Here is a 288,358-nt window from a genome sequence, read left to right as displayed (position 1 = left end):
AACAATCAACTTCCACCTTAAATATACCCACAGACTTGGCCTCCACCGCAATCTGTGGCAGAGCATTCCACATATTCATTACTCTCTGGCTGAAAAAATTCCTCTTTGCCCCTATTCTAAAGGGTTGTCCCTCAATTCTGAAGCTGTGCCCTCTAGTTTTGGATATCCCTACCATAGGAAACATCCACCCTATCTGGTTCTTTCAGCATTCAGGTTTCAATAAGATCCCCACACCCCAGTGTTCTTCTAAATTCCAGCGAGTACACACCCAAAGCCGCCAAACGCCCCTAATATGTTAACCCCTTCATTCCCGGAATCATCCTTGTGGACATCCTCTGGAGGTTCTAATCAGATATGGGGCCCAAACTGTTGACCCCTGGTCTAAAGGTTATTTGTACTTAACAGGCCTGTTATTAGTTAACTTCATCGACTATTTGTGTTTACAGACCTCTCACCTTTCTCACAAAGGAATGTGGTTGCCTTAGGAACAAACTTACGGCTCCTGTGTACCCTAGAGCTATTTCATTGCTTACTTAACTGGTTCCACAGATCAATTAAGTCTTTCCATCTGCATTGTTGTGAATATTGCCACCAAGACTGTACGATTTGTGACCTTCTTGTCTTCAGAATACTCCAGTTAATGTTTTTATTTGTGCACCCATCTGGTCTGACCTGTTTAGGATAGGATCATTTGTTCTGCTATAGCACACTTTATATGAATTGCATCAACATTCCAAGTGCAATTAAAATATTTTCTAAACATATTCCATGATCCCAGAGTATGCTTCATTTAACTGAAACAAAGATATCATTCTCGGTAAAGTGGGAGAAGAAAGGATAATATTGAGCTTATCCCCTGTAAACATAGAACTTCTTCACCATCCTCACTGCTTGAGTCATTGCTTTTGAGTAAGCACACAAACCTTCATGGTTAATGATACAAAATAAACTTTATTGATAGAACATGGATGATAGACTGAAACAGACACTAAGAGTGCTGTTCAGTTTATAGTTCTACCTTTTGAATGCCTGAGTTCAGAAGAACCATGCTGCTTTATAAATTATATTTAACCATTATTAAAACTGTATCTCACAGATAAGGTGCTTCAAGGTACTTCCTTCAATCAAGCCAGGATTTCAGAAAATTACGTGGAGTAGCTAACAACAGTCCTTAGTCATATGTAAACACTATAAAAAAATTCTAATTAAAAACATGCTCCAGCCTGTACCAAAATATGGAATTATGAATATTAATATCCCACAATTTTATAGTTGAAACAGAAATAATTTTTCTCACTTTACACTTAAACACCATAAATTCAGGTGTTGCTTTGTGCTAATATTTGCAACATGAAGTCTGAAAACAGAGAATTAAGTTTTTATTTCCATATAATACAAAAAAGAATCAAAATCCATCTTTGCTATGAATGTATTGTTAACATAGTAACAAGAGAAGGAAATCATCTTCAGTCTTTTGCCCCATTCATTTATGCTAGGCATGGTCTGTACTGCCATCGCACTTAATGAACTTTGCTCCATATTCCAAACCAATCTATTTAAAGTCAGGTTTTATATTATCTTTAAGTTAGAACTAAAAGTGAGAAACATCTGTTGGTTATTTCAATGTTATATAAACATTTGGTTGTAATCTTAATGTGATTAATTTTGCCCTTTTTTAAAGTTTCTGTGTGCAGGCATAATGAGTACTTTGTGTGAGACATCATACATCATACTGATCTCTGCTAAACCACATGACTAAAGCTACATATGGTGCAGTATTTGGCAGAAAGAATTTTGGAGCACACAAAATGAGATATATTAAGATAAAAACCATTGCTGTTCACTGTACAACTTCTGACAGGCCTCACTTTACAACATTTCAAAATGACATTCATAAAGTACCTGCAGAGATAAGCAATAATTTAATGTGAAAATATAAAGATTCTCTACAACAATTTCAAGCAAACAAACTTTTAAGTCATGATCTTTTAAAACTGGTCTGTCACTTGTCATTCCAAACATTTGTGAAAGTTATTAGTATCATAAAAGGAAGGGCACTCAGTAGTGGATAATTTACCAGCACATAATTATATCTAGCAGGTTCAAAAATCACTTTCAAATACAAATTGAAAGATTTGAATTAATCTTCACACAATAGTGCAAACAAGCTGAGTTCTCACACAAGGTTTTAAATTGTGTGTTATCGGGCATCTTGAGGAAGGCACAGCATTAATGATTTCCAGATAAAATGAACCTAATGTTTAACTGGGCCCAGATGCTTGATTAGATCCAGGAATTCAGTCAGCAGTCGCGCCTTGGAAAAACTGATGACTTGTGCTCGGTGCATCAAGCTCTTCATCTTGCTCCTGTAATAAAGGATTTATGACTGAATTATGCAAGTAAACCCTGAAAAACTTCATTCTTTATGCATTCTTTAGTCACTGAATGAGGCATTCTCTCATTACTTGTTACATATTATCACAAGGATTTTTTATTTGACATTCAATACCTTTTAGCTCTGAACTCTAAGGAAAACAAAGCACAGTACAAGAAAGTTCAGAGTCAGGTAAATGTATAATTTAATATCAAGTAAGTAAATGTTCAGCACAGCATTGTGGGCCGAAGGGCCTGTATTGTGCTGTAGGTTTTCTATGTTTCTATCTCACTTTAGATAGAATTTGAAAAGCATAAAAGAATGCATTTGAACATTGTTTTGTTCTCCCTTCTCTCCTGCAGGAAGTGGTTCATCCTGGAGCCTCACGGTTGTCAGAAACCCCATGACAACAGATCTCTAAGAACTCATTCTTTTATGTGAAATTGTGTACTCTTTTCAGTTGTAGAAGATAAAGCACAATCCTACCACTGTCTAACAAATAGACTTGGCTTGAAAGCTACAGATTAGTTCACAAGTTAGCCAATCACAATAAATGATTTTTTGATGTGGTTGCAAAGGTAGGTATTCGCATTAACCGAGGAATGCAATACATTTGATCACTTAGTTGAGTTACATACCAAGTCATTATGGAATGTCTGTGGCTCACATTGACTAGGCTGATAAAGACTGAGTGATGGGCAATAAAAAAGGACTTTCAGCGTCACCATTACTGGCGACTCGGCAAGCAGTGCCAATTCAAAATGTTGGAGGAGTTCAGCAGGTCAGGCAGCATCTATGGAGGGGAATAAACAGTCAGTGTTTTGGGCTGAGCCCTTCATCAGGACTGGAAAGGAAGGGGGCAGAAGCCAGAATAAGAGGTGAGGGGGTGAGAGTACAAGCTGGCAGGTGGAACCTAAAACCAGATGAGGAGAAGTAAGGCGTCTGGGGGTGGGGGTGGGGGGATGGAGAAGTACAGAAACTCTTGAGTTTATTATGTCACTGGTGAAATCCCACACAGGAAAAGATTTGCACTCACCTTTGGTTCTTTGACTTCAAAGTCCTCTCCATACTGAATGGAAAAGTCAATGTGTTGCAAAACTATACTAATACATTCTTCATCTGAACGGTCAAATGGCAAAAAACGAACCATGCTGTAGTCATCGACCTACACAGATATTTAATAATTATAACTAAAATGATTTTAATATCAAATCCTCCAAATAGCTTATAAAATTCTGTATTCCCCCAGTTTTACTACAAATAACAGGATTTAAGCCAATATTTATAACACTAAATATGCATACACAAAAACAATTTGAAAAGAATGCTTTAGAAATGTTGGAAGTTCATTAGCACTTTTGAGAAATAGTAGTTTAAAAATCAAATCTGATCGTCAAAGTGTTCATATCAGAATATTCCCTAAATATGTGTCACATATTTTAGGCACCGATGCAACATATTTTGGCTAAACATCTGGAGAAATAATGTTTTTTAAGGTTTAAAACTTCCTGAATCATAAACTTTCCTATCAGTCTGTCAGTATTACTTGCAAAGAGTCAAAGTTCATTTATTATCAAAGTATGTATGCATTATACTATGAGATTCGTTTCTTAACAGGCAGCCATGAAACAAAGAAACCCGAAAGAATCCATATTAAAAAACACTGTTGAACACCCAATGTGCTGAGAGAAAAAAAACACACACCATGCCCGTACCAAAATAAAAGAACCCATGGAAAAATAACTATCGAACTGGGACCACAAAGACCACTTTGCAGGGATCCTCACTAAAACTGAGAATTCAAATGCTCTCTGCCCCATAAAATCAATGCTCATAATGATTATAAATTTGCATCTTTTGTGGATACCGTCCTTTCTGCCGGTAAAATCAGTTTCTGTTTACATTCTGCATCAAGCATTCCTTATTTTGAATAGCAAATAACCTAATTTTCTGTATGAATATCAAACTCCATACCCAATAATCTTTCATAAGTAAATAAATTAAATGACTTGTGGAAAGATAGATGAATGTATGTTGATATTTAATAATAACTGAATACTGGTATTGTTTTAAACAGACTGAAATAGAGCATTCTATTAATCAATCAAAAATACTTACCAATCCACAAATTGCTTTGGTGAGTTTCTTAAATTTCTTGCTCTTCCAAATATCAGAAGAGTCCTGCATCAGTGAATACATATCAGGGTCTAAATACCTTCATGAAAGGAATTAGAAGTTAGTATTATTGATTTTGTCAGAGAACAATGTCTATAAATAACACACATCTGTATCGATATACAAATATTTTGCAAAGTGGATCTCCAAATGTTACTTCCTGTTATGCTGATAACTCAATACGATGGCATGAACGCAATTTAACAGAGGAAATATGAAAAAGTTTACAGACTTTTAGGCATTTTCTTTCCAAATGCCTTTATGTTATCCAGTACAAAGCTGCACAGTAAGACAAAATTGCAATAATCTCTATTAAAACAATTTTCCAACGTAATGAAGGGTGAATTTGCCTGTAAGCATTTAGCTGTCAGAGCAAGTAACACTTGACCTTAAAAGAAAGGCGAAATGACAAGTAGTTCACTCTATAAGACACAGAAGCAGATTTAGGCTGTTAGATACATGTGTTATGACCAAAGGGAAAAAAATGGCTCGTATCGCTTACCACTTCAGTGCAAAGGTACGTCAAAAATCAAACTTAGCAAAAATAGAGAAAAGAAAACTGCCAATATTTACAAAAAGTTATCTACCAGAAAACACAATAGTTCTGTACTTGTACATGACCAGTGTGAACTGCTGGTAACTCCGACCTCTCCTACTACGAGCGAAGAGCCCCGTTTATTAGGCACCAGGACATACCATCTTTAATTACCAAAGTTAACTTAAGACTACATATGAATTAAAATATGATGCACCCCACAAAGTGGCTACAACCATATTACAAAACAAATGGAAATATCTACCTGAAATACTGTATACAAACAACATATATCCATTTACACATCCCCATTGGGGATGGAACATCGTGAAAAGCGTGGTGGGAAAGGCACCATTCAGTAAATCCGGCGGATGATATTGAAGTGCGCAAGCTCGGTGTAACAATCACAGAATGACAAGGGTGTGAGAAACAGCGAGTGCTTGCGCGCGGGTGCACATCTCCCCCATCACATAGGCCACTTGGTCCATCGGGTAGGCCAGCAAAAAGGTAAAAATGTATATTCCAGGGACCAGAAAAAACCAATGGAAGGATGGAAGCTGAACATTTCAGTCCAGCCAACATTATTTGCATGACAAATGCCAACAAAATACCCTCATCCTGAGCTGCCTAATATTACTGTAGAAACACGTAAACTAATATAAATTGTGTTACTACACTAATGCATGCTCCTGCATATGCCAAGGGATAGTACTGCTAGGATTGGCCTGCTGTACAACTAAATCTTGAACACTGCTTATTTCCAATATATTGCATGACAGATTGCTTTAAACACAGAAGTTTGAAGTAGGAATTTTACATACATTGATTTTCCTTTTTTTTAGTAAATTTAAAATTCAATCCAGCAAGCCTTGAATATTTGGAAGATAATATTGTAGATTTGCCTTACAGTTGGAAAAGAAAATTGTAGGCAAGGTGAGGTCCATATTTACTGTCCATCTCCAATTCCCCAATCATTTCAGATAGTGTCTAAGAAACAACTTCACACAGGGTAAAGTTTATAAAGTTGCAACACAGCCCCCTGACATTTGAACCCAATGCCTCGACTAATGAAAGCAATTCCATAAGCCTTCCTAACCACCTTATTGACCTGTGTAGTGACTTTCAAGGAGCTATGAACTTGGATCCCAAGATCTCTATGGTCAGCAACACTGTTAAGGACCTTTCCCTTAACAGTGTACCGTCTCCTCGTATTGCCCTGAGATGTAACACCTCACATTTATCGGAGTTAAACTCCATCTGCCATTCCTCAGCCCACATCTGCAGCTGGTCTATATTGCGCTGTATTTTTTGCCAGTCTTCTACACCATCCACAACTCTACCAATCTTGGTATCATTTGCAAATTTACTAAAGCACTCTTCTACATTTTCATCCAGCTCACTTATATACATTACAAACAGCAAAGGTCCCAGCACAGATCCCTGTGGAAGTCCACTAATTCAGATTCAGTTTGTTGTCATTTAGAAACCACAAATGCAATACAGTTAAAAAATGAGACAACATTCCCCCAGAATGGTATCACAAAAGCACATGACAAAACAGACTTCACCATAAAATCCACATAACGTTTGGCAATCCCCAATCCCCAAAGAGTTTGGCAATTCCAGAGTCCAGACAGGCTGCTGCATATTAATATCGCGCTACCGTCTCAGCGCATTCCCCGGAAAGGAGCTCCAAATCCACCAGACAAAAACAAGACCAAAAACCAAAGCTACAAGACCTGCACAAAACCACATAATTACAACATATAGTTACAACAGTGCAAACAATAGCATAATTGATAAAAAAAACAGACCATGGGCACAGTAAAAATAGTCCAAAGATGTTAAAGGACTATAAGTTCAAAAGAAATCACTACACAGTTTCCACAAGTCCCCAGGGTCTTGACAGACTCGCCATCCCACGCCAGCGGCACAAGGGAATACCCCCGCTATGGACTTCCATGGCGCCGCCCGACTCAGCACACACCAAAAGCAACCTGACCACAGTGGACTCTGAGTCCATCAAACCTCCGAGCCGATGACCATCCCCTCCGGCACAGCTTCTCCGAGCACCATCCTCTGCCGAGCGTATTAAGACGGCCCCACCAACGGCCATTGGCAACGCGACCCCGAGGACTGGGGGCCTGTTCTTCCCAGCAGAGTCCCGGACCTCACAGCAGCAGCAACAACGAAGGTCTTCCTTGAATTTCCTGATGTTCCTCCGTGCTCCCACGTCCATTTTCAATCGATTATGATTGTGCACGGAACCCCACTTCACAAATAACAGATAATCAGTTCCAGAGTGGCCGCTGCAAGCTGCGTCTCACCGCCATCTTAGATGAATATGACAGACCTCCAGCTCGAATAACTACCCTCTGTCTTCTACACGTAAGCCAGTTCTGAATCCAAACAGCTAAGCTCCCATCATTTTGTGGCTACACCAACACATTCAGAAGCATCATCAAATCTTTTCACATATGTATTGAACTGTTTCGGTCACATCCATTTCTTTACTTGTACAGTACTGAAAGAGTCCAGAGTATAGTTACTTCCAGGTCTTTTTTCAAGTCTCTGTACATGCTTAATTCCAATTATACTTCAGATCTGGTTGACGGGTAGGAATCTTTAACCGTATTTGGGCCTGAGTAAATATTCCCAGCAGCTACTTCAGTGCAACTCCACCATGGACAATCCCAAGCCTGGCTGCGGAAAGAGGATTGGTCAGGGGGCTAGCAACCCCTGTCCCGTAAAAAAAGTGCTACAGAAACACCAAAAGAAGCTCTAAAGACCTCGAGGACTCTGGCAAGCTGCTGGCGGTAGCCTATGCCCTTGTAGGGATGACAGGCTTAAGTAAGTAATTCATCTAAGTACATGAGAAAATCTGCAGACGCTGGAAATCCAAAGCGACACACACAAAATGCTGGAGGAACTCAGCAGGTCAGGCATGAAATAAGGTTTCACTTACTTTTCAATTTCTTTCTTTGCTTTCTTGTTAAGTAAATCCATTTTTGTCATGATGTTGACTTGCGGAATTTCCAGAGAGACCATGGCGCTGAGAGCTGCCATTACTCCTGACACAAACTAAGAGAATTATGATGTTACATATTTCATATTTTGCAGTATAAGACAGAATTAAGCCATTCATATAGAACATTCAAACATACAGAATTGAAGTTTGCTGATGGAAAGATTTGGACGAACATAAAATCACAAATTTTATTTGTGATCTGTCCATCTCAGCTGGCGCAATGAGTCAGTAGCTACATCTTCTTTTGTGCTAATGGCACCTATCAGGGGGGTGCATAACCGTCACCTACTGTAGTGGAGTATGAAATGAGCCATGACGAGGATCAGATTCCTCCCAAACATGTTTTATTTACAAAGTTCCCCAGGTCCCTACATGACTTAACTGTCTCTGCCTCAGGTGCCAGAATATCTTGCAAACTAGGCACCCTCGGTCTGCCCAATAATTGTCTCAACAGCTTCCTACGTTCCAACAAATATCTGTGGCACACCATGATCACATGTCCTTACAAAAATAACACCACCTGTTCCCATGCTTACCAACAAGTGCCAAAGTGGAGTGCAAGCACGTATGTCCAAACCACACGCCCTTCCCAAAAGCAACCCTCCCCTTGGAATCGATGGAAACAAATTGTAATACCTCCTCCCTGTCGCACCCCTATCCCACACTTTCAGCCATTTCCCAATCCCAGCCAACCAAATACAAGATTTCATACTTTCCCATAGCAACTATAATATCTACCGCCAACTTTTAAGTGCCTGCTCTGTTATAACATCTGCTCTTTCATTACCCGGTACACCAAATCAGTAATAAATGACCCCAATGTTTCAAATCTAAAGTGAGAGAAAAAAAAACTTTGGTAATTGATCTCATGAAAAGCCCAGCCAAATTAACTAGTAGGGACCCTGTATCAGACAAAACTATACCTCCTTAGTCAAATAGCCAAATTGTATTCATGATCTAATCCTTAAATGAATTGTTTCCACTTTGTCAAAAACTTTAGATTAAACTACATGTAAAGAAAGGAAAATAAAACTGGGATCAAAGTATATTATTGCACTTTATTCTTTTACATGTCACTCACCTTAATAAAAATCTGCATATCTGATAACATGAGTTTCTAATAAGGCAGTAGCATCAACCTCAAATTTTGAATTCCATAAAATAGAGGCGATTACCTTAAATGACTCCACCATAAATTGAGAATCAACAAGAAATACACCACAAACACGGAATTCCCACTGCTGTAACTGTTCGACAAGCTGCTTCATTATTGGCAGGTGTGTATATAGCTCAATCTGTCCTGTAAATAACAAATAAAGACACATTAGTGTAGACCCCAACAATCAAATCATAATGGGCTCTGTTACAAAGTGAGTCTGGAAATGCAACACCTGAGCAGTGATGGAAGTATGAAGCCCAAATCACTGTCAATTTACGACAGACACAGATGCTGCCTCCCCAACAGCCTCCAAATTGATTGGCATTATGGGCAATTCAGTGAGTGACCTCTCCCAGGCCAACATCAAGGCTCTGATTATGCTCATATGGGAAGGCCGCATTAAACTGCAGACTTCCAAACCCAAGATTAACTACTCCAAGCTCCCACATCATTAACATTTCCCTGAGGGCAGAAAATACACTTCAAAGGCTCTTTGAAGAAATATGACATCCTCATGGAATCATGGTAATTCCAGCAACGAGACTGTTCAAACTAACATAAGAGCATCGAAGGTACTGAGCAGTTCAGGTTTCTTCAAAGGAAGTAAGAGGGTGTGCAACAATCGAAATAACCAATATTTTCACACCATCAAAACATCTACCTTGTTATTCCTCTGCTTTGCACAATTTTTATGTAATTCATACATTCTTACTGTCTTTGTATGTCTTTGCACTATACTGGTGCCAGAGAACAAATAAATTCACGTTACATGTCAGTAAGAGTAAATCTGATTCTGCTTCTTTGGTGATGGTTGTTACCTCAGAACCAAGTCAACCTCAACCTTGAAGCTCCACCCAAAGTAATTCCTAGACCACTGGAGAAAATAAATGTAAATTACTGCCTACCTGGACAATCGAATAGTATATAATCATCTTCCACGTGTCCAAGGCAATCTGCCAACCAATCAAAGTTGTTGGCAAAGTATTCCATGCAGAAAATGAGTCCACCGTTTGGGCCAAACCTTAACGTGTCATCCTCCATCACATCTTCCACTTGGATGAGCTCCCGGATATCTGCATCCATTAACAGTAGAAAGATTAATGCATGGTGATATTTTAATTTCAAAGAAACTGGGCATTGCATCAAAATAATGATTTCTAAACAAGCACAATTCAACAAATTGTATAATAATGTTGAAAGTAAAATTTTAAACAACTAGGTTTTAATTTTCTTTCGTAAAAACCAATCGTTATGACTATGAAATAAATGTTATAGAATCAAAATTGAATTATTTTAATTTGGAGCTTTCAGGAATGTTAAGAATATTGATAAAAATTGCTAGGGAATTTACTCAACATTAAAGGAGCACAATGTCAAAATACTGAAGAAAGAGTAAGCCACCACAAAATGAAATCTAAAGTATTAACACCTTGCAGAAGGACCAGCTAAATTTCTCAGAAGAGAAAGGGATTGGGAGATATCATGCCTAAATGGAATTAAATTTACCTTTTTTCTGAGTACCATGATAAGATTTTCTTTTAAACATTATTCCAAAGACTTTCTTGTTGCATAAAATATTTGGAACATTTCAATAAATTATTGTGAGTTTTTACCATTAAGGTATAATTGTTTGCATAAGACTGTGATGGATATTCACTGTCCAATGGCAACATGGGTGTGGGGGCTTTCTTTCTAAACACTAGCAGCTGACACTTCTAATGGTCAGCGTTATTTTTGAGTAAGTTAAACTTCCAACCAATATTCCTTTACCTTCTGGTCATAAGCAGGGGTCAAGTCTTAAGTTCTTAATTTAAATAGCAAGCAATAATAGGTTTCAATTTAAAAGGACAGCTTTGCAAACAAGCACCATCTATATAGCACAGGATGCTGGCTCAGAGCATGGGGCTTACTACTCAAGAGATTGCAGTATAAGACAATGATGTTATAATGTTAATTGGGCTTGTATCAAACCAGACAATGCTGGCTAAGTTATTTAGTTCAAGGAAAATTGCAAACCAAATTGATAATATCACTCAGCATATCAAAAGGCTGATCTGTTAATAGTTGGAAGGTTTGTGTACTCAGGGAATCAGCTTTGCAGCATTAATTCTGGGTACCTGGGAACTCTGTCTCCAGATACTTTTAAACCACCTGTGTGAAAATGTATCTGAAAAAAACAAAGTATGAAGTCACCCAAGTGAGAGAGAAATAGAGAGAGCAGTCCAGGCTTGTTAGGAATGGTCCAGTAACATCATGAATAACAGAAAGCTGGGGGAAAGGAGGACTAGAATTCATTCCACTGCCTTTGATTCCCATGACGGATGAATCGGTCACCTGCAGTCCACTGTACCTGTGTTTTGAAATCCTTTGTGTTTTTACAAATGGTTTGTAATTTAGAAAGCATTTGTAAGATAGAAATCCTCTATGTTCCAAATTTGTTTCAATAATATTTTCACTGTAAGTATACGAACTGTGTAAATGAACACAAGAGATTCTGCAGATGCTGGAAATCCTGAGCAACACTCACAAAATGCTGGAGGAACTCAGTAGGTCAGGCAGCATCTATGGAAATGAATAAACAGTCAACACTTTGAGCTGACACTTCTTCAGGACTTAATGAATGATGTTGTTAATTAAAAGCATTTCCTCTTTGGCAGGGGTTCAAAAAGTGAGTTCTGGCAGCTAAGCTCACCATGGAAGATAAACAGGGAAGTGAACTAGATTTTGAACTTTGAGTAGCTACAGTACAACCTCCCTTTAGTGAGGGTACCTGCAGTTATCTACATCGGGTATGGTTTAAGGTCTTTGAGCTTAGAACTTCGCTGTCACTAACACAACACCATCACAAGGCTATATTAGTTACTTAATGCACAATGATTAAGTACATTTGTAAACCTCATATGTTTTTAAATGATCATTTTAAAGGTATTTTGCTAAGTCAACTTACCTGCTAAGACAGGATAGTCAAAGTATTCAGCAGCAGGGTCAAGGTTTACCACTTGTACTGATCGATTCAACACCTCACAGTGCTGCTGCATAGTAGAACAGTAAGTGCTCTGAAATTAAAAACAACTTTTACACACCTCACGGTAAATACATCAGTTAAATAACATAGAATTCTCAAAGAGACTGCAGGTGCTGTGGGGGAGAAACGTAAGATTGCTGAAAGATGTCAGCAGTCTAGTTGTATCTGTGGGTGGGGAAGAAATTGTTGACCTTTCAGTTTGAAACCCTAAATCAGAATAGGTGCTGTATCTGTATCCCAAATGTTGACAATTCCTTTCCTCACACAAACTCTGCTTGAGTCTCTAACTGCCTCCAGCTGTTGAAGGTCTTTTTTGCATTAAATTTTTCTATTTCTTGTCACCTATGACTTGAAATTTGCAATATTCTGAAGGACTATTTCAGAAACATACCACATCAAAACCCTTTGATATACAATCCAAAAGTATACATTTAGTTTAAACATAAACTCATGTTAATTTTATTTTATAGGATTATTTTCCTATGACTATATAATCACTGTTGCAACCTATCATACAATACTGCAAAGAAAATACAGCTGAAAGAAAAAGTTTGTGGACCCTTTGCAATTACCTGGTTTTCTGCATTAATTACTCATAAAATGTAGTCTGATTTTCATCCAAGTCACAAAAACAAACACAATCTGCCTAACGAAATAACACATAAGCAATTGTACTACTTCTTGTCAATACTGAGTACTCCTAATCATGGTCCAGGTTCTCTGAACCTCTGGGGTAGCGCCTTCTACAAAAGCTATTTGGAGTCAGGAGTCCTAATCAGTGAGATACTAGAGGTAGTAGAGGTGCCCCACCCTATATAAAAAAAAGACACACAAAGTCAGGTTACTGACAGAGCCTGTTCTTCTTGAGAAAGATCTGTTTATGCCACAACTTTCAGAGGACCTTACAAGAATTGTAGATGTGCATGAAGCTGGAAAAAGGCTACAAAAGCATTTCTAAACTCCTGAGTGTTTATCAGTCCACAGTAGCAGAAACTGTCTACAAATGGAGGAAACTCTGTACTGTTATTATTCTCACTAGGAGTGGGCATCCTGCAAAGATCACACCAAGAGTACACCATGCAAGGAAGTAACAAAGAACACAAGGGTAACAACAAAAGATCTGCAGAAATCTTTGAACTTGCTAAAGTCTCTGTGTGTCAACTATAAGAAAAACACTGAACAAGAATAGTGTTCATGGAAGGACACCATGGTGGAAACCACAGCTCTCCAAAAAAAAAAAATGCTGCACTTCTCAAGCTTGCAGAAGTCTACCTGGATGTTCCAGAACGCTTCTGGGACAATGTTCTGTGGACAGCTGAGACAACAGTTGAACTTTTAGGCAAAAAATGCACACTATGGAGGAAAAAGAGCACTCCACACCAACACCTCATCCCAACTGTGAAGCATAGCGGAAGGAGCATCATGGTTTGTGGCTGCTTTGCTGCCTCAGGGTCTGGACAGCTTGCAATTGTTGACGGAACAATGAATTCAAAATTGTATCAAGGCACTTTTACAGGAGAATGTCAGGATAGTGGTCTGTTAGCTGAAGCTTAATAGAAGTTGGATGGTGCAACAAGACAATGATCTAAAACCCAAGAATAAATCAACAACAGCATGGTTTAAAAAGAAAATTTGCGTTTTGGAATGGCCAAGTCAGAGTCCAGACCTTAACCCAATTGAGATGCTGCGGCATGACTTCACGCAAGGCATCCCAGAAATATTGATGAACTGAAACAGTTCTGTATGGAGGAATGGGTCTAAAATTCCTCCTCACCATTCTGATCAGCAGCCACAGGAAACATTCGGTGGACATTATTGCTGCCAAAGGAGGTTCTACCAGTTATTAAATACAAAGGCTGTGAACGTTTAAGCAAGGTATTCAATAAAGACATAAAAAGTAGAATTGTTTGTGCATTGTTTAGCCAGATTGTGATTGTCTATTATTGTGACTTAGATGAAGAATAGACCACAGCTTTTGAGTAATTAATGCAGAAAAGCAGCTAATTGCAAAAGGTTCACTAACTTGCAAACTGTACATCAACAGATGTAGTCTAATGGTTAGCACAGAGCTTTACAGTACAGGCGACCTGGGTTCAATTCCCACTGCTACCTGTAAGGGGTTTGTACGGACTCCCCGTGACCACAGGGGTTTCCTCCCACAGCCCAAAGACGTGCCAGTTGGTATGTCAATTGGTCATTGTAAATTCTCCCATGATCAAGTTGGGATTAAATCAGGGGATTACTGGGCGGCAGGCTTGAAGGGCCTATTCCATGTTGTATCTCAACAGATAAACAAATGCCTGTTGTAACTTAAAGGTACTACAAAATGATTTTTATCAAGTATTTCAGCTTAAGCAGCAAAAAAAAAATGAAATCTACATTAACATGTCAAAACTTTTGTACAAAAATATTTTTGGAAGGCTACTGTAAAAACAGCAACGAAATTTTGTCAATGAGCTGAATCTTTTGTTACTATTGATCTACAGAGTGGACCAGGAATAAATGAAAATTAGGAAGTGGTTTTAGGTTCCCTGTTAATAAAAAGTTGAGTGTTTTTTTTTATTATGGAGGAATCTAAATAGAAGATTGCTGTTTGATTCCCTAAGGAATTAAATGAATCACCAATATAAGTTAACTGAAAGGTTAAAATACATTTCCTAATGGCGTTGTGAAACACGAAATGCTTTGCTGAAGAGTTTGGGTCAAGGACCATTGCACCTTTATTTGCATCTTCGTTGCATAAATGCTACAGTCTGAAGCCTCGAGGAATTATCTGCATCTCAAACATCATTAAATCTACAACAGAATAACTGAAAAAAAAAAGTAACATGTTTGTTTTGTACTGGGTTTGTAGTACTTAAACAAAAGCACGAGGGAAGGTCCAGTTCACAGCGGCAGCGAATCCAGGCCCAACTCCTCCATTCAACTTTGGTGAGCTGCGTGTTTTAAGTAACCATTCTCCACTAAAGTGCGCAATTTGCCGCCAGAGTCGATAAGTACCTTTCCACTGCCGGCGGGCCCTATCACGAGCTGGGCGTACCGAGGCATCCCGAGCCGTTTAGCGGGGGAGCCGCTTCACCGTCCGGAGCTCCTACCTCCGATTGCACGCCATGACTTCCAGCTACGGAAGCCGCAACACAAGCGCGCATTTCGCAATATTCGCTGCTAGGATCAGCGCCCGGCGTTACCGCAACTTGGAACCGTATCGCCCTCAACAGCCACGGTTTTAACAAATCAGAACAATCTGCCATCGCATTCCGTGTCTGGTTCTATGTTACGTAAACACATAAACTGCCAGGCCCATTATTATCTTAAAATCTGAGACATAGTGCCTCGACCTGTGTCGCTGACAGCTCAGTGAAGTTAAACTTTCCTGTCTAACAGTTTATTGGGGAGATCCTGCAATAACGAAGGCACAGCACGGGAATTTCAATTGCAATTCGTGTACAACAGCACAGGCCCTGACAGGCATAAACTTAATTATTTTAAATAATTCCAAGACCAGAGGGCACAGCCTCATAGTAGGGGAGCATCCATTTAGCGCAGAGATGAGGAGGAGGAATTTCTTTAGCCAGAGGGCAGTGAATCTGTGGAATTTGTTGCCACAAATGGCTGTGGGGGCCAAGTCATTGGGTATATTCAAGGCAGAGGTTAGTCAGGGTATAATGGGTTATGGGAAGAAGGCAGGAGATTGGGGCTGAGAGGGAAATGGATCAGCCATGATGAAATAGCATGATGGGCCAAATGGCCTAATTCTGCTGCGATATCTTATGTCTGCACACTTACCCTTTTCTGATTAAAGACAAAAACTATTAGTAAATGTATGATAACTACTGAAAATACAATGTAAAACCTGTCCCAAACAAAACTGTGTCAATTGAGACACAGTTATTAACTCAGTCGTATCATAGATGGCATTGGTTGTGTTTAATAACTTCCTTATTTAAAGACATTATGAGGCAGAGTCAGATGTGAAGTTTTATTACTATAGTTTAAAAGTGTTAAAGCCAGGGTTTCTCAACCAGGATTCCGTGAGAGCTTGCTAGGGGCCCTGAGAGAGATCGTGATTAAAAATAAATAACCATCATTTTTTGGTCTTCGCATGACATGCAATGCTAGCACTCGCTGTGGTGGGCGGTGATCTCATTAGCAATCTCGTTAGCGGTCTCAGCCCAGTGTGGCAGTGTGCAGTAGGACAGTGTTAATTCTTAGTCTGTACTTGGAGATAGGGGAGACCGTTGAATACTGGTGAGTGCTGTATTCTTTCTTTTTCAATCTTTTTATTAAATTTCATATATATAAAAAAACATAACATAATATTAAATAGGTTATAAGTGCACTAGACTTGAAGTTGAATTAGTAGTAAGATAACAATATCTTATTAAAATATCAGCAAAAAATAGTACAATTATCAATCAATTGATTATACATGAAAAAGAATAAGAATAATCATCAAAAGAAAAAAAATTAAAAATACAAGAAGAAAAAAATATATTAAAAAAAATAAACCTAAACTAACATGGGCAATAATAACAATTTATATGTATATGATAGTGTCAAAAACTCCGGAACTCCATACCAGAACAAGAATAAAAAGAGAAAAGGTCTGGAAGAGGCCAGATTAATTCATGTGAAAGTGTCGAATGAACGGTCCCCAAGTTTCTTCAAATTTAATTGATGAATCGAAAATAGTACTAATTTTTTCTAAGCTCAGACAAGAAATAGTTTGAGAGAACCACTGAAACGTGGTAGGAGGATTTACTTCTTTCCAATTTTGTAATATAGACCCTCTGGCCATTAATGTTGCAAAGGCGATCATTCGTCTAATTGAAGGGGAAAGTCGATTACCATCCTCATTTGGTATACCAAAAATTGCAGTAATAAAATGAGGTTGTAAATCAATATTCCAAATTGAGCAAATATGTCCTTCCAATAGTTATGTAAGGTCGGACATGACCAAAACATGTGGGTCAATGAGGCCACATCTGAATGACATCTGTCACATTGAGGGTTAACATGAGAATAGAATCAAGCAAGCTTATCTTTAGACATATGAGCTCTATGTACAACCTTAAGTTGTATTAAAGCATGTTTAGCACATATAGAAGAAGAATTAGCCATTTGTAGAATTTTTTCCCATTTTTCTGTTAATATATTATATTGAAGTTCTTTTTCCCACTCTTGTTTAATTCTACCTGATATTTCTGGTTGTATCTTCATAATCATATTATAAATAAGAGCCACTAATCCCTTCTGACAAGGATTCAAGGTAAAAATCATATCTGAAAAATCTATCAAAGTTGAATTGGGAAAGGATGGTAGAACTTTATATAAAAAATTTCTGATTTGTAAATATCTAAAAAAATTAGATTTAGGTAACTTAAATTTGTTGGAAAGTTGGTCGAAAGACATCAAACTACCTTCAGAAAAAAGATCTCGAAAACATTTTATACCTTTCCTTTTCCATATGCTAAAAGCTTGATCTGTTAAAGAAGGTTTAAAAAAGAAGTTAAGTAAGATAGAGCTATCAAGAACAAAGTTTTTCAGAGTAAAAAACTTACGAAATTGAAACCAAATTCGTAATGTGTGTTTGACAATAGGGTTGGATATCTGTTTATTGAATTTAACTAAATCAGCAGGAAGAGAAGAACCAAGAACGGAGAATAAAGAATATCCCTGTGCATCATTACATTCTAAATTTACCCACTGTGGGCACAACGCTGAATCCAAATCTAATTTCCAATATATTAAGTTTCGAATATTATTCGCCCAATAGTAAAATCTAAGGTTAGGTAAAGCTAAACCACCATCTTTTTTAGATTTTTGTAATTATCTTTTACCTAACCTGGGGTTTTTATTTTGCCACACAAATGAGGAAATTTTTGAATCAATGTTATCAAAAAAAGATTTAGGAATAAAAATTGGTAAGGCTTGAAATAAATATAAGAATTTCGGTAAAATCATCATTTTAATAGCATTAATCCGACCAACTAATGATAAGGATAAGGGAGACCATCTTGTAGTAGGTTGTTGAATTTGATGAAGCATAGGTAAAAAATTCAATCTGAATAAATCTTTATATTTCTTGGTAATTTTTATACCTAAATAAATAAAGTTATCAGTAACAACTTTAAATGGTGTCCTGTCATTCAATAAAGTTTGCGCATTTAAAGGGAATAATTCACTCTTATCCAAGTTTAGTTTATAACCAGAAAAACTACCAAATTGAACCAACAAGGATAAAATAGCGGGAATAGACCTGTCAGGATCAGAAATATATAACAACAAGTCATCAGCATAAAATGATAACTTGTATAACTTCTCATTACGGGTAATACCAAAAATATTAGGAGATTCACGAATAGCAATGGCTAAAGGTTCTAATGCGATATTAAATAATAAAGGATTTAAGGGACAACCATGTCTCGTACCGTGAGATAATTGAAAAAAAGAGGATCTGTAATTATTTGTAAGAACAGAAGCAACAGTTTTATAATATATTAATTTAATCCATGATATAAAATTAGAACTAAAATTAAAATTTTTCAAGGCATTAAATAAGTATGTCCATTCAACTCTATCAAAAGCTTTTTCAGCATCTAATGAAATAACACATTCTGAGGTTGTGGGTGAAGAAGTATAAATTATATTAATCAATTTTCTAACATTAAAAAAGGAATACCAGTTCCTAATAAAACCAGTTTGGTCTTCTGAAATAATCTGTGTTAGTAACTTTTCTAACCTAATATCTAAAATTTTTGTAAGAATCTTAGAGTCTACATTTAATAGCGATATAGGGCGATAAGATGCACATAAAGTAGGATCCTTATCTTTTTTAAGAATTAGAGAGATAGTAGCTTCATAAAAAGATTGGGGTAATCTCTTCTTAGTAAATGCATTATTAAAGGAGTGCTGTATTACACAAAGGGGAGACCATTGAATACTGGTGAGTGCTGTATTACACAGAGGGGAGGACGGTAGGCTGACAATTGGTGAGTACTGTATTACACAGAGGGGATGACGGTAGGCTGACAATTGGTGAGCGCTGTATTGCACAGAGGGGAGGACGGTAGGCTGACAATTGGTGAGCGCTGTATTACACAGAGGGGATGACGGTAGGCTGACAATTGGTGAGTGCTGTATTACATAGAGGGGAGGACGGTAGGCTGACAATTGGTGAGTGCTGTATTACATAGAGGGGAGGACGGTAGGCTGACAATTGGTGAGTGCTGTATTACATAGAGGGGAGGACGGTAGGCTGACAATTGGTGAGTGCTGTATTACATAGAGGGGAGGACGGTAGGCTGACAATTGGTGAGCGCTGTATTACATAGAGGGGAGGACGGTAGGCTGAAAATGGGTGAGTGCTGTATTACACAGAGGGGAGGACGGTAGGCTGACAATTGGTGAGTGCTGTATTACATAGAGGGGAGGACGGTAGGCTGACAATTGGTGAGCGCTGTATTACATAGAGGGGAGGACGGTAGGCTGACAATTGCTGAGTGCTGTATTACACAGAGGGGAGGACGGTAGGCTGACAATTGGTGAGTGCTGTATTACATAGAGGGGAGGACGGTAGGCTGACAATTGGTGAGCGCTGTATTACACAGAGGGGAGGACGGTAGGCTGACAATTGGTGAGTACTGTATTACACAGAGGGGATGACGGTAGGCTAACAATTGGTGAGCGCTGTATTGCACAGAGGGGAGGACGGTAGGCTGACAATTGGTGAGTGCTGTATTACATAGAGGGGAGGACGGTAGGCTGACAATTGGTGAGTGCTGTATTACATAGAGGGGAGGACGGTAGGCTGACAATTGGTGAGTGCTGTATTACATAGAGGGGAGGACGGTAGGCTGACAATTGGTGAGTGCTGTATTACACAGAGGGGAGGACGGTAGGCTGACATTTGGTGAGTGCTGTATTACATAGAGGGGAGGACGGTAGGCTGACAATTGGTGAGTGCTGTATTACATAGAGGGGAGGACGGTAGGCTGACAATTGGTGAGTGCTGTATTACATAGAGGGGAGGACGGTAGGCTGACAATTGGTGAGTGCTGTATTACATAGAGGGGAGGACGGTAGGCTGACAATTGGTGAGTGCTGTATTACATAGAGGGGAGGACGGTAGGCTGACAATTGGTGAGCGCTGTATTACATAGAGGGGAGGACGGTAGGCTGAAAATTGGTGAGTGCTGTATTACACAGAGGGGAGGACGGTAGGCTGACAATTGGTGAGTGCTGTATTACATAGAGGGGAGGACGGTAGGCTGACAATTGGTGAGCGCTGTATTACATAGAGGGGAGGACGGTAGGCTGACAATTGCTGAGTGCTGTATTACACAGAGGGGAGGACGGTAGGCTGACAATTGGTGAGTGCTGTATTACATAGAGGGGAGGACGGTAGGCTGACAATTGGTGAGCGCTGTATTACACAGAGGGGAGGACGGTAGGCTGACAATTGGTGAGTACTGTATTACACAGAGGGGATGACGGTAGGCTGACAATTGGTGAGCGCTGTATTGCACAGAGGGGAGGGTGGTAGGCTGACAATTGCTGAGTGCTGTATTACACGGAGGGGAGGACGGTTGGCTGACAATTGGTGAGTGCTGTATTACATAGAGGGGAGGACGGTAGGCTGACAATTGGTGAGTGCTGTATTACATAGAGGGGAGGACGGTAGGCTGACAATTGGTGAGTGCTGTATTACACAGAGGGGAGGACGGTAGGCTGACATTTGGTGAGTGCTGTATTACATAGAGGGGAGGACGGTAGGCTGACAATTGGTGAGTGCTGTATTACATAGAGGGGAGGACGGTAGGCTGACAATTGGTGAGTGCTGTATTACATAGAGGGGAGGACGGTAGGCTGACAATTGGTGAGTGCTGTATTACACAGAGGGGAGGACGGTAGGCTGACATTTGGTGAGTGCTGTATTACATAGAGGGGAGGACGGTAGGCTGACAATTGGTGAGTGCTGTATTACACAGAGGGGAGGACGGTAGGCTGACAATTGGTGAGTGCTGTATTACATAGAGGGGAGGACGGTAGGCTGACAATTGGTGAGTGCTGTATTACATGGAGGGGATGATGGTAGGCTATCAATTGCTGAGTGCTGTATTACACGGAGGGGAGGACGGTTGGCTGACAATTGGTGAGCGCTGTATTACACAGAAGGGAGGACGGTTGGCTGACAATTGGTGAGAGGGGAGGACGGTTGGCTGACAATTGGTGAGCGCTGTATTACACAGAGGGGAGGACGGTAGGCTGACAATTGGTGAGCGCTGTATTACACAGAGGGGATGATGGTAGGTTGACAATTGGTGAGAGGGGAGGACGGTAGGCTGACAATTGGTGAGAGGGGAGGACGGTAGGCTGACAATTGGTGAGCGCTGTATTGCACAGAGGGGAGGGCGGTAGGCTGACAATTGGTGAGTGTTGTATTGCACAGAGGGGAAGACGGTAGGCTGACAATTGGTGAGTGCTGTATTACACAGAGGGGAGGATGGTAGGCTGACAATTGGTGAGCGCTGTATTACACAGAGGGGAGGACGGTAGGCTGACAATTGGTGAGCGCTGTATTGCACAGAGGGGAGGACGGTAGGCTGACAATTGGTGAGCGCTGTATTGCACAGAGGGGAGGACGGTAGGCTGACAATTGGTGAGAGGGGAGGACGGTTGGCTGACAATTGGTGAGCGCTGTATTACACAGAGGGGAGGACGGTAGGCTGACAATTGTTGAGCGCATTATTACACAGAGGGGAGGACGGTAGGCTGACAATTGGTGAGAGGGGAGGACGGTTGGCTGACAATTGGTGAGCGCTGTATTACACAGAGGGGAGGACGGTAGGCTGACAATTGGTGAGAGGGGAGGACGGTTGGCTGACAATTGGTGAGCGCAGTATTACACAGAGGGGAGGACGGTAGGCTGACAATTGGTGAGAGGGGAGGACGGTAGGCTGACAATTGGTGAGCGCAGTATTACACAGAGGGGAGGACGGTAGGCTGACAATTGGTGAGAGGGGAGGACGGTTGGCTGACAATTGGTGAGCGCTGTATTACACAGAGGGCAGGACAGTAGGCTGACAATTGGTGAGCGCTGTATTACACAGAGGGGAGGACGGTAGGCTGACAATTGGTGAGAGGGGAGGACGGTTGGCTGACAATTGGTGAGAGGGGAGGACGGTAGGCTGACAATTGGTGAGAGGGGAGGACGGTTGGCTGACAATTGGTGAGAGGGGAGGACGGTAGGCTGACAATTGGTGAGAGGGGAGGACGGTTGGCTGACAATTGGTGAGAGGGGAGGACGGTAGGCTGACAATTGGTGAGAGGGGAGGACGGTTGGCTGACAATTGGTGAGAGGGGAGGACGGTAGGCTGACAATTGGTGAGAGGGGAGGACGGTTGGCTGACAATTGGTGAGAGGGGAGGACGGTAGGCTGACAATTGGTGAGGGGGGAGGATGGTAGGCTGACAATTGGTGAGAGGGGAGGACGGTAGGCTGACAATTGCTGAGTGCTGTATTACACGGAGGGGAGGACAGTTGGCTGACAATTGGTGAGCGCTGTATTGCACAGAGGGGAGGGTGGTAGGCTGACAATTGCTGAGTGCTGTATTACACAGGGGGAGGAAGGCAGGCTGACAATTGGTGAGCGCTGTATTACACAGAGGGGAGGACGGTAGGCTGACAATTGGTGAGCGTGTATTACACAGAGGGAGGAAGGTAGGCTGACAATTGGTGAGCGCTGTATTGCACAGAGGGGAGGGTGGTAGGCTGACAATTGCTGAGTGCTGTATTACACGGAGGGGAGGACGGTTGGCTGACAATTGGTGAGTGCTGTATTACACAGAGGGGAGGACGGTAGGCTGACAATTGGTGAGCGCTGTATTACACAGGGGGAGGAAGGTAGGCTGACAATTGGTGAGCGCTGTATTACACAGAGGGGAGGACGGTAGGCTGACAATTGGTGAGCGCTGTATTACACAGAGGGGAGGACGGTAGGCTGAAATTTGGTGAGCGCTGTATTGCACAGAGGGGAGGACGGTAGGCTGACAATTGGTGAGTGCTGTATTACACAGAGGGGAGGACGGTTGGCTGACAATTGGTGAGCGCTGTATTACACAGACGGGAGGACGGTTGGCTGACAATTGGTGAGCGCTGTATTACACAGAGGGGAGGACGGTAGACTGACAATTGGTGAGCGCTGTATTACACAGAGGGGAGGACGGTAGGCTGACAATTGGTGAGCGCTGTATTACACAGAGGGGAGGACGGTTGGCTGACAATTGGTGAGCGCTGTATTACACAGAGGGGAGGACGGTAGGCTGACAATTGGTGAGAGGGGAGGACGGTAGGCTGACAATTGGTGAGCGCAGTATTACACAGAGGGGAGGACGGTAGGCTGACAATTGGTGAGAGGGGAGGACGGTTGGCTGACAATTGGTGAGCGCAGTATTACACAGAGGGGAGGACGGTAGGCTGACAATTGGTGAGAGGGGAGGACGGTAGGCTGACAATTGGTGAGCGCAGTATTACACAGAGGGGAGGACGGTAGGCTGACAATTGGTGAGAGGGGAGGACGGTTGCTGACAATTGGTGAGCGCTGTATTACACAGAGGGGAGGACGGTTGGCTGACAATTGGTGAGCGCTGTATTACACAGAGGGGAGGACGGTAGGCTGACAATTGGTGAGCGCTGTATTACACAGAGGGGAGGACGGTAGGCTGACATTTGGTGAGCGCTGTATTGCACAGAGGGGAGGACGGTAGGCTGACAATTGGTGAGTGCTGTATTACACAGGGGGAGGAAGGTAGGCTGACAATTGGTGAGCGCTGTATTACACAGAGGGGAGGACGGTTGGCTGACAATTGGTGAGCGCTGTATTACACAGAGGGGAGGACGGTAGGCTGACAATTGGTGAGCGCTGTATTACACAGAGGGGAGGACGGTAGGCTGACAATTGGTGAGCGCTGTATTACACAGAGGGGAGGACGGTTGGCGGACAATTGGTGAGCGCTGTATTACACAGAGGGGAGGACGGTAGGCTGACAATTGGTGAGCGCTGTATTACATAGAGGGGAGGATGGTAGGCTGACAATTGGTGAGCGCTGTATTACACAGAGGGGAGGATGGTAGGCTGACAATTGGTGAGTGCTGTATTACACAGAGGGGATGACGGTAGGCTGACAATTGGTGAGCGCTGTATTACATAGAGGGGAGGATGGTAGGCTGACAATTGGTGAGCGCTGTATTACACAGAGGGGAGGATGGTAGGCTGACAATTGGTGAGCGCTGTATTACACAGAGGGGAGGATGGTAGGCTGACAATTGGTGAGCGCTGTATTACACAGAAGGGAGGACGGTAGGCCGACAATTGGTGAGTGCTGTATTACACAGAGGGGAGGAAGGTAGGCTGACAATTGGTGAGAGGGGAAGACGGTAGGCTGACAATTGGTGAGTGCTGTATTACACAGAGGGGAAGACGGTAGGCTGAGTGCTGTATTACACAGAGGGGAAGACGGTAGGCTGACAATTGGTGAGAGGGGAGGACGGTAGTTTGACAATTGGTGAGTGCTGTATTACACAGAAGGGAGGACGGTTGGCTGACAATTGGTGAGAGGGGAGGACGGTAGGCTGACAATTGGTGAGTGCTGTATTACACAGAGGGGAAGACGGTAGGCTGACAATTGGTGAGCGCTGTATTACATAGAGGGGAGGATGGTAGGCTGACAATTGGTGAGCGCTGTATTACACAGAGGGGAGGATGGTAGGCTGACAATTGGTGAGTGCTGTATTACACAGAGGGGAGGACGGTAGGCTGACAATTGGTGAGCGCTGTATTGCACAGAGGGGAGGACGGTAGGCTGACAATTGGTGAGTGCTGTATTACACAGGGGGAGGAAGGTAGGCTGACAATTGGTGAGCGCTGTATTACACAGAGGGGAGGACGGTTGGCTGACAATTGGTGAGCGCTGTATTACACAGAGGGGAGGACGGTAGGCTGACAATTGGTGAGCGCTGTATTACACAGAGGGGAGGACGGTAGGCTGACAATTGGTGAGCGCTGTATTACACAGAGGGGAGGACGGTTGGCTGACAATTGGTGAGCGCTGTATTACACAGAGGGGAGGATGGTAGGCTGACAATTGGTGAGCGCTGTATTACACAGAGGGGAGGATGGTAGGCTGACAATTGGTGAGTGCTGTATTACACAGAGGGGATGACGGTAGGCTGACAATTGGTGAGCGCTGTATTACATAGAGGGGAGGATGGTAGGCTGACAATTGGTGAGCGCTGTATTACACAGAGGGGAGGATGGTAGGCTGACAATTGGTGAGCGCTGTATTACACAGAGGGGAGGATGGTAGGCTGACAATTGGTGAGCGCTGTATTACACAGAAGGGAGGACGGTAGGCCGACAATTGGTGAGTGCTGTATTACACAGAGGGGAGGAAGGTAGGCTGACAATTGGTGAGAGGGGAAGACGGTAGGCTGACAATTGGTGAGTGCTGTATTACACAGAGGGGAAGACGGTAGGCTGAGTGCTGTATTACACAGAGGGGAAGACGGTAGGCTGACAATTGGTGAGAGGGGAGGACGGTAGTTTGACAATTGGTGAGTGCTGTATTACACAGAAGGGAGGACGGTTGGCTGACAATTGGTGAGAGGGGAGGACGGTAGGCTGACAATTGGTGAGTGCTGTATTACACAGAGGGGAAGACGGTAGGCTGACAATTGGTGAGCGCTGTATTACATAGAGGGGAGGATGGTAGGCTGACAATTGGTGAGCGCTGTATTACACAGAGGGGAGGATGGTAGGCTGACAATTGGTGAGTGCTGTATTACACAGAGGGGATGACGGTAGGCTGACAATTGGTGAGCGCTGTATTACACAGAGGGGAGGACGGTAGGCTGACAATTGGTGAGCGCTGTATTACATAGAGGGGAGGATGTTAGGCTGACAATTGGTGAGCGCTGTATTACACAGAGGGGAGGGTGGTAGGCTGACAATTGGTGAGTGCTGTATTACACAGAGGGGAGGACGGTAGGCTGACAATTGGTGAGCGCTGTATTGCACAGAGGGGAGGACGGTAGGCTGACAATTGGTGAGAGGGGAGGACGGTAGGCTGACAATTGGTGAGCGCTGTATTGCACAGAGGGGAGGGTGGTAGGCTGACAATTGGTGAGTGCTGTATTACACGGAGGGGAGGACGGTTGGCTGACAATTGGTGAGCGCTGTATTACACGGAGGGGAGGACGGTTGGCTGACAATTGGTGAGTGCTGTATTACACAGGGGGAGGAAGGTAGGCTGACAATTGGTGAGCGCTGTATTACACAGAGGGGAGGACGGTAGGCTGACAATTGGTGAGCGCTGTATTACACAGAGGGAGGAAGGTAGGCTGACAATTGGTGAGCGCTGTATTGCACAGAGGGGAGGGTGGTAGGCTGACAATTGCTGAGTGCTGTATTACACGGAGGGGAGGACGGTTGGCTGACAATTGGTGAGTGCTGTATTACACAGGGGGAGGAAGGTAGGCTGACAATTGGTGAGCGCTGTATTACACAGAGGGGAGGACGGTAGGCTGACAATTGGTGAGCGCTGTATTACACAGAGGGGAGGACGGTAGGCTGACAATTGGTGAGCGCTGTATTACACAGAGGGGAGGATGGTAGGCTGACAATTGGTGAGCGCTGTATTACACAGAGGGGAGGATGGTAGGGTGACAATTGGTGAGCGCTGTATTACACAGAGGGGAGGACGGTAGGCTGACAATTGGTGAGCGCTGTATTACACAGAGGGGAGGAAGGTAGGCTGACAATTGGTGAGCGCTGTATTACACAGAGGGGAGGACGGTTGGCTGACAATTGGTGAGCGCTGTATTACACAGAGGGGAGGACGGTAGGCTGACAATTGGTGAGCGCTGTATTACATAGAGGGGAGGATGGTAGGCTGACAATTGGTGAGCGCTGTATTACACAGAGGGGAGGATGGTAGGCTGACAATTGGTGAGCGCTGTATTACACAGAGGGGAGGATGGTAGGCTGACAATTGGTGAGCGCTGTATTACACAGAAGGGAGGACGGTAGGCCGACAATTGGTGAGTGCTGTATTACACAGAGGGGAGGAAGGTAGGCTGACAATTGGTGAGAGGGGAAGACGGTAGGCTGACAATTGGTGAGTGCTGTATTACACAGAGGGGAAGACGGTAGGCTGAGTGCTGTATTACACAGAGGGGAAGACGGTAGGCTGACAATTGGTGAGAGGGGAGGACGGTTGGCTGACAATTGTTGAGAGGGGAGGACGGTTGGCTGACAATTGGTGAGAGGGGAGGACGGTAGGCTGACAATTGGTGAGCGCTGTATTGCACAGAGGGGAGGGTGGTAGGCTGACAATTGGTGAGTGCTGTATTACACAGAGGGGAGGACGGTAGGCTGACAATTGGTGAGCGCTGTATTGCACAGAGGGGAGGACGGTAGGCTGACAATTGGTGAGAGGGGAGGACGGTAGGCTGACAATTAGTGAGCGCTGTATTGCACAGAGGGGAGGGTGGTAGGCTGACAATTGGTGAGTGCTGTATTACACGGAGGGGAGGACGGTTGGCTGACAATTGGTGAGCGCTGTATTACACGGAGGGGAGGACGGTTGGCTGACAATTGGTGAGTGCTGTATTACACAGGGGGAGGAAGGTAGGCTGACAATTGGTGAGCGCTGTATTACACAGAGGGGAGGACGGTAGGCTGACAATTGGTGAGCGCTGTATTACACAGAGGGAGGAAGGTAGGCTGACAATTGGTGAGCGCTGTATTGCACAGAGGGGAGGGTGGTAGGCTGACAATTGCTGAGTGCTGTATTACACGGAGGGGAGGACGGTTGGCTGACAGTTGGTGAGTGCTGTATTACACAGGGGGAGGAAGGTTGGCTGACAATTGGTGAGCGCTGTATTACACAGAGGGGAGGACGGTTGGCTGACAATTGGTGAGCGCTGTATTACACAGAGGGGAGGACGGTAGGCTGACAATTGGTGAGTGCTGTATTACACGGAGGGGAAGACGGTAGGCTGACAATTGGTGAGAGGGGAGGACGGTAGGTTGACAATTGGTGAGTGCTGTATTACACAGAAGGGAGGACGGTTGGCTGACAATTGGTGAGAGGGGAGGACGGTAGGCTGACAATTGGTGAGTTCTGTATTACACAGAGGGGAGGACGGTAGGCTGACAATTGGTGAGCGCTGTATTACACGGAGGGGAGGATGGTTGGCTGACAATTGGTGAGCGCTGTATTACATAGAGGGGAGGACATTAGGCTGACAATTGGTGAGTGTTGTATTACACAGAGGGGAGGAAGGTAGGCTGACAATTGGTGAGTGTTGTATTACACAGAGGGTATGACGGTAGGCTGAGTGCTGTATTACACAGAGGGGAAGACGGTAGGCTGACAATTGGTGAGAGGGGAGGACGGTAGTTTGACAATTGGTGAGTGCTGTATTACACAGAAGGGAGGACGGTTGGCTGACAATTGGTGAGAGGGGAGGACGGTAGGCTGACAATTGGTGAGTGCTGTATTACACAGAGGGGAAGACGGTAGGCTGACAATTGGTGAGCGCTGTATTACATAGAGGGGAGGATGGTAGGCTGACAATTGGTGAGCGCTGTATTACACAGAGGGGAGGATGGTAGGCTGACAATTGGTGAGTGCTGTATTACACAGAGGGGATGACGGTAGGCTGACAATTGGTGAGCGCTGTATTACACAGAGGGGAGGACGGTAGGCTGACAATTGGTGAGCGCAGTATTACATAGAGGGGAGGATGTTAGGCTGACAATTGGTGAGCGCTGTATTACACAGAGGGGAGGGTGGTAGGCTGACAATTGGTGAGTGCTGTATTACACAGAGGGGAGGACGGTAGGCTGACAATTGGTGAGCGCTGTATTGCACAGAGGGGAGGACGGTAGGCTGACAATTGGTGAGAGGGGAGGACGGTAGGCTGACAATTGGTGAGCGCTGTATTGCACAGAGGGGAGGGTGGTAGGCTGACAATTGGTGAGTGCTGTATTACACGGAGGGGAGGACGGTTGGCTGACAATTGGTGAGCGCTGTATTACACGGAGGGGAGGACGGTTGGCTGACAATTGGTGAGTGCTGTATTACACAGGGGGAGGAAGGTAGGCTGACAATTGGTGAGCGCTGTATTACACAGAGGGGAGGACGGTAGGCTGACAATTGGTGAGCGCTGTATTACACAGAGGGAGGAAGGTAGGCTGACAATTGGTGAGCGCTGTATTGCACAGAGGGGAGGGTGGTAGGCTGACAATTGCTGAGTGCTGTATTACACGGAGGGGAGGACGGTTGGCTGACAATTGGTGAGTGCTGTATTACACAGGGGGAGGAAGGTAGGCTGACAATTGGTGAGCGCTGTATTACACAGAGGGGAGGACGGTAGGCTGACAATTGGTGAGCGCTGTATTACACAGAGGGGAGGACGGTAGGCTGACAATTGGTGAGCGCTGTATTACACAGAGGGGAGGATGGTAGGCTGACAATTGGTGAGCGCTGTATTACACAGAGGGGAGGATGGTAGGGTGACAATTGGTGAGCGCTGTATTACACAGAAGGGAGGACGGTAGGCCGACAATTGGTGAGTGCTGTATTACACAGAGGGGAGGAAGGTAGGCTGACAATTGGTGAGAGGGGAGGACGGTAGGCTGACAATTGGTGAGTGCTGTATTACACAGAGGGGAAGACGGTAGGCTGACAATTGGTGAGAGGGGAGGACGGTAGGTTGACAATTGGTGAGTGCTGTATTACACAGAAGGGAGGACGGTTGGCTGACAATTGGTGAGAGGGGAGGACGGTAGGCTGACAATTGGTGAGTTCTGTATTACACAGAGGGGAAGACGGTAGGCTGACAATTGGTGAGCGCTGTATTACATAGAGGGGAGGATGGTAGGCTGACAATTGGTGAGCGCTGTATTACACAGAGGGGAGGATGGTAGGCTGACAATTGGTGAGTGCTGTATTACACAGAGGGGATGACGGTAGGCTGACAATTGGTGAGCGCTGTATTACATAGAGGGGAAGATGGTAGGCTGACAATTGGTGAGCGCTGTATTACACAGAGGGGAGGATGGTTGGCTGACAATTGGTGAGTGCTGTATTACACGGAGGGGAGGACGGTTGGCTGACAATTGGTGAGTGCTGTATTACACAGGGGGAGGAAGGTAGGCTGACAGTTGGTGAGCGCTGTATTACACAGAGGGGAGGACGGTAGGCTGACAATTGGTGAGCGCTGTATTACACAGAGGGGAGGACGGTAGGCTGACAATTGGTGAGAGTGGAGGACGGTTGGCTGACAATTGGTGAGCGCTGTATTACACAGAGGGGAGGACGGTAGGCTGACAATTGGTGAGAGGGGAGGACGGTTGGCTGACAATTGGTGAGCGTTGTATTACACAGAGGGGAGGACGGTAGGCTGACAATTGGTGAGAGGGGAGGACGGTTGGCTGACAATTGGTGAGCGCAGTATTACACAGAGGGGAGGACGGTAGGCTGACAATTGGTGAGAGGGGAGGACGGTAGGCTGACAATTGGTGAGCGCAGTATTACACAGAGGGGAGGACGGTAGGCTGACAATTGGTGAGAGGGGAGGACGGTTGGCTGACAATTGGTGAGCGCTGTATTACACAGAGGGGAGGACGGTTGGCTGACAATTGGTGAGCGCTGTATTACACAGAGGGGAGGACGGTAGGCTGACAATTGGTGAGAGGGGAGGACGGTTGGCTGACAATTGGTGAGAGGGGAGGACGGTAGGCTGACAATTGGTGAGAGGGGAGGACGGTTGGCTGACAATTGGTGAGAGGGGAGGACGGTAGGCTGACAATTGGTGAGAGGGGAGGACGGTTGGCTGACAATTGGTGAGAGGGGAGGACGGTTGGCTGACAATTGGTGAGAGGGGAGGACGGTAGGCTGACAATTGGTGAGAGGGGAGGACGGTTGGCTGACAATTGTTGAGAGGGGAGGACGGTTGGCTGACAATTGGTGAGAGGGGAGGACGGTAGGCTGACAATTGGTGAGCGCTGTATTGCACAGAGGGGAGGGTGGTAGGCTGACAATTGGTGAGTGCTGTATTACACAGAGGGGAGGACGGTAGGCTGACAATTGGTGAGCGCTGTATTGCACAGAGGGGAGGACGGTAGGCTGACAATTGGTGAGAGGGGAGGACGGTAGGCTGACAATTAGTGAGCGCTGTATTGCACAGAGGGGAGGGTGGTAGGCTGACAATTGGTGAGTGCTGTATTACACGGAGGGGAGGACGGTTGGCTGACAATTGGTGAGCGCTGTATTACACGGAGGGGAGGACGGTTGGCTGACAATTGGTGAGTGCTGTATTACACAGGGGGAGGAAGGTAGGCTGACAATTGGTGAGCGCTGTATTACACAGAGGGGAGGACGGTAGGCTGACAATTGGTGAGCGCTGTATTACACAGAGGGAGGAAGGTAGGCTGACAATTGGTGAGCGCTGTATTGCACAGAGGGGAGGGTGGTAGGCTGACAATTGCTGAGTGCTGTATTACACGGAGGGGAGGACGGTTGGCTGACAGTTGGTGAGTGCTGTATTACACAGGGGGAGGAAGGTTGGCTGACAATTGGTGAGCGCTGTATTACACAGAGGGGAGGACGGTAGGCTGACAATTGGTGAGCGCTGTATTACACAGAGGGGAGGACGGTAGGCTGACATTTGGTGAGCGCTGTATTGCACAGAGGGGAGGACGGTAGGCTGACAATTGGTGAGTGCTGTATTACACAGGGGGAGGAAGGTAGGCTGACAATTGGTGAGCGCTGTATTACACAGAGGGGAGGACGGTTGGCTGACAATTGGTGAGCGCTGTATTACACAGAGGGGAGGACGGTAGGCTGACAATTGGTGAGTGCTGTATTACACAGAGGGGAGGACGGTAGGCTGACAATTGGTGAGCGCTGTATTACACAGAGGGGAGGACGGTTGGCTGACAATTGGTGAGCGCTGTATTACACAGAGGGGAGGACGGTAGGCTGACAATTGGTGAGCGCAGTATTACATAGAGGGGAGGATGGTAGGCTGACAATTGGTGAGCGCTGTATTACACAGAGGGGAGGATGGTAGGCTGACAATTGGTGAGTGCTGTATTACACAGAGGGGATGACGGTAGGCTGACAATTGGTGAGCGCTGTATTACATAGAGGGGAGGATGGTAGGCTGACAATTGGTGAGCGCTGTATTACACAGAGGGGAGGATGGTAGGCTGACAATTGGTGAGCGCTGTATTACACAGAGGGGAGGATGGTAGGCTGACAATTGGTGAGCGCTGTATTACACAGAAGGGAGGACGGTAGGCCGACAATTGGTGAGTGCTGTATTACACAGAGGGGAGGAAGGTAGGCTGACAATTGGTGAGAGGGGAGGACGGTAGGCTGACAATTGGTGAGTGCTGTATTACACAGAGGGGAAGACGGTAGGCTGACAATTGGTGAGAGGGGAGGACGGTAGGTTGACAATTGGTGAGTGCTGTATTACACAGAAGGGAGGACGGTTGGCTGACAATTGGTGAGAGGGGAGGACGGTAGGCTGACAATTGGTGAGTGCTGTATTACACAGAGGGGAAGACGGTAGGCTGACAATTGGTGAGAGGGGAGGACGGTAGGCTGACAATTGGTGAGAGGGGAGGATGGTAGGCTGACAATTGGTGAGAGGGGAGGATGGTAGGCTGACAATTGGTGAGAGGGGAGGATGGTAGGCTGACAATTGGTGAGTGCTGTATTACACAGAGGGGAAGACAGTAGGCTGACATTTGGTGAGTGCTGTATTACACAGAGGGGAGGACGGTAGGCTGACAATTGGTGAGCGTTGTATTACACAGAGGGGAGGATGGTAGGCTGACAATTGGTGAGCGCTGTATTACACAGAGGGGATGACGGTAGGCTGACATTTGGTGAGTGCTGTATTACATGGAGGGGAGGACGGTAGGCTGACAATTGGTGAGTGATGTATTACACAGAAGGGAGGACGGTTGGCTGACAATTGGTGAGTGCTGTATTACACAGAGGGGAGGACGGTAGGCTGACAATTGGTGAGCGCTGTATTACACAGAAGGGAGGACGGTTGGCTGACAATTGGTGAGTGCTGTATTACACAGAGGGGAGGACGGTAGGCTGACAATTGGTGAGTGCTGTATTACACAGAGGGGAGGACGGTAGGCTGACAATTGGTGAGTGCTGTATTACACAGAGGGGAGGACGGTAGGCTGACAATTGGTGAGCGCTGTATTGCACAGAGGGGAGGATGGTAGGCTGACAATTGGTCAGTGCTGTATTACACAGAGGGGAGGACGGTAGGCTGACAATTGGTGAGCGCTGTATTACACAGAGGGGAGGATGGTAGGCTGACAATTGGTCAGTGCTGTATTACACAGAGGGGAGGACGGTAGGCTGACAATTGGTGAGCGCTGTATTACATAGAGGGGAGGACGGTTGGCTGACAATTGGTGAGCGCTGTATTACACAGAGGGGAGGATGGTAGTCTGACAATTGGTGAGCGCTGTATTACACAGAGGGGATGACGGTAGGTTGACAATTGGTGAGAGGGGAGGACATTAGGCTGACAATTGGTGAGCGCTGTATTACACAGAGGGGAGGACGGTAGGCTGACAATTGGTGAGTGCTGTATTACACAGAGTGGAGGATGGTAGGCTGACAATTGGTGAGCGCTGTATTACACAGAGGGGAGGACGGTAGGCTGACATTTGGTGAGTGCTGTATTACATGGAGGGGAGGACGGTAGGCTGACAATTGGTGAGCGCTGTATTACATGGAGGGGAGGACGGTAGGCTGACAATTGGTGAGTGCTGTATTACATGGAGGGGAGGACGGTTGGCTGACAATTGGTGAGCGCTGTATTGCATGGAGGGGAGGACGGTTGGCTGACAATTGGTGAGCGCTGTATTACATAGAGGGGAGTGCGGTAGTCTGACAATTGGTGAGAGGGGAGGACGGTAGTCTGACAATTGGTGAGAGGGGAGGACGGTAGGCTGACAATTGGTGAGTGCTGTATTACACAGAGGGGAGGACGGTAGGCTGACAATTGGTGAGCGCTGTATTGCACAGAGGGGAGGGTGGTAGGCTGACAATTGGTGAGTGCTGTATTACACAGAGGGGAGGACGGTAGGCTGACAATTGGTGAGTGCTGTATTACACAGAGGGGAGGACGGTAGGCTGACAATTGGTGAGCGCTGTATTACACGGAGGGGAGGATGGTTGGCTGACAATTGGTGAGCGCTGTATTACATAGAGGGGAGGACATTAGGCTGACAATTGGTGAGTGTTGTATTACACAGAGGGGAGGAAGGTAGGCTGACAATTGGTGAGTGCTGTATTACACAGAGGGGATGACGGTAGGCTGACAATTGGTGAGCGCTGTATTACATAGAGGGGAAGATGGTAGGCTGACAATTGGTGAGCGCTGTATTACACAGAGGGGAGGATGGTTGGCTGACAATTGGTGAGTGCTGTATTACACGGAGGGGAGGACGGTTGGCTGACAATTGGTGAGTGCTGTATTACACAGGGGGAGGAAGGTAGGCTGACAGTTGGTGAGCGCTGTATTACACAGAGGGGAGGACGGTAGGCTGACAATTGGTGAGCGCTGTATTACACAGAGGGGAGGACGGTAGGCTGACAATTGGTGAGAGTGGAGGACGGTTGGCTGACAATTGGTGAGCGCTGTATTACACAGAGGGGAGGACGGTAGGCTGACAATTGGTGAGAGGGGAGGACGGTTGGCTGACAATTGGTGAGCGTTGTATTACACAGAGGGGAGGACGGTAGGCTGACAATTGGTGAGAGGGGAGGACGGTTGGCTGACAATTGGTGAGCGCAGTATTACACAGAGGGGAGGACGGTAGGCTGACAATTGGTGAGAGGGGAGGACGGTAGGCTGACAATTGGTGAGCGCAGTATTACACAGAGGGGAGGACGGTAGGCTGACAATTGGTGAGAGGGGAGGACGGTTGGCTGACAATTGGTGAGCGCTGTATTACACAGAGGGGAGGACGGTTGGCTGACAATTGGTGAGCGCTGTATTACACAGAGGGGAGGACGGTAGGCTGACAATTGGTGAGAGGGGAGGACGGTTGGCTGACAATTGGTGAGAGGGGAGGACGGTAGGCTGACAATTGGTGAGAGGGGAGGACGGTTGGCTGACAATTGGTGAGAGGGGAGGACGGTAGGCTGACAATTGGTGAGAGGGGAGGACGGTTGGCTGACAATTGGTGAGAGGGGAGGACGGTTGGCTGACAATTGGTGAGAGGGGAGGACGGTAGGCTGACAATTGGTGAGAGGGGAGGACGGTTGGCTGACAATTGTTGAGAGGGGAGGACGGTTGGCTGACAATTGGTGAGAGGGGAGGACGGTAGGCTGACAATTGGTGAGCGCTGTATTGCACAGAGGGGAGGGTGGTAGGCTGACAATTGGTGAGTGCTGTATTACACAGAGGGGAGGACGGTAGGCTGACAATTGGTGAGCGCTGTATTGCACAGAGGGGAGGACGGTAGGCTGACAATTGGTGAGAGGGGAGGACGGTAGGCTGACAATTAGTGAGCGCTGTATTGCACAGAGGGGAGGGTGGTAGGCTGACAATTGGTGAGTGCTGTATTACACGGAGGGGAGGACGGTTGGCTGACAATTGGTGAGCGCTGTATTACACGGAGGGGAGGACGGTTGGCTGACAATTGGTGAGTGCTGTATTACACAGGGGGAGGAAGGTAGGCTGACAATTGGTGAGCGCTGTATTACACAGAGGGGAGGACGGTAGGCTGACAATTGGTGAGCGCTGTATTACACAGAGGGAGGAAGGTAGGCTGACAATTGGTGAGCGCTGTATTGCACAGAGGGGAGGGTGGTAGGCTGACAATTGCTGAGTGCTGTATTACACGGAGGGGAGGACGGTTGGCTGACAGTTGGTGAGTGCTGTATTACACAGGGGGAGGAAGGTTGGCTGACAATTGGTGAGCGCTGTATTACACAGAGGGGAGGACGGTAGGCTGACAATTGGTGAGCGCTGTATTACACAGAGGGGAGGACGGTAGGCTGACATTTGGTGAGCGCTGTATTGCACAGAGGGGAGGACGGTAGGCTGACAATTGGTGAGTGCTGTATTACACAGGGGGAGGAAGGTAGGCTGACAATTGGTGAGCGCTGTATTACACAGAGGGGAGGACGGTTGGCTGACAATTGGTGAGCGCTGTATTACACAGAGGGGAGGACGGTAGGCTGACAATTGGTGAGTGCTGTATTACACAGAGGGGAGGACGGTAGGCTGACAATTGGTGAGCGCTGTATTACACAGAGGGGAGGACGGTTGGCTGACAATTGGTGAGCGCTGTATTACACAGAGGGGAGGACGGTAGGCTGACAATTGGTGAGCGCAGTATTACATAGAGGGGAGGATGGTAGGCTGACAATTGGTGAGCGCTGTATTACACAGAGGGGAGGATGGTAGGCTGACAATTGGTGAGTGCTGTATTACACAGAGGGGATGACGGTAGGCTGACAATTGGTGAGCGCTGTATTACATAGAGGGGAGGATGGTAGGCTGACAATTGGTGAGCGCTGTATTACACAGAGGGGAGGATGGTAGGCTGACAATTGGTGAGCGCTGTATTACACAGAGGGGAGGATGGTAGGCTGACAATTGGTGAGCGCTGTATTACACAGAAGGGAGGACGGTAGGCCGACAATTGGTGAGTGCTGTATTACACAGAGGGGAGGAAGGTAGGCTGACAATTGGTGAGAGGGGAGGACGGTAGGCTGACAATTGGTGAGTGCTGTATTACACAGAGGGGAAGACGGTAGGCTGACAATTGGTGAGAGGGGAGGACGGTAGGTTGACAATTGGTGAGTGCTGTATTACACAGAAGGGAGGACGGTTGGCTGACAATTGGTGAGAGGGGAGGACGGTAGGCTGACAATTGGTGAGTGCTGTATTACACAGAGGGGAAGACGGTAGGCTGACAATTGGTGAGAGGGGAGGACGGTAGGCTGACAATTGGTGAGAGGGGAGGATGGTAGGCTGACAATTGGTGAGAGGGGAGGATGGTAGGCTGACAATTGGTGAGAGGGGAGGATGGTAGGCTGACAATTGGTGAGTGCTGTATTACACAGAGGGGAAGACAGTAGGCTGACATTTGGTGAGTGCTGTATTACACAGAGGGGAGGACGGTAGGCTGACAATTGGTGAGCGTTGTATTACACAGAGGGGAGGATGGTAGGCTGACAATTGGTGAGCGCTGTATTACACAGAGGGGATGACGGTAGGCTGACATTTGGTGAGTGCTGTATTACATGGAGGGGAGGACGGTAGGCTGACAATTGGTGAGTGATGTATTACACAGAAGGGAGGACGGTTGGCTGACAATTGGTGAGTGCTGTATTACACAGAGGGGAGGACGGTAGGCTGACAATTGGTGAGCGCTGTATTACACAGAAGGGAGGACGGTTGGCTGACAATTGGTGAGTGCTGTATTACACAGAGGGGAGGACGGTAGGCTGACAATTGGTGAGTGCTGTATTACACAGAGGGGAGGACGGTAGGCTGACAATTGGTGAGTGCTGTATTACACAGAGGGGAGGACGGTAGGCTGACAATTGGTGAGCGCTGTATTGCACAGAGGGGAGGATGGTAGGCTGACAATTGGTCAGTGCTGTATTACACAGAGGGGAGGACGGTAGGCTGACAATTGGTGAGCGCTGTATTACACAGAGGGGAGGATGGTAGGCTGACAATTGGTCAGTGCTGTATTACACAGAGGGGAGGACGGTAGGCTGACAATTGGTGAGCGCTGTATTACATAGAGGGGAGGACGGTTGGCTGACAATTGGTGAGCGCTGTATTACACAGAGGGGAGGATGGTAGTCTGACAATTGGTGAGCGCTGTATTACACAGAGGGGATGACGGTAGGTTGACAATTGGTGAGAGGGGAGGACATTAGGCTGACAATTGGTGAGCGCTGTATTACACAGAGGGGAGGACGGTAGGCTGACAATTGGTGAGTGCTGTATTACACAGAGTGGAGGATGGTAGGCTGACAATTGGTGAGCGCTGTATTACACAGAGGGGAGGACGGTAGGCTGACATTTGGTGAGTGCTGTATTACATGGAGGGGAGGACGGTAGGCTGACAATTGGTGAGCGCTGTATTACATGGAGGGGAGGACGGTAGGCTGACAATTGGTGAGTGCTGTATTACATGGAGGGGAGGACGGTTGGCTGACAATTGGTGAGCGCTGTATTGCATGGAGGGGAGGACGGTTGGCTGACAATTGGTGAGCGCTGTATTACATAGAGGGGAGTGCGGTAGTCTGACAATTGGTGAGAGGGGAGGACGGTAGTCTGACAATTGGTGAGAGGGGAGGACGGTAGGCTGACAATTGGTGAGTGCTGTATTACACAGAGGGGAGGACGGTAGGCTGACAATTGGTGAGCGCTGTATTGCACAGAGGGGAGGGTGGTAGGCTGACAATTGGTGAGTGCTGTATTACACAGAGGGGAGGACGGTAGGCTGACAATTGGTGAGTGCTGTATTACACAGAGGGGAGGACGGTAGGCTGACAATTGGTGAGCGCTGTATTACACGGAGGGGAGGATGGTTGGCTGACAATTGGTGAGCGCTGTATTACATAGAGGGGAGGACATTAGGCTGACAATTGGTGAGTGTTGTATTACACAGAGGGGAGGAAGGTAGGCTGACAATTGGTGAGTGTTGTATTACACAGAGGGTATGACGGTAGGCTGACAATTGGTGAGCGCTGTATTGCACAGAGGGGAGGAAGGTAGGCTGACAATTGGTGAGTGCTGTATTACATAGAGGGGAGGATGGTAGGCTGACAATTGGTGAGTGTTGTATTACACAGAGGGGAGGAAGGTAGGCTGACAATTGGTGAGTGTTGTATTACACAGAGGGTATGACGGTAGGCTGACAATTGGTGAGCGCTGTATTGCACAGAGGGGAGGAAGGTAGGCTGACAATTGGTGAGTGCTGTATTACATAGAGGGGAGGATGGTAGGCTGACAATTGGTGAGTGTTGTATTACACAGAGGGGAGGAAGGTAGGCTGACAATTGGTGAGTGTTGTATTACACAGAGGGTATGACGGTAGGCTGACAATTTGGTAGTGCTGTATTACACAGAGGGGAGGAAGGTAGGCTGACAATTGGTGAGTGTTGTATTACACGGAGGGGAGGACGGTTGGCTGACAATTGGTGAGCGCTGTATTGCACAGAGGGGAGGAAGGTAGGCTGACAATTGGTGAGTGCTGTATTACATAGAGGGGAGGATGGTAGGCTGACAATTGGTGAGTGTTGTATTACACAGAGAGTATGACGGTAGGCTGACAATTGGTGAGTGCTGTATTACACAGAGGGGAGGAAGGTAGGCTGACAATTGGTGAGTGTTGTATTACACAGAGGGTATGACGGTAGGCTGACAATTGGTGAGCGCTGTATTACATAGAGGGGAGGACGGTAGGTTGACAATTAGTGAGTGCTGTATTACACAGAGGGGAGGGTGGTAGGCTGACAATTGGTGAGTGCTGTATTACACAGAGGGGAGGACGGTAGGCCGACAATTGGTGAGTACTGTATTACACAGAGGGGAAGATGGTAGGCCGACAATTGGTGAGTACTGTATTACACAGAGGGGAGGGTGGTAGGCCGACAATTGGTGAGTACTGTATTACACAGAGGGGAGGACGGTAGGCTGACAATTGGTGAGTGCTGTATTACACAGAGGGGAGTGCGGTAGTCTGACAATTGGTGAGCGCTGTATTACACAGAGGGGAGGACGGTAGGCTGAGAATTGGTGAGTGCTGTATTACACAGAGGGGAGTGCGGTAGTCTGACAATTGGTGAGCGCTGTATTACACAGAGGGGAGGACGGTAGGCTGAGAATTGGTGAGTGCTGTATTACACAGAGGGGAGTGCGGTAGTCTGACAATTGGTGAGTGCTGTATTACATAGAGGGGAGGACGGTAGGCTGACATTTGGTGAGTGCTGTATTACACAGAGGGGAGGACGGTAGGCTGACATTTGGTGAGTGCTGTATTACCCAGAGGGGAGTACGGTAGGCTGATGAGTGTGAAGTATGTTTTCCGTGCTTTGAGTGCACACACTTAACTTGGGCTGTGACATCAGCCTCTCCCCCAACTTTCCCTGACACGCCACTGGTATGTCAGGGGAACAAACTACTTGTGTTGTAGAAAACTGGAGGGAAATTTTCATTCTGAAGGTGGTCCAGTGTGGTGAATTCTGAAGAGGAAGTGTGAGATGGAATAGGGGGACTCTAGACTTAGGCCTACGGACAATTCTGGTAAGGTTAAAGCTGAAGAATTACAATCTTCTCAGTCATTTCACTGCACTAATGCAACAAGGGACACAAAAATGTCTGTCTTCACAATGAAAGCTACTTATCACCTAGACTGGTGAACCAAGTTGTCCAATTGCATTGTGCCGAGTCCCTGGCCAACAACTTACTAATGCAGCAATGGCTCCAGTAAAGCTGAAAAGACAGTTAACTACAAAGCACAGCCATATGACAGATAAAAGTGCTGATTATTTTAAATGACCATTGGAATCTCAAAACAAACAGATTAAAGCTTTTGAAAATAAAGTCACAGTACTTTTCCTCCCTTTCAACACAAGTGTATGAGTGGGTGAGGGACCCTTTCACTGAATCTTCTGCTCAGCCTGAGAACTTTGTGAGACACACTCTGATCTTGCACTCAAGATGAGATTTACTGACTTGCACCTGGACAAGTTCTGGATTTCTGTGAAAGAAGAGCATCCTAGTATTCATTGGAAAGCAACGGACTTTTTGCTGTGGTTTTCAACTTCTTACATGTGTGGCCAAGCTTTTTCTTGTTTAACAAGCATCTTCAAGGACAGAAATCACTCACTGAAGATGAAATCCGACTGTGCTTCTCTCAAATTCAAATTGAGAAATTTATTATGTTTGCCTTTAAGATTTATGACGGGGAAAGTAAGAGATTAATTTCAAGAGAAGTAAGCTAAAAATTCTATCTCTACTCAAAAGAGCATTGACAATTATATTTTCGATTATTATTATACCTACAACTTACTGATCACGCTAACGGACCGTTAGCTGTAGATGTGATAACTTGTATGCAGGGTTTCCCTGAGACCTGAGAATTATTTCAAGGTCTGAAACCTTTCAAGTTGTTACATTCGGCTTGGAAACTGTTCAAAATGTTCATGGGGACGTGCTGGTGCGCATGCCCACATCGTCCCTTCTCAGCAGAGGCAGGGACTCGCTCCAGACTACTTGCTTGATGCTTCGTGCATCAGGTGCTTGGCTGGGCTGCGGGAACCATGTACCCCAGGAAACAGGTCACCTTTCAGGAGCGAGGGTCGGGTTGGCAAGATCTACAGGAGCCACCCAAGGCGAGCAGAGCGAGAAGGTAAGAAATGCATTTATAATTCCTTGCTTATTTTTGTCCTCCTCCGGGCTCTATGTGCAGGGAATCAAACGGAGGCTGTTGCTGATCCTCGGAATACATCCGTGGATTCCGCTTTTGAAACACAGTCTGCGCTTTGCGTGCTTTCCTCTTCACAAGATTCGGCCTACTTGGTTAAAAAAAAACAATTAATTTTGTATTCCAGAGGAATCGTGCTGATTCTCAACTTCTCAGTGGAATGTTTTGCCGGGCAACTTGGCACCTTCCTGCTTCAGTTTTCACCGTGCAGTGCCCCTTCTCACTCCTCTGTGTGCTGGGATCACTAAGTATTTGGCTCGCCTTGTTACGGTTCCCACAAGGGAAAAGAGCAGTGTTGATTCCATCCTATGATGACTGTCGGCGGCGGGGAATGTGAACATCCGACAGTATGTTGCGAGAGGTGGCTGCGCAGCCATCGTCACGGTTTCTCCAATTTCAGGTGTCTGGTGTCAGTGCCAGGAACTTAAAATCTGTGACGAAACTCCGAAGTCGTAAATCTATCCACGCAAAACAAGCACAAAATTCTGGAGTCACTTTGGTTTCACCCCCAAACATTAACATTTTAGAACGGAGATGAGGAATCTCTTTAACCAAAGATGGGTGAATCATTGTCAGAGGCAGCTGTGGAGGTCAAGTCTTTGGATATATTTAAGGCAGAGGTTGTTGGTCAGGGCATGAAAGGGACACGGGGAGAAGGCAGGAGATTAGGGCAAAGAGGTCAAATGGATCACCCAAGATGAAGTGGAACACTCGATGGGCCAAATGGCCTAATTCTGCTCCTCTATCATCAGGTCTCATAATGCAAGTATTTCCAGATGGTTAAAAGTAATTGTTGTTTGGACTCCAAAGACTTTCCCCAGGATCAGATTCAGAATTCCACTTCTTCCCTGTCAGACTGAGCTTTCCAACATTTTCTGTTGAGTACTTTGAAGAAAGACCGCTCCGGTTGTCCGCTCCAGTATTAGAAATCTGAGCATTCATTCATCAGTAGAAATAGTGGACACAGAGAAATATAAACCATTGGTTATTGATTTGTGGGTTCTCATTCAAACTAATGAGGGTCAGATACAGAACCCAGCAAGAGTTCTTTGTTTGGTGTTTCCAACATACAGAATGTGTAGTGGTTAGTTTGTCAGTTCAAACTACTGAATGCTCTGATGGGAGGCTAGCAGTTTGCACTGGAACTATTGAGGTAGAGTGAATGGCATTCCTATCAGAGCAAAGTGCAGAAAAAAATTAATCCGATGTAAAACTTTCATTAAAATCTTGCATTGTTCAAACATTTTCCAAGACCCTTTTTTTTGGTCAACTCTGAGGTCCAATTGCAGTAAAGGTGAGAACTGACTTGTGCACAATGAGTTCCCTCAAGCAACAGTATTATTACGACAAAATTATCTGCATCGGGATAATCTAGACCCTCAGGGCAACACGGTTGTTTAGTGGTTAGCACAATGCTTTGCAGGACAGTCGACCAGGGATCAGTTCCTGCTGCTGCCTGTAAGGAGTTTGTACGTTCTCCCCGTGACCACGTGGGTTTCCTCCGGGTGCCCTGGTTTCCTCCCACAGTCCAAAGAGGTACCGCTTGATAGGTTAATTGATCATTATGATTTGTCCCATGATTAGGCTGGCATTAAATTGGGGGATTTCTAGGCAGAGCTACTCGAAGGACTAGGAGGGGCTATTCTGCAAAAAATCTCAGCTTTTAAAAAAAAAGCACCAATGACAAAATCTGCAAAGACAATTTAATGAGAATCTAAGAAAAATGGACGAGGAGAAATTTAGAATTAGTAAAAGAATAAAATAACTTCCATAATACTGATTTTATTATGCTAAGTCATATATTATTAACCAATGTCAGATTGGTGCAAATGTAGGGTTTCGCTTTGCATTTCCCATTCCATTTTCTTCCACTGGAATATTCATACATCGGATGTAATATTATCTCAAAATGTTGTTCATTTTAGGACACCAGGATTTCAAACTCCGAAACTTCATGATACAGCTGGTAGGTAGGCACTTCAGCTTTCCTGGATGCGTCAAGGTAATTCAATCATTTATGAAGGTGGCTTGGTTACCTTTGTAAGAGTTGACTCGTTTGTTAGATTTGATAAATAAGCATGTATTCACTTGGCTTTGTAGCTAAAAACTGATGTGCTGTTTTATTTATTATGCCTCAGCTACTTAAGTGGTTTTGTGTTGATGTAGAGAGTGGAATATATGGATGTTGATTATAGGAGTCTCCCTACCAACCACTGGGGATATAAGACCATAAGATATAGGACCAGAATCAGGCCATTTGGCCCATCAAGTCTACTCCACCATTTCATTGTGCCCAGTCCAATTTTCCTCTCAGCCCTGATCTCCTGTCTTAATCCTCGTATCCCTTCATGCCCTGACCGATCAAGAATCAATCAACCTCTGTCTTAAATATACATAAAGACTTGGCCTCCTAGCTGCCTGTGGCAAAGAATTCCACTGATTTACCACTCTCTGGCTAAAGAAATTCCTCCTCATCTCTGCTCTAAAAGGGATACCCTTCTATTCTGATGCTGGCCCCTCTGGAATTAGACTCTCCCACCATAGGAAACATCCTCTCCACATCCACTCTATCAAAGCCTTTTTCCATTTGATGGGTTTCAATGCCAGTGTCTTTCACAGTGAAGACTGATACATAATATTTCCTTGTTCCCCATTACTACATCTCTAGCATTGTATTCCAGCCGTCTGATATCCACTCTCACCTCTCTTTAACACTGACTCCACAGCAGAACTAATTCTAGCCATCATCCCTGCCAGTGTTCTTTTCCAATCAATTCCACCAACTCCTCTCTCATGTCTCTGTAATTCCCTTTACTCCACTGTAACACTGATATATCTGACTTTAGATTCTTCTCAAATTTCAGGGTGAATTCAATTTTAGCATGATCACTTGTCCCTAAAGGTTCTTTTACCTTAAGCTCTCTAGTCAGTTCTGGTTCATTGCACAACACCCAATCCAGAATAGCTGATCCCCTAGTGGGCTCAACCTTTAGTTGCTCTAAAAAGCCGTCTCATAGGCTCTCAAGAAATTCCCCCTCCTGGAATCCAGCACCAACCTGATTTTCCCAATCTTCCTGCATATTGAAGTTTCAGACAACTGTTGTGCCATAATCCTTCTGACTTGCATTTTCTATCTCCTGTCGTAACTTGTAGACCACATCCTTACTACTGTTCTGGGGTTTGTGTACAACTCCCATCAAGGTCTTTAACCCTTGCAGTTCCTTAGCTCTATCCATTCTGATGATGGCTGCTATTCTTGGCCCTGCCTGCCTTTAATCTGCTCTTGCTAATCAATCCCAGATGCCGATCGGGTGCTGGTCAAAGCTCACTTTCGCTGTAGTCACCTGCTGCTGGCTTTTCTACTTGGGCAGTGGACATTTATCAGGATGCTTTAGCTTATTAAGGATCCCACCCATCCATCCAGCATCCTCTCTGACTTTCTACCATCAGGCAGGAGACTCCAAATCATAAAAACAAGAATCAGAATCAAGTTTATTATCACCAGCATGTGCTGTGAAATTTGTTAACTCAGCAGCGGCAGTACAATGCGGTAGAAAGAAAAATAAAATAACCAAGTAAATCAATTGCAGTAAATATGTGTCTGTATGTGTATGTATATGTGTGTGTATATATATATATATATATATAGTTCAAAAAGAGAAATAATATATATTAAAAAAAGAAAAAAGTGAGATGGTGTTCAAGAGTTCAATGAGCAAATACGAGGAAATCTGCAGATGCTGGAAATTCAAACAACAACACACACAAAATGCTGGTGGAACACAGCAGGCCAGGCAGCATCTATAGGGAGAAGCACTTTCGACGGTTCGGGCCGAGACCCATCGTCAGGACACTGACTTCGTCCTGATGAAGAGTCTCGGCCTGAAACGTCGATAGTGCTTCTCCCTATAGATGCTGCCTGGCCTGCTGTGCTCCACCAGCATTTTGTGTGTGTTGTTCAAGGGTTCAATGTCCACTTAGGAATCTGATGGCAGAGGGGAAGAAGCTGTTCCTGAATCATTGAATGTGTGTCTTCAGGCTTCTGATACTAACTTCCTGATAGTAACAATGAGAAGAGGGCATGTCCTGGGTGATGGGGATGCTGCCTTTCTGAGGCACCACTCACTGTAGGTGTCTTACGTACTATGGAGGCTAGTATCCAAGATGAAGCTGACTAATTTTACAATTTTGTGGCTTCTTTTGGTCCTGCGCAATAGCACCTTCCCCCCCACCATCACATACCAGACTGTGATGCAGCCTGTCAGAATGCTCTCCCATGGTACATCTATAGAAATTTTCGAGTGTTTTAGGTGACAAACCAAATCTCTTCTAACCACTGATGAAACATGGCCGCTGTCTTGCCTTCTTTATAGCTGCATCAATTAGGATTAGAACGGTCAGGATGAGAAACAGTTTCTTCCCACAGGTCATTAGGTTTCTGAACTCCCTGCGGCATCACATTCGAAGTGTCACTGGTCAATCTGTTCTGTACCTGACAATGTTTAATTTATGCACCTTAGTTTATTTATGTATAATCCATCTGTAGATTTCATCCTTACTTTCATAATAGTGCGTGTTACATGTTTTACATTTTGGTACAGAGAAACGCTGTCTCATTGGATGGTATATGTGTTTATAGTCAAATGATAGATTTGACTTCTGCAATGCTTAACTTTTAAAACTCAAAGCATTTCAAAACTGTCAGTTTTTCAATATGTAGTAGAATTAGAATGGATGCATGATTTTGATGAAATTTGGCATCTTACACATGTTAATAGGATGGTTTGAACTGTGCATTTATTATACTGATGTCCTGTGAGTTTAAATTAAATGCTTATTTGAATTAATTGAACGGGTTGTGTCCTAATAAGGAGAAAAGATCCAGAAAAGAAAATGCCACAACCATGTTTTATGCAGATTTAATGTGAAAAAAGGGCATTCACGTGTTCATGAAAGAACTTAAAGAAGACATGACTGTATAACAGTGTTTGTTTGGTTGTTTCTTGCACTGTGTCAGCGGTTTTTGTAGATTGCAGCCTTTTCATAAGGGAACTAACTGAGTGGAGATAAGACACACAAGCATTGGCGAAGGAGAGATTTTGTTTAAGAGCCATTCTTCTTCCATCTTCCTGCTTGCACAATACTATTGCTTATTTATATTCTGTGAATAAATCAATTATTCGGCCCACCAATTAAATGAAGGATCAACCCCTTATCCTTGTCAGTGACCTTTGACTTCACAAAGGTCAAATGCAATCCGTGGATGAAATCAGTTATTTAATTCCAAGTACATTTATTATCAAAGTACGTATGGAGTATACAACCCTGAGATTCGTCTTCCCCATGGACAGCAAAGAGCCCATCCATTCAAAGAAAAATATCAAACATCAAACCCCCTTCCCCATGCGCAAAAAAAAATCACGCAAGCAAAAAAAAGAGCGAAAACATAGAATATAAAATAGAAAATCAAAAGGCATATTTCTGTTTAGTTCAGTTAGCCAATCCTTTCTAATTCCATTATAAATTGCTCTCTGTCAGGAAAAGGAGGCACAGGATAGTTTCTGGCCGCTGGCATCAGGTGAATCTCTGGACAAGTTCAGAGGATGCAGGGACTTAAGAAAATAAGGAGGGGCATGAGATAGCTTTGGCAAAGAAGGTCAAAGAGAATCCAAATAGATTTTGTAAGTATTTTAAGGGAAAAGTTTAGCTTGGGAGAGAGCAAAGTGCACATCTTTGCTTGGAGCCACAGGAGAAAGATGAGGAGTGCAGTGAAGGACTGTTTCTACCATGGAGAAGGACACAAAGACTTCAGAGCTTGCTATAGTTAACGGGGACATCTTGGAGATGATCCACATCACAGCAGAGAAGATGCTGGACCTTTTAAAAGGTGTGAAGGGAGATAAGTCTCTAGTATATCCAAGAACACAGTTGGGAAGCTAACAGGAGAAATACTGGCTGAGATATATACATCATTGTTAGCGACAAGTGAAGTGCCGGAAGACTGGACTGTGGTTAATGTTATCCCTTTATTTAAAAAGAGCTTTGCAGTAAAACCTGGAACAATAGACCAGTGAGCCTTACATCTACGGTAGCTAATTTACTAGAAGGGATTCTGAGAGATAAGATAGGCATGCATTTGGAAAAACAGGGATGATCAGCATGGCTTTGTGTGTGGAAGATTGGTCTCAGGGACTTGATTGAGGTTTTTGGAGGAACTGACTAAGAAGGTCAATGAGGGTGGAGCAGTGGCTGTAATCTATATAGACTTTAGTTAGGTTCTGATAAGGTTCTGCTTGGTAAGTTGCTATAGATCAAACTAGGAACAACCAGTGCATGAAATGCCATCCGTGACAGTTCAACTTCTCTTGCAGGTGCTCTGGTAATGTTACAAATGATGAGCAGCAAAGTTGTTTCGCCAATTTGATATTTACAGCGGGGTTCAGGCAGCAAGCCCAGAATGTGCCGGCCAACCGGTGGCAAGGAGCCAGGAGCAAGAACTAAAACTGGCGGCAATTTCCACCTCAGACCATTGTCTGATTCAGGGACCCTGCAAACAATAGGAATTTAGCACTGAAGTGCCAAAGAAAGGAACCAAAAATGTGTTAGCTGAGGGAGAAGGAATAGAAAACTCAAAAAGATCGTGCCGATTCCGATCTTCCAGCCAACTTGGTAACATTACAGACAGATGGACTGATGCAAATGGGGGAAGCGAATGAGAATTTGCAGTCTAGGCTAGATGAGGGCCAAGTCAGTTTTTAAACTGGGCTGAATAAGCTTCAGAATGAATATGAACTCAATAATAGGTTGAATTTACTGTGGAGGGGGGGTGGAATTGAGTTCTGCTGTGGAGTCAGTTGAGACCATGCTACAAATTATGGATTCAAAGCTAGCCACAATTAATTGCAATCTGTTACAGCTGTAAGAAACTTGAATTTAGGTTCAAGGAGCTCACAAAGGAAGTTGCTTCTCTAGTCAGGTGCTGGATATCTAGAGGAGCAGTAAGTTAGAACCTTCATCAAGACACTCTGGACAGTTCTGGTGTAGAAAGCAGGATTCACTCAATGTGTATTCCCAGGAAAAACATGACCAATGGAAACTATCGGACATCTCGCTCCTTGTGTTATATCGGTTTAATGGCACAAGAACATGTTGGATCCATTTACAACAAATAACCAGGAAAACATCCAATTTAGGTGCTTCAATAATAACATTTGCCATTGTCATTGCCATCAAAACATTTGTCAGGTTGTTATGGGCCAAAATCTCAGTTACCAATGCCGCGGCTCTGAGAGAAGGGGAGATTCAAACAAGAGGACATGAGTTGAGAGTTAGGGGGCAAAAGTTTAGGGGTAACGCAAGGGGGAACTTCTTTATTCAGTGGGTCGTAGCTGTGTGGAACGAGCTTCCAGTAGAAGTGGTAATGGCAGGTTCGATATTGTTATTTAAAGTAAAATTGGATAGGTATATGGACTGGAAAGGAATGGAGGGTTATGGGCTGAGTGCAGGGTCGATGGGACTACGTGAAAATAAGTGTTCAGCACGGGCTAGAAGGGACAAGATGGCCTGTTTCCGTGCTGTAGTTGTTATATGGTTATGTTACGAATGTGCCACCGCTCTGAGGGGCCGAAGGGTGCGGGGTAGCCCCCTCCTTTGTGAGAATCGCAAGATCACTATTAAGTCAGTTCAGGAGACCCAGGAAATGAGAGAAAGACATGCAGAATCCACAAAGAGTTTGGAATGTGCCCTGGCCTCTGAAAAGGCGGAACTATTGATACCAGATATTGTCTCTTGGAGACGGGATTGTGTATTGAATCCTGTACGATGTATCAAAGCCCCCAGGCAATGAACCGAGGGGAGGTTGGTGGAGGAATTGCATCATCTCACCCTGATTGATATCTGAGACCCTGTGGGTCAGGATAAAAGAGGGTCCGGGAAACAGCCCCTTCAGACGCACCAGAAGAAACGCTAGCGATCCTGTAATAGCGAAAGCCGGTGGGAAGGCCACGTGCGTTCGTTTCCATTTGCCCCAGAATCAGTGATCCTTTACCACGGAAGAATGGTTTTTAGCTAACAACAGGGAAATCAACTCCCAATGACTCTCGAAGGATTGACCTCATAAAAGAAATGGGCAAGTTTTAACCCGTCTTTCTCTCCAACCAAAAAGCTGCAGCTTGAATGAACTAAAGTGACTTTTATATTTCCATCGGACAATACATTACCCCCTAGACAACGATAGAGCTATTCCTTATTGATTATTATTATACCCGCGCTTTTAGATTTAGTATTGACAACGTATATTATCTGTATGTTTGCATTGATATTATTTTTGTGTATTTTTATCAATAAATACTGTTAAAAATAGTACCATCAGACTTCAACGGACCTCTCTATCTTTGCTGGTAAGTGACCCAGTTACGGGGTATGTAACAGTTATATGTCCTTTTACTGTTTAAGCCTTTCATAATTTTGAAGGCCTCTGTCAAACTACCTCTCGCCACCATCCCTAAACTTCTCTGATAATGGAAAAACAAGTTCCGATTTTCCAGCTCCTTCACATAATACAGATGCTATTGTCCTCTTCAGGGTGGGGAAACACCTTCTTCCCCTGATTTGATGTCTTCCTTATATCAGGTATTGTCCATTCTTCAAAGACTATTGTCAGTGAAGTTAAGAACATAAGAAACAGGAGCAGGAGTCGGCCATCCGGCTCATCGAGCCTGCTCCGCCATTCAATAAGATCATGGCTGATCTGACCATGGACTCATCTCCACCTACCTGCCTTTTCCCCATAACCCTTAATTCCACAACTATGCAAACATTGAACAGATGTATAAAATCCAGAGTAATATATATCCAGGTTTGCAGATGACCCTACATGATAGACATAGAACCATAGAACATTACAGCACAGAAACAGGCTTTTTGGCCCTTCTTGGCTGTGCCAAACTATTTTTCTGCCTAGTCCTACTGACCTGCACCTGGACCATATCCCTCCATACACCTCTCATCCATGTACCTGTCCAAGTTTTTCTTAAATGTTAAAAGTGAGCCCGCATTTACCACCATCTGGCAGCTCATTCCACATGTTGTATATTTAACATTTCAGTAATATTTGAGTAATCTTGTGTGTATACATTCTTGTTCATTTAAGTCAATTCATTACCAGTTATATGGTAATATGAATAAATACGTGAATTGCTTATGCCATAACACTACAACGTGAGGTGTGCACACTTTGCTTAAAGTAAAAGAAACTGAAGACTCACATCTCTCAACTCTCTTATCTTCCTTTGAGTTAGTTAAATGTTTTGAAGTCACAAAACATAACAACAGGGAATTGTACATTTGAGAACAGAATGTGCCACGATCAGATTAGAGAATAGGGAAATTGTGGTAGATAGAATTGAAAGTGGGGAACTCTGTCGTTAATTTTGCATTTAAGAAAGGCGGTAGATACTTCAAACTCAGAATGTGACCACTTCCGTTGCTGAGACTAACACCATTTTGCAAACCTGTGCCTCACATTGTGTTCATCCTGGGCATTTCCAAATGTGTTATGATTTAAATCAGATTATAAATTAGAAGTTGACCACTGAACAAACTTAAGCATTTGTACACCCAGTTTTTAAAAGAGCTCAGATACGTAAGGAAGTCCAAAAGGCTACTGGAATGTTAACCTTTATTTTAAGGATTGGAATAGAAATGTGACATTTCAGCATTTATTCAAACCCATGCAGAATAGTGTGTTCACTTTAGGGTGCTGCACCTCAATGTTACCTTTAGGTATGGGTATAAGTCAGATTCCTCAGAATACAATACATCAGACCCACTGGCTGTATAACCTTTCAGAAGTTTATGGGATAGTCTATTAACAATTCCTAGCAATGATAAAGGAGGAATTCATCAAAACTAGTTTTAATAATCTGAATATAAATTACCAGTGAAATCTTAACAAACAGATTGAAGAGCTTATATTTTGGTTTCACTAAAACCTTAAACTTTTGGTAGATTAAAGTTTTCATGGTTCAGTTTAGTAATTTATGCTAAGAATCTGGGGGGGAAATAGTAGGCAATTGAATGGAGGTAAAGTTACTGAAGCTAAAGTTTAAAAGAATGAAGAAGCACAACCTGTTTCATAACCTTTTTTGATGCTATATTCTTGTAAGGATATTGTATCCAATAAAGTGTTTTTCCCCTTAATGTAGATTTAGCCTTGCATGTTTGTCCAAAAGTTAATACATTATGAGATATCATCCTGGCCACACCATTTCTGTAATCAGATGGCTTATGGATAAACTTTCCCCCGTCATATTTTTTATGATGGAAATGGAAGGGATGCAGACTGGACAATCTAGAAGTGGTCTATCTTGTAATCCATCACAAACATTTGCAAGCCTTAACTGAAAAGTGTGTGCTTTTTTGTCTTGCTTGGGGATCATCTTAAATACAACTCAGTAAGTGCTGTGCACCTGTGTAGGAACATTCATTACCACAAGGAAATGACATCATGTAATAAGTACAAGGTGTATTAGATAGGGTATGGTAGCTTAAGAATTAAATCTCATTTATCAATATGATAGAAGGAGCATTATATGACTTCTAACATAACCATATATTGGAATTATATTATTTTTCCTGTCTAGATGTATATTTTATATACATAGAGATACAGCCATGGTAACAGGGAGCCCACACTGCCCAATTCGTCAGAGCTTTCTTTACAAACATCCGAAAACTTTGGAACTCCCTCTTGTGCTTTGTTCTCCAAACACGGGCAGCAGCCACATAATAAACATTTGGAATTGAACTTGGCAAAATGTTTGCAGACGTTTCGGCTGCGGTCGAGAAGCCAACGTCAGTGCGCAGTTGAGGGTGTTTTCTTCTCGGAATGCTGGTTTACATACTCTGGAAATTGATTAGCCGTCATGATCTGGTCAGCTGGTTCAGAACACGGAACAGTTTAGCAGTAGAAGATTTGATGGTCTAGTTTTGAGGGAGGTCCATTGGAAGTGTTTGCTTCGTTGGTCAGATCCTGAGATTAAGGGTATACGAGCCTTTATGGAGAAAAGAGAAACAACAACATCAACAATGAATTGCCAGTAATTAGGTGCAGAGGAGATGTTAAGGGGCAAGTTTTTTATACAGAGAGTGGTGAGTGTGTGGAATGGGCTGCCAGCGATGGTGGTGGAGACGGATACAATTGGGTCTTTTAAGAGAATCCTGGATAGATACGTGGAGCTTAGGAAAATAGAGGGCGATGGGTAACCCTAGGTAATTTCTGAGGTAAGTACATGTTCGGCACAGTATTGTGGGCTGAAGGGCCTGTATTGTGCTGTAGGTTTTCTATGTTTCTCTAAACATAATTTACTTACTTCATGTTAATGCTCTTAATTTGCTAACAAGAATACTTATAAATGAAGTATTATTTTCTAACAAGAGATAGATAAAATACAAAAATGGACCATGTTTTATTTGTGTCTTTCTGTAAGTTAAATACAGTACATTCTTTCAAGTAATTTGCAGTAACGTATAGGACAATAATTCATTCTGAAGTCTGGACAGATTTTAATTCTGCTGATCCAGACCCTGTTGCCAACCACAACCTACATGACAAATATAAACTTGTATCTGGCAAGTGCACTGAGAGCTCGTTCTCCTTTTCCTGCTTCTGCCCTTTAGGACTGGTGTGTCCACCGATGGTAAAAGCACCTGAAACAAAGGAATGGAAAGCTAAGGAGAATCGTGGCATGTTGCAGCAATTGTCGCTCAGTCCACAGCTGAAAACGATACACATTCCCAGATCAATGGAGACAGCCCCTTTTCTGCAGGTATCTAATCAATATGCTTCCAAAGCCAATATATGCAACAATTTCTTAATCCCAATAACTTGGCAATGTACTTGAGGATTTTGGGGCATTCTGCGGCAAATATACTGCAAAAATGTCCTTTTGCAATCATATGAGAGAGAGAGGGTGTGTGTGTGTGTGTGTATGTGTGTGTGTGTACAGATATTTCCTGATCAATTGCTCAGAAATTGAAGGCAAATAAATGAAAGTCGTGTTAATGAAATTGCAATAAAAAATCTGCAGATGCGGGAGATCTAAAATAGGAACAGAAAGTGCCGAAAATGCTCAGTAGGTAATTGGTTTATTATTGACTCATGTACTAAGGTACAGTGAAAATTTTTGTTTTGTACGTCATCCATACATATCATTCCAAACATAACCACATTGCAGCAGTACAAAAAGCAAAGTAATAAAATTTTAAATATAACGTTTCTGATACACAGAAAGTGCATGGTAGGTAGACAATAAGGTATAAGGGACAAGACAAGAAGATTGTGAAATTAAGAATTCTCCTTTATTGCAGGCTGACCTTGAGCCTGTTGGGTCATGTTTTCAAATGTTGCCCAATGGAAGTGTGGAGAAGAGAGAGATTAGCCAGGGTGGGAAGTGTCTTTGATTACGCTAGTGGCTTTGCTGGGGTGAGAGGAAGTGTAGACAGTCAATGGAAGAGAGCCAGGTTTTCGTGATGAATGGGCTGTATCCACAAGCCCTTTGCAATTACTTGCAGTCTTGGGCAGAACATTTGCCATATCAGGCTGAAATGCGTCAGAAACGATATTCATAAAAATGGGTGAGGGTCAGGCACCTTTGGAAGGAAAAACATCCAACATTTCAGGTCAAGATATTTCTCACATTTTCTGTTTTTTAAAAAAATTTAAATTAATGGAGGATCTAACTGTTAAAATAGATGAGTGCTGCACTTTGGGGTCAGGATTAAGGTCTAGTCCTTACTATGAGTGCTGTTGACATACCGGTCTTTACTCCAAGACAGATGCTGGAAATATGGAGCATTTTATGTGTGTTGCTCTTACTCCAAAAGTTCCTTGGGTTGACATTCATTGGAAAAAAAGATGCACACTTGCATGGTGTCTCCTACAAGTTCAGACTTTAGAATCGTTGAAGTAGTTTCTAAGGGTAGTATGCACAAAACCGACTTTCACCTGGAATATTGCGTACAGTTCTGGTTGCCCCACTATGGGAAGGATGTTGAGGCTCTGGAGAGGATGCAGAAGAGGTTTAGCAGGATGCTGCCTGGTTTAGAGGGGATGTGCTATCATGAGAGGTTGGGTAAACTTGGTTTGCCTGCTATGGTGGTCGAGGCAAATATATCAGAGGCTTTTAGGAGATGTTTAGATAGGCACATGGATATGAGGAAGCTGGAGAGATATGGACAGTGTGCTGTGCTCTACTGCCCTATGTTCTATCACCAATACCAACCTTCTGTTTTCCCCTTGTTAATTCCTACTCCAATAAGCTGTAAATCCTGTACAATAACTGCTTGTTGCATAGTGTATCAAATGTGTTTTTTTTTTCCAAAAATCAAATGTACATCTCAGTTAATTGTCAAACAAAAACTGCATAGATTTGCAAGTGCTGATGTCAGACAAACTGGCCTGTTCTCCTTCTCCTTCATCGAAGTTGCAGTTGAGTTTATTGTTACGTGCACAATGTCTGTAAAAGTGCAATGAAAAAACTCGACTTACAGCAGCACCACAGGCACATAGCACCATGTAAGCAACATTCACAAGAAAAACATAAATTAAACAAACTTTACAAGAATTTCTGAAACGTCAAGGATACACTTGTCATATTCCAACCTGTAAGGGCTACTTTGTAATTAAAGGATTTTTTTAAAGAGCAAAAACTGTTAAAGGAATGAAATTAAAGGAATTGTTTTAAGAGCAAAATATGTTCACTAACATTGCAGCCACCCCTTTTAAAACCATTACTTTATGGGAAGTATTTCTGATGGACTGACATTGAAAATAAAATAGGCTGTTAGTTTCACAATCTGAAAAATGTGCAATACAATAAAATTTCCAGCTCACTTCATATTCTGAACTTTTTCTAGGCTTGCTGAACGGCATCATCCATTTTAATGAGCTTAGCAATGAATAACTCCTCTAACAGCAATCCATTCAATGCTGTGCCTTTCTCGATAGTAGTGGTAAACAAAACAAATTGACTTCATGCATTGTGTAAAGAAACTTAATGTATTCAATTATATTTTGGATAATCTTTTCTATGCTTATGTTCAATACATTTTGTAAAAACGTGTTGCAAGCTTTGGTTAAAACACCTGATACAGGAGTTCACAACCTGGGGTCCACAGACTATTTTGTTAATGGTAAGGCTCCATGGTATAATAAAGGTTGGGTAAATTTATCAACTAGAGTACATACAGACTGACATTTCTTAAAATGAATTCTATACAAAGTGACGGGTCCTTTGAGAAATGAATAATGGCTCTGGTGAAGTCACTATTTGTACAGATTTATGCTTACGTCAATATTGACAGCTTTGTTTCGGTGGGAATACTTCCTGAATTAGTGACTGCGACTCTAAAGTCAGTATAGAAACTGAACACAAGACTCTAGCCTGACTCCTCAGTCGATGCTGAGGGAGTGTTGCATTGAATGGGGGTGCCATCTTTCAGATATCAGGTGTACTTGCTCAGGTGGACATCCAAACTCTTCTGACACGGCCCGTAGAGTAGAAAACTATCCAGAAATAAATCCTCAAACAATACCGTAAAATAAATTAAATTGTCCTTAATCTCACTTTTTTTTATTTTTGTGATCTACAAATTATATTGCAGTCAAAATGTTAACTACTGATGCTCAAAAGTTATTTATTGGTTACAAAGTTTCTTGAGATGCATTGTGGATGTAAATGTATTCGTGATTAATATTTATCTATTGCAATACAGCACAGAGCAAAGCACTTCTGGTGCTTCAAGACACCCCGCCCAGCAACCTTCAATTTAATCTGAGCCTTACCGTGGGACAAATTGCAATGACCAATTAACTTATCAATTGGTATGTCTTTGGACTGTGGAAAAAACCCACAGGGTCACGGGAAGAGTGTACGAACTCCTTACAGAGAGTGGTTGGAATTGAACCCAGGTCGCTGGTACTGTAAAACATTGTGCTAATTGCTACGCTACCATGCTGTCCCCATTCAAATACTTAAGCTCGTTATTGTAATAGGCTCTGTTTCAGAAAAAGCTACAAAATAGTAACAGAATTAGTCAAAAATAATTCCATTATGCTTATTAAGTTATTGCTTCAGAATACATTTTCTCAATAATATTTTTATTGTCTTTTTTAAAATAAAGAGAACATAGTGTAAAGGAGAATTGTGCAGTGTATAACAAATGTAACAAATGTACAATTCACATTCATGAAAGAGATGCACCCATAGTACAAACATTATCACCTCACCCTTCCCAGTCCCCAACTCCGAGCCATCAGTGCATTGGCAAAAAGGGTTAAACAGAACCTTTGTCCCCACAGAGCTGCATTGGTATAGAGAGGGTGTATTTTTCGAATAAATAGGCTGTTGTATGATAACAAATCTGAGTCCAAAGAGTTTTACTGGAAAACGCTGGAGGTCAGGGATTTATGTACTGAGGAAAGGAGAGAGAATGGCTGGAAATTTTGAAAATGGAAGGGTCCCCACACCCTTTGGAACGTTTATTTCCGAAATGAGGATTGAACAGTGGATCTTCTCAAGGTGTAGATGTCTCAAGGTGGACATGATGTCCCTGAGCCACTGAGCGTAGGTGGGCGGGGCAGCATCCCTCCACCTCCGCAAAACTGTGCGCCTGCCCAACAGAGAGGCAAAAGACAGTGTGCAACGTTTGGTCGGACTGAGGTGCATGTCCCCCTCTCCGGAGGTGCCGAAAAGGGCAATCAAAGGGTTGGGTACCAAATTGTAATTAAGTATTTGGGATAGAGTTTGGAAAACATCTCTCCAGTATTTTTCCAAACTAGGGCCTGTCCAGTACATATGGATAAGGGAAGCCTCACCCCTTTTGCATTTGTCACAACGGATTAACACCTGGGTAAATGTGAGATAATTTAGTTTTAGACATCTGGGCCCTGTGTATCGCCTTGAACTGTAACAGGCAGTGGTGGACACATAAAGAGATTGAGTTAACTAATTTGAGGACTTCATCCCATACCTCCTCTGACATTGAAAAATTTAAATCTTGCTCCCAAGCAGTTTTAATTTTGTCAAGAGAGGCTCGCCTCAGAGACGCCAGCTTGTTGCAGATAATAGATATTAGACCTTTACACAATGGATTCATACACAGAAACAAATCAATGGCATTTGTGTTGGGTATCTCTGGGAAGTTTGGTTTCAGAGGGGGGATAAAACGTCTAATTTGCAAATATCTAAAGAAATGAGTATTGGGTAGATTAAACTTTGCAGACAGTTCTTCAAATGATGCAACACAGTTGTCTAGAAAAAGATCTTTAAAGTGCCTGATGCCCTTTCTGTACCAGTCTTGAAATGTTGGATCATGCATATAAGGCTGGAAGAGGTGATTATGTAGAACAGGACTTGAAAGAGAGAAGGCATGGAGACCACTTTGCTTTCTGAACTGAGCCCACGCTCTCAGGGTCTGCCTGAAGACAGGATTAGCAATTGGTTCAGACGTACGAAAAGGGAGTGCAGATCCAAGAAGTGCAGAGATGGAAACATTCTTAGTGGAGTTCAGCTCCATTGTCACCCATAATGGGCAGTCAGATTGATTATAAAAATGAGACCAAAAGATGAGACAAAGAATGTTAGCTGCCCAGTAGTATAGGCAGAAATTGGGCGGAGCCATGCTGCCAACACTTATATTTTTGAAGATGAACTTTATTCAGTCACGGATGCTTGCCCTTCCCCGAATGAATAAAGGACAATATGACTGAGTCTAGTGACTTCAGAATACATATGGTGATTTATTGAGATGTGTGTAATTGTAAAACTTAGTGAAGGACCAGATGTTCCTTTCAGGACTTGCTCAGTGGAGGGTCACGCGACTAAAATAATTGTTTAATTGATGATTTTTGATGCCAACTGCAATATCTGGGGTTGAAAACCTGTGGAAATAGTGAATATCTACAGCCTTGATTGTTGTAAAATGAATGATTATGTCCTTCTGGTTTTCGCTTTAGCTGACTGCGGTTATAACACCACCTCTAAATTGATTAACCATTGCCAGTGTACTGTATTTGAAGTGATGGAGTGATCAATTTAAGCATTTTTAAATAACCAAAGCATTGTTCCACTTTTGATGTTTATTTCCATAATCAATGTTTAAATTATAATTTGATTCCCCTCGATGAGAAGCTAGCACCATTGGTCAAAAGAAGGAAGGCTAATATTGTTTGTTACCATACTGCTGTAATATTTGATTCTTTCTTCAGAGTGATACTGAAACCAATAAGTAACAAGAGTTGGATGGTCTATGCAAACACAGGCATTGTTGAAGGTGCATTCCTTCATGTGAGATGATAAAATATATCAGACTACTCTGCTATTCCATGCTGTAGTTCAAATGGGGGCTCAGTAGATACAAAACCCTTTTATACATTACTGAGAGGCAAAGGTTTTTCATTTTATGCAATCACATTAAGAGGGAAATAATGGTCAATAAGGAAGATTTCTGCCTTTATTTTTATTAGTGGATAATGGAACCTATACTTGTCCAATGTTACAGAATTTTAATCTGTGTATAAATTTAAAATTTCATTAACTTGGGGTTTGCTGCAACTGGTTTAATTTGTGTTCACTCTAATAAGAATGGACAGATACTCTGAAAAGGAGTTATGAGTCCCTTTAGCATATTGTTGTTTATATTCCAGCACCCAAGCTTAAAAACAGGGCAGAAGCGATATCTATTTAGTATTGCTAACATCTACAGCACAGATCATATGCGTAGGCTGATGGAGAAGCAATACTTAAATATGCTGCAGTGCCGCACAAAGCTTGGTAAGTAATGAACATATGACAATTAAGAAGCATTTCCTGAGTTTTATATCAAAATTTAAACCAAATAATTTGAGGGGTTTTTTTGTACCCTGTTGTCTAAGTATACACTTAGCTTGATGTTTGTGCAACTGGAAAAGAAGAAAGCTGAAACATGAGAAGCAAGAAAGATTCCCGTTAGTAAGGGGCAGAGACCAAGGTTCACGAACTTGCGTTAGTTGCACAGATGGGTAAATTAATTTTCTTTGATATGTTAACATTGTTGACCATTAAGCTGATTGCTTTACTGTGCTTGATCTTAATCTTGAAATTGCATGCAGTCTTAGTTAATCGTAAAAATTTTGGGAGAGTTTTTAAAGTTTTTTTGCAGCTTAGGAACGGAGATGCAATGAATGCATTTTAATTCCATTTTATTTTATTTTAGTTTTATTTATTGAGATGCAGTGCGGAATAGGCCGGCAGCTGGCCTTTTAACCCTAACTGAAGACCAATTAACCTCCTCACGAGTAGGTCTTTGGACTGTGGGAGGAAACCAGAGCACCTGGAGAAAATCCACTCATTCCACAGGGAGGACATACAGAGGATGTCAGGATTCGACTCTGAGGCATGCAAGAAGCTGGTTGGATTTGAACCCGGGACAACTTGCCTTGAAGTCCGGTGGTGATGCCTCTATACCACCAGCCAGCTATGCTACAATAACTTTTAACTTGTACTCAACTAATTTGATTATGTTTTCTTATCTCAGGGTATATAACCTCACATCAATCTCAGAAATACTCTAATTATATCAGAAAGCAATCCCAAAAAGAAACATGGAGGCAAAATAGCAGCAAGTTGTCTACAGCTCAGAGCTCAGTGAAAGAGTCACCACCCTTGCAACCCAGAAAACCAGTTTCTCTCCCTATGTTGGGAGGTAGCAGTCAGAGGTCTGTATAGTTTACATTCATTTCATGTTTGTTTTGAATCTTAATGAAAACTACAGCATAGAACCAGTGGACAATTAAGAACTACTGGTTTTGAATATCCCAACTCTTCGTCTGATGTTCTGGATCTCAATTTTAACACTGTCCACTGATTGAAAAGCAGAATATCACCAAGTTGAGGTTCGCATGTAACATCCTCACATGCATTACATTGCTTCTAGTTGTTCAATTGATCTTGTAATCTATCTGATTGGTGGGGATTGAAGCAGTTGTGAGTAGGATTGGCATTTGGAATCCATGTCAACTCTTTGTAGAACAAAACATACCTATTCTGCCTATCAATTAGTTACAGATGTGTAATTAAAAAACTTTGTAATCAGAATTAAAGTTAAAGTCTGTATGGGGCCAGTGCTTATGCCGGTTTCCGTGGTGTGAAGCGACTGAAAGTACGAGACTCCCCACCCCCGGATAGGACACCAGTCTATATCACAAGGTTAACCCCCAGCATTTTGCTGGTACCCATTTTCAGCTGGGTGGACTGGAGCAATGTGTGGTTAAGTGCCTTGCTCAAAGACACAACACACTGCCTTGGCTGGGGCTTGAACTCACCACCTTCAGATCACTAGTCCTTAACCACTTGGCTATGCGCCACACGTAACCAGAATTAGGGACTATTTATTTCAGGATCTCTAGTTCTGACCTACCTGTTAATGAACTTTTCTAAGTATACTGCATATCCTCAACAGATGTATCCTGCTGGATTTTTGTCATAGAATTAACGTGAGGTTCTACTAATCCAGCTGAGAAAAATTTAACAATACCATTATTGCTAAGGATACTAATTAGGACAGTTGTCCTGTTACAGCATCACTGTTCCTCCTAAGGCAAACTACTTTAAAACAATATGATTCTTACTCAAATAAAGTCCAGGCAGTGAAATTGTGATTTAGTGAGTTTTTGAATTTAGGTGGAGGGGCAGTTAGTGTTGAGGGAGAAGGGAGTTTGCAAAAGGACAGATTAGGAGAATGGGCAAAGAAGTGGCAGATGGAATGTAAAGGAAGGAAATATTTGGTAAAGGAATAAAGGTGCAGACTATTTTCAAAACCGGGAGAACATTCAGACCTCAGAGGTGCAAAGGGACTTGAGAGTCCTCCTGCAGGATTCCCTAAAGGCTAACTTGCACATTCAGTCGGTGGTAAGGAAGGTGGATGCAATGTGACCCTTCGTGCCAAGAGAAAGGGAATATAAAAGCAAGGATGTTCTGCTGAAGCTTTTAAGACAATGGTCAGATCGCACTTGGTATATTGTGAGTAATTTTGGGCCCGTTGTCTAAGAAAGGATTTGCTGGCATTGGAGAGGGTTCAGAAAATCACAAGAAAAATTCCAGGAACAAAAGGATTATTTGATGGCTCTGACCCTGTACTTGATGTCATTTAGAAGAATGGTGGGGGTGGGTTCTTATTGAAAGGTATTGAATATTTAAAGGCTTGGATAGAGTGGACATAGATAGTTTAGTTACCTAAAGTGGGGGAGTCTAGTACCAGAGGGTACAGCCTCAGAGTATAGGGACATTCATTTAGAACAGAGATGAGGAATTTCTTTGGCCAGAAGGTGGTGAATTTGTGGAATTCATTGTCATAGACAACTGTGTAGGCTAAGTCTTTGAGTATATTTAAAACAGAGGTTAATTGTTTCTTGGTTGGTAAGGATGTCAAAGGTTACATGGAGAAGGCAGGAGAATGTGGTTGAGAGGGATAATTAATCATCCATGATTAAATCCATGATTAATCATCCATGACTCGATGGGCCAAATGGCCGAATTCTGCTCTTATGTCTTGTGGTCTATATTGTGAAAAAACAAGAGGTCATGAAAAGTCAGGAAATGTTATATTTAAAAGAACCTACAAATTGTTATGCATATTTAATCGGCAAGTAAAGAGGAAAGTACAAAATTCTAAGTAAATTTGTTATTAAAGTACATATGCTACCTTATACTACCCTGAGATTCATTTTCTTGCAGACACTTACATGGAAAAAGAATACAATAGGATTCCATGAAAAACTGTACATAAACAAAGACTGACAAAGAACCAAAGTGCAAAAGAAGACAAACTGCAAATAAAAAATACTTAACTAGAGTTGTAAAGTGTCCTTGAAAATGTGTCTGTAGGTTGTAAGATTAAATTGCACCTGTAATGTTAAGATATTAAGGTGGTCCCTCAGATTGACAGAACTTGCTTCTATTACAGTTGGATTCAAACATGATGCTCGTGGCCGATGAGAGCCACTCATTTTACAACATCTGAGACAACAGGTGCTCCAGGTGGTAGTTTCCTGAGAGTGCCCTCCTTTCACTGTTTATACTGGCTTCTCTGTGTATGGAAGATGTTCTCAGTAACATCCTGTACTTTCTTTCTCCTGGAGTTTCCAGGAGTCTGTGGGCAATTTTTTTCCTAGTGAGGTGATTTTGAATTGATTCTTGGTAATCACCTCCTGTGACAGCAAACGGAACAATGTGCATGTTTTGTGAGTCTGGTTTTAGATGGGCAACATGGCTTATCCATTCAAGCCAACAATGCAAATCACAGCTCGATGCAGGTTCTCCCACTGAATTTGGAGCATTTTACAGCGGTAGTTAATTTTATAGTGCCATATTTGCTAATCCAAGAATCAAAATCTCACAGGAGGGCAGACGTGCCTCAATTTTTGTGCTGAGTTGATGTCTTGATCTCAGGTTCCAAAAGCATAATAGACACTAGATCTTGTCAAGATTCTAATTTATTGAGTTAGTTAGACCAAACTCTTTAAAATGAGTGGATTGCTGCACAACGCATTACGCGAATGCAAGGGCATCTTTCAGTGTGATAAAGTTCTATGTGTTTCTGGTACTGTCATCACAGATCATACCTATAAAGGCTAGAGCATTTTGCTTTTTCAGAGATACACAAGATAACGGTGTAACAGAAAAGAAGTTGCATTGCTTCAAAGTTATAGGTTGTATTTTGGAGCTTCAGCCATGGTTAAAGCAACTAAGATCAGGTCCAAATGAAATTTGAATATGTAAATAATCACAGTGCAAATGCAGTTATGTGAAAAGGTAAAAAAACAGTCCAGAATGGCAGCACTGCCTCAATAGGTGATGCATGCTAGACAGAAGCAGAAAATTCCCTGAAATCTGCCACATACAGTGAAGTAATTTGCTTCAGTGTATGTGGCAACCTGTCCAAATGGCTGACAAATCAACATGCATGCATGCACACACACACACACACACACACACACACACACACACACAACAGTGCTAATATTTTCTTAACAAATCATGAGGCTGGTAAAATAGGGCATCTTCTTGAAGTCAGGTAACTCTTTTCTCCTGAAGATAATGAAGCTCCTATAGTATTCCTTAAACCAGTGTAGTAATGTTCTAAAAATAGTCTTCACAGAAATTGTATCCACTGCTCTACAAACTAACATTAGTCAGAAATTAATCCAAGTTGTCATTTCATCCCAAGTTTTTAAAAATCAGCATACAAATATGCCTTAGTTATTGCTTCCTTACCAGTACAAAACAGAAAAAAATGGCTACCTGCTGATACACGGAAGTATCTTAATACAGTACTTTTAATTTGAAGTGGAGGGGTGGGGGAAGTGGAGGGTTACTGAACTGACTTTGGATTAATTTTCTAAAAGTAGTTAAAAATAATGGGTCATTTTCTCAGTCCCTAGCAAAATATTCAACTGATATTGAAACACTTTAAAACCAGAATTAACATCTAGGATATTCTCAATCGTAATGATTGACAGTACTTAAGAGAAATTCTCACTTTCCACAAAATTTCCTGCAAAAGTTGGTAGCTAACAGTTCATGAGCCTGAAGGTTTGTGTGGCAAAAATTACACATTAATGTGGGAAGCCTTCAGTTATCAGCTGGATGATTATTGATCAGGAAACAAAAGTTGGAAAATTAAGATTATTTAACAGGTTTGTTCTTCATTGGTCCTGGTTGGTATCATTGCCAATCACCATTTTATCAAGTTCACAGACTGAAAGGTTAGTTCTTGTAATAAATGTATTCCTTTAAACTGGACATAATGTTATATTTTTATTACATGCAGTTTGAAATGCATGTATCTACAGGAAAACTTTAAACTGTAATATTTCCTTAGCTTTAGTGCCCAATTTAATGTTAATACAACAGAAGATGAAGCAAATAACCAGATTCTCCATTTCATGTTTGAATATACCATGAATCAAAGATTAAAATACAAAGAAAATTAAGTTCCCAAAGCATAACCTCAGAGCTCTTGAAAGAGAAGTGACTTCTACATATTAGTACCAGAACATAAGTTTGTAAAGAAGTTGACTGGGGATATTTAAGATTGTACACTGCTGACCATAAGCGAATTCCAAGTTTCTGGTTATGTATAGATTTGGAGCCATTTGAAGTACTTCCAATAGAAATCCAGCAACATTCATAAACAGATGAGCTATTTCTTGATTGAATTGTTAAATCCATGTCTTAAACCAAAAAGGGCTGTCTGCAATTGACATTGATTTCACACACAGTATGCATTTCAATAGCACTTTGTATATTTAAGACTTGTACATTAAGCTTCTCTATTCTCAGGTCTAATCTGTGTTATTAGTTCATTTTCATAAGCAGTTTCAAAATCTATTTTCTTTGAGTGTTTAAGATGGACAGTTGCTGATCATGATCATTCATGTGGTTCAAGATCAAATAAATTTACAAAAAAAAAATCTTCACAGAAAGTGAACATTGGTGACCTTGGGTCTTCATCCAGCTTCTGATCAGCATAAAAATACAATTCCAAATGTACCAAAAGAAAAGGACTTGAAGCACATTCAAGATGTAAACTACTCTCAGAATTGGATTAATTTCTTGTGACGCATTTTGGAGAACTTTGCCTTGTTTTAATTCTAATTGCTTTTGAACCTGAACTTTTCATAGCGTATTAAATTTGGAAGATTTTACTGCCCCAAAAGATTTTTTTTCCTATTTTGGCCCACTGATGAGTTACAGCTCAGATTGTGAGTGATAATGAAAGAGAAGTTAGTTAAGATAATACCCTGAATGTAACTACTAAAATTGTCACAGAGCAGTAAGCAATCAAGATGTTTAATCAACAGGGGCAGCAAGTTTATTCAAATACACAAACTCAAGCCTAGCATTTTGAATGCTCAAATATAGATTTTAAATGATCATAGTGTAAAAGACATACTGATTTTCAAGATATTTTGTCATCAGATCCTCTCACAGTGCTTTCTACTAATAATTTTGTCCCCAGCAGGCATGAAGCTCAAGGCGGTCTGCAGCTTCTTTACAGCCTCTACAATATAGCATCCATCCTTTCCGGCTCAGAAACACCCAACCCAAGGATGTCCTTGGGGCAGCCCACAAGTGTCACACATGTTCTAGAGTCAACATAGCACACCTATAATGTTCAACAGAACCGCACAAGGCAACAGAAAAATAACCCCTTTCCCACCCAACCATCCACTCCCTCCAGACAGACAGACCTGTAACCCCAGGACAGGCTGCCTCTGGTCTTCCTGTGTCTTAAGGTTAAAATGTTTGAACACAAATATTCTAATCTATCCTAGTCGGTGGATTTTGATTTCAAATCAAAGTTCAAAGTAAATTTTATTTTCAGAGTACATATATGTCACCACATACAACCCTGAGATTTTTTCCTGCGGGCATCCTCAGCAAATCTATAAAACAGTAACTATAACAAGATTCAGTGAAAGATCAAGTAGAGTACAAAAGACAACATAAATATTTATATAAATAATATATAAATAAATAGCAATATAAAAGAGTCCTTAAAGTGAGATCATTGGTTGTGGGAACATCTCAATAAATAGTCAGGTGAGTGTAGTTATCCCCTTTTGTTCAAGATCCTGATGGCTGAGGGGTAGTACCTGGTGGTACGACTCCTGTGACTCTTGTACTTTCTATGTAATGGTAGCAGTGAGAAAAGAGCATGGACTAGGTGGTGGGAGCTTTGATGATGGATGCTGCTTTCTTACAACAGCAGTTCTTAATGGCTGGGAGGGACTTACCCTTGATAGACTGGGCTGAATCCACTACTTTTTGTAGGACTTTTTGTTCAAAGGTATTGGTGTTCCATACCAGTCTGTGAAACAGCCAGTCGATACACTCTCCACTACACATCTATAGAAGTTTGTCAAAGTTTTTAATATCATGCTGAGTCTCTGCAGACTCGTAAGGAAGTAGAGGCGCTGTTGTGCTTTCTTTGCAATTATATTTACATGCTGGGTCCAAGACAGGTCTTCTGAAATAGTAACACTTGAGAATTTGATGTTACTGACCCTCTCCACCTCTGATCCTCCAATGAGGAATGGTTTGTGTACCTCTGGTTTCACTCTCCTGAGGTCTACTATCAGTTCCTTGGTCTTGTTGGCATTGAGTGAGAAGTTGTTGTAATGACACCTCTTAGCCAAATTTTCAATCTCATTCCTGTATGCTGATTCATCACCACCTTTGATACGATCCACAGCAGCAAACTTGAAAATGGTGTTGGAGCTGTGCTTAGCCATGCACTCATGGGTGTAAACCAAGTAGAGCAGACAACCTTGTGGTGTACCTGTGCTGATGGAGATCATGATGATGTTTTTGCCAATCCAAACTGACTGGCGTCTGCAAGTGAGGAAATCCTGGATCCAATTGCACAAGAGGTATTGAAACCCAAGTCTTGGGAGTTATTGATTAGTTTTCAGGGGATAATGGTATTCAATGTTGAGCTGTAATCGATTGAACATCCTGATGTACACATCTTTGCTGTCCAGATGTTCTAGGGTTGTGTGAAGAGTCAATGAGATGCCATTTGCTGTGGACCTGTTGCTCTAATAGACAAATTGGACTGGATCCAAGTCACCTCTCAGGCAGGAGCTGATATGTTTCATCAACAGCCACTCAAGACATTTAATTACTGTGGATGTAATTGCAACTGGACGATAGTCATTGAGGCAGATTACCATTCTCTTCTTGGGCACTGGTATGATTGAAGCAGGTACACATTAACACGAGAAAGTGGTCCTGATGAAGGGACTTGGCCTGAAATGTTGACTGTATACTCTTTTCCATAGATACTGCCTGACCTGCCAAGTTCCTCCAGCATTTTATGGGGTACTACACACTGCTGAAGCAAGAGGTTAAAGATAATCAGTGAATACACCAAGCCTGTTGGTCAGCACAGGTCCTCAGCCAGTTACCCCTTCAGGTCTGGTTGCTTTCCTTGGATTCACCCTCCTGAAGCAAGCCCGCAAGTCAGCTTCAGATGTGATTCAGGAGATGTGAGGATTTGCAATGGTTCCTCCATGTTCTGATGGTCAAAGTGAGCATAGAAGGTTTTGAGCTCATCTGGAAACGAAGCCCTGTTGTCCCCCAAGATGCTTGATTTAACTTTGTAGTATTCAAACCCTGCCACAGCTGTCAAGCTTCCCTCATTGATTCCAGTTTGGTCTGGAATTTCCACTTCACCTGTGAGATTGCTTTCCGGAGATCATACTTGCACCTCTTGCAGGATTCTTGATTCCTGACTTGCCTCTGATTTGGCCCTCAGCAAATTTCAGATCTCATGTTTCATCCAGAGCTTCTGACTGGGGAAGACGCTGAATGATTTTTTGGGTCACACTCTTCTACAGCCGAGTCTGTTACAACCCTGGTGTAGTCATTCAGATCCTCTGATGAATGCTTGAACACGACCCAGTGCAAAGTCTCAAGGCAATCCTGTAATTATTGCTCAGCCTCCCATGACCACCTCTTAGTTGTCCTAATCTCTGGAGCTTTGTTTTTTAGGCTCTGTCTGTATGCAGGTAGGAGGAGGACAGGGAAGTGATTTGAGTTACCAAAATGTGGTCTATGCAAGGAATGATAGGCATACCTTACCTTAGTATAGCAGTGGTCTAGTGTGATAGGACCTCTGGTGCTAAGTCTACATGCTGCTGATAAATGGGCAGGGTTTTCTTCAAACAGGGCCCGGTTAAAGTCTCCTGACTATAATTTGAAATGCATTGGTGTTTGGCAGGTTCTTGTATGCAGTGTGGTGGCTACTTGCTTGTAGTTGACTGCTGGTGGTATATAAACTGTGGTCATGAGCACAAAGAAAAACCCTCAAAGCAAATAGAATGGTCTACATTTGATCGATATGTGTTCCAAGTTGGGGGAACATGAGTTTGACATAATTGCCACATTGGATCACCAACAAGAATTGATAATAAAACACACACCACCTCCCTTTGCCCTACCAGAATCTCAAATATTGTAAGAGTAGACTAAAGAAATTGTAGCGTTCACATTTTTTCCTTGAGTGACGCCTTTTGAAGCTGTTCACTGTACTCATTTGTACTCGTCAACAAGTTCCCCAATTCCCAAAAATCCTTAATAATAACCATTACAATAAAAGTATCAGAAGAGCAATACCAAGCTCAGTCAACAAATTCAGAAGTTGTCATTCTTTAGTGTACTCTATTTGAAATCAAAAATCAGTAACTAGGCTATTTTGGAATACTTGTATTTCAAAGTGCTGAAAAAACAAATTTGTCAAGAATAAACAAATACACAAGAGTAAACAAATGTAACTGGATAAATTTTCATTAAGAAAACAGAATCAATATTAAGAGCTTGAGATTACATTTATTTGTGGAATGGTAGACAAGCATTTTATATGGACCACTAGGGCTTCAAAAAGCAGAAACAAAAAAAAACAATGGCTGAGAATGTCATGCATATTAATTACATGATAAACTACACCATTTTTGAAAGGTAATATTTACAGGATTGAAAACCCTTTAATTCAAGAATGTTGCACCTTTTTCCATCAAGGATCTAACCTATCTTTATATCAGTTTGTTCAATAAAGTTCCTTTCATATTGCTGGAATAGTTAACAACTAGTTTTAGTGGAAATTAAACATACAATTCACATACATAATACAATTAATTTGATCAAGGTTGAAAAGGGAAATAAAATTGAAAGGGAAAAGGAGTGAAATTATACATATAAAAAACAGCTGACAAAAAATTACGACTTCTTGTATTCAATCCGTTCTACTTTTACATCATCAGAAATCAGCTGGTAAACGTAAGTGACTACTGTGGATGCCTGAATGTCCATTAGTACGAATGAAGGGATGATATTTCTGGAAAAGAAAACAAATTAGTTAGTCTCTACACAAATGAATCACCATTTTTCAAATATGGACAAAGTTAAATGCAAAATTGCTTGTTTTTTGCATCAAATCTCAGTGAAAACTGGAAATGAATGTTCTGTTCAACTTCACCAAGGCCACGATGAAGAAATGAATATTAAGAAAATATTAACTATCTAACTTGGTACTGTGGCCACCCACTTCCCAGCGCACTCGAACTGGCTCACAAAGCGGCGCGCGCCGGCATTGAGGCCGGTCCCAAAGAGGGCGCCAAGCCTGCTTCACCAGCAAGGGGAAAAGCCCGCGCGCGGGACAGGACTGTGAATACAGCATTCCCGCCCGGGAACAGTGGGATCAGGAAGGCTTTAAAGCGAGGCCACAAAGTTTGAATAAACCTCTTTTCTAACTGCAGCTCACCGACTCCGTGTCGTTATTGCAGCGTTGCGTGTAGCACACCGCTACAATTGGTGACCCCAACGGCCCAAACAATATTTGGACCGGAGATGAACGACGCCGCATCTGTTCATGTAGTTTCATTAAAACTGCCAAGCTTCTGGACGCTGCGACCTCACCTATGGTTCCAGCAAGCAGAAGCCCAATTCCACATTTGGCAGATAACCTTGGATGCCACACGTTACTACTATGTGGTGAGCTCCCTCGACCAGGAGACAGCCGCCCATGTTGAGGAGTTCATACAATCGCCCCCAGCGGACGGCAAATACACAGAATTCAAAGCCTTGCTCATAAGGACTTTCGGACTCTCACGGCGCGAGCGAGCTGCCCGCTTACTGCACCTGACCACCGTCGGCTTTGATGAATGAGATGCTGTCCCTGGCTGGAGGTCACAAGCCCTGCCTCCTGTTTGAGCAGGCATTCCTGGAGCAGTTGCCTGAGGACATACACCTGCTGCTGTCCGACGCGGATTTCAGCGACCCCCAGAAGGTGGCGGCCCGGGCAGACGTGCTGTGGAAAGCCAAGGAGGAGAGTCCCACCTCCGTCAATACGCCCAACTGAGTGAATTCACGGCCTGACAATCAACCCGGCCAAATGCCAGTTCGGGCTCGACACCATCGACTTCCTGGGCCACAGGATTACTAAAGACGGGGCAACCCCTCTGCCCGCCAAGGTAGACGTGGTCCGCCATTTCCCCTGACCCAACACAAAGGCCTTCAGGAATTCGTGGGTATGGTGAATTTCTACCACCACTTTCTCCCTTCAGCTGCCCGAATCATGCGCCCCCTGTTCGCCCTGATGTCAGGTAAGGGCAAGGACATTACCTGGGACGAGGAGTCCACCACTGCTTTCATTAAAACCAAAGAAGCCTTGCAAACGCCACGATGCTAGTGCACCCCAGAACGGACGTCCCTACCGCCTTCACAGTGGACGCATCTAACAAGGCAGTTGGTGGAGTGCTGGAACAACTTATCGAGGGTCGCTGGCAACCCCTGGCGTTTTTCAGCAAACACCTACGACCACCCAAGCTCAAATACAGTGCTTTCGACCGGGAACTGTTGGCGCTATACTTGGCAATCTGGCATTTCAGGTACTTCTTAGAAGGTAGGCCCTTCACCGCGTTCACGGACCACAAACCGCTTACCTTTGCGTTTATGAAAGCATCCGACCCCTGGTCGTCCTGCCAGCAGTGACATCTGTCCCACATCTCCGAATACATGACGGATGTCCGGCATGTCTCGGGAAAGGACAATGTCGTGGCGGACGCCCTCTCCTGCCCTAACATCCAAACCCTGTCCCAGGGTATAGACTATGAAGCACTGACGGAGGCGCAGCAGGCAGACGAGGAGATCCCTAGTTACAGGACTGCAGTCTCCAGTTTGCAGCCCCAGGACCTCCCCGTAGGCCCAGGTGAGAGGACCCTACTCTGTGACGTCACCAATGGCCAATCCCTCCCCGTAATTCCGGCAGACTGGCGGCGGCGCGTTTTCAACTCCATTCACAACTTAGCGCACCCCTCCATCAGGGCTACCGTTCCGATGGTAGCCAACAGGTTCATTTGGCACGGACTCCGCAAGCAGGTCAGTGAATGGGCCAAAATGTGCATACACTGCCAAACAGCCAAGGTGCAGCAGCACACCAAAGCTCTGCCGCAGCAGTTCCACCCCACCCGCCGGCATTTCAACCACATTCATGTGGATATCGTGGGCCCCCTGCCAGTGTCGCAAGTAGCACGGCACCTCCTGACTATTGTGGACCGGTTCACAAGATGGCCAGAGGCAGTCCTGCTCACTGACACCACCTCCCAACCTTATGCCCGGGCACTGATCGCCACCTGGGTATCTCGCTTTGGTGTACCGGCCCACATTACCTCCGACAGAGGTGCCCAGTTCACCTCCAGCCTGTGGTCAGCTATGGCTAGCCTTTTGGGGACACAGCTGCACCACACAACTGCCTACCACCCAGTCGAACGGACTAGTGGAGCGTTTCCACCGTCACCTGAGGTCGGCTCTCATGGGCCGCCTCAAAGGGCCTAACTGGATGGACGCGCTCCCCTGGGTCCTGCTTGGAATCCGCACAGTGCCCAAAGAGGATCTGCACACCTCGTCAGCCGAGTTGGTGTACAGCGCAACCCTGGTCGTCCCAGGAGAGTTCATACCGGCCCCAAGGGGGCAAAAGGACGAACCCGCAGCAGTCCTGGGCAGACTACGCGAGAGGCTCAGTAACCTGGCCCCTATACCCACTTCACAGCATGGGCAGAACCCGACCTGCGTACCCAAAGACCTGCAAAACTGTAAGTTCGTTTTTGTACGACAGGGCGGATATCGGGCACCGCTACAGCAGCCCTACAAGGGGCCGTTTACGGTGATCAGAAACAAAGGGTCCACATTCGTGCTGGACATTGGGGGGAAAGAGGAGGTTTTCACGGTGGACCGACTCAAACCGGCCCATGTGGACTTGGCGCAGCCGGTCGAGATTCAGGCACCATGGCGCAGGGGCAGACCTCCCAAACAGAGTCCGACCCAGACTGTGGACATTGGGGGGGTGTATCGCCGGTTCTGGGGGGGGGGGGGGGGGGGTTACGTGGCAACCCACTTCCCAGCGCACTCGAACCAGCTCACAAAGCGGTGCGCGCCGTCATTGAGGCAGGTCCCAAAGAGGGCACCAAGCCTGCTTCACCAGCAAAGGGAAAAGCCTGCGCACAGGATGGGACTGTGAATATGCACCCCTTACAGCATTCCCACCCAGGGAGGGCGGGATCAGGAAGGCTTTAAAGCGAGGCCACCACGTTTGAATAAACCTCTTTTGTAACTGCAGCTCACCGACTCCGTGTCGTTATTGCAGCGCTGCGTGTAGCACACTGCTACAGTACCTCATTAAACTATATGAAACACAAGACTGAAGTTGTCTTTGAGTTATTTATTAAATGAACAGACCAAATCGCATTCTTGACTATGCCCATTGATATTTCATTTTACCTGTAGAATTTCTGAATTTTGAATGAATACACTAATCCATCTACATTTTCAAGGAACAGAATGTAAGATAAAGGAAATTTCCAATGTTTCATAATTGGTTTTATTTATATGGCAATTTTAATTTTTATGGTAATTTCTAATGAAATGGGATTCATGTCAATATTGTACATTATTTCATCTTGGAAAATTCCACAGATAAACACCTTTGAAATGCCAGAACTAATTAAGCACAGCTTGTCCCACAAGCTTTTTGTGACTAATGGGGGCAGACAAGCATGTAGTGTGGCAATTTGCTCCTTCCACAGGCCTCTGATCTCCTGGTATATGGACTGCTGGTACTCAAATCTATCCCACACGTTTTTGCATTTCAAGCACTAAATGAGCCAGATTCCCAAGGAGGAATCAAAATATTTAGCAGCAGCAGTACAATGCAATACATGAAAAAATAAGATCAATTACAGTAAGTATATATGTATATTAAATAGTTAAATTAAAAAGTACAAAAACAAATAATATATAAAAAAATGAGACAGTGTTCAAGGGTTCAATGTCCATTTAGGAATCAGATCACAGAGGGGAAGCTGTTCCTGAATCGCTAACTGTGGACCTTCAGGCTTCTATACCTCCATCCTGACGGTAACAATGAGAAGAGAGCACATCCTGGGTGATGGACACCATCTTTCTGAGGCACCACTCCCTGAAGATGTCTTGGATACTATGGAGGCTGGTACCCATGATGGAGCAGAGTATTTTTACAATTTTCTGTAGCTTTTTTCAATCCTGTCCATTTGTTGCATTTCTTCAAGGAAACTTTTGACTACTGCCACAAATCTTTTTTTTTTTGTTTACTTGGCAATCTTTCCCTAACAGAGCTCAGAATAGACTGTACATTTTTGAATATGATAACATGGCTGCCCAACGTAGTTGCCTGAGTATAGCAAAAACCTCAATACCAGTGTTGTCGGCCTGATTTTAGGCTGGTGCTTTCAGTGAATTTGGAAAACTGAGTGCAAGGCCTGTCCTCTCACAGTTCAGTGAAAGTGATGAAGACCTAGATAACTCATTCTGTTGTAGCAGCAATAGCCATTTCTGCCAAACAGGCTTTTTTAATTTTTGACTCAAATTTCCTTTATTAATATCGTTTGGCTTGCTGCAACTACCAAATTAACACATTTTATGAAATATTTCCTTTCTTCTACCCATTCCCATATCCACCTTCTCTGCAACTGAAAACCAGCAGCTTTCTCTTTAGATGTTTTAGATGAGGTGTCTCAGATCCGTTCTGTTTCATCTCCCACATGCTACCTCATCCATGTTTTCTGTTTTTAATTCCAAGTTTCTGCCACCTTTTTTGAATTTTCATGACACTTTTGGATGTCCACTTGAATCAGAGGATTTGCAAATCCATTGGTAAACTTGGGACTTAAAATTCATGACTAATTCAAAAGGTGTGCTAACTGAGCAATGTCAACATAGGTTGTTTGAATTAAAGCTTCAATAATCCAGACATTAGAAAGTCAAATGACACAGAAGAATACAAATCTACAGTATATGAATGGTATTCATGTTTGACTAAATTGTACCTGGCAATATTAAGCTGCAAGCTGGAATGGTGCCTGCTTCTTTGTGGATGGGGTACCTGAAACTATCATACCATTTTCCCCCAACTGTAGCCAAGGGCAAGATTCTTCCTTTATATGGGGAATTGATCATCTTAACACCCCAACCCCTCCCAGAATAAACTTAATGAATTAATTTAAAATTTTCACAGTAGTAACCAGAAGTATTATGGTAGAAAATTAATGAGATACAAATTAAATTATCTTCATGTCATTTATTTTATTCTATATCCAAAGTACTTACCCTTCCAGTGCATTACCGGCACCTGTGGCTGAACCTGGATTGATATAGAACTTGCTCTCTTGTTCAAAGGCCTCAAACTTGTGCGTGTGTCCAGATATGAGGATATCTACATCTAGCTGCCGTTGCAGTAGAGCCAGACTAGTCATGTCTCCCCAGGGAATCACCTGGTGACCATGGATCAATCCAATTTTGAATTGCCCCACTGTTACCACCTTCTGCTCTGGATAATTCAAATTCTGAAATGAACACAACAGTGTTTACCTGACAATCATTCTTAAATGTGAAAAGATGAATGCCAATACACACAATGTCATAATCCAGTTCATCTCACTTAATTATTATGATGGAGAACTAGCCAAAGAAAATGATACAAAGGATAGAAAAAAAAAAGATGATTTACTCTTCCTCATTCTCCTCTGGATATGAACACAAACTTACTGAGAAAAATTGCAAACTCAAATATGCACATACTGTTTTGACATATTATTCACTGCTATCTGCTTTATGCTTATTAAGCACAGTGCATGGAAAAAATGCCCAGTTCTTTTACAACCTCATTATTTTCTTTAGCCAGCTGATTGTGCATAGTCAACAGAGAGTTCAAAGGAAAATAATATGAAACAATTTTAACATGCTCCTAAAACTGTTTTTAAATTGTTAAGTTATAATACTGTATGGAGTGTCCAGGAAGGGGTAACCTCTCTGGTGAAAGGGATTGTCGTGTCCTCCTTGGGACAGCTCACTCACCCTTGGTCCTCAGTGGACACTCAACTCCCACCTGTTGCTCCAAGTAACTATTTGCATGTGACAGTGGCCACACCCTCATACACTGCTTCGACAGACTAAACTAGGTAGGATAATCTGTTTGCCTCAAATACCGGTGAGACGGTCAGATAAGGATACGCCTATCCTAGTATGTGAATTCAGTTTCAGTGGACTGGGCAGATGAGATCAACAGTGAGATCGAACAGCCAGGAAGGCAGTTCTGCAGTGCTCCATGGAGAAGGGCGTGCGAGATACCAAAGACATCGTGGCCATCCACTGCAAACAGAGAAGTCTCCAGTTGTGTCGATAGCTCGTACCACCAGAATAGGGCTTCCGAGGTTGAGAGAGTAAAACTAACCCAGTGCAACGGCCTTTTCATTTTAAAGGCTTTCCCACACAGATTCCTATCGTATTTGTTGAAATCAACTGATAACCAACACATAATACTGCAGATCTTTTCGTGACAATGAGATGAGTTGTGTACTTGATAAATGTAACTGTCTCATATACTGATCTTATTGTTAAAAGCCTCAATTGATAATTTGGATATTTTGCAGGAATAATATCTAGCAGCAAAAAAGGGTATTCCATGCATTTGCACCATCCACCTGATATTTTTTTTAAAAAAAGCTGGTACCATGTTGATTTGAAAATCTTTAATCCCAACAGGATCAGTGTGCAATTAGAAAACTAACATTTGAATGATATTTTAAGTACAGATTCTACAAGTTTGCTCATCGTGTCACACACCAATGAAACAATTTGCTAAAATCTTGCAAGGTGAAGCAATATTTTCAGGAAATAGTATACCGTATTACACAAGAAGGAAATTAATTGAAAATGAGAATTGTTCATTACATACCTATTCTGAGTGCATGAATATTAATTAAAATATAAATTGCCTACAGTTTGGATATTCTAGCCTTTCACGGGAAAACTAGTAGTTGGTAGAGAAAACTGGGATTTTGCAATGTTCTATTTGATATCAGGCAAAGAAGAAGCAATAATGAAAATTAGCCTTGATAGGTAACACATCTGATCTGCATGATAGTCAGACATGTTTGTTGTCCCAAGTTTCCAGTGGCTGTGTAGAGTAGCAATCTGCTGTAATCCAGTTTCTGATCTAGCACAGACAACTCAAAGGTTAAATATTGCAACTCTGCAATGCAAAATTTAGCAAGGTTCGTTACTCACCAAACAGGAAGAGTGAAGTAGACTAAATACACAGAAACCTAAATTCAGAGTGGGAAGAAATAGGAATTTTTGTATGTGAAAATGATGGATTGATACAGAAGTTGTAATTTTTAATTATTTCCAATACCAACTTCTGAAAGAATGAAATGAAAAATATTTTCCACAACTAGTGAAATGCTTTGCAGTTTTATTTTTACCAGTAAAATATTTAAGCTTAAATGCACCAATCTTATTTCTGGCATAGCATGTATGCCAATTAATCCTACAACTTCCTGGCATTATATTTAAATCTATGTGTAGATACTACAATGTAATAAGGTTTTCTATTGTTATAAATCCAAAGCTTAGGGGAATAAGGAAAATCCAAAGCAAACAACCATTGATCATGTCAGCATGGTCATAAACAGAATGGAGTGTTCCTAATAGTGGGACATCTTATCCATACAATTGGGAGAGGTAAAACTGAAAACATTTTGAGAATAAACTTAGAGGGGAAAAAAAAAGTTGGTAAATCTCATGGGAGCAAAGGTTATTAGGAATGGTGAGGGTGGAGTACTGCAGGTGTGGGACAGGTGGCAGAGAAGGAGTGCCAGGGTGGGGGGTGGTGCAGGTGCAGGCGCACTCGGCCCTGAAACACCAGGAAAGGTAATTTGATGTCAAACAATTGGTTTATTGATCATTACGTATGTATGTGCTTAAGGCTTTTATCACAGTACTATATGTCTAAGTGAGCTGATCTTTGTAACACCACGGAAAAACATGCAGAAATGCTAAGATCTTTACTCTTAAGGGTGAAGAATATACTGTCATAATTCCTGTGGTCAAATACCCATTCTACAAACTACTGAGAAAAGAAAAAGTTCAATGATGTACCAACAAAGAATCACTGTTTGAAGGGAGACTGGGGGCATGAAAATAATTGATTTACAAATATGGTGCTATTATTCTTTTTCATTGATTGTTCAGAGATGATGAATTTCTATAGCAGCCAAAAAATATGATATTTAGAGTATCCCTTACCTCATCAAAGTCTCCTCTGACAATGTGGACATCTCCAGCCAGTGTTTTAAGATAATCATAGCTCTCTTTGGTGCAAAGATTTCCTGTGCACAAAATGTGTTGGATCTTACCAGGTACCAACAACTTCTTGAACTTAGCTGGTAAAGTATTACAGCGGTGAGGAATATGAAGGTCTCCCAAAACCAGCACCAACTGTAGGAAAAATGGAAAACAAGAAGTTTTTATAAACTCTTCTACACATGCATATTAACAGGAATAAATAGAACAGGTCAGTACATTACAGAAGGCCCTGTGGCCCACGATGTCTATGATGCCAACTTAAATTGCACAACAGCGTGCATGTTGTCTGTATCCATCCAATCCCCGCCTGTTCATGCGTCTGTCTAAATGCCTCTTCAAACATTATAGTTACTATTAAAACCTTACAATAAAACCATAATGAGCATAATATATTGCTTCATGATGTAATTCAAAATCAAAATCCTGCCACAAATGAATAAATCACAGTGCTTACAAGGCTGTTCTTGGCAATGGTCAATATCAAGTCTTTCTCATCACCTTGAATTCAAGGGTAACAGTAGAAAGAGTTCACTCTCAATAATCAGTTCGTGGTTAACAAAACCATGCTTGGAGAAATACTTGGATACTGGATATGATAGGTTAGGAAGTCAATTTTTGAAGCTAAAACTTTTAGTTGTTTATATTTCACATCAGCATCAAGCTCAGGATTTTCCACATGGATTTTGTATGACGCTTATTTGATCAACTCATGGATATGCAGTTAACAGTCTAAAGTAGCGTTTAAGCCATTCACTCTTTTCTAGGTCGACAAAATTCACTTTCCAGTTTCAGCATACCGTAAAAGATTTTTAACATGTTATGTACCCCGAGGGTTCATATTTTCTGAAGCGTCACTTTAAAACACTGGGAGAATGAGACTGACTTTGGACGCTATTTGAGCTGCTCCAGAGAGACAGACATGGAGTTATTTGATGGTCAATCGATGTTATGGTTTCTCTGCAGCTTGGTTTGAATATACACCCTATCCTCGTTATATGCGTCTTCAGACAATGCCGATTCAGTTATGCAAAGAGCACCACTTTCCCGCCAATACAAGTCAGGTGCACACGCCTCACAATCTCACTCCCACAAGTCTCGCATTGGTTTTGGCAAGGTGTAGATATGCAATCTTGCGCTCTTAAACTTTTTGAGTTTTTACCTACGGTGCAATGATTTTGTGCTTGAAATATATAACCATGCCTTCTAAGCATCTGATGTCACGTCCTGGGCCATCAGCCGAGTGACAGAGAACTGCTTTAACACTTGAAAAAAAGTTGGAAATTATGAACAGAGCAGCATCAGATGAAGGTAACACAGTTCTGGGATGTTACTGCCAGGAACAGGATCTTGCCTTTAAAGTTCCTTTGTTGTTTGACAATGTGCCAGCCCATCCTAAACATTTTGACAGCATTCACCCTAACATAATAGTGCGTTTCCTGCCGCCTAACACAACATTGCCATTCGACCAAGGCGTGATGCACATTCAAGGCATTTTTTTTACGGCAACTATCTCTCAGATGCTGCAAGCAACAGACGATTTTGAAAATCCCAGGAGTTTACCAACAGTGAAGGAATGGTGGAAGTCGGAACACTTGGCACAAATGGCAGTGGACACAGACCCAAGTTCTGAACGGAGTCAGCATTTCTGTCGTTCCCTGCCGTCAGCCCTTCTTCCCTACAAGCAAATTTATGCTGAAAAACAAAATGCTCCCAAGCAAACAACCCTCATCACTTTCTTCAAACCGGTGTCATCTCCTGCTGCCGGCAGTTCTAAGAATTCTGTGAGTCTTCCTTCACCCCTTGCTGTGCTTGATGATCCCGACGACCCACAACATCCACCTTATCCATGTAAAGCCACCCGACACCACAACAACCACTCACCTCCCGGAGCGAACACACCTGCCACTGTTGGTGAGTACTGTACACCCCAGTATGTTAACTTTCTATGATTTATTACATTGAATATTACCTTAAATTGATGAAATTTAATACAAATGTTGCATTGCAGTACTGCTTTTGCATCGTATTGGTATGAAAATGTGAATAAATTACAGCTAAAATATATTTAGGAAGCCCTCTGGAACGCATCCCTATTTTCTCTATTTAAATAATTATTCACATTATGTGTCAACTGCGAGGAATGTATTCCCCACATATAACGAGGATAGATTGTACAAGGACACACAGACACACACAGTTAGAGCCAAGATGGATTCGGTCAATGGAAAACACCAGTGAAACAGTCACTGGTTTAAACTTTCAGTAGCCCAAAAGGGGTGAGTTGAGATCAATCCAGAGTATTGATAAATGACTCTCATAAGTAGCCCGTTTTTAGGGTGAGTTTGTTTCCAATCAAATACAAAAGTGTGATTGTCACTTAGTTAATCCACAGGAGTGGGTTCTCTGGGGAGGGGAAAATCTTTGTGAATACCACGTGAGTGTTTACCCTTTGGGTGTGGTAGTTCACTGAAGAAAGGCACCCCCGTGGCAGATCACTGTTGGAGTTATTTCGTATGTCATGGAACTGGATAAGTGGCTATCACATTGTGTGTTTGGGGTAACCTTGTGGAATCTACTGGTGTGTCGACCCTTGCCTGGGTGGAGGTCCCCTTTGTGATAAGCTACTGTTGGTTATAATCCATAAATGGATTCTGTTTGAGTATCCTGTGGCCACCACTTTCAGATGTTCCATAGCTGAATTCAGGTGTAGTACCACTTGTGTTTGAAAGGATATTCATTGAAGATCACTGTTGGTGATGCTTCACATGTGGAGTGGAACAACTTCGGATAAAACCTACTGCTATTGTTATTTTGTATTGCAGTTGTGGAATCTGTGGAATATTGACATAATTGCCTTCTCACAACATTCGCCTTTGGATTACAAACATCTTGCACTAATTAACCTGTGCATTTGAACTGAACTTTTCTTACATACCATACCAAGACCGTAACTCTTGCCACCCAAGTTTGAATAAGTTTGGGAACTTTATTTACACCTATATATGCATAACACCATTAACTCTTGATTTACCTGGTTTAAGTTACTGTATGACGTAGTTACTAATAAAGTACTGTTTTGTTAACAGTAAAACCAGACTCCGTGTGTTTTATTGTTGCTGATACTTTTACAGGGTTACGTGTACGTGCCAAACATTTTCTTCATCAGATAACTGCACCCCATGAACTTACAGTGACAGCATTTAAAGTTGCCAAGTCAGGCTGAAGAATTTCAACACCAAGAATCTTGATTTGACAAACAGCATAATTGAAATTGGTTGCTTCTTAATAGGACAAGCATTATCCAATTTTCACAACTGAAAATGCAGGACTGCCTAATAAACAAAGTATCTTTTTGTACAGTGAGCAGTTTCAACTTTGTCTGTGGATTGATAACACTCCTTTTCAGGGTGTTCAAAAGTGCATCAAATGCTAAGTATGTTTTTCCATCGATATGGACCTCTCTGGACATTTAACTACCCACAAAGGTAACATGTCCATAGTCTGAAACGCATAATCCCTGATGACAACTAGTGGAGCTGGACAGGCTGAAAGATTACTGCCATCCTTCTAAAATCAATTATCACGTTAGCTTTCAGGAAAGTAAATGCATGATTGCTTACGATTGACAGCAAATCATCTTGGATGTGGTCCAAAAGAATAAAAATAAGAGTTCACCAAGTTCACTCAATACCTTCATTTTAGATGCCAGACCAAGATCAAACTGCCAATTTTGAATATGACCCTAACTCCCATTTCAAGATCATTAAAAAACCTCTAAAACACAACATATATAAAATCCAAAAGAATATCTGCATGATTATTCAGTAAAACTGCCCCTACAAGTAGTCACTTTACTAATCCCAATATTGACTGATTAATTAGCATTACTTGAGATATAGCTCTGATGGGTGCACAATCTAACTCCAGAAATGACACTAATCACACCAAAAACATCTGATGGTTAATGGATGCACCTTCCTTGACTGGTATTGGAAAACGTGGCAGAAATATTTATGTACATAATGATATTAAATTCAATGTTATAACATTAATTATTCCCAAAATTAAAAAAATGCAATTTAACAAATTCATATTTAAATACCACTATGTAAAAGATTTTAAAAAATAATGACGTAAACATTGCTAATAATAAGCCTCTAAGACTCAAGAGCAGAATTAGGCCATTTGGCCTATCAAATCTGTTCCACCATTTCATCATGGCTGATCCAATTTTCCCCTCAGCCCCAATCTCCTGCCTTCTTCCTGTATCCCTTCATGCTCTGACCAATCAAGAATCCATCAACCTCTGTCTTAAAGATACATACAGGCTTTGCCTCCACAGTTGCCTGTAGCAATGAATTCCATAGATTTACCACTCTCTGGCTAGACAAATCTCTCCTCATCCCTGTTCTAAAAGGATACCCCTCTATTCTGCTATGTCCTCTGGTCTTAGACTCTCCCACCTTATGAAACATTCTCTCCACATTCACTCTATCAAGTCCTTTCACCATTCAATAGGTTTCAATCATCAACACCAACTATTAACAAGGTAACTACAGTATTGTCTACATGAAACCAATAATACTTAACATATGGGGTGTAAATTAAATTCTCCTGAGGTTGTACCAGCTCTGTTTACACGTGCATAACTTTCAATTGTTTGGCAATTAACTTTAAGCAGACAGGAAAGCTTACTTCCTCCGAAGCATTACGGAGGGGGTCAAGAGGCCTACAAAGACGCTTCATTTTACTTCCTGCAGCATAAAAAGGCATATTCTACAAGGCTTTAAGCCTTAACCTTTTTTACGCCATGGACCAACACCATTAAGCAAGGGGTCCATGGACCCCAGGTTGGTAACCCCAGTTTTAAGTCATTCTGGAGTTAGGTCAAACTATATGTTTCGTTGAAACGGTAAACAAAATAAAACAATTAAACATTTTAAATTGGTCATACTTTAATGGATATTCCTGATTAATAAAATAGCATGACAATTCTATTATTTTTTCCAACACCGATATAGTCTTTTATTAAAAATCGCATGACCAGGGACTGACTATTGCACAGATCATTCATACAACACAGGAAGAAGGGGAGGCAGCTGGGCTGTTGCTGCTGGATGGTACCACCGCCACTTGCCTGAACAGCCCCTACCCCCGAGCAGAGGCTCGTCCACTCCAGCTGACAGGCATCATGTGACTGCCCCAAACTCACTTGCAGGCCCTAGACACCAACCACCGCCCCTGGACCTCTTAAATCCATTGCTCGAGCATTAGGCACGTTGAAAGATCCAACGCGTTTTGTTGTTATCAAGACAACCAAAGGGAAAACAAACGACGGCACTGCAACGCACGGCTCCCAAGCTCCATAAACTCACCATTTTCCCAGCGTACGAACGAAGACCAGCTTCTCAATGAACAAACGCAACACCCACTGCAGGGGCAACCAATCAAATTGCAGTTTAGGAACCGGTCCCGACGGCGCTGCCAACAGGACAATCTTTGAAATATGAAATCATTGTTTTGAATTTTAAATTTCTTTTGTTTAGGGATTGAATGACACAAGTAATAGTAGTGTCAGCTGAATTAAAATTTTTAAAATTAATGCAGATGCTGGAAATCTAAAATAAATATACTGGCAAAATATCCAGCAGCTATTTTGTTTGTTTCTTGCATTTCAGTTTCCCTATAGCATAATTTCCCTTTATGTCTTCACCATTTGTAGTGGCCAATTGCACTTTACAGCACTTTCCATCTGTAGGAAGACTTGTCAAAGTGCTTTTTATTGAAAAAGAAATTAATGCCAAACAGAAAATGAAGAGAGGAAACTGAGAGCTCCAGATTTGGGATGAAGCTTAGAGATTGAGTTCATTCAATTTCAGTGAACTTCTGATATTGTAGCACTGACACGATTGAACAAGGCTAGAAAAATAGAAACATAGTAAACCTACAGCACAATACAGGCCCTTTGGCCCACAAAGTTGTGCTGAACATGTCCCTACCTTAGCAATTACTATGCTTACCCATAGCACTCTATTTTACTAAGCTCCATGTACCTATCGAAAAGACTTTTAAAAGACCCTATCTTATCCGCCTGATGCACCATCAGTAACTCTGAGACGTGGGTTAAGGTAGGCTTTTATTGGTTGGAAGAAAGCACAAGCAGCAAGCGACCACAACACAACATCCTGGAGACTGAGGAAGGGTCTGTGGCTCCAATCGCCTTTCTACCGGGGTCAGTGGGAGGAGCCACAGGAGCAGTCAGTAGGAGGGGCGTGTCCAGACAGGTATATGTAGTTCACCACACCGCCTCCATCACCGTTGCTGGCAGTGCATTCCACGCCCTCACCAATCTCTGAGTAAAAAGCTTACCCCTGAATCTCCTCTGTACCTACTCCCCAGCACCTTAAAACTTATGTCCTCTTGTGGCAACCATTTCAGCCCTGGGAAAAAGCCTCTGACTATCCACACGATCAATGCCTCTCATCATCTTGTACACTTCTATCAGGTCACCTCTCATCCTCCTTCGCTCCAAGGAGAAAAGGGCAAGTTCACTCAACCTATTCTCATAAGGCATGCTCCTCAATCCAGGCAACATCCTTGTAAATCTCCTCTGCACCTTTTCTATGGCTTCCACATCCTTCCTGTAGTGAGGCAACCAGAACTGAGCACTGTACTCCAAGTGGGGTCTGACCAGGGTCCTATATAACTGCAAGGATGGTGTTGTTTGGTTGTGTTTGGAAATCAAATAAAGTGGGAAAATTTTGAAAGAGGGGTTGAAATTTTATACAAATTTAGATAGGCACAGATTGACAAAAATATATATCTTTTAGTATTTCATGATGTCTCAGTTACAGATAGTACTATAATATATTGCTATTTTATAAGGCATTGATCTTAATACCAATCAGCTGCTCTTCGAGGGACTGGACTCTTTTCAAGTTAACGTAGATCTCAAAATTGATATGCAGCACTCACAGTGATACTTGCACAGTTGATGGCATCTTACACTATCTAATCCTGGTAAAGTTGTGTGCTTCCTAACACTAATAAAATGAAACTGAAGCAGTGCCTCAGGAAGGTAGCATCCATCATTAAGGATCCCCACCAGCCAAGACATGTCCTCTTCACACATTGGGAAGGAGGTACAGAAACCTGAAGGCACTCACTCAATGAGTCAGAAACAGCTTTGTCCCCTGTGCCATCCAATTTCTGGATGGACATTGAACCATGAACACTACCTTTCTACTTTTACATTATTTGCACTACTTATTTTAACTTACCTATTTAATATATTTATATATACTTAATGTAACTCAGTTTTATTCTTTATATTTGTTTATCATGTATTTCATTGTACTGCTGCCGCAAAGTTAACAAATTTCACGACATATGCCGGTGATATTAAATCTAATTTTGATTCTGAAAATAAGTCACGTTTGTTGGAATGGAAAATATAAGACAAAATGCATGATACTGTAAGGTGCTACGCTCACCCTGACAATCAACGGCAATGTGATATTTGCCCTTCTGGGAAACATTTCTTCCAACTAAGAATGAAAAGAATTCAGTCCCATTTTCCATATTGGAGGTGCAATAAGGAGTTGGTCTTGATACACAGAAATGAAAGGAGATGGCAAATGGCAAATGTCCTGTAGTTCATCCTCCAACTATGAAATAATCTGTTTGCACTTTGCTGAGTGGGAAGAGTCACTTATTTGGGGAAACTCAGAAGGTGTGATTATTTTAGTTTTCTCTCTTCGCTGCTTCATCCTGCCTAACATTCTCAAGGTCTTTTTGTTTTGCACACAGCAGCTGGCAATATGGGGCTTCAGGAAACAGTGTGTGCTGTCCATGTTAGTGAGGAGGTTAATGTTTGCAGAAAGGCAGTATTGTTTTCTTCCATAGTTGTTCATGTGAAAGTTCTTCCAATGATACAGACATTAAAAAGAATATTCAATCTTCTCCCCAGCATTCTAGTGCATTCTTAATGCTATCAGTTGCCTCGAGTCACCTCATCTTATCTAATGCCAAGTAGGATTTCTACCTTGTTTAATTGGCATTAACTTGAACAGGTAGACATCTCGCCGCTGCCCGTAAGGAGTTTATACGTTCTCGCTGTGACCGTGTGGGTTTCCTCTGAGTGCTCCTGTTTCCTCCCACTGTCCAAATACATTAGAAGGTTAATTAGTCATTGTAAATTGTCTCATGATTTAAGTTGGGGGAATTTCTGGGCAGCACATCTTGAAGGGCCAATTCTGTGCTGTATCTCAATAAATGCAAATAAATAAATAAATAAATGTAAACTTTCTGCCCTTTGCTTGTCAGATACTGAATATCATCTCCACTTTCTGCATCTCATCTTGCATGAGTTATCAGCTCCTGTCATAGTATAAACATTCCAATGTCAGAACGTGGTGACAGACTGATAGTTCCTGATCGGTCTGAAATTTAGTACTTTATTAGTCTCACAATGAGGTAGAACTATCAATCTGAGGAAGTTCTTTCTCTGCAGACTGTTGCAGAATGATCTATTGCTTCTCTCTCTCTCTCTCTCTCTCTCTCTCTCTCAGGTTCTGCCAGGGAATCGTTTACTCGAGAGCTGCGGTGCAGACTCGAGGGGCCGAATGGTCTACTTCTGCACCTATTGTCTATTGAATCGGTTCACTGTATTCAACGTGCTCCTTATTTTGTCGATTTTGTTGGCTGGAAATGGTTTTGTATGGCGGAGATATTTCCATCCCTTGAGATGGTGGGATTGCAGGTACTCCAGACAATGTCATCCCATTAACACCACAGAACTCCAACACTACTTCAGGAGACTTTAGCATTCAATACTGGCAAGTTGAGCACAGAATTAATCATTTGGTTAATTTTCTGAGGCAAAAGATAAAAACAGATATGATTAATGCCATAAGGCTTATCTTCAAAACAGTTCCCACAGTGAACTATCTCCCTTGATTCCAAGACTCATTCTTTATTTGTTCAGAGGATTATCTGATCTTTTCGTGGCTAAATCAAAGCACATTAAATGACATATCAAAGGCGCACTGCACAATAGCATTTACCTTTGACGTGTCTTTATTTCCGCCCAGAATCTTAGCAGTATAATTTAAACGCTACGTGTTTGAGGTAGCCGGCGATTGATAATGCCCATTTCTATTCTCTGTATCAAGAGCGTGGGTAGATAATTTTTGAAATACGTCAGTTGCCAGTTTAAAAAAAACAATTTTATGCCCCAGCTTCAAAAATAGAAAAAAAAACACCACGTCAAAGAACGTAAAAACTACAAGAGCCGATTTATTGCACGTACTGGAGTAGCCAACAAAAGCACATCTGGTATTGGAAATGGACCAAAAGCCAGATGTTACATTGAGGGAACTTGGATTTAACAACGTATGAATGAAGTAACACTAAAATGCAGACACGTCATGTACCCGGTTGTTCATCCTTTGTGAATTTATTTTAATTCCTTACAAGGTATTTGATAAACTGGTACCTGACTGACTAGCCTAATGGCGGAATGCAAGCCGCGGCGGGAGGGTTGTATAGGAACACTGTCGTTGTCCGCGTGGAGTTGGGGTAGGGGCAGGCTTTGCAATGGATTTGAAGGGATTGTCGGTAGCCATGAGGACTTGGGCCAGCTGATGAGCCCGGTGACCGGCGATATGCGGAACCCGGCCTCGTCCTGTGGAGGAACTGACGGCCGAGGCCCGAGGCCCCAGCGGATGGCGCGAAAGCTCGAGCGTCCATCGCGCCCGCCGTCTACATGGACAGTTTCCCCGGGATCAGGGAATATGCTCATGTGCTGCATAGAGAAAATACAACTCCTCATTTAAGATTATTATTTTAAAACCATTTTACCGTCTCAGTTGTTAAAATCAAGCCTTATCTGTATTAGTGACAGGTGAAACCCCAAGGACAGCACCATGAAATGCATCATTCCCGCAAACAACCTGAGAGGTAGCTTCTAAAACATTCACTGTTTTTATTAATGTAACAGATGCTTATGCTTTAACGGCATATTTAGTCAGTTTACATTTATTCAAAGGAATAAATGTGGACGGACTGTATTTAATTAATCACAATTTTGTTTTCAGACCTGTCATTCGCTGAACTTCTTTACCAGTCATTTTTTGAATATAGAGTAGGCTTTTTAGCTTTCTAGATCTATGATCCGAATTGTCATCAGTATGGTTTTCATTAACATTATTATTAAAGATAACATTTTAAGACTTTTTCCTCATCTCTCCATTGATTTTGTTTGACATCTGATGTAAGAGCCCAAACTAAACTTTCAATAGCTTAAATGATTTCTTTTAATCCTACAAATTAATCACCCAGGTGGTGGGCAAAATAATCTGGTTTTCAGGTCAGCTGTAATTGCCATAATTAACCATGCTATAATATGTGATTTTGTTTCATAATGCTACGTATAATCCATACATATAATGTTTTGTCTGGTGGATTTGGAGCTCCTTTCCGGGGAACACGCTAAGATGATAACGCAATATTAATACATAGCAGCCTCTCCGGACTCTGGATTGGGATTGCCAAACATTATGTGGATTTTCTGGTGTAGTCTGTTTTGTCATGTGCTTTTGTGATATCATTCTGGAGGAACGTTGTCTTACTTTTTAACTGCATTGCATTTGTGGTTTTTAAATGACAATAATCTGAATCTGAATATGAGTATGTTAAACAGTGAAGGAAAATGAAATGTTAATTAATGTTTAATCATGAAAAATGTTATCTGTACTTTGCAGCTTTTGGAAAAGCAATCCATGCCCTTTCCCGAATTGGCGATGAATTATGGTTTGATCCTTTGAAAAACGGTGTAAGTTGTAGAAATTGACAATATGTTTGTGAGCCTTAACTTCTAGGAAGTGTTAAAATTGGATAAAACATACCCTTTCTTTCAGAATGTTCTGATTTTAATCTTTTCATATATGTAGTGGTCTCTTAATTATTGCATTGTGGGGTGGGTGCAATGGATGACCAACTGGCTAAGCTTTCTCCTGCTGGTTCAACATAATAGGTGGAGGAGTTTGGACCAAATTTGACCCAAATAAATAAATTGTATTAAAAATTTTACTTCAGTAGTCATGCAGGTTAGGAGGGAAATTAAATAAACCATTCCTGTTGTTCCCCTTTAACCGTCATGGAGCATTTTAAAATCTTTTGAGCAACAATCAGCTAGACTGCTTGCCTGAGGACCTTGGTGATGATTCATTATATGATATTTTCTTTAGTGAATTTGAACAAAGATGTTTTTAAATTTCCTTACTGCTTGTTGGCATGTTCAGTACTTCATTAAAGTATACTTTCATAACTTAAATATCTTCAAGGTATAATGGCTCAGCCATAATATTAGCTGTTTTATGATTCTAATTGGAAAACACTATTTATGTTAAACTATTCCAAAGGGGGCTGGCACTGAATTTCATTATGGCTCAGGTCCTTCAAAAGAGAAACAAAGATTAGATTTAAAAAAAAGAAAAGAAAATTGATAAGGGATCACTTCCTTAATTTTGAAAAATGGCAAGCTCCTTTAAAATTTTATACCCTGATCATGAATCTTTTTAAGTAAAGTAATTGTTTTCCTACTTAATTCGTCAAAGGGCTTTGAATATTCAGTAGTATTCTAGAATAGTTAATCATTATTTTTTTTCCACAGCTTGCACTGAGATCAGTTAATTCTTCTGGATCAGGATATGCTTGTTTTTTATTTGCTCCCCTCTTCTTCCTGCATTATAGTCGGGATGTCAAGCAGCAGCAAGATTGCACTGAAGCTGAGGTTGTACCCCTCAACTGTAAAGTAGCAGTTAAGGTAAAGTTTGTGTTTTCACAGCCTACAGGTTAAAATGGTTGACATAGACACCTAAATAATATTTTTTATTTAAACAGGATTTAAATGTGTTTCTCAATACACTGTGTAAAATTTGTTTAATGGTAAGATATGTTGGTACAACATTATGTTAATATTGTTTCTTTGGTGTTAGCTGGAAGGCAGAAAATCTGAGCATGGTCTTTATTCAGTTTATAAGAATTCTATTGGCTTGAATAATAGAAATCACAATATGCCTGCTCTTGTGGTGAAATATGGAATTGCCTAAGTTGGAAAAGAATCTTCTTAATCTTTATTATGCCTTATTTAGAAGCCAGCAAGCTAATCATCTTGGTGTCACTGATGTCTAAATTTAAACCATATTCAGCAAGAATACAGTTTATACTTGTTACTGAATGTTTTCATTTCCTCAATAACTTAACACAAAATAATATTCCATCAAATGTGGCTTTGCAATCCTCTGTATTCCACTGATAATGCACTATTTATGTGTTGCTCTCATTACTTGACATAATTTAGTAAAATGTGAACAAATTTGAAAATTCAGAAGTCTTTAAATAGTATTTTTAAAATAATCATTCAATTCTTACAAGCCTGATTCTTTTGAGCAAAAGCATTATTTAAAGGTAAATTTCTTGCCCATATTTTGCTCCCTTTTAAGAACATCTAGAAAATGATTTTGTATATGTTCTTACCAGTGTCTTGTTACAGTATTCAAATCATACTAATGATTTGAGAGGAACCTGTATTTGTAATCTACCTTTCAAATGACAAATGTCCAGAAAGCACATTACTGAGTTTATTTATTATGATAGGTAATTTTATTACTACTTCTTGGCTGTCTGTGCTTTTCTTTTCTTCTTTTATTTAGTATATTCTTCCTATGTTTCGATGCCTAACTACACTAGAGAGGAGTGTGGAAAAATGCAAGATTTATGTAAATTCAGAGGACTGCAGAATAGTTTTTCAGTTCTGCTGTAAACATGGTAGGAAAATAGTTAATTAATCTGTCTTTCGATTTAATTGTAGCTAGTTTTATGATTTTGTAGAGGTAAAGATAGTATTGGTAATTAATAGTGCAGTAGATGCAATTTATTATGAAATGTAGAGAGATGTGATGGTCAATTCATGCAAAGCAATTTTCCACAGATAAATGAACTAACAAGTAAGATATTTGGTTGATGTCCAAGTATAATGAAAGAAAGATTACTTGTATGGTATGATCTTTTCATAATCCTGGGTCACCCCGAAGCACTTTGCAGTCATTGAGGTATTTACTTCTTGTGATTGGATATCTGACTAGTTGTGTTCTACAGGGTTTAGTGCAGGGACACGTGCTATTTGTTATATGAATAAGTTGGATTTGATTTTAGGAGACAAGATCAGTAAGTTCACGAAGATCTGTGGAGTTGTTGATAGCGTGTAAGAGGGTGATTCAGAAATCAAAGGTGCAGAGGGGCTTGGGAGTCCTTGTGCAGGATTCCTTAAAATTTAATTTGCATGTTGAGTCAACAGTAAGGAAGGCAAATCCAGTGTTAGCGTTCATTCAAAATTCAAAGTAAAATTTATTATCAGTGCGCATACATGTCACCACATTCAACCCTGAGATTCTTTTTTCTGTGGGTATTCTTTTTCCTGCTAATATAAATAAATAGCAATAAATAATAAGTGCATTAAATAACAAGATAAAGAGTCCTTAAAATGAGTTCATTGCTTATGGGAGCATCTCAATAGATGAGTATAGTTATCCTCTTTTGTTCAAGAGCCTGATGGTTGAGGGGTAGGAACTATTTTTGAACCTGGTGGGCGTGAGTCCTGAGGCTCTTGTACCTTCTACCTGATGGCAGCTGCAAGAAAAAAGCATGGGCTGGGTGGTGAAGATCTTTGATGATGGATACTGATCATGTCAAGAGAATTAGAATATAAAAGCAAAGATGTAATGCTGAGGCTTTATAAGTCATTGGTCAGACCATAGTTGGAGTATTGTGAGCAGTTTTGGGCCCCTTATCTAAGAAAGAATGTGCTGGCATTGGAGAAGGTCCAGAGAAGGTTCACGAGAATGATCCCAGGAATGAAAGGGACTTGAGAAACTGATTTACAGAGAAAGGTTGAATAGGTTAGGACTTTATTCCCTGGAGTGTAGAAGAATGAAGGGAGACTTGATAGAGGTATATAAAATTATGATGGGTATAGATAGAGTGAATGCAAGCAGGCTTTTTCCACTGAGGCTCACTTTTAACATTTAAGAAAAACTTGGACAGATACATGGATGAGAGGTGTATGGAGGGATGTGGGCTGGGTGCAGGTCAGTGGAACTAGGCAGAAAAATGGTTTAGCACAGCCAAGAAGGGCCAAAAAGCCTGTTTCTGTGCTGTAATGTTCTATGGTTTTATGGCGCTGGGCCTGTACTCACTGGAGTTTAGAAGAATGAGAGGGGATCTCATTGAAACCTAACAAACATTGAAAGGCCTAGATAGAGTGGATGTGGATAGGATGGTTCATATAGTTGGGGAGTCTGGGACCAGAGGGCACAACTTCAGAATAGAAGGACTTCCCTTTGGAACAGAAATGATGAGGAATTTCTTTAAGCTGAGGTGGTAAACCTGTGAAATTCAGTGCCACAGATGGCTGTGGAAGCCAAGTTGTTGTACATATTTAACGCAGAGGTTGATGGGTTTTTGATTAGTAAGGACGTCAAAGGTTATGGGGAGAAAGCAGGAGAAAGGAGTTGAGAGGGATAATATATCAGCTATGATGAAAAGGAGGAGCAGACTTAATGGGCTGAATGGCCTAATTCTACTCCTGTGTCTTATGATCTTATGTTGGTGAGATGGGCTGAGAAATGGCAGATGGAGTTTAATCCAGATATATGCTAAGTGATGAATTTTGAGAGTACTAGTGATATATATCAAGAATGGTAGTGTGATAAGGTGTATTGAGAAACAGAGGGATCTCGGTGTACAAATCCAAATATCCTTGGAGATGATAGTGCCAGTGGATAATATGGTTAAGAAGGTATATGGAATGCTGGCCTGTATTAGTCAGAGCACTGAATGTAAGAGCATGGAGGTTATGCTCCAACTCTATAACTTACTGGTTGAACATTACCTTGGAGTGGAAATCGTCAAAAGTCAACATGATTGAGATATGTACAATTGAAGGGTATAGGGTAAATTGCAGGAAACTATTCCCCATATCAGAGAAGACTGATTTAGGGACATAGATTTAGGGTTTGGGTGAAGAGATTTAGAGGGGATCTCTGAATAGGAGAGGAATGGGAGATCACCACCAGCCCTGACTGCCTCCAGTGCACCTGTACCCACAGTCACTGTTGCAGATGTCAGATCAGTCTTATGGAGAGTCAGTCCATGGAAAGCAACTGGCCCAGGTGGAGTCCCTAGTAGGGTCCTTAGACCTTGCGCAGATCAGCTGGTAGGGTATTTGCAGACATTTTAAACTCCTCCCTACTTCAATCTGAGGTTCCCACTTGCTTTAAGAAGATCATTGTCATCCCAGTTCCAAAGAGAAGATAAGATAATGTTCCTTAATGCACTGTTCCATCATAAAGAGCTTTGAGAGACCTACAGAAACCCCAGCCTCTCAGAAAGCCTCAGCCCACTGCAGTTCACCTATTGACAAAACAGGTCCATTGCAGTCACCATCTCCCAGACCCTATGCTCATCTCTGGAAGATCTGGATAGTAAAGGCACCTATCTCAGACTACGATTGATCACAGCTCTACCTGTAATACTGTAATTCCAAGAAAGTTAATCTCCAGACTACCATTAGATAGGAGCTTTATTCTTGTAAATACTTTATTAAACAATGTAACATCCATGAATACTTTAAGATCATCTAAACTATCCATTGTATTTGGGGCATTCTAATTCAGTACCATTCTAACCAGAAATGGAAGAAAATAAATCAGTGTTGATGTTAATCGCCCCCTCATTGAAAGTATTAAATTCTGAGAAATCAGTTTACAACTGTGTTCAGGAATGGAATCCTTGTGAAGAATAGCTGCACTTTGCATACACTGCCTGAAGCATTTTTGCTAGTCAAAGGAAGCATTTGGGTGGGTTTAATACCAGTGGATCCCCACTGGTTGGCATAGGTGTGATGGGCCAAATGGCTTGTTTCCATGCTTTATGACTTTATAAATCTATTGAAGAAATACAGGGAATGCACAGCATGCCAGATGAACAGCAATGTGAAAGGACTGTTTAATCTATTTTTCTGAAGTTAATCAAGAGATAAAGAGTTGCCAGCACTGGAGATATCTATGCTCTTAGAAACAGTGCCAATTAAAAAGTTCCCTGTCTGGGGCAAGACTAAACAGCTTAGCTAAAAGAATAGTACCTCACAACCCTCTCGATAATTTATTGGAGTTTTTTTCTAAAATTTGTGCTCCCAGTCTTCAGAGTGGGAATTCAGCTGCCAGTTTTCTGATTTGAAGGTGAAAGTGTTGCCAATGGGCTATGGGTGGTCAAGAAAGCATGAGAACTCAGTTTAGCATCTTATGTGAAAATTGGCATTGTGACCAGGCAGCATTTACTTATTAATACTTAGAAACGTCAGCCTAGTTCGTGTACGGGTCTCCAAAGTGACGCATAAGGTCATGACATCACCTCCAAGGGTACAGTACTTCATTTGCCATGAAATGTTAAGGAGTATTCTGAGCTTGTGAAAGCTACACTTGGTAATTGCGCATTTTATTTCTGTTAAGTTCTAGAGATAAAATAACACCTCTCTGTTGCATAATCTGTGAGAAGATGTCAGTGTGTCAAATGATATCTTGAACATTTTATTTTACTTTTTCAGTGGATCTTGTTCCAAATAACTTTCTATGTTGCTGTTTGCAGGAATTACTAAAGCTCACCATTTGGCATTTCAGGAATGTGAGTCCCTTCAGGCTGTGTTTTCGAAGCAGCTAAGCCCAAATATAGTGCGATGTCATGCAAGGTAGGAACCATTGTGCCTTCCAGCTGGAATAAACTTGTGGGTGAAGAACATTATTATTATCAAGGAAATTTAAGATGAATAAGAAGCAGACTCCATGTGGTATTTTATTAGTTTCGTAGATTGGGAATTTGACAGACAAAAATATTAGCTGGAGCATTCCAATATCCCTAAAGGGTCTGGCACACAAGCACTGAGATAATTAATTCTTTATTAACATAATAGTTGTAAATGATAAGATGTTTTATCAATGTTTCAAAACAGAAACAGACCCTAGACTGAAACACTACTGGAAGAAAAACAAATGAAATTAAATTGGTATATTGATTTATGTTGTCACATGTACTGAGATAGCCAGCTGGTGGTGTAGTGGCATCATCACCGGACTTCAAGGTGAATGGTCCCGAGTTTGAATCTGGCCATCTCCTTGCACGCTTTCCATCTGTTGAGCATTGAGCTAGCAACTTGGCCTTGTGCAAAACAGTCAAATGCTATGGAAAACGCAAAAAAAAAGGCTGCTGATGCACCTCAAGGCGTGAAATGGAACAACAATGTACCGAGGTACAGTGACTTTTGTTTCCCATCCCCACAAATCATTTCATCACAACAGTGCAGAGAGAGAGTACAAGAGAAAAAACAGAGTAGTTGTTGCTGTTATAGAGGAAGTACAGCTGTAAACAATAAAGTGTAAGGCTATAAAAAGGAATGTTGTGATGTTGAGTCCGTCTTATAAAAGGAGTTTAGAAACTGTGAGGGGGAGAAGTGAGAATGTCGGTGTAGGTCGGATCTTTGATTAAGTTGACTGCTTTATCGAGGAAGTGAGAAGTGTAGATAGAGTCTGTGGCGGGAGAGGCTGATTTCTATGATGTGCTGCATTGTGTCCACAGCTCTGTAGTTCCTTGCATTCACAGGCAGAACAGTTGCCACATTAAGCTATGATACATCAGATAGTATGCTTTTATAGTGCATTGATAAAAATTGGTGAGGGCTAAAAGGGACATGCCATTTTTTTTTAGCCTCTTGAAGAAGTAGAGGAGCTAGTTACCTTTCATGATTGGCCAGCACAGGCTATTGATGATGCTTACTCCTAGGAACCTGAAGCTCTCAGCCCTCTTGACCGCAGCACTGTTGACACAATCAGGAATGTGTGTACTGGAAGTCAGTGACCAGCTCTTTTGTTTACTTTAAGGGAAAGGCTGATGCCATGACACTAAGTCACTAGCCTCTCTCTCTCTCCATCCTGTGCTCTGACTCATCATTATCGAGGTATAATACCCTGCAAAGGGAAGTGTTGAGTCCCATTCTAGCTGTTTGGAAATGAATTTGCTTGGAATTATAGTATTGAAAGGAGAAAACCTTAAAACAAAATAATTCATGTAATTTAATTTTTAAAGGCTTCTCTCTGACATAGCAGTTCATTTTCCAATGTCTCAAGAAGAAATTACTTTGACCGTAACTCCTTTGAAAGCATTGTTCAAGAGCTATGTAGATGAAGACAAAGGTAACTTAATTTCAATCATTACTGTAATTCAAAGGAAATAGAGTTCAAATATCAGTTTAAGGAGATAATTCCCTTTTAAATTCTGTCCTCATGTTGACTTTTTCTTGTTAATATATAGATTTCTCAAAAATAATGCAAACTGAAGTGAGCTTAAAACCCAGTGAGTTTGAATATCTGCAGGTTGGAGTTGATGCTGAGATAACATTTTGCTTAAAGGAGCTTAGGGTATGGAAAATTATTTTATTGTAGTACATTGATGTTTCTGAACTTAGTGTTACAAAATCACAAAAATTCAATGTAGTAGAGCTAAAATATAGACCAGCTTTCTGTATATCTGAATCATAGATTGCTTTTATTTAGAATATATATGAAAGGATTAAATACATTAAAAATACATGTGCCAAGGATTTTTGTAAAAGACAGTTTTATTTTCTCCTTAAAACATATACCTTCTAATTCTATTCTCTTGTTACTTGCTTTCTGCAACACTTTCTCTCATTATCCCTGAGCTTCAAGTCTCTACTGCTGAGACAGACAGATGGGCATTCATACTCTACAGACAAACAAGCTTCCTAAGTGTAGAACTAGAATAATGGCAGCGTGTCCAAACATGAATTATGCCCAAGGGACAATTGTAAACTCAAATGGGAAAGTGAAATGATTGCACCACAATGCTTTATGTACATAATTAATATGTCACTACAGAAGTTTACAACATATTTTTAAAAAATCATGATTTTTACAATAATGACAATTTTAAAAATTATTCATAATTTTCATGAATTATGTACAAAGGTATACAGCTCTCTTACACCACCATCATTTGCTCATTGCTCACCAGTAAAAAATACACAGGATAGCATAGATAATACTTAGCATTTTGTGGTTTCCTACTGAAAATGGATAACCTCACTTGTTCCTATATTATACACAATCTCCCATTTACATAGTTTGTCTATATCCCATTTTTGCACCTTCAGTGCCATTTATATTCTCAGTTAGCTTCATGTCATCAGCAAACTTGCGAATGTTACACTTGATCTCAGCCAAATTGTTGATAAAGATTGTTAAGCTGAAGCACAAATTGCCATGGTAGCTTACTCAAAACAGCCTGCCAGTCTGAGAAGGACCTTTTTATTTCTACCTTCTTTTCTATCAGTTTTCTGCTTCCATGTTTCTTTATTATTCCCTTTGTGCGACAATCTTGTGTGGAAATCTCATTCACCAAACCTTATTTTCAACAGGCTTTTCTTGAGGTCCTCAAAGAACGCAGAAGCTCAGTCACATTCCTTTCATAAATCCATGTTAACTCTGTTCAATTTTATCATTTTCTAATTGTCTTCACTTTACATTATCTATGATAGATTTTAGCATTTTCCAGCTACTAAAACCAGGCTAACAAAGCTGGGGGTGTCTGTGCTCTCTCTCCCTTCTGCATTAAATAGATTTGCTAAACTACAGTACATGACCATTCCAAAACCTATAGAATTTTGGAAGATGGTAACTAGACCATTCACTTTTTCTATTACTGTACTGTCACCTACAAGACTGAAATACAGATATTTTTGTTCTTGAGATTTATCATTTTTCACACACTCCAATTAGAATTTTGTTTGGTAATACTAATTCTCTTTATCTCCTCATATGCACTAGACCTTTGGCTTTCCAGTATTTACATGAATATGTTTTTGTAAGCTGCAGTGAAACAAAATACAAAATATCTGAAAACAAGAGAAAAGCTGCAAATGCTGGACATCCGAGCAGCACACACAAAATGCTGGAGGACCTCAGCAGGCCAGGCAGCATCTGTGGAAAAGAGTACAGTTGATGTTTCGGGTGCTCTTTTCCATAGATGTTGCCTAGTCTGCTGAGTTGCTCCAGCATTTTGTGTGTGTTGATACAAAATATTTAATTCCTTTGCAAGTTCTGTATTCCCCATTTTAAATTCTGCTGCCACTTTCCTTTACAAATCCACATTTGCTTTTGCTAGCCTTTTTTTGCCTTTAGTTACTTAGAAAACTTGCAGTCTGCCTTGTGTTTCTCATTAGTTTACTCTTGTATTCAAGTGTGATTGGACTGGTTTTCTTGGTTGTTTTTCTTCCTTAAAGAAACCCGGTTTGTCCTGGCAAAATCCAGACTGGGATTTGGCAAAGACATTATCAAAGAGAATGTGCCACTTGATAGCACAGTATCGATAATTTCCATTATTTTGCATGTGATTGAGGGGACACTGAGCGTTAACTATTGGGATAGGAATTGACTTTTTTTAATGAACAAAAATGTATCTGGATATTTTTCAACAATATACAATACAGTGCAAAACTCTTAGGCACCCTGGCTATGTGTATGTGCTTAAAACTTTTGCACATATTTGTCAATGTTGAGTGGAGAGTGAGTTTGTAAATCTAGCAGGAGCAAAGCATGTTGGGAATAGGGTAGCACTGGGGCGGGGACTGATGTGGGTGCAGACACGCCCAGCCCTGAGACACCAGGTAGGGTAATTTGATTCCAAACAATTAGTTTATTGATCATAATAGAATGTGTCTCTAGTGCATCCTGCTCCCTTCTCTCCCTTCCCCTTTTCCCAACCATGATTTTCCTCTCCCTGCCCCTTTCTCACTCTCAGTCCACAATAGAGACACATATCAGAATCAGGTTTATCATCACTCACATAGGTCATGATTTTTTTTTTGGCAGCAGTACAGTGCAATATTAAATTACTACAGCACTGTTCAAAAGTCTTAGGCACATATATTTAGCCAGGGTGCCTAAGACATTTGCACAGTACTGTAGCATGGCTAATGGCACAACTTATTTTGGAGTACAAGTCTTCAGCGATGCAGCCAAGATCTTGTCAGTAGTCCTAGAATCAATTGCCAGCTCTTTTGTTTTGCTGACATTGAAGGAAAGATAGATTTTCTATCTCTTGTCATCGTTTAAGATTTGGCCCACTATAGTGGTATCATTTGCGAACTTGCAGATGGAGTTAGAACAGAATCTGGCCACGCTGTCACAAGTATTAAAACTTTGAGATGTATTCTGTACTGCATAATTTCTACTGTCAAGTATAACCAACAGCACTCTTAGATTCACACTCAAAGGTATTGATCTAACTTGTTTAATCGCAAAATGCCACACTAAAATGTGTATTAAAAGAAAACTGTCACATCTTAGGTACCCTGAGGCAGTTGTTTTGTTTGTGTAGCATTGTATGTTGATAAAACAGATAATGATATCATACTGTCAAGTGGTAAGAAATGGTTTCTTGGGATTCTGAAATGGAAAAATATCAGGATATCTCCTTTTTAACAAGGTAGCATTGAACAAAAGAGAAAAATAACAACTTGAATGTTTAGTTGGAAGAATTGGCATGTGCATCCAGGCTATTTTATTCAATTTCCAAAAGTGCTGCAGGTGATTTATTTATAAGTTACTTGCTACATCCATAGGATTGATCAGATAGAATTCAGAGCAGATGACACATAATGATTCAGAAGGTGGCAGAACTTGAAAATTCAGAGATAGCTAGCTACATAATGATATCAGCCTGTGCTGAAAATTGGATTGAAAAGGATGCTAATTATTGCTGACTGCATGAAGCTGCTTGCTGATGTCTGTGGAGCAGCTCCCTGAGGAGATTGGTCTGAAATAGAGTGTTTCCGTGAGGCATTGTGAGTAAGGTTAAAATTAGGCTTTGTATTACAAGGTAGGAGACTTTTTGATTTTTTGCTAGTATGCTTTATACTTACATTACTACTTTCTTTTAATTATGTAGTTTTTGTCATTTTAATTAATACCCACAGGAGTAAAGTAACAAATGTGTTAAAGCTCCTTTTTTAATCATCCTACTTTGCATATTTCCAACCAAACCCTGGTATTTAAATCAATATTTGTCATTTAGAATTGAATTAATGCAAGCTATTTTAAACTTCCAGTCCATCTAAAGGAATGACTGGTATGGAAATGTTATGGTGGCACCTTAGATATATTTTTGATGCCCAAGGCCCTCTTAAGTTAATTTGAGTAGGCTTTTCAATTAATATTGTATAACAGAAATTGCTTTCTCAGTCATGTTAGTTATGCGACAGTTCTGTGGGTGAAAATGTCTTGCTAATGAGAGAGGTCAGAGGAAAATGGCCAGACTGATCCGAGATAACAGGAAGGTGACAGTAACTCAAATAGCCACCTGTCACAACAGTGGTGTGCGGAAGAAATCACTGAATACACAATGTGTAGAACCTTGAAGTGGATGGGGTTCAGTAGTGGAAGACCACAACGGGTTCCACTCCTGTACCTAATAAAGTGGCCACTGAGAGTACTTGAATTTTGTTAGTCTGAGCTTTTGTGAAAGAAATGGCAATGTATTTACAAGTTCTAAAAATTTTGGAGCATGAAGTCACAAATTTCAAAGCTGAACAGAGTTCTGTTCTTTCGACTTTTTTATTCAGCTTGTGCCTCTTTCGACATATCATTTACGTGGAGGAACTACCTTTATTTGTAACTGGCTTTCTTCATTAAAAAGAGCCAAGGTCTCCTATTTTGGGAAGGGCTTGTAGATTTTACTCTAGTGAAAACACATTACTGTATTAGCAAAAAGTGCAACTTATGATGGATAGCATTCTTCTAATGGGCTTGATGATTTTTAACTGGTGTGTAGTCAGTTACATTGTAAAACAAGTAATTTATACATGTTAGAACTGTGTAATTCAAAATGTGAGATATTGTTTTGAAGTTAGCGAGTGGGCTGGAAGATGTTACTGAACATCCTCAGCTGGGGATAAATTGGAGAGGCAGGATTTAATACATCAGCAGAGCTGCCACAAAGGATGACGACTTTAAACGGCCATTTAATTTTCATTTGTGCTTACAGCTCCTGTGCAGTGTTGTTGCAAAGTTTGCTCTTCGAACAGAGCAAAACGTGCTTCATCAATATTTCCATTTTATGTCCTATCAAGACTATTTAAATACTTTAAATTAATAGCTACACACTTACTATTACATTTATATTCATTTGTTTTTTATACTACTTATCTTTATAGGATTTACAGGAATCTACATATTGTAAAAAACATTTTACAATTATGAATGCCATGCAAATTGTAATGTGGTTTACCATTTTATTAAAATTTTCATATTCTTTTATCTCTTTGCTACAGGCCTATATAATAAGTGTGCACTAAATTTAAATATGTAAGGTATCTCATGGTTTGTGTTGCAATAAATTATGGCTTTAGAGATAATTTGCCGGTTTTGATAGTAACTTATCAGTCCAGCTTTTTTAGTCCCCCAGAGATGCTAACTCTTTGTAGCCTCCAGTTCCTTACATAATTATGCGTCATTCATATATTCTTACATACATGCAAAAATGGGTCGTGATATTTGATTGAAGGGAGAACCAGTCATGGTCAATACTTTGCATAAGTCTTAATGTTCTATAGCAGCTTTCAACATAAATATTATGACTTCAAAATGTCCTCTTCATCAGTTGAACTTGTACCATAACAAAAAAATTCATAAGTAATTGGTTCATTTTACAAGTATTTACATTACTGCATTATACATATTAATCCAGCAGTTTTATTTTGAAATAGATTTTCAATTGCCAAATTTTTATTTGATCATCCAATGGCTTACTAATCCATGGTTTGGAGCTGAGAAATATAGTCTCTAAAATTGAAAAAATTACATTTATTTTAGTTTAAGATGTTCTGTTATATTGTTTTGCATTGCACTGCTAAGAATAACGCATTATTTTAAAAATCTGTGCTATTATATTTTGCTACAGATAGATTTTTTTTGTACTTTAAGGGTCTTCTGGCATTTGCAGAATCAATGAGCCTTTCTGTTTCAGCCCATTTTGGAACAGCTGGGAAGTGAGTTTATTTTCTATCAACAACTTTATAGTAACAAAACCAGCAATATTTGTGCTTGTTTGTAGGTGCTATAAGTTGTGATTATTGTAGGGTGTGCTTGCTGTATAACAATATGCATATTTCCATTTATATAGCACATTTCTCTAAAAATTATCCTAAAGTTTCTCACAGAAAGGAGAAGCTACAAGAACGGATGACTAAAAGCTCATCAAAAAAGTTGAATTTCAAAGCAGGTTGATTGAATTGACGACGTGGATGCAGGTGAAAGGAGAGGGTGGTTAGAAGTTTAGAAATGCAGTAGATAGCACGGAGGTAGACCATTTTGTTTATCAAGCCAGTCTGGCTAAAAAGAAAAGTTATTTAGACCAATCTGTCTGTGGTCATTCATGTCATAGTACTTCAGTACGCATACAGGTATTCTGCAGTCACGATGTAGGTTTCTGCTTCCACCACCATTTCAGACAGTGAATTCCGTATTACCGCTACTATTTGCTGAAAAAAAACCTAATCCTTCAGACTGATATCTCTAAATGGAAAATGTCTTTCCAGTTCACATAGTCTAGCCTTTGTGAAATTTTATGCAACTCAGTTAAACCTCCCTTAAGGCTTCTTCGTTTCAAAGGAACAAGTTAGTCTTTCCTCGCATCTAAAATTCTCCAACCTTAGCAACATTCACGTATTGTGGCTAGAGTGTACATAGTACTTAAACTGTGGTCTGATAAGCATTTTAGTTCTTGCATAATCATGGAAAGTAACATATTCTATAGCTTTCTGAACCACCTTTTCTGCAAGTTCTTTAATAACCTTCAACCTGCACAAAAATGTTTGAGACTTACTGTATACCTTGCCTTATTTTCCATTTTCACATCCATTTCCATAAACTTCAGATTAAATTCCATTTGCCCCTTTCTTGCTCACATAACCAATCCATTGCTATCTTGATAATTTTATACAGCAGAGGTTCCCAACCATATGCCATGGACCAATACCATTAAGCAAGGGGTCCATGGACCCCAGGATGAGAATCCCTATTATAGAAGTATCAAAACTTGATCAGAGCAAGTACTTGATATCTGGAGTCCTTGCCACAGAATAATCAAATCTGATTTTATACTTTTTGAAGAATTAAAACTTTTTAAAGCCAATCTCTGTTCATAAGGACCATTTGTTCAAAAAACATAATTCTACTAATTACATAATATTGAGATATTATTTTCTAAATGATTTGCATTTAAATTCAGGTACAGGCTACTTTTCTCAAGTCAGGAGATATTGCAAAGCTTCATATTCATGAAATTTCAGTCTTTTCGTCTATTTGATTTTACAGGCCAGTTGGATTTATCATTGATAACATGATGCTCGAAGCTATTTTCGTTCTGGCTACATTAACTGACATTGGGAGTCAGTCATCATCACAGCATACACAGAACTCAAAGACCTTTGACAATAAGAGGTACAGCTTTGTGGATATACTTTTGGTTGTTAAAAATATGGAATGTACAACAGCACAGGAACAGGCCATTCGGCCCACAATGTTGAGTTGAACCAGCTAAAAAGCAAATCAAAAACACCCAAACACTTATCCTACACCATGTCCATATCCCTCCATCCTCCTTACATCCAAATGTTTCTTAAAAACCTCTGATGCATTTGCCTCTGCCACTATACCAAGCAGCGTATCCCAGGCATCCATGACACTTGAGTAAAAAACTTAGCCCTCACATGCCCCTTGAACCTACACCCTCTGGCCTTCAATGCATGTCCTCTGGTATTAGACATTTCAACCCTGGGAAACAGATATGCTCTGCCTACTCTATCTATGCCTCTCATAATCTTATAAACCTCCATCAGGTCTCCCCTCAGGCTCTGGCACTCCAGGGAAAATAATGCAAGTTTATTCAGCCTCTCATGATAGCATATGCCCTGTAAGCCAGGCAGCATCCTGGTTATATTATCCAGTTCACAAATATTCTCTGAGATGCTACGTTCTCTAACTAGTATTTTCACAATATGATCCTTCTGTTTCACTGATATATGCACCCTTGATTATCATAAATTGGCAATTATCTGAAGTGATTTAATTGAACTCCACTAAGTATTAGTTATTTAAAACAAATATTTAGCCTTTGGTACAACACAGGTGCTCTTTATAACAAGTGTTTTACAGAGTGGAAAGGGGGTGGTATTGTGAAGCAAGACTTGTGGATCCTTGCTGTAACCATATTTTTCTTGTGCATCTTGCAGGTAACAGTAATCTTAGTTTATGCATGAAATATCTTTCACTTTAGGATACAAGCTATGTATGTTAATCCTTCTTCACTACTTAACGTGCAGTTTGCAGTCTCCCTATTACAAACAGCTAATCATGCTGAACTTATGATAAAATTCCAGACAACCCTAAGTACTGAATTCCTATGTGCATGCAAAATAGTGTGATTTTTCAAGTTTACCATCAGCACATTTGGAACTAAATTTCTCTTACTTAAGTTTAAAGAAAAGTCAATCATAGACAGTGACAACATGACTTGTTTATTTTCCACTGCCCACAACTTCCCATTCATCATTTTTTAAACAAGTTTTTAGCAAAAGATGTACAATTCTCATTGTTTGGTTATTTCAGTGCAACAGCACTCAGCCACTTGGCAATGCTTACTTTGTTTCAATTTTTAAAAGAGTAATAGCAAAAGTTATGGAATCATACCAGATTTACAACAGGAGCAGAGGTGATGTCTGTTGCCAATCCAAAACACTCTTCTGCTAATCCCAGCCATAAGCACTTGATCTGTAGGCCTGCAGTTTTTTTATCTCAAGCACACAGTGTTTGCACTGTGTATGTTTACACCAACAATCTATATAGACTTCAAATTCCAGACTTTTACACCCTCTGAGTGAAAATGCATTTGATCTTTAAAATCTTCTAACAGTTTCTATAAAACTATGGAGCATGGTTTTTAATCCTTGTGCTAATGGAAATAGATCCTTTCTATTTTCTCAATTTAGGCCCGTTGTCTTTGCAATTACCTCAATTAATTTACCCTTAAGCCTCCTGTTCTAAAGAAAGCAAATTTAAATTTCCTTAATTAATTACAATTTTCAGTCCTAAATATTCCTAAATTTCCTGTGCCATGTCCAGTGTAATCACATCCTTCCTGTACCAGACTGTATACAATACTCAAGCTGTGATCTAACTAGGGTTGTACATAGATCAAATATTACCTTCTCAGCCTTACCTTTTAAAGGTAGGTTTCCAAAATACTTTCCTGATTAGATTGAACCATTCCTGCAACCTTGTGATGATATTTAGACAGATAGTAATATACCAAGGTCCACACCACTCAATATCCACAATGAATGCGTATTTCCAACACTTTTGAATCAGAAATAATTTACTGTATTTTTTAATACTATGGAATGGTAAAAATCAAATTAAAGAATCAAAAATACTTGTGATTAAAATATAATTTGCAAAATTGATTCAATGAAAATTGGATGTCTCTTTTAGTTTTTAGGAAACTGATACTGAAACTGGATTCAGACTGGTGAATAAACTTTTAAGATTTGTGAATATGTAAGCCCAGTTCTTTTTTAGTTTGCTGCTGGATCTCATATTTAAGTTCTTTGATATTATACACTGGTGTATTAATATAAATAGTTCTTAACTACTAGGATCTTATTAACATTCATCTACCGGCAGTGTTAATCTGACTAACATTCAGATTGAAGATGTGAATAAATTGATTACTGAAGAAATCAATGCACCAGCTATAACCATAGGAACCACTTTACAAAAAGATGCTCAGTGCCAAATTCAGGATGGAGAAGATAACGGCAGGAGCCCCAAATTAACTGAAGAGCTGAAACAAAATGTCGAAACATTCTCTGTATGTAACAGTTGTTCAGAGGATGGAGTTGAAAATGAAATGCTGGCTGGAACACCACCAAATAAAAAGGTAGAGTATTGATTTATAAAATATGAAATGCTTTTGTTGAAATAAATTTACTTTGAATTATAAATTGTAAAATATTGTACTTCAGACACTATAAAATTATACAGCAGATCATCCCTACAACTGGCTTAATTTAAATTTTCTTAATAGATTTATGCTTACCTTTTCTCATGTTTTAGCCCTCCAAAAATTTTTTTTTTTAACCTGAAACAAGTTCTGAATCTAGAAAAGCTAGTACAGAAAATATTCCATTCTAGTTATTGGGCTGGAATACCCATCAATGCTCAGCAGCTTCCAATCTCCAGCACTGCTTTTCCTCCAGTTAGGAAAAAAGTATTCTACTGTAGCCATAAGTAAGATTATCTGTCAGTACCCTAGCATTTCTTGGCCAAGAGCCAAATATTTCATTAAACCCAAATGGTAAGGCTTATTTATGTTTATATAAATAAAAACAATCAACAGGAATTTTATTTCTTTTCCTTTTCCTGCCTTATTTCCTGGCTAGATCTTCTGAATTTCACCGTTGGACCTACTTCTAAGTGACTTCTTTCTGTTTATTATTTCTCCACTAGCTCCCTTTCCAGTATTTTTCTGCCTTTGTGTTACAGATGCTAAATTATACCTTATGGCCTGCATTTCTTATTAGAAACAAAACATCATGATAATATACATGGTGTTGCAGCCATCAACATGAAATTAAGAACATTTTATGATTTAGAAAGAACTGATTGCTACTGTTCTGACACTCATCAATTAACTCCTTCAGGATCAGTATCCTTCAAGGTAGGAGATCTGCCATCCTTACCCATTTTTGCCTTTTGTCACTATAGACCCAGAGCAACATTAATTCTTAATTAACAATTAATTCTGAAATGGCCCAAGGTTCACTGAACTTTACTTTCCTTTTGCAATTTCACCTTGGTTCTATTTCACCAAGCTTCTGACTTGCGTAATCTGTAATTGTTGATTATGCAGATATATCCACAATATACTTGAAAAGAAAGACAGCTCCTGGAGTATTTCCTTAGAACTGGAGTTGGTTTATTATTGTCACATGTACCAAGGCTTCAGTGAAAAGCTCATCTTGCATACTGTTCATACAGATCTATTACATAAAACAATGCAGAATAAAGTATAATAGCTACAAAGAAAGTGCAGTGCAGATTAAACAATAAGCTATGAATTCATAACACTGTATATTGTGAGGTCAAGAGTCTATTAATATGCAATGGACTCTTGTAGGGACCATTTCACAGTATTATAATAGGTAGAAGCTGTCCTTGAGACTATTGGGTCATGCTTACATGCATTTTATACTTCTTGCCTGGTAGAAGAGAGAATGTACAGGGTGGGTGGGATATTTGATTATGCTGGCTCCTTTACTGAGGCAACAAGAAGTTTAGAAAGTCCATGGAGGGGAGACTGGTTTCCATGACGTGCTGAGCTATGTCCACAGCTCTCTGCAGTTTCTTGAGGACATGTGCAGAGCAGTTGCTATACCAAGCCGCAGTGCACCCAGACAGTACTTTCTATGGCTATTGGTGATGTTTGCTTCTAAGAACTTGAAGTTCTCAACCACAGCACTGTTGAGGAGGATGGGAGTTTGTGCACCACCCCCATCCTGAAGTCAGTGACCATCTCTTTGGTTTTGCTGACATTGAGGGAAAGTTTGTTGTCTTAACCCTATGCTATTAAGCTGTTTATCTCCCTCCTATACTCAGTCATTATCAGGACCATAAGATATAAGAACCCAATTAGGCCTTTTGGCTCACTAAGTTTGTGCTGCCATTTCATCATGGCTGATCCATTTCTCTCTTAGCTCCAATTTCCTGCCTTCTCTCTGAAACCCTTCTTGCCCAGACTAATCAAGAATCTATCAATCTGTGCCTTAAATACACCCAGTGACTTGACCTCCGCAGCTGCCTCTGGCAACAAATACCACAGATTCACCACACTCTAAAAAAAATACCTCCTCACCTCTGTTCTAAATGGACATCCCTCTATTCTGAGGTTGTGTCCTCAGGTCCTAGACTCCCCCACCAAAAGAAACATTTTCTCCCCATCCACTGTATTGAGGCCTTTCAACATTCACTAGGTTTTAATGAGATTCCACCCCACCCATCCTTCTGAATTCCAGTGAGTATAGGCCTGGAGCCATCAAATGCTCCTCATATAAGCCTTTTTGTGAACCTCCTTTGAACCCTCTCAAATGTCAGCACATTCTTTCTTAGATAAGGGGCCCAAACTGCTCACAATACTCCAAGTGAGGCCTCACCAATGGTATATAAGGCCTCAACATTATATCCTTGCTTTTGCATTCTAGTCTCTTGAAATGAATGCTTAACATTTGCCTTCCTCACTAACTCAACTAGCAAACTTAACCTTTGGGGAATCCTGCACAAGGACTTTAAAGTCTCTTTGCACCTAATATTTTTGAAATTTCTCTCCATTTATATAGTAGTCTACACTTTTATTTCTTTCACCAAAGTGCACTTCCCTGCCATCTTTGCCCATTTTTCTAATTCTAAGTCCTTCTGTAACCTCTCTGCTTCCTCAACACTAGCTGCCTCGCCACCTATCTTTGTATCGTCTGCAAACTTGGCCACATGGCCATCAGTTGCATCATCCAAATCATTGACATAATATAAAAAGCAGTCACTGGTAGCCAACCAGAAAAGGCTCCCTGTATTCCCACTCTTTGCCTCCTGCCAATTAGCCAATGCTATATTGATGATAGTGTCTTTCCTGCAATACCATGGGCTCTTATCTTGTTAAGCAGCCTCTTGTGTGGCACTTTGTCAAAGGCCATCTGACAATCCATATACATACCCACTGGTTCTCCTTTGTCTATATTGCTTGTTACTTACAACAGATTAGTTAGACAAGATTTTCCCTTCAGGAAACCATGCTGATTATGGTCTATTTTATCATTTGCCTTCGTACCCCAAAACCACAGCTTCCGAGCCACGGAGTCAGACTAACTGACCTATAATTTCCTTTCTTCTGCCTTCTTGAAAAAATGAAGGGACATTTGCAATTTTTCAGTCCTCCAGAACCATGCAGGGTCTATTGATTCTTGAAAGATCATTACTAATGCCTCCTCAATCTCTTCAGCTACCTCTTTCAGAACTCTGGATGCAGACCATCTGGTCCAGGTGATATATCTACCTTCAGACCTTTCAGTTTCTCACTCACCTCCCCAGTAATAGCAACTTCACTCACTTCTGCCTCCTGACACTTTCGAACTTTTGGCATACTGCTAGTATCTTCCACAGTGAAGACAGATGCAACATACTGATTTAGTTTATCCACCATTTCCTTGTCCCCCTTTACTACCTCTCCAACATTGTTTTCCACCGGTCCAGTATCTCATCTCGCCTCTTTTACTCTTTACATATCTGAAGAATCGTGTATTCTCTTTAATATTGTCTAGTTTATCTTCATATCCATCTTTATGACTTTTTAGTTGCCTTCTGTTGGTTTTTAAAAAAACTTTCCAATCCTCTAGTCTCACTAATTTTTTGCTCTATTATATACCCTCTGTTTGGCTTTGACAGCACAATTGCGTCATCCTGCCTTTAAAATACTACTTATTTGGGATGTACCCATCCTGTACCTTCCAAATTCCTCCCAGAAACTCCAGCCATTGCTGCTCTGCCCTCATCCCTACTACCACCCCCTTCCAATCAATTTTGGCCAGGTGCCCTATCGTGCCTCTGTAATTCCTTTTATTACACTGTAACCTGACCTTAGCCTCTCCTTCAAGTTGCAAGGTGAATATCATATGATCGTATTGTGAGCAGCTCACCACAGTAGTATCATATGCAAACTTGTAGATGGAGTTAATGGAGATTATTACCTTAAAGACTCACTTGATTTGTATGTATTAATCATATTTGTATTCTTTCAAAAAAAAGTTGTGTACACTATTCTTCAGTGAAGTGCTGTCTAAATATCAGAAGAACAGTCATCAATCTTTAGTGTGCCTGGCAAATGACAGTGAAGAGGAGGAGATCAAGGAAGGAAAATACAGGCAAGATTCTATCAATTCAGAAATGGCAGCCTTGGCAATGTCTTGCTAAAGGGTTTCTGGATCTCGAAAGCCCAGGGGCAGTAAAGCATCTAAAGCAAAAATCTTGTAGTACTTTATTGCTGTTCCAACTATAAGATACAGACTGCTGTTCAATGAGTTAAAGGGCAGAAAGCAATTCAGTTTTCATATTCGAAAGCATTACAGCATTAACAATAGCAAGTTCAATGCCACAAGTTATCAATTGATTACATTAATCCTTTTTGGGCATAACAGTACAAAATGAGTTTGGATTCTTACCTGCCTGCAGATACCATTTTGAATGCCGTTCAAATTTCTTTAAAAAATTTGAAATGTAGATCAATCAAATTTAAATGTTAACTTATTGCAAATTGAATCCCTTGATCCATACTTAGACTAACAAGAAACCTGGAAAAAATTTCTATGCAATTGCTTTCATGACCTCAACTTTCTATTTAGTGATGTTTCAATAAATTTTCTATTTTGGAAGATAGCTAATGTAGAACCTTAAACTGCCATTCGGGGACTAAAGAAATAAAAAGGACTTATTAAAAATAGTTTAACTTATTATAGTAAATCTTTGAAACTCAATATGTGAGTTCTTTTGTACACTTTTTCCATGTCTGTGTACTTAAAGTCATGCAGTAGTCCCTCAAGACATACTAACTCCCACAGCAGCGAGATTTCAGTAACTGAGACAGTACACCAAAATGTTAAATTATTTATATTAAACCCAAGTATATTTAAGTCCTTGAAATGGTGGGAAATACAATATCTAGCTTTTGCTGGAGCAATTTAGCAGGGTTCAATGCATTTCTAAAATTTCATTATTGAGATTCGTTGACATGTTCTTACGGTCCCAAATTACAATTATAATCTCAGCATAATACATGAATGGTTTACTGGATGACCAGTTTAGTGGAAAATGGTTTAGTGGAAGCATGTTTATGAATTTTACACTCAATGTTGAATTGCCAAATCATTTTTCTACTGAGCTGTAGTATGTCTGATTGTAATAGTCAAAACAAGATAGCTGTTAACAAGTATCCAAAATGTTTTGTGAAGCATGGAATTTGTGTTCTGAGCTTGTCAAAATTTAGGTAATTAATCTGTAGAAAATTTTGGCAACTAAGCAGTTTCTGTGAATATTTAAAAATCAAATCAGTGATGCTTACAGCAGTGGATGCCACTTAGCCTATTAAGCATACAGGCTTTGCCAGAGGGAGAGAAATACAGAACTCCTAGTCTGAAAATAACACATGATGCCTGGCACTACCAGTGAAGCATTAAGTTTGTTATGCACAGCAGAAAAGATTATTGCCTATATATTGTATTCAATTTACTAAGTTAATAGAATTCAAATACATCAGATTATTCACAAAGTATCATCCATATTGTCGATGAAAAATTAATGAAATATAAGAGTTGACTATTTGCATATTCAGCATCTGTGCATTTATAGTCCATATTATTCTCTTAAAAAGTGCATGCAAGGATTCTGACAGTTGACAAATCTGAGTATTAAATAGTAAATGGAAAAAACTGGACAAAAAGAACCAAGTATCTAACCTTGAAATTTTGCTAATCCATATTTAAGTATGGTATTTAGAATCACCAACTGGCTAAATATGAATATGTCAAGTTGTAATTGAAATAAATTATATATTGGTGCGCAAAGCTCTTTTTGGAATTTAAGCTACTGTTTAGATTACAAAAATGTTATTCTTGAAAACATTGCATTCAACATTAAAAATATAAAATGATGTAGTGTTTGATACTGTAAACAGCATATAATGACCACATAATGCTGGTAGGCATATTGAACTAGGATGTGCTTCAATATTTGAAATGTGAAGGAGGATTTCTTCATAAAGGCATCCCTGGAAATTAGTCCTGTTTATTCCCAAGAAGTTATGTCTCCAAATTTAAAATAACAGAAAGCATTCCAAACTTATCTCTAATGCTGGAAATAAGTACACAAATCTAATCATCCTTTAGAATATCCCTAACACATTTGGTATTCAGAAGGAATGGCACATATATTCTAAGTATTTTCTGTCTGGTTTGTGAAGATGTGCAGTACAGGGCGGGAGGGGAAGAGGAGGGGAGAGAGGAATGTTAGTATTAACCATTGGTGTGAAAAAACCTGGGATCAGAAATGGGAAGTTGATTAAAGCACATTTTAATACTTTACATGTTTATGATTAATAATTTGGTGGAATGAAGGTTGTCAGAAGAAAAAATAATTTGTGTTAGTATGTTGATGGCTCTTCAAGTTTTATAATTCTTGGTAATATTACATCTCCATTTGCATTTAGCGATGTCATACATTAGACTAGACATTTGCAGTCTTGATACATTTTTCCTGGTTTTTATTTCTTGTTCCTGTTTTGATTAGTTTTTACCTTTCTATGTAGCATCTAGAATACAATGATGAATATTCTGTGCTTATTTTAGACCATGCCATTTTCTACTTAAGCTTCCCAACACCCACTCTTAAGGGCCAACCACCATAAGCCTTATCCAGCAATCTTCTCTAGCAATCCTATTCCAGAAAGTGCAATTATAAACTGTCCTAAGGCAATTGTATTGGTTGGGCTGCAATGTTAAACCAAAAAAAATTAATACATGTTTTATAATTTGCATTTTGAGAACAGTGTTGTATTTGGAATATGGCTTGATGCTTCATGTCCTGCATCTTCTGCTGAATAGGTCTCATGTTGTAATCTTCCTCCAGGAAACTAACTCCCCTCAAGGTTCTTTCCAGTTATACATGTTCTCTTACAAACTTTTGTTAATCAATTCTACCCAACCCCAAGGGCTTCTGCCCACTGATTTTTTTCCTAACATTCAATTTAAAAGTGTAAGGTTGATTAACCAAGTGTACAACTAAAGCAAGAAATAAGTTTTATATGTATTTAACTTAATAAAATTAAAAATGCAAATTACTTTTGCTGGTCCTCAAAATGAATCTGCTTTATGAAATAGTACATCAAATCTACTGGTGAATCGTCAGAGGAGTTCAATGGAACATGGAAGAAATTATCAAGCAAACAGCTACATAGAAGTTCTGGATTAACATTAGTCCCAAGTCCCAAATGCCTATACAGTTGGGGCAACAACCATTCCTACAGATGCAAACACAAGGAAACACAAGGAAGATGCTGGAAATTCAAGCAACACACACAAAATGCTGGTGGAACGCAGCAGTCCAGGCAGCATCTATAGGAAGTACAGTTGACGTTTTGGGCCAAGACCCTTAGTCCTGACTTTCCGACAGATGATACTTTGGGGCATATTTTAGCAGTTTGAAAACTGCAAATTAGTAAGACATTACAATACTTGCCCATGCATTTCTTCACCCATTCTTTCCAGTACAATAGATTTTTATGTAAAAAAATGTGTTAAGTGATAGATGTTGCTTTTAACTATGCTATGAAGAGATCTTGCTATTTCTTACTTTTCACACAAGGCAAGTGTTTAGATCCAATATTTTTATTAAATATCTGGACAGTTTTCAACATGTACACAAGTATTCCTGCATTTACATTACAGTTGAAGCATATGATAGCTACAGTTAATTTACATGATCAAAACACACTCCATTATTGGGAGGGATTGTACTCCTTCACCAAGTTACATATTTATCCACACAGACCAATTAAAATTTGGTTTAGTCCAAAACAAACTTGAAGGACAATGAATTTTCACAATTTCAACAATAATTGTGAGAATTAAAGTTAGCGTGCCTTATTGTCAAAGGCCTGTAAACATTAACTGTCCAATTATTTTGTGCGCAAGGAGCATTTTTTGTTTAAAAATATGGAGATTTGCTTCAGTTGAGCATTATCTCTTTCAAATATAGTAGTGCATTATAGAACATACTCTAAAATTAAAACACTAGCCCAAAGCAGGTATTTTATAACATCAGTACAGTATTGCTTAAAAAAGTGGAGTTTGCGCCAGGGAAGAAAATGCATTCTGGTCTTTGGTGTGTACTTGGGACCATAAAGTTTATTTTCCCACTGGTAATAATACAATTTAATTTTATTTTGTGATTATCCATTAAGTGTGGCAGTTTTTCTTCACACTTAAGTGTTTATACTTGGATAACTTCATACAAAAATATCCATTTGAAATAAAGCTCATTTTGACCATCATTCTAGTGGATTCTGACACACAGCTGCCAACTCCTCCTACTCCAATTTTTTTTTTGGTAAAATGTAAGGCCTCATTGTCAATACTACATTAATTTTCTAACAAGGTGGAAACTTGCGCAATCTACAAAGAAGCACAAATAACACAAATAATGGACTGTTGCTACCTTTGTTTTTGCATTGTTGGGAAATCTACACAAAAAGTTGTATTAAGCAATTAGGAAAATTCAAAACATAATTCAGTGCACACAGCCAGATAAAGTAACTCCACGGAGAAAATTGAAATTAGAAATAAGAGGAAGACCATTATGGAATTGTTTTGGAGCTCTATTCTGGCTTGAATGAAATTTGAAGATATTTAGTAAACTACAGAATTAAATTTAAAAAGGACATTTTTTTAAAAATTTAGACCACAGCTCAAAACTTTTTCCTAAATTTTAATGTGAGCTGCAAATGCGTCACTGCTTTTACAATTTTCCAATCTGAATTATTTTCAGTATCAGAACAAATTACAGTCAAAAAATTAGTAGCAAGTCACATCCTTCCTGAAATTAGCAAGCTCTGATAAAAATGTTTCCTGAATAATTTAAGTATAATAGTATAAGCAGACAAGAAGTATCTATCATTCACCAAAATACTGTATTTAAGTAGTAATTCTGTTTCAAAGCATTCAGACATCCAGAATGTAAAAACATAATAGGAACTCAAATTCAACCTCCATACATAAATGCAAGCAATGTGCAAAACCTGTGAGAAAGTACAAAGTATTCTAGTTTATGTGACTAACAAAAAAACAAACAAGATGCCTGTTACAAGCATGTTTAAATAGGAAATCGACATGTACATAGTACATGTAAATAAATTAAATTGTATTATGTACAGTATACATAATGAAATAGTAACCACCATATAGGAAGATGGTAAAACAAATTACACTAAACACCTTCCTCAAAATTTGCCCGATTTACTATGTAAAGTTAGACATGGCTTCATGGCTTTAATCACTCCATGGGCTACATGCCTTAACATTTTACAGCCAATTGTTCTATACACAAAACCATTCAGAACAGCTATGTTAATCCACCCTCACAGTTCTCTACATCATCCAGCCATAAGCAAAATTAATTTCAACTATTTGAAATTAAACATTCAAGTCATTCAGTAGCTGGGTAAAGGGGAAAAGGTTTTGATATAATGTCATGTGCCATTATCCCAAAATTTTAAGCTTTTCATCAGAAAGTAATTTTGAAAGTTGAATTCAGTCAACCCCTTCCTGCATTTTTCCATGTCTTCTTAGAAAATGGTCTGTATCATTTAGTCCCATCAAGAAATACTAATTTAAAAATATATTTATTTTATTCCCCACAGATTCTGAGAGCAAATTCTATATTTCAGATGTCTTGGTTCTGATTTGTTAATTCTGTAAGGGCAAGTTTCCATTACCCAACAACTATAACAGCATTCATCTGTATCCTACTGCTGATGCCCTCATGTTTATATGCCATCTAATCAAACGATTGACAATTTATTTAACCACAATATTCCTACAGACCCAGGCATCAAGTAACAGGCTAACATCCCTTCTGAACTACTGCCCTACTGAAGTACTGCTGGAAGAGGCGTGCATTTACTTTCCCTTGTATAATTTAGAATATCTTGCTGGCATTTTTGTTAAAGTATCAAGCTTTTGCTTGAACAAAGGAGGAATTGTGCCGTGAGAATGACTAGCCTTTTGAGAAGTTATAGTCAAGGAAACGATGTCCTGCCAGCAGGAAATAGTAGAATTGGATATTTAGGTAAAAAGTATCCACGCCTTTGAAGAGATTAGTCTGTATATTCCGCTACTATTGATAGTAGAACAGTGATGTCATCTGGTTTACCTCCTGGAAAAAAGCAACAAAAAAAAATTGCAATGCAAATATCCAGATGGCTAATCATCAATTTTATTAACATAACCACAGGGAATATTAGTTTTTTTAACCACAAAACTTAAGTATATCTTCTATCTTTAAGACACAGACTATATCTTAAGATTTTTATCCCATTCCTTCCCAAAAACAATGGCTTCTGCTGTTATCAGAGACAGATGTCATAGCATAAAACTTCTCATTTTTAGTCCTCTGAGCAACTAAAATGATTTTGTCAAAACGGAGGATGTTCTAGCTATATTTTCTAGTCATTGAAAAGCACAATTTAACTGACCACTTGAAGCAAATAAAACTACAGGTGTTCTACAGAAACCCAAGTATTGAGGTCAAGGATGCATAAACTAGATCTCTACAATTGTCCAGAATATGATTACAATGAATTATTTAAGACACTTAAACCAGTTATTTTGGCTGGGATTACCAATTCATACAAAGTTAGAATACAATATTGTACATTCCTAAAACTACTTGTCAAGCTCATTTGTGTAGCATTTCAAACTTATGCCAAAGCAAAACTAATGCACGGCATGAAAACACCAGAATCTGTTGGGGTTATGGACAAAATCAGAATAATCTCCATCTACCAAATCTGCACGGTTGAACCCCCATGGTGTATGTAAGATACTTCTTTCAACCCTCAAATACTGTTTGTGCACAAAACTTAGAAGTATTAATTCCAATTGTTTCTGCACCAATATTTCACACCAATATCTACTTACCTCGTACATTCAGTCCATTATCACAAGCAAACTGTGCAAATGGTGACATATAATTTGGGTCATAAGCTAGTTCATGAGCCTGCTCTGCAATGCTCCTTGCTGTTTGCTGAATACTTTCATAATTTGTTTTCTGCAATTACATTGATATAAATAAATTAAATTACATGTTATTAGGAATACATTTTAAAAGATACCACATGCCTAGCAATATACCATTTTATATTAGTTGTTATTATATAACTTTTAAATTCTGGTAAATTGAATCTTGTACATCAGAAGTAAATCACATGACTCAACCAAGTTCATTTAGAATCTAGACATATTAAACAGTTCACTAAAATTTGCTTTTGTTTAGCTTAAATGGCTCATAATATCCAGCAATTATTCCGTTTCCTTATCAGAAGACCTACAAAGATATAGTACAAGATGATGCCCTCACATGCATGTACACCTGATCACCTGTTATCCATTTTGGGTGTTCATAGCAATATTACAATCTATTAAAGAGCATTTCTTCTTTAAATACAATCAGACAAAATTTAGCATTGTTCCAGAGATGAATTATGCTGTCTGTAAAACAGGTGTTATTTGATCCTTTGTTGCTCCCTCTCTTCATTTACCACATCTCTATTTCAATTCTTTTTGTTCTATTAATGCTTAAAATGACTGTGAAGCATCAAGTTTTGTGCCCCTTCCCTAATTTCTAAAAGAACCTTGGATTAAAAATGTCAAAATCCAACATCATGCAACATTTGTGGATGGAAAAAAAAATTATTAACATTTCAGGTTGAAACCCTGCATGACGACAGAGTGGAGAGGCGAGATAGCTAGCATAGAAATTGGGGAATAGGTAGAGATGACTGGGGATCATATTAGAATCAGATTTAATATCATCAGCATATTTCAAGAAATTTGTTAATGGTAGCAGTACAATGAAATCTATGGTAATTAAATATAGAGGAAAAAACTGAATTAGAATATATATATATTGTTAAGTTAAAATAAGTAGCACAAAATAAACAAAGTAGTGAGGTAGTGTTCATGGGTTCAATGTCCATTTCGAAATAGGCTCCAGTACCTCCTTCCCAATGGTAACAATGTGAAGACTGAATGAATTCCGTCGGAAGAGCTTCCTTCTACAGCCTCTAATCTGTGACTTAACCCCACATTTCCCACTTCTATCTGTTACCCGAGACCCATAAAACAGGACTGTTCTGGCATGCCCCATTGCTTCTGTGCTTTTCCCACTTGTATGTTTTTTAAAAAAATGTGGATATTCAGCTAGGATAAGCTAAGATCTTTGGTCTCTTATAGAAATAAAAAGGAGGGGTGAGTGTGCAATTGGTTGATCATATCCTTCAAAATGAAGTTTGCTAGAAACCTAGAAGCTGACATTTGCCTGGAAAAAGTACTTAAGTTCTCATATTAAAACATGAGAAGAACCTGCAATGGGATTTTTTTTGGTAAGACACAAGGATTAGCTGTCTCTAGTATCTGACTACATTCATGAGATGCTTGTGTCAGATCAGGCTCCTATCTCAAAAATTCAAGAATATGATGTTTTCCTGTAATTCCTCTCATCCTCTACCCTCTGAACAAGCTCTGTCTGTAAGATAGATGATCCTCTCCCACTTACAACAGTACAGCTTTCTATTTCTAATCTCCAACTCCACTTCATTCTTCAATTGTCATTGGTGCATTTGCTCCAGCCATGATTGGTGGTCTTCTCAGCCCAAAAATCAAAACAAAACTTCAGCCTTCATCAGGTCAAAAGTCTTTTGCCTTACCATCCATTCCTCTCCCCCCCATACCACTTCTGGCATTTCAGATTTCATGGATTTATTATTTGAATCAAAATTGAAAAATTAAGGTGATTTATTCACAAATCTGGTCATCTATATATTCTCCATAACAAATAGTGTTTGATTTCATGAACCAAACTTTCACTTCTCTTATTTCTTCACAGGCATCTTCATCTATGCTGTCCAGTTTGAATCAATTAATTCAATTGATAGCATTTAAATGTTACCACACCAGGAACTATTTGGCTATATTCTATGCTACACAAAAATCATTCTTGTTCTGAACCATCTTTGCTGACATCAACTTCTAGTCCTCATCTACCGTACCTGTTGAATCACTGTCTTTTCACCCCTTTAAGTTTCTTCAAGAAGCTGGGGCATTCACCTGATTTCATCCCTCCACTTTTAAGTCATCCATTCAACCAATTATGCCCCAGGAACCTGAATTCCAGTCAGGTTCTCTAACTCCCTTGCCCTCAAGGTGCTACTTGAAATGTACCTGTGATAAAGCTCTCAGCTTCCAAAGACAGAATCATGAGAGTTTCCGGCCCCTTGGTATCCAACACCTCAAATACCATCTGGGTAGTCTCCAGCCCCTTGGTATGAACATTGAATTCTCCAACTTCCAGTAATTCCCCCCCCCCCCCTTCCACCATCCCACTTTCACTATGCCTCCTCTTCTAGCTGCCTAACACCTCTCTCATGATTCTGTCTTCTTCTACTACCCATATTGCTTTCCCTTTACATTTCTTCTTCACCTCTCCTGCCTATCCCCTTCCTGATTCCCCTCCCCCACCCCCTTGATCTTTCCTCTGATTGGTTTTTCACTTGGCACCTTCCACCCTCCCCCCACCTTCTTTATAGGGCCCCTGCCCCCTTCTTCTTCAGTCCTGATGAAGGGTCTTGGCCCGAAATGTTGACTGCTCATTTCAACGGATGCTGCCTGACTTGCTGAGTTCATTCAGCTTTTTTAAGTGTAGTTTCCTCCCTTGATGTCTTCAAAGCCACTGAGAATAAGTTCTATTTTGTAGAACAGCCCTATGAACACTTTAGCTATCTTCACATTTTAAAGGTTTGAAGTGACATCATGAAAAATGTTTTTTTAATAACACTACTTACAAATTAGTTATTTCCACAATGTAGTACGATTCACTTTAGGGATTTTAAATGTAACCATTGATAGCTTTCACTAAATAGGTCACTTCAAATTGGATTGGATTAACAAAGTAGATACCTTTAATTTCTTTAACTCTTGCAAGATCATGTAGTCAGGCATGTTATCAAATAAACCATCAGTTGCTGTCAAGATGATATCGCCTATTTGGACATCAATGGAAGTACTGTCGGCAACTTCAGGGCTGTGAAGACAGATAAATTGAAGTTTCCAGAGCATCAAGAATAAATGGCAGTGTAGCTCATTTCAATTCCAACTGATAGAACCAAACTTGTAAAATTTACTACTGTTCAAACTTAAAGTGCCAGCCACATTCAAAATATGTTTTGTTTATAAAGCACTAAAGACTCGATTCATGGCATTTCTAGTTTTAATTATTCATTTATGGGACGTGGGATTTGTGGGCTGAGCCAGCACCTAATACTCACCCCAGCTCCCCTTGAGCAGAAGCTGCTTTCTTGAACTGTGGGGAAAGAGTACCTGACTAGGAGGGAGTGAGTTCGAGGATTTTGGTCTGGTGACATTGAAGGGTCTTTGATAGATACATTTTTAATTCAAGATGCTCTACTTTGCTGTAGAAAAGCAACATCCAAAGTTCCTCACCACCCAGGCCATGCTTTTTTGCCCCTCACTGCCACCAGGTAGAAGGTACAGAATCCTCAGGACTCACACCACCAGGTTCAAGAACAGTTACTACCCCTCAACCATCAGGCTCTTGAATAAAAGGAGATAACTACACTCGTTTAAGGATTTTTATCTTGTTATTTCATGCTTGTTATTTATTATCTACATTTGCAGTTTGTTTACAGTTCCTGTTCTATAGATTTGCTATGTATGCCAACAGAAAGAAAATCTCAGGGTTGTATGTGCTGACATGTATGCACTCTAATCAATTTTACTTTGAACTTTGACTTGGAGGGCAACTTCCAGGTGTTAGTGTTGCATTCTTTTGCTGCCCTTGTCCCACAACTGGTAAAGGCAATGGGATTGAGGTTTTGGTGGGTTCTGCAGTGATAAATTGTGTGAGTGATGTTATGCCGTTATGTCTAGTATGGTATAGAGCTTCAGGAGCTGTTAGAGCTGCTCTCAAATGAAGAGATTCCATTATACTCCTGACTTGTGTTTTGTAAGATGGTGGGCAGGCTTTGAGGTGTAGGAGGCAAGTAACTCACCTCCTTATTTCTAGCCTCTTGTATTGTGTAAATGACAACTCCAGTTCAGTGGTACTTCCCCCAGAATACAGATATTTCAAGGTACAGAGATAGTAATGATATTGTGTGACAGGGGTGACATTTGGACTTTCTGATGTCAGGTATCGCCAGTGCTCGGTACCTATAACACAAAAGTCACTTGTCAGCTGGATACCTTCCAGGTCACTTCATTTTGACGTAAGCAGTTTTTATTACCTGAACAGCTGTGAATAGTATGAACATTGTGCAATCAACAGACATCCCTACTTCTGACATTACAAATAAATTAAAGTTATGTTGAAGCATCCGAAGATGGTTAGGCCTAGGACTACTCTGAGCAACTCCTGCAGAGATGCCCTCTGGCCGAGATTGGGACATAATTTTGCTAAACCTGCACAGTCCAAAGCCCAGGAAGTCAGAACTGATTGGTATGAAACCGAGGTAAAAGACAAATCATTGACTTAAACAGCAAGGATCAACTTAAGCTAAAGATATGATGCAGAATGTAAAGATACTTGTGCGAAGGGTAAGTAGATCTCAAATAGTTGAGCAAAGGATGAATGCTGCCATGCAGGCTGACTTTTAAAACAAATGAACTGGCAGCAAAAGTTACACAATGACCAACAAAAATATTGCAGAGGAAAAATAGTATAGCTTCTATTTTAAAAGGAGATAACCTGCCCTATATTTGAACTTTTATTTGTTGATTCCCCCCCGACATTGTGATAATATATCTATTGCACAAGTACTTGGAGAAATAATGCAAATAGAGTGTTGTTGTGGGAAAATATTTAATTCAGCAACAGAAAACCCTTAACTTTTGCCATATACGGCTTGATTACACAAATCAACTGTATTCCAGTAACCTAGTTTTTGGCACATTTTTCTATTTTCTGCATAATTATCAATACCACATGGAGCCGTATATTACCCTCTTCTCGATTTCCTCATGCATACCGGAATACCATCAGATACTATTTTAATTGATTCCTGGCTGTACACCACGTGCTGCTGGCAAAATTTAGTATCAACAAGGATACATATGACATATGCAAGCAGCCCTCAGCTACTTGGGTGTTGTAAATCTTTTGCACTTGCAATTGTTGAGGTGGGGATTAGGAGTGAGTAGTGGAAGAAAGGTTTGCAATACTTTATCATGGATGGCATGACTGTGTAATGGTTAGAGCAATTGCTTTCCAGCACCAGTGATCGCAGATCAAGGTTCGATTCCAGCCTTTTCTTTTAGGGGCTTGTGTATTGCTTTTGGATGCCATGGCAACATAGTGACTAGCACAATGCTATTAGAGCTCTCGACATTTTCAGAATTCAGTTCCGGTGCTAGTCTATAAAGGAGTCTCTGTACATCCTCCTGTGGAATGAATGGGTTACCCCAGGGTGCTCTGATTTCCTCCCATAGTCCAATTCATACCCGGTAGGTTGATTGGTCACTGTAAATTATCTCTTGATTAGTATCAGGGCTGCAGGGCCGCTGGGTTAACAAGTCTTGAAGAGCCAGGAGGGCCTACTTTGTGCTGTATTGAAAAGTAAGTAAACATGACAGTTGCAATAAACTAGAAATAAAGTTAAATCTTAGGAGTCTCAAACAGCTCAGAATACAATACACCACACTGGTGGTGGTGGTGGTGGGGGGGAGGGGTTACTTTAAAAAAAGTTATTGCATCCCAAGGCAATTCCACTATATCCATCTCTTTCTAGCCTATAAACTAATTTCTTTAAAACTTAAATCACCTGCACTTGTTAAACATAATACAATTGTAATTGTTTTCCAATATTGTTGCATACTTAGATTTTTTTTAGGTTTGATGTGGTATCATGGATTTTATTCAGTTTTATGAACTTATCACTAGTATCTAGCTTTGGAACAAAGAGTCACTCATTTCAGATCAAGATGAGGAGGAATTAAGGATTCTGTATTTAAATACTTATCACCTCAGATCTATGCATTTGGAAATGGTCGAAACAGAATCAGATTTAATGTAACACCATAAGACACAAGATCAGGATTAGGCTACTCAGCTCATCGAATCTGCTTCACCATTCTACCATGGCTAATTTATTATCCATTTTAACCCCATTCTCCTACCTTCTCTCCATAACATTTGATTAACCAAGAAACCATCAATCTCTGTATTAAATATACTCAATAATTTAGCCTCCACTGCTGTCCATGGCAATGAATTTGAGAGATTCACCACCGCCTGGCTAAAGAAATTCCTTATGTCTGTTCTAAATGGACACACCTCTATTGAGGCTATGTCCTCTGGTTCTAAACCTACCTGTGATAGGAAACATCCTCTCCATGTCCACTCTATGCAAGCCTTTCAGTATTCAATAGGGTTCAATGAGATTCTCCCTTCATTCTTCTAAACTCAAGCAAGTACAGACCCAGAGCCATCAAATGCTCCTCATACTTTAACCCTTTCATTCCCGGAATAATTGTTGTGAAGCTCCTCTGGACCCTCTCCAATGCCAACACATGCTTTCTTAGATAAGGGACCCAAAATCACTCACAATATTCCAAGTGTTGTGTGACCAACATATCATAAAGCCTCAGCATCACATTGTTGCTCTTGCAATCTAGTCCTCTCAAAAATGAATGCTGACATTGCTAATATCGCTGGCATATGTCGTGAAATTTGTTGTTTTGCAGCAGCATTACAGAGCAATACATTTAAAAAGCTATACATTACAATGCATATAATGAAAATGAAATTAAATTAATGCAAAAAAAGAGCGAAAATATGAAGTAGCAATCATGGATGGTTCATTGACTGTTCAGAAATTTTATGGTGGAGGGAAAGAAACTGCTCCTAAAACATTGAGCATGTCCCTTCAGGCTCTTGTAACTCTTTCCTGTTGGGAGAAATGAGAAAAGGGCATGTCCTGGGTGATGGGGGTCCTTAATGACAGGTGTCACCTTTTGAGGCATCATCTGTTTAAGATGTCCTCAATGCTGGGGAGGCTAGTGCCTATGATGAAGCTTGTTAAGTTTGCAATATATAATGCCAAATATCTTGGGAGAAACTGCCACCTCTAGGTACCTTCTACCTTATCATCTTGAAACTTGGATTTGTTTTTGTCCCATGTGTTACGAATGTGCCACAACTCTGAGGGGCCGAAGGGTACAAAGTCGCCCCCTCCTTTTTGAGAATCGCAAGATCGCTATTAATTTGGGTCTGGGACCCAGGAAATGAGAGAGAATCCACAAGATTTGGAATGTGTCCTGGCCTCAGCGAAACAAAGCCACTGATAACGGCTATTGTCTCTTGAAGACGGAATTGTGTATCGAGTACTGTACTATTCATTGAAGCCCCTCAGGGGACGACCAGAGTGGGCTGGTTGAGGGATTGACATCTGAGACCCCGTGAGTAAGGATAAAAGAGGGTCTGGGGAACAACCCCTTTAGACGCACCAGGAGAAACGCTAGAAATCCTGTGACAGCATTTAATAGCGACAGCTGGTGGAGGGCTCGTGTGCGTCCTTCCCTTGCTTGGGATTGGCGGGCTCGCCACGGAAGAACAGCTTAGCTAAAGGGGAGGCCACAAGTGAACGGCCACACTAACGAGACTCCCACGGATTGAAACCATAAAAGGAATCGGCAAGTTTTTCTCCAAATCTCTCTCTCTCTCTCCAACCATTGAAAACCCAGCGGTCCCCAAAGGCTGCAGCCTGCATGAACTGAGTGACTTTTATATTTCCATCCGACAATACATTATCCCCTAGACAACGATAAAGCTTATTTCTTATTATTATTCCCGCACTTTTAGATTTAGTATTGACGTTATTATCTGTATATTTGCATTGATATTATTTTTGTGTATTTTTACTAATAAATACTGTTAAAAATAGTATCATCAGATTTCAATGGACCTCTCTATCTTTGCTGGTAAGTGACCCAGTTATCGGGTTCGTAACACATGGAATTCATCCAGTTACCTCAGCAACTTTCCTGATTTCTCTCCACCTTCTGTTTACCCAAAACACCTGGATCCTAAACTTGATTTTTTTTCATTTACCTTCCAAGTCATCCACATTCTTCCTGATCTCTTTTCTGGAAGCCACCCTTATTTATCAACATCTCTAGCAACAGATTATCTTTCTAACTCCTAACCTTCTCCAGGTAACCCCCAAAAAGTTACCTTAGATATATATTTTACCTCTAGCAACATCCACACTTTAGGTCAGCTTTCAGATGCTTACTGACCCAATATGCCATCAACTTCTCACAAAATGCTGCCATTTTATCTGCCAGAAACTAATTTACACAAGCTGAAATTGAGCGTCAAGATTCAAGATGTCAATACTCAATGAACCCAAGTTTTTCCTTCTAATTCTTCATCATTGACCACTTCCTTCTTTAATATTACCAAATCAGCATAGAATGCATCAATCAAGCAGTTTTCTTACAATGAGGGAAAAAAGCAGACAATAGTATCTCTTATATTACAATGCTTTTAACCTTACAAAAATACATAACCTGAAGCAATAACTGTTACGCAATAATGCCCACGTCACTTTACTGAAAATTTTGCAACAACCCTTATGCCATTCATGCAGTCTGTAGCAAACACATGCTCTATTCTATATTATCTGTCACAGGTGTTGTTAAAGTTATTATAATGAATTGGTATCCCTACAGCATATAGGAGAAAAAGGTTAAACCATTCCTAGAATGCAGAATACATACATTAACATTAGAATTTGATTCATCTGCAATCTAGCTATAGATTAATACAAAGCTAAGGCAAATCATAATGGTTCATATCCAGCAGAGAATTAGACACTTTATGGATAATAGAAGAGACCTTCTAAGTAGATTGTAATTGGACACATACTAGATAATCTCATGCTACGTTTCTGATAAACATTTAAGACCTGTGTTTTACCTGTCACTCAGAACTACACCTTCTGCTTCAGGTGGTGGTATAGACAATTGGAAAGGGGTGTTAAAATAATGCTGTTGTTCGTCTGACCGGTGAACCACTTCACCACCCCGGACCACCAGAAAGCCAGAGTCTCCTAGGTTCGCTGTGTGCAACCGATGACTACTTCGGTCTAGAATTATTAAACAAGCAGTACTGCTCCCTGCAAGGGAATAATGAAGCAAATTAAACAGAATTCTGAAAGGGGTAAGAAAATCTGGTTAAAAGGCAAAGAGAAAATGATTACAAATAAGTCCAGTTTATCATAGTAAGGTGAAAAAGTACATTTTGCTACCTGCTCTGTATTAGTTGGAAGGGTATGTATTTGTTCAAAGTATAGAATTACTACTTGTTTTAATTTGAGCACAATTAGATACTCACACAGCAAGGATGGAAAAAACCACCATCTCAACACACACGTACAGTGAATTCCGTTTAATTGGGTCATCAGTTAATTGAGTCAGCCACGTATTTGAGACAAGTCTTGAACAAGAGCTAATTGAGAAAACAGCTGAGATTCCCTACATTTATTTGGGACTCTATGCGTCTTAATTGGACAGGAGATTGTTGAAGAATAGTTTCTAAGTAGCATCAGTTGTGTGAACTTGTGTGGCTATTAGACAATACATCATGCTTAGAGCAAACAGTTTTTAAATAGCATCAGTTGCATGTGTTTGTGTTTAAAAAGCTGTGAGTTTTGTCACTGCTAGTTGCCAAGAAATAAGCAGCAAGATAATTCAGAACTGTTTTGCTCACTGTAGATTCAAGCGTTCAGGCTTGGAAATGTCAGAAATTGCTTGGGAGTGAAAATGAAACAATTTCACTGCTTCAACAAGTTAAGAACTATGAAGAATTTGAAGGTATCAACAATTATCTTGAATGTTACAATGAAAAAGATATTGAGGATGCAACTGTCAATAGTATTGTTTGAAGACAGTTCATTATTTACACTGGGTGTCTGCACTGAATTTTCTCATGTACAGTCAAAAAAATGTGGTATCCTCTGTTGATAACTATTCAGAACTAATGAGGATTTATGGTACAGTAGTATTCTAATTTGTTCTGTATTTCATTTAAATACATACTTTGTTACTCAGTGAAAAGGTAGTTTGTCTTTTTTATACCTTTTTAAACCATTTCCATGAACCTTTGACTAATTGGGGCAACCGCTTAATTAGGCCAAAATATACTGGTCCCGATGTGTCCCAATTAACCCAAATTCACTATTCATAAATTACAATAAGTTTTAGAGCTGTTATAGGCTTACTGTGTGAAGCAACTCTGAATGATTTCTTGGAATATAAAGCAATAAGAATTGGATATATGACCTAAAGAACCTTCATTAACTAAAATTAACCTCAATGCTTTGGATGTCTATCAAGCACTGCCCTGAATGGCAAGAAATCATTCGGGCAAGTGCACAGTATTTCAATACATTCTTTGTACTCTGAAGTTGTAAAATAATTGGGGCATCAAAAGGAAAGTCACTCAGTGGTGGATAACAATACTGCAACCTTTCCTTGCAGTCACAGTATTGGTGTAACCTGGTCCAGAGTAGTTTCTGGTAATGAGGAGACCCACGATGTTGATGGCAAGGAATGCTCTGGCATTTATGATTAATTTATGTCTATATGTTCTTTAGGCTTTCCTTTACATAGGCAGGCTACTTCATTGATCAAATATACATTGTGTACTTTTCATATGGAACATTCAATTTATCCTTAGAAGAGGGATAACGAAACAACTGAAAATATTGGGACCTAGGTTATAGTTCAGCTGTCTGCTCTAATCTACATAATCAAAATATTCATAGATACACATATGATGACATGATGCAGCATCCGGCAAAACTGAAAATGGTTTATTACAAAACATAGAACTTTGTCTTATAAGTAACCAAATCCAAAGGAAAGAAAAATAAGACTTTTGAAAATGTCTTGTACATTGTAGTATATGACAATTGGTATTTTAGTAAATTAAAATGGAAGGAATGGCAGGGAAGACAGAAACAGGGCTGTGTTACTGAATAAATTAATATTGAAAGTTACAGTTGCTTTATTAAAATAGTATAATTTGTAATGTTCATGGGTCTCTGGTGGTAGTTTCAGATGTACAATTGTAGGCCACAATCTCAAAAAAACTCTTTCTGCAATCTTTTTACACGACAGTACTTTATAGGAAGATCAGCCGAATTGAAAGATAAAATTTTCTTAATGTAATATTCACTTTATTCACATTTCTTGGTCCTGAATGCACATGCACAGTTAATACCTTAAAATTGTTATTCCTATATAAAAATCATTTCAATGATAGCTAATATTTTCTATTTGTGTACAAGAGAAAATAACAGATGCATGCATTTAAAGACAATACTCCACATGACTGAAGTATTACTTAAGTTCCAGATATTATAATCAAGAAAAAAATAAAATTTTTGTATTAAAAAAAACAAATTTTTTTTGTAAAAAATACAAAATACAACGTTTATTAAGGCAACTAATTACAACATCTAAAGGGGAAATCAAGAAAATTTAAAGAAAACTGAGATATTTCAAAGTGAGTTTCAATAGGAGAAACCGTCTCCTTCCAAGTTTAACTAGCTATAGTTCTAGGAACAAGTTATTGAAACACAGAAAGAGTCACTGTTTGGTTGAATTTCCAGAAGGATGGCTTTCAGGAACTGAAAGCTAAGATACTAATATCCACAAGGCGCATAAAGATATGATTCTATAAATCATAGCAGAAACCACTCAGTTCAGAACACTGACCATTAAAGAATATGACAAATTTGGAGCTAAACAAATTGCAGGCTTACTTCAGAGTTCAAATAAAATGAGCTAAGAGCAGGCTTGAGTTTCTTTCTACCCATTGAAATAGGTTAAGGGTTGAGTTATATTTAAACACTATCTTACCAAGATCTATTTCCACGTTAAAGTAAAATTTATCAGCAAAAATATTAAATGATCTTTCAATAATGGATTACTTCCATTTGAAATAAAATGCAAATAAATGCAATGAGTTTTAAACCAAAGTTGTAGCAACTTTAAGAGGTACAAGAATAATGCCTTTTTAAAGTCTAAAGTAATCTAACAAACCTTCAGATCCTTACCTAGCAACGGTACTTTGTTCTGTAATAATTCATAATAGCTTGCAGCAAGAATTCCTACAGGATTGGTTGGTACAAAGCGCCCTTCCCGTACCAAACGCTCACATGTTCGCATCAGGGTCCCTGAGAATTGGGAAGGATCTACTCCATAATCTCTCCAACCTCCAACTCCATCTGCTACACCTGAAAGAAAATCAGTTGGTATACAAACATAAAATTTGTTCATTGTCAAAAATTGTAAAACCCATGCAGTAAACCATCAAATCAAACTTATTTTTGTGTAGAACCACCCCTAACCTCCTCTCCCTCCCCCCACCATCTGTAACATTTCCAGCAGTTGTTGTTTTATTGTTTAATTTCACTGGGATGGGAGAAAGTTTTGAATTGGAATAAAGTATGTACTAAACTAATTCGGTTTCCGCTAAAACGAAATTAACAAAGACCCAGAAGGACAGATATAGTTCTATTTTAGCTACTTCAATTTTTAATGGAAAATAAATTTCAAAAGCTATTTTTCTCAAATATTTAAATGAAATTTTGCAGCAAACCTCCAATTTTTGGAATTACAGTACAAATATACTGGACACAGTATATCTGTATGGCTTTGTGCTGTACCTTGACTTACTCAGGAGCTGTTGCTTGTATGGCAATAAGCTGAAGGTGGATGCATGAGTTAACAGGAGTTATCACTAATGCCTAAGAGAGGCCATTTGCCTCAGTCATATCCATTTTAGCGAATGATTATAATTATTTCCAGTTCATATCTGTGCACCGAATGCTTCTAATAATTTGAGTATTTAATGATCTGAAAGCCAAGATGGCAGCCATTCAAATTAGTAAATACCATTTTTACATATTTTGAACAAAAGCCAAACTTATGGTTAGGTTTTGGGGGTGGGGGGAGTCTTAAAAAACAATTAGGCCCAAAACTCAAGTCATCTATCCTGTTCCTTAAATTATACACATTGTTGGAAAATTGAGAGTAATTACAGATGTTTATCAGCTTCAATGGCCATGCCTTGTTAGCAAATTTTCTGATTACAATAGTCAAATTTTCCAACACTGCTTTCCAACACAGACAGTGAATACTTGCAAAGCTTTTAATTTTTGAAATGCATGATTGTGTTCAACAACTCAGTTATGGTTTAGCATAATTTTGTAACTAGTCTTTCAATCTCTTTTCAGCAAAGAGCAAAGCTGGTTACTGGAAAAATCACAAGACACAACACAAGAGTAGTTGGTCCACGATTTGCTCAAATATTTCAGAAAAGTTTTCCAGCATCAAAAAGCTTACATCCACTTATGTAACATTTTAGCCTCATTATCTCACAGTTCTTATGGTTCAAAGATTTGAATGATTTTGAAACAATTTTGCTCATCTTAGAAATTAATACAGTATCACAGTGCCAACTGAATAGAAACAGCTTTCATACTACTGGATAGATCCAGGAAACAATGTTTCATATTTCAGCAGATTAATATGATTATCCAATAAAGTGTAATTGTTGCATTAATGAATATTGTTGCAACTTGGATAAGCAAAATTGTTTCCAAAAACATTCTGCAAATTGAGTGTTAACATTAATCAATATATTTAATTAGTTTGCTAATTACAAATTCAAAGTATTTTAGAACATAAAATACTTTGTGCTTGTGGGTCAGACAAGTTGCTTCAGCATTAAGATCGTGGCTGGTCTAATCCTGTCCTCAATTTACTTTTCCTATAAATTCACCGAAGACAACAAGACCACAAGATATAGGAGCAGAATCTGCTCCACCATTTTATTAAGGTTGATCTAATTTTCCTCAGCCCCAATCTCCTGCCTTCTCCCCATAAACCTTCATGCCCTGACCAATCAACAATCTATCAACTTCTGCCTTAAGTATATATAAGGACTTGGCCTCCACAGCTGCCTATGGCATAGCATTCCTCAGATTCACCCCTCTCTGGCTGAAGAATTTCCTCATCTCTGTTCTGAGGCTGTCCCCTCCAGTCTTAGACTCTACTATCATAGGAAACATTCTCTCCATATCCACTCTATCAATGCTTTTCACCATTCAAAAAGTTTCAATGAGGTCATCTCTCTTTCTTCTGAACTCCAGCGATACAGGCAAAGAGCCATCAAACACTCTTCATACGACAAGCCGTGCAATTATGGAATTATTTTTGAAAACCTCCTTTGAACCCCATCCAGTTTCAACACACCCTTTCTAAGATAAGGGGCCCAAAACTTCTCACAATACTCCAAGTGAAGCCTCACCAGTGCTTTATAAAGACTCAACATTACATCCTTGCTTTTATATTCTAGTCCTCTTGAAATGAATGCGAACATTGTATTTGCCTACCTCACCACAGACTCAACCTGCAAATTAACCTTTAGGGAATCCTGCTTAAGGATTGCCAAGTCCCTTTCCTGAGCCTTAACCAAATTAAGGCTGTTATTTTCAGCCTCAAACATATTTAATGAAGACCTCTGGAATTCTCATGGATTGAGTATTCCAAAGATCCATAGACCCTCAAAAATTCTTCTGCAGTTACCATTTTAATTGGCAAGTCTTCAACCGAAAATCAATTCTGGATTTTCCCAGCAGAAAATATAGTTCCCTTCTCAAACCACTAATTTACATTTCAATAAAATCATATCACAAGAATAATATACTCAACCTGCTCAATCATTCCTTACACACGCACAAAAAAAATCCTTTTTATCTGGGAATCCATCCAATAAAGGTTTTCTGAACTGCATCCAATGCAGATATTTACCTTCTTAAATAAAGAAGCAAACAATGCAGTCCTCCAGGTATGGCTTCAAAGATGCATGTAGTTATTACAGGATGTATCTATTTAATACTCTCATTTCACTTGCAGAAAGACCATCAATCCATTTGTCTATTTACTTGTCATAGTTCACGTACAAGGATTCCAGATCATGCTGGATAGCATCTCTTTGCAAGCAATATTCTTTCCTATCCTTTGTATCAAAATGGAAATATATTACCTACCTGACATTTTTGAAGATTTTTCTAGATCAGGGGTTCAAACCTGGGGTTCATAGACCCCTCAGTTAATGGTAAGGGTCCATGGCATATAAAAGGTTGGAACCCTGTTCTATATCTATTTACACACTAAAAAAGAGAGGAAACCTCAATCTAAAATTCCAAGAAAATTTTGTTAAACCATTGAGCTACAACACCTATAGTTAAGGATAACTCAAATGACAAGGCAAAATCCTAATCACTACAGTTTAGCACACTGTGACCATCTTGGTTTTGCAGATTGAAATCATTTGATAGAATGGAACATGCAATACTGATGATAGATTTATAGAATTTGAACAAAATACTGGAGAAAAAATGGTCAGGGCTAATTATACTGGAAGTATTCAATTACATCGATGATATTCAGTAACTGTGCTAAGAGTCCTCAATGCACAAAAGTTTAAAGCACCCATTAATAGACATTACAGAAAACTAGAGGGAACAGGATGGGGGAAGGAACTCTTAAAAAGGAAAGAAAGCTGGAATGGATAAATAGCAATTGAGTGGAATGTTAGTATTATAACTAACATTGATGTAGATCTCTCAGATTACTTACCTATAACAGTAGAGAAAGGTATTTGACCTTGTAAATCAAGCTGACATAAAATCAAAGGCAGTCTCCAAAGAATAATATAGAGGGAGTTCGTGAAAAATCAGTAACTGAAGATTCTGTTAGTTAGTGAAAGAGATGTGTAGTTAGGAGAAAAGGGAAGACAGGAGCAAGGTACATTCTCTAACTCGTGTCTTCCATCAGAATGCTCTTTATTGATTACTGCTTGCCATCAACCCCTCAAAACAAAGCAATAAACTCCAAGTCCTGGGCCTCAACACCCTCTATTGCAATTGGATCCTGGATTTCCTTACTCATAGACCCCAGTCAGTTCAGATAGGTAAAAACATCACTCCACAAGTTTGCTAACATCACCACTGTTGTAGGTTGTACCATAGGGGGCAATGAATCAGCATACAGGAGGGAGATTGAAAACTTGGCTGAGTGGTGTAATAACAACCTCTCACTCAATAAGACCAAGGAACTGATTGTAGACTTCAGAAGGAAACCAGAGAACCAAGAGCCAGTAATCAGAGGATCAAAGGTGAAAAGGGTCAGTAAATTTAAATTCCTGAGTGTCATTATCTCAGAGGAGCTATCCTGGACCCATCATAAATATTGCAAAAAAAAAGCACGTTAGCGCCTCTACTTCATCAAAAGTCTGCGGAGATTCCGCATGTCATGGAAAACCTTAGCAAATTTCTAAAGAAGTGTGGTGGAAAGTGTGCTGACTGGCTGAATTATAGCTTGGTATGGGAACCTCAATCCCTTTGAGCAGAAAATCTTAAAAAATGTAGTGCATTCAATCTAGTACACCACAGCCAACCCTGCCAACCATTGAGCACATCTACATGAAATGTCGCCGTAGAAAAGCAGGTTCCAAAGATCCTCACTACCTAGGCCTTGCTCTTTTCTCACCGCTGCTATCAGGTAGAAGTTACAGGAGCCTCGGGACTTGCACCACCAGCTTCGAGGATGGTTACTACCACTCAACTATCAGGCTCTTGAACAAAAGAGGATAGCTCCACTCATTTAAGAACTCTTATATTATTATTTTATGCCCATTATTTATAATCTCCATTTGCACCGTTTAGTTCCTGTTTTATAAATTTATAAATCTCTGGGTTGTATGTGGTGTCATGAATGTAATCTGATAATAAATTTTACTTTGAACAAGGCTCATTAAATTTGCAAATGAATGCCAAACCACAGACAGGAGCAAAATTTTTGAAAAATCATATTGGTCCTCCCTAGATCATGAAAAAAAGCCCAGCCATAAACCACATGGTTGAAGATGCCTTCAGCACTGCAGCTATTGGCAAGTCTATACTGCCAGTCTTTCAAACACTCAAGCAAATATTCGTATGTACATAAGTTAGGAGTTGGTAAACTGGGGAGAACACGTATTGAGGAATAGGTACTCAGCTAATTAGGAAACAGCGAATCAGGGCAAGTTAGTTTTAGTGTTCAGAAAGTTGATGTAATGATTTTGGAACTTGAAAGAAGATAGTTTCAAAGGAGGAAAGTGCTTTTCATGCAGCTGCTAGAAGAAATAATAACATCTATATTGTATTGTGACCATCATCTGAGTTACTGGCAAGGCACTAAAGTTGCTGATATAAAGGTCTTTATTTATCACAACAAGTAGTCATATCCCTAAGATCAAAGGTGATTTAATGTAATTTCAATAGTTACAATAACTATGTTTGATGTGCTAAGTGACAACATCAGTCTGGGCCACAAGCTTCCTTGAATTTGGTCACAATTGTGCAAATTAACAGCCCACATTACCTGGTTTGATGTAGCCCAATTAACATAACTGCATTGTTTTACGTTTGACTGATGTAATTGAGAATGTTTCACCTTCACTTCGCACTGTAAACCATATGTCTTGAGCAGCCAGCCCCCTGCTGTGGGCCAGCAGCCTGGCTCTGCAGAGGGTACTGTTTGTAAAACTGTCCTTTCAACTGCAAACTGATAATTGTTTGCAATTTACATTAAGGAATGAAGACTGTTTCTTGTTTGAATTAATAAGTGCTATATTCACATAATTCCTTAACTTCAAAATATTGCCTAACATACTGCATCAACTCCAAGAATGGCAAGATTTGAAGCATTGGAGGATTTTGTTTTCAACTTTTATGATAATAGCCATGAAGTGAATATAAAGTTAACAAATAAAGCATGAACACAAATAGTTAAGAATACTGGAATGCATTTGCAATTCATAAGAGGGGTTATGAAGACCCCCCCCCCCCAATCCCTTTAAATCTGCTGCAATGGCAGAGCAGATGGAGCTACTATTTCTCAGTTCCACTAGCACATGCTCAATCTTCTGGTGTTGGGTTTACGTCTTTTCCCGATGACAGCATGCATTTCCCCAAGGTGCTTCAGTTTCCTACTGCATCCCAAAGCAGGTTAGTTATCTACTGTGAACTGCCTTTAATACAGAAGGCTCACAGGGGAATTGGGGGTGAGCGGTGGGGGGGGGGGGGAATTCTCAGAGCCAGCAGACTTGAGGGCAAAATAACCTCTTATCAAATGAAAGCCATCAATTGTAACTTCAGAATTTGATCAGCTGTAATTAAGTGCAATTTTCAATAAGCCACTTCTAGTACTTAGCTATTTCACACAAGGATTATTTTTTAAATAGGATTTTTAATCACAAAAATATTTCATGCCCAGTAACAAAATCCAATATGTTTGTGTTTGGAACACAATGGACAGTTGTCTTAGAGAAAAGCTGTAACAAACTAGCCTTCCACCTCAAGGACTTTAGAAGGGCAAGATGAAATTTGATTCAAACATACAGCATTCTGAAAGGTCTTGACAAGGTGGATGTGGAGAGGAGGTTTCCTCTTATGGAAGAATATGAAACTAAGGTTGAGTGTTTAAAAATAAGAGATCACATTTACGACAAAAGAGATTAATCTCTTTCAGTGGGTAGCAAGTCTGTAATGAAAGGGTTAAAACTAAGACTTACTTAAAATGTTGTCTGCTTAGTGCTGAGTGAGCAGGCAAGTATTACGAAGTTAAAAAAAATCATGAGGCCTTGATTCACAGGATCCAAGAGGCCTTGAAACAAGCAGAAATGTAGCAGACGATAAATTTGTTTTGTGGCAATGAGCAAGATTGACTCATTTGACAATGTACTGAATGGTCTACATATGCGTCATTAAAACTGACTAGCTTTAGTATTATAATTGGCATATATTTGTAGTTTAGGAAAGCAGGGCTTTTTGAACATACAGCATGGGTAGTGAGCAAGCTCATCAGATTTCTCTTCAAACCAGAAATGTGATTGCTTCCAAGGATCTTTTAAGTTCTCCATCCTTGCTGTCAGAATCAGATTTTATATCATCGGCATATGTCATGAAATTTGTTGTCTTTACAGCAGCATTATAATAGAAGTAAATGTGAATTGAAGTATATAATAGTTAAATAACTCAAAGATAGAAATTAAAAAGTAGTGAGGTTGTGTTCATGGGTTCAATGTCCATTCAGAAACTGGGTGGCAGAAGGAAAGGAGCTGTTCCTGAATCATTGAGTGTGTACCTTCTGGCTGGTGATGGGGGTCCTTAAAGATGGATGCTACCTTTTTGGGGCATCACTCCTTGAAGATATCCTGGATCCATGATGGAGCTGACTAAGTTTGCAACTCTCTGCAGTTTATTTTGATCCTGTGCAGTAGCACCCCTCCCCCCTCAACATACTGGTGATGTGGCCAGTTAGATGCTCTCCGTGGTACATCTGTAGAAATTTGTGTCTTTGGTGACATGCCAAATCTCCTCAAACTCTTAATGAAATATAGCCACTGTCGTGCATTCTTTTTGGCTGTATTAATAGATTGGGTCCAGGATAGATCCTCAGAGAATTTGATAGCCATGGAGTCCCCAGCAAGCAAAAGATTTGTTCCTTCATTAATCTTTATACTGTATTTTAGTCTTACTGTTTTGCTAATCTTCATGTCATTTACTATACATTAACAAAATACCCTGCTGTTACCTTAGCAACACACACAAAATGCATTAGGAACTCAGCAAGCTAGGCAGCATCCAGGGAAAAGAGTAAACAGTCGACATTTTGGGCTGAGACCCTTCATCAGGACTGGAAAGGAAGGGGAGAAGTCAGAGTAAGGTGGTGGGTGGGGAGGGGAGGATATAGTACAAGTTGGCAGGTGAAACCAGGAGGGGGAGGGAGGGAGGGAGAAGTAATGAGCTGGGAAATTGATTGGTGAAAGATGAAGGGGTAGAGGAAAGGGAATCTGATGGGAGAGGATAGAAGACCATGGAAGAAAGGGAAGGGGGAGGAGAACCAAAGGGAAGTGATGGGCAGGTAAGCAGATAAGGTGAAAGAGGGAAAACAGGAATGGGGAATGAGGAAGGAGAAGGGTGAGGATATGCCATTACTGGAAGATAGAGAAATTGATGTTCATGCCATCAGGTTGGAAACTATCCAGATGGAATGCAAACTATTGCTCCTCCAACCTGAGTAGGCCTCATTGTGGCTGTAAAGGAGGCCATGGACTGACAAGGCAGAATGGGAATGGTGAGTGGGACTGAAGTGGGTGGGTACATGGAAATTCCAATCTTTTCTGGTGGACAGAGTGTAGGGGCTCAGCGAAACGATCTCCCAATCTACACTAGGTCACAATGATATACAGGAGGCCACACTGAGTGTATTGGATACAGTAGATGAGCACAACAGACTCGCAGATGAAGTGATGCCTCACCTGGAAAGATTGGGTCCTGAATGGTAGTGAGGGAGGAGGTGTACTTGCTGCTGTAACCTTACAGTGTAACTTCATTAACCCAAATCCTCAAACTTACTTTATTTCCATCATAAGGTTTTAACTTTCTTCCTCAAAAGGATAGAACCAGTCTGAATATTTTTGATGGAAGAGGCAGATAGCAAGGGAGTGAAATAATACCACAATCAGACAGAAATGCAGCATTAAAATTGTAATCAGATCAGCCATGATTGTATTAAACAACAGAGCAAAGATTAAGAGTCTGAGTGGACTACTTGCTTCTAATTTGCAAGGGCATATATAACCATCAGCAGTTTTCAATAGGGCAGAAAAATTGCAAGGAGCACTACCTACCACTAACACATCCTTCACAGACTTCACAAAAGCCTTTGGCAGTCTTCTGAGAGAGATTGTGGAAGATCTTTCACAAATGTGGTTGCCTTAAAAATTTGTGTCCACTCTACATCTGCACTATGGCAATGTATTAGTGATCCTCAGGAGACCAAATTGCAGTGGGGCATGGGGTCAAGTAAGGCAGTGTCATTATATTAATTCTCAATTTTTCTCTCAACAATAGTCTACCTCACCTCCACCATGCTTCCTGCTGTAGCAGAGTTAAACTACATGCAAAATGAGCAGTTCAAACTATCTCACCTCCACTCCAAAACATATCACACCCAACTTCAGTGTGTAGATAACGCTTTAGAACAATCAGAGCCAACCCCAAATTAGAGGCTTGCTCACTTAAGAATCCAGGAGATGGGTCTTTCACTTAACACTCAAAACAAGTCTCTGAACAATACAACCCTACTATTAAATGTTTACAAGATGATCTTGGAAGAATCTGGGTCATTTCATGTCTCAGGATTCAAAGAATGCATAAGTTATACAACCTTGAGATTTGTCTGCTTACAGGCAGTCACAATCCTCCATCTGCGCCTGGGTTGAGTGTCGAGTTAGCGACTCGACCTCATTAAAAAACCTGGAGCGGTATGGGCTCCGCCAGCTTTCAGATGCCCAAGACACGCCGTACGATGAGCAATCACTAAAGAGATCAGTGCAAAAAGCTTGTCATGACGACACCCTGACAACTCCACCAGGAGTTAAGGGTGCATGCGCAATTTGTGTGTGTGTGTGTGTATATGTGTGTGAGAGATAGAGAGATTGACTCAAACTTGTGCTCATGGAACAATGTTCATCACTGCTGAATTCCACAGCCATAAAGCAAAGAACTCGAAAGGACCCTATTAAAAAAACAACTAACAACCAATGCGCAGAGAAAGAAAAAATACACAAATCATGCAAACGATAGAAGTGAACCAAACTGAGTCCTTAGATCTAAATCCCCAGAGCAGCCCAGAGTAAGCTAAAGCCTTCATCTCAGTCCATCATATCAGCGGGACAAACCACCAAGAAGCTCGCAGACACAAAGCACAGCAGCTGGAGCAGTTCACAGCCTCCACCTAAGGAAAGAAAAGGAAAGGAAGGAAAGGAAGAAAGCTAGCACCAATTGAAGACTCACCAGCAGCAGCAATGATTTCACTTCAGAGACATAGTCTATTTACAGCAGGCAACTGAAAGCCACCTTCACAAAAACCACTAAAGTCTAATGGATAGGGTAAGCCAACTTCAGCATCCTCAGCTAGGCCATGCCACTCTCAGGCCAGGCATAGGATTCCCAACTCCAATCTCCAACATTGCAATGGAACTGTGAGTAAAATACTGATATGGATGAAGAATTGACGGGCAAACAGGAAACAAAAGATTAGTAATAAATAGATTGCACATGTGGCAGAAAGTACTTAGTGTATCGCCATGGGATGAAAGCTGGTGTCAGGAGCAGCAGTATTACAGCATAGGTGTATGTGCTACTAAAATAGAGAGGAAAAAAATCACACAGGAAGAATGCACACAACTTTAGTAACTAGTTACCCCCCACCCATCAGTAAGAATGCTTGTTTAAAATTAAGCATTTTAATTTGGAGTTTTGATTAAATGGAGCTGAAACCCAACTTGCAGACACTGAAAATCTTAAAATAAAAACAAAACACTGGTAATACTCAGGTTAGACATCTTCTATAGAAAGTGAATAACAAAAAATGTTTCCGATAAATGACCTCTCATCAGAACAAATTTTCTGTCCAATTCTTTCTGATACTCAACTATCCGCCTGAAACGTTAACCTTTTCTCTTTCCCTCTCCACAGCTTCAATGTTTTGTTTTTATTTTGAATAACTGTAGTTGGAAACATTCAAACTGTAAAACACAAAAGCTGCACAATTAAGAAAATATAACTTGGTTATCCACTTTTTGTATAGTTGTGCATGTGGGCAAAAGGGCACTAAAAATTTGCACTAACAGGAATCACTGTGGAAGATAATGATATCATTGCAGCAACTATGGAGCACAGAGGAAAATGGCTCTGGGCTGGTAATGCAGTAGCATTGATGATCTAGACATGTATAAATCCCATCAAGGCAATTTAAATTCATTAATTTAAATAAATCTAGCAAGGAATATAGCTAATGGTGACAATGAAACTATCCTGCAGTGTTACAGCAAATCATAAACATGAGAAATTCTGCAGATGCTGGAAATCCAAAGCAACACACACAAAAAATGCTGGAAAAACTCAGCAGGTCAGGCAGCATCTAAGGAAATCAACAAAGAGTCAATATTTCAGGCCAAAACCCTTCTTCAGGATTAGAACGAAAGGGGGAAGACACCAGAATAAAAAGGTAGGATGGGGGGGGGGGGAAGGAAGGAGGCTAGTTGAAAGGTGATAGGTGAAACCAGATGAGTGGGAAGGGTAAATAGCTGAAGAAGGAAATCTGACAGGAGAGGAAAAGGGGAAGACTAGTGGTAACAGAGAGAGGTGATAGGCAGGCGAAAAGAGGCAAGAGTCCAGAGTCTTAGCAGCCTACCTGGTTCAGTAATTTAAATCAGTAAAGGAAGCTTGTTATCCTACATGTTCTGACTCCAGACATAGAACCATGATCCCTAACAGCTAGGGCATCAAGAGTCATTAGTAATAAAATTCGTACTTTGAGCAGATGAACTCTTCCAAAAGGAGACCGAAGGCACTCCAGTGCAGGCATTTGATAGGAAGAACCAGTGAGGAGGGATGGAACATAGAAACAACAATGTACTGAATTAAACTAGTGATTAAAAGCCTAACTAAATTTGCTCCTTTAGCCCAAGTCTGCATTCTTCCATTCTCTACATAAAGAGAATGGTTATATGCCATTTCAGTTCCCCTTCCCATAATGATGATAAATACTGGCCTTGGTAGCAACACCAGATCCTGAAAAATGAATTTTAAAATTCTTTACAATATTTAGCTCCTTCTTTTGACAGCATGGCTAGACTGAACTGACAGCTAGTCAAGTTTCACAAAGAACCACCAACCAGCTGACTACAGTGAATTCTAGATTTCTTTGCTTGTGCTACCAAGGTATCCAAAATGCTGGAGATCAGTTACATCAGCTCTCCTGATCCATCCTGAACTCAATAGAGGCCAAGGATTTTACATCTAGCCCCTCAGCCTTACATGGATCAAAGCTGGCCCATCCGGCCTGTTCATTCGTTTTGTAAGAGTTGATGACCTTCATTATAAAAGAAAGCCTCCCCCAGTGTGCTTTATTAATTTAATTTTCATTTCAAAATCAAAGTAGCTATATGTTACCACATAGTACCTTGAAATTAATTTACAGGAGGATAAAGGAATACATGAAAAGCCATATGTAAACAAAAACTAACAAATGTGCAAAAGATAAATTGTGCAAATAAAAATACTGAGAAGAGTTGGGAGAGCATTGGAGAAAGTCCATTTACACATTGAATGCAATTTAATTGCAGTTATTTAAATTGTCTTTGAAAGTTTATAACTGTCAATGAGATATTTATAAACAGTGGAAAAGACCCATGGCAACATCAACTGTCAGAATGCCATCAGGGCGGTCTGTTCCTTTCCGATCTTTGTGGCCTAGGAAGGGCTCACACATTGCTCCATCTCGCGGAATGGCCACGCAACGTTGAATGCATTTGTGAAGTTCAGCTCATTGGATCAAATGCAATTAAATGAAATTAACTTTCGTAACGAAGTTGAAGGCATTCGCGTTCATATTAAAGTCGATAACATTTTCATTTAAGTTATATAAACTGATATCCAACATGCACTCTGCTTCATTTGAATTTATAAATGCGGAAGTCATGTTCAGAAGCCTAAATGAAGAAATATGTGGTTTGAGTTGCAGTATCTTAACTGTTGAAATGCTCAGTGAAAACTACTTGACGCACAAACACCGGCAAAATTATACCTCAAACAGGATCATAATCTAGATGAAGAAAGGCGGAGTACTGGCTCAGCCAATTAGAAGCTATTTTAGTATTTTGGATCGCAGGGTTTTGTTTAAACGAGAAAGGGCAAGATTGAGAAATGGTTGAAGTTTGCGTATATGAAATATTACCTACAATTTTTGGCCCCGGAATGACAAGAGACCTCGGGACTTGACCGTTGGCACTGTGACTTATAGGTTAACCGGTTATTTAAAGACAAACGACATTTTAGACGGCCTTACAACCATAACTCATTAAATCGAGTTTTTCTAAGCCCGGTGATATCGAACAGGCCTGTGTATTTTGCCATGAGAGAGTTTTGCTTTCATTTCATACGGGATTTCCCTTCCTTCGTTTTAGTTTACCGAAAAATAAGTCATCAACAACAAAAATAAGTGACTTGCTCACCCAAAACATCGGCACTCCTGTGCTTGGCTATGAAACACGCGTCGTCTCCGTAGCACATTCCTTTCTTTAAAATCCCTTTCCTGAAGTCCTTCCCGAAGCCGCAACTGGCCGTAACCAGGCTATAATCCCGAGAGTCCGTCTGGGAAAGTCCTCCCAACACCGCCCTGGCCACCAGTCTTCCACAGGACAAAACCGAGAACATCCCCGCAAGCCCGGGACCTCGGCGACCTTCCAGCCCACGGTGACTCTCTCCTCACGAAGGGACCTCGCCGGCTCGATCACTCACACGTCGTGAAGGAGGGGGGGGGGGAAAGGGAAGTGTAAACGCAGCCGACCCGCTCTCCTCCTTCCCCGTCCACCCGCGTGCTTATAAAACTCTTTGCCGCTCAAAGTCGCCGACCGAGGTGGAGCGCAGCGCCGAAACTCCGTCTGGCGATCGCCATCTTCCTCACACGGAGCACGAGCACGCGCGCACACACACCGCGGTCTCGCCTGAACCTGACCGAGCTCCCGGTGCAGCTCGAGCTCGCCGCTCTCGTGACTCCCCGGCAACGTCACTGGCAGGGACCCTGCGTCATCCGCCCGCTCTGACGCCACCATCGCCTCCGCCTGACCGCCGTCGGCCTCCAAAAATCAGTCAATCAAAAACAAAAGCCCACCAACGCGCGTGCTTTTTTTTAAAAAAAATTTCAACTCTAAGATTTAAAGTAAGAAACTCCTTGCGTGCGGTTTTGCCGTCGAAAATTCCTGACGAATTGCTTTTTCCAAAAAAAAAGAGAGCGGGGGTTTTCCTCACAGGATTATAGCATTGCACTAACGGATGTGATTTATTTACTCGCGTTGACAAAACTTGTGTGGAAGTCGAGTCCTATTGTGGCAAATGAACGGTTATTTTTTCTGCCAGTCCTCCCCGGTGGTGTACAGGAAGCGGATGTTGGCGGTTGTTTAATGGTTGCCCACAGCGATGGACGGGTCGGTCTCCCTGTGGATGGTTTGGGCATGGTTCCTCGTCCAGGGGCCGACCGACGCGGTGCTTGAAGTGCGAGCCGATAAATTCGCGGAACGAATCAGCACTTCGAGTCCCTCTGGCAGCACCGAAAATCCCACACATACAACAAAACCCAAACCAACTACTCAAGTGGCCCCAAAGGTGGCTCTGCCCCGGGCAAGCAACTTGCCAGATCTTAAAATAAACGGTAGGAAACTTTATGGTTTTATTTAGCTTGCCTGCTCTTAGGATCACTTCACAGAATCTTGCATTGTCAGCAGATTTTCGCGAAATTCACTGCAAGTCCTACTTTTGCTGTGAGAGCTTGAAATAGCAAACATGATTCGTAATGCCGGCGTTTTAATTTTCCAATGATCTCTCCCCTTGGCCTCTTAAATTGTTCCAGTAACATTTCCCAAACAACACATCATCTCACCTTACATGTTGTAGTCTTCAGGACTCAACATTGAGTCCCAACCATTTCAGATGATCAACATTTCCAGTCTTTGATTTCCCGCTATAATTCACTGTACTTGCATGCCCACCACCATGGACATTTTTATTCATGAATCCCCTTCACTGTCATACTTCATTTGTACAGTCATCCCAACATTTACTCCATGATTGCTGCCTGTTTGGCTTTCTATTATTGTTTAACAAATTTGCTCGGATTCTTTGAGGGTGGAATTGGGGAGGGCGATGGAGGGGAACCTGTAGATGTAGAATATTTAGACTTCCAAAAAGTTTTTGACACGGTACCATATGAGAGGTTAGAGCATTTATTAAAAGCCCATGGTATCGGATGAAGTGAGTTATAATAGATTGAGAACTGACTGTCTCAGGCAATTGGAATAAATGGGTCCTTTTCAGACTGGAATAAACAAACTAGTGTACTACAGGATTAGTTCTTGGCTTGCAGTTGGTCACTGCTTGCATTATTGACCTGGAGGAAGGAACAAAAAGGTAAGGTTTCCAGATTTGCTGGTGATACAAAATTAGGTGGGAGGGTGATGAAATCCTGCATGTAGATAGATTGGGTGAGAGAGAAGATGGAATTTAATTAGGGGAGTTGTGAGATCATACACTTTGGTCAGAGAAATCAATGGCAGATAATTAGCTAAATAGACTGCAAGGAAGTGAAGAACAGAAGGATCTGGATGTTCTAGTACATGAATCACAAATGCTATCAGGCAGGTCCAACACACAGCTAAGAGGGCAAATACATGATCATGGCTGACCTATGCTAGCTTCCTCTTCTCTGTTGAGAAGGTTGAAGTTTAAAAATAGGGAGGTTTTGTTGCAATTTTACTGGGTGTCAGTGAGGTCTCACCTGAACTGCACTCAGTTCTGGTCTCCTTGTCCAAAAAAGAAATGTAGTGACACTGGAGGCTGCAGAAAGGAGATTCAATAGGGTAATTTCTGGAATGAGAGAGCTATCCTACCAAGAGAGTCTAAATAGTTTGGGCCTGTGTTCCTTGGAGCTTAGAAGAATAGGGTGAATTTATTCAAGCATATAAAATCCTAAAGGGAATTGACTGGGTAAATATTGGGGTGTATACATTCAATAGACAATAGGTGCAGAAGTAGACCATTTGGCCCCTCGTGTCTGCACCACCATTCTGAGATCATGGCTGATCATTCACTATCAATACCCAGTCCCTGCCTTGTCCCCATATCCCTTGATTCGTGAGAGAATCTCCATTGAGGGTATATAACAACGAGAATCTGATAATTTAAAGGTGAAATATGTAGAAATTTCTTTTCACAGAGGGAACTCCTGGTGGATGGTAGAAGCTAGATCATTAGAAGTAGTCAAACTGGAGGTGGAAACATATTTTTGCTCTATTAAATTTTTGCACAGTATTGTAGCAGGTAGCACTTGTGCTTTGCCAGGACAGGTTTCTGGTAAACTCAGGGGTCAGTTACCTTTATCTGAGAATAGATGGGGTGTTGGTTTAATCACCCATCTAAAAATGAGCTCTTTAAATAATGTAGCACAGTCTTGGGAATCCAATGAAGTATCTGCCAAAATATATGCTCATTGACTAAGCCTTGAAGAAAGTGTAAGTGCTACCAGCTATAACTGGATTACGGATAACAGTTATTTGTTTAAGGATCAGTGTTTCTTAACTTAAAAAGTCATTGCTAAGGTAACAGCAGTATAATTTTGCTTTTTCAGTTCGTACTTTGTGTGTCTGTAACTTACTAGTTGGACAATGTGATGTAAATTGCTGCTGTGATCCAGACTGTATGTCATCAGATCGATCTACCTTCTCAACCTGTGATGTCCATATTGTCACGTAAGTTAAACTGGGAAATGGGTTAATTCATCTATTACTTACACTTGTATTGAAAGCAATTACAGCATTTCTACTTGTAACCAATAAATATAGTATATCATCAATATAAAATGTAATTTGAATTATTTTATTGATGTGTGATTCTACAGGCTGGAATGAAATGACTGAAGATGCCCACAAGGTGTCTGTGCCTTTGCTTCAGTATCCACACCCATCTTCTGCCATCTAATTCTATGTTGTTCTTTCCACTTTCCATGTCACTATCATACTTGATTTATGATCCTGTTTGGAGTTTCCAAATCTTGAAGAACTGATATAACATTCAAAACCATTTTTTTTTGTTAGAATGAATCAGTGTTGAAGTTTAGCATCTTAATTTATTATCACCTGAAAAATCTGTCTAGAGTCCTTTGGATCTTTGGGCAAGTTATTTTGTGATCGTGAAAGTGCAGGCTGATGGAAGGTGGATTATTTTCTATGCATTGAACGTAGCCTCATGTGTGGTACCTTGTTGAAGGTCTTCTGCGAATCCAAGGGCACAACGTCAACTGGTTCTGTTTTGTCTATCCTGCTTGTTATTTCTTTAGAAATTTCCAACAGATTTGTCACACAAGACTTTCCCTTGAGGAAACCATGCTGACTACAGCTTATTTATCATATAACTCCAAGTACCCCGAAACCACATGCTTAAGAATTGATTCCAGCATCTTCCCAACCACTAAGGTCAGACTTACTGGCCTATAATTTCCTTTCTTTTGCCTCTCTCCATTCCTGAAGAGTGGTGTGACATTTGCAATTTTCCAGTGTTCTAAAACTATTCCAGAATTTAGTGATTCTTGAAATATGATTACTAATGCCGCCACAATTTCATCAGCCACCTCTTTCAGAACCTTGGGGTGTACACCATCTGGTCCAGGTGACTTATCTACCTTCAGACCTTTCAGTTTCTCATTCCCCTTCTCTCTAGTAATTTGAACCTGGCATACTGGCAGTGTCTTCCGCAGTGAAGACTGATGCAAAATATTTATTCAGTTCATCTGCCATTTCCTTGTTGTCCCCCGTTACTACCTCTCCAGCAATCCAATATCCACTCTCATCTGTCTTACATTTCATGTTTCTGAAGAAACTTTTGGTATCCTCTTTAATATACTTTTGAACGTTACACACAAGGTTCTGTGCTGAACCCTTTCTGTTTCTCTCTTAAATGTTTTTCCTTGACATCAGAAAATTGAACTCTAGGTGTACACAAATGACCTTGTTCTTTTTTAAATTCTTCTGATTTGTCTGATTTATCACTATTTCAAACGCAAATTATATGATACAAATGGGATTTAAAAAAAAATTAAGCCATTGGGTGGATTGATAGTATTTCTTATGGTCCCAATCCCAAAGCTTGCCCTCTTATTCTATTTCTCTTCATCACAACTAGTTGAGGTTAAGCCAGGCTTTTTTAAAAAATTAGTATGTTGTTTGATTATGGGATGAGATTTCAAAACAGCTCATGAGTAAGTACTATTTCCATTCTATCTTGAAGTAACTCTCAGCTCATCCATCACCATTTTGCTTGCTGACTTCCTTACACTGGCTCCTCTTCTTGTGCTCATATCTCATATTGACCTTGACCACCTGCCATCTCATATATCTTTCCTGTGCTTTGAATTGCCTGCCATTGATAGTTCAGTTCTCATAAACACATAGGAGGAACACCTATATCACTGCCACCCAGTGGAACATGAGTTTTGTACCGGTTTGAGATGTTGATCTTCGAAGAGCTTGTTTTTCAGAAGGCAGAAAGGTGTGCAGACTTTAACTGTTGCCTCATTAGCAAAAGTCTCATCTAGCAATCTACAGATATATTGGGGAGGGGAGCTCCTGAGAGAGTAATTGATTATGAATGTTGTAATATACTGGGAAAGAAATTCTGGTCTTATTCTATTGATCAAGCTACTGTGTTTTTCAGTTTAGGTATAATTTCAGTGCTTGATCTATATCACTATTAAATGCCACCCACATTATTTTAATTCCTTGATGTCCATTTATTCAATAAAAGTTAAAACATCAATTGATAATTATATCAACATTTCTTGATTTCTGTGCAGGGGTGACAATGAACTTTGCAGACAAGATGCAGCAATGTACTCTACAAATAGTAGTGAAGTTGTGACTTTGATCAACCCCAACCTATTCTGCATTGAGACAAACAACTGTAAGTGTATTTTTTGGACAGTGTATGATGTATATCATAATTGTTTTAAAATGCAATGCGAGAGGTCTCAAGATGGCGCTTATGGAGTAAACCGCTTTTGGCTTTGCTCCAAACCTTTTACGTCTTCTTAACCTACAAACACCCCTTAAATGATCTTTTTATACTTATTCTAAAGGGGTTTAAACATACAGAATTTTTCTTTTTAACTATTCGATCTATTTTCAACTCTCTGAAATGTCTAAAGTAAAAGAATCAAAACAGACGAAAGAACCGATAACTTTAGAAACTATTGTAAAGCTTATAGAAGATAAATTTGCGGGTCTGGAGAGAAAAATTACTGAACAGCTTTTTGCGTTTGATGAGCGTTTAAAATCATTCGAAGGAGAACTTAAAACACTTTCACTGGAACTACAAAAACAACAAGCAAGTATTTTGGTACTTGAAGAAGCCGCTCGTAAGAAAGAACATATTATCGAAACTTTGTAACACGAGCAAGCTTCGACTTCTCAACAGATGGATCGTTATAAATCTAAAATTACTGATCTTGAAAATCGCTCTCGAAGACAAAATCTTCGGCTAATTGGGATTCCGGAAAAATTTGAGAGCAGTGATCTTACCGTTGTCTTTTCTAAACTTCTAATGGATGTCTTCGGTTCAGAAGTTCTGGACTCTCCTCCAATAATTGATCGTGCACACCGTATCTCTCGCTATCATTCTGATTCAGATAAACCACGGCATGTAATTCTCTGGATCCATTACCCTCGTATCAAAGAGCGTCTGATTCGGGCAGCTCGGAAAAAGGGTATGATTAACTTTCAAGAATTTAAATTTCGTATTTTGGAAGATTATAGCCCTGAAGTTTTAAGGGCAAGAATGGCTTTTAGACCGGTTATGTCAAAATTTCACCAGGAAGGCTACAAGCAAGCGCTGTTATTTCCAGCACATCTGAGAGTTACTTCTGAAAATGGAACTGTTCGGCTGTTTAAATCTCCAGCGGATGCTCAAAGTTTTTTGGAACAATGACACTCTATCGGATTGACTAATGTAATAATTAGTCTATAAATTTCGATCTCTTACAGAATGATGGGTTTTTTTTAAGTATGGTTGACATGTATTTTTTATATATTGTAAAAGTACTCTTTTTTTGGTTTATTCTGATCTTATTATTTTTTATATTTTATTAATCTATTAACCTTGAAAATAACTGATTAGGGTTCCTTTTTTAAGTTTGTATAAGCTTTTTTATATTTTTAACATTTAAATATTAAGATTTTTTAAAAAAATGGCGTTTCTTCTTCCCGACAGACTCTAGTGCTTGGAACGTCATATCCGTTTTGATGAGTTTGAAAGTTTTAAACTCTCATTTAAAATACTAATTTAGTAGTATTTATTTATGGGTTTTATCAATTTAATTTTTTTAACCCTTTTGTTTTATATATATAATACTAATTTTATATTTTAACTTTTGTTATATTAACCCTTTCTTATAATATGGGTTGTTTGTATTTTTTTCAATTTTTTTTGTCTGAGTTGCCATCCTGAGACACGGGGGTAATTTTAATATTAGATTGCCTGCTTGCCTCTTTTTGGCTTTTTTCCTGGGGTGGAGGGAGCGGAATTTTTCTTTTTCTTTTTTCTCTTTTTGCTTGCTTTTTGCATAGATTTATTTCATGGGCCTATATGAAACTACAAAAATGGTTGCAGTGCCGTGACTTCCGGTTTCTCCTTGAACTCACTTCCTTCTTCCGGGTTCATGAGTTCACTTTTTTTTTAAACTTATGTGTTAACTGTAATAAATATTGTTAATTTGGATAGGATTATTAATTTTGTTTCTTGGAATACTAATGGTTTAAATCATCCGATCAAACGAAAAAAAATATTCAAAATATTCCATAGAATGAATGCCAATGTTATTTTTATGCAGGAGACTCATGTAAGGAAGGTGGATAGTCAATGTTTTTTTAGGTTTTGGAAGGGCCAACAGTATCACGCAAATTCGCAAGCCAAAGTAAGAGGTGTTCCTATTCTTATAGACTCATCAACTTCTTTTATACATCATGAAACAATTTCAGATCCACAAGGTAGATTTTTGCTTATTACTGGTCTACTTTTTAATCAGAAAGTTGTTTTAGTTAACGTTTATGCTCCAAATACTGATTGTCCTGAATTTTTTAAATGCTTATTTACATCCTTTCCTAATCTGAATCAATATAGACTGATAATGGGTGGGGATTTTAACTGTTGTTGGATAGATCCAACAACTGTGATGTTTTAACTGTGATGGATAGATCCAAGCCTACCAAAACTCTTCCGAATAAATCGGCTTCTCTTATTAACTCTTTTATGATTGGTTCAGCTATTTGTGAAATTTGGCGTTTTCTACACCCTAATGACAAAGGATTTTCATACTTTTCCCATGTTTATCATAATTACTCAAGAATTGATTACTTTTTCATTGATCACCATTTACTCACAGATGTTACTGATTGTAAATATGACTGTATTACCATACCTGATCATGCACCTCTGAAGTTATCTATTAAAATAACGGATTCATATATCAATGCTAAATTTTGGAGGTTTAATCCTATTTTATTGCAGGATTTAGACTTTGTTAACTTTATTAAACAACAAATTGATTTGTTTTTCTCAACAAATTTTACAGCAGAGATCTCTAGTGGAATTTTGTGGGATACTTTTAAAGCATATATTCGTGGACAGATTATTTCATACTCTGCTGGAGTTAGGAAACAAACTAATTCTAAAATATTAACATTAGTTTATAAAATCAAAGCAATTGATAAGATTTATTCAATGACCCCTAGTAAAGAACTTTATAAAGAAAGAGTGGAACGTCAAATGGAACATAGTTTATTATTATCCTCTTCGATTGAAAGTCAGTTAATTAAATCAAAAACTCAATTCTATATGCATGGAGATAAGTCTGGTAAATTATTGGTAAATTATAAACATTTACCATATAAAATTGTTACAGATTATTTTACTTACCTAGGTATTAAAATTACTAAAAAACAAAGATTTATTTAAGGTTAACTTTTTACCTTTAATTGATCAAATTAAGCAACTTGCTATTAGGTGGTCTCCACTATCTTTGTCATTGGTTGGTAGAGTTATTGCTATTAAGATGATGATACTACCTAAATTCTTATATTTATTTCAAGCATTACCAATTTTTATTCCTAAAGCTTTTTTTGATACTATTGACACTAAAATATCTTCTTACTTGTGGCAGAACAAAAATCCTAGATTGGGTAAAAAATATTTACAGAAGCCTAAGAAGGAGGCTTTACCAAACTTAAGATTTTACTATTGGGCAGTCAATATGCGGTATTTAATATTCTGGACACAAGAATGGACTATAGCTACTTGCCCACAATGGGTAAATTTGGAATGTAAATCTGTGCAAGATTTTTCACTGATTTCAATCTTAGGATCTTCATTTCCTTTTCTTTATTCAAATTGAATAAACAGATAACTAATCCTATAGTCAGATATACATTACGAATTTGGTTTCAATTTGGTAAATTTTTTGGTTTGAATAAATTTATTTTATCATGTCCTATAATATCTAATTATTTTTTTCGGCCTTCATCTATGGATCAAGCTTTTCTTTTATGGAAAACAAAAGGTATAACATGTTTTCGTGATCTGTTTCTGGATGATAACATTATGTCCTTTGAACAGCTATCTAATAAATATAATTTACCTAAAACCCATTTTTTTTAAGATATTTTCAAGTTAGAAGTTTTTTGTATAATGAGTTACAGTCTTTTTCAAAAGAATGTCCATTGGACATTACAGATAGAATTTTAGCTCTTAATCCTTATCAAAAGGGTTTAGTAGCCATCATTTATAAGATGATCATGAATTTACAGTTAGATGTATCAGAAAAAATTAAGAAGGAATAGCAAGAAGAGTTGCATTGTCCTATATCTACTGAGCAATGGGAAAAAATTTTATTATTGGTAAATTCATCCTGTATTTGTGCTAAACATGCCCTAATACAATTTAAGGTTGTACATAGAGCTCATATGTCTAAGGATAAACTGGCTCGATTTTATTCTCATCTTAACTCAACCTGCGATAGATGTCATTCTGATGTTGCTTCATTGACTCATATGTTCTGGTCTTGTCCTTGTTTACAAAATTATTGGAAAGATATTTTCAGTATTATTTCAAGAGTTTTAAATATTAATTTTCAACCGCATCCTCTTACTGCAATTTTCGGTTTACCAATGACGGTTAATAATCGTTTATCCGCTTCATCTCAACGAATGATTGCATTTGTTACATTAATGGCTAGAAGATCTATTTTATTGAATTGGAAAGAAATTAATCCTCCAACTGTATTTCAGTGGTTTTCTCAAACAATTTCTTGTTTGAGTTTAGAAAAAATTAGAAGTGTGGTTTTTGATTCTTCAGTTAAATTTGAAGGAACTTGGAGACCTTTTATTCAACATTTTCACATGAGTTGAATTGTCTTTTCCTAAACCTTACTTATATTATCCTTAATTAATTGGATGGAGGTTCGGAGTTATTGGCACTACTGTATATGTACTTAATATTATTCAATGGCCCATGTTGGTTAGTTTTTTTTTTGCTTTTTTTCCCTCTTTTTTTTGGGTTTTTTCTTTTTTTTTCTTTGTTCATTAATGTTCTGAGTTTGAGAGGTTATATATTTTTATTATTACGTATCTGAATGTCTATTTAAACTATTAATTATGTACTCTCAAACACTTTGTATTCCTGTTTCATTTATGTTTGTTTAAAACTAATAAAAAGATTTAAAAAGAAAAAGAAAATGCAATGCAAAATGGCACTTAACTTCTACACTTGTTAATAATGCTGCATAACTGAATGATCTTGTTTTTATGTATGGCAGTGAAACACAGGATTTCATATATGAGATTTTTTAGTGGAAACTAATATGCTCAACTAGTATCGATGATCTATTTGTGCTTCATTTATCAAGTGTTCATTATATTTCAAATATTGAAAAAAATCTTACTGTAATTTTCTTTAATTGATCTAATTGAAAATAAATTGACTTTTAAAGAATAATTTAGGAAGTAATTTCTGCACATAGCCTCCAAATTCTGATCTGCTTTTACTGAGGCTCCTATCTTTGCCTGTATAGATGATATGAATAGTATTACTGTACATAAAATGTATATTGTAGTCATGTGGCACTGCTTCATGAGTATTTACAAAAATATTGTACGATAAATTATTCTAGCATGCTGATCACTCTCACTCTCACTCACACACAGGTTTTAAAAAGCATTTAAGTGAAGACAGTGATTTTGTTCTTCAGTCACGTTTCCAAAAAAAAACTAAAAGGGGACTTTTTTTTTAGATTTTATGCAATATAATAATTTTTTTTTAGTGAACCCAGTAGATTTCAAAAGAATGCTGGTAGTAAAACTAGGTGAGTTTCAAGTGAGCACTGGATACAGAAGGGAGCATGGGTCCTGGTGTGTGAAAGGGACTGAGGGAATCTGCATTCAGTGACCCAGATACTATGCCGTTGAAGTTTCCATGTAGTCGGATGGCAGATTGTTGTTTTTCTGTATTTAGATTAGTTTTTTTCACAGTTTATTTATTACATTATGTATTTATTATTTGATGAAATATGGCAAATAAACTTATTGATCTAGAAGATAAAGACCAAATTAGAACAATAAAAGTACTTTAAAAAATTAATGAAAACTTAAATAATTGTAATGGCACCATATAAACCTCTTATAATTCTAGGCACAAAACAGAAAAGAAAAGCATCCTTTAGACATGAGAAGTGGCAGATTCTGGGGTCTGAAGCAAAACAACAAAGTGCTGGAGGAGCTCAGCAGTTTGAGCAGTGTCTGTTATGTGAGAGAAGGGGCAGGACAATAATCAATGTTTTGGATGAAGGGCAGGATCTCAAAACAAAATGCTGCTGGACACAGTTTGTTTTTTTGCGCCAGCTTCCAGCATCTGCAGTCCCTTGTGTGTTCAAGATAAAGCATCATATCTGACCAATGGTTGCAGCTTTTGTAAATGAAGGCATATGTTTATAGTTTTCACCATTTCTTTCTGAACAACAATATATGTGTATATTTTTAATATTTAAGTTTGTTTTCAAATGTTCTAATCTACCTTTTTCTGTTTGTATGTTTGTGTTTTAATCCTCAGACAAGAAAGGCTCATCGTTTTTTGCCCCAGAAGTGCCAAGTACTAGTAATTTTAACAGTTTAATGAAACAGTTCAGTGGTTTTTCCTTCAGTACTGATAAAGCGTCTTCAACTCTGTCACCTACAAGTGTATCCAGTTCAACTTCAAGTAGCTATCAGGTAGCAATATCTAGTCTTCTGCTAAATAATACTAATTAGGTTTGAATTCTGCCTTTTTTCGGGTCTCCATTTTTTGAGCTTTGTACTAACACTATCAAAACAGTTGTAGTTGGTCTTCTTGATTCAGACTATCAATTTTGTTTCAAGTATGTTCCTTAAAATTGATCACTTGATTTTTGATGCGAGATACAAAATTCCGGACCCTGCAGGTTGTTCACTTGGATCACATAGTTCTTTGTTAAAATTTAAAAGAGTATTTTGAAATCATAAAACTATTTAAATTCAGAAAGTAGCTAGAGGTAAAGATCAATATAGATAAATGTAACTAATCTGTTAAACTTAAGGACATTATAATTTTTTTTGATAAGTTAGAATCAAGAAGTCAATTTTCCATATTACCTTTATCAAAGTGCCAACTTCCTTATAAGTCTTCAGCTTCCCTCTTGGCTTTCAGTTATCTGCCAAGGGAAAGATATCCTCTTTGTTCATCCTATGTAGGCCATTAATAATGTAATCATCCCACCAAAATCTCCCCTCAGGCACCTCTGTCCCAAAGGAAACAAAATCCCAGCCTAGACACCTTTCCTTATAACTGAACCACTCCACGCTGTGCAACATCCTTGAAGATCATTATCTGAGCCTGTTTTAGCAAGTTTTTCCTGTAATGCGATAAACAGAACTATGCAGTACTCTGCGGCTTAACTAGCATTCTACACCTCTTCCAAAGAAAAAAAGAATCCCATATGGTTTCTTGAGCTCTTTATCTATTTGCCCTGTAGATATATCGAAGTACCTTTAGTTTTCCTTACTTTAATATCCTTTCATATTTTGTATATTCTATTAACTTTAATGCACATGAAATGCTGTCGCAGGAAGGCAGCATCCATCATTAGGGACCCTCACCACCCAGACATGTTCTCGTCTTACTGCTGCCATCAGGAAGAAGGTACAGGTGCCTCAGGACTCACGCACCAGGTTCAGGAACAGTTATTACCCCCCCCAACCATCAGGCTTGAACCAAACGGATAACTTCACTCAACTTCACTTGCCCTATCATTGAAATGCTCCCACCACCTATGGACTCACTTTCAACGATTATCAATTTCATGTTCTTGATATTTATTGCTTGCTTGCTTGCTTATTTATTTATTTATCTATCTAGCTATCTATTTATTTATTGATTGATTGATTGTTGTCATTTTTCTCTGCTCGTATTTGTACCGTTTGTTGTCTTTTGCATGCTGGTTGAACACCCAAGTTGGTGTGGCCTTTCATTGATTCTGTCATGGTTATTAGTCTTTGAATTTATTGAGTATGCCCACAAGGCAATGAATCTGAGTCGTATATGGTGACATGTATGTACTTTGATAATAAACTTACTTTGAATTTAATTAGATGATACTGCATTTCTATAGATTGAATTTCATTGACTACGTTTCTCCTACTTAACCTATCCATTGATATTTTTCTGAAGCCTATAGCTGTTTACATTGCGTGAATATTTTGTATCATATGCAAATTTATTTGTCATTCTCCTTACCTATTTTTTAAATCTATTATTGATCCACTCACTGCTTTATTTTTGAACCCCAGTATGGTATGCCTATTAAAGTCAGAGGAGGTTATCTGAAGCTTCCTGCTCCTTTGGCAACAACTACATGCACTGACAACAACCCTGCAGGTAAGAGAGGGGCAGGGCAATTCAAATGGGTTTAATTTAAAAAACAACTATTTCTAAAAATCATTCAGTTATTGTAAAATTGGGGTGATTATTTTAACTTTTTTGCAACATTGGGTCAGAAATAGTTCACTGGGCAACAATCCATGCCGTATCATTCTTGTGAACCTCCTCAGGTTCTTCTCCGATACCTACACATCTTTCTTGGATAAGGAGCCCAAAACTGTTCACAATACTCCAAGCGTGGCCTGACTAATGCCTTATAAAGCCTCAGCATTACATCTTTGCTTTTTTTATTTTAGTCATCTTGAAATGAATGCTAACATTGCATTTGCCTTCCTTCCAACGGATAAAACCGTGCACCTCTGATTTCTGAATTGTTTCCCCATTGAGAAAATAGTCTACACCTTTATTCCTTCCTCCAAAGTGCATGATCACATACTACCCTACAGTATATTCCATCTGCCATTTCTTTGCCATTCTACTAATTAGTCCCCCTGCTTCCACAACTCTGCCTGCACCCCCACCTACCTTTGTATTTTCTGCCATCTTGACCACAAAGACATCTATCTTGTCATCCAGATCATTGACATATAATGTAAAAGAAGTTTTCCCAACATTGACCCTTGTGGAACACCACTGATTACTGGCAGCCAAACAGAAAAGGCCCCCTTTATTCTTACTCTTTGCCTCCTGCCAGTCAGCCAATCTTCCATCCATATTAATGTATTTCCTGTAATACCATGGGTTCTTATCTCATTTAGCAGCCTCATGTGTGACACCTTGTCCATGATCTTCTGAAAATCCAAGTAAACAACATCCACAGATTGTTCTTTGTCCATCCTGCCTGTTATTTCCTCAATAAATTGCAACAGATTTGTCAGGCAAAATTTTCCCTTAAGGAAACTATGCTGCCTTTGGCCTATTTTATCAAGCGCCTCCATGCATCTCAAAACATCAACCTTAATAATGGACTCCAGAATATTCCCAACCACTGAAGTCGGACTAATGGGCCTATAATGTCCTGTCATTTACCTCCTCCTTTCTTATAGAGTGGAGTGACATTTGTTATTTTACAGTCCTCCAAAACCATTCCAAAATCTAGTGATTCTTGAAAGATCACTACTAATGCCTACACAATCTCTTCAGCAATGTCTTTCAGAACCCTGGGGTATATCTGGTTCCAGTAACTACTTATCAGCTTTTCAAGTATTTTTTTCGTTAGTAATAGCAACTACACTTACTCCTAACCTCAGACACTCTTGAACTTCTGACATAACGCCGTGGTGACTTCCACAGTGAAGACTAATGCAAAAATACTTATTGAATTTGTCCACCATTTCTTTGTCCCCCATTAGTACCTCGCCAGTTTCATTTTCCAGCAATCCGCTATCCATTCTTGCCTCTATTTTACTCTTTATATATCTTAAAAAACACTCTGTATCTTCTTTTATGTTATTGGCTAGTTGCCTTCTGTTGGTTTTTTAAAAGCTTCCAGTCCTGTTGCTGTTAAGTGCCATCAAGTCATAGTTGACTCATGGAAACCCTAAATGATAGTTGCCCTAAATGTGTTTTAATCCTCGCAAAGATGGCTCATTATTGATAATGTTGCACTCACAGTTGTCCTTATTGTGTCCATCCATCTGAATATCAGCCTTCCTCTCTTCACCTTACTGAGCATGATATCCTTTTCCAGGGAGCAGTTTCTTCACATGATGTGCCTGAAGTTCAATAGGCAGAGTCTTGTCTTTTGAGCCTTCAGAGAGAGACTTGGTTTGATCTCACTTAGGACCAGTTTGTTTGTTCCGTGACAGGTCCATGAGATGTGCTAATTTTCCTCCAGCACCCCAGTTCAAAAGCATCGATACACTTCCTATTCTTCTTTACCATCTGACTTTTACATCTATATAATGTCGTTGAGAACTCCATCACCTGCACATGCCTAATCTTTGAATGTAGAGATAGATTTCTGTTCCCAAGGATCTTCTCTAAATCCTTCATGGCTGCTCTGCCAAGGATGATTTCTCATTAGGTTTCTTGGCTGCTTACCGCTTCGGTGTTAGTCATTGGTTCAAGTAAGTTGAAACTGTCAACCACTTCAATTTCTCCTCCATTGAGATTGAAATTGGTTGTGCTGCCAATAGTCATAATCTTATTGTTCTTCAGGTTAAGGTGCAGACCCATCTTGAGACTATGTTCCTTGATGTTGGTTAGCGGTTGCTTCAGGTCTTTTTCGTTTTCAGCCATTATTGTCATGTCATCAGCATGAAGATTATTGATGATTTTGCTGCCAATTCTCACTCCTCAATTCTCCCTGTATACTCTTGCTTCTCTGAAGATTTGTTTGACTTACAAATTAAACAGGCAGGGGGAAAGAGAATACAGTCTTGTAGTACCCCTTTACAGATGCTGAATCATTCTGTTTCTCTTTGTTCAGTTCAAACTTGCATCTTGATTGATGTAAAGATTTCACATATGGACGATCAAATTTTCTGGTACAGCCATGTATCTTAATGTGATCCATAGTTTGTCAAAGGCCTTGCTGTAGTCAATAAAGCACATATAGATGTCTTTCTGGTATCCTTTCGTCTTCTCGATAATCCATAATAATCACAATGATGTCTTTTGTTCCCCTTCCTTTCCTGAAACCAGCTTGCACTTCAGGAAGCTCCCACTCCAAATAAGATTGAAGTCTCTTCTGAATGATCTTTAGTGAAATCTTGCTGGAATGAGGGCGATTGAATGATAATTTTCACACTCTGTCGAATCACCTTCTTCAATATTGGTAAAAACGCTGATTTCCTCCACTCACTTGGCCATGATGTTGTCTTCCGGATCAGCTGACAGAGCATCATCAGTATTGCAACAGCTGTGTCTGATTGCTATGATATTTCAATTAGAATTCTATCAATGCCAAGATCTTTGTTCTTTGGTAAGGTTTTTAATGCTGATTCAACTTCTTCCTTCATCACTGTCGGCTCCTGATGGTAAGATATAAGGTGATATTCGTGATCCGGTTGATCTTACTGGTATAATGACTCACAGTATGCCTTCCAGCGTTGTTTAATCTTCTCAAATTAATTAAGCATGGCACCTTGTGCATCTTGTAGCATTCCTGTGCGAGGCTGGAATTTTCTCTTCATTTCATGTAGCTTTAAGAAAACTAATCTTGTCCTTCCTTTCTTATTTTCCATTTCTACTTCACACTTGTTATTGTAGTAGTTTTCCTTGTCTTGCCTAGTGGAATATTGGAAAGCTACTACTACCCTTTTTCCCTTAGTTTTGACTTCTTTCTTGTGTGATTTTCAGTTTCTTCACTCATCCAAAGCACCCACATACTCCAGTGCAGACTTGGAAACCATTAGTGTGGCAGATATGGAATGGGACTGTTAAGTCCCCACAGAACCTACAGAAAAGAAGTAAGAGGAGTACAACACTCATCTCCTCGCCATGGTTATAGACATGTACTAATCAGTGGTATCAATGGGCAACTTACACAGCAGGAATGATGACGAGACAGAATTGTTACCTGTGCTCAAGGGAAAGCCCCACTCAGCATGTAGATCCCATGCCTTATAACTTCTCCACTTGCACACGGTGGCAAAGAGAGTATAGGGAGCAATGTGAACGACGGTTCGATTAAGGCTTGCTTCCTGAAGCTTTGTGTTATAACAGATCCCTGGTATCAAAGCTGTATGAGAAACGCACCAATGTGCCCATATTGGTGTATGTTATATCAGGCTTCCTTGCAGTTTGATCAACACAAGCTTGCCTCTGACTGCAACTACAGCAGACCATGGGCTGTAAACAAAAGAAGCAAGACACCTACACTGGACAGCTTATAATGCAGTATAAGTTGAACTATGAATGTTTTATGAGGAAAGGTGCTCATCCAGTGGGTCATTTCAGAGGTAGCTGCACTCAGATGTGGGATGTAACTCCAGGTGAAAGACACATAGTAGGTTCCCCTCCACCCGAAGGTGCATTGGACGCACAGACCATCCCCTTAGCGGACACCTGGTGGCAGTGTGGTAAGGAAGGAGGTCTACGCTTCCCATCAATTGGGCACGTGTTATGCTACTTCAAGAAGTTATAGTATCCCCTGAAGTACTCTTCAACACTGATATCTCTGAACAGCAGACACTATTGCAGAAAAGAAGAAAATATGAACCCGACTCGACGATCCGGATAGATAGTATAGGACAGCCGAAAGGTATACCTAACAAATTTAAGGTGAGAAATGAGATTGCTGCAGGCTTCAAAACATTTCTACCCTTGATAGGAACTATTAAGAATGTTGAATGGATAAATTATATATATATTACAATCAGCAAAGATTCATCAACTACACCAATGATGCACTGGAGGCCTTGGGAGAACAGTTAGATGCAACTAGCAAAATGGCGTGGCAGAATAGACAAGCATTGGACTGGCTGTTGGCAGAAAAAGGAGGAGTTTGTGTGATGTTTAGAGAGAAGTGCTGTACCTTTATACCAAATAACATTAGTCCAGAAGGATCGTTTACTAAGGTAATGTATAAGTTTAAAAGTCTAAGAAAGGAAGTTAAACAGAATGCAGGGTTCGGACATCAGGTATTTGACTGGTTAGAAAGTAGACTCGGAGGATGGGGAGCAAGGCTGACTAAAATGGCAATAACTGTCAGTATTGTATTGTTGAGCTATGCGCTTGTGCTGTGCTGTTCTCTTCCTTACCTCAAGTCTCTTGTAGTGCGTGCTGCAACCAAACAATTTCCGATGCTCATGGCAATTACTGAAGCAAGCATAGTGGAGAAAGAAGCACCGAAGATGTATTGTTACAGCCTACAACACCTGCAGGATGAACAAGAGCAAAACAACAGTATGGGAGTAGATTGTAAGGGCTTCTGAGTTTTTTTCCCCTGTCTCAGGTACAAAGGGACAGGTTTTTGGTTCAGCAGCCCAAGGTAACAGGGAGAGAATACTTTGAGGTCTTGGCGCAGAAAAATTATAGGTTAACCCGAGATTTGGGAATAAATGCTTGAGTTTACTGGGGCTTTTGTGCGCGTACTCTTAGTCTTCTTTCTCTGTGTGAGACCCCAAAGGGGGGATATATTGGAGTATAAAGTTGCATTGTTTGCTGTGTAACCAAAACTATGTAGTCAGCTTTGTATTTGCTATTTGCTATGTATGTATCCAATTTAGTAGGAGAATGAAATCTCTGTATTGTCTTTGTACTATCAGTGACTTTAACACTTGAACACATCAGTGACTTAAGAATGTAGCCAAATAAGAAGATAATGGTGTGTTAATTGGAACACATTAGTGACTTAAGAATGTTGCCAAATAAGAAGATAATGGTGTGTTAATGAGAGGCTAGCTAAGAGATAATTGTGGCCAGGGATGAGGTAACACATGGCCCAAAAAGTAGATTAGAACATGATTAAGTTAATGGTGTTACGATAACTGGAGAACTTACCAGCAAAGATAGAGAGGTCCGTTGAAGTCTGATGTCACTATTTTCAAACATTTTTATTGATAAAGGGACATAAAAGTAGGGTTAATACAAACATTCAGATAGTGCACATCGTCAACACTCAATCTAAAGCGCGGGTATAGTTATAATCACCGTTAAGAAGTGAGCTCTGCTGGTGTCTAGGGGTTAATAGATTGTCCGTTGGAAATATAAAAGTCCCTCAAAGTCTGCAGGCCTCAGCCCTTTGAAAATCGCTGGGTTTTTCCGTGGGGCGACCGAGAGAGAGAGATTGGGGGAGGAGAGAAAGAACTTGCCGATGAATCTTCTGTGAAATCGGGGGAGCGTTGGTTTCCTCTCCCCGATGTTAGTTAAAAGCGGTTTTCTGTGATTCCAGCCACAGATTCCAATCCCGGAATCTAATGCACGTGGCTTCCTTCAGAATGGCTTCCCGCTGCTGCGGGAACACTCTCGTGTCTTCTTGATGCGTCTGAGGGGGCTGTCTCCCTGAGACTCTCCTTTATACTTCCTCACGGGGTCACAGGTGTCAATCAGGTTGTGATGATGCAATCTCTCTCTCAACCAGCCCACCTTGCCCAAGGGCTTTTCACGTAGTCTCCATGAGACAATAGTCGCTGTTGTCTTTATTCTGTATCCCTGGTGGGACCTGCAATTTGGCACGTCTCTCTCTCTCTCTCTCACCCCCCCCCCCCCCGACTGGGTCTACTGACCCCCCCCCCCCTTTCGACGGGTGCTCTTGTGATTCTCACAAAGGAGGGGGCTGGGATCATAACAATGGGTAGAAACAATAGTGGGAAGTTTGGAGCTAATGTACTGGTGATACGCAACTGTAGACCGATTGGATATGCTAATACAACTAAACCAGGAAATTGCTATAAAAAATGCTATGCACAAGGATCGGTGGGGAATCAGCAACTAGCTCACTGACTGTCTCAGCTTTGGTTTGCAAATTAAAGTTTAACACTTCTTGAAGAATCTTCTGCGTCTCCTGGTTGTTTGTGGGGCACAAGAAACCACGACACTCCTCTCTCATGCCTCTGTTATTACTTTAACTCCATTGTAACATACATCGAGCTTCTCCCTCAAACTGCAAGGTGAATTCTATCATATTTTAGTCACTGCCTCATAAGCATTCCTTTGCCTTAAGCTCCCTTTTTGTGCCATTCAAGGGTGATAAGTTTATCTAAAGCCATTTATGTAGGTATAAGGAATGCATTGTATAAGGGTGCTTGTGAAGTTAAATAACTGCTGCTGGACCTGCTGAATTTCTCTGGAAGACTGTGATGAGGAAAGCTATTTAAATATGTATATATATAATTCATTCCTTATTTTGAAGCTAACATCAACAATTAAAACTTAGAAAAATGGGACTCTGAGGGAGTTTTGTTGGCCATTATTAATCAGAATGATGTCAACAAATTGCTTGCCATGAAATGGATCAGCTTGAACTCTTTAGGTCTATAATAGTGTGTATCTAACACAAAAGCAGAGTAACTTCATGCCCTTCCATGTATTTCAGTTTTGAATCTGTCAATGAGATTCTGGTTTTCTACATAACCTAAGGGTGCAGGGGTATCCAAGAAAACAAGTCTGCATTATGATGTATTTATAGTGTTTTAGTTAGTGATGTTTGACTCTTATTTCTTTGTATCTTAGCTTTTTTGATAGATCAAACAACACACTGCAGTCGAAGGATACAGAAATCAACAAACTGCACAAGTCTTCCAGCATTCAGTATAAGCAATTACCTGAATGTAAAAATTCTTCCAGTAAGTTTTCCACAGTTTAATATTTCATGTTCAGTGATTGTTCCAAAATGTAATGTACAAACTAATGGGATGAATGTCACTGAATTTTGATAGTGTTCCCAATTGAAAATTTTAGAGTTCAGTAATTGAAATGACTGTAAGTATGAGACATCAGACAGTCATATCTGGCACACTGCTTCATTATTGGACAGACACGGAAACCAATAGTAGAGCCCAGGCTCACTAAGATTTCCAACTTTATAGTGACCTACAAAGGAGGAAAATGTACTTTTTAAAATGTCTTGCTTCTGTTTAATGTTTTTAATTTGTAGTGTTTTGCTATTGTTATTGATTTCAAAGACGTTAAAATGCCTAGCAGTCGCCACTTTTGGCAAAGTCCAGCCGCAGCTTTATCTTCTGTCATGCTTGGTAAACTCAGCACTTGTACCAGTCCCACAATCTCCGAGTTTACCCAATCACTATTCTGACCTTAGCATTGACCTCGAGAGTATAGGGTTGCTAGCAGCCCAGTTAAGTATGGGCACAGTGGGGAACAAGAATGGTGACTGTGGGCAATAGGTCAAGCCTATCAAGATCTGGGCCAGTATTCATTAAATAACGAATTCATCATTAATATTAATTAATATTCATTAATTATACATGTAGAAATGAACACAAGTTCTGTATGCACCTATATGTACGGTGGATTCAGGTTAATTGAGCCATTTTTAAAATCAGGGTAGCTGTTTATTTGGGAAAACTCAAAGAGCAAAACCTAATTGAGGAAATAGCTGGGATTCTCTTTGTTTATTTGGGATACAGTGCTGCTTAACTGGGACAGGAGACTGTTGCCAAACAGCATCAGTCACCTTAGATTCTACACCGTGCTCAGAGCAAACAGTTTTTAAATAGGGTCAGTTGTGTATGTTTGTGTTCAAAAAGTAGTAATTTTTATCACTGATAGTTAGCAAGAAAAAAAGTAGAGAGACAATTCAGAACTGTTTTGCTCAGTGCAGTTTCAAGCAATCAAGCTTGGAGATCCAGAAATGACCTGGAGTGAAAATGAAACTATACCACTACTTCAACATGTTAAGAACTATGAAGAATTTGAAGGTATCAACAGTCATCTTGAATGTTACATTGAAAATGAAGATTTGGAAGATTTAATCATAGAAAGCATTGTATGAAGGCAGTCCATAATCTACACTAGGTCTGTGCTAATTTTGTTCGTTTACAGTCAATCAGAAAAACACGGCAGCATATATTGAATGAATTCTTCTGTCAATAACTATCATGAACTTCTACATAGTTTTATAGTACTGTAGTAGTATTGATAGTGTTCTAATTTGTTCTATATTTCATTTAAATACATAATTTGTTACTCAGATAGTAGTTTGACTTTTTTATTCCTTTTTATCTATATCCATGAAACTTTGGCTAATTGGGGCAGCCACTTAATTGGACCAAAATGTGCTGGTCTGAATGTATCCCAATTAACTGGAATATGCTGTTGTGTGTTTGTATATATAAACTGACCGTGGGAAGTGCCATGTTGTTTAGTCACTTGTGCCTTGGCAAGTTGATTCTCAGTTCATAAATTTAAAGTAGAAAGCTTTATGTGTAATGTACATAGAACATAGAAATTTACAACACATTACAGGTCCTTCGGCCCACAGTGTTGTGCCGACCATGTAAGCTATTCTAGAAAGTGCCTAGAATTTCCCTAGCGCGTAGCCCTCTACTTTTTTTAAGCTCCAAGTATCTATCTAAGAGGATCTTAAAAGATCCTGTTGTATCTGCTTCCACCACTGCTGCTGACAGTGCATTCCACACACCCACCACTCTGTGTGAAAAGCTTACCCTTGACATCCCCTTGGTACCTTTTTTTCCAAGCACCTTAAAACTATACCCCCTCGTGTTAGCCATTTCAGCCCTGGGGAAAAGCCTCTAGCTATCCACATGATCAATGCTCCTTGTTACCTTATCCCCCTCTATCAGGTCACCTCTCATCCTGTAGCTCCAAGGCCAAGTACACTCAACGTAACATACTCATATGTGTATAAAGTTTCTAAGCTGTGAATGTATTTACAACTTCTGACATTAGTTGATAAAATCAAAGCAATTGATAAAATTTATTCAATGACTCCTAGTAAAGAACTTTATAAAGAAAGAGTGGAACTTCAAATGGAACATAGTTTATTATTATCCTCTTCGATTGAAAGTCAGTTAATTAAATCAAAAACTCAATTCTATATGCATGGAGATAAGTCTGGTAAATTATTGGCTAACCAATTGAAAATTGTTTCGGATAAACGACAGATTACTAGAATTCGTAAACAAGATGGTACTCTGACGATCGATCACAAAGAGATAAATAGAGCCTTTCAAGATTTTTATAACTCCTTATATCAATCAGAATTCACTAAGGACTCTTCTATAATAAATGAATTTTTAAGGAAATTGAATATTCCAGAAGTAACTGTTGAGGATAATGTAATTTTAGATACACCTATTACGGAATCTGAAATACAAAAGGCTATTTCTTTAATGAATTCTGGTAAAGCTTCTGGTCCAGATGGTTTTCCTGTAGAATTTTTAAAATCTTTTTCTCCTATACTTTCTCCTTGGCTTTGTAAAATTTTTAAAGATGCATTAAGTGTAGGTAACTTACCACAATCTTTTTATGAAGCTTCTATTTCTTTAATTCTTAAAAAAGATAAAGACCCTACTGAATGTGCATCCTATCGGCCTATATCCGTATTAAATACGGATTTTAAGATTTTCAGTAAAGTTTTGGCTATTGGATTAGAAAATATATTACCTCGAATTATTTCTGAAGATCAGACTGGATTTATTAAAATTCGCTATTCATCTTTTAACATTAGAAAATTAATTAATATTATTTATACTTCTTCATCTAAAATACCAGAATGTGTTATATCTTTAGATGCTGAAAAAGCATTTGACAGAGTTGAATGGCCATATTTATTTACTACAATGCAACAATTTAATTTTAGTTCAAAATTTATATCATGGATTAAATTAATATACCATAAACCTTTAGCTTCGGTTTTTACCAATAATCAAAGATCCCCTTTTTTTCAGCTATTTCGTGGTACAAGGCAGGGTTGCCCTTTAAGTCCTTTACTATTTGACATTGCTTTAGAACTGTTGGCTATAGCTATTCGTGAATCACCTAATATTCTGGGTATTACCCATGGGGAGAGGACTTATAAAGTATCATTGTACGCTGATGATTTGTTATTATATATATCTGACCCTGAAAAATCTATCCCTGCTATTTCGTCTTTGCTTGCTCAATTTAGTAATTTTTCTGGTTATAAATTGAATTTTAACAAGAGTGAACTATTTCCATTAAATATGCAAGTTCCAATTTATAAACATTTACCATATAAAATTGTTACAGATTATTTTACTTACCTAGGTATTAAAATTACTAAAAAACATAAAGATCTATTTAAGGTTAACTTTTTGCCTTTAATTGATCAAATTAAGCAACTTGCTATTAGGTGGTCTCCACTATCTTTGTCATTGGTTGGTAGAGTTATTGCTATTAAGATGATGATACTACCTAAATTCTTATATTTATTTCAAGCATTACCAATTTTTATTCTTAAAGCTTTTTTTGATACTATTGACTCTAAAATATCTTCTTACTTGTGGCAGAACAAAAATCCTAGATTGGGTAAAAAATATTTACAGAAGCCTAAGAAGGAGGCTTTACCAAACTTAAGATTTTACTATTGGGCAGTCAATATGCGGTATTTAATATTCTGGACACAAGAATGGACTATAGCTACTTGCCCACAATGGGTAAATTTGGAATGTAAATCTGTGCAAGATTTTTCACTGATTTCAATCTTAGGATCTTCATTTCCTTTTCTTTATTCAAATTGAATAAACAGATAACTAATCCTATAGTCAGATATACATTACGAATTTGGTTTCAATTTGGTAAATTTTTTGGTTTGAATAAATTTATTTTATCATGTCCTATAATATCTAATTATTTTTTTCGGCCTTCATCTATGGATCAAGCTTTTCTTTTATGGAAAACAAAAGGTATAACATGTTTTCGTGATCTGTTTCTGGATGATAACATTATGTCCTTTGAACAGCTATCTAATAAATATAATTTACCTAAAACCCATTTTTTTAGATAGTTTCAAGTTAGAAATTTTTTGTATAATGAGTTACAGTCTTTTTCGAAAGAATGTCCATTGGACATTACAGATAGAATTTTAGCTCTTAATCCTTATCAAAAGGATTTGGTAGCCATCATTTATAAGATGATCATGAATTTACAGTTAGATGTATCAGAAAAAATTAAGAATAGCAAGAAGAGTTGCATTGTCCTATATCTACTGAGCAATGGGAAAAAAATTTATTATTGGTAAATTCGTCCTCTATTTGTGCTAAACATGCCCTAATACAATTTAAGGTTGTACATAGAGCTCATATGTCTAAGGATAAACTGGCTCGATTTTATTCTCATCTTAACTCAACCTGCGATAGATGTCATTCTGATGTTGCTTCATTGACTCATATGTTCTGGTCTTGTCCTTGTTTACAAAATTTTTGGAAAGATATCTTCAGTATTATTTCAAAAGTCTTAAATATTAATTTTCAACCGCATCCTCTTACTGCAATTTTCGGTTTACCAATGACGGATAATAATCGTTTATCTGCTTCATCTCAACGAATGATTGCATTTGTTACGTTAATGGCTAGAAGATCTATTTTATTGAATTGGAAAGAAATTAATCCTCCAACTGTATTTCAGTGGTTTTCTCAAACAATTTCTTGTTTGAGTTTAGAAAAAATTAGAAGTGTGGTTTTTGATTCTTCAGTTAAATTTGAAGAAACTTGGAGACTTTTTATTCAACATTTTCACATGAGTTGAATTGTCTTTTCCTAAACCTTACTTATATTATCCTTAATTAATTGGATGGAGGTTCGGAGTTATTGGCACTACTGTATATGTACTTAATATTATTCAATGGCCCATGTTGGTTAGTGTTTTTTTTTGCTTTTTTTTTCTTTCTTTTTTTTGGGGGTTTTTCTTTTTTTTTCTCTTTTTACTTCTTTGTTCATTATTGTTCTGGGTTTGAGAGGTTATATATTTTTATTATTACATATCTGAATGTCTATTTAAACTATTAATTATGTACTCTCAAGCATTTTGTATTCATGTTTCATTTAGGTTTGTTTAAAACTAATAAAAAGATTTAAAAAGAAAAAAGAACTTCTGACAGAAATATATTTTGTGATTAATATGAAATTATTCTTTGAACCTAGAAACTAATATATGGAAATATATTTTTCAGAGTCCTGATGCAAATTTGAATAGTGGAGTAAGTATATAGTTTTTAGATCTTACTGGTTTGTGTTCTTACGTTTTATAAAAGTGAACAGGATAAAAGTATTAATTATTTTTGTGACTTATTAGTGTTGCTTTGGAGGAACTATTAATCCCACATAACGAAGTTACAGGAAAACTGAAATTACTGATTTAGGGTCTTGACATTTTGGTTAAAAGGAGAAAAGAAGGTTTGATTGAGTGTTCTTCTAAATCATATACTGTATGTGTGGGTAGAGAAATGTTTTCACATTGGTATGTGGTTCTGTAGAATTGTTTGTATTATCCACATGCTACCTATAATATTTCCTATATAATATTCTATATATTTCCTATATAATATTCCTATATAATATTTTACAAAAACTTGTGGCTTTTTGTATAATACATTGTATCTACCTATTTCAGAACTGGAAAAAATTAAACATATAACAGATTGAAATATCCTTCAACTTTTTGACAAATAATGCAGAAAGGATAGCTGTCATCTTTTGATTTTATTCAGTTTAAGCTCACAGATTTCATAGGCTTGTGATGGCCAAAAGTAGCAGTGAAATTACAATGTAATTAAGATATTGGGTAATCATTTGTCCAACACAATGCTCAAAATGTTTTTGTATAATGATTGGGATAATCAATCAGCTGTCATAAACAAATTAATCAATGAGCAATGCATTTAATATACAAATGGCAAGTTGTTTCATAGATTACCATAATTAGATGATTTACCATTAAGTGTATTTGTTTAAATTTTTTTAATTCTTTGACAGCAGGATTTGGATTCCTTGCTGCTACTCTGAGATTGCAGCATTTCAGTTTAAAAGGATGCCACTATTACAGATTTGTGCTTTGCTTGAGTATTTATTCAGTAATCCTGGCATGCAGTTTGCAACAGTTCGTTTAAAGAAAGCAGAAGTGTACTCTCTAGTTAACGTGGTGCAGACTCAATGGGCCGAATGGTCTAATTCTGCTTCTGTGTCTTATGGTGTTATTGAATATTGTTTCTGATGACTTTTTTATATGAATTGTGCTGAAGCCCATACAACAGGAAAGAGTTTTTAAATGCAATTACCACATGCATAAATATCAAAAATGCATTCAATTTTAACATGCTTTATAACATGATGAATCGCAGTTGTTTAAAAAATACATATATAAGAGCTTTGATTTTTGATTTTTAGTTTTAGGGACTTAATTTGGTGCTTAAATAAATATTTTAGTAATGAGCCTACAATGCTTAAAAATGGGTAAAATACGAAGGTTAGGTATATTCACTTACTAATTAATTTTGGCTTTCTTCCAGATCCCAGTCTTTCTTAGCTCTATAACTTTGAAATCTTTAAATGGAACATTAATACGCCTGAAAGACTTTGCTGTTAATAACTGGTTACCCAATCAGGATGTTAATATATGCAGAAATATTGTGCTAGAGGTAAGTTATGGTGATCACTCAAAAAAGCCTTATTATGCTTCATACATTTTTAGCCTCATCATTGCTTCAAAGTACAGTAGAATGCAATAATTTGTTTATGTTTGGATTTTCAGGTAAGCAATTCTGTACGATTTCAGTGATGCATTGTTCTTTATTTTATTGGTAGGTGAAATATATCATTGTGTATAACAGTAAAGGGACCATTGTAAATGCATTGGCTGCTCTTGTTCTTGGAACTATTGACAGTAACTTGGTACCAGTGCAACAGCGCTTCCAGATTATATTCATTCAGGTACAATACTTCAAAATTATTTTGATGTTTGGAAAAAACAGAGTTGACTCAATGATGAATCAGAATCAGGTTTATTATCACCAGCATGAGACATGAAATTTGTTAACTTAGCAGCAGCAGTTCAATGCAATACATAATCTAACAGAGTGAGAGAAAATAAATAAAATAAAACAATAATATATAAATAAATCAATTACACGTATTGAATAAATTATTAAAAAGTGTGCAAAACAGAAATACTGTATATTAAAAAAAGTGAGGTAGTGTTCATATCTTCAAAGTCCTTTTAGGAATCAGATGGCAGAGGGGAAGAAGCTGTTCCTGAATTGCTGAGTGTGTGCCTTCAGGCTTCTGTATCTCCTACCTGATGGTAACAGTGAGAAAAGGACATGCCTTGGGTGCTGGAGATCTTTAATAATGGACACTGACACCACTTCCTAAAGATGTCCTGGGTACTTTGTAGGCTAGTGCCCAAGATGGAGCTGACTAGATTTACAACCTTCTGCAGCTTCTTTTGGTCCTGTGCAGTAGCCCCTCCATACCAGACAGTGATACAGCCTGTCAATTATTACAATTTTTTCAGTATGTCTTCACAAAGCTATTGAAACTTCAGGACCATTGTAACAAAAATACTGTATATTGAACAGTATACTGTATCTCATTTGATGTTGTTTAGTTTGTCCTACATAATTATATAATTATATATAATTATCTGGATGGGCAGTGTCTGATTAGGAACAGTCAACATGGATTTGTGTGTGGAAAGTCACGTTTGACAAATCTTACTGAATTTTTTGAAGAGGTTACTAGGAAAGTTGACAAGGGTAAAGCAGTGGATATTGTCTATATAGACCTTTGTCAATAAGGCCTTTGACAAGGTTCCACACGGAAGGTTAGTTAGGAAGGTTCAGTCATTAGGTATTAATACTGAAGTAGTAAAATGGATTCAACAGTGGCTGGATGGGAGATGCCAGAGAGTAGTGGTGGATAACTGTTTGTCAGGTTGGAGGCCAGTGACTAGTGGTGTGCCTCAGGGATCTGTACTGGGTCCAGTGTTGTTTGTCATATACATTAATGATCTGGATGATGGGGTGGTAAATTGGATTAGTAAGTATGCAGATGATACTAAGATAAGTGGTGTTGTGGATAATGAAGTAGGTTTACAAAGCTTGCAGAGTGATTTAGGCCAGTTCGAAGAGTGGGCTGAAAGATGGCAGATAAAGTTTAATGCTGATAACTGTGAGGTGCTACATTTTGGTAGGACTAATCAAAATAGGACATACATGGTAAATGGTAGGGCATTGAGGAATGCAGTAGAACAGAGTGATCTAGGAATAATGGTACATAGTTCCCTGAAGCTGGAATCTCATGTGGATAGGGTGGTGAAGAAAGCTTTTGGTATGCTGACCTTTATAAATCAGAGCATTGAGTATAGGAGTTGGGATGTAATGTTAAAATTGTACAAGGCATTGGCAAGGCCGAATTTGGAGTATTGTGTCCAGTTCTGGTCACTGATTTATAAGAAAGATGTCAACAAAATAGAGAGCGTACAGAGGAGACTTAATAGAATGTTACCTGGGTTTCAGCACCTAAGTTACTAAGTACAGAGAAAAGTTGAACAAGTTAGATCTCTATTCTTTGAAGTGTAGAAGGTTGAGGGGGGACTTGATAGCAGTATTTAAAATTATGAGGGGGATAGATGGAGTTGATGTGGATAGGCTTTTTCCATTGAGAGTAGGGTAGATTCAAACAAGAGGACATGAGTTGAAAGTTAGGGGGCAAAAGTTTAGGGGTAACACGACGGAAAACTTCTTTACTCAGAGAGTGATAGCTGTGTGGAACGAGCTTCCAGTTCAAGTGGTAGAAGCAGGTTCGATATTATCATTTAAAAAGAAATGGGATAGGTATATGGACAGGAAAGGAATGGAGGGTTATGGGCTGAGTGCGGGCCAGTGGGACTAGGTGAGAGTATGCGTTTGGCATGGACTAGAAGGGCTGAGATGGCCTGTTTCCGTGCTGTAATTGTTATATGGTTTATAATTTTTTTTCTATTTTCTTCCTTCCTTAAATTCTTCAGATTTCTAAGGTCAGGCTTATTGTTTAACTTGGGGAAATATTATGAGCAAAAACTGTTTTAAGACCAAAGTGATGTGACAAAAAAAGTCATAGTCAGGAATTCACTACCTAAGGGAGTGGTGTAAGGAGACTAATTTGTTGCTTTGAAGAGGAAAGCGGGTAGATATTTGAAAGAAAAATAATTGTAGGACCATAGGGAAAGCATTAGGAAATGAGACTAACTGGATTTCTCTTGCACCTTTCTGGTGGGCATTGATGGGGTGATTAGACATCTTACATTCTGTTACAGAAATATGATTTTGCTTGGCCCAGACTCATATTGAGCACCAAAGCTGTAGCATTTTCCACTGACCTCATGGATTTCAAAGGTATTTGGGCACATGCATGAATAGGAAAGGTTTAGAGAGATATGGGCCATTTGCAGGCAAATAGGGCTAGCTCATGAAGGAACCTTGGTGGCACATACAAGTTGGGCCAAGGGGTCTGTTTCTGTGCTGTACATCTCTAAATCAAATATCCTCTCCACAACCATCCTGCCAAGACTTCTTAGCATCTTCTATGTTCATATCATTCTCTTTGATTCTTCTAAAGTCTAGTAGCTACGTCTAGCCTGTCCAATCTTCCCTGATGAGTCAATGTGATCATTCCAGCCAGCAAATGTTCTTCAGACTGTTTCCAAAACACTCACACCTTTCACAATAAGGCAACCAATACAGTACATATGAATCTCCTGGATAACTGAAGTAGAATGGTCCTTCTGTATTACCACTGTAAGCAGTAACTTACTGTTAGTTTCCTGAATTATTTGCTGTATCTATTTGTTAGCCTCTTGCGAATTGTGCACCTGGATCCCACTTGGATAATAGGTTTTCTTATTTATTTGTGCAAATGGATAGAGTGCGTTATCATAAATAGTTGAATTCTATATCCAGTCCTCTAAACCCATCATATCAACTGTGATATTGAGCACTTGTACATGGGTCTGAGATATTCTCTTTCCTGAACTTTGGACTCCTACACCATAGTTGACTTCACTTTTTCTGCACTTCCTGATAGAGAAAGAATAGACATCCTTTGGTCCTTACTTTCCATCCCACCAGCCTCCACATTCAAAGGATCATTCTTTGCAATTTCTTCAGCCCTCAACGAGATTTCACTACAATTCTCAATTTCCCCTAACCCCTGCATTTTCAATGCTTTGTTTTTCCTCAGATGTTACCTGACATATTGAGTGTTTATAACTTAAGTTGTAAAACAGAATGAGAAATAAATAAAGGATTCTCTGAAGATGATCTTCTTCTAAGATTATGAAAGGTCATTCTGTACCCACGTTCAAAGTCTAACCACACAGACGTGTTCTTGGATCTTTTTAATAAATAGGCAAGTTGCAAAAACATTATATTTTATTCCTGATGTATAGAAAAAAAGTTAATAAGGAAAACTTGCTTTTGCGCTTGCATCACATTTTATCTGCTTTCAATGGTCCCAAAGTAATTCACATGTGATGAGTTATTATTATGTAGGAAAACGTAGCAAGGTGAAGAAACAGAATTCTTCAAGCAGTAAGGAGATGATTAATACATTTTTTTCATGATATTACTTCACTGGTACAATGGTGAAGCCCTCACTTTACCGTTGTGGGGTTGCCATCATTAATATCAAACTAAAGTACAACAACTTCATTAGTGCTTTCCTTATAACTGTATTCAAATCCTGTATGGAGCTCAGACCCATTATGTTATGCCCCTGAATTTTAAAGTTTAAAAGCCTTGGATGACCTTCACTAGGAAATCCCTCAATATATTTGTGCCATTTAAAGCCTACTGAAAGAAATTGTTAATTGACTGACATTATTAAACTTGTATGTATTTTACTCTAAAGAACAGCGTTAATCCTTTTAACAGACCAACATCCAGCTCAGTGTATTTATTGTAATTTTTGAAGTTGTCACGTTTAAGGATGCTTTTTAAGGATTTTTTTTTTGTTTACTCATAAATGTCCTTTTAAATTGTAGGAAAACACAGTGGGAGTTCCCGTCAGTGGAAATCCTGGCTACATTGTTGGACTCCCTCTAGTGGCTGGATTTGGACCAAATGCCACATATCCTTTCATGCAAGTTATCTTTTACAGTATAAACTAAATACTGTATACACAACGAAGGCTCAGTTGAACATGATCTTATCAATTATTTACTGCCTGTTGTGCCACTGGTGTTTAGGGCAGCAATGAAGGTCCTCCATCTCTGGTGGTGTTCAGGACTTTGTTCATGGTGTCAGTAGCTTCCTCTTGTTTTTCACTACTGTTAATCATGCAAGTGCCGGGTGGAGGCTCCGAAATACCATCACGTTCAGATGTAGAGAGAATCTTCATTGCTATTTCTGTAACAAGTTTGTTTGACCAGTCAGGATTGTTAGCCCTGAGCAGAACCCTTAAACCTAGAGCATCGATGGACCACTCTTCATCTAGCGTCTACCCTTTGACCTGTTTGGTATAAGTGACCCTACCAAAAACCAAAGCATAAAGCCCTTACACCAGCCAACGTAGCTCTCTGTGTTATTGAGACATGCAAGTCTCCAAACCCTTCAACAAGGTTGTGGCCTCTTGGAGGTTGAATAATTCAACTTGAGTTTTTCTCCTTTGAAGACTGAAAAGCAGCTCCTGGCTTTTTAAGTTCTTCCTTTCCTATCAGACCTCAGTGTTTCTTCCAGATGATCGTGATTTTATTGTAAATTGTTCAATTTAGTATCTAGCACTCACTTATTATGATGCAGTCTCTTGCCACAAATGTTGAACTTTTGATGAGTTTGCAAACGTGATCCTCAGTTAATAGTCACTCATTTTAATTCTCCAGCCTACTCCCAATCTGATCTCTCTTCTTGGTCCCCTACACTGTTGTAATAATGCTCAACAGAATCTTGGGAAAGAATACCTTCTATTTCAGGTGTGCAAATTGTAGCTTTAAGTTCAACAATTGGACATCATTACAATGTCTCTTTTTTGTTGGTAACAATTCTGCTTTTGCTAATTACAGCTCCTCTTCATCTAGATTTTATTTATTTGCTTGTCTCAGTAATTCTGCACTAATGCTGCTGAGTATTTTAATATTTTTGTTTATATTTCAATTCTATCAGTTTTGGAATTTTGATTTGGTGATGCTTTCTTTAGTCAATTTTTTCAGTGTCATTCTATAAAACTGCATTGCTTTCAGCCACTTGCATAATGCAAAAGTAATTCATCTCCTTCTACACTAAGTTGCTAAACAATCTGACATCTATATTTGTTCCTCAAACAGGAATACTCCATTCAATAATGTGTGGAAATACGTTTGAAAGTTTTGACAACATCAAGTCATGATTACTCCATTTTTTATTTCCATTCAAACAGGCTGGTTTATCTTGTTTTTTTGTCTTCATTTTAAATTAATTCAATTTTATATTTAACTTTGGGAAGTAAGCAGATCCATGTCATCTTGCCCAGAAGGCCACAGCAAAATCTACAAATTAAACATGTAGGTATTCTCAAACCAAGCATGGTTTACAAACTAATATATCAGGACTTAATTAAACTTTCCAAAGCTGCAGTGTTTGGCATCCTACAATTTTAATTAAGAAGGATTCGTTTTAGTATTTTTCCAGAAATCCCATTTTTCCTTGCTTTATTCAAATGTTTTTGCTTAACTGAGTCTTTCCACTGTTGGTATAATTCAAAGCAAAAACAGATTTGGGCAGCTGACAGTCATGAAGAGTTCAGCCAACCAAGATTGTCTACAGATGGTAGGGTTCCGGACGCCAGTACTTTTTGGATACAACTTAAACTCTGGCTGTATTATGCGGTAGGTCTGGTGAAATCATTTGATTTTTCTTTAACGCACGTCAATGGATATACAATCCTGGCATTTATTCAGTGAAATACCGTGTATAAGCCTATAGAAGCACACATAAAGTTCTGGAGGAACTCAGCAAGTCAGGCAGCATCTATGGAGGGGAATAAACAGTCAACATTTTGACTCCTCTTCCGTTCCAGTCCTGATGAATGGTGTCAGCAGGAAATGTCAACTGTTGATTCAATTCCATAGATACTGCCTTACTTGATAAGTTCCTACAGCAACTTATGTGTGTTGATCAAGATTTCAGCATCTGCAGAATTTCTTGTGTTTAAAAGCCCATAGAAGATGTTTCTTTTTAAATGTAAAGTAATTTTCATTGGGTAAACTAATGCAAACTTCCATGGAAACTATAATATCTATAAATCAAACTCTTGGTGAAAAGACCTGTTGTGTATTTAATATTCCTAGTAATATTTGAGTAATATTATAAATATTGGTTGATTAAGAATTTGTTTATATAAATAATTTATTACAGGTAATATGTAAAAGTACATGAATGGAATTTTGTTCCATTCCTCCAGACAGAACTGGTGTAACTGAGTCAGGTTTGTAGGCCTCCTTGCTCGCACATGCTTTTTCAGTTCTGCCCACAAATTTTCTATTGGATTGAGGTCAGAAAATGATATCAAGTCTGGTTCATCCTTGGGAGCAATTTCCAAACCCTTGAAGGTAGCATGTTCATCTGTACAAATACGCAAGTATAAACGCCATGGAACCACGCAGCCGTCATACCGCTCAGGAAGGAGATGCATTCTGTCTCCTAGAGATGAACGTACAAATAATCCCAGAACAACAGCAAAGGACCTTGTGAAGATGCTGGAGGAAACAGGTAGACAAGTATCTATATCCACAGTAAAACGAGTTCTATATTGACATAATCTGAAAGGCTGCTCAGCAAGGAAGAAGCCACTACTCCAAAACTGTCATTAAAAAACCCAGACTAAAGTTTGCAAGTGCACATGGGGACAAAGATCTTACTTTTTGGAGAAATGTCCTCTGGTCTGATGAAACGAAAATTGAACTGTTTGGCCATAATGACCATTGTTATGTTTGGAGGGTGAGGCTTGCAAGCTGAAGAACACAATCCCAACCATGAAGCGTAGGGGCGGCAGCATCATGTTGTGGGGGTGCTTTGCCGCAGAAAGACGGGTGCACTTCACAAAATAGATGACATCATGAGGAAGGAAAATTATGTGGATATATTGAAGCAACATCTCAAGACATCAGCCAGGAAGTTAAAGCTGGGTCACAAATGGGTCTTCCAAATGAACAATGACCCCAAGCATACCTCCAAAGTTGTGGCAAAATTGCTTAAGGACAACAAAGTCAAGGTATTGGAGTGGCAATCACGAAGCCCTGACCTCAATCTGATAGAAAATTTGTGGGCAGAACTGAAAAAGTGTGTGTGAGCAAGGAGGCCTACACACCTGACTGGAGGAATGGAACAACATTACAGCAACTTACTGTGAGAAGCTTCTGGAAGGCTACCCAAAACATTTGACCCAAGTTAAACGATTCAAAGCCAATGCTACCAAATACTAACAAAGTGTATGTAAACTTCTGACCCACTGGGTAAGTGATGAAAGAAATAAAAGCTGAAATAAATAATTCTCTCTACTATTGTACTGATATTTAAGTAGTGATCCTAACTGACCTAAGACAGGGGATGTTTTCTAGGATTAAATGTCAGGAATTGTGAAAAACTGAGTTTAAATATATTTGGCTAAGGTGTATGTAAATTTCTGACTTCAACTGTAGATGACATTATTGTTATTGGTGAAGATGACAAGGAACATCTCCAAAACCTCAGGACGGTGTTTTTAAAAAATTAGAAGATTAGGGGCTCAGAGCATGATGCAATAAATGTGAATTCTTTAAACCAAGCATTACTTATTGTGGTCACACAAGGATTACAGAAGTGTGCTGAGAAAATTCAAGCAGTGGTGGATGCCACAAGGCCAAAGGACATGTCACTGTTGTGGTGCTTTTTAGGAATTGTCAATTACTATAACAGGTTCCTGCCAAACCTGGCTACTGTGCTCCACCTCTTGAATGGATTACTACAGATGGGGAATAAATGACATTGGACAAAGCAGTGTGAGGTGACTTTCCAAAAGGCAAAGGAAATGGTGGCATCAGACTCTGTATTCACACATTATGATCCACATCGTCCAGTGAAGCTTGTCTGTGATGCCTTATGGTATAGGTGTAGTCATGGCACGTTATGAGTGATGGAATTGAACGTTGCATTACATTCCCTTACTACAGCAGAGAAAAAATATCCACAGACTGACAGAGGCCTCGAGTCTGGTGTGGGGTGTTAAAACATTTCAACCAGTACTTGTATGAGAGAGAATTTACACTCATTACTGATAATCAACCAGTAGTGTCCATTCTTGATCCAAAGAAGGGTGTCCCACTAACAGCAACAGCACATGTGCAGGGATGGGCTCTGTTTCTTGGAGGACACAAGTTACAAGATAGAATTCAAGAGGACAACCAATCATGGAAATGCTGATGGATTGTCCTGTTTACCCTTGGAAATACATGAATATTTTTTAAAAACAGACACTCCTCTTGACGTATTCTCCCTAACACAAATCAAAAATCTCTCTACCTTGGCAGGGATGATCCAAAGGGAAACCAGTAAAGACTCTGCACTGTCTCAGATCTGCATGGCCACCCAAAATGGCTAGAATATGCAGCAGAAATTCCAATTCCCCCACTTTTACCAGTGTCAGGATGAACTTGCTCTTGTCGTGAGTTGCCCTATGTGGAAAGTTTTTGTACCATCCAAGTTAAGAGCTAAGGTGTTGAAGGAGCTACATGCTAGTCATTTAGGTGTGGTCAACATGAAAGCTTTGGTGGCCTAGGATAGATCAGCTGATTGAGCAGTTTGCCATGCACTGCTTGGGATGCCAACAAGTCCAGAGAAAATATTTAGAACTGTCAGAACCACTTCTGTAGCCCCAGAGCCAACTCCTACAGCCAACCATGGATGAGGGTCCAGAACTTGAGATTGTTTCACAGCCACGTCTCTCCTGCCAAGCCAAGCAACCTCCCTTGTCAGGAGAGACATTATCCCACAAGAGTAAGAAATCCTCCACCGCGATGAACTTGTTAGGCCTGAATGTAGCAATTTCAAATTTGCTATGCTGTGGATAGTTGAGAAGAATTCTATATTGAGTTGGAGTGTATAACTAAGTAGGGAGCAGTATCATATATTTAATATTTGAGTAATATTGTAAATATTGTCAGATTTAACTTTTTTTTTATTTGTTTAAATAATTAATTGTGGGTTATGTGTAAAAGTATGTGAATGGCTTACGTCATGATGCCACCACGTCAGAAGTGGGCACCTCACTTAAAGTAATAATGAATCATGCTCCTGGTCTCCCTGTGTTTTTCTTTTGATTAGTTTTATGTTTTATAGTTAAGAAACATAACAAGACCTACCACTAACTCACTGACAGCTAAATTTTCCTCCTATATCAATGTAAGGGATATATCTGGCTCACCTTTCTCAGGTAAAACATTAGCAATGGAAAGAATTAAGAGAGGGGGCACAGCTTTCTGTAAAATTTCTTTCTACCTTGTTTCTATTACCAGGACATCCATAGCCAAACAATGGGGATGATAGTAGAATTGAGACACTGAATTCACAAATAAATTTACACAGAATATCCCTTGCTCTTCCAATATGGTTAAAAGTACCAGCAAAGGCTCCAGTCTTTACCAAGCCTTAGCACTGTACCTCTCACTCTTTGTAGCTCTTTTAACTGAGCATCTTCCTCTTTGTTGCAGTAGCTTTAACAAGTACTTCTGAAACATCACCACAGAACTTATTTTACACCAGAAATCTTGTGAGCCTGTATGTGATATAATCTAATCCCAGGAAAATCAAACTATATTACACCTGTGCTGGAGGGGCTCCATTATTCAACAGTGAAAAAGAGTGAGATCATGTTTCTAAGCTTAAGTTGTGCTTGCCTCCCTCACTTCCTTCCTCTGCTGATGATTACCCAAGGTAGGTGGAGATGAGCTGGTTAGATATAGCACCAATGCATATGGAGAAGTAAAATATTCTTTACTTGGGACTTGGTGGTAGGCCTTCCTACCAAGAGTTTGATTTGCCAGGTAGCAAGTGAAAATACATCACTATACAATGAAAAATTTTAAATGGATTCAAGTAAATTTATAAAACACATTTCTAAATTTAATTTGCCTGATTGTTCTGTGATGGAATTCTTTAGTAATGCTTATATTGCATTTCTCTGTGATAATTATTTCTGTTATTTTCTGTATCTTCTGTATTTTCTTTTATTTCTGTATCTGTCATATTATGCAACTGCTATAAATTAGCATGTAGCAAAGAATGGTTAATAGGCAAGAGATGATGATGTAAAAGAAGTTCTTAACAGGAGAAATAAAGTTAAGGTTTAGAGGACTGTACAAATCTTGAATTGAAATAGCATTAAAGACCAAAGACAAGCAGTGGGGAATGTTGGATCATAATTATAAAATTAATAGGTCACTGAAAACCTGAATATTTGGGCCGAGTCATTGTGACATAGTACTGAGAGTTGAATTGAAGTTTTGGACTATGGCACTATTAAAGATTGTTACTCGGCCTCAAGTCTTGAAGCTCATTGGGAGGAAGGATATGCTCAATAATAATAGACCGGTAATGTTCTGATTTAAATGAAAATTAAATAAAAACTTTTGTGGATCTCTACTACATTAATCTCCACGTTCTTTAAGGAGTAAAACACATATTCCCTGTTTGATTATTTCAGGGAATGCACCATCTACAAAACACGTCAAGAACATAATGGAATAATCTCCCCCAGCCTAGGTAACTACAAGCCCAGCAACACTCAAAGATTTCTTATCTGTTCAGGACATAACAACTTATTTAATTGGAACCATGTTAAGCTCTAAATATATATGCCATCTGCAGCGATGCATAAAGATTGTGATGCGTACCATCTGGACAAATTGTTTTAAAAATAACAATATATCATCAACTAAAAGCATAACATTTGAAAATTAGAATTTATTGATTGATACAGAGAAAAAGGAAAATAACATGCTTATATAACATTTATAACAAGTTAACCATTGGAGTCTTTTGAAGATATCTGGTACACTAGATAGTGTATTTGGATTTTGTTAAGGTCTACACAAATGATGGACGAGGTTACAGCACATGGAACCCAGGGCTGATATTCAAAGTTGGTTATCAGATGTTAAAAAGTAGAAGTGAAACAGGTCCTTCCAACATTCACAGGCTACAGCTGGCAGGGGTATTATAAGATCTTGTGTGTAAGAACCCAACTATTGACAATATATACCAACAATTTGGTTGAAGGGATTAAATATAACATCGTGAAGTTTGCTAACAGCACAAAAATGTGATATGTGCTATCTACATACGTGAAGTTGTTACCTAGGCTTCTGACTGCAACTTCCAAACATACGAACTCTGCTACCAAGAATGGCAAACTGGCAGATGTGTGGAAGCACATCACCTTCAGGTTCTCCTTTAAGCTCTGCACCATTCTAATTTGAAAGTTCAGTTTATCTTGCAAGGGCAATAAGGATTGGGAAGAAATACTTTCCTTGGTGAAATATGCTGGCCTTGCTAATGTCTCCCTCCTGCCGTCTGAGAAAAGGCTCTGAAGCATTTGGGCTCTCATGACCAGACTATGTAACAAATTCTTCCCCCAAGCTATCAGACTCCTCAATACTCAAAGCCTGGACTGACACTTTGCCCTATTGTCCTGTTTATTATTTATTGTAAAGCCTGCACTGTTTTTGTGCACTTTATGCAGTCCTGTGTAGGTCTGTAGTCTAGTGTAGCTTTCTCTGTGTTGTTATTTTTTACATAGTTCAGTCTAGTTTTTGTACTGTGTCATGTAACACCATGGTCCTGAAAAACGTCGTCTCATTTTTACTATGTACTGTACCAGCAGTTATGGTCAAAATGACAATAAAAGTGACGACTTGACTCCCACTTAACAAAACAAATAAATAAGCAATCTCATTGGCAAAATTTTCCATCCAATCTGAGGGAGCACAAGCAATACAGCCTTTTTGACAACATGCATGGATGAACAACTGAGATTTTTCTTATTTATCCCTAAAGAATAACCAATGTCACAACATGCCATCAGTGGTCAAATATCATCAGAAATCTGTTAATTGGACAAAACTTTCCTCAAAGTGTGGCATCATTTGGAAACACTCCTGTGCAGAATGTGAAAGACTGGGTGACCATCCAAAAAGCTACTTCAATAATTCAGGTAATAACTTGAAGAAATATGAAGAGGTCAGTTTTTAATCTACATCTTGATGGAAAGTATCGGAGTGCTAATAGCAGCAACAAAATACGGCTAGCAGGATCACATGGGCTGAAAATATTTCTGCTTAAACACATTCAAAAATCATTAATCACATATACTTTTTGCAACAAGATGTTGGAGAGGTACATAGGTTAGAAAGGTTTAAAAAGTTGAGCCAAATGCTAGCAGATGGGATTAGCTTAGATGGGCCATCCTAGTCATGTGATAAGTTGGGCCAATAAGAACCTGATGTTTACATGCTGTATGACTCTGACTCTGAGTTAGACAGGTTTTAAAAATCAGCAAGCATTAGTTGGAATATTTAATCATATCTGGTTGTAAAGCCAAATAAAAGCAAGGAAGATTGAGCTTAAAGATACATTTAAAAAGTGATTCAATACTTTAAATTTGAAGGAAAGAGACTCTATGAGACTCAGTGTTTGCTTTTGGTGCATGGAAGCTGTTTGGCAGTTGTTAAAACATGACTTCACTTTAATAAAAGATTAGGTCACAGAAGATCCAGGGAGAGCTGGCTAATTGGATACACAGTTGGCTGGTTGTTAGAAATCACAGCAAGATGATAATAGTGGGTTGTTTCTGAAACTGGAGACCTGTGACTAGTGGTGTACCTCAGGGTTCAATACTGAGCCCATTATCATTTGTCATCCAAATTAACAATTTGGACAAGAATGTAGCCAACATGGTTAATGCATATTGCATTTGGGAAAGTCAAAAACAAGTAGGACTTTCACAATGAACAGCAGAGCCCTGGAGGTATTGCAGAACAAAGGATTCTGGACTACAAATACGTGATTCCTAGAAAGTGGACAGGGTGACGAAAGCAGCTTTTGGCACACTGGCCTTCAGAAGTAATGGCATTGGGAGATTATGGTGCAATTGAGCAGGACACTGGAGAGACCACATAGAGTAATGTGTTCAGTTTTAGTTGCTCTTCTACAGGAAAGATGTTATTAAACTGGGAAGAGTGCAGAAAAGATTTACAAGGCTGCTGCCAGGAATTGAGGAACTGAGTTAGGGAGAGGTTGAACAGACTTAGACTTTATTTCTTGGAGTGCAGGAGGCTGAGGACATAGGAACATAGATTGAGTGGACTTGATCCCCCAGAATTAGGGTATCAAGAACCAGAGGGTATAGGTTTAAGGTGAGAGGAGAAAGATTTAAAAAGAACTTGAGGGGCAACATTTTAAAAAAACACAAAAGGTGGTATCTATGTTGAATGAGCTGCCAGAGAAAGTAGTTGAGACAGGTACAAATAACAGCTTTTAAAAGACAGGGAGACAGGTACATAGATTGGAAGGATTTAGAATGTTAAGGGCCAAACAGTGACAAATGGAACTAGGTTGGATGGGGCATCATAATTGGCATGTTTCCCTGCTGTACAACTATTACACAGGGTTTTGATATGTCATTTTCTAATATTTTTATAGGTTGACAATTTGCATGATTTCATTGCTTGTTCCAACCAGCAAAATAACTGAAGCACCATCTTCTTACAGAGATGTGGTTGTGAAGTTCCTGAATCTTTAATGCTGGAGGTAAAGTGGACAAAATATGGTTCCTTAATAAACCCACAAGCTAAAATTGTAGAAGTCACACAGACAATCAGAGAAACATGCATTTTGGTAAGTAGTAAGTTTTCTTGAAAGAAAAAATAGTTCTAAACCAATAACAATGTATCATCATCTCAAGGCATAACATTTGAAAATTAGAATTTATTGATTGACAGAAAAAACATCATCCTTGTATAACATTTATAACTATTGGAGTACTTTGAAGATATCTAGTACACTAGATAGTTGGATTTTGTTGAAAGAGTACACAGGATGATGATGAACAAGGTTACAGAGCATGGGACCCAGGGCTGACATAACTGCATATATTGAAAGTTGGTTAGCAGATGGTAATAAGTAGAAGTGAAAAAAGTCCTTCCCACGTTCATAGGCTGCAGGTAGTGGGGGTATTACAAGATCTTGTGTGTAAGAACCCAACTATTGACAATCTACTGTATACCAACAATTTGGTTGAAGGGATTAACTATAACATCGTGAAGTGTGCTAACAGCACGAAAATAAATGTTAGTTTATGAGGAAGCACAGAGGCTGCAAGGAAAGATGAATGAGTTGAGTGTGTGGACAGCAATCTGGCAGTTGGAATCCAATGGGGGTGGGGGGGGGGGCAGAAATTAATCCACCAGAAGACAACATGGAAATACTGAGTATAATTTTTGAAATTAGGAACTTATGTTTAAAGACATCCAGATGAAAGCTGACATGTTGATTAGGCAAGTAGCTAAGGTGGCAAATGATAACCTTCAGTCCAAAGGATTTGAATAAAAGAGTAAAAACAGCTAATTACAATTACCTGAAGACCATACCTGGATCATTGAGCACAGTTTTAAGTTTTCATACCTTAAAATATAAAAGTATGTATTGAAGATTCACTAGACCAGTTAGTGGGATGCTAGCTTTATTATAAGGGGAGAAATTAAAGAGGATGGGTTTTATTCTGTAGGATTTAGAAAAATGAGTGGTGATCTCACTGAACAGTAGAAAATTCTTTGCAGCTTGAACATGATAGAAATGGGATGGATATCTTACTTGACTAGTGAGTCTAGAACTAACTAATTCTCAAAATAAGGGGTAGGATATTTAGTTCAAAATTCAATAGAATTTTTCTCTCCGCACGTCCCCTCCCCCACAAATGCAAGCATGCAGAGGGCAGTGAATCAGTGGGATTCTCTAACACAGAGGGCTGTGGAGGCTCAGTTATTTGCACTCAACACAAAGATTAATTGTTTTCATATTTAAAGAAATCAGGTTCAGCTGGGAAAATAGAGTTTGAGGTAGACAATAAGCCATTTTTTTTAATTGTATGACAGTCTGAAACAGCCAAGTAGCCTCTTGCCCCCATTTCTTCTTTAGATTTTCTGAATTGATTCAGCCTCATTATCAACATAAACTGTTCATGATTTTCAATGCATCCCATCTCGACTTCACTTCATGTTTTTTTTTTATCTTTGCTGTCCTTGTATTCACATCAATATTGAAAAATCACAGTACCTTAATGTTTTGAAAGTGCTCATTTCTGCTTTGACCTGAAAAGGTTATGATTACCAAATAATGTTTTATGTTTATTTTATGGAGAGATTATGAACCAAAAGAAAATAAATATGCTTTTTTCAGCATAATAGAATGAAGTCAACAATTCAACAAATTGTGAGAAAACTGGATTCCATAATGTTTTAATCTCGGGAACTTGGGTTGATAAATTACAGTAAGTGCTAAATCAACTGTTTGGTAACAGAAGGAAATAAAGTCCACAGTATTGCTTCAGAAACATTTTCCTGAGGTTCAGAGAACTGATTGACATGTATGATATTCAAGTCAGTGACATTATCTGGGATTTGTGTTGTAGTGAGCAAGGAACTTAAGTGACAAGCAACACTTACAACACACTGGAGGTACTCAGCAGATCGGGCAGCATCCATAGAAACGAGCAGTCAACGTTTCGGGCCAAGACCCTTCGTCAGGACTGAAGAGGGAGGGGGCAGGGGCCCTATAAAGAAGGTGGGGGGAGGGTAGAAGGTGCCAGGTGAAAAACCAATAAGAGGAAAGATCAAGGGGTGGGGGAAGGAAAGCAGGGAAGGGATAGGCAGGAAAGGTGAAGAAGGAATGTAAGGGGAAAGCACTGTGTAGTAGAAGGCAGAATCATGAGAGAGGTGATAGGCAGCTGGAGGAGGAGGAGTCAGAGTGAAACTGGGATGGGGGAAGGGAGAGGGAGGGAATTACTGGAAGTTGGAGAATTCAATGTTCATGCCAAGGGGCTGGAGGATACACAGACGGTATATGAGGTGTTGCTCCTCCAACCTGAGTTTGGCTTCGTCATGGCAATAGAAGAGGCCATGTATAGACGTATCCAAATGGGAATGTGAACTTGCCACCCACTTCAACTCTGCTTCACATTCCCATTCGGATATGTCCAGACATAGCCTCCCCTACTGCCATGACGAGGCCAAACTCAGGTTGGAGGAGCAACACCTCATATACCGTCTAGGTAGTCTCCAGCCCCTTGGCATGAACATTAAATTCTCCAACTTCTGGTAATTCCCTCCCTCTCCCTTCCCCCATCCCAGTTTCACTCTGCCTCCTCCTCCAGCTGCCTATCACCCCTCTCATGATTCCGCCGCCTTCTACTACCCATAGTGCTTTTCCCTTACATTCTTTCTTCACTTTTCCTGCCTATCCCCTCCCTGCTTTCCCTTCCCCACCCCGTGCTCTTTCCTCTTATTGGTTTTTCACCTGGCACCTACCAGCCTTCTCCTTCCCACCTTCTTTATAGGGCCCCTGCCCCCTCCCTCTTCTGTCCTGATGAAGGGTCTCGACCCGAAATGTTGACTGTTTGCTTCCACGGATGCTGCCCGACCTGCTGAGTTCCTCCAGAGTGTTGCACGTGTTGCTTTAACCACAGCATCTGCAGAGTATTTTGAACTTAAGTGACAATCTGTTTAGCAAAAAACCCAGTGATCTTGGAAGTTGATAACAGATAGGACAGAAGTTCTTGGAAATAGCATCTATATGGAGGTTTGCACCACTTGGTTCAAAACCTTTCAGTTGACTAAATCTAGTTGTTTTAAAGTTAGAGTAAGACTTGTGACAATCATGAATAACAGCCAATTTCATGATTTTTGTAATTCAAATTGCCAAATTTTTTTACAGATTTAATTTTACACTGCACAATTGCAATTAATTTTTGCTTTCTTTCTCTAGAGATCTTTGAAAACTGCAACAAATTTATACATCTCTACCTCAGTTAAGTTTACAGATGTGTCTACATCTGCCCAACCTGGATACAAAAGCAAACCAATGCTTTATATCAATTTACCTTATGATTTTTTCTTTCCTTTTGTATGAAATACTCTCAACTAGTTTTTTTGTGTGGATCTGGAGTTATAATGAAACTGTACCATGAAATTGTTTAAATAATAACTGCTATGTATAGTAACTTACAGTAGATGTACTGATTTATAATGGTGTTAAACTATGAATTGCAATTTTCTCAAATACTGTTCTGCAGATAGTCATTTGCTTTTATTTCAACTGTACATATGAATACCTGCTTCAGCATAAATTTCTCAATGGACTGCATTTACAGTACAATTAAGTTTATTTAGATGACTGAAATACATTTGCACTGAAGACAGATGGAAATATTCAGCAGGTCAGGCTGCATTCTGTGGAGGGAGCGAAAGACCTAACATGCTAAGTCAGTTACACTGCATCAGAACTGAACCAATGAAGAAACAGATCTGTTACAACTCAGAGAAGGAAACAAGTGCATCAAATATATCTGAAGCCAAAAGATTGCCAGTAAAATCTATCAGTTAAGGCAGCATTTTTGAAGAGAAAAAAACATTTTGCACATCTGCTGAGTTCTTGCTGTCAGTTTCAGCATATTCCTGGCTTTATTCATTCTTCATTCTCATTCATGTATAAATATAATTTCTGCAAAAGTATTGTGGCATCTAGACAACCCATGTCCTTATACACAGACATTCCCTTTGTTTTCTCCGTGTATCACTTTTTTTGCTGCTTAAAACTGGTTTTCTCATTGTTTGGTTCTGATAAAGGGCTGCAAACCTGAAAAACCATTTCTATCCCCAGAATGCCATCTGTCCCATTGATCATCTCCAAATTTGTAACATCTGTATTCTATACTTAATTTAAATGCTAAAGGTAATGTGTTTTATTACTTGGGCTGGTACCAATATTTTTGCTTTCTTAAAAAAATAAAAGCTTCACATAGAAAGGGAATTAAGCCTTATTTATTATTTATGCACGTTGAAACTATACAGATCCTTCTTTCTTCTTCTTTCTTACATCGACTCAGGCCTAGGGGGCCGGCGTCAGGCACAATGACAGACTCTCCACTCCTTCTCCCTCATCAGTGTGTTTAGTTTATCTACATTAGCTGCGCCGCTATCTTCTAGGAGCGTGTTGACCATAGTCTTGGGAGGGTGCCAAGACTATGCTCCCATGCTTGGGCTCCCATGTGATGACTAGGCTGGCAGGTAGCTCAGGGTGGCATAGACAGTGCCCTGCTAGTTGCAGTCTTCTCGCCTCGATTTTAGTAGTGAGCATCGGTAGGTCGTCATAGAGCTCAACGTTCGTCATGTGCTGTTGCCAACTCACATTAAGCGCCATCCAGAGCATTCATGTATAGCAACCATCTAGTGACTTTCGCATGGTCTTGGTGAGTGTCCATGTCTCACAACCGTACATGAGAATGGACTATGACTGCTATGAAGATCCTCTTTTTGAGTCGTCTGGTCATATTCGACCTCCATATTTCCTTCATGTAGTTCATAGCCTTCCACGCCAGCGCCTTCCGTATCAGTAAGTCCTTCTCCGAACTCATCATTCTTGACTCAAGATATTTGTAGTCTAAGACTTCCTTAATGGTATCATTCTTTACGGTCTTGAGAGTAATTTTGTCGCAGTTGAACGCCGTGTACTCGTCTTTTTAGCACTTAGCTGAAGTCCAACTTTGTTGCACTTTTGTCAGTAGATGCTGTGCTTCCTCCATCTGGTCAGAGAGCAGGACTGTGTCGTCTGCAAAACCGAGATCTGTGAGCATAGCTGGTCTGACCCTTTTGGTTCGTCCTGGTTTTATGGTAAAACCAAGTTTGTCATGATCTTTGGTAGCTTGATGTAGAGCGTAATCAAGGACGATTATGAAGATATAGGGTGCCAGAGTGTCTCCTTGCAGCACACCAGCTAGGAGCTCGAACACTGCTGTTTCTCCGTCTGGTGATACAACTTTCGCCATGGTCTTGATGTAGCTGGACTCTATTGCTCTCAGTAGATGGTCTGGCACTCCGTAAGCTTTCAGGATCTTCAACGTTTTACCTCGGTGAATGGAGTCAAAAGCTTTGTGAAAATCGAAGAAGGTAAGCATGGCTGGTAGGTTGTTGTTCTTGACTTCCTTGATGATTCTACAGAGAGCAAGTATTTGCATTACTGTTGTGCACTTCTGCCGAAAACCATTCTGATTGAATCTTAGCTCAGGGTCAATGGTGGTGTGAATCCTGTTCAAGATCATCCAATTGTATAGCTTTGCTAAGATGCAGGTCAAGCTGAGGGATCCAGACTTGGGGACAGGATAATGTTTGAGAGTGACCACTGTTCTGGTTTGTCACCTTTCATCAGTGCCGTATTACATATGTCCAGCAAGATGTCGTCCAGGTCGCAGTTCTTCAGGACATCTGGTGGTATCCCATCTGGTCCAGCACTCCTGCCCTGTTTGAGTACATATTTAGTCTTCTTCAGTTCCTCAATGGAACCATCATCGGCCATCATCGATGTTGACTTGCATTAATATCATGGGTATGTTCTCTTTCCCTTCTGTGATCGTTGGAGGGCGTCCCAGCAGGTTCTTTAAGTGTACATACAGATCCTCCCCACTTTATGAATGCTTTGTATATTGAGCCCTACATACAAGTGTGTTTGGGGAATGCCTTTATCAGCTGCTGTGGTTATTCTTGAATGAGTTGGAATTTTGACATATTGAACCCAAAAAGAACAATTCTGTTTAACACTTCCATGTCCTTTTACAGGTTCTACTTAAGGCACATCACCTGGTGTCCTTTTTAAAACTATCATTAGCATTTAACACACCATCTGCAGTAAAATCTTTTAAAGAATATCATGAGCCTGAAATAGGCTTGGGCTAAATTCATTAACAGCAACTTTATCATTAGAATGGCAAAACTGGATTTAAGATGCTTTTCTAGACTATCCATTCCTATGGGGCAGATCATCTTCTGCCCTGTAGGAACTCTGTAGCTGTTTCTCACTGTTTGGGGTGCTTAGGAACGGAACCCTGTCATTACCTAGGGAGAACCTATAAAGTATACTTTCAGCTGTCTGTAATGGATGGGGAAAATAGGGTGCTGAAAAAGAATTGCAAAAATGTTGTACAGTACACAATGTTCTATGTATAACCCTTTAAAATAAATCACCAAGCTACATATTTTTAAATAATATTTTACATGGCAATTCTATTATAAGACTAAACAGTTAATGTAAAATACAGAAAATGAATGACCATAGATGGCAAATATTCAAAAAATGTTGCTGCTAATCAGTCTGTAGTTCTTAAGTAAATAAACATTTTTTTTATTTTTACATGCTTATTTTGCATAGCACTTGAAACAAAATTCACATTTTGAGCTAGTTTTCATAAAAGCAATTCAGTCTAACATAGACACACATCACTTGGGCCACATTTTCCTGAGCCAAAATTGGTGCAACTTTTTCCACTATATCCTGGCTACCTTATTGGCACATCAACAAGTCAAAGGCTTAATATTCTCTAAGATGTTTGCTGTTTATCTGAGAATTTTACTTCCTATATATTGGATAAACAGCAGTTTACTATTCCCAATTTTTAAAAAAATGTGTATATATTCTGAAGGATAAGACACTTTATAGATCAATGTATGACAATCTACTTGAAGTGAATCTTATAATGCTAATTTCCACAATATTTGCAAAATTAACATTAAACAATGAACCTGAAAGCACATTAATTAAACTTACTGAATTTATTAGAATTCAGAAATTTTCAGTTGAATATTCACTATGAATTATGACAAATTGATGAAAGAGTATGTAATTATATTTAAATACAGGTGGCATGTCATTTATTTTGCAATGTTGTATATAAGCCTTATCACTAGTCAATAATTACAGACTGATTGCTATTCAGTATTGAAATGGCCTAGTTTTGAAACCCATTCACTAGAAAGCAGTATATTTTCTAAACAAAGGGATGCAACTCTTCAAATGGAAAGCAAAGTTCTACATCTGCTCTTCACCTTCCCTTTCTGCAAAGTGTTGAGAAAACAAACTTCATCAAGAGTCCAAAGGAGAAAGTACACAGACGGATTTCACACACCTGAAAAAGGCACCGATTTTCCAAGTGAATATACTGAGGGAGTCTAAATTACACTCTCTTTAAAAATTTTGACTGTTTTGAAAGCTTAAAATCAGTTTGGGGCTTTAAAGTCCATCATGGAAACTGCAAATATATAACTGAGCCACATTGCTGAGAAAGTGTAGATACAAGTCTAGATCTGCTCAATAATATCCAGTTGTGGGTGCAATGACTTGCAATTAATTCCACTATCTCAAGGTTACACATGAAATACCAGAGGATGATTACTGCTGTGATAATTATTCCCCTAGAAGGAATTGCATCTTTAAGGCACTTGGATGAGTCATTCTTTGCAGAGAGCACACATCCCTATTTACAGGGACAGAAATTTAGTCACATCTGGTAATTTACCAGAAGTACCAAAGGGAAAATAGGACATTTGACTCCAAATCAAATCAAAGTGCAAATCACTTGTTATTGAAATAAAAATAGCCCTTTAAATAAATTGTCATTTTAGTTATAGTGGCGACAAGGAGGATGTGAAAGAGGCAGATACAATTATAAAGGCATTAGGACAGATACTTGGTTAGGAAAGGAATACAGGGGTATGGGTTTGTGTGTGCATTGGCTTCATAGTTGGCAAAACAAATTGAGCTGAACATTTGCCACTTCTGTGCTCTAAATGCCGACTCTATTGAAATAACACACTGGCATTGTAAAGAACAGACCGCTAGTCAACATAGATTGTTTGATAATACTACAAATTAAATAAAACTGTCGCTGCCAAGTCTTTGGTTTATTTTGAAATACAAGGTTAATTAACAATTTGTGGTCATTTGGTTTTTTTGGAAAACTGGGAAGTCTCGGTTGATAATCTGCAAGATACTGTTACAAAGTAATTTCATCTGCTATTCTTATTGCAGTCTTCATTTAATACACCTTTAAAGAAGTTTCTTCGTTGATCTGGTAGTTTATTCTGTGTTCCTGGAGCAGTCGACGAAGTCTCTCAACTTCTTGTGTCTGCAAAAGGAATGACCATTTAAAATCTAGTCATTTAAAAATGAATACCTTTCTTCAAGGTGGGTGCTCTTACCAGTTCAGTGCACTGACTCTGCAGCTCACCCACTTTCTGACTGAGATTGCTGTTGGCTCGTTTCAGTTCAATTTCTTTCTTCTTTTGCCGTGACTTCATAGCCAGAAAGATCCCTTTACAACAAGAAATGAGAGATAATTATGAAATTCACACAATAGTCAGTTGTCCTTAAATTTTAGAAGCCATATCCAATACGATATAATCCCAGTAGGCAGCAATTATAACAACCTCCCTGCAATACAGGTAATTTACAAAATTGACCCGACTCCATTTGGTCAGCTTGAAAATGTTAACTTTACTCTCTTTGCAATCTTCTCATGAAGAGTTGTGATGATTGGAGGCACCACATAAAAGCCTCAGCTTGAACAATCTTTAGGACATTCCTTTAGGACATTAAAATTTCAGGCACAAGCCTCAAGAAAGTTAGAATTTATAACAAACCTAACAGCAGCTAATACACATCCTGATTTTACATTTAAAAATGTAATTTTCAATTATGAAGTTTTTAAAAATACATTTAGTAAGCAAAAAATTATTCATTATTCAAATTACATTATTTTATATAGTGTCAAGAGGATTAGAATACAAAAGCAAGGATGTATTGTTGAAGCTTTAAAGCATTGGTCAGACCACACTCGGAAGTATTGTCAGCAGTTTTGGACCCCTTATCTAGGAAAGAATGTACTGGCATGGGAGAGGGTCCAGAGGAGGTTTAGGACAATTATCCCAAGAACGAAAGAGTTAACATACAAGGAGCACATGTCGGTTCAGGACCTGTACTCTCTGGAGTTTAGGAGAACGAGGGAGGATCTCAATGAAACCTATTGAATATTGAAAGGCCTAAATAGAGTGGGCATGGAGAAGTTGTTTCCAACAGTGGGGGAGTCTAGGACTAGAGGGCATAATCTCAGAATACATTGACATTCCTTTGGAACAGAGATGGAGGAACTTTACCCAGAGGCTGGTGTATCAAATGGAACTTATTACCATAGACAGCTCTGGAGGCCAAGTCATTGGGTATATTTAAAGCAGAGATTGGCTCTTGATTAGTAAGGGAGTCAAAGGTTACGTGGAGATGGCTGGAGAATAGGGTTGAGAGGGATAATAAATCAGCCACGATGGAATGGCAGAGCAGACAATGGGCTGAATGGCTGTATTCTGCAGCCTATGCCAAGCAAAAATATTTATAACAAAGAGATCCATTTCCCCACCTCTTCACTACATTTAAAGATACTCTATAATAAAATGTACCATTTATTATTCTTGCCACTCTCCATAGTCGCAGTAGTATGAGCAAGCCCAGACCATCAAAAGCATCTTCCCGGGAAATGTAGACGATATCAAGAACGAATGATACAATTACTATGACACCATCCAGAACTTCAAATTTGTGCCAGAAAAATTCTAAGCGGAAGGCATACAGTTTCCCAGCTAACTCCAGAATAAAGATGATCAGAATAGTAATACTCAGGTAGTGAAACACCTGTAAAAGACAGAACATTATTAAATCCACAGCAACAAAGCAATTAAATAAAAGAATACTGATTTGGAGCAAAAAAAAAGGCAGATTGTCCTACAGGCAGTCATTTCATTATACAATCTTTACAACGCACATTATTTTCTGTGCTTTCTTGTTGCCATCTGGCGTGACTTGCAAATCTTTTTGTGTGAGTGAGGGGGATGGGGGTCTGATGTTCTTGCTGCTGTTTGGTGCGATTTGTTAGTTCTTTTGCGTGGGGTGGGGAGTTGATAATCGTGCTGCTGTTTGCAAGATTTGCTTTTCTTTTAATGACTTCCATGCTTTGGTTCATGGCTATCTGGAGAAGACGAATCTCAGAGTTCTATACACTTTGATAATAAATGAACCTTCGGACCTTTTTATTTAGTAATGACCTTGACAATCCACTGACACAACAAATAATCACCAGTTTGTTCATTTCCCATGAGTAAATATACAGATGCATCAGTTCTTTGTGGCACAGTCTACATTAGCAAGATCTTAATATAGCGAGTGGCATCTAAACACTAAAAGAAGCTATGACTTGAGGACCTGTCGCAGGATAGGTTGACTAGGTTAGGACTTTATCCCCTGGAGCATAGGGGAATGGGAGGGGGGAGATTTAACAGAGGTAAAGAGTGGAAAGAGGCCTTTTCCACTGAGGATGGGTAAGACTAGAACTAGAGGTCATGGGTTAAAGGTGAAAGATAAAATGTTTAAGGGGCATATGAGAGGGCACTTCCTCACTCAGAGGGTGGAGGGAGTGTGGAACAAGCTGCCAGCACAAGTGGTGGATGCGGGTTTGATGTCAACATTTAAGAAAAGTTTGGATAAATACGTGGATGGCAAGGGTATAAAGGGCTATAGTCCTGCTACAGGTCGATGGGACTAGGCAGAGTAATAGTTCAGCACAGACTAGATGAGCCAAAAGGCTTGTTTCAGTGCTGTCATGCTCTACAACTCAAACTTGCAAATCAACAGCATATTGATTTTCAAGGCTGCAGAGTTTAGATCCACGTACTAGACCACACGGGGGACAACAGCAATAATGAAAATTATTTTTCAGCATATATTTTATACAAATAATTTCTTTTGACTTTCTTTGGCTCCATATTCCTCAATCAGGCAAAAAAAAAATTATAAGGAATTTACTGCACTAGTTGAAAGTGGAGACTAGAATGGACAAATTTGACAAGGGATTGGGATTATTTTTTAAATAGATTGAAGACTTTTTTTGAATTTATAGTGACCTCAAGATAAAAGACAGTGAAAATTTTAGTAGCAATAGAATTTAAACAGAACACAGTGACGCCTTTGAGATAAATTAATTTGAGAAGTGGAGCCTGAAGTATTGATGATGGCAGCAACGTGCTTTTTCAAACTCAATCATTCAGACTTCTGAAATGGTTTTCATTAGATTCAACTGTGGAAAGGCAAGAGGGTTGAAATCAAATGCCAATATAAACATCTTGAGTAAAAAAAAAATAACAATGTAGCTTGTTTTGGTGGGGTCACCCATGCCAAACAAGTCAAAGGGTAGAGGTCAGACTCAAAATGATCCACCAGTCCTCCAGGTTCGGGGGCTCAGCTCAGCTCCAACAACCCTGACTGGCAAAACAAAACAGTAATGAAGAATCATTCTACATCAGAGAGTGGTGGTATTCACAAGTCTCTACCCGGGCCGTGCATGACTGACGGTGGCGAAACCCAAGAGGAAGCTATTGACACGATGAAGGAAGCCCTGAACACCGCCAGAGGCATTGGACCTTCCTCGCTGCCCCAAACACCCGCAGCGTAATGGGCAGTAAGTACACAAAAGGGTGATGATAAGTCAGAATGTTGTCCCCATTAATTCTGAACAGCTGCCTCTCTGACATGATAGCTGATACTCAATGAGGTTCTATCCTTCAGCTTTTTCCTCTATTATGTGCTTCAATGGTTTATAAATGCAAGGCATTACTGTGCAAATCAGATATATATATAAAAATTTATCTAATCATACCTGGGGGGCTATTTTCTCCTTGTCTGCCTTAACAATAGATAAATCCATTAGCAACTCACAAAGCACGAACAGGGCATCCAAAATGACCAAACACACAATGGCAATCTGTTTATTTTAAAAAAAAATCAAAATTGAAATACAGGTAAAGCAAACATGACCATTACACACTGTTTGAGCTAATCCTATTCAAAGCAGGCTTTTAACTTCCCCGCTCAAGTTCAATGTAATCAACTTTGGCTGCCTGGAAACGGAAGTTTGCTTTAGAAATAATTTTTAAGAAAATCAATATTAGTGATAAATTTGATTCCAATTCCTTTCTCTACAACCTTCACCATTTTTAATCATTGACTAATTTAAGAAACACCAAATATATTCAAGGCAGAGATTTCAAAAATAGTTACTAACAGAATTAATGGATATGGGAAAATAAAACAGAAGGTGGACTGTAGCACACAATCTTTTTTTAAAAAATGGTTCAGCAAGCTTGGTCTTCTCTGGTTATTCACTTCCACATTTCTAAAGCATTAATTTCATTTCAGAAATAATTAACATTTCACTGCTAGCAGCTAATAGTAGAAATTAAATAGTGGGTACACAGATGGCCAAATTTAGCTCCATCTTAATTTTTTAGAAGTTCTTTAGTGATGAGGCAGCTTACTATTTTTAAAAAATATTATTCAAAAAATAGTGTTGGCTACAAAACATGGCCATCATTTGAAAGTTTAATTGGTTGAAGGCCATTTAAATCTCTTCTAGTACCAACTACATTGATCTTTAATATTACTGTTATTGAGGTAGTAAAATTACATTAATGTTCAACATTTGAGAAATAAAATTAATTACATATCTTCTGTTATTGTATCACAAGGCTTAACTGAGTTTGCAAAGAACCTTCACAAAATACTGGGTGTTAACTTCACACAAGCAAATAATTTCAATGCAGCCTAGTGTATAACAAATTCATTTGCCACAACTGAAGCACCATGTAGAATTCTAGTTGCCACAGTTTGGAGAGTTTCAGAAAAAGACTTCCTGGAATTGTTCTGGGGAGGAGGAGTTTTGTTTTTAACTCTAAACCAGAGGTCTTGAACTTTTATGCTGTGGATCCCATGTTGGGAACTCCTGCTCTAAACAGAGGGGGTTCACTTGCTCTCAATGGAGGAAAGGCAGCAGGGGGGAGATTTAAGAGATGTACAACTTCATAATGGATTTTATTGGTTAAAACAGAAAAACATTAATGAATTAGAGCACACGGATTAAAATGTAAACATTTTTTTATTTCAAAATGGATTTTGAACTACAGCTTACCTAGTACTTAAGAAATAGAAGCTTGAGGCAGCTATGCCTCACTTCAGGCAGAGCAACATCATTCATGGAGTCAGGCCTCAACTCCTGTCCTGCCTAATCCCTTTAACCCTACATTTCTCCAAAATCCTGTCAACCTTGTGCTTGAATACTTTGATTCCTAAGGTTGTCATAGCTGGGGCTGGTGGTGGGGATAAACTCCCACTACCTATAAAGTGCTCCAAATGGTGTGTGTCTCTAACAGCCTCTGACAACCAAGTCCAACTCTTGGCCTTCACATGTGGCTTAGCTACTAGGCCCGGCAGAACTGTTTCTGCTGACAGGAGAAGGGGCAAAGGTGGACACTGGTGCCTCAAAACCAGTTGCTTCAGCCTTGGATGGCAGCCTGCATAGGAGAAGGAAAACTCTGATTTTAAACCACCGCAGCCTTGCAGCCATACCCACCCTGTTGGAAAGGCTTCGGGAGTGAACACCGAGGAAGAACTATGGAGCCAGGGTACGGGTACCCAAGGTAGTTTGATGTTGTTTGTTGTTTGCAATTTCACTCTGGCAACCCCTGCAACGACACTGGTGTCAAGCTGTATCGGCGCTTGCCATTCCCTTGGACGACATCAGTGACATGAAGAGTGGGAGCCCACTGCATGGGCAACAGCCAGTTCTTCAAATCTTCCTGGCCAGGCTTGCACCCTGGAGAGGACAGAGACTACCAGAGGCGCAAACCCATGATACCCTGGGGTCGACGGCTGCCTACTACTACATTCAATGAAACACACTCCACAGAGAGAGAAGAACTAGTATAATATTTTATCCAATTCTGGACACCAGGCTTTTGGATGGATGTGAGTCCTGGCAAGTGTTAGATCAGAGCAAGTCAGAACCATACAAAAGGTCATAATTGGACAGGTGCTTGAGAGAATACAATTTGCGGGGCTATGGGGGAAGAGCATGGGAATGAAGTAGACTAATGTAGTTGTACAGACAGCTACCACTCAACAGACTAAAGAGCCTCCTCTATGATGGTAATCACCCTTCCCTCGAAACTGTGTGGGTGCAGTCATGCAACAACTGAAATGCTCCTATGCACATAGCCATTGCTGCTGCATAACTGGAATTTTCTTTTGTATGATGTTAATATAACTTTTAAATTATGCTAATATAATTGTGAAATACCCTGTAATTAATTATGTATTAATAAATATAATCCATACATTTTCTAAATAATAAACATACCACGACCTTTACTTTGAAACATTTTAGAGCTTCAATGTGCTTACATTGCCAGTGTTTCAAGTTACAACACTGTTACAAATTGTAATAGTAAACACAGAATGGAAGCAAATAGCTCACTCGTAATAAACCACCAACCTGCTGAATGCCAGCGCCATCTCGTCAAAACATTTTACATTTGCTGTTGTGCCTGTCAGTTGTTTTGACTGCCCAACATCGTTTATTTATGTTACAAGTTGTGGCTGGTATTTGTTTGATGTGGATATTACAAAAAAAGTACGCATAAAGTGCTGTGGAGTTTTCAGGTGGTGTAAAAATTTCCTGCTCAGAGCAATGGTTGGTCCAGAAGCTATATAATAAAATATTAAATGGAAAGTTGATTGTAATATTTAATAGCTTCCTTGGACTGCAAACTTACTCAAAATTTTATTGAATTGAGACTTTTCAAATGCATTTAGCCGATCATAACCGGTAATGCGACAGAATAATTAGCTCAATAGAAAAACCAGTCCGAAAGATATAGGAGCAGAATTAGGCCATTTGGCCCATCGAGTCTGCTCTGCCATTAATTCATGCTGATTCTTCCCCCCTTCCCCTCCCAAGCCCCACTCCTCGACCTACTCCCCATAACCTTTTATGCTGTGGCCAATCAAGAACCTATCAAACTCTGCCTTAAGTACATCCAACAACTTGGCCTCCACAGCTGCCTGTGGAAACAAATTCCACAAATTCACCACCCTCTAAAGAAATTTCTATGCATCACTGTTTTAAATAAACACCCCTCTACCCTGAGGCTGTGCCTTCTTGCCCTGGACACCCCCCCCCCCCACCGTGGGAAACATCCTTTCCACATCTACTCTGTCTAGGCCTTTCAACATTCAAAAGGTTCCAATGAGATACCTGCTCTTAATTAAGAGTCCAGCAAGTGCAGGCCCAGAGCCAAACGTTCCTCACATGATAACCCTTTCATTCCCAGAATCATCCTTGTGAACCTCCTCTGAACCCTCTCCAATGTTAGCACATTCTTTCTTAGAAAAGCAGCCCAAAACTGTTCACATCACTCAAAGTGAGGCCTCACCAGTGCTGTATAAAGCCTCAGCATCACATCCCTACTACTCTTATATTCTAGACCTCTTGAAATGAATGCTAACATTGCATTTGCCTTCCTCACCACCGACTCAACCTGCAAATTAAACTTCAGGGTATTCTGCGTGAGGACTTCGAAGTCCCTTCGTATCTTTTTCTTAAATTTTTTTCTCCCCACTTAGAAACTAGTCTGCACATTTATTTCTTCTACCAAAGTGCATGACCATGCATTTTCCAACATTGTATTTCTTTTGCCACTTTCTTGCTTATTCTATTAAAATATTCTCCATATACAAAAATCTGCAGCTTGGGAACAATGAAATATATCTGACAAACTCTACTCTTTCCATGTATTAAATGGCATGAATGACCCACACTCCATTTGTAGAAAAGGACAGGTAACAAAGGTCAGATTGATTCCTTTGACAGAGTCCGACATTTATTCCAGCATTTTAAAAATAGACATTTAAAATAGTAATTAATATTAGACCTGACTACCATTAAAAATGGATTTTGTTTTATTTGTTCCCCTTATTTGTGAATGAAAATTAAAATGAATGGACGTTACTGACAGCTAAACAAGAAATATTTGCAGATGCTGGAAATCAAAGTAATACAAAATGCTGGAGGAACTCAGCAGGCCAGGCAGCATCCATGGAAAAGAATACAGTCGACGTTTTAGGCTGAGACCCTTCATCAGCCCCAAAATGTCGACTGTTTACTCTTTTCCATAGATGTTGCCTGACCTGCTGAATTCCTCTAGCATTGTGTGCGTGCGTTGCTTGGATTTCCAGCATCTGCAGATTTTGTAAACTAATCATTTTCCAGATTTATAGAAAGCTTGCTGGTGTGAAATAAATCATATAACTGTTGGCAGCTTTGATTTCCTGTTTCATAGCCATTAGTTTTCAGAATGCTTGTGTAATGCACAATGAATAGGGCAATACAAGAACAAAACTGTATTGGAAAAAAAGTCAGTCGCCATCAGATAAATAATTCAAAGCGCCTTGGAATCAGTCTCGCTACTTTAATTTCCTGATGAAGCAAATAAACCAAAGATAAAAATCTTTTCCTAGTCAAAAAAAGCAGTCTTTTATCCAATATCATACTCTAGTGTGCACTGAGGTTGCTCAACTCTGACCAACTGCATGCTACAGCTGACCTTTCCATTACATTAAATATTGCTGACTTCAATTCTACTTTTGGCCAAATCATTTAAGGACAGTAAATCTTCACTATATTTGCTAGTTTGGAAACACATTTCAAACTTCATTTTCTACAGAATTAAAAATGCTTTCAAATATCACATTGCTTCTTTAATCTTTCCATCTCCCAGCTCCACATCTGCAACGATAATGCCAGGTCAGGCCAGCAAGTAACATTAGATCAGCCAATGGGCAGCACAAGTGTGGTTGGCACAGGCGACCAGGGTTCAATTCCCACTGCTGCCTGGAAGGAGTTCGTGTGTTCTCCGTTTTCTTCCACAGTCCAAAGGTGTATTGGTTGGTAAGTTAACTGATCATTGTAGATATTCCCCTGATTAGGTAGGTGTGTGTGTGTGTGTGTGCTCAATAAGTAAATAAATTCAATGATATCAAAATCAATCCTACAATCAATTTTTATTAAATTTGACAAAGGCACTACGTATTCAATGTGCGTCAGGTTTCATATACTAAGGGGAAGGATGAAGAGCCCTTGAATTATAGCAGCTTGTGCAATTTGCCTCCTGGTTTAGGCAAGCTTCATGAAATGGCTTAAATCTCACTTTCTAGGTTTTAAAGAACTGTGGGCTACAGTTAATACAAGGGGCTCAAAAAGAATTTTTCCTTCTATCCAAATTAGAGACAAGCTGATAAAGACACAAATGTAGTGTAAACCAATGTTGTAATTAATGCATTGCTAGGCAACCAAACCACTGTAGGTTATTCCATAATCCTGTTACTATTTGTGTGCATTTATTGAACAGCACACAATATTTCTGCAACCCTAAGACTGTATATTTTAAGATCAGTTAAGGATAAACTTAAAAGGATTCAAGATCAGTAAAACTCCTGTACTTCTAATTCTCAATCCTTGTGGTTAAATGCAAGTAGTACCTGGAACTTCTTGGAGTTAAAAAGCCACTTAAGAACATCCCTGAGAGAACTGAATTTGGAAGGAACACTTTCTTCATCGGCATCTTCATTACACTCATCTTCGGCTTGCCATTTCTGGTAGTCATCGCCCACAGTGGTGAAGTATCTTAAGATTCTTGCCATTGATCAAAAAATATGATGACAATAACTTCAGTCCTATAAAACAAGCAGATAAAATGCTTCAAGATTTGAGAGCCTGCCTCCCGAGACAAGCTAAACGTTCAGGTGTACGTACAGATTACAGAGCACAGAGACAGAGGAAGCAATAATGAACATTATTTAATTTTAACTAAAACATCTGCAGTCAACAGGTGCTGCCCACTTCATAGTTTCTAAGTTTGCCAAAAACGACTTAAATCTGTAATAAAAGAGGTTAAAACCACATCTTAAACTGGGAAGTATTTAACTCCAAAATAACAGGGACGCGTTTAAAAATAACCGTCAGCCGTTGTCTGAGATAACGCAGCCAATTCCACTTTGGCTTCAACTGTAAGGAAATGCATCAGATAGCTTTTGGGGAACAGAAATTGCTGGTTTAGTGACTCAAATATGCAACCAATAACACGCCCTGATTACAACCACAAGCCTGATACAACACTACCTTCGGGATACCAGCGGACTGCCACGCCGGGTACAACCCAGCTTGTTCTTGGTTGGCCTCAGAGGGACACCAATAGACTTGTCATTCCAGATTAGCCACCAGAACGCTGAAACCTGGCTGTAAAGGAGTCCAACTTCTGAAAAAAAAAGTTCACGGAGCTCTCGTCTTGCAGGAAATGTGACCACAGCAATTTCACACAACTAGTACACGGGCAAAGACCGTCACCCTGCGGCGAAGCTGATTGAAAGGTAGGGCACCAGGTAATATCTCAGCAACGGTGCAGTAATCCTTCATTATGAACTGCCCTCTGCACTAATTAGGGGCGAATTAAACGACTCACCGGTGCTACTGTTGCGGGGAAGCTCTCAGGATCATGTGACCGAGCGGAGCCAACTCTGCCTGTCAAAAACAGCTTTTAAGAGTCAGGGCCGTTTATCTGAACCCAGCCAGGACCGTGTTAGTCCCGCGCTGTGAAACTCCGAAATGTTACCTCGCACTAAAAACAGCCCATTTAGTAATTTTCGCCGGTCACGAGAAGACAAGAGTCCAAAAATGCGAATAAAGCACACGCAGAGATCGAAAGCGGACTATGCTCACTCACAAGGGGTTTCAATATATATTCCACACTTTTGGATTTTCAGATGCACTTTGACCCAAATACTGTACTGCTCACGCTTTTCCCGAACACTAACCGTTTCCTTCCGCTTTTCCTGACTGAAGCCTAGGAATTATGTTGTTTTTCCCTTCGCCTCCAGCGAGGCTGATGTATCGCGAGGTAATTTCACGCACCGGGACCGTATCCAGCAGGCGCCTCCGGTTTTGTTCTTTCCGACCCGCTAGACTCGCGTCCACCACCGACTGCTTCAAACCTCGCCAAGTACCTAACCTTGTGCCTCTTGTTCCAAAATAAATCTTATTCATCATAATATATATTCACACAGAAAATAAAAAAACAGCGTTTTATGTTCTTGGTGTCGTTTGCGCGTTACACCGAGAAGCATTTACACTTTCTACATCAGTGCCACCTACTGATTTGGATGAAGTTCTAAACCAAAACGAGCGGATGGCGAAGCCCTATAACGAGATCCTGGCTACTTATAGAAACGATATTGTGTTGAGTTCTGATTTTTTTTGTGTGTGAAATACGACCCTAGAAATTACGCCGAGTTGAGCTGGACTCGAAAGGTGGACGTTTTTCCCCCCGCAGAGGGTTGTATTCCAAACTCCAGGCCGCTGTCGTCAATAAAACTCTGCCGCGGTACAGCGAGCGGTTCAACATTTGTTTAAAGGACCTTCATTCCTTTCCCTGGAGGCCGATGACTGATGTTGGGAGAACGGTGACCGCGAGCAGCCCCACTGCGCCCGTAAGCCCGGTTTTCGAGCCTCTGCGTACACCGATAAACTTCTTTCCCGGCTACCATTCGGTCCATCGGGCCCCTGCCGACCACCAGTTACCCATAACATTACCAGCTTCCGGTCCTTTGCCCTCTGTGTCTTCAGGTGCTTGTTTTCATCATCAGTACAATGGTTCCAGACTGCAGCTATCCTCTGGGTGAAGAAATTCTTCCTCAGGTCCCATCTAAACATTTTCCCTCTTACCCTGAAGCTAAAGTGGCCGTCATGTGTGTGACTGGACTACTCTCTCATTCTTCTTCCTCACTGCAAATTACTCAAGGCAGGCATGACAGAAAAAAAACTGCAGATGTTGGAAATCTGACTGTAACCCTCAAAACATTCTTTCTCTTTCACAGACTGTGCTTTCCCACCTCAGTTGTGGGGGAAAAGTTTCCTACTATCACCCTCCTTGTCTGTGACCTCGTGATCTATGTATCACCTCAGTCAGATTCTTCCTTCAGCCTCACTTGCTCCGAGAAAAACACAACTTCAGTCCTGACGTCGCGGTCCAAATGTCGATTATGTATTAATTTAAGTTTTAAACTGATTGGATAGACACATGGATTGGGTGCAGGTCAGTGGGACTAGCAGAGTAAAGTTTCAGCACAAATTAGAGGGGCTGAATGGCCTGTTTTCTGTGCTGTAGTGATCTATGGTTCTAGATGCTACCTGACCAGCATTTTGGATATATTGCATCCAGTCTATCTGATCTTTCCTCAGAAATGAAACACTCCATTCCAAACAGCCACTTAGTGGATCTCATCTGCACCCTCTCCAGTGCAATCACTCCGTTCCTGTTGTGTGGAGATCAGAACTGGACACAGCAAAAAAAAAACCAATATTTCATTATGTTCTACCAGGACCTTCGTGCTCTGGCTAATGAAAGCTGGTATCCTGCATGCACTCTTTACTATCTTATGGGATACTTGGACTTTGCTTTTTGATTTTTTTCCTTCCATAGAGGGGTAATGTCATAATTTCTCACCTGTATGCACAGCCTCTTATCTTTGTGTTCACCTCACAACTCGTTAGAACGTCTATCTCTGTATCATCAACTCTCATATCAGCTACAAACTTACCAATCATACACCCTGCCTTCCTATCCAGATTGGTAGTGTATAGTGGGAGTCCCATCACCAATTCTAAACGAATTACATAGAAGCAAAAGTTAAGTGAATGTGAGGAAATGATCAAACATGACAAAAAAAAACAGATGTTAAGAACTTTTAGGGGTGAATATAAAAAGAGTAGCTGAAACGAGCACTAGTCCTTTGGAAGATGAGGCTGGGGAACTAATAATAGGAAATGGCAGAGGTTTCACTTAATTTTGGGTTCACAACAGAACGCACTTTAAAAGCGCTTGCGGTAGGTGAAGGGCAGTTTAGGACAGCAAACAATCAGAATAAACAGACCATTTTAAGTTAATGATCAGTAACTATGAGGTACCCCAGTGCTATGTTCACAGACTGTTAGTGAACCGGGTGAAATGGATGAGGGACCAAGCATACCCTAGTCCAATTTGCTGATGATGCAGATAGGCATTCTAACGAGTTGTGAGGTGAGTGTGTAGACCTCCATTAGTCTCGATAGACCATGGATTTGTGCCTTGGGAAGTTTCCAGGGTGTAAGCCTGGGCAAGGTTTTTTTTTAATGGAAGACCGACAGTTGCCCAAACTGCAAGTCTCCCCTCTCCACGCCACCAATGTTGTCCAGGGGAAGGGCATTAGGATTCATACAGCTTGACACCAGTGTTGTCGCAGACCAGTGTGTGGTTAAGTGCCTTGCTCAAGGACACACATGCAGCCTCAGCCAAGGCTCAAACTAGTGACCTTCAGATCACTTAACCACTTGGCCACGTGCCAACACTGAGGTGAGTACAAGGAACTACAATAGGTTGAGTAGGCAAGAGGTTGGCATACAGAGTTATCAGGTGGGAAATTATAAGGTTACCCTATGGAAGGAAAAAATCAAAAAATACAAACATGAGATTCTGGAGGTGCTGGGAATATTGAGAAACACACAGCACAATGCTGGAGGAACTCAGCACATCAGGCAAAATCTATGAAGGGCAATAAATAGTCAACACTTTGGGCTTAAATCCTGCATCAGGACTGGAAAGGAAAAGAGCGAAAGTCAGATTAAGAAGGTGGGGGTGGGAAGGAGCACCAGCCAGAATAAAAGGGTGGAGAGGGGAAGTACAAGATGGTAGAAGCTCCCAGCTCCTTATTTCGTCCCTTTCCCCTTGCTCAGAAACCAGTAAGAAGCTGGAAAGTGTTAGGTGGAAAGGAGTCTGATGGGAGAGGACAGTAACCAGGAAAGAAAGGGAAGGGGGCAACATCAGGAGGTGATGGATGAGGATATGAGAAGGGAACCAGAATGAAGAATGGAGGAATAGAGAAAGGGGAAAGCATATGGAAAAAGAAAGGGGCAACAAGAGAAAAGCATATTATTGTTTGTAATGGTTTATAAATCATGCAAAGGCACCTAGGATGATTGCAAGAAATGCAATAGGTTGTCATACAAAGTTAGTGAAATGTTGGTAATTATTACAAGCAATACAGAGTATAAAAGTTTGGTACAACTATTAAGGATGCTGGTCAGACTGTGAATGGAGTATTGATCAAAGATTGTAAAAGCTGAGGGGCAGAGTCGGTCCTCTACAGTTGATCAATACATACACCACCCTAGACTACAGGTTTGTCTCAGTATCACAGCATAAACTCCAGAAAATGTACCCAAAATAATTTACGTATGTTTATGGTAACCTAATTTAAATCATATTTGCAAATGCATATACTTGAAGAAAAAACAGTAATAAAAACTGAAATTGCCCCACGTAGCACATCAAATAGCATCTATGAAAGGGTAATGTATATTTACAAATTAAGTTGGTGTGCTGTCAATATGTACTTGATGCCTTTTTCATTTTTGGTGCGTTAAGACAACTTGTGGACTTGCTGATGGACCATGGTGCTTTCCAATTGTTTTGGCCTGGAGATGGCACTCAGCTACTGTAGCTGGAGAGTGCACTGCTGTGAGGAGCCAAGGAAGTGTACAGTAGCCTTTGAACACCAGAACCATCCCTCTGACAGTGCCAGTGGCCAAGCAATAAAAAAAAGATAAGGAAAGCTAGACCTTAAGTCAGGAGATCCTGTGAACGAGAAAGATTGTTTTGGGGGTTACAATCCCTGTAAGATTTCCACCATCCACAGTTGTGATTTTTTTTTCATGCCTGCTTTGAATAATTTGCAGAATAAAATGAGACACCCAGTCACACATATCCCCATGATGGCCACTTTGGAAGACCTGAGCTAGCAAATATATTTCTCACCAGGTCCATTGAGGTTGTGGTGTCTCTGAAGTGTGATTGGGTGATAGGCAGAGGGGCACATGGCTTCAGCCATGAGGTTCCAGACCTCTTCTGTGTGACTAGCTATTGACTTGGTGCCTTAGCAGTTAAAGTGCAAGATAAAGCTTAATTACACTATGTGGGCTTTGGAAATTGCCTAATAGGCCTGCATTCAGTACTGAAGCTGTAAAACTGGGTATTGAGTGTCAATGGTGTCCCTTTAAACAGCAAGAAACTCAGTGTACTTGTGCAACATGTGCCAAGTTGATTTGGAAATGTTCCACAACAATTTTGTGTGGAGTGTTGAGCTTCAATTATTGTCAGTATGAATAGAAATGTGCATTATCTGTGAAGTTCCAATGAGAAGCTTGTGGTAGCCGTAACCCAAAATCAGTTGACAGCTTTAAGAAAAACCATTGCGTTTATAAAATACCTGCACTTTAAAGAGTGAAAACCAAAAGAAGATACAAATAGACTCCTCTGAAACTTTTATACTTGGATTAACATTTTCTGCTTTATATCACAGAACCAATTTCAGCTCTTACGTGAAGATTCTCCACTGCTTCCAATGTGCCAATGCACACCAAACAGGATTCTCCTCTGTAACTCAAAGTACACCTGTTGTTTAAGCAATAATTTAGTATTCATATTTTCCATGGTGTAATAATTTCTGTCTTCATAAAACAGCTCATCCACCAATCCTGTACAGTGCAGGGATGCTCTGTGACACTGAGAAAATCAGGCAGGATAAGAGACGGTGTATTTGAAGCTGCAATTTCAGTACATTATTTTTGAAATATAAAACAGCATGAGCTAAGCAAACTGGAGGAAACAGACAAGGGAGAATGATGAGCAAGAGTGGTTTAAACTGTTAGGTGTCTGAAGTCTCGAAGAAAGTTTTTGAAGGGTTTCAGACAAGTCTTATGTGAAGAAATGGTATCTGGTGCAATAAAGTACTCGAAAGAAATTACAGGGATCAGAGAGGCATAATCTTCTACTTAAGTTTCCAAAGCTTTGAAACAAATGTGATATTTTTGAAATATGCCTGTCTATTGTAATATTCATACAAACTAAAATAAATGCCATGAGGTAAAATGTTTGAGACATAGCTAAGAAAATCAATGCTCAGATTTGAAGTTTCAAAGATGGGTAAAAGACAGAGCTTCAGGTAACATTCTCTTGCTACTCCCCATTCTAGGGGCATTGGTTGAACTTGGGTATTACAAGTTCAGATATTGAGTAATATAGCCAGAAAGCATGATGATCCCAAATGGATGCAAAGTAGGGGGCAAAAATAATCTTGCTGATGAAAGTATTCAACTCCCCAAATATTCAGCAAGTCAGGCAGTATTTCTGGAGAGAAGGTCAATGATGATCCAGAAACATGAATAAAAGTCATAACGGGATAAGATGGAAAGGATAAAAGGAATACCTTGTACAGTTCCTATAATGTGTCCACCCCTCCCCTTGTAAAACAAAATGAACATTGAATCATAGTGAATTTGTTTTTGACACTGATCAACAGGAAAAGACACTTTCATGCCAAAGTGAAACCAGATCTCTATAATTACAAATATAAAATAATTGCACAGGTATTAACCCTTTGATATATTCCAAATGATCATTGGTGCAGCCAGTTGGTTTTAGAAGTCACATATTAGCTAAATTGAGACCACTGTGTGCAGCCAAGGTGTTTCAATTGATTGTAGTAAAAAAAAATACACCAGTATCTAGAAGATCCAACTGCTGGTGAGTCAGTATCCTGGCCAAAACTACACTGGGAAGACAAAAGAACACTCCAAGCAACTTCATGAAAAGGTTATTGAAAAACACAAGTCAGGAGATGGATAAAAGAAAAATCTCAAGCCACCCAATATCCCTTGGAGTACAGTTAATCATCAAGAAATGGAAATATGGCACCGCTGTAAATCCGCCTAGAGCAGACTGTCTGCAAAAACTGAGTGACCATGCAAGAAAGGGACCAGTGATGGGGCCACGAAGAGACCTGTGACAACTCTGGAGGAGTTACATGCTTCCAGATGAGATGGGAGAGATGCACATATAACCACCAGGTGCTTCACCAGTCACAGCCTGAAAGGAGAGTGGCAGAGAGAGAGCCACTTTTGAAAAAAAAATTGACATGAAATCTCAGCTAGTTTGCCAGGAAGCACATGGGAAACTCAAGTCTGGTGGAAAAAAGTTCTATGGTTTGATGAAACCAGAATTGGTCAGACTAAACACTGGCACAAGCCAGACATAGCACATCAAAAACACACCATCCCTATTGTGAAGCATGGTGGCAGGGATACTTCACTGCAGCAGACCCTGTGAAGGCAGAGGGTAAAATGAATGCAGCAAAATCCTGAGGCAGTCTGCAAGAGAACTGCAACTTGGGATATGTTTTATATTCCAGCAATACAATGACCCCAAAAGCAAAAGCTACACAGGAATGGCTTAAAAATAATGAAGTTAATGCCCTGGAGTGACCAAGTCAGAGTCCAGATCTCAATCCAATTGTGAAATTGTGGGTTGACTTGAAAAGGGCTGCTTACTTGCAATCTGATAAGAGCTTGAGCAGTTTTGTAAAGTAGAATGGGGAAAAATTGCAGTGTCAAAGCTGATAAGAGACCCATCCACAGACTCCGTGCTGTAATTGCTGCCAAAGGTGCATCTACTAAATACTGTCTTGAAGGGGGTGAATACTTACGCAATCAATCATTTTGTGTTTTATATTTGTAATTAATTTAGATCACTCTATAGAGATCTGTTTTCACTTGGCAAGTTTTTCTTCTGTTGATCAGTACTGATTTATTCATCTGCCCAGACAACTGATCCTAACCATAGCTAAACTCATTCCTGCAGCAAAATGATTATGATGGTATATGTACACAGGAAAAAAGATTTAAATGACTGACACCAAAAGAGCTCAGAAAGACTGGAAATCTGCCCTTCATGTAGCATCTTATCTGATTTACCCAAGGTGCAGAAATTGCAGTCGAGTCCAGCTCTACAATTCCAAAAATAAGTATCTAAAGGCATGGTGAAAATTAAAGGGGGTGATCACTGAAGAGCCCAGAGAAGCTTGATGATAAGGAATAATACCAATAGGTTTTACTGCAAAATACTGGGAAGGATCAAATGGGTGGTCACTAAAATGTAGCAACTTTTATGGATAACAAATGCAAGATGGTGATTTAGGAGATGTTTGGATGAAATGGAACAGAAAAATAGCAGCAATCTTGAATATGTGCATATAAATAAGCACAAGTAAATCAATACATGCAAAATGCAAAGCTAAACTTACAAATTGTGTCCAAATCAAATTAAATAAAAGCAATTACAATGGCATTATGACAAGAGTTGGCAAAAGTGGAATTAAGGAACTCAGAATAGGTAACTTCAGAGACCAAAAGGCAGAATTAACAAGAAGACAGCAGGAGTTTCTACAAGTATAGAAGAGAGGTTATACCTTATTTTCTTAAGGGTAATACTGCAGAATCATTCATGGAAAATATTAGTGGAAGGAATTCTAGATGTTTTATTTGTAACTTTAAAGGATACTAAACCTTCCCAGTAATAATAGATGACCTGGTGACAATGAAGAGGAAGAGTAGAAGCCATTAGAGATAAAGAACAAGTTAAACAAACCATGCTAAAAGCCAAGTCTCCAAAATGACTCTTTTGTTCCTAGTTCAGAATCATTCCAGAAGAATTATGAAGCATCCGCACACAAACATCACAGGAGTCTAGGTTTGTAAAAAGGCTTTATTTTTCTTCCCAATTTTGATCTTCATGAAATTAACTTACATAGTTGACAGTAAAGGCATTCAAATAGATGCCCAGGGATCTGCCACTGCCACATTTAAACCAGCCACAAGGCTGAAGTGGACTGCCCAATTTTGAACTTTCCCAGCATGGTAGTGGAGATGAAGGAAGCCAGATCAGTATCTCCTCTTGGATGCAATGTTGTCAAAAACAAAGAGCATGGACAAGGTTTTGTACCAAGTTTAAAAATTAAGTGAGAAAAGGCAAAAATCTTGGGGTATAGGAGGAGAGGGGATGACTAAATAAGGGGAAACAAGTATCATATCTATTCACCTACAAGAAATTTGACCGCAATGAAGGGACAAAATGTCCATTGCATACAAGTGACCTGGAAGAGTTTAAAACTTTATGCTCTCAGCTACAAATACATGGTGAGAAACGTCTGAAGGGAAGTTTAAACATTGAGCATTCCAATTTATTTTTTGCCCAGTGGCCAATTGTCTAATGACACAGATCCTCAAATTGCTTGCTTGGCTTCAAGGCCAGGGATGATAATGGCATGGAGGAACAGGGAAACCTCCCAATCCCATTATAGGAATGAGTGAATGACAAATAAAAGTTCATTAATATTCTATGCTAGACATTCCTTAATCTGTTCTCCACCATCTTTGCCAGAAGTTAACTAATCTGTGTTAGCCATTAAAAACACAAGGAACTTAATATTTGACAAATCAAAATGCCAAATGTAAAATAATGGCTTTTATTTCATCATCGAAAATATAGTACAGGAAGTGTGCTTAATCAAATTTACGTCATTTTCAGTGATGCTGGCAGAGTGGAGAGGCAGATCCTTCTAATCGTGACATCTATACAAGACAGTTCTTTATATGACAGACATGAAGACTTGAAAAAAGCAGATGCATTCCTCTAAATAAAAAACATTAAGTACAAAAAGTTTTGAACTATAACTTGGTTTTATAAACAGTATGCCACTTCCTACATTTAGCGAATTTTGTTTTCCAAAAAAAGTAAATTACCAGCTCAAGCACCTCTTTGGGCCTTTAAAAAAGGGAAAACTCAACATTCTTCACATTTCATTTACAATACTTTCTGAACTGTACCAAAAATGTCAAATTTCTCTCAACTACTAACCCTCAATTATCCCCACCCTCCCCATGTTGAAGCCTACTGTGGAATAATCAAGTGCACACTATTGTTAGCAGACTGTGCTAACAAACAGGAGCACTGGTGCAGGTTAGAGAGCTACTGTATTTTTAATAATTTTCCATCTCAAGTGGCTGACTCATGTTTGTTGCTCTGCAGCAGCAAATACGATTCAGCGTATCACAGCAGATAAACCACAAGTCAACAAGTAGTAATCTAACCCAAGCAAGCTGACAGGTACACTTTACACAAAAAAAAAGTTAAAAATGGAGACAATCTGGTATAATACATGTCCAAATAGGCAACACCAGAATTCCTGGTTTTATTTCTTGGCTTGTTTTGTGATCATGCTCCTCGGTGGTGTTACAGGCCGGCTTGTATTGGGTTTCTTTTTCTCTGCTGGTTTCAAAATCTAAAAAAAAACACGCAGGACTTAAAAGATTTCTTTCAATATACAATAGTAAACTAATGCAAGGAAACAGGAAATACGCTTGATTTTAACCAGCATAAATTACTTTTTTTGTAAGGACACAAATAAATTAAAAAATAATAGCATTACTATCCCACATTACAAACTTCACATTTGATGTAACATTTAGTTCAGGGTCTTTAATAGATTGGATATAAACATGTCACTGAGAATTCACGTACAGTGGATTCTGGTGAACTTGGGACACACCAAAACCAGTATACTTTGGCTCAATTAAGTGGCTGCCCCAATTAGCTGGAGTTTAGACTGTAAGACACAGGAGCAGAATTAGACCATTCAGCCCATCGAGTCTGCTCTGCCATTTATTTCATCATGCCTGATCCTGGATCCTATTCGACCCCATACACCTGCCCTCTCACCATATCCCTTGATGCCTCGACCAATCAGGAATCTATCAACTTCCACTTTAAAAATACTGACGGACTTGGTCTCCATCACAGTCTCTGGCAGAGCAATTCACAGATTCACCACTCCAGCTTAAAAAAAAAATTCCTCTTCACTTCTGTTCTAAAAGGTCACCCCTCAATTTTGAGGCTATGCCTTCTAGTTCTGGATACCTACCAGAGAAAACATCCTCTCCATGCCCACCTTTACCTAGTCCTTACAACATTCAGTAAATTTCAATGAGATCCCCACAGTCTAAAATTCCAGCGAGTACAGGCCCAAAGCTGCCAAACACTCCTCACGTTAAGCCCTTTGTTCCCAGAATCATCCTCACAAACTTCCTCTGTGCTCTCTCCAACGACAACACATTCTTTGAGATATAGGGACCAAAACTGTTGACAATATTCCAAGTGCAGCCTGCATAGTGTCTTACAAAGCTTCAGTATTATCTCCTTGTTTTTATACTTTATTCCCCTTGATATAAGTGCCAACATACCTTCTTTACCTGTGAATTCTTGCACAAGATCTCCCAAGTCCCTTTGCACCTCTGATGTTTGAATTTTCTGCACATCTAGATAATTGTCTGCAATATTGTTCCTTTTACCAAAATGCATCATCATACATTTCCTGACATTGTATTCTATGTGCCACTTTTTTGCTCATTCTTCCAATTTGTTCAAGTCCTGCTTCAAGCATTGCTACCTCAGCACTACCTACCTCTCCACTATCTTCATATCATCCGTAAACTTTGACACAAAGCTAACAACTCCATTATCTAAATCACTGACAAACAATGTGAAAAGTAGCGATCCCTGAGGAACACCACTAGTCACTGGCAGCCAACTAGAAAAGGCCCCCTTTATTCCAAAGTGCAGCCTCCTGGCTGTCAACTATTCTCTATCCATGCCAGTATCTTTTCATAGGATTTTATCTTGTTAAGCAGCCACATGTGTGGCACCTTATCAAATTACTTCTGGAAATTCTAGTAAATGACATCCACCGCCTCTCCTTTTCCACCCTGTTACTTCCTTGGAGAACTAACAAATTTATCAGGCAAGATCTCCCTTTATAGAAACCATGCTGACTTAGGCTTTCCAAGTACCCCGAAACCTCATTCATTAACATAGAAACTGAAAATCTACAGCACAATACAGGCCCTTTGGCCCACAAAGTTGTGCCGAACACGTCCCTACCTTAGAAATTACTAGGCTTACCTATATCCCTCCATTTTTCTAAGCTCCATGTACCTATCCAAAAGTCTCTTAAAAGACCCTATGTATCTACCTCCACCACCGTTGCCAGCAGCCCATTCCATGCACTCACCACTCTCCAAGTAAAAAGCTTACCCCTGACATCTCCTCTGTACCTACTCCCCAGCACCTTAAACCTGTGTCCTCTTGTGGAAAACATTTTAGCCCTGGGAAAAAACCTCTGACTATCCACACAATCAATGCCTCTTATCATCTTATACACCTCTATCAGGTCACCTCTCATCCTTCGTCACTCCAAGGAGAAAAGGCTGAGTTCATTCAAGCTATTCTCATAAGGCATGCTTCCCAATCCAGACAACATCCTTGTAAATCTCCTCTGCACCCTTTCTATGGTTTCCACATCCTTCCTGTAGTGAGGCAACCAGAACTGAGCACAGTACTCCAAGTGAGGTCTGACCAGGGTCCTATATAGCTGCAACATTACCTTTCGGTTCCTAAATTCAATTCTACGATTGAAGGAGGCCAATACAGCATACGCCTTCTTAACCAAAGAGTCAACCTGCACAGCTGCTCTGAGTGTCCCAATGACTCGGAACCCAAGATCCCTCTGATCCTCCACACTGCCAGAAGTCCTACCATTAATACTACAGTCAGCCCTCCTTATCTGCGGGGGATTGGTTCCAAGATTCCCCACAAAAAATGCGGATGTTCAAGTCCCTAATTTAACCTGTCCAGTGCAGTGGTCTTTAGGACCCAGAGGAACTCCGGACCTAATTTAACCTGTCTCAGTGCAGTGGACTTTAGGACCTGGCACAGCTCCGATTCCACAGTGTTTCTGCTCATGAAAATAATCATGATTGAAAATAAAGTGGAAGTAATAAAGCGATCGGAAAGAGGTGAAATGCCATCAGTCATTGGAAAAGCGTTAGGCTACAGTCGGTCAATGACCTGAACAATTTTAATGGAGCATGTGGAAGGCCCTGCCCTGATGAAAGCTACAATTATTACTGAGCAACACAGTGGTTTAATTATTAAGTGTTTTATATGCATAGAAAGGTAAAATATATACTAAAACAAACGTTTAACTAACTGACGCTAAACAATACCGGATGTACCCATTCCAACTTCAGAACAGACTCAGGAATGGAACTCATTTATAACATGGGGACTGCATGTACTTTTAAATCATCTCTAGATTTCTTAAAATACCTAATACAATGTAAATGCTATGTATATAGTTGTTATACTGTATTGTTTAGGGAATAGTGCCAAGAAAAAAGTCTGTACATGCTCAAACAATGAGTGGAGAGAGAACCTCCAGGTTTTCCCAATCTGCAGTTGGTTGAATCCGCGGATAGGGAGGGCCGACTGTATATTCCGCCACCATATCTGACCTACCAAAATGAACCACTTCACACTTATTTGGGTTGAACTCCATCTGCCACTTCTCAGCCCAGTTTTGCATCCTATCAATGTCCCGCTGTAATCTCTGACAGTCCTCCACATGATCCACAACACCTCCAACCTTTGTGTCATTAGCAAACTTACTAACCCATCCCTCCACTTTATCATCCAGGTCATTTATAAAAATCACGAAGAGTAACGGTCCCAGAACAGTTCCCTGAGGCACACCACTGGTCACCGATCTCCATGCAGAATATGACCTGTCTACAACCACTCTTTGCCTTCTGAAGGCAAGCCAGTTCTGGATCCACAAAACAATGTCTCCTTGGATCCAATGCCTCTTTATATTCTCAATAACACTCCAACACTTTCCCAATCACTGAGGTTAGGCTAACTGGTCTGCAATTTCCTCTCACCTTAAAGAGTGAAGTGACATTTGCAATTTCCAGTGCTCAGGGACCATGTCAGAATTAAGGGATTCCTGAAAGATCATGATCAATGCATTTGTTATCTCTTCAGCACCCTCTCTCAGGACTCTAGGATGTAATCTGGCGCAGGTGACTTATCCATCTTTAGACCTTTGAGTTTGCCTAGCACTTTTTCCTTTGTAACAGCAATGGCACTTACTCCTACTCCCGGACACTCACAGACCTTTGGCACACAGCTGGTGTCTTCACAGTGAAGAAAGATGCAAAGTACATATTGAATTCATCTGTCATTTCTTTGTCCCCCATTACTATCTCATCAGCATCACTTTCCAGTGGTCCAATATCAACTCTCACTTCCTTATTCTTTATATAAATGGAGAAATTTTTAGTATCCTGCTTTATATTATCCACCCACTTGCCTTCCTATTTAATCTTTTTCCTTCTTATAGCTCTTTTTTAGTTGCATTTTGTTAGATTTTAAAAGCTTCTCAATCTTCCAAATTACAACTCACTTTTGCTACCTTATATGCCCTTTCCTTGGCTTTTAAGCAGTTCTTAATAATTTCCCTTGTCAGCCATGGTTGCCTAGCCCTGCCACATGCATTAAAATACAGCATGCTCAATCCTGCACCCTTATTAATTCTGCCACTCCGTGATCCAACTGAACTCTTTGCCCCGTCTGCAGTTGCATCCATTTATACTTGTAAACCTGCTGGCTCATCCTCAGCTCTATCATACTTGCTTCCACCCCCCCCCCCCACAATATTAGTTCATGTATGTAGTTTAAAAGTACAAATTACATTTAACTGAGTAACAAATTATGTATTTAAATGAAATGCATAACAAATTATAACACTACTATAGTTCCTAATAGTTATCAGAGAAATTCTAGCACAGACACCTAACGCAGGTAATGGACTGCTTTTTCATTGCCTTCCTACATGAAGTAGTGTCAAATATCACTGCTTTTTAATTCAGCATCAGTTGGCCCAAAAGAATAAGCATATGCAACCGACACTATTTAAAGACTGTCAGCAAATAAGCACACTGTAGTGTTTACCAGCCACACGTACATATGACTGATGCTAATTAGAAACTGTTCAGCAGCAGAATGCTGTCCCTATTAAGCAGCACAGCCCCAAATGAACAAAGGAAACACTGATTATTTTCTCCATTAGCTTTTGTTCTTTAAGAGTTGTCCTAAATAAAGTGCTCAGTTCAAAAATCTTATGTACTTAAGTGGACTGTAAAAGCAGTATCTGCACATACCAATCTTACAAGCCTGTACAATCTATCAAGTTTGAGCAATACCACACAGTACCAAAAGCCAAGTTTAAAATTAGGTTACATATTTTAAATTCAATCTGATTAGCAGACCCAGATACTCAACTAAATGTTGTACCACTCACACCCTTACATTTTATTCAGTACAGAAAAATGCAGATTAAATTTGAAGATAGTCTCACCTGAAAAGAGCACATCAAGGTTTCATCTACACTCATCATAGCACCTGCATTATCAAACTCCCCACAATAATTGGGTGCAGAGAATAAAGTCACCAATTGTCTCTTCGCAAAGAATTCATACCCATCTTCTACAACCTGTTTCAGCAAAGTAAACAAAATGAACATGAATCTTCACATATTAACTATGTACTTCATGTTAAAGACTATTGCTTACTAATACACATTCCAAATCACTGGATCTGTTAAACTGCATTAGAAGTCTTGACTTTTTCATAACACTGTTTAATTTGAATAAAGTTAAGAGTAGACGGCATATAATGGAGTAACAAATGCCATTGCCTCAACTCGAATCAACAGCTTTGTCAGCTATTGGTTGACAAAATTTGGTAAGGCAAGATTGAAGATTAACTTGATTTGTCACATGTACATTGTAACAGTGAAATGAGTTGTTTACATCAATGATCAACAGTGCTGGCAGCATTCCACAAGAGTAGTCATACCTTCAGCGCCACAACTTACTAACTTTAATGTCTTTGGAATGTGAGAGGATACCATAGCACCAGAAGGAATTCCACATGTACAAACTCCTACACAAAGCTGCAGAACTGAACCCAGCTTGCTGGTGCTGTAATAATGTTACACTAACTGCTACATGCCTGTGTACAAGACAACAATTATGCTTCCCTACAAACCTTGATATTACACATCTACATAGTAATTTTAAATGATTACATTCCAAATGAAAGAATGTTAAATTCAACTGTGGAATATGGGACACCTATTCCTAATTCCAAGTCTTCTGGTTATATTTAGCATGATAATATTGTGTTATAAAAGTAATCATCAGCATTTGCGTTCAGTCTTCTCTATTGATGAGGGACATTTGTTCAAATCATGAAGTTGAGTATCTGGAACAAACTCTATAGAAAACTTACTCCAATTAAAAGTAATCCCTGTTCAATAGACTTTACATGACTGGACTTCCTCATTATGCTAAACCACCAATGTTCATTGTGAAGTAATGACTTTTGGCATGACTATAAATCCGACCATGGGCAAGTTAAAACATTAAACTTGAGCAAGAGATTCAAATTCAAAAGGAAATGATGTCTTCAAATTACAACACTGTAGCTATAGAAACAGTGAATATTGGGAAATAAAAGATAAGTCTGGTAGTATATAACAAAAGCAAGCAGACAATATGTAAACAGATGTAGTCTGAATTTGAGTTTACAAACAGTGAGAACAGCTGCCTCATGTAGTTCAGCAATCTTACTGTTCAGATGACGATGACAGGATCACCGAGACCTGAATTTTCTGTGCAATCGAACTGCATCCACAATCCAGGTTGTCCTCTACAGGACGAAAGGATTGACCTAATGCCCCATTTATAACAGAATTTTATTTTTGACTGAGTTATCAGTATGACTGAATTATGTTACACGAGATTTAAAATATTTAACTTTAAATTCCTTATATTTCAAACACCAGCTGTAAATTCAGGCTGTCAAAATGAACCCTCCATACCATACCTGGTGGGCTCTACATATCAGATCCAGATCATGTTTATGAAGGAACTTTGCAACTACTTCTGCCCCAAATGTAAATGAGACACCTCGATCATTTTCACCCCATCCCAATACATCTTTGTCTGGATCAGACCACAAAAGGTCACAAAGAAGTCCTTGATCAGGCACATCAGTGGGTCTCATGATTCGTCTGATTTGTTCCATGGACTGAAGATCAGGTGACAAACCTGATTAAAACCACATAAATAAAATTGATCAGTACTCACATTTTATCCACCATTTGATTACTAATATTCCATAAATACACAATTTAAAAATATAGTTCTACTTCAGCATTTCAGACGTGGTATGCCACAAATATCAAGCATTTACAAACTTAAAAAAAAGATTAGTCAAAGAGGAAATGTGACCTTTGTACATAAATTATACATACCACCGTGGCAACAAAATATCTTTTCATCCACAATGGCAGCTATTGGTAAGCAGTTGAAACAGTCTGTGAAGGTCTTCCACAATTTAATATTGTACCTCCTTTTACCTTAAGGCAAAAAGTAATAGAATTAATTGATAACGTGGCTCTCAAAGTAGGGGATTAGTATTTCTGAGGCCTTTTATTTGCATATTGGTAATTTGAAAATAAAAATACTAAACGTGGCAGGGAAAGCTAAAGAAAATATCTGCTAGAAATATTCAGGACAGCCAGCTTGTATAGAAAGAAACGGAATGTTTTCAGTTTAAATTCCTTTCAGAACCAAGATGGAAAAAGCTCCCAGAGCTACAGAGAAAACAAACACCATGATAGGATAGAGACCAACAGAAACAGAATTGTGTGGCACAGTAGCACAGTGGTTAGTCTAATGTTATTACAAAGCCAGTGATCTGGGTTTAAATTCCACCACTGTCCGTCAGGAGTTTTTACCATTCTCCCAGTGACCGTGTGGGTTTCCACCAGGCATTCCGGATTCCTCCCACATTCCAAAGAGGTACAGGTTAGTGGGTTAATTGGTCTCACTGGTTAATTGGGTGGGATGGCTCATTGAGCCAGAAAGGCCTGTAACCTTGCTGTATCTCTAAAATAAAATAAAGTGACAGTGATGCTGGCTGAGAGGAGCAAAATCTTGTTAACCATATCACTGGAAAGGTATGGAAGAATGAACAAAACAATGCTGTAAATCTGAAATAAGTCTGCTGGAGATGCGGAACTTACAACTTGCCTCTTCCATTCCCACCAGAGACCCAAACACACCGGTAACTCAAATGTTCCCCTTTCAATTTAGTTCGTGGGTACTGGAACCATGCAAGCTGAATGGCCATTTTGCAGAATAATTCAGTCTGCTATGCAAATGTGATATGGATCTTGCTGTCAGTCACTGTACCCTTTCTCTGCATTTCTGGTCACTAACTCAGTCCAAAGGATGCTCTTCTGACTTGGCATATTACTACTCTCAGGACAAAACAAATTCAAGAATTTCAGGTAAAAGCAATTTCAACGTCATCAGAACAGTCAACATTTCTTCAGAGTGACAGCCCAAATTGCTAAACATTTCTAGCAATCTAAGCTTTTCAATTCAGATTATACTGTATGTGTTTGTAGTCTTTTTTTGGCTGGGGAAAAAAGAATGTGTTGATGTAGATAATGCAGCAAAATTACTGCACTTTGATCACATTATTTACTTAAAATGAGCCCAATAATCTAATATTCAAAAACCTTCTGAATTCTAGTTGTATGACAACTATTATGGAAAGCCTGACATTTATCCTTATATATGGAATATATTTGAAGGCTTCAATCAAAAAGACAAGGTAGCATCCAGCCAAATTGATCACATTTTAAAAGACAGAAATTAGACTATTTTAACTTATGGCTTTGCTTAACACAGCACCAATTTGGAATTTAAAAATCTCCAATAAATAATTAACTTCATACAAAACTTCATACTGTGCCTTTAAGTATTATTCAAGTCACTGTTTATTAAATGACTGTCCCATGTACTATACACTACTTAAACGCCCAGCAGCTTCATCTTCTAAAACTGTCCTAACAGGAGCACTGGAATCAAAATTAGTCAGTGAAATACTTTTGATTATTTTGAGAAAACAAACTTAAACATTCTCAAGCCACGTACTTAAGTGTTTTCTTCAATTGTTTCCAAATATATTACAATTGAAACCAATGCTAAGCAGATTCATCTTGGTTTTTGCAAAAGTAGACTAGAGAAGTTTGCTTACATTCATCATAAAATCCATAAATTCTGTTTATACTGGCACATTCATGGTTTCCACGCAGAAGGAAAAAATTTTCTGGATATTTAATTTTATAAGCCAACAGAAGACAGATAGTTTCCAATGACTGCTTCCCCCTGTCCACATAATCACCAAGAAACAGGTAATTGCTCTCTGGTGGGAAGCCACCATATTCAAACAGTCGAAGCAAATCATAATATTGGCCATGAATATCGCCTGGAAAAAGAAAAAAGAAAAATTAGAGAGAAAAAAAAACATCACAGTGAAGTGCAGACTAGATAACTAACACCATTCTAAGAGTGGGGTTGGAGGGTGGGAGGATGACCTTGGTATGGATCAGGCTGAGGAATATTGGGTAGCAGCATTGAATAGGGTTCATTCCTTGTCATCATGCGCTAGACTGGGGCTCATACAATTTAAAGTTTTACACAGGACACATTTAAGTAAAGCCAGGCTTGCTGACATATATCCTGGGACAGACGCTGGCTGTCACAGATGTTCCTTCTCTCCAGCTGGTTTAGTGTATGCATTTTGGTCTTGCCCTTGGCTTGATGGCTATTGGGCACTGGTTTTTAAAATTAGTGAGGTTTTGGGGTGACACTGAGACCTTGCCCGCTTATAGCTGTACTTGGTGCGGCGGATGATGTTTTGGGTTTAAAAGCAAGCCAGTCGGATATCATTGCATTTACATCGCTTTTGGCCTGTAGGAGAATCTTGCTGGTCTAGAAATCTGCCACTGCTTGGTTAGAAGACAATGTTTTTCCTGAAATTAGAAAAGATTAAATTCACTCTGAGGGGGGGTCTGTGAAAAAGTTCTATTTGAAATGGGGACCTTTCCTGTTAAATTTTGGGAGTCTTAAGGAATTATCTACTAGTTGAGGGCACTCGATTGTACTTGGGAAGTTGCCTCCCTTTTAACATAAATATGGTTTACCTCACAGGGTGGTTGATGAATTGTAGTATGAGTGTATACTGGATCACCTGACATGTTGTGGATGTGTGCGGGTCTTCGCCTTGAAGTAGTGTGGGGGTATGGCTGTGAAATATCCGTACTTGTATTTGTGAAGTGTTGTATTGTAAATATGTTAGCTGCCATGGTATGTTCGAGGAGGGCGGGTGAGGGGAGGTTTGTTTAGGGGCAAGATATAAAAGCAAATGGAGGAAAATGTAATCCATTATGTATTCTGTATTGTGTCTTTCCCTCAATAAAAGAATGGGGTTGGAGAGAGGATGAGAGAAAGAAATGGGAGGGCAATTTTGTAGATGGCCTTACTACAACAACATACAATTAAAAGCTAATAAATACAAACACAATAATGGTGTGATATACATCCAAGAACAAACCATGAAAACCACCATTTCCTGAATCTGCATTATGGACTGAATTATTGAAAACTTGCAATAAAAATATAGTACAATGAACATATCCATAGTTGAATATGCTTTTTACCCATATATCTGCAGAGAATGTATTGATAAGGCTGTTTACTAGAAATGGAAAGTTAAATCCCTATAGATTTCTATAATAAGTAGGCAACAAAACCACATGCAGCATAACAGAAGACAGAATCACAGAAGGTGCATTTCAATCCCAAACACATCTGATAGAATAATTAAAAGAGTTTACCCATGCTCCAAATGATAGGAAAATAAAGGTTAAGCTTCTCACCACCTTCAAATAACTCAAACAATTGTGCAAACAGACAGGTTAATTGCACTTGTTATTTTAAAGTTGCATGCAAATGCCTCATCTAAAAATAAGCCAGAATTTAATAAAACATGATATTAAACGAGCAACTTTGGCTCTAATCAAGGGTACATACCATAATCATAACAGCAGTATTAAGTTACAAATTTCATTGTTAATTGTTGGCTTCTAAGTGCATTCAAATATGATTTTGCAAATAAAGAAAAGGCCAATTTTCGAGCATAAATTATAAAGGTTACTTTTGGACATCTTAAGAAAAATGCTTAAACCCAAACAAAAGGCATGAAGCTTCTTACCACAAATTTTTAATGGAGCCTCGAGTTCTAGGAGAATAGGTTGACTGAGGAAGATTTCACGTGATTTGAGACACAAGCCTCTGATCTCATTCTCTTGCAGCTGCACATTCTTTCCTGGTTTTGAACCTCGCACTAAGTTGTGGAAGAAAATTAGTTAATTAACTGCTGGTATGCATTTGTGAGCTTGTCATGCAAGCTCTAAAACACATTTTGTTTGAATAGCTCTGCCAGTTTTCTGCCCCCACTACATATACCAAGATAGCAGTTTCTGAAAACATTGCAACACCAAAGACAGCAATGCAACTATACATCCTCTACAAGTGGACAGATAATGCTGAAAATTATTCTTGCTTCGAACTCCATAAAAAACAAAAATCCAGAACATTAAAAGTATTCATTTATGCTGATACACAACTGAAATGACCAGCAGTTACGGGTTCAATTTACCATCATCCATTAGTAGTAGTACAAGTAAAATAACTTAATCAGGTCTATATCACAACCATCCAGCATTTTCAGCTTGGCTTATAAAAATAACTTACTCTTGTTTAATGTTACAGAGAAAAGCTACATAGAAATTTTCCATTTTTCCTACGCACAAAATCATGTATTTACAGTCAGTAAGATTCTCCCAGACAAAATTTCACTTAATAAAATGCAAGACAGCACTGTGATACTGGAAGAGGGCATTAAAAAGCAAATCCTTTGCTTGCATCTTCAGAAACAGCTCTATTTCTATCTTAGACATCTTTCTTTTTCCTTTTCAAGGTTCTTTTGAAGACCTTGACCTGGAGTTACACTCTGACTTCAGTTCTTTGCAGGAATGGGACCTGCTCTCAGGGCCTCACAACCGACTGGGTTTTGATATCCCAAGGATGTGGCCTGGAAGGTGAGCATGCCTTCATGGTTTTGATTTTCGTGGCTCTGGGGACTTGCTGATTCTAGGCTGGTGCCCCTGACTGAAGCATTGTGGGAGAACGCAAAACATCATGAACAGTGGGTTAGCTGCCAGGGTTGCGTGTCTGGACAGCGGTGCCTTTTTGGTGCCAACTCTCTGGACGCAGAGTTCAGAAAAGGCAAAGCAGCAGACTTTTAACATCGTAAATCTGTGAGCAGTTTGTTAGGTCTCGTCTCTCGCTGTGAAACAGGGACACCTCTTTCTCCCTTATTAGGGATAGAGAGCCTGTGGTATGTCAAATGACCAGGTGAGTGAGTAGTTCTTGGGGTACTGCAAATGTGTCTTTATTGATGCTTGAGTGCTTGGTGGAGGGTGCTGATGTTTTTTTGCTTGTGGGGGGAATCGGTCATTGTCTTGCTGCTGCTTGTACGTGGGAGGGGGAGCTTGCCACATTTTAACAGTCATTCGTTCTTCGGGGCACTGTTTTTGTGGATGTTTGCGAAGAAAAAGAATTTCAGGATGTATATTGTATACATTCTTCCGATATTAAATGTACCTATTGAAACCTACATGTATTACCTACATTTTAAATGCAGAGATACAAAGCCAAGCTTGTAAGATGTTTTTGCATACAGGAAAAAAAAGAGGGTAATTCAACTCAAGGTGAGTGAATAATGATCCATTATAGGTATACACATGAAAGCTTCAAACACTTTTTTTCATATCTTTTCTGATGACATTAGGAAATGACCCACTATGTCTAAGATAATCTTCTAGAAAGACCCCGTTCCTGATTTAGTGCTGATTTATTCCCTCTCAGGCCAACTTATACCATCTTCATCCCCACTGTCCTAGATTCTCTCACCAGCTACCACAAGGGTATACCATTTAATCTACGAAACACCATGTAGTTGGGATATTGAAGCAATCCCAGAGTATCCCCACACTGCACCAGAAGTCAGATTCAAACCTGGGCTGATGGAACTAAGTCAGTCACCCCTGCCTGTAACGCCACTTACATTAATAAACATCAAAATTTGTATAAATACTACAATTACTCAGGGAATGAAAGCTGATAAAAAAAAACCGAGAATTGAAGAAACTCACATGGAAACCTAAACAATGGTACTTGTTTCCAAAATTCTTCCAAAGGTGAGCAATATGGGTACAAAGACATTAATTGGGGAAAGACCTCAATATTGATCCCCAGAAGCATCAAAAATGAGTTGATCAAATCCCAAAAGACAGTTGCTAGAATGAATGTAAAGCAGCCAGTAGAAAAACCAAAACAATTGTCCACACATTGCCCCATGACACCATCACAGAAACTCCTTGTCCTTGAGAAGCCATGTGTGTATCACTACCATCACTAAATTGAACAGATCACAGTATGCAATGGAAATACAAGTTAACTGGGGCAGCTGTTTATTTGAGACAATTCTTAAAAGAAAAACTAATTGAAGAAATAGCTGTGATCACCTTCGCTTATTTTGGACATTATGCCACTTGATTAGGACAGCAGAGTGTTGCCAGTTTCCATATACTTGTGGCCATTAGTCACTACACCGTGCCTAGAGTGATCGGTTTTTAAAAGTGTCAGTTGCTTATGTGTATTCAAAGAGTGGTGATTTTTGACATTGATGGTTGGCTAGAAATAAGCAGCAACACAATTTAGAACTGTTTTGCTCACTGCAGTTTCAAGCATTCAGGCTTACATGCCAGTTATGACTGGGAATGCAAATGAAATGATTTCACTACTTCAAGTTAGGAACTACGAAGAATTAAGATATAATCATCTCGATCATTTCAATAAATAATTAAAATATGGAGCATGTAATCACAAAGCATTGTTATGAAGGCAGTTCATTATCTACACTAGGTGTTTGTACAGATTTTGTTAATTTACAGTCAAAAGAACACGCCAGTACATGGGATGGGCCTTACTGAGAATTAGTTTTATACTTCTATAGTAGCAATAGTGTTCTCATTTGTTCTGTATTTCATTTAAATACATAATCTGTTACTCAGTTCAATGGTAATTTTTCTTCACTATACCCTTTTAACTATTTTTATGAAACTTTGGGCCAAAAAGTACTGGTCCCAATATGTCCCAATTTACCAGAATTTAATGCATTTTCAGGACTTTGACAAGGCCAATATTTATTGTTCATCTTTCACAACCCTCATGAAGGTGGCAGCACGCCAGAGCCTTTAAATACTGCATGGCGAAAGTACTCCCAAACTGAAACCCAGCAATGAAGGATCAAGAATATGTTTGCAAGTCAGGATTGTGTATGATGGAGAACCTACAGGGAAATATATTATGGCAGGAAATTTTTGAAGCAGCTGAAGATGGTTCAGCCTAGGGCACTGCCCCAAGGATTGACGCTACATGACTGCAAATACTCAGTCATTTTAGAGCTTACATGCTAGAAATCATTGAGAATAGCACAATTCTGGAGCCTCCTCCAACCCCCATTAGATGTTTAATTACCCACTAGATGCAGAAGTGTTGAAATGTTTCAAGTTATCTGCTGGTTTCAGGATTACTAAAAAACCAATTATACACTGTTTAACATACATGTTGGCTATATTGTATTCCACTAGCCTCGCACCTGATTGTCATTCAAGCCAGTGGAATATGCCTGGTTATGTAATTATAGATAAGATACATTTCTAGAGCTGATGGTTTACCATGCCTTGAGCATGTACAGTTCTCGACTCCTAGATCTTGTTAATTTCTCCCTATTTAACACATTTGCTGTGACACAGTGGTGAAGTTGGGGGCTTTTTCCTGATCCATTGTGGACATACATCAACGTCAACACAGACAAATAAATCTGCCAAAGACTGGCAAAAACAAGGGCAAGCAGGTTCTCTCAGTACCTGCCAGAGTGCATAAGAAATATTGAATGGATGTTTCATGTGGAAAAATACAAGCCCAGATAAAGTAGGAAAATCCAATTCAGCTAACCACAAAGCTATCTGTGTACTCTTAATTAATGGATGATGTCAACAGTGCCATTAAGTACCAACCTTGATCAATGTTCAGTCTAGATTGAGCTAGGACTACTCAACTGCAAACATTATAGCTTTAATTCAAACACAGACTGAAAGCTGAAATCCAGAGATTAGGCAAGAAAATTTACCTGGACACCATTTTCTCATAAGGAGAAATTAAAGAGTCTTGGTGTTGGTCAAAAAAATCCAGGGGAAAATCTTTCCAACAATTCGTATTAAAGATAGCTCTGGTTGTCGACAGTCAACTAAGAACCGCAACAATACAACATCTTTAATGTTATAGGCTCAACCATCTTCAATTATCTAACTTCACACTGGAATAAAGTTTGTTTAATCGTTCACACTTGTGTAATATCTAGATATTCATTTAGCTATTAAGTGTCAAGTGCACTCACAAACAAAAACTATCTTCAATATAAATTTAACCACTCAAACAATATTTGATGGCCCCAGCCATCAAAACCTTGAAAGGCTCAATAACCACTGACCTTAACTTTGTTAACAACTTTAAACACCATGCCTAGAGAGCAGAGCCTGGGTACCTGGTAACAAGAATTTTAAAAAATCATTCTCAATCATAAAACCAGTCCACCATTTATACAAGGCAGTGTGGTAGAGTACTCCTAGCTTCATCAGTGAATACAACTCCAACAAAGATCAAGCACAAGGTAACCTGTTTGATTAGTTCATTATTCATCATCCTAAACATTAACTGCCTAACCCTTGGCATATATTTACTGTCTCCAAAACACACTTCAGCAAGTCACAGTGGTTCTTTCAACAGTTATCAGAGTGTATGAACAGAAAGGCAGTCAGAGGGAGTCAAGTAGAAAGGATTAATTGCACATGGTGAAACACAGATTCAAGTGCAATAGTACTGAGTTTTCTCCCAGAATGAACACTTAGTGTAAAAAAAGCCAACTCTTGTCAGAGGAAATGAGCAAGCAGAGTATATTTTAAAAGGGCTTCACAAAATTAGAAAACTCAAGGGCATACATATATAGTTAGTTCTGTTAGTGACTTTCAGCAGTAAACTTTGAACATGGAAAATTAAGTAGACAGAACCATAGATACAAGTTCTGTAATTTATCAAAGTATTTTTTAACGTAAGAGAAAGTTCTCAGAACATATCATTTCAAGTTATGGCAGTGTTCCAAAAAATCTGCAAGGTTTCATTGTATTGAGATTGTCAAAACCTGAAACGTTAACTCCTTCCATAGTTTCTCCCTAGCCTGCTAAGATTTTCCAGTATTAATCCCAGATTTTTAAAAAATATTTCTGATCATTTATTGCAGGGCACATGCTAACATATGGGGTAGTTGCTGCTACTTCCTGGTAAAGTCCTGCACTCACCATAAAACTGAACACCAAGTAGATATACTGCTAGCCCACCCAATAGTACTCACAGCTTCTTCGCTGTGATTTCAGTGCACCAGTAGAGAGCAGGGATCAATGCAAGATTTGTCAGTCAAGTATTTTTTTAAAGCACTAAGGAAAACATCCATGAGTGTTTAAACAGGACTAACTTCGCTTAGTTTCAAAAAAAAAATCACCACCGTGGTGCAATATTTAATAAGTTACAAGGGTACAATAAAATAGTCCTCCATCTTAGCCACTCCTGGAACTTGGCACCAGCCCATTCTACAACCCAGTGAATTCCAGTGTACCAAGAAAACACTGGAATATGGAAAAGGTAGTCTAAAGACCAAAGCTCTATATACTAAACTTAAACGTTAAGGTATAAAACTGTTAGGGCAACACTGATGAAGAGTCAACAGAAACATTACAAACATGAGAAAATTTGCAGATGCTGCAAATTCACCAAAATGCTGAAGGAACTCAGGCAGCTAGGCATTATCCATGAAAATAAATAAACAAAGTTTTGGGCTGAGACCCTTCATCAGGACTGGGAAATAGAGAAGTGAAGTCAGAGTAAGAAGGTGGCAGGAGGGAACATTAACTGTTTCCCCTTTCCAGAGATCTACCTTGACATACTGAATACACTTAGCATTTTTATTTCACTTTTCCAATATCTAGAGTTTTGATTTACACTGAGTATTTAGAGTTTAAGCTTCCAGAAGTGAATTACCACTTATTACAAAAATGGACAATTATGCCCATTTCATCTGCAACCCCACTGTATTTTTCGATAATCAAAGTTCAATAGATGTTACTTAAGAGCAACAGAACAGACTTGTTCCTTGAATTGAGCAGTATCCAAAAATCTCAATGGAAAGGTATTTATAGTACAACAGTTGTTTCTCTCATTCAAACAAAATTCATCCATCTCTTTTGCTTTGTAGACAACATGTTTGAGGTTTTGCAACAAATTGATTTTAGATTCAAGACTTTACAAAAGTTGGTTTCTAACAATTTTATTGAGTCAGTTTAGTTTACCCTCATCAATGTTCACCTTATCATTTTGCTCCTACTACTGCAGCAGGAAATGGCAAACCAATCCCACAGATCTTTGCAAGTAGTTCTCTTTTATACTCCGTAAGGTTCAACAAACCATTCCACTACTGTTCTAAAGGACCCACATAAAGCACGGCTAGCAAGAATTATGAAAATGGATTTTTTCCTATTCTGGCAATGCCACTGTTGCAATCAGCTAAGTCAAGGGTTAGAAATAATTAAAGATTCTAATTCTGAATTAATTTCACACAGTGCACCTCACATTAACTTCTGCAAGTTACTACAATTTACTGATGCACACACTTAACATTATAAGCACCATGGTCGTTATTAAAATTTATCCTATTCAGGCACAACATATTGTTGATCAAAAAAATATGCAAGAAATACTCTTCAAATCAGACAGCAGCTGGACAGATAAAAAGCTACATTTCAGCTTAGCTTTCAGAAATGTCTTAAATGGCAACAAGGCAAGAGGGTAAGGGAGGAAAAAAGCTAAGACATTGATTGACAAGTGTTGGTGGTGCCAGAAGAGAGGGGACGGGAAAAGCTTTTTGTTAGCAGCTGGTCTACCCAGAAATGTAAACAAGGAGATAAAAAAAACAGGAGGCAATATTGATGTTTTTTTTGCAAAGGCTGAACAGCTTTCCCAAGACACTTTCGTACACCCCACAGAAGAACCAACAACACCCAGCCTATCACACAGACCTAATTTTTTCTAGAGATCTTCACTCCATGGTCTGATTTAAGCTCCCCCAATATGCCCAGCCTACTTCCACCTCCTCCCAAGATCCAGGAACATTCTAATAGAATCACCATTTTGATCTATTTCTCACAGAACTTATTCTTTCCTTATTCTTTCACATTGTTTAGTCTTTTTCCACTTGCATCTGTGAGTGTAATGCTTTAGAACATTAACAATGTCCAAAAAAAGGGATTTTAAGGATCCCTCTCTTGCTCTATCCCACAACAGAGTGGGCAAAAGTTTTTCTTGTTTCTTAGAGGGGCCCAACCAAGATTCCTTCATCCAACTTACACAATGAACACCTCCAACTCAATTCACTACCTGCAAACTACTAGTGTTACAGAGCTTATGTTGGACTGACTCTTCATGGGATATACGCCAAATAAAGCAGCCATGTTAAAATTTGGAAGAGATGCACACCATCCCTACCAAAGCCCTTAAAACTCAAAGCAGTTTTCCACAAGGGATTAGCAGCTGAGATAACATGTCACTTCATTACCTGGTATTAACAGTGAGAAAGTTAACTTGCTCTTGGATGCAGCACTCAAAAATGCAAATGGTTTACCAAGGCTTATAGGTTTCCAGCCTGCATGTGATCATTACCAAAATAAACACAAGATATGCAGAGCTAGTTTGCCCAGAAGTTTTACTGGACAACAGCAAATAACAGTCTTAACTGGAATGACAGAACACAAAATTGAGACTACCAGCTACAAAAAGACTTAGTAAATTAATCAAGGATTTACTCATTGAATCAGACTTTGTAAACTAATTAATTTAGATCTCAAAGCAGGCATTTCTTAGGTTTTAAGACAAATTCCCAAATTTCACATTAAATTATCTGTTACATTAGGCATCTGTGGTGCATCATGGTCTGGCGAACGAAGCTTCAAACGATTCAGCAGTCATCTAATTTGGAACAGAGGAAGTGAAGACCTGACTATTTCTACGGAAAGCAAAAACATTCAACATGATTTAAAGGGCATCTCCAAATCCAAAGCTTGGATTTCAGTTAGAACTATAATAAAATAGTCAGGGAAGACCAACATGACAGACAGAAACTAGATTAGTTTGCAGTATTGATCCACTATACAAGGGCAGAATGCAGTGCAAGACTGAACTAAGTTTATGCAATAAAAATCTGAAGCCCAGCCAACAGGACAGTGGCATGCATGTCACTGGATGCAAAGAGCTTTGGAATATGGATTATGCTACTTATAAAATTGGCCCTACTTAAACTGTGACATTGAACTTTATTGTTGAACCACAATACCTGCAGAGTGCCAGCTATTTATTTCAGTACTTATCTATGAAAATTTCCATGATGTTTAAACCCCCAAGAATACAATTACCCAAATCTCTTTTCACAAAAGACTGCACATACAGGCTACAGCTAAAATAGATTACAGAGGTTTTCCTCATGGATATTAGATCAAAGTTCATTAGATCAACAAAGATTACAGACTGCACAAGTACATTTAATGTCAAATATTCACACCAATTTAGTGGGACCTACAAGTACCTTGGTGTGCACCTGGACAACAGACTTGAGTGGAGCACCAACAAGAGTCTGTGTACAAGTCGCCTCTACTTCCTGTGGCGACTGAGATCCTTTGGAGTATGCAGGCCTCTCCTTCACATGTTCTACCAGTCTTTTGTAACCAATGCAATCTTCTATGTGGTGGTGTGCTGGGGCAATGGCATCAACACAGATAATGCCAACAGACTCAAACTGATCAGAAAGGCTGGCTCTGTTATAGCAGTCAAACTGGACACTCTGGAGGCTGTGGGTAAAACAAGAGATCCTATGGAAAATCTTGCCAATTCTGAACAATGTTTCTCACCCTCTGCATGCCACCTTGGCTGAACAGAGGAGCAGCTTTAATAATAGACTAAGACAACTGTGCTGCTGCAAAGAGCACCGTAAGAGGCATTCTCAGTCTCGGCTCTATGAGTCAACCTACAGTCAGGGAAGTGATGACCTCCTCCTGTTTGAGGCAACTTATTTTTTATTCTTTCTACTTCTAATACTTGTATATCTGTGCACATGTAAAGCTACTGTGACACTAATTTCCTTTGGGATCAATAAACTATCTAATAATTTGCACAGAAAAACTGGTTGCCCCTCACTGTTTAACAGGTGATAAAATTCCAAAAATATTCAATAAACCTAGACTTAAAAAAGATTCAACAAACAGCCACCCTGATTCACAAGTGACCACCCTGCATTTGGATGAGGCATCTCCACTTCATTATTTTAACTTTAAATGCTGTTTAAGCAGCCAATTTCTAATCTTAATGAAAAATTATTATTTCAACAGATAGTTGAAAATAAAGTTAACCCAAAACAGTTCCCTGGAACCATTTTACTCAAAACACAAGATAAAAAACCCATTTACAGACCCATTGCACAAAGCAATATTATTTATTTTCTCAAAGTTGATCGATCTACTTAAGAAAATCTCTATATCGGTTGGCAAGTCATGTCACTCCCATGTATTAGCTTCAAGGCTTTAATAATCTACCAATCTGAAATTCTGTTCAATTTTTACCTCACTTCCTTCAAGAATGAAAATGCTTGGCCATTCCTTTCACCTCAGGATCAGCATCCATTTATTCCATTAAATGAGACTTTGGGTGAATATTCACATTTCTTAAATATAGTAAACATTATTTACTTCAGACCTCACAGCACCTAATATTTTGTAGAAATACCTCATTTTAGTACATTCTTCACATTCTCGGGATGACCTATAGCACCCAACTTGTAAGTAATTCCTCAGGTACAGGTAACTTCCTTTGAGCAAGATACCACAGATATCTTGAGATAAACAGAGCTGCAGTAGATTAAGTATATCCAACTCTCAGCAATGCATTGCAAAATCTTTCAATGCACTGAGATTTAAAATCACTTCATTCTTAAGAGGTCAAGGAGTTTAAAAACAAAATGCATCCTTAAGCTGATCAAAGATACTACAAATAACAGTGCAACTAGGAAGGGAGATACAGAAAGGGGTACTGGTCATAGCGGGGGGGGGGGGGGAGGAGAGAGAGACTTTAAATAGCAGGCTTGTATAAGAGCATATTCTACTGATCACAGCTGTAATGTGGGAAAAATAACACATACAGATTTAATGGTCACATTCTACTGGAAGGATGCACACAAATAAACACACTGTAAAGATTTCTATCCAAGTGGGAAATCAAAATTCAGATGATGCTGAACTCTCTAATCCAAACACTGATGAGGGAACATGCTCTTCAAACAAAAAGTGGTCGCCTTATACAAGAATCTGATATCATTCTGATAAAAGTGTGGACCTTCCAAATACATAAAGCTGATCAAGTTTTATACAGGCCAGTTGAAAGGAAATCTCCATGGTTATCTGGTTACTCTCCAAGTAATTCAACCACAAAAGGGGTAACTTTATCTAACGCACAAGGTTACATTTTATTGCTGACCTACATTTCCACGGACAGAATGTGTGAGGGCTCCGAAGATCCTTCCCTTTGGAAGGACGTGCTCAGAAATTACTCCTTGTAAAGATTTACTAGGCGGCAACAAAAATAAAAGTCAGTTACATTTTAATTCCTTTAATGCGATGGGTAACTCAACAACACGAATTCCAAATTAAAACAATCACAATCTTCATTATATCCTGTAATTGGATGGACTTTCCACCGATAAAACATCAATTACATTTTATAAAGGGCGCGGAAAGAAATAGATGGTTACTCTTCAAGTAATAGTTAGCCTGCCCTACATTTCCAGAGATGGTGAAAGAGAAACAGTTGTCTTCCAAACATAGAAGGTGAGAATGCCATCATCATCAGTGGCTCTAGGGCGTTAAGTAATAAGCCATATATATACCTTTCTTAACAAAAAAAAACACACCGGTAGTCTCTAAGGCGCTTGAAAGTAATCTAATTCTACAGATAATCGAAAACGGGGTAATGGTGAGGAAGCAGAGAATTGCTGATAATAGATATGGGTTATATGGAGCTCATGCAAGCGGAGTGGTGAAATTTACCCCAATCACCAAGTGCTCCGCCATTTCGGTGGCAGTTCCAGCCCCGATCCCACCACAGCCCCCACCCCTCCCCCACAACATTAAACTAGATCCCCATTCTGTGGAGGGGCCGGGCCCAGCACGCACGCCGGCCCGGCCCGGGGAAGGATGCGGATGCGAGCAGGGCCGGGGCCCGCCGACGCGCTCACACGGGACGGCGAGAAGGGCAAGCCAGGTCAGGACCCGCCGGCTGATCGACGGGAGTGCCGGCGTTATTTTACACGTAGGCCGCGCCGACCGCCGGGGGAACCGGTGAGAGGAAGCGGCCGGCTGTGGGAGAGGCGCACCCCTGCTCCCTCCCGGCCTCACCTTCTAACAGTCTCTGAATGATGCTGTCGATGTTGAGCTTGTCGACATCGGCCATGGTTTGGGGCAGCGCCTCGGGGTGGTGGTGGTGGTGTTCGGTCCCTCGCCTTCGGCCGCGTCGCCCTCCTCGCCTCCCGAGCCTCCCTTCCCTGTTCAAAAAAAATCCTCCAGAAAATGGCGTCACCGCTCGGCGGAAGGGTACCAGCGCGGGCCCACGGACTATTTATTCGGCCCATGACGTACTACCGCGGGCATTTATACATCCGCGCGGGCGCGTTCTCTGCACCGGGACAAAGTCCCTCTTTGTGTTGGTGTTGTGGTCGTACTTATCGCCGCTAAATATCATTTACTGTCTTGCTTGTGCAACCTTTGCACCTCCTGCCAGGAGTGGCAAGATTCTTACACTGTAGGCAAAGTTAAGTGATCAAAAAGATGCCTACTTATGACTCTTCTTCATAGATGCTGCCTAACCCGCTGAGTTTCTCCGGCGTGTTGCTTTGAAAAGGAATGGACTTTTAACTGAGGGTCGGACGATAATCATGTTACAAAGAATGTGGAGTGAAGCAATTCTGGATGCCGTAGAATGTCCAACTTGTCCTTAAAGGCTTCCAAATGTTTGACTTGGTGACGCAGTGGACTGCAGATGCTGGAAGCTGAATCAACAATCTGCTGAAACAATTCAGAAAGTTGAGCAGCGTCTCAAAGTTCAAAGTATGTTTATAATCAAAGTAGGTATATATGATACAACCTTGAGATTCGTCTCCTTACAGGCAAAAAAGCCCAAAAGAACCCATTAAAAAGACCATCAAACATGCAATCTGCAGAGAGAGGAAAAAAACTAATTATGCAAATAATAAGTATAGGCAAATAGCATTCAGAACAAAAGCAAGTTCGTAGACATGAAGCCTGGAGCAGGCTGCAGCCTTTGCCTCAGTTCAGTGCAGAGCCCAGTAAACATCACAGAGCCCAGAGCAGGCCTCAGTTTGGCACAAAACACCGAGTGGAACTGGCCCAACCCTTGCCTCTTGTCTCAAAGCCCTGTCTTTTCAATCCAGCTGGCCAGGTGTTTAAAGCACCCAAGCATCAGCTTGTTCCTTGCACTAGGACCTGGGCCCTGTCACATCGAAATGCTCTGGGGCTGGACCCCACCACCATGTTTGGGCCCATATTCGAGCTTTCCAAGTTGGCCTGGCACTTAGGTGGATAAAGCCTTGCTCTTGAGTTGGGTAGATAGGCCTCTCCTCTACTCCCACTGTGGGGAGAATAGAACCGGGCGACATTTTTGGTCAGGAACCAGCATCGGGATTAAGGGTGGAAAGAGGAGATACAGGGAGAGGTTAATGAGGGGTAAGTGATTGGTAAACTGAGGGGGGGTGAAAGATGGCAGGCAGGTGCAGCGAGATTGGGTTTGGAGGGGGGTAAAGTGGAACTGGTAAACTGAGGCAGGTGGTCATTAAATGGAGGCAGACAGCTTATCATGCAGTTTTGGATTCCTCGCTTAAGCAGGACATACTTGCCTTAGAAGCAATGCAGCAAAGGGTTACCAGATTAGTTCCAGCATAGCATAGTGGCATAGTGGTTAGCCTAACACTTCATAGTGCCAGTGACCCAGGTTCAATGTGTGTAAGGAGTTTGTAAGTTGTATTTATGACCAGCTGTTGCTATTTCCTCCCACGTTAGAAAGTCATACTGGTTAGTAAGTTACTTGCTCACCTTCGTGTAACTGGGCAGCGTGGACTCGTTACAAAAAGGCCTAATACTGTGCTGTACCTCTTAAATAAAATAAAACTGTTACTTCCAAGAGCTTAGAAGATTGAAGGTGGATCAGATTGAACTTTAAATATCTTAATAGGCTGGATGCAGGAAGAACGTTTCCCTGGACAAGGAGCTACTGTCTCAGAAGGTGGGGTAGGTTGTTTCGAACTCACAAGAAAAATCTTGATTGCGTGAATTTCTCTTGATGCTCCAGTGTTATATCAAAATATTAACCTAAGTGGAAGAAAACAAGGAGCCGAAAGATGCGAGTCGAACTTTGTCTTTTACTTTTGCACTTACACGTAATAGCATCATGGTGTATGCAATTTACTTATTTTTACATATAACCTGTAGTGAATTGTTTAAATGAACACGAATGCTTAATCAGCTACATTTTTAAAAGATTGATCAAATACTACTGAAATATTAAATACACGATGCTCCTCCACAAGCTGGATCAGCACGTCGTGTGGAAGCTTGTGTGATTCAAGGACAACATCAGGCGGTGCCAACTCAGGGCCACCCACGTTGGAGCAGCTGTGGACGAAATGCCAGATGAAGATCGATCCAACTCGCATCTACCCCTCCCGGGCCACACCTCAATTAGAAGTGCCAATGCCAGGCGGAACAACAGACTTCTCCCTGCTTAGCTATAAACTCCAACTCAACAGAGAATGCATCTCAGCTATATACACAGTATGCTATATAATACAAATACTACCTACAGACATCCGCAGCATAATAAATTGTCCCATTCAGGCCTAAAGATTTAATCGCTGTGGAGGGTTTTTTATTCTTGTGGGATAACGTCTTTCCTGACAAGGGGGAGTCATTCTGCTTGAGACTTATGGCTGTGAAAACAATCTGGGGCTTCCTACCCGGTGGTTGTTGGAGTGAACACTGAGACAGCAGAAAGTGGTTCTGACTGCTGTGGACTCCTTTCTCCTCCTCCTGCCACTTTCTTCTTCTACTTTGTGCGTCTTGATCTCGGGAAGGTGCATTTAGATCACTGGAGTATTCTCTTATCAATCCTTCCATTGCTTCCTTTACGATCTGACCTCTACTCTTGGTGTCCTCATCCACAGCATCTGATGAATCCTCTGCTTTCATATCTCCATTGACTCCTTCCCTTTTGGCCTCTGCGCCTACTTTTACAAGCAGCTTTTTGTCTCCCATTTGAGGTTCGTGCAATAAACAATGCACACGGAGTTAGATTCTGGATCTTCATGCTCACAAAAGTTTGCAACCTTACTGAAGCTCCTTGAACTCTCTTCCAGCTTAAAACTAAGCCGCATTTCAAAAGTTACTGCCTTGTCTGCTAGAGCAAGTTCTGTTAGCTCTCCTGATTTCCTTCTTCAGTGTTCTCCTGCATTTCTTCAATCCTCAATTACCTCATTTGTTCTTGTTTGCCTATAGCTGCTGTGCACCTACTTCTTTTTCTTAACCAGAGCCTCAATATCTCTCGAAAACCAAAGTTACACAACTTGTTACCTTGACTTTTTATTCTGATAGGCACATATGAGTATTGTACTCTCAAAATTTCACTTTCGAAGACCTCCCACTTACCAAGTAAACCTTTACCAGAAAATAACCCACACTTGCCATATCCTTTCTAATATGATCAAAATTCATCCTTCTCCAATTCTTAGAATCGCAACTACAGGACCAGACCTATCTTCTTCCATAATACTTTGAAAGTAATGGGATTATTACCACTAGATGCAAAGTGTTCCCATACATAGAATATCTGGTACAGAATTGCACTCCCTCTAATTGTGACATCTCTATACTGAATAAAGAAATTTACCTGAATGTACATCTCTCATTCAGCTCTTTTACGGCATTCAAGTCCCAGTGAATGTGTAGAAAGTTAAAATCACCTATTATTACAACCTTATGTTTCTTGCAACAGTCTGTGATTTCTCTTCAAATTTGCTCCTCTAAATCCTGTGGACTGTTGGGAAATTCAAACTACACACACAAAATGCTGGTGGAACACAGCAGGCCAGGCAGCCTCTATAGGGAGAAGCACTTTTGACGCTGCTCCTAACCCTCCTGCAACCAAGCCTCGCTAACAGCTACAATATCATAATTCCACATGCTGATCCATGCCCTAAGTTCATCTGTCCTTCCTACAATACTCCTTGCATTGAAATATATGTAGCCCAGAACATTAGTCCCACCATACTCAACCTTTTGATTCCTGTTCCTGACCTTGTATGTAGGCTTAAGACCGCCTTTCTCCACAATTGGTCTGGGGGGGGGGGAAATTCCCACTTCCCTGTAACTCCAGTTTAATCTTCGCCCCCCCCCCCCCCCCAATACAGCTCTAGCAAATTTTCCCACTAGGATATTTGTCTCCTGCCACTTCAGGTATAAACCATCCCTTCTGTAGAGGTCCCACCTTCCCTGGAAGAGAGCCCAATGATCCAAAAATCTGAAGCCTTCCCTTAACTAACAAATCCCCTATCACTTCTCCTCCCTTCCCTTCTGAGCCACAGAGCCAGACACCTGACCACCCCCAGCCATGGCTTTTGTCTGCTCGATCATCCCCTCCAACAGCATCCAGATCGATATACCTGTTGTTGACGAATATGCCGAATGCTCCCGCCGGCTCCTTTGAAACTCCCCCTCTCTCTATACAATTCGATGTCTCCTCAGGACGGTGGAGCACGAAATGTGGGCAAAATATTGGGACCATTGATGATTTTGAACATGACAATCCCCTTCATTTACTCTTCTTAATCCAGAACAATCTCAACTTCTCTCATCTCTCCACTATCAAAGTCCCACTCTTTGGTGCTGTTGTGATGAACTCTTCACCTTCTGGTATTCCAAAGTCGCACTCGACCTCCCAACTCTCAGACACACTCTCATCCTGCACTGGCCACTTTTTTTTAAATCTTTCATTACCATTGTTTCACATATTTATACAACAGCTTGATTTTATTGTAATGGTGCCAGTAATGTTATACTGTCTTAAATTAACATGCACCTTGCAGTATATGCCAACCTGTCAATCTATGGGCCTGGCCTCTCAGGGACTTGTGCTAATATTGTTTTGTGACTGTATGTGTTGGATCATAGCTATATATAACTATATGTACTGTGTTTTGTAACTTGGCCGTAGAGGAACAATGTTTTATTTAGCTGTATACATGAGTAAAGTTGAATGAACTTGAACGTGGAATTTGCTCACAATACTCCAGTGATTTATAAAGATTTAGCACAACTTCCTTACTCAGACCATTTTCTTTTAAACTCTCTCGACTTCTCCAGCCACTTTCAGAGCTTCACGAATGTCCGTTTAAAAATCGTACCACTCGATGCATACCATTCAAAGCCTGTAGCTTTCCTTATCAAAACTTCGATCGTGATCTATTTTGTGACAGCCTCTCCCATTTAATGACAGCTACTTTGGCTAGTTACCAGCTAAGAAAACGGACTACATGGGTCTGAAAGAAATGGGTGTCTGCCTACATGCAGTAACTGTGGCTTGAGATTGTCACAGGAGGCTTTTGCATACAATAAAAATATCGGACCCCTGCAATGTTCCCTCTTTTTTCACAGCTACATGGACCAACCGTTGCTTTGAGCAGGAAATTTTTACATGGCCTGAAAAGTGCGTTACTCTTTAAATTTTTTTTTTGTAATATGGATACTATGAAATTTTAGAATGAAAATTTAAAAATCACATACTTTTGATTTTATTTATTAATTGAGGGATATAATGAAATACAGTGTAACAAAGAAAATCTTGCTCATTTTGTAAACTTTTTCTACCTGTGTCCAGTTCCTGCTGCGTGGCAACATAGGCTAAGTGCATGGGAGCATTTCAGTTATTCTGCAGCCGTGCCCCTGTGCAACTCAGAGGGAACTGTGAACCCCTGAGCATTTATTTGTGTCCTGACAAACTCGTGCTGTGTAATTTAGCTCTAATGCATGATAGACATGGGCAATTGTGTCAGTTTTGGAAATGTTTACACCATTAACACAAGAGATTCTGCAGATGCTGGAAATAATAATAATAATAATAATAATAATAATAATCAGTACTTTATTGATCCTGAGTGGGAAATTATTTCATTATAGCAGCAACATTTAAAAACACACTTAGCAGTAATAATAACAACTATATTTATAGTAATATTAGCTAATAATAAAGTACAGATTAGTAATATACACAATAATATTTACCAGTGTGCAATAATAATGTACAAAATACTAAAACAGAGACTACTATGACGTGTGTTCTCCTGTCGCACAGAGATGTACTGTTGTGTATGCTTATTGCATCTGTTAGGAAAGACTTTCTGTCACGATCCTTGTGACAGCGGAGCTGAATGAGCCTGTTCAAAGGGGTGCTTTGCCGCTTGTTCAATAGGTTATGGAGAAGATGTGCCATAATGGAAATCTTGAACAAAACAAAGTGTTGGAAGAACTCAGATGGTCTGGTCAGACAGCATCTACGGAGGGGAATGAACAGTCCACATTTCAGGCTGAGATCCTTCATCCGAACTAGAAAGGAAGGGGGGAAGAAACCTGTATAAGAATGAGGGGTACAAGCTTGTAGAAGCAGGTGAAGGGGGAGGTAGGTGGGTGGTGAAAGGGGGGGCATTGAAGTAAGAAGCTGGAAGGTGATCAGTGGAAGACGTAAAGGGGTGAAGGAATCTGATAGGAACAGACAGTGGACCAGAGAGCGGGAAGGAGGACACCAGAGGGAGGATGAGGAGAGGAGAAGGTATGAGAGTGGAATCAGAATAGGGAATGTAAAAAAAGAGAGGGGGAGAGAAATTACTGGAAGTTAGAGAAATCATGCTACCAGGTGGGAGACTACACAGATAGAATGTGAGGTGTTGCTCCTGCAACAAGAGTGGGGCCTCATCATGGAAGTAGAGGAGACTGACATGTCAGAATTGGAAGTTGAATTGAAATGGGTGACCACTGGAAAATCCTGCTTACGCTGTTAGCTTGGTTGCTGCCTGGACATTAATCTGAATATTATCTGAACTCTGGTGTTTTCTTCTGAAGTATTAAGATTTTCAGGATGTGGATGGTGATGTTAATGGGACTGACAACCAGTGCAGAGAAGATGGCGGATGGTCACCTCCTTGAACACCTAGAATCCACATTGTGATTGTGGTACTTCCAGGATTCTTGGAGCATTTTGACATAAAATCTGTGGAGAAATGGGTGAAGTGCATGCAAATCAGGATAGTGTAGTGGTTAGTGCAATCACTTCACAAAGCCGGTGATCATTGATCGGTGTTTGATCCCCATTGTTGTCAGTGAGGAGTTTGTCCATTCTCCTGTGACCACATGGGTTTCCTCTGGGTGCTCCACTTTCCTCCCACATCCCAGAGATACACGGTTAGAGTTAGGGTTAGTGAGTTGTGGGCATGCTATGCTGGTGCTGGAAGCGTGGTGACACTTGTGGGCTGCCCTGGTACAATCCTCAGACCGTGTTGGCGATTGACGCAAAATGGTGCACATCACTGTATGTCGTTTCCACGTACATGTGACAAATAAAGCTAATCGTATCTTAATATATGACGTGGCAGGTGCTTTGGAACACCTCCCACAAATTTGCTTCCCTTTCTGTTCCCATTTCTTTGAAAGTTCAGTGCAGGTAAACAGTATTGTATAAGGTCACAGCATGGTGAACTGAGAAGTCAAGAGCCCAACTTATCTATCTATCTGTTTAGTTAGAGATACAGCATGGAATCAGCCCTTCCAGTCCTTCAAGCTGTGCAACCCACTGATTTGACCCCACCCTAATCATGAGACAGTTTACAATGACCAATTCATCAACTAACTGGTATTTCTTTGGACAGTGGGAGGAAACCAGAGCACCCAGAGGATACCCACACATTCCACGGGGAGGATGTACAAACTTCTTACAGAGGATGCCAGGATTGAACTCTTAACTCCGACACCTGAGCAGTAACGGCTTCACGCTAACGGCTACGCCACCTTGGTTTATTGCCCTTAGGAAACATTGAAAAGTCTTATAACAGCAGGGTAGGAGATGTCCTCGAGCCTGATGGCCCATATCTTCTGCCCGATGAGAGTGGGGAGATGCAGGAGTATCGAGGATGGGGTTGGATCGTTGATCATGGTGTCTGCTTTACTGAGGCAGCAAGAAGTATAGACGGAGTCCATGGAGGGGAGACTGGTTTCCATGAGCTGTGTCCATAATTTTCTTCAGTTTCTTCCCGTCATGGGCAGAGCAATTGCCACACCAAGCTGCGGTATATCTGGATAGAATGCTTTCTGTTAACACTGCTGAGTGTCAAAGAAGACATGCCAAATTTCTCTAGCCTCCCGAAGAAGTAGAGGTGCTGGGAGGCTTTCTTGGCCATGGTGCCGACGTAGTTGAACCAGGACGGGCCATTGGTCATGTCCACTCCAAGGAACTTGGAGCACTCAAACCACTCGACCTCAGCACCATTCCTTCAGCATGTAAACAGGACTACGTGAAAGTCAATGACCAACATTTTGGTTTTGCTAACATTGATGCAGTCATGAAGAAGGCAGGACTCTACATCATTTGGGAGTTTGAGAAAAATTGGTATGTTGCCAAAGACTTGTAAATATCTATGGAGAGCATTCTGGCTGGATACATCACAACTGGACAGGATCATAAAAGGCTGCAGAGGGTTGTAGACTCAGCTAGCTCGATCATGGGCACAACCCTCCCTGCCATCCAGGTCATCTTTAAGAGGCGGTGTCTCTTAAAAGCAGTGTCCATCTTTAAATATTCTCACCATCTGGGACATGCCTTCTCATTACTACTGTCAGGGAGCTGGTGAAGGAGCCTGAAGACCCACACTCTGTGTTTTAGTAACAGCTTCTTCCCTTCTGTCATCGGATTTCCAAAACCCATGGACACTATTTTCGCACTTCTTATTTGTAATATGAAGTACTTTTCTATCTTTGTACTGTACTGATGATGCAAAGCAACAGTTTTCCCATCCTATAAGAAAGTGGTAATGCGACTTGCATAAGGTTGTTCAGCTTGCTCAATTTTTAAGAATGGAAACATTGTAAAAGTGTGAGCTGATATTGACATGCAGCTCCATAACCAGTCAGATTGAAAGATCATGAAATTAACAGCAGTTTACTGTGAAGAAAATGCAGAGTAGATGAGTTCAATGTTATATAAATGTTAAATGAAAGGGAAAATATGAGGAAGAGAGTGAGTGAAAAGACGAATAGGAAATAGACCTGGTAATTGGCATTATGGTATCTTGAGTCTGTTTTGCATTCCATAAGGTTATAGTCAATTCTTTTCAAAAGCTTATACACACAGCCATTATATCCTTCGAATCTTCCACCAAAAATCAATTCCAGACTTGAATATAATCATTGGACATAATTGGAATTCTATTGTCAGAAATCTAGGATACATGTTTCCAAAGTTTAACAATCCAAAGTTCCGAAGTTTAAGAATTTTTGAAATTAATTTATGGCTGTGATGTAGGAAATATTTGAACTAATTTATGGCATTTCAAACTCCCACAATAGTAGACAATGTTCAGGCAATGAAGGATGAATGAAGGATAAGTACTAACTAACGGTGGATATAACTCGGGGAGTTGATGGTTGGGTTGAGATGTTCTCCAGCGTTGGTGATCCGTTTGCAAATGTTTTGTCACCATACCAGGAGACATCATCAGTGCGAATTAACAGCACACCAGGATTGAACGGCTTGTCATGTGTTCGATGGCTCTGGGCCTGCATTTACTAGAATTCAGAAGAATGAAGGGTGACCTAATTGAAACTTATCAAATGGTGAAAGGCCTCGATCGAGTGGATGTGGAGGTTTCCTATGGTGGGGGAGGTTAAGACCTGAGGTGTGTCCTTTTAGAACGGGGATGAGGAGGAATTTATTTAGACTAGTGGTGAATCTGCAGAATTCATTGCCACAGGCAGCTGTGGAGGCCAAGTTTTTATGTATATTTAAAGCAGAGAGTGACAGATTCTTGATTAGTCAGGGCAAGAAGGGATACATGGGGAAAGGCGGGAGATTGGGGCTGAGAGGAAAAATGGATCAGCCATGATGAAATGGTGGAACAGTCTCAATGGGCCAAATGGTCTAATTCTGCTCCTTTATCTTAATAACCCATGCATTCAGAATAACTGACCTGCTCTTTGAAATAATGGGATGCAAGCTTTTCTATCCAGTGATGAAGTTATTAGTCTAATATTCAGAAGCCTAAACTGTTGATCCATAGATGAGTTTGAACCTCACTAGGGTAGCTGGCAGATTTAAATTAAAGTAATTAAATGAATCAGAATTAAAGTGTAGGCATTCATAATTATGACCATGAAACTAGTGGACTGTTATTAAAAACCTATCCGTTTCACTAATGTCCTTCACGGGAAAGACAGCTGCCACTATTATGCAGTCCAAAAACAGAAAATGCTGGGTCAGGTAGCCTCTGTGGAAACTGAAAGAGCGATAATATTTCAAGGAGGTGACTAGTGATCATGAACAAGAAGGATCATTGACTAGAAATTTGAACTCTCTTTCTGTTCTCGTAGATACCGCCTGCTCTGCTGAGCACTTCTGCATTTCTGTTCTATTTTCAGTTTTCCCACATCTGCAGTTCCTCTGCTTTCTAATTATTTAGCCTAGTTTGTTTGTGCCTGCAGACCCATGCAAGCTGGTTTATTGGGAATTGCCCAGCAATTTGAAGGAAAGTTAGAGGTACTAATCTGTGGCCTAAAGACGCACACTCAACATTTTAGGAACTGCTTCTCCTCCTCTTCCTCCTCCTCCAGATTTTTCAATAGTCCACGAACCCATGAACACGGCATTGTTGTTGCTCTTTTGTACAATATATTTGAAACTTAGTGAAAGTTTTTAAGTGTCTGCACTGCTACTATAAAACACCACATATGTTAGTGACAATGAACCTGATTCTGATTATCCCTATCCCTGTGTAACATTTTGACAAATGAAGAATATAAAGTAGGACTTGCATTTGGAAGAAGGAGACAGAGCAGAAAGAAGAAGTGGAAGAGGACAGCCCCAGAAGATGTCTAGAGAGCATTCTTTAAAAAAAAATTTAACTGTGACTAATGCTGGCAGATTCCTTGGCTTCAGCAAGAGGGTTTTCACTAAAGTGGATGATCTTTAGAGACGCAGGTTTACAATGTGGAAACACCTGTGTTGAAGTGACTACTGGGATGACAGTGGTTTTGCTCCTCCTTAGTCAAGTGCCTTCTAAGCTGCTGTGGGAGGTATCCCTGGCAGGATTTCATGAGACCTGATGAGGAGTCTCGGCTCAAAACATCGACTTGCTTATTCCTTTCCTTAGAAGCTGCCTGATCTGCTGAGTTCCTCCAGCATTGTGTGTGTGTGTGTGTGTTTGCTCTGATGGAATCTGCCAGGTTCCGCCGAGTGAGCCATTGCTAGAGCAGACTTGGAGGTGATTTGATGCAGCAGATCCGAAGTGAGGCAGAGTCGAGGAGCTAGGGCCCCGAGAATGAGGACAGAAGTGCCATGCCAAATTGGAAAAGTCCAGTTCGGGCCAAATCAAGGCAGCAGGGCACTTAGTGCAACCTGAGTTTTGGCCAGTTTAAGCACGGGGCTAGACTGAAAAGTTCAGGGTGTCGCGCTGGTGCTCGGCTCACTGATCTGCAAGGTTTACTCCCCTCTGCACCGAACGGAGGAAGTAGCCTGCAACCAATGGGCTCCTGAATCAGCTGCAGAGATGACCAGCTTTGTGTCTGTGGGCTCACTTTCATGAATTCTGAATGCTATTTACTTACTTTTATCATTTGCACAATTTGTTTTTTCACTGGGTGTTTGATGGTCCTTTTTTTTAACATGTCCCAGTGTGTTTCTTTGCTTTGTGGCTGCCTGTGAGGGGACAAATCTCAAAGTTAAATAAAGTGTACAAACTTTGATAATAAATGTAGTTTGCACTTTTTAAACTTTGAGTCAGGGATCAAAAAATTTTAAGTTCTTAGGCTTTGGCTGCATTGGACTGAGCTGATTGTTTATTGCTAAAGGGTCAGAACTGTGGTATGCAACAAGGCTATTTTCAAGTAGCCAGGACATCTTTGAACTACAAGGGGAGAAAGCAGGAAGGTGGTGTTGAGGCCAAGATTTGATCAGCTATGATCTAATTAAACCGTGGCGCAGATTGACCCACGCCTATTCTAATTTCTCATCCTATGTTCCTATGAATGCAGGTAACTTAGAAAGCAGTTACAAACAGGAGGAAATCTGCAGATGCCGGAAATCCAAAGCAACACATACAAAATGCCAGAGGAACTCAGCAGGATGGGGAGTGTCTATGGAAAAGAGTACAGTCGACGTTTATGGCCGAGACCCTTCATCAGGAATGGAGAATAAAGAAGAGAAATGAGACTAAGAAGGTGAGGGAGGAGAGGAAGAAACACAAGGTAGTAGGTGATAGGTGAAACTGGGAGGGGGAAGGAATGAAGTAAAGAGCTGGGAAGTTGATTGGTGAAAGAGATAAAGGACTAGAGAAGGGGGAATCTGATAGGAGAGGACAAAGCCATGGAAGAAAGGGAAGGGGGAGGAGCACCAGAGGGAAATGACGGACAGGTAAGGAGATAAGGTGAGAGAGGGAAATGGGAATGGGGAATCATGAAGGAGAGAGGGGGGAGCAATTACTGGAAGTTCAAGAAATTGATGTTCGTGCTTTCAGGTTGGAGGCTACCCAGACGGAATGAAAGGTGTTGGTCCTCTAACCTGAGTGTGGCCTCGTCATGGCAGTAGAGGAGGGCACAGACTGACACGTCGGATTGGGAAATGGGAAGCGGAATTAAAATGAGTGGCCACCGAGAGGTCGCTCCCCTTTGATCCCCCGCTCAGCTCTCGTCTATGGCTCCAAGTACCTGCTATATGCGACAGCGGCCACACCCTGGTACACTGCCTCGACAGGCCGCTTAAACCAGGTGAGTGTAGCCAGTGGCCGCGTACCCTGGCGAGAGAGGGACATGCCTGTCCTAGCGTGCAAAGTTAGCTCTGGCAGACTGGGCGGATGAGATCTACAGTGAGATCCAACGGTCAGGAAGGTGGTACTGCAATACTCCATGGAGAGTGAAGGGCAGAAGATTAGTTTTCTGTTCCTCATTTGTACCACTAGACCCAGACTCTGAGGTCAAGGGAGTGGAACAACCCCACAGCAAAGGCTTTTCCACTTTTAAAAACACTGCTGGGCAACCAGCACCACCTGACCCTAGCAATCTAACTCAGGCCCGACGGGATCTGACTATATGTGATGGGTCAGGTTGGATTTAAATCCTTGGGCCAGTTTGAATTTGGGTTGGTTGCGGTCATGTGAAGCTCAGGTTGAATTTGCATTTTGTACCAGAGTAGATGCCTAAGGCTCATCTCATATTTTGTGATCCATAGTTGCCTTCTGAAGGTCACTGAGACTCAGAAAAAGCAAAAAGACAAATGCTATCTCCGCTTTTGTCAGAGGAAAACTGGTGCTGCGTGCACCAGTTTGCAAGGAAAACAGACTTTTTCGTGGCTGCAGAGTGTCGTTGAATGCACATATCTGACTCTATAGGCACTCCATATCTACTCCGTCATCACCCGAACCAAAAAGGATGTCAGGCCCTCGAGTGTAGTTGGTGTTCGACCACAGGCAGCACATCACGTACGTCAAAGTGTGATATCCTCAGGCAATCACATATTTGCTGCTCTTCTCTCAATTTCAATCACCACAATAAAAGAACTGCAGATGGCGGAAACCTGAAACTACAGTAGAAAGTGCAAGAGTCGCTCAGCAGGAAGGGTGATTTCTGTGAAGTGAGGGAGAACTAACACTTCAGATGCTGCCTGATCGTCTGCTCTGCTGAGTGTTTTGTAAGAACTGCGGTAGTTATTGAGAAAGGCAAAATTCTCAGCCATGAGAAATCTGACACCTTGTAGTTCTAAAACAATCATTTAGGAGAGGGGAGCGGCTCTATGACTGAGTCAGTTTCAAGCATTGCATAGCTCACATCCTTGCTATCACAAGAAAACATCTGGCCATTAATCATCAAAGTTTATCACACTCCCAGGGCAGTGCTTCACTAATCCTAAAAGTCACGCTGTGAGGCTCCATGGAACAGTGGCTTCCAGAATCGTGACCATACTATTCTGAGCTTCCGTGTCAGAAAGCTGAGATGGTAAGGCAAAGCAGCTATTGTACATGGGATCAGAATCAGAATCAGGTTTAATATCACCAGCATATGCTATGAAATCTGTTAACTTTGTGGCAGTACATGATAAATATAGGAAAAAAGACTAAATTACAGTAGATGTATACAGTATATATGTATATTAAATGGTTAAGTTAAAATAAGTAGTGCAAAAACATAAATAAATAAAAAAAAAGTAGTGAGGTAGTGTTTATGTGTTCAATGTCCATTTAGAAATCAGGTGGCAGAGGGGAGTTCCTGAATCACCTTGAGTGTTTGTCTTCAGACTTCTGTATCTCCTTCCTGACAGTAACGATGAGAAGAGGGCATGTCCTGGGTGGTGGAGGTCCTTTATTTCATTTTTAAATCTTTTTTATTAATAATTATTGAAGATGAACAAAAATACATTAAGTCAATATGTCATTATATACAATAAGGAATTAAATGAGCAAATAACTGATTAACGAAGCTAAGCAATATAGCAATAATAATAAGAAAAAATAAAGTGTTAAGAATTTTTTTTGAAAGAAAAAGAAGGAAAAAAAAAGAACCCCTACTAACTAAAAAAAACAAACCCCCCCCCCCCCATTGGGAGCACAACCCTGGAGCTATACATCATACAAGCTTCCATTTAAAAAAAAATCAATCTGCCAACTGAAATCCATTTAAAGAAAAATCAGAAGGAAACCATATTAATTAACTCAAATCAGATCATAATAGCGGGTGAATGAACCCCACCTTTTCTCAAAATCAAATTGAGGATCAAAAGTTCGACTTCTGATTTTCTCCAAACTATCTGAGTAAACCATTGGGCTGTGGAGGTCCTTTATAATGGATGCCACTCTCCTGAAGCACTGCTCGAAGATGTCTTGGATACTACGGAGGCCAGTACCCATGACTAATACTGCATTATAGTTGGCTCCACAGATTTTCTGTTGGAAAGGGTGGACTGCCAGCTGTTGGCCATGTTAGATGAACTGATGGGGATGTCTACAGATTCTCTATTGAAAAGGGTGATCTGCCTGCCACCGGCCATGCTAGTGTCAAATTCTTCAGGATATTCATTAACATTAAAGGAAGGCATCTCTGTGCATCACATTTACTTATATAAGGTTCAATGTTTCCATTTAATATCAGAGAATGTCTTCTTCTTCTTCGGCTGTCCATCAATTTCGATGTTGACTGAGGCCTGCGCAAAGTTGTATGGGAGACCGACAGTTGCCTAACCTGCAAGTCTCCCCTCTCCACGCCACCGTTGTTGTCCAAGGGAAGCGGAAGGGCCAATACAGCTCGGCACCGGTGTCGTCGCAGAGCAATGTGTGGTTAAGTGCCTTGCTCAAGGACATAACACACTGCCTCAGCTGAGGCTTGAACTAGCGACCTTCAGATCACTAGACCGACGCCTTAGCCACTTGAGCCATGTGCCAACAGAGAATGTATACAGTATACAACCTGAAATTCTTACTCTTCACAGACATCCGCAAAATAGAAGAAAACCCTAAAGGATGAATAACAGAAATATGTTAGAACCCCCAAAGCCCCCGTCCCCTCCCATGCACAAGCAACAGCAAAGCGTCAACCCTCCCCCTCACCCACTTGTTCCCGCAGGAAGTAGCAGCACCCCCACCCCACCACCCACCATTCAAGTTATACAAAAAGCCCCCAGAGAGACAATGAAGTAGATCCATCAAAAACTGCAGTCCATAACCCAGCACTTCGGCATGCCACAGACCCTCTCTTACCAACAAGGGAGGGTGAGCTATCATGCCTTCCATATCAAGAGGGGAGACCAACAGCATGCTGTTTATGATGTTACCCATCAATCGTCTGTTTCTTAGCCTATGGAAGTTATCATCTGAATTCTCGAGGAAATCTGCAGATGCTGGAAATTCAAACAACAACACACACAAAATGCTGGTGGATCACAGCAGGCCAGGCAGCATCTATAGGGAGAAGCGCTGTTGACCTTTCGGGCCGAGACCCTTAGTCAGGACTAACTGAAAGGAAAGATAGTAAGAGATTTGAAAGTAGTGGGGGTAGGGGGAAATGCGAAATGATAGGAGAAGTCTGAAGGGGGTGGGATGAAGCTAAGAGCTGGAAAGGTGATTGGCGCAAGTGATACAGAGCTGGAGAAGGGAAAGGATCATGGGACGGGAGGCCTCAGGAGAAAGAAAGCGGGGGGGGGGAAGCACCAGAGGAAGATGGAGAACAGGCAAACAACTAAATATGTCAGGGATGGGGTAAGAAGGGGAGGAGGGGCATTAGCGGAAGTTAGAGAAGTCAATGTTCATGCCATTAAGTTGGAGGCTACCCAGCCGGTATATAAGGTGTTGTTCCTCCAACCTGAGTTTGGATCATTTTGACAGTAGAGGAGGCCACGGATAGACACTTCACCTGTGAGTCGGCTGGTGTGGTATACTGCGTCTGGTGCTCCTGGTGTGGCCTTTTATATATTGGTGAGACCCAATGCAGACTGGGAGACCATTTCGCTGAACACCTATGCTCGGTCCGCCAGAAAATGCAGGATCTCCCAATGGCCACACATTTTAATTCCACATCCCATTCCCATTCTGATGGCCTCCTCTACTGTCAAAATGAATCCAAACTCAGGTTGGAGGAACAACACCTTATATACCGGCTGGGTAGTCTCCAACCTGATGGCATGAGCATTGACTTCTCTAACTTCCGCAATGTCTTAACTTTTAGTGTCCTAGCAGTTCCTTTATAATCCCATTTTTGTCCAAAATAGGCCTCACTCCTCCATGGATTACCTACTCCTATTTACATGCTGTTGGAATCAGAATCAGGTTTGTTATCACCTGCATGTGTTGTGAAATTTGTTTACTTAGCAGCAACAGTACAATGCAATACATGATAATATAGAAAGAAAAAAAATCAATTTTATATTAAATTGAATAAAATAGTGCAAAAACAGAAGTAATATATATTAAAAAAGTGATGTAGTGTTTATAGGTTCAATGTCCATTCAGAAATTGGATGGCAAAGATGAAGAAGCTGTTCCTGAATCACTGAGTGTGTGCCTTTAGGCTCCTGTACCTCCTCCTTGATGGTCCTAGGTGATAGGTGTCCTTAATAATGGATGCTGCCTTTCTGAAGCACCATTCCTTGAAGATGTCCTAGGTCCTTTGTAGGCTAGTATCCAAGATGGAGCCGACTAAATTTACAACCCTCTGCGGCTTCTTTCGGTCCTTTGTAGTTGCCACCCACCCTCCACCCCCCCCCCCCCATACCAAACAGTGATTCAGCCTGTCAGAATGCTCTCCACGGTACAACTATAGAAGTTTTCAAGTGTTTTAGGTGAATCACTTCGATAAAACCGAATCTCTTCAAACTCCTAATGAAATATAAGCGCTGACTTGCCTTGTTTATAGCTGCATCAATATGTCGGGACCAGGTTAGATCCTCAGAGATCTTGACACCCAGGAACTTGAAATTGCTCACTCTCTCTACTTCTGATCCCTCTATGAAGATCGGTTCGTGAACTGTCATTCATTCTTTGGAGCACTCCTCTGTTTTCACGGATGTTTGCAAAGAAAAAGAATTTCAGCATGTATATTGTATACATTTCTCTGACATTAAATGCACCTATTAACCTACTGACCTATTGAATGGAGGAGACCCTCCTATAGGTGATCCGATAGCAGAGTAGAATTGCACGGCAGGTGATCCACTAGTCTCTCCAATTCCCTTTCACTAAACCTCCTCACCCTCATCAAGCCAGCCTTGTGGAAGTAAACATCACTCTCCAGTGGCTGGAAGAGTGCTAGTGGTGTTTGACATTTGTGACTGTAGGGATCAGCAACATGATCACAACTGTGTGCCTATGTGCTGTCACTTGTTAGAAGCACACTGGTGCTTTTCTGTAGTACTTACTGTTTCTGGAGCAGTGTAACATTACAGAAGGAAGCCTGGTAACACTGTCTTTAAATGGAATTCTGCAATATTATAACCTTCCAAAGTTTTAAAGTACCATCAGAGAGACATACAAAACCAATTTAATGGCAAAAAAGAGTACAAATGAAGTTCTAGCCCTGAGTGTCAACTTTTGTTTGATACAAATTCTTGTGAATGTTGTCAGGCATTTTGCTATGCTAAATATCACTGCTGAACATGTTGTGAAATTTGTTGTCTTTGCAGCAGCAGAACAATGCAGTACATAATAATAGAGAAAAACTGTGAATTACAGGAATACACACACACACACACACACACACACACACACACACACACACACTAGTTAAGTTAAATAAATAATGCAAAAATAGAAATAAAAAAAGTAGTGAGGTAGTGTTCATGGTTTAAATGTCCATTCAGAAATTGGACAGTAGAAGGGAAGAAGCTGTTCCTGAATCATTGAATGTGTGTCTTCAGGCTTCTGTACCTCCTTCCTGATGGTAGCAGTGAGACAAGGGTATGTCCCGGGTGATGGGGTCCATAACGATGGATGCCACCTTTTGAGGCATCACTCCTTGAAGATATCCTGGATACTACAGAGGCTAGTGCCCTTGATGGAGCGGACTGAGTTTACAACTCTCTGCAGCTTATTTCGATCCTGTGCAGTAGCTCCCCCAACCCCCCACACCCCAGCTCCTGTATCAGACGTGATGCAGCCAATCAGAATGCTTCCCGCAGTACATCTGTAGAAATGTGCAAGTGTTTTTGGTGGTGCTTAAAGGCTATTTAATTGCAGGCTGTTTTATATTTGATCAAAAACTCACACTTGCACAATACCTTTAATTTAAAGAAAGACCTATGGTGTTCACAACTATGTGTGAAGAGTCCAACCATTTCTAAAGTAACTTATATTTGTTTCAAATCTTAATAAGTGACTACATTCCAAAAAAAAACAGATGCTGCCTATGTCGTAAATCTGAAATGAAAATAAAAATGGTAACGAATGCTAAGCAGACCAAGCCATACCTGTGGGAGAGAAACAAAGTTCATGGCTCTTTTTTTTCCTCCTATGGATGCTGCCTGATTTGCTGAGCAATTCTATCATTTAAAAAAAATTTATATGGCTGTATTTGTGTGAAAATAATTAATAATATTGAGGTTTGGAAGTTAGAGCATTCAGGGTGTTTAAGAGAACAAATTTCTACCAATCATAACATTGTGTTGCTGAAGAACCGTTCGTGCTCTGAGACAGTTCAAAAAGAGACCAATCTATTACATTTTTGTTCCTCTTGCCTTGCATGAAAGAGTACTAGCCAAAAATGTGCTTACAATGCCCTGTTTTCAGAGAGGTGACTTGTGAAAGGGGTTAATTGTGATTTATTGGTTCAATTTGCCAGCAATATTTGAAGTATGGACAATATTTGAAGTAGTTAAGCATGGCGGTCAACATCTGTGCAGTAAGTTCCCACAAATCGTAACTACTGTAGCTTGGGAATAAATTTCTGGAATCACAACTGTGTCACAATGTCACAGAAGTTTAGAGCAAATTTCTCTAAAAATAGCAGTCTTCTGACAATAGAACACTTCGTGAAGGTCCATAATGTGTTCCTTCTAGCCCAGGCCTTATACTCGCTCCTTGTTATTGCCCAAAACAACCTAACCTTTGGAAGCCCCATAGAATAAGTTAGGCCGCGGACATCACTGCTGCAGCTGTTCTATGAAGTGAGTGTTGGGTCATCTGCCAACATTCCCACCTCCAATCTGCCGGATGACTTTTTTGACAACTCTAAAGGCTTCTAATAATGAAGAGCTTTTCAGAATAACGAAACAATTTACAAAGTACATTTATTATTAAAATATACAACCTTGAGATTTATCTCTTTACAGGCTGCCACACAACAAGAAACCCAAAAGAACCCATGAAAGAAAAGACCAGCAACCATCCAACGTGCAGAGAGAGAAAAAAACCCAAATCACGCAAACAGTAAAAGTGAGCAAATAGCATTTAGAATGAAAGTGCGTCCTCAGGCATGAAGCCTGGAGCAGGCCACAGCCTGAGTGCAGTGAAGGGCAGAGTAAAAGTCGTGGAGCAGCAAGCTGAACCCTCGCCTCTGGTCCAGACACCCTGTCTTTTCAATCTATCTTGCTCAGTGCTTGGATTGATCAAACTTCACTCCTCATATAGGTGGAAGGGCCCAGAACCTGGCTCTCCTCCGCCTCCAATTTTGCTCTGCTTACCTCTACTTCACCTCACACTATGAGCGGAGAGTACTGCAGCACAACTTATCTCATGCCCCATGCTGCACAGAACATCACATATCATTTCTGAAAGAAGGCTCCAAGTCACGGGTGTACAGCGCAGGCCCACGATCAAGCAAACTTCCTTCAGCCAATGGTTGGTGTGTCAAGGCCGACCTGGATGGGAAAGGCAGATTCCCGGAGCAAATAGCTTTCACCACATTGTGTCCAGATATAATCGTCAGGTCTGACACCAGTACAGAAGTGGTTATTAGTGAACTCACAGTCCCCTGGGAAGACAACATCAATGAAGCCCATGAGCGCAAGTTAACCAAGTATGCAGAATTAAGATCAGAGTGCAGAGACAGAGGTGGAAGGTCTCATGCTATCCATTCGAAGTAGGGTGCCGTGGCTCTATTGTGTTCACTTTCCAGAAGTGGCTGCATGACCTTGTTTTCACCAGAAAAGAGGTCAAGTCAACCAGCAGGGCTGTAGCTGTGGCAGCAGAGACAGGATCATCATGGGTGTGGACCAAGTACGTCAAGAGGGGCAGATAGTCGGACAAAGTATCCATCTTTTGTAAACTCTTCGGTAGCTGCATAGATACCTGAAGAGTAGACTATCTGTTGGATGGAAGCGACCAACAACTCTGATAGAGGCAGATGCCAAGTTGTTAAGCTCACCAGTGGGAGGTGATGCTTTAGCACTGCTGGCCCACCACCTCGAGGGGGTTTTGATCATAAGCGGGCCGAAACTCCTGAAGGCAGGTGGCAGATCAACTGATGATCCCACTGGAGATAGCACAGGACAGTTAACATCTTAACAGCATATATACATATAACACTAATTAAAACATGAATTTTAAATAAATTACTTGCATAAACCTTTCCAGTTCAGTTGGTCAATAGGGTTGATCTACATAGCTGGCACAAAGTTAAGGGGTCACACAGAAGAATACCAGCTCCCCGAGCTCTGAGCTGTCCCTAGACTTACTGCACCCGTGCCTTCCTGAATTCCTCACTGCAATGTACAGGCGTGGAAGTCAGGAACACGCTGACCGATAGTGCTAACAACTAACATCTTCTGGTGTAACCACGAGCTGCAGCTCAGAATCAGGCTTAATATCACCAGCACACATCGTGAAATTTGGTAACTTTTGCGGCAGCAGTACATTGCAATATATAATAATGGAGCAAAGTACTGAATTGCAGTAAGTATATGCGTGTAAGTGTGTGTGTGTATAGTTAAATTATATAAGTAGTAGAAAATAGAAATTAAAAAAAAGTAGTGCGGTAGTGTTCATGGGTTCAATGTCCATTTGGAAATCTGATGGCAGAGGGGAAAAAGCTGTTCCTGAATTGTTGAGTGTGAGTCTTCGGGCTCCTGTACCTCCTTCCTGAAGGAGGCAATGAGAATAGGGCAGGACCTGGGTGACGGTGGTCTTTAATGATTTACACCACCTTTTTGAGGCATCATTCCTTGAAAGCGACCTGGATACTTTGGAGTCTAGTTCTCATGATGGAGCTGACTAAGCATAATCCTCGCTAATACTTTATTGGTCAATTTTTATTCAGAGAAGTTCATTTTCAACTACAATTCAGGTACAATTGGTCGACGCTAAACCTGCATTCTCTTTCATTTGGGATCTGCCACGACAGAAAATTCCAGGATTTGTAACATAACCTTATGTAGTTCTGTGATTCTTGCAGGGAAAGCTAAGAACAAATCACCAGATGGCTTGAGCAGAGAAAGATATAAATTATGCAGTGAAAATTCTGTAAATTGTTTATTCACTGAAAGTAAAGCCAGATTAAAATCCACAGTTCATGATTACATGATGTAAGAGATGGAGACATTTATCCATTGTAATTCAATGAACTAATTTTGTTCAATAATTCAGATAAGTCTTTCAAACAGCAGTGCATTATTGTGATTGATGTCTCAACATATTAGATTTGTAAGCTATTTAATTTTATATATTTAAAGCCTTTTATGTATCCTCAACTCTCCCCTTACAGAATAAGGGAAACGTGCCCAAGCTGATTAATATCTAAAAACCTATGGCAGAATACCCTTTCCACAACAAAAGAAATCTTAGTAACAGCTGAAAGGATAATTTGTCCTGTGAGCTCTGACAAACCACACGTTGAGGGTTAGCCATCCACACTCATCAGCGCTGTAAATCCCACTGGACAAGCCTGAATACAAAGCTAGTCCAAATGTCCAAATCTCCTGCCTTCTGATTCAGAGCAACCGATGAGTTAATGTCGTGCTAGATGTCTGCACTTTTTAATTATAAAAAAAAAGTCAACCGCCTACCAACTACCAAAGAAAAAAGCTGATGGATGATAATGGATAATTAGAAAAAAAACATATTCGCTTAATAAGAGAAGATAAAAATATACACAAAAGTCTGTGCACTGTTAAACTTTATAAATTGGAAAAGTAATTTAGGAAAGGTCCCCAGATATCGTAAAAAGATTGTTTCAAATTTAAGACTGAGCAGCGGATCTTTTCTAAATTTAAGTAAGACATAATATCACGTAGCCATTGAAGATGTGTAGGAGGGGTAGACTCCTTCGATTTAAGCAAGATGCTCTCCTTGCTAAAAGAGAGGTAAAAACTAAAACCTGTAGGTTAGGAGTATTTAAAGTTATATCTTCATTTGCAATAATACCAAACAAGGCAGTAAGGGGATTTGGGTCTCTGCACCTAAGGTGCTGTTTGGAAGATCAGTTCTTTGTTATCAGAATCAGGTTTAATATCATTGGCACATGTTGTGAAAGTTGTTGACTTTGCAGCAGCAGTACAATGTAATACATTGCAATAGAGAAAAAAAACTGTGAAGTACAGTAAGCAAATATTTATATCAGTTAAATAAGTAGTACAAATACAGAAATAAAAATGTAGTGAGGTAGTGTTCACATGTTCAATGTCAATTCAGAAAAAGGATGGCAACGGGGAAGAAGCTGTTCCTGAATCGTTGAGTGTGTGCCTTCTGACTTCTGTACCTCCTTCCTGATGGTAGCAAAGGGAGCAAGACATGATCTCGGTGATGGGGATCCTTGATGAAGGCCTTAGATTGCGGTCCTACCTCCCAATAATACATCTTCAGCATTCCAGTCTCCTTTTGTTAATTCAGCAAATCTATATAATTTCCTTCCAAGATTGCCATTTCTGCTTGGAGTTGAGGAAACAACCAGTGAGAAGTATTAACCTGAAATTGATCTCAGTGAATGACCTCGAGAAGTAAACTCGCACATGGCTCGAGCAAACTTGATTTCTTGGGCAACAAACAAGTTGCTCAGTCAAGCTGCATCTGGAGAGGGAACTAGGCAGACACTGCTTTGGTTTGAGGCCCTTCATCTGGATTGAATCTGCTTGTTGCCGCAGATTACGGCATCTGCATTCTGGGTGTCTCCACGCTCTGTTTCTCATCTAGGTGTCCAGTTTTCTGTGTTGTCCCTGATTATCAGCTCTCCACATTTGCAATTAAAATGCAGTGAAAATGAGCTGCCAGTCCATAAGACTAATTACAGGATAGGCATTCCTCAGATTTTACCTCCTTTTTTGCATCAGACGAGTTTCATACTCAATGCAGACTGAGTGCAGATGAAGAGTCTGCCCAATTCTCTCATCAGATGCTGCCTGGCCCATTGGTTTAGAAAGACGAGAGATTAAAATACCTTGGTATTTACAATGTGGAACCATACTCTTGAGAATGAGAGTTTTAAGGGAAATATTGCCAAGTATACCTATGGAAAAATTCATGTGTACAGTACTGTGCAAAAGTATATAGAGCTAGGGTACCTAAGATTTATCAATGTGGAGCAGAGACTGAGTTTGTAAACCTCGCGTGAGCAAAGAATATTGGGAATGGTGAGGCTGGAGTGCCACGGGAGGGTTGTGGGACAGGTGGCAGAGAAGGAGTGCCAGGGGACGGGGAGGGGGTGCGGGGTGATGTGGATGCAGACACAATCAGCTCTGAGACACCAGGCAAGGTCATTTGATTCCAAACAATTGGTTTATTAGTCATTACAGAATGTCTTTCTGGTCCTTCCTGTTCCCTGCCCCCAGCCCCCTTCCCACTCCCTATCCAAACTAGAGACTCATGTCAGAATCAGGTTATCATCACTCACATACGTCATGAAATTTGTTTTTTTTTTGTTGTGGCAGCAGTACAGTGCAATACATAAACTTACTACAGTAGTGTTCAAAAGTCTTAAGCACATTAGCTACATATATGTGCCTAAGACTTTTGCACAGTACTGTACTTGCCAGCTTGCTCTGCTCCATTAGATTTGTAGATTCATGGAATCATACTGCATTGAAACAAGCTTTTGGATCATCATGTTCATATTGACCAATTAGAATCAGAGCAAACACGAGGAAATCTGCAGATGCTGGAAATTCAAACAACAACACACACAAAATGCTGGTGGAACACAGCAGGCCAGGCAGCATCTATAGGGAGAAACGCTGTCGATGTTTCGGGCCGAGACCCTTCGTCAGGACTAACCGAAAGGAAAGATAGTAAGAGATTTGAAAGTAGTCGTGGGAGGGGGAAATGCAAAATGATAGGAGAAGACTGGAGGGGGTGGGATGAAGCTAAGAGCTGGAAAGGTGATTGGCGAAAGTGATACAGAGCTGGAGAAGGGAAGGGATCATGGGACGGGAGGCCTTGGGAGAAAGAAAGGTGGGGGGAGCACCAGAGGGAGATGGAGAACAGGCAAACAACTAAGTATGTCAGGGATGGGGTAAGAAGGGGAGGAGGGGCATTAACAGAAGTTAGAGAAGTCTGGCTGGGTAGCCTCCAACTTCTCTAACTTCTGTTAATGCCCCTCCTCCCCTTCTCCCCTTCTTACCCCATCTCTGAGATATTTAGTTGTTTGCCTATTCTCCATCTCCCTCTGGTGCTCCCCCCCTCCTTTCTTTCTCCTGAGGCCTCCCGTCCCATGATCCTTTCCCTTCTCCAGCTCTGTATCACTTTCGCCAATCACCTTTCCAGCTCTTAGCTTCATCCCACCCCCTCCGGTCTTCTCCTATCATTGCACATTTCCCCCTCCCCCCACTACTTTCAAAACTCTTACTGTCTTTCCTTTCGGTTAGTCCTGACGAAGGGTCTCGGCCCGAAACGTCGACAACACTTCTCCCTATAGATGCTGCCTGGCCTGCTGTGTTCCACCAGCATTTTGTGTGTGTAGTAATTAGAATCAGAATCAGGTTTATTATCACTGACGTAAGTTGTGAACTTTGTTGTTCTGTGACAGCAGTACAGTGTAAGACATAAAAATTACTATAACCTCCAATAAATATGTAAATAATACCGGGCAAACGAGGAATAGTGAGGTAGTGTTCATGGACCATTCAGGAATCAGATGGCAGAGGGGAAAAAACTGTTCCTAAAATGTTGAATGTTAGTCTTCCAGCTTCTGTGCCTCCTCCCTGATAGCAGTAACGAGATGAAGGCTTGTCGTGGATGGAGATGGAGTCATGGCCCCTTGAAGATGCCCTCAACTGTGGGGAAGCTTGTGCCCAAGATGGATCTGGCAGAGCCTACAGCCCTCTGGGACCTCTTTCCATCCTGCCCATTGGAGCCTTTGTACAAGGCAGGGATACAACCAGTCAGAATGCTCTTCACTCTGCATTTGTAGAAATTTTGGAAGTCTTTAGTGACGTACCATAAGATGTTCAGACATAGGCCCATTGAGTCTCTACTGCCATTTGGTCACGGCTGATTTATTTCCCCTCTCAACCCCATTCTCCTACCTTTGATGCCTGTACTAATCAAGAACCTATTGACCTCTGCTTTAAATATACGCAATATACCCAATGACTTTGTTTCAACAGATTCACCACTCTCAGGCTAAGGAAATCCCTCCTCATACCAAAAATACCAAATCTCCTCAAACTCCTAATGAAGTATCACCAACGGCATGCTTTCTTCGTGAATGTATCAATGTCTTGGGCCCACAGGTAGATTCAGTGGTGACCCAGTCATGTTTCCAACTCTTGGCCCATAGTCATCTATTCTCAGTTATCTATCAAGACAGTTCATAAGTGCTGTGAGTGATTTTGCTTCCAGCACTCCCTCACGCAGTGTATCCCTGGTATTCACCACTCTCTCAGATCTTCTCACAATCTTTTACCCCCCACCCTAATTCCACGTCCTCCGGTTTTGATATTGGGAATAGTTTCCTGTTGTCTGCCCTATCCCTAAGCCCATAACATTACATACCTGAATCACATCTCCTCCTAACCTTGCTCCAGGGACACAGATCCAAGTTCTCCAATCTCTCCATAAACCTGAAATGCATCATTCCAGGCAATGTTCTGTACCCGCGAGAGTACATCCTTTCTAAGCTTTGATGACCAGCACTGCCAGAAGTACTCCAGGTGAGGCACCACCATCTTTTATTAAGTTAGACCACATCCTCACTGATCTTGTATTCAACTCTTGTTAATACAAATAATCCTCCACCCAATGTCTTGGGCAATATTTAACCCATCATCGAGGGAGCATAAATTAAATCATTCTTTGGCTTGCTGTTATTTGTGGTATTTTGATCATATTAGGATGCACAGGCTCTTTATTTCCAATTTTAAGCCTAATTTGCATGTTTTCTATACTTGCAACTTCTCCCGTTTTCTCACACTCCTTGTGATTACTTCAGCTAATCACACTTATTTTTCTCTCTCTCCATTATGATCTTCAAGACAATTTAAAGATCATTTAATTGGACTCTACCCCACCTGATGGATGGGGTGTCCAGGGAGGGGAAGCACCTCTGGTGAAGGGGCTTGTCATGTCCATTCTGGGGGAGTTCACTCACCTTTGGCCCCTACTGGACACTCAGCTCTCACCTGGTAGCTGTTTGCTCGTGACAGCGGCCACATCGCTTCAACTGGTGGGCTAAACCATGTGAGGGTAGACGGCAGCCTCATACCCCAGTGAGACAGGGACACATCCATCCCAGCATGCAAAGCCAGCTCTGGTGGACAGGGCGGGTGAAATCTACAGAGACATCCAACAGCCAGAGGGCGGTATTACAACTCTCCTTGGAGAGAGAAGGCATGACAGGGCACGGAAGGCCATCCACTGCAACCAAGGAAGACACCAGTTTGTGACACTGGTTCGTACCAATGGACCCATAATTCTGGGGTCGAGAGAGTGGAACTCACCCAGTGCAATAGCTTTTCCACTTTAAAAACTCTCCCGCACAGATTTCCATCAAACAGAATTAGGCCATTTGGCCCATTAGGTCTGCTCTGCTATTTCATCATGGCTGATCCATTTTTCCTCTCAGCCCCAATCTCCTGCCTTTGCCATTTATCCCTTCGTTCACTGATGAATCAAGAATCTATCACCCTTTGCCTTAAATATACATAAAGAATTGACCTCCACCTTTAGGGAATCCTATCTCTTTGTACCTCAGTTTTTTAAAAATTTCTCTCCAGTTAGAAAACAGTCTACCTTTTTATTTCTTCTACCAAAGTTCCTGACCATACACTTCCCGACACTATTCCATCTGCCACTTCTTTGTCCATTCTCCTATCGTAGGCCATTTAGTTGATAAGTCTCTGGATATTTTTCATAGATATGTGTGAACAAGAATAGTCTAACAGTAAACTATTTCTTGTTGGGGATCTCACATGGTCTGTAGCACCAATTCATCAATAATTAACCACTTCTGACACCCTTGAGGGACAATGCAGAGCACACCAGGATGCCAGCACGCAGGGTACTCAACTGAACTTTATTGATAACGCTGCTTGTACAGTATGTGAACTCCTCCCATGTGGGAGTGGCTAACTGAGTGTCATACCACTGCAAACATTGATTTCTCCTTCCAGTAATTTTATTTCCCTCCCTTTTCCTCTTCTACTATTCGCCACTCTCATCTCTTACCTCTTCTCCTCACCTGCCTAGCTTCTCCTACTGGTACCCCCTCCTTCTTCCCTTTCTCCCGTGGTCCACTCTCCTCTCCCATCAGATTCCTTCTTCTTCAACCCTTTACCTTTCCCACCATCCTAGCTTCACCTATCACCGTCTACCAAGTCCTCTTTCCCCTCCTCCCACATTTTTATTCTGGCGTCTTCCCCCTTCTTTTCCAGTCCTGAAGAAGAGTCTTGGCCTGAATCATCGATGCTGCCTGACCTGCTGAGTTCCTTCAGTATTTTCTAAGTGTCCCTGTGGATTTCCGGCATTTGTAGAATCTCTTCTGCTTAGATTAGACCAGATTAAGGTTTATCCTCCTGAGACAGGAAAATGATCTTGGGGATTACAGAGAAGGGGAGAAGAAAGAGAGAGCAAATCACAGTGACTTTAAGACTAACTCTGCGATATGATATGGCTGATGACTAACTAGAGAGATTCAAAGGGACCAGGGGAATAGGTTTAGTGGACAGCATGGTGTTCTGGGACTTTAGTGATATAAATTACTGGAGGGTTTAAAGTCCAGGAGAATGATTGCAGGTTTATAGATAACTGGGGTGGATAATGACACAACCACAAGACAGCAAATTGAGCAGTCCAGTCCCTAGAGTTTATGAGAAGATGAATGAGGAGGATTAACAAAGAGCAATATACCAGTATACACAACCTAAAATATTAATGAGCTTACCACCAACAACACTGTGGAAGATAAGTGTCCACCTGATCCTTGAATGACAAAACAATCTGGAGGGAACTGCAGGGGGATGGAATTATTGAGGTTATTTTGAAGGATTATATGGTACAATGATTGGATCTTTATTTCAGGAAGTATACAAGTGCTGAATTTATCTCAAACAATTTAATAAAAGCCCAGTGATGTAATGAGAGAATTCTGGCCAGGATTCACTGCCTGATTTTGGCAGCAGTTTAGACTTGAGAAAAGATTGAATTCTCCATTCAAAATTCACTTATGGCTAATGGGTCTGACATAACAATCAGATAATATCCCTGTGTGGGTTATTATTATATAATCAAATTATGATTAGACACTAATCTGAATTTTTCAAAAGGGTAAACTCAATAAGTGCTTCCTTTGGAAATTGGATTCATTAAAATATATTATTTTTGTTGCATAGACTGCTCAGGACTGGCCCTGCGGTGTTCGGTCCAGCATCTCTCAGGGTCCTTGGTGAGGTGGCTGCTCTTTGTTGCAGAACACCACTTTTATTGGAGGTACCCACTGCCATTGGAGTGGTGACTGGTTGAGGGCCTGAAGGAGAAGGAGGCTGATATACATTTAAGAAAAATAAACCAGGAAATTATAGGCCAGTGAACCTGACATCAGTAGTGGATAAGTTGTTAGAAAGTATTCAAAGGACCGGATAAATGAGTAATTGGATAGATGTGGACTGATTAAGGATAGTCAGAATGGCTTTGTGCGTGGTAGATCATGTCCAACCAATCTTATACAGGTTTTTGAGGAAGTTACCAGGAAAATTGATGAAGGCAAGTCAGTGGATGTAATTGACAGCAAGTCAGTGGATGTAATTGACAAAGCCTTTGACGAGGTCCAGCATGCAAGATTGGTCAAGGAGGATCAGTTGCTGGGCATTCAAGATGAGGTGGTATTTTGGATTAGGCATTGGCTTTGTGGGGGAAGCCAGGGAGTGGTGGATGGTTGCGCCTCTGACTGGAGTGCCGCAGGGATCCATTGCTGTGTCCATTTGTTGTTTGTCATCCATATCCACGATCTGGGTGATAATGTGGCGAACTAGAACAGCAAATTTACAAATAACGCCAAGATTGGGGGTGTAGTGGACAGTGGGGAAGGCTATCATGGATTTCAGCAGGAAATTGGGCTGAAAAATGGTGGATGGAATTTAATGCAGACAAGTGCTAAGTGTTGCACTTGGTAGGGCCAGCTGGGGTAGGTCTTACACATTTAGCACTGAGGAATGTGGTAGAATAAAGAAATCTGGGAATACACATCCAAAATTCCTTGAAAGTAGTGTCAGGGGTAGATAGGGTCATAGAGAAAGCTTTAGGCTCATTGGCCTTCATAAATCATTGTATTGAGTACAGGAGGTGGGATGTTATGTTGACGTTGTATAAGACATTGGTGAGGCCTAATTTGGAGTATTGTATTGTATGCAGATTTGGTCACCTACCTACAGGAAATATGTAAATAAGGTTGCAAGAGTACAAAGAAAATCTACAAGGATGTTGCTGGGTCTGGAAATCTGAGTTACAGGTGCTCCCCCCCCTTTACAAAGGTAGAGTGTTCCTATGAAACCTTTCTTAAGCCGAAATGGCGTAAAGCGGCGAACCATTAATTTATATGGGAAAAATTTTCGTAAAAGTGAAAATCCTCTTTGTAATGTGAGAACAGGTTACTAATGTAGGTCTTTTGTAAAAGCGAAGTGGCGTAAAGTGAACATTCGTAGAGCGGGGGAATACCTGTATAAGGAAAACTTAAGTAGGTTAGGACTTTATTCATTGGAGTATAGATGACTGAGAGGAGATTTGATGGAAATATACAAAATTCTGATAGGGTAAAATGCAAGCAGGCTTTTTCCTCTGCGGTTGTGTGGGACTACACCTTGAGGCCAAAGTTTAAGGGTGAAGGGTGAAAAGTTTAAGAGGAACGTGATGATAAATTTCACTCAGAGGGTTGTGAATGTGTGGGATGAGTTACCAGCATAGCTGGTGCATGCAAACTTGATTTCAACATTTAAGCGAAGTTTGGATAGGTACACGGATGGTAGGAGTATGGTCCTGGTGAGGAGCTACTCTCATGGTCCGAATGAGAGTAGGTAGCTTAAATAGTTCAGCATGATTAGGAGGGCTGAAGGGGTTGTTTCTGTGTTGTACTTTTCTATGACTCTATGACTCTCTAAGGAAGAATGGAGAATGAGGAAAGGAGGGGGAAAGCTATCTAGTTCCTTCCTTGCTGGCTGACTCATAGACCTGTCACCCTCCTACAATACAACTATCAGAGTCTCAATTCTCCCTGAACTAACAGTTATCAATTGATGCTCTCTCCTACTGTGCATGACAGCATCCATGGCCACAAAGAAGAAGGAAAACCTCAAGTATTTTAAACAATAAAAGGGAAAGGTAATCAAAGCATGTCATATAACATAGAAACCAGCCAATCTCTCTGGAATAATTCTCTACATCCGCTTTCCAAGTACCTCTGCCTGCCCTGGTGCCCTTACACCACGCGTCACCAGGAATCGAAGCGTGGCTGGTCCCAACGAGTAGGCTTTCGGTGAGTAAGAGCGCTGTCACCCTTCGGACAGACAGCTCCAGAATTTGAAGTGTGCAGCAGGGATGTGGGTGGGCTGGTTTATGGGCAACAATAAAAGCAACGATTGTGAATGTGGGACCAACAAGTTTGCAGATGACACAGAAGTTAGTCGTGGTGTTGTACGCAGTGAGGAGGGCCGTCTTTGGCCTTAGAATGATATTGATCAGTTGGCAAGAAATTAGTATGGACATACATGATGGCTGGTTCAGATACAATAGGCTCAACAGCCTTTTTCTTTGCTGGATGACTGTGCTATGATTAAATCAAACAAACACTGCTGAACCTACTGAATTTTCCAATATTTTCAGCTTTTATATTACAGTTAAACATAGTTCAGATTATGGATGGGTTTGATAAATAAGAAGAGTAAGAAGTTCCAGTTATCCATAAAATTTGTTCATTTGTTCTGCTCCATGTCAAATGACGTGGGCGATCATGGTCTTTCAGTGACCATGATTGTTCTTGCAGAAGTGATTTGCCATTGCCTTCTTCTGGGCAGTGTCTTTATAAGATGGGTGATCCCAGCCATTATCAATACTCCTCAGAGATTGTCTGCCCTGGCATCAGCAGTCGCATAACCAGGATTTGTGATATGTACCAGCTGCTCATACGATCATCCACCACCTGCTCCCATAGCTTCATGTGACCCTGATCTGGGGGTGGGGGTGGGGTAAGCAGGTGCTGCACCTTGCCCAAGGGTGCCCTGCAGGCTAGCAGACTAAAGGAGAGCCTTACATCTCCTTTGGCAAAGAAGTGTCTCCAGCCAGCCACCCACCCAAACTTGAAGTAGTTAAATCAATTGGTCCCTGAGGGATACATCCTAGATGCTGAGGGAAGGAAGGATAAGAATTGCAGAGATATTAGCCACATTCTTACAGGTATTCCTTGATATGTTTATGGCGTCTGAGGACTGGAGAATTGTAAATGTTGCACTGTTGTCAAAAAAAAAGTGCAAAAATACATGCAGCAATGACGTTAATCTGTTTCATCCTAACGGTGGAGAAATGCTTCGAAATAATTATGGGGTAGAATGAGCATTGAATGGACAAAGGTGGATTGATTGGGAAAGCTGATATTTTTCTTGAACTTGGTAGTTTTTTTGAAGAGTGCAGGTGATGAGGGTAATGCAGAGGATACAGACTTTAAAGAAGCATTTGCTAAATTGCAATTTGATAGGCTTATTATGAAGAATTAATAATAACGGGACGTCAATTGTGTTTTGCAGAAGTAGATTTACAGTATGTATGAGTCTGTGCTAGAGCCATAACTATTCAAATTGTTAAGACTAGCATTGATGTCAGCCTAGGAACCCACATATACAAATCACTGATGACACAAGGACTGGGAGTATTGTAACTATTATGAACAGTAGTGTTAAATAAGAGATATCAACTGATTAAGTGAATGGAGAAAACTACGGCCAATTGATTTCAATGTGGGCTTGAGAAGGACAGAACATTGTACTATCTAAATGGTGTATTGCTTGATGCACTAAATATCAAAGAGATTTAGGATTCAATGTGTCAGTACCTCCAGTTGAACTCACTTTTTGTGTGACTTCCCCCCGAGCTGTCAGTCTGTGGTTTTGTATTGCCACGTGCTCCTGTCCCCACTCCTGCTCTACCCCAGCCCCTGTATTACTGAGTAATACAGGGATTTGTTACTCTGTACTGTCAGGACGCTGGAGCAGGGATCTAATCGCAAACCCAGTACAGTGCACACAGTGATATTAATTGGGTAACAAATCCTGAGGTGCAAACAAAGTGAGCATCGAAGTTCAGGCAGAGATCAAAACATCCAGAGGAATCCAAAGACCAGAATCAGGATATGGGCAGAGTTGATATATATACAGACAGACACAAATGCTGAAAAGGCTCAAGAAGATTCACTGACACAATCTGGCAACAAACAGGTGAACACACAGGACTGAAATACACTGAGCAATAAACAGAGAGGCAGATGATAGGTGGAGCACAATGAGACACAGGTGGCAGCAACACAGGTAATATTGGGAAACAGATGAGAGACGGAGTACTCAGTGATACAGGGGCCGGAGTAGAGCAGGAGTGGGGACAGGAGCACGTGGCAATACAAAACCACAGACTGACGACTGGGGGAACACACAGAAAAAGACAGAGTTCAACTGGAGGTACTGACACAATGTACATAAATAATTACACTTACATAGAGAAGTAGTCAAAATAATTAAAGGGGGTAAAAGAATACTGTTCTTCAAATCTTGAGGTCCGGAGTACTTGTTACATTACAGCGATAAAGACTCCAGGAGTGCCATGGGCATTTCTGTATGGGAAGTAAAGGTTGATCTTCATGGGAAAATCAGATATATTTACCAGAATGACACCTGTTTAAATATGAAGAAAATCTGCAAAAACGATGCAGCAAACAACGTGCTGGAGGAACGCAGTAGGCTGAGTAGCATCTGTGGGAGGAAACAAATTGAGTCCTGATGGACAGTTCTGCTCTATGGGGCAGCCTGTGCTTTTAGCTTTGAATTACTGCTTTCTATTTACATTAAGAACTGAAGACTGGTTCCTGTTTGAATTAATATCTGCTATACTCACAAACTCCCTGACAAGCCCTTCCTTTGATTTTCGGGTAGTATGGATAATAAATAAGAACTTGGGTGTAAAGTTAGTGAAGACTATTGCTTGCAGAGGACGGTTTAAATGTAGAACCCTGTAAAACACAATTAATGCCAATCCATTGTTAATTTTAAACCTGAATATTTTCCGAACTAAACACGAGTATGTGAAGGCAAAAAAAAACAAGCCTGTGGAATTATTTCACAGAGCAGTCAACATACTAAATAGTGAAATGTCTCCAGGGGCTAATTAGCCTATTCCTCTCACAGTATTCTTAACTTAGAGCTCTCCGTAGTCTTTACTTTGGTAATTTAGTTTCTCTGTTAAAATTTGCATATACATTAGATTAGTATTTTCACATCCACAATATTTACAGCAATGGATAATTTGAAATTCTATCTGACCATTCAGTGACATCCTGGGCACTGTTCCCATACACACCAAGGACACCTGCAACACACGGTAGTACTTAAATTTAACAAAATGTTGTAATGATACATAAAGGAAGGTTTTGAAAGCTGCAGTTTCTTTAGTGCTGCACTATCAAACTACTTATAATGAGATCCCGTAGTCTCTCCACAGAAGCAAGTTCTTTTGCACACTGATTCTTCAACCTTTTGGTTACCATGGTCACTGTGGAATGGAAGGCACAGATGGTCACATCATAATGGCCCAATAATGATGGCAACAATGAAATTTAATATCTTCAGACCTTGAGAGGAAAAGAACTTCTACTTATGAGATCTTTCAACTTTATTTCTCTCCCTTTATAACAGAGTTTAAGTAAGTCTTTCCAATGTGATTAGAATGTTTGTCATAATTTTATCTTCCAGACTTCTGAAAGAATGTTTTGTTGATAAGCTGAGACTACGTGGTTCTGACCAGTAGATGATAAGTAAATAACATCTGAGTTAGTCGTTTTATGTGAATTGATAAGGTGAAGATGTAAATAAAATGAAATGTTGTCTGCACAAAGATTATTTGCCCCTCACACATAATGGCTTTTCTGATGGTTATCGCATTGCACAATGACAAAGACAGTCATTGTTATGTGGTTCCACTGGACTTCAACTGAATGTTTGCTAACAATGAGAGTCCTGTAAACTTGCATGTCACTCAACCTGGAAAAAGTATTGCATTGGACTGTTAGCACAGATCTTGTCCATTGTAGAGTGAATTGCATGGTTCAACGACCCCTTCTTCACATTCTTAGTTTTGGACTCCACATTTAGAAAAATCTTTTCCATGTAACTTCACTTGCTAGATCTCCTCACTCCCTTAATTGCTGTATTCCTTGTATTAACACAGCCGTCTCTATTTTTTTTTTTGTTTTCCAAACTTTATTTATTCTGGCTTCCAAATTGTCTCCCTGACTTTCTGTTTTCCATTTCCAACTATTCTTTCCTCTTTTCTAATAGTTGAGAATTAAGAGCTTGGGACCTGGTTAAATTGATCACTATGATAATGAATGGTGCAGTTGACCATTTTTGTTTTTTTTTGTGACAAGATGTTATCTGTGAATTACACATTGAATGGTAAATAGGTACAGTTTTTTTTCAAGAAAGTAATAACCCCACGATGATGTCATTTCATTGACGGTGCCCCATCTGTTGTACAAGCAAGAATGTCATTAAAGTGGAATGTCCTTCTCTTTAAAAAAAAATTGCTCAACAACCAAAAATGTTAATTCCTCCTTCATGTTTGTTTCTATTCCCCTTGCAAATACCAACTCTTGAACCAGGCTTTCATCTTTTATGAAGTGAACATAAATAAGATGTACTGCTTAGTAAATATTCATAGCTTGGAAAAGTTGACTCATCCAACTGCAGAGCAAATTCTGCTATGCTAAATATGCTGCACAATGTGTCTCAGACATTTCATTTATTCATCTTTGAACAGATTTGTCACTGAGTAGAATCATTTAATTATTTGGTCTGGTGACTTGTGTGAAACCATACTCAGAACCTATCTTTTTGCTGACAGAATCAGTTATTCTCCAATTTTATGGGCCTTCCAGATTTAACAATGGGTGATGAAATGTTGTATGAAGCACGGAAAACAATTTTGTTGTGAAGTGCTGGCAAATATGCTTTGAAATGCTTTCTGTTTCTGAAAGTTTTCAAGAATTGACTGAAGATAAGCTAAGTTCTCATTTGCTTTATCAGAGTATATTCCCTTTAAGTGTCCAAGGAGTCTTCAAATGTGGTCAAGACCATTCGTAAAGGCAGTTTCTGAACTTTACCCCGTTGAACGAATTCCGATAACCAAATTCACAGGATTAGAGAATGGGAATTGTCTTAGCTAACTGTACTACAGTAGTGAATGGCAATAATGCATGGGTGAGGGCCAGAAATAATACAATTTCTTCAGTACAGGTTTCTCACAATATGCCAAAAATGGAAGTGTCACATTTCTTTTCAACAACTATAACATGATTCAAACAAAGTCTAAGAGAGTGGTGGGTCAGCAAGAGATGAGGTGATTATGTAATCATTGTAATCAATTCTGAGGCGCTGAGGATCAAATGCTTATAATAAGCAATTCTTTTCTCAAATTGAGTTGTAATCCCTTAGCTGCCCCCTTTCGCTACTGAGCCTCCTCCACCGCCCCCTTTTTTATTGTTCCCTTTGAAACCCCCACCGCCCCATGGGGGGCAATATTGCCCAAATTGGGAACCACTGATATAGAGCCATTGAGTGATAGAGCACAGAAACTTTTCCTTTGGCCCAACTCATCCACGTGGACCGAGATTCCCACTTACGCTAGTCAACCTTGCATTTATTTGTCCTTAAATCCCTTGAAACCTTTCCTATCCATATTCCTGTCAAAGTGCCTTTTAGAAGTTATTATATTTCTGTCCAAACCACTTCTTCTGGCAGGTGATTCCATAAACATACCACCCTCTGCATGTGTCAGTTGGCCCTTAGATATCTTTTTAAATCCTTCTCACCTGAGGAAGCATTTCTAGCTTTTGACGTACTTCCTTGGGAAAGAAGTCCATGTGCATTCATGCTATCTATACCCCTCATGGTTCTATACGCCCCTATGATATTCCATCTCAGTCTCCTACGCTCCAAGGGACAAACTCCTGAGGAGGGGTCTCAGCCTGAAGGGTCGACTGTTTATTCATTTCCATAGATGTTGCCTGACCTGCTGAGTTCTTCCAGCATTTTGTGCGTGCTGCTTTGGATTTACAGCCTTCTGCAGACTTCCTTGTGTTTATAATAAAGTCTCGGTCTGCCAAAACTCTGTCTGTAGATCAGGCCCTCAAGTCCTGGCAAGAATCTCATACTCTCCTTCTGGTTCAATGATGTCTTTCCCATAACAGGGAAAACAAAACTCCAGGTGCATCCTCATCAATATCTTGTGCAATGTCCCAATATACCAAACACCTTCTTTACCATCCTGTTTACCTATGATGTCACCTTCAGGGAACTATATAATTAAGTCCCACTGTAACACAACACTCCACAGGCCCCTACCATTCTCTGTGAAATATTCCTTCCAGAACAGACTTAGAGAACTGAGAGGCCCACTCTGATATAATCTTTTATTCTTCTATAAATGAGACGTGTTTTAAATAATTATTCTGTGCAGCTGTAAAATTAACTCATCTTCTGTGAAGAAATAGTGAAAATAAGAATCAAAATCTGTCTAGTATATGTTAGTCTTTTGTTAGTTAGCAGGTTACCAGCTTTCGAATTATTCACCAGTAAAATGCATTGAAGTCCTGGCACTCATGATGTTCAATGTATCTGTCACAATACCCTATAAAATGACACAAATGTTTATTGTTATATAAGCAGTGTTTCCAAGGTACTATTGAAATGTTGATTGTTTGGTAACATGTCAGTATTTTATAATGTCCTAAAGCTGGGTTGAATGTTACCTGTGAAAACAAGCATATCACCTTACATTCAATCCAGACATAGAGAACTTGCTCCAAAGAAATAGAGATCTGTGACAATGAATAGACCAAAGAGGTAACCTACTGTACAACTCGTTCAGATGGGTTTCTGAAAGGGCTGAGGTGGCTGTAGTGATAAAGGGCACAAGAAGGAGATTCCTGACAGAGGTCTGCTGGTGAATTAAGTCCACAAATGGTGTGGGAATGGAGGTGACTGTTATGTTTTGTAACTTAAAAAGCATCAAGGAAGACAAGGGAGTACGGGAATGCGGGTCTAACTTTGCGCTAATTGAGGAGTGCACGTATCGTGTGTGATGACGTATGCAATCTGCGTATTTATACATATAACCGTAATGAATTACGAGAATGCCTCATCAAGCAAGATTAATCAAATATTATTGAAATATTAAATGCACAACAGTGATGGCATACACAAGGACTGAGTTTTGTGGGTGGAAGGGGGTAAGATGGGGGATAAGGAGACGTATGGGATAAATTATAGAGATGGAAAATGACAAGGCTGTAGTGCAATTTAAAGTAAAATAATTAAAAATTAGATGATTGAGGAGCTTGGAGCTGAACTATGGAACAAAGAAAGGTGGGAGCACCAGATGACTGGAACTGCAACAAGTCTGCAAAAAGAGTGCATGTTTTAGTACCTACGTAGGTAAAGATAAGGACTAGAAAAGGTTAGTGTGGCTGACATACAGACTTAACCGGGAGATCTGACAGAGAAAGGAAACAAACATTTCATACCTGCATTTGTAGAAGAAGCCATTGAACATCTCCCTTCTCCCTTGGAGAGCAAAGGATTCGGGAGAATGAGTTGATAGGAATTGGCAATAGGATAATGTCTGCAGAAATTAATGGAACTGATAAACCCCTAAGGATGGTCATCCTGCATCCTAGGCAGCCAAGTACACAGTGGTTTATCGAGTGGCCACGGCATTTCCTACAGACCGGAGGGTAACAAATGGAGCCATGCTGTTAAAGAAATCAAAACAATGTGACTTATAGAGCACTTGGCTTGACATGTATACTGGGTAACATATGGTGTTAGTATAAAGCAAGTGATAATAGGGGTACTTGGATAATAAAAGGATTAGGGAGTGTCACCTTGGATTTATGAAAGAACACCCTTGGAGAGAATAAGCCTATAGAAAGGGCAACACTGAGGCAGTAAAAGCAGGTAAAACTGTTTCAGTGGAGAAGCTGAGGTAGGGGGTGGAGAAATTTAAGGTCAGGATTGAGTTACAGGTTGTGGTCAAAGTGAAGGCACCATGAACTAGCAGCCTGAGAGTAGATCCAAAGAGGAGGTCACAAAACCTCTGTTCTTAATATTTAAATATAGAATATAGGTCATAGAGCAGTAAGGCACAGGCCATTCAGCCCACAATGTTGTGATCACCTTTTAACCTACTCCAAGATTAATGTAACCCTTTCTTTTCAACGAGTCATCCATTTTTCTGCCACCAATGTGCTTTTCTCAGAGTCTCTCAACTGTCCCTCATGTCCACCACTCATCCCCGGTAGTGAGTTCAGTGATGGCTATCTTTTTTCTCCCAGAAGTTACGAAGCTAGGAAAAGGTTATGAAGTTAGGAAAACGGTCCTCTTAATATCAATATTGAGAAAAGGCCAATAGAAATCTCGCGTCTTTTTCTGTTGACACTTCCATTGCATGACGGTGAACTGTATTAGTGCTATCGCTCGCGATTAAAAACAAATTCAATAAAAGTTTGCTGGGCAGTGTTCTAATTAAAAAACAAAAGAATTTATTGAGGTACAGTGCAGAATAGGCTATCCCGGCCCCTTGAGCCATGCCACCCAGCAAACCCCCGACTTAACCCTAGCCTGACCACAGGACAGTTTACAATTTACAACCGACCAACCGGTATGTCTTTGGACTGTGGGAGGAAACTGGAGCACCCGGAGGAAACCTACACAGTCACAGGGAGAACATACAAACTCCTCACAGGCGGCATTGGGAATTGAACCCAGGTCACTGGTACTGTAACGTGTTGTGCTAATCCCTATGCTACTGTATATCGGCAAATTTTGATTTACCGACATATATGACCAATAAATTCAAGAAACTAGACAAAATTAAGAGGGCCTAATAGCCCTTTCCCCAGGCTTTGGTGTGGACAGTTGAAGTGGTTGGTGGAGATTTACTCAAAGAGTCCTGATAAAAGGTCTTGACCTGAAACATTAACTCTTTATTCCTCTCATAGATGTTGCCTGACCTGCTGAGTTCCTCCAGCATTTTGTATATTGTTGCTCAATCAGAGGCACTTCCAATGAAGGGGCATGGGTCCAGGTATATGCTTGTGGTAGTTTGGGAACTGGCAAGATAGTTAGTGGGGTTTGATGGGGTTTATCCAAAGATAAACAGTGGAGGATGAGTTGAAGGTTTATGAGCTCCGTTACGGTGGCTAGGACTGAAGGAAAAATGCACCTCCCAGTCTACACACAGATTAAACATGAGAAAATCTGCAGATGCTGGAAATCCAAAGCAACACTCACACAAAATGCCAGAGGAACTCAGCAGGTCAGGCAGCATCTGTGGAACTGAATAAACAGTTGCCATTTCAGGCCGAGATCCTTCTTCAGCACTGAGAAGGAAGGGGGAAGACGGCAGAATTAAAAAGTGGGGGGGGGGGTGGAAGGTGATAGGTGAAGCCAGGTGGGTGGAAAAGGTCAAGGGCTGGAGTAGAAGGAATCTGATAAGAGAGGAGAGAGGGCCATAGGAGAAAGAGAGGAAGGAGGGGACCCAGGGGAAGTGATAAGCAGGTGAGAAGAGGTAAAAGGTCAGACTGGTGGATTGAGTAAGTGGGTGGGGGAGAAATCGATTTTCATGCCATCAGTTTGGAGGTTACCCAGATGGAATATAAGGTGTTGCACCTCCACCCTGAGGGTGGCCTCATCATGGCACAAGAGGAGGACATGGACTGGCGTGTTGGAATGGGAAGGCGGCAGGAAGATGGGCTGAGTGCAGAACACGCAGAGCTGAGAAGGTGCTGCCCACACACACAGTTCCTATTGCCTCTTTTCACCTGATAGGTTTCCTGGGCTTCAGAAAAAGTTTTTAAAAAAAGCCTAGCAAGCTGTTGGTCGCAAGACATAAATGACAAACCCAGTTCTTGCAACTGAACTGATAGCCTCACCTTGCCTTTGGTAAAACCAAATTAGTTTAAAGTGGGTTGGGTTCCGTTTCAAATACTTGGAACTTTAACCTTTGGTCCAAACCTAACACACCCAGTTAAAATTAGTTTGATATTGTACAAAGTGTAGTTAGGCAAATTCTTTAGCTGAGTTTTTAGAGTCGTAGTAAAACACAGCATAGAAACAGGCCTTTTGGCCATTCTGGTCCATGCCGAAACATTTGAGCAGCCTACTCCCATCGATCCACACTGAGACCAAAGCCCTCCATATCCCTCCCATCCACGTACCTATCCAAACTTCTCTTAAATGTTGAAATTGAGCTCACAGGAACCACTTGTGCTGGCAGCTCGTTCCACACTCTCATGACCCTCTGAGTGAAGACATTTCCCCTCATGTTCTCCTTAAACATTTCACCTTTCACCCTTAACCCATGACCTCTGGTTGTCCCACCCAGTCTCAGTGGGAAAAGCCTGCTTGCACCTAAGCTATGTGCACCCTTTATAATTTTGTTTACCTTTATCAAATTTTCACTCAATCTTCTATATTCTAAGAAATAAAGTCCTAACCTATTCAGTCTTTCTTTATTACTCAGGTCCTCCAGACCTGGCAACATCCTTGTAGATTTTCTCTTTACTCTTTCAACCTCATTTACATCTTTCCTGTAGGTAGGTGACACACAATATTCCAAATTAAGCCTCACCAATGTCTTACACAACTTCAACATAACATCCCATCTCCTGTACTCAATACATTGATTGATGACGGCCACTCTGTCAAAAGCTTTCTTTATGACCCTATGTACATGTGACACCATTTTCTATGAATTACGGACCAATATTCCCTTTGTTCCACAGTACCCTACTGTTCACTATTTAAAAGCTAAGAAGTTCCAGAAGTACTGCTCTAGTGTGCACAACAGCAAAGTATTTGAATTAAGTACAGAAGAGGAAGGAAATCCAACTCAGGATTTGCCTAAGGGATAATTTTGCTTTTCTGTTTTAGTACCATAAGCAGCATGCAGGCAGCTGAGAGTTTGCTGTTGGACACCGAGACAGAAACAGAAGCGATCGCAACCACGGTCAAAGACAGACTTTTGTATCAGCTACGCAATTTGGAAGGCGACCAGAGGGCTTATCGTGAAGAGTCTGAACGTACCATCACAAGGCAATTGTAAGTTCTTCTTCAATTTCACGCAAGAGGGAGGAATTCATGATACGTTGAAAGCGAGGTAACCGATGTTTAAAGTTAGCATTGACAGAGTGCAACTGTTTAACAATGCTGACAGAATTAGTGCTCATTAGGGATGATGATGACGCTGTTACAGTCTGTTGCATTTCCATGGTAACAGGTATCATGACTAATACTATCATCTGACAGCACTGAATGAGGATGTGATCATTCAGGAGAATATGGGCAAAGAGCAACTTACACAGCGCTGCAGCAAAATCAAAACTAAAGTCGAGGTTTGTTAGACCATAAGGGCAGGTATAAGACTTAGGAGCTGAATTAGGCCTTTCGGCCCATCGAGTCTGCTCCCCCATTCCATCATGGCTGATTTATGAATATACTCAACCCCATTTGGGTGGTGGGGCAGAGACAGATCTCTCCCAAAGGAGGTGTTAGGTCCTCCTTCCCTCCACTAACCTGCAGGTCACCCTTGGGCAAAGTGTAGCAGCTGCTTAGCCACAACCATCCCCCCACCGCCACCCAATTCAGGGTCACATGAAGCCATGGGAGCAGGTGTTTGATGGTCATATGAGCAGCTGGTACATATCACTAGTTCTGGTTATGTGACCACTGATGCCAGGCAGGGAATTTCTGAAGAGTTTTGATAATGGCTGGGGTCACCTGTCTTGTAAAGACACTGCCCAGAAGAAGGTAATTCCAAACCACTTTTGCAAGAAAAAATTGCCAAGGACAGTCATGGTCATGGAAACACTATGACCGCCCACATCTGATGACACAGCACATAATGAATGAATGATCGAACGCCTTCTCCCTGTAATCTTTGCCACCCTTACTAATCAACTTTCACTTCAAATACACCTAATGATTTGGCCTTCACAGCCATCTGTGGCGATGAATTCCACAGATTCATCACCCTCAGGCTAAGGAAATTCCTCCCCATCTCTGTTGTAAAGGGTTGGCCCTGTTTTCTGAGGCAGTGTCCTCTGGGCCTAGACTCAAGATGGCTTTTCGGCCTAACACCGACATCTCTACAAGGTGCATGCTGTTCCTTCAGGGGACATCTGCATCAAAGTATATATATGTCAACATATACTACCTTGAGATTCATTTTCTTGCAGGCATTTACAAGAAAATAGAGACATAGAGAATTTATGAAAAGCTATCAATAAACAAAGATTGACAAACTATTCTTCCTCATAACCTCATTCCACTCCTGAAAAACTTCCAATTCCATCCAGGAAGGAAGCAAATCAAATAAGAGGGAAGAGAGAGAAGTTTTATGACAAGGCTAATGTTATGTTTGTTCTTAATAAATACAAACAGCCTGGGTAAAAACGATAGCACATATTTATTCGCAGGACACTCCTGAAGTCATGGCTTCAGCTTGACACGAGCGCACGCCACCAGCTCACCAATGCCACTTCTGGTTCCAGATGAACCGCCTGCATTGCACACTGGAAGCTGAAGTTCTTTATTGAGGACACACGTAATAACGCAGTTAATTCATATGCTGTAATGCTGGAGCGTCCAGCTGCCAACTGGCAGTACTACCAGAATCCTGGGCACTCCCTTTTCTTACAGGGCATGGATGACCAGGCCTGATGGTCAGCCAGGCCAGTGACCCTTCCCCCCACCCCCAGTCATGTGTCCACTTACCAGAATAAGAAGAAGGTCTTCACTGAGCTGCAGGGAGCAAAGAGCATCCATTGCCAGAGATCCAGCTTCCACTGAGAATTTTCAGCATGGCAGGGGACTTCCTGTTGAGTGATTCCAGTCTGCAGTATCTGGATCAGTCTGGGACTTGGAAAGGGGTTTGGATGGTGGAGAGCTAAATAACTCCCTCTCCCTTTCCCTCTCACTCTCCCTCCCCTCTCTCCCTCCCTCCCTCCCTCCCTCCCTCTCACTCTCCTTCTCTCCCCCTCTCCCTCCCTCCATCCCCTTCTCTCTCTCCCCTCCCCTCTCTATCCCCTTCTCTCTCTCTCTCTCTCCCCCCTCTCTCCCTCTCCTCTCTCCCTCTCCCCTCTCCCTCTCCCCCCTCCCTCTCCCCCCTCCCTCTCCCCCCTCCCTCTCCCTCTCCCTCTCCCCCTCCCTCTCCCTCTCCCCCTCTCCCTCCCCTCTCCCTCTCCCTCTCCCCCTCTCTCCCCCTCCCCCTCTCCCTCTCCCCTCTCCCTCCCCCTCTCCCTCTCCCTCTCCCTCTCCCCCTTCCCCTCTCCCCTCCCCCTCTCCCCCTCTCCCTCTCCCCTCCCCCTCTCTCCCCCTCTCTCTCTCTTTCTGTCATGCCCTGCCTGACCGGCTCAACTTATCCCCTTGCTCTGCATTTTGCAACTTCCACATTCTTTTGTCCACTCTCACCCTCTAACTGGTTCCACTCACCCCTTAGTCCAGGGGTGGGCAAACTTTTTGACTTGAGGGCCACAAAGGGTTCTAAAATTTGACAGGGGGGCCGGACCAGGAGCAGATGGATGGAATGTTTTGGTAATACACCTCATAAGAGAAAATAAAATATCATGGGATATGTAGAAAACATGTGCTTTAATTTCAATTGAAAATGAACAAATGCATTACAACAAAATATCTGTCTTTGAAGTCCCATGGTATTTAGCTATTTATTGAAATGTCTTTTAAAACACTGAAAATTAAATGAATAAAATACAGCTTTTTTTAATAGTAACAGTTATTATTTTAAAGCACTGAAAATTCGGTTATCCTTCAAGATATTATCATCATCACTCTCCTCCTGACTGTCTTTATTTCAAAAACGGTAGGAGATGCAGGTCTACTTGTCCTGCTCCTTCTTATTCAATTGTCCCCTGTGCCAAAACTCACAACGACCCGCACAATGACAGAACAGTGAGAGCGCGCCAATATGCGGAGCTCTGTGCTCGCAAATCCCCGCAGGCTATCTCCCTTAGCCGGAACGCTGGCTAATTGTGAGCTGGTTTGGATGTGCCAGGAAATGGGTCGCCACAAGGTCACAAAGTAAAGCGCAAATGTGGAGTAATACGCTGCAGCTCAACAAAGGTCAAAGTATATAGAGTGCGTCATCTATTGGGAAGACGCCAGAATTGCGGGGAAAAAACGTTAACAAGGTTTATTAATATAATTTCATCAAGTTCTGCGGGCCGGATTAAAAAGCTTAACGGGCCGCATATGGCCCGCGGGCCGTAGTTTGCCCATGCCTGCTTTAGTCGGATACCATCATTGACAGCTTATCCCCATGGCTATCCCGGTGCAGCCCCAACAGAAGCATCCCCTCCCCCCTCCCCAAAACTCCCCGCCAGAACAGCACACACAAAAATGCTGGAGGAACTCAGCAGATCAGGCAGCATCTATGGAGAGGAATAAAGAGTCGATGTTTCCTGTTGCAGCTTTACCAGCTTCCTTTGTCTCCCATATCTGATGAAAGGCTTCCAATGTGGACATTCTGTTTCTCTTCCCTGAGTTGCTGAGTATTACTCATCATTCTCTGAACCTTTTTTAGAACATAAAATTGCCGTCCAAAAAGGTTTTTGTTGCAATTACCGCTCTGCATGAGGGTGTTGTTGCATTTACCTGAAGCAAAAGTAATACCTTACTCATCGAGCTGTTAATATCATGTTTCAGAATGAAACAGCGTCGCACAGAAAAGGACCAGCTGATGGCGAATGGAATATAAAGCTGACAACATTGCCTGGCTGGTATCTTCTGACCGATGTCCTAACCAAAGTGTGCTAACTTTAAAAGCAAAGGTGAAAATGGCCGAGCTTTATTTGTCAAATGTACATCGAAACGTATGGTGAAATGCGTCAGCAGCCCGAGGCTGCGATGGGGGCAGGGTGCAGGTATCACCGTGCTTCCAGCACCAACGTAGCACGCCCGCAATTTACTAGCAGCGTGTTTCTAGAATGTGGCCGGAAACCCGAGCACCCAGAGTGGTCGGGGAGAGCTTACGGACAGCGGTGGGAATTCAACCCTAATGGCTGATGCTCTAATGTGTTACCCAAGCTGCTGCACAACTGTACCGCTTGGCTTCCATTAAATGCTCCAGTGCAGTGCTTCCACTGAATGCGCAGAGCCAGGTCAGGCTGTGTATGAGAAAGGTTTTAAGTCCTCAGGCTCTAGGTGGAACAGGCAGGTTTGCAAGTTTCAAGGATCAACAACATTTCTTTGACAACGGAAGCATGCACAGGCATGCTCCGCTGTGTTAATGCCCTGCATTTCCAGTTATCCAGCTAGGCCTCTTCTCTCGGTCGAAAGCGGAGGTGGAGGTGGGTTGCTCCCCCGGGCGTTGCCGCAGGTGCCCTCTGCCTCACGCACCCTCCGAGTTCCCTTCCTCCACAGCGAGGCTTCGATTGGCTGCGTGCAGCCAAAGCCTTTGTTTTCACTACCCTGGTGTTGCCGTGCCTTGTGGATCGAGTGCTTCTTTATGTTGTTACTATGGTGACACCTCCGTTACCAGACAGGGCATTTGGAATGAATACTTCTTGGGGATTGAAGCCCAGGGCATTCAGACAGACACTACATTGCTTCTGGGAGGGGACTGATCTTAATGGCTTCCCTTAAGCACATGCAGCCTGGTACATGGGCATGTGAGTGTTATTACAGTGACAAACACATACTTTTTTTAGCATTTCTCTTTGCAGATCTTTCCAGTACCAGGTATTGTTTTTTTTGAATAGGAGCTGCAAGTCTAAACTCATTCCCCACACAGCTGCAAAGTACAGAAGGTGAGGCAGATTGTGGCTGTTTTAATAACCAGAGTGGTGAAAATATACTCTGTGGCCCCTTGATTAGGTACCTCCTGTATCCAATAAAGTGGCCACTGAGAGTACGTTCACAGTCTTCTGCTGCTGTAGCCCATTCGCTTCAACGTTCAATGTATTGCACAGTCAGAGATGCTCTTCCGTACACCACAGTTCTAACGCGTGCCTGTTTGAGTTACCTTCGCTTTCCTGACAGTTTGAACCAGTCTGGCCATTCTCCTCTGACCTCTTTTATTAACAGGACATTTTTGCCCACAGAACTACGTTCACTGGATGTTTTTTGTACTTCACACCATTCTCTGTGAACTCTCGAGACTGTTGAGTATGAAAGTCCCAGGAGATCAGCAATTTCTGAGATACTCACACCACCCAGTCTGGCGCCAACTATCATTCCATGGTCAAAGTTGCTCAGACAACATTTCTACCCCATTCTGATGTTTGGTCTGAATAACAACTGAGACAACGTCCACACTACGCTGGATAAATCCATAACCGAAGCTTTTTCTCTTTGTTTTTACCCTCCGTTCACACTGAAACGGCATTTCCGTCCCCTGAAACCAGAGCTTTTCAGAAACGCTTTCCAGGGTGGGTATTTTTGAAAACGCTGCTCGGGCAGATCAGTGTGGACGGAGTAACCGGAGACTTTTGAAAACACTGTCAGACGGCAGTGCGCTATTTCATTGTTTTCTTGAAGGCAACCTAACAATTTCAGAACAGACGGCAACAAGACTGAAGCCAGAAGAGTTAGAAATATACTCACCAAATACCTTGACCCATAACTTACTGAATAAATAAGTATACTCACATTGCTGTTTTCTGTCCTTGCTCGGATGAAGGTGGTTTACCTATTTATGCAAGTACTTCTCTGACAATAGATGTGTAACAGCCTAATGTAACATTGTATGGAAATACAAGAGAACACTGATGCAGACATGTTTTATACATTTAACAAGGTGCTTTATTAATACAACAGAGTTAGTCAGTTTTTCAATGTTTGTCATCAGCTGGGTCAATCTGTCTGTGAACTCCCTGTCGGTTGCCTCAGTACGCTCCAGTATTTGTTATTTTTTTACTTTTAAGTTCTTCTGCATGAAAGTCAACAGCTGCCCGTCGTTTAAAGTTTTTCTAGTCTGTAACTGCACAAACACGCACTTTTACTGTGAGATTCGACACCAAACATGTCGCTTGTTTTCGGTAGATGTGTCCTGCGCATGCGCAGGGGGAGGAGATTCACCGAAATCTCTGTTCCAATATGGACAGAGATATTTTCAAAAATGCATAGTGTGGACGCCTATTGTTTTTACACAAAACTGGTGTTTTCAAAATTATCTGGTCTAGTGTGGTTGTAGCTTGAATCTCCTGATCATGACTGCATGCTTTATGCATTGAGTTGCTGCCACATGATTGACTGATTAGATATTTGTTTTATTGAGCTGGTCATAGAGTCATAGAACACCACAACACAGAAACAAGCCCTTCGGCCCATCTAATATGTGCCGAACCATTAATCTGTCCAGTCCCATCGAACTGCACCCAACCCAATACCCCTCCCATCCGCGTACCTGTCCAAATTTCTCATAAAAGTTGAAATCGACCTGCATCCACCACTTGTGCTGGCAGCTCATTCCACACACTCACCACCCTCTGAGTGAGGAAGTTCCCTGTTATGTTCCCCTTAAACATTTCACCTTTCACCCTTAACCCATTATCTCTAGTTGTAGTCTCACCCAACCTCAATGGAAAAAGTCTGCTTGCATTTACCCTATGTACACCCCTCATAATTTTGTATACCATTATCAAATCTCCCTTCAGTCTTCTATGTTCTAGGAAATAAAGTCCTAAACCTATTCAACCTTTCCTTATATCTCAGGTCCTCCCGTCCTGGCAACATCCTTGTAAATTTTCTCTGTACTCTATTAACTTTATTTACATCTTTCCTGTAGGTAGATGACTAAAGCTCCATACAATATCCAAATTAGGCCTCATCAACATCCTGTACAATGTCAACATAACATCCCATCTCTACTTTGATACATTGATTTACAAAGGCCAATGTACCAAAACCTTTCTTTACAACCCTATCTGCCTGTGACACCACTTTCAAGGAATTATGTATCAGTATTCCCCGATCCCTCTGTTCTACCCACTCCTCAGTGCCCTACTGCATACCGTGTAAGATCTACCCTGTTTGGTCCTACCAAAGTGCAACACCTCACACTTGTCTGCATTAAATTCCATCTGTCACTTTTCACCATTTTTCTAGCTGGTCCAGATCCGGCTGCAAGCTTTGGTAGTCTTCCTCACTGTCCATTACACCCCCAATCTTGGTGTCATCTGCAAATTTGCTGATCCAGTTTATCACACTATCACCCAGATTGTTGACAGCAGACCCAGCACCAATGCCTGCGGCACACCACTAGCAACAGGTCTCCAGCCAGAGAAGCAGTTTCTTCTGCGAATTCAATATCTAATCCAGTTTACAACTTCATCTTGAATGCCAAGTGACTGAACCTTCTTGACTAACCTCCCATACAAACTTTGTCAAGTGTCTTTCTAAAGTCCATGTAGACAACATCCACTGCCTTGCTTTCATCAACCTTACTGGTAACTTCTTTGAAAAACTCGATAAGATTTGTTTGACAATTGATCTACAAGGCCATATTGACTAACATTGATCAGTCCCTGTCTATCCAAATCCTTACATAGCCAGTCCTTTAGAACACCTTCCAAGAATCTTCCCACTACTGAAGTCGGGCTCACTGGTCTATCGTTTCCTGGCTTATTCTAGTGGGGTGGTGCTGCAGCAACAACCTGGCACTCAACGTTCGTCAGACAGAAGAGCTGATTGTGGACTTCAGGAAGGATAAGACAAAGGAAAACATACCAATCCTCATAGAGGGATCAGAAGTGGAGAGAGTGAGCAGTTTCAAGTTCCTGGTTGTCAAGATCTCTGAGGAGGTAACCTGGTCCCTACATATTGATGTAATTATAAAGAAGGCAAGACAGCGGCTATACTTCATTCGGAGTTTGAAGAGATTTGGTAAATACACTCAAAAACTCCTATAGATGTACCATGGAGAGCATCCTAACAGGCTGCATCATGGTCTGGTATGGTGTGGGGGGGGTGGGGGGGTGGGGTGGGGTTACTGCACGGGACTGAAAGAAGCTGCAGAGGGTTGTAAATCTAGTCAGCTTCATCTTGGGTACTAGCCTACAAAGTACCCAGGACATCTTCAGGGAGCAGTGTCTCAGAAAGGCAGCGTCCATTATGAAGGACTTCTAGCACCCAGGCTGTTACCGTCAGGTAGGAGGTACAGAGCCTGAAGGCACACACTCAGTGATTCAGGAACAGCTTCTTCCCCTCTGACATCTGATTCCTGAATGGACATTGAACCCATGAACGCTACCTCACTTTTTAAAATAGACAGTATTTCTATTTTTTACTTGTTTTTTAATCTATTCTACAAACATATACTGTTATTTATTTATTTATTTATTATCTTTTATTTAATGTATTGCATTGAACTGCTAAGTTAACAAATTTCATGTCACGTGCCGGTGATGATAAACCTGATTCTGATTAGAGCCTTTCTTAAGCAATGGAAGAACATTAGCTATCCTCCAATCCTCTGGCACTTCACTCATTGCTAAGGATGTGTTAATTATTTCTGCACTAGGTGCCCACAGATTATGAGGGAACACCTTGTCAGGCCTAGGGGATATATCCACCCTAATTTGCCTCAAGACAGCAAATACCTCCTCCTCTGTAATCTGCAGAGGGTCCATGACCTCACTGCTGCCTTGCCTCACGTCCAAAGACTCTGTGTCCATCTCCCAAGTAGATACACATGCAAAAAATCCGGTTAAGATTGCTTTGGCTTTGCACGTAGATTACTACTCTGACCTGACAGAGAACAATTTTTTTTCCTTTGCTGTCCTTTTGTTCTTGATATACCTGTAGAATCCCTTTGGAATATTCTTCACCTTGTCTGCTAGTGAACCTTGTGCCTTCTTTTAGCCTTCCCGATTTCCTTCTTAAGTGTTCTTGCATTCCTTATACTCCTCGAATACCCATCATGGGCACTAGCCTCACCAGTGTCCTGGACATCTTCAGAAAGGCAGAGTCCATCATGAAGGACCCCCATCACCCAGATCATGCTCTCATTCTCATTGTTGCCATCAGGGAGGAGGTACAGGAGCCTGAAGGCTCACACTCAGTGATTCAGCAACAGCTTCTTCCCCTCTGCCAGCAGATTACTGAATAGACATCGAACCTATGAACACTACCTCACTACTTACTTAATTTAACTATATATGTACACTCCTTACTATAATTTACATGTTTCTATTATTTTTATAATACAGTACTGCAATGTACTGCTGCTGCATGACAACAAATTTCATAACATATGCCAGTGATATTAAACCCGATTCTGATTCTCATTTGTTCCTGCTTTCCTATTCTGTTTTCTTAACCAGGGTCTCAATATCTCTTGAAAACCAAGATTCTCTAAACTTGCTATCCCTGTCTTTTATTCTGCAGGAACTTACAAGCTCTGTACTCCCAAAATTCAAGTACACTCTAGTCAGAAAACGACTTGAACCAACCCAGACTCGGCAGATCCTTCCTGGTACCTTCAAAATTATCCGTTGTCCAACTTAGAATCTCAACGCAAGGACCAGACCTATCCTTTTCCATAATTACCTTGAAATGAATGGCATTATGATCACCAGAAGCAAAGCCTTCCCCTACACAAACTTATGTCACCTGCCCTGTCTCACTTAACCTATCATGCACCCTCCCACTTAACAATGCTGTTGAATGGATCCAAGATGTCCCTGATCCTGGCATCCTGGAGGCAAGATGCCATCTGGGAATCTCGTTCTCATCCAAAGAACCTTTTTTTCTGTTTCCCTAATACTACAACTCACCTCTTTTCTCCCCTTTTCTTCTGAGCCACAGAGCCAGAGATCTGACTACTGTGGCTTTCGTCTGCTTGGTCAATTCCCCCCATACCTGTTGCTGAGGGGAATGGCCACAGGGGTACTCTGCGCTGGCTGCCTATCCCCTTTCCCCCTCCTGACGGTCACCCAGTTACCTGTGCCCCGCACTTTGGGTACAACTACCTCCCTGAATGTCCTATCAACCCCCTCAACCTCCCAACTAATTCAGTGTTCACCCAGTTCCTGCTCCAACTCCTTAACAAGGTCTGCCAGAAGCTGCAGCTGGATGCACTTCTTGCAGGTGTCGTTGCCAGGGACACTGGAGGTCTCCCTGCCTTCCCACCTCCCACAAGAGGGGTATTCCAGTATCCTGTCTGGCATCCCCAGTGATCTAAACATGCAAAACGAAAAAAAAGATCGAATAAGTAATGAAAGGAAAATCTGCCTAGGACCTACACCTCTCCTTGCCAAAGTCTTGATAAATCAACTCCAACCCCCTGGGGAACGTACCTATGTACCTAACAAAGTGGTCACTGAGTGTAGGAAAAGTATATAATCACTTTGCAATCCTTTAACTGTATATCATAAGGTATCAATAAGACAAGTAACAAATAAAACAGCAACACTGGTAGTATAAATTGGTGAAGTAAGAGCAAATAATTTTGATTCTGATTTCTCATACTGCATGTTAAAGCTGCAATTTCAGACAAAGTTGTAATTAATCCAGAATATTGATCTTTTGCTAAGGAAGTATGTTATTCATTTAGCTTTAAGCTGAACTGAGATAAATTAGACACGGTTCATACTCCCTGCTATTTTTAATCATACAGCAGAATCCAATTATATACTGTATTTCTGTTTTCGATTACCGACATGCAGTACTGTCTAGTGTGACTACTTATAATCCAAAGGGGGTAATTTGTATTGGTACCTCATGTTTATTCTGGATTTCTTGAGCTGTTCCAAGGCATTCAGTTAGTTAACTTGAAATGGATCTTATCTAACAAGCTGCTGATTTGGATTGCCTTTGGCTTTTCAGGGCAGCAGGCAAAGAAGTAAAGAACAGATAACATTTATAAACATTTTTCCTTTGCTATTTAGATCTCAGCAATTAAAGGAGACAGAATATTTAGACTATAAGACACATCAATATATTAGGCCACTTGACCCATCGAGTCTGCTCCACCATTCCAGTGGTCCCTAGTTCCCATAGAAGATAAAAGTGTCATTGGAGTGGTAAATTTAAATGAGTAAAGTTTGGTTTTGGAACTACAGAATAGGAAAATGTAAGAGCAGTGGAAAGTCAGCTGCCTTTATTCACAGTAGTATTTTGTTAGTTACAGTTCCAATTTGCATTTGGATTTTTATGCATTAAAACGCTCTGGTTTCCATGATTTAAGGTTACAAGGATTAATGATAAGGTGATGACATTAATTTGCTTCGAGTAGCAAGTGAATTGGTAATAAGAGAACGTATGTTTCAGGTCTATGTCAAAGATGTGGGCGTGCATCACATTATACTGAGAGTGGTCACAAGCATTGTTCATCAAATCTTGTAGGGGAATAAAATATGATGAAGTACCAATGACAGGAAAACACTGAAATACTCAGCAGATCACCTAGTATTATGGATTGTTGGCAAAATGAAGAAAGATTGCAAATCATCAAAGTAGAGAGGGACCTCAGTGCTTTTCTGCATGAATGACAAAT

The 288,358-nt window shown here is 40.3% G+C and overlaps 9 protein-coding genes and 1 long non-coding RNA gene across 20 annotated transcripts; 5 read left to right on the top strand and 5 right to left on the bottom strand.

Annotated features, from left to right (window-relative positions):
• Positions 1-1,362: 1,362 nt before the first annotated feature.
• Positions 1,363-41,593, bottom strand: gpn3 (GPN-loop GTPase 3). Of its 2 annotated transcripts, none has more exons than XM_059988163.1 (8): positions 41,461-41,593; positions 12,219-12,327; positions 10,177-10,344; positions 9,288-9,412; positions 8,050-8,165; positions 4,493-4,589; positions 3,411-3,539; positions 1,363-2,366 (listed from the first exon to the last, which is right to left on the bottom strand). In XM_059988163.1, exons 2-8 carry the CDS (start codon positions 12,307-12,309, stop codon positions 2,298-2,300), a joined length of 795 nt encoding a protein of 264 aa, XP_059844146.1. In that variant the 5' UTR covers positions 12,310-12,327; positions 41,461-41,593; the 3' UTR covers positions 1,363-2,297. The 2 variants fall into 2 exon arrangements, with proteins under 2 accessions (XP_059844146.1, XP_059844145.1); XM_059988162.1 differs by lacking the exon at positions 41,461-41,593 and adding an exon at positions 15,297-15,454.
• A 67-nt stretch (positions 41,594-41,660) lies between these two features.
• Positions 41,661-64,268, top strand: LOC132404114 (protein FAM216A). 2 transcript variants are annotated; one of them, XM_059988165.1, is made up of 6 exons: positions 41,661-41,799; positions 43,800-43,840; positions 53,554-53,702; positions 59,582-59,708; positions 60,451-60,631; positions 62,649-64,262. In XM_059988165.1, exons 1-6 carry the CDS (start codon positions 41,711-41,713, stop codon positions 62,674-62,676), a joined length of 615 nt encoding a protein of 204 aa, XP_059844148.1. In that variant the 5' UTR covers positions 41,661-41,710; the 3' UTR covers positions 62,677-64,262. The 2 variants fall into 2 exon arrangements, with proteins under 2 accessions (XP_059844148.1, XP_059844149.1); XM_059988166.1 differs by having other exon boundaries at positions 41,760-41,799; positions 43,800-43,876; positions 62,649-64,268.
• Positions 64,269-69,288: 5,020 nt separating this feature from the next.
• vps29 (VPS29 retromer complex component) lies at positions 69,289-83,642 on the bottom strand. The gene is made up of 4 exons (XM_059988167.1): positions 83,531-83,642; positions 78,096-78,287; positions 75,117-75,352; positions 69,289-69,813 (listed from the first exon to the last, which is right to left on the bottom strand). Exons 1-4 carry the CDS (start codon positions 83,531-83,533, stop codon positions 69,696-69,698), a joined length of 549 nt encoding a protein of 182 aa, XP_059844150.1. The 5' UTR covers positions 83,534-83,642; the 3' UTR covers positions 69,289-69,695.
• On the top strand, positions 78,305-81,231 carry LOC132404113 (uncharacterized). Its single transcript, XM_059988164.1, has 2 exons — positions 78,305-80,066; positions 80,978-81,231. The coding sequence occupies exons 1-2, from the start codon at positions 79,439-79,441 to the stop codon at positions 80,998-81,000; spliced, it is 651 nt and encodes a 216-aa protein (XP_059844147.1). The 5' UTR covers positions 78,305-79,438; the 3' UTR covers positions 81,001-81,231.
• A 5,200-nt stretch (positions 83,643-88,842) lies between the features above and the next one.
• LOC132404109 (cell cycle checkpoint control protein RAD9A-like) lies at positions 88,843-113,707 on the top strand. Its single transcript, XM_059988154.1, has 10 exons — positions 88,843-88,989; positions 89,830-89,982; positions 90,872-90,986; positions 94,863-94,962; positions 96,354-96,460; positions 96,579-96,685; positions 102,269-102,333; positions 103,661-103,786; positions 106,028-106,283; positions 110,198-113,707. The coding sequence occupies exons 1-10, from the start codon at positions 88,882-88,884 to the stop codon at positions 110,360-110,362; spliced, it is 1,302 nt and encodes a 433-aa protein (XP_059844137.1). The 5' UTR covers positions 88,843-88,881; the 3' UTR covers positions 110,363-113,707.
• A 150-nt stretch (positions 113,708-113,857) lies between these two features.
• On the bottom strand, positions 113,858-142,951 carry LOC132404110 (protein phosphatase PTC7 homolog). The gene is made up of 6 exons (XM_059988155.1): positions 142,436-142,951; positions 129,354-129,533; positions 126,209-126,407; positions 120,172-120,295; positions 117,136-117,265; positions 113,858-116,371 (listed from the first exon to the last, which is right to left on the bottom strand). Exons 1-6 carry the CDS (start codon positions 142,635-142,637, stop codon positions 116,313-116,315), a joined length of 894 nt encoding a protein of 297 aa, XP_059844138.1. The 5' UTR covers positions 142,638-142,951; the 3' UTR covers positions 113,858-116,312.
• Positions 142,952-143,011: 60 nt separating this feature from the next.
• Positions 143,012-191,180, top strand: tctn1 (tectonic family member 1). 5 transcript variants are annotated; one of them, XM_059988149.1, is made up of 15 exons: positions 143,012-143,142; positions 143,340-143,631; positions 145,603-145,723; positions 147,823-147,929; positions 154,122-154,279; positions 155,873-155,960; positions 163,083-163,195; positions 168,523-168,549; positions 169,858-169,986; positions 170,153-170,278; positions 174,369-174,454; positions 176,046-176,186; positions 182,389-182,545; positions 184,102-184,227; positions 187,372-191,153. In XM_059988149.1, exons 2-15 carry the CDS (start codon positions 143,400-143,402, stop codon positions 187,513-187,515), a joined length of 1,755 nt encoding a protein of 584 aa, XP_059844132.1. In that variant the 5' UTR covers positions 143,012-143,142; positions 143,340-143,399; the 3' UTR covers positions 187,516-191,153. The 5 variants fall into 5 exon arrangements, with proteins under 5 accessions (XP_059844132.1, XP_059844136.1, XP_059844133.1 ...); XM_059988150.1 differs by adding an exon at positions 185,788-185,878 and having other exon boundaries at positions 143,045-143,631; positions 187,372-187,507; XM_059988151.1 differs by lacking the exon at positions 170,153-170,278 and having other exon boundaries at positions 143,045-143,631; positions 187,372-191,180.
• A 198-nt stretch (positions 191,181-191,378) lies between these two features.
• hvcn1 (hydrogen voltage-gated channel 1) lies at positions 191,379-203,973 on the bottom strand. 5 transcript variants are annotated; one of them, XM_059988161.1, is made up of 6 exons: positions 203,954-203,973; positions 201,847-202,041; positions 196,133-196,237; positions 193,884-194,115; positions 192,633-192,745; positions 191,379-192,559 (listed from the first exon to the last, which is right to left on the bottom strand). In XM_059988161.1, exons 2-6 carry the CDS (start codon positions 202,006-202,008, stop codon positions 192,470-192,472), a joined length of 702 nt encoding a protein of 233 aa, XP_059844144.1. In that variant the 5' UTR covers positions 202,009-202,041; positions 203,954-203,973; the 3' UTR covers positions 191,379-192,469. The 5 variants fall into 5 exon arrangements, with proteins under 5 accessions (XP_059844144.1, XP_059844140.1, XP_059844142.1 ...); XM_059988157.1 differs by lacking the exon at positions 203,954-203,973 and adding an exon at positions 203,179-203,679; XM_059988159.1 differs by lacking the exon at positions 203,954-203,973 and adding an exon at positions 203,088-203,165.
• Positions 203,974-210,981: 7,008 nt separating this feature from the next.
• Positions 210,982-234,982, bottom strand: ppp1cc (protein phosphatase 1, catalytic subunit, gamma isozyme). Its single transcript, XM_059988148.1, has 7 exons — positions 234,778-234,982; positions 223,320-223,451; positions 221,301-221,531; positions 219,505-219,609; positions 219,075-219,298; positions 217,543-217,677; positions 210,982-212,571 (listed from the first exon to the last, which is right to left on the bottom strand). The coding sequence occupies exons 1-7, from the start codon at positions 234,830-234,832 to the stop codon at positions 212,482-212,484; spliced, it is 972 nt and encodes a 323-aa protein (XP_059844131.1). The 5' UTR covers positions 234,833-234,982; the 3' UTR covers positions 210,982-212,481.
• Positions 234,596-280,885, top strand: LOC132404106 (uncharacterized). Its single transcript, XR_009515424.1, has 5 exons — positions 234,596-234,643; positions 246,736-246,921; positions 247,218-247,467; positions 276,778-276,945; positions 280,567-280,885. It is a non-coding gene; the product is annotated as an uncharacterized LOC132404106 (long non-coding RNA).
• The last annotated feature ends 7,473 nt before the right edge of the window (positions 280,886-288,358 follow it).

This window comes from Hypanus sabinus, chromosome 13, assembly GCF_030144855.1.
Source record: "Hypanus sabinus isolate sHypSab1 chromosome 13, sHypSab1.hap1, whole genome shotgun sequence".
Classification (NCBI taxonomy): domain Eukaryota; kingdom Metazoa; phylum Chordata; class Chondrichthyes; order Myliobatiformes; family Dasyatidae; genus Hypanus; species Hypanus sabinus.
The sequence above is the reverse complement of the archived record's forward strand: the minus strand, read 5'-3'. Positions and strand labels throughout refer to the sequence as shown.

Coding starts and splice junctions, on each gene's coding strand:
- gpn3 (XM_059988162.1), bottom strand. CDS start 15,344: ATGCCTCGGTACGCCCAGCTCGTGATAGGGCCCGCCGGCAGTGGAAAG. Junction 8,166..9,287: donor TTATGGTGGAGTCATTTAAG/GTAATCGCCTCT, acceptor TAATTCTCTTAG/TTTGTGTCAGGAGTAATGGC. Junction 2,367..3,410: donor TTGAAGTCAAAGAACCAAAG/GTGAGTGCAAAT, acceptor CCTTTATTACAG/GAGCAAGATGAAGAGCTTGA.
- vps29 (XM_059988167.1), bottom strand. Junction 75,353..78,095: donor TCAGAGGAGACTTTGATGAG/GTAAGGGATACT, acceptor TGTTCATTTCAG/AATTTGAATTATCCAGAGCA. Junction 69,814..75,116: donor GCCGGTAATGCACTGGAAGG/GTAAGTACTTTG, acceptor TTTCTTTTCCAG/AAATATCATCCCTTCATTCG.
- LOC132404114 (XM_059988165.1), top strand. CDS start 41,711: ATGTACCCCAGGAAACAGGTCACCTTTCAGGAGCGAGGGTCGGGTTGG. Junction 41,800..43,799: donor AAGGCGAGCAGAGCGAGAAG/GTAAGAAATGCA, acceptor TGTTCATTTTAG/GACACCAGGATTTCAAACTC. Junction 53,703..59,581: donor AGACAGCCCCTTTTCTGCAG/GTATCTAATCAA, acceptor TTTATATTCCAG/CACCCAAGCTTAAAAACAGG.
- hvcn1 (XM_059988161.1), bottom strand. CDS start 202,008: ATGGCAAGAATCTTAAGATACTTCACCACTGTGGGCGATGACTACCAG. Junction 194,116..196,132: donor AGGAGAAAATAGCCCCCCAG/GTATGATTAGAT, acceptor TGTCTTTTACAG/GTGTTTCACTACCTGAGTAT. Junction 192,746..193,883: donor AGTGGCAAGAATAATAAATG/GTACATTTTATT, acceptor CTTGTTGTAAAG/GGATCTTTCTGGCTATGAAG.
- ppp1cc (XM_059988148.1), bottom strand. CDS start 234,832: ATGGCCGATGTCGACAAGCTCAACATCGACAGCATCATTCAGAGACTG. Junction 221,532..223,319: donor GGCTCCATTAAAAATTTGTG/GTAAGAAGCTTC, acceptor TTCTTTTTCCAG/GCGATATTCATGGCCAATAT. Junction 219,610..221,300: donor TTATGGATTTTATGATGAAT/GTAAGCAAACTT, acceptor TTTTGCCTTAAG/GTAAAAGGAGGTACAATATT.
- tctn1 (XM_059988149.1), top strand. CDS start 143,400: ATGGACGGGTCGGTCTCCCTGTGGATGGTTTGGGCATGGTTCCTCGTC. Junction 145,724..147,822: donor TGTGATGTCCATATTGTCAC/GTAAGTTAAACT, acceptor ATTTCTGTGCAG/GGGTGACAATGAACTTTGCA. Junction 176,187..182,388: donor AACTCTGGCTGTATTATGCG/GTAGGTCTGGTG, acceptor TTATCCCTAAAG/AATAACCAATGTCACAACAT.
- LOC132404109 (XM_059988154.1), top strand. CDS start 88,882: ATGTTTAATCATGAAAAATGTTATCTGTACTTTGCAGCTTTTGGAAAA. Junction 94,963..96,353: donor ATAGTGCGATGTCATGCAAG/GTAGGAACCATT, acceptor TAATTTTTAAAG/GCTTCTCTCTGACATAGCAG. Junction 102,334..103,660: donor CATTTTGGAACAGCTGGGAA/GTGAGTTTATTT, acceptor TTGATTTTACAG/GCCAGTTGGATTTATCATTG.
- LOC132404110 (XM_059988155.1), bottom strand. CDS start 142,637: ATGTTCTCGGTTTTGTCCTGTGGAAGACTGGTGGCCAGGGCGGTGTTG. Junction 126,408..129,353: donor GAACAAAGTACCGTTGCTAG/GTAAGGATCTGA, acceptor ATTCCCTTGCAG/GGAGCAGTACTGCTTGTTTA. Junction 120,296..126,208: donor GGTGTAGTTCTGAGTGACAG/GTAAAACACAGG, acceptor CTGTCTTCACAG/CCCTGAAGTTGCCGACAGTA.
- LOC132404113 (XM_059988164.1), top strand. CDS start 79,439: ATGAACAGAGCAGCATCAGATGAAGGTAACACAGTTCTGGGATGTTAC. Junction 80,067..80,977: donor GAACACACCTGCCACTGTTG/GTGAGTACTGTA, acceptor TTTGTATTGCAG/TTGTGGAATCTGTGGAATAT.